Source organism: Carcharhinus amblyrhynchos, chromosome 29 (assembly GCF_965287045.1).
Source record: "Carcharhinus amblyrhynchos chromosome 29, sCarAmb.v2.hapA, whole genome shotgun sequence".
Classification (NCBI taxonomy): Eukaryota; Metazoa; Chordata; class Chondrichthyes; order Carcharhiniformes; family Carcharhinidae; genus Carcharhinus; species Carcharhinus amblyrhynchos.
The window spans coordinates 5892072-6158512 of NC_137352.1; the positions used below are offsets into that span (position 1 = coordinate 5892072).

At 44.6% G+C, this 266441-nt stretch overlaps 4 protein-coding genes and 1 long non-coding RNA gene across 10 annotated transcripts; 2 read left to right on the top strand and 3 right to left on the bottom strand.

Annotated features, from left to right (window-relative positions):
• The first annotated feature begins 20829 nt into the window (after positions 1 to 20829).
• On the top strand, positions 20830 to 29524 carry LOC145359933 (uncharacterized). Its single transcript, XM_080214807.1, has 5 exons — positions 20830 to 21274; positions 23317 to 23471; positions 25907 to 26060; positions 26836 to 26954; positions 28921 to 29524. The coding sequence occupies exons 2-5, from the start codon at positions 23361 to 23363 to the stop codon at positions 29494 to 29496; spliced, it is 960 nt and encodes a 319-aa protein (XP_080070933.1). The 5' UTR covers positions 20830 to 21274; positions 23317 to 23360; the 3' UTR covers positions 29497 to 29524.
• A 3194-nt stretch (positions 29525 to 32718) lies between these two features.
• On the bottom strand, positions 32719 to 40742 carry LOC145359880 (uncharacterized). The gene is made up of 4 exons (XR_013889644.1): positions 40640 to 40742; positions 39116 to 39229; positions 37122 to 37155; positions 32719 to 34010 (listed from the first exon to the last, which is right to left on the bottom strand). It is a non-coding gene; the product is annotated as an uncharacterized LOC145359880 (long non-coding RNA).
• A 17496-nt stretch (positions 40743 to 58238) lies between these two features.
• Positions 58239 to 118560, top strand: LOC145359921 (transmembrane protease serine 4-like). Of its 4 annotated transcripts, XM_080214788.1 has the most exons (14): positions 58239 to 58305; positions 62891 to 62987; positions 92371 to 92446; positions 94336 to 94440; positions 97248 to 97400; positions 97483 to 97612; positions 99884 to 99985; positions 102772 to 102812; positions 105183 to 105342; positions 106255 to 106424; positions 108781 to 108876; positions 110752 to 110894; positions 112839 to 112988; positions 116670 to 118560. In XM_080214788.1, exons 2-14 carry the CDS (start codon positions 62952 to 62954, stop codon positions 116679 to 116681), a joined length of 1374 nt encoding a protein of 457 aa, XP_080070914.1. In that variant the 5' UTR covers positions 58239 to 58305; positions 62891 to 62951; the 3' UTR covers positions 116682 to 118560. The 4 variants fall into 4 exon arrangements, with proteins under 4 accessions (XP_080070914.1, XP_080070916.1, XP_080070915.1 ...); XM_080214790.1 differs by lacking the exon at positions 62891 to 62987 and having other exon boundaries at positions 58286 to 58305; XM_080214789.1 differs by lacking the exons at positions 58239 to 58305; positions 62891 to 62987 and adding an exon at positions 68697 to 68718.
• Positions 118561 to 121078: 2518 nt separating this feature from the next.
• Positions 121079 to 161940, bottom strand: LOC145359763 (sodium channel regulatory subunit beta-4-like). Of its 2 annotated transcripts, XR_013889636.1 has the most exons (6): positions 161548 to 161940; positions 138611 to 138789; positions 135157 to 135376; positions 132110 to 132239; positions 130139 to 130308; positions 121079 to 122291 (listed from the first exon to the last, which is right to left on the bottom strand). XR_013889636.1 is itself a non-coding variant. In XM_080214541.1 (5 exons), exons 1-5 carry the CDS (start codon positions 161621 to 161623, stop codon positions 130221 to 130223), a joined length of 693 nt encoding a protein of 230 aa, XP_080070667.1. In that variant the 5' UTR covers positions 161624 to 161940; the 3' UTR covers positions 128662 to 130220. The 2 variants fall into 2 exon arrangements, 1 of the variants encoding a protein (XP_080070667.1); XM_080214541.1 differs by lacking the exon at positions 121079 to 122291 and having other exon boundaries at positions 128662 to 130308.
• A 22483-nt stretch (positions 161941 to 184423) lies between these two features.
• On the bottom strand, positions 184424 to 217636 carry scn2b (sodium channel, voltage-gated, type II, beta). 2 transcript variants are annotated; one of them, XM_080214791.1, is made up of 5 exons: positions 217350 to 217636; positions 196767 to 196933; positions 190916 to 191126; positions 188914 to 189109; positions 184424 to 186584 (listed from the first exon to the last, which is right to left on the bottom strand). In XM_080214791.1, the coding sequence occupies exons 1-5, from the start codon at positions 217420 to 217422 to the stop codon at positions 186575 to 186577; spliced, it is 657 nt and encodes a 218-aa protein (XP_080070917.1). In that variant the 5' UTR covers positions 217423 to 217636; the 3' UTR covers positions 184424 to 186574. The 2 variants fall into 2 exon arrangements, with proteins under 2 accessions (XP_080070917.1, XP_080070918.1); XM_080214792.1 differs by lacking the exon at positions 184424 to 186584 and having other exon boundaries at positions 188910 to 189109.
• Between the last annotated feature and the right edge of the window lie 48805 nt (positions 217637 to 266441).

Here is a 266441-nt window from a genome sequence, read left to right on the forward strand (position 1 = left end):
ACTAGACGGGATTGAGATACATAAAGAGGAGGTGTTAGCAATGCTTGAGAGTATGAAAATAGATAAGTCCCCTGGGCCGGATGGGATTTACCCTAGGATTCTCTGGGAGGCTAGGGAGGAGATTGCAGAGCCTTTGGCTTTGATCTTCATGTCATCATTGGCTACAGGTATAGTGCCGGAAGACTAGAAGATAGCAAATGTTGTCCCCTTGTTCAAGAAGGGGAGTAGAGACCATCCTGGGAGTTATAGACCGGTGAGCCTTACTTCTGTTGTGGGCAAAGTTTTGGAAAGAGTTATAAGGGATAGGATTTATAATCATCTAGAGGGAAATAAATTGATTAGGGATAGGTCGTGCCTCACAAACCTTATCGAGTTTTTTGAAAAGGTGACCAAAGAGGTGGACAAGGGTAAGGCAGTTGACGTGGTGTATATGGATTTTAGCAAAGCGTTTGATAAGGTTCTCCATGGTAGGCTACCGCAGAAAATGCAGATGCATGGGATTGAGAGTGTTGCAGTTTGGATCAGGAATTGGCTAGCTGATAGAAGACAGAGGGTGGTGGTTGATGGGAAATATTTAACCTGGAGTTCAGTTACAAGTGGTGTACCTCAAGGATCTGTTTTGGGGTCACTGCTGTTTGCCATTTTTATAAATGACCTAGATGAGGGTGTAGAAGGATGGATTAGTAAATTTGCTGATGACACCAAAGTTGGAGGAGTTGTAGACAGTGAGGATGGATGTTACAGTTTGCAGAGGGACATAGATAAGTTGCAGAGCTGGGCCGAGAGGTGGCAGATGGAGTTTAATACGGAAAAGTGTGAAGTGATTCACTTTGGTAAGAGTAACAGGAGTACAGAATATAGGGCTAATGGAAGGACTCTTAGTAGTGTTGACAAGCAGAGAGATCTCAGGGTACATGTGCATAGCTCCCTAAAAGTTGGCACCCAGGTTGATAAGGTTGTTAAGAAGGCGTACGGTGTGTTAGCTTTTATTGGTAGAGGGATTGAATTTCGGAGCCATGAGGTCATGTTAAAACTGTACAAAACTCTGGTGCGGCCGCATTATATTGCATTTTGCGTACAGTTCTGGTCGCCGCATTATAAGAAAGATGTGGAGGCATTGGAAAGGGTGCAGAGGAGGTTTACCAGGATGTTGCCTGGTATGGTGGGAAGGTCTTATGAGGAAAGGCTGAGGGACTTGAGGTTATTTTCATTAGAGAGAAGAAGGTTAAGAGGTGACTTAATAGAGACATATAAGATGATCAAAGGATTGGATAGGGTGGACAGTGAGAGCCTTTTTCCTTGAATGGTGATGGCTAACATAAGGGGACATAGCTTTAAATTAAGGGGTGGTAGTTATAGGATGGATGTCAGAGGTAGGTTCTTTACTCAGAGAGTAGTAAGGGCGTGGAATGCCCTGCCTGCAGCAGTTGTGAACTCGCCAACTTTAAGGGCGTTCAAATGGTCAGTGGATAGGCATTGGAATAGTTTAGGTTCGAGGGTCATTAGATTGGTTCCACTGGTCGGCGCAACATCGAGGGCCGAAGGGCCTGTACTGCGCTGTAATGTTCTATCTTCTATGTTCTACTCTCCACTTGCTCGGATGAGTGCAGCTCCAACAACAGTCAATAATCTCAACACCATCCAGGACAAAGTGGCCTGCTTGGATGGAATCCCGTCCACCATTTTAAGCACTCACTTCCTCCACCAAGGATGCACAGTGGCAACAGTTTGTCTCACTCACAAGATGCACTGCAAGAACTTATCAAGGTTCCTTAATTCTGCATCTTCAAAACCCATGAGTGCTACTATCTAGAAGGATATGGGCAGCAGATGCATGTGAGCACCACCATCTGGAAGCTCCCCCCCAGGCCACATACACCCTGACCTAGAAATATATCACTATTCCTTCACTGGGTCAAAATGTTGGCACTCCCTCCCCTCTCCCCCACAAACAGCACTATGGGTGTACCTGCACCACATGGACTGCAGCCGTTCAAGAAGACAGCTCATCACACCTTCACAAGGGCAGTTAGGGATGGGCAATAAAGCTGGCTTAGCCAGTGAAGCCCATGTTCCGTGAAAGAATGTTTTAAAATTGAGATAAATTCATGCCCTTTGCTCATTAAACATGCGACTTTTCCAAGTAAACTGCAAGGTCAAATCAATTTGGAATGCCCTTTTCTGCTGTTATTATTCAATCATGGATATTTTTACATGGCTAAACTGCACGTTCTGCATGATAATGGATAGAAAAGGCTTCCAAGTGTTAGCAATTATTTTCAGAATTGCAGAATCATATTTTAAATGCTACCATTAATCCATTAAAATGTTAGATTTAGGAATGTCGTAAACTGCCCAGAAATTTGTATGGTAATACTGCAAATGTCAGGAGGACAGATCAAATGGAAATAGATTTAAATCAATGGGAAACGAAGCAGGCAACACAGTGGACGGCACAGTGGCACTGAGTACACTGATACAGTGACTAGCGCTGGGGAGCCGGGTTCAATTCGTGGCTTGGATCACTGTCTGTGCGGGTCGCTGTCGGTGCGGAGTCTACATCTTCTCCCTGTGTCTGCGTGGGTCTCCTCCGGGTGCTCCGGTTTCCTCCCACAGTCCAGAAGACGTGCTGGTTAGATGCATTGGCAGTGCTAAATTCTCCCTCAGTGTATCCGAACAGGCGCCAGAGTGTGGCGACTAGAGGATTTTCACAGTAACTTCATTGCAGTGTTAATGTAAGCCTATTTGTGACAGTCTTGCTGAGACAATCTTGATGTGGGTTTCTGAAAGCTGCCTGCACACAATTTCTCCAAACATGACTGCGGTAAAGCTATAAGTTCCTAAGTCACCCAATCTCATCTCTAACTTTCCCGTACAAGATTAGATAAATATTGTTTTACTCTCCCCATAAAACTAACAAAATAAGGATATTAATACATGATCCATTATCAATAAAAACCAAAGTGCAAGCACATTGTCCTGTAGTGTGATCAGTTTGGCACCTTAGATAATGATTAGCATCGTATAATTTCAGCTGGCTTTATAGCTTTTAATTTACAACACTGCAAGTCCTTCCCATTTAATTGCATCGTCCACAAATCATACAAATCCACAAACATCATAGACAAAAGGCCGCTTTGACTCTGAGGGTTTCCAAAGTACAGGTGTTAGGTTCACTGGTCAGGAATTCTGTGCTTTTCTCCTCTTGCCTTTCAAAACACTTTACCATCAATAAGTTATTTTTGAAGTGTAGTCACTGGCCATGCAGGCAAACATGGTGGCCAATTTATACACAAGGAGCTCCTACAACCAGCAATGAGATAAATGGATCAGTTATTCAGTGTTGATTGAGGGGTATCAATGGCCAGAAAGTCAAAATAAAAGTAAAAGTAAAGGTTAATTATTAGTCACAAGGCTTACATTCACACTGCATTGAAGTTACTGTGAAATTTCCCACACTCGGGCGCTTGTTCGGGTCAATGCACCTAACTAACACGTCTTTCAGACTGTGGGAGGAAACCGGAGCACCCGGAGGAAACCCACATAGACATGGGGAGAACATGCAGGTTCACACGGACAGTGACACAAGGCAGGTATTGAACCCAGGCTCCTGGCACTGTGAGGCAGCAGTGCTAACCACTGTGCCACCATGCTGCCCATGTGAAGTAATGAGGGAGAATCGTTACATCACCTGAACATGCAGGCAGTAACTTAGTCTAATATCTCAGCTAAAAGACAGGAGATGATGAAATAATAATTTGGGGCAACCAACATGGATTATTATGTATACTTATTGACATATTATAGAAACAATCCACGTCCTAATCAGCAACTACTGAACAACACCCAGGCTTGGGCTGACAAGTCACAAGTTACATTCAAAGAACAAAGAACAACAAAGAACAACACAGCACGGGAAACAGGCCCTTCGGCCCAACGAGCCCACGCTGCCGTCCCACTGTCTCAGTGACCTATTCATGATTTTAGTCTATACCTAACGTGCAAGGATCAGGGAGGTCCAATTTAGGGACAATTTAGTACCCAATCAATCAGCCAAAAATCATTCATGCCATGCAAGTGCCAGGCAATGACCATCTCCAATAACAGAGAATCTAACCATTGCCCCTTGACTTCAATGGCATTACCTTCACTGAATAACTCTGTATCCACATCCTGGGGGCTACCATTGACCAGAAACCGAACTGACCCAGCCATACAAATATTATGACTACAAGAACAGGTCAGAGACTGGGAATTCTGCAGCAGGTATCTCAACCCCTGACACCCCAAAGCCTGTTCACCATCTACAAGGAACAAATCAGGAGTGTAATGGAATATGCTCCACTTACCTAGATGGGTGCAGTTCCAACAATATTCAAGAAGCTTGATACCATCCAGGACAAAGCAGCTTGCACCATTGGCACCACATCCACAAACATACTCTCCCTCCAACACCAATGAACCAGCTGTTTGTACTCTCTACAAGATGCACTGCAAAAATTCTCTAAAGTTCCTTAGACAGCAGCTTCCACGCCCACAACTTTCCATCTAGAAGGACAAGGGCAGCAAACTAATGGAAACACCACCAACTGGAAGTTCCCCTCCAAGCCACTCACCATCCTGACCTGGAAGTATGTCGCTGTTCCTTTGCAGTCACTGGGGTCAAAATCCTGGAACTCTCTCCTTAACACCTCAGTGGATGTATCTACACCACAGGGACTGGAGCAGTTCAAAAGGCAGCTCACCACTCACCTTCTCAAGGGCATCAGACAAGGGCAAGAAACATTGACCAACCAGCAACACCCACACCCTGTAAATGAATTTGAAAAAGACCACACATATACACATTGGAAAGGAGCAAACCATTGAATCATTGAGCTTGTGCCCCCATAGTGGCTCTCTGACAGAATCCCACAAATGTGTCTTTGCCCCCTATTTCTCAATAAAGGTTACTAAAAACCTACCAATCTTGGTTTAAAAATTAACAATTGATAAGCATCTATTGCTATTTGTCGAAGAGACTTACAAACTTCTACCACTCTTTATGTGACAAAATGTTTCATAATTTCACTTCTGCAAAATCTGGCTCTGGTGGTTAGACCATGTCCCCAAGTTTGAGTGTCCCCAACTAGCAGATACATGCCAGAATTCTCTGACCTCGCCGCTGCAGTGAATGGAGATTTGGCTGAGTGCCAAATTCTCCTTTCTTGCTGGCAGTGGCGGGGGGGTGTACAAGACAGGAGAATTCCAGCCACAGTTCGTCACCTGTTTCCCTTAATATCGTGAGGAAAAAAAAAGATCAAAACAATCTTTAACTTTCTAAATTCCAGAGTCTATTTCACAGCCTCATTTGTTTTATAATCATCCTTTGGAACACAAAAACCATTCTAAAAAATTATTCCACACTCCTTCCAACACCAGTTTATCCTTCCTAAGGTGTAGTGCTCAGAATTCCTCATAGAATTCCCGGTCTGTTCCGAACCAGTCCAAAAGACATACTGGTTACATGCATTGACCTGAACAGACGCCAGAATGTGGTGACTAGGGGAATTTCCCAGTAGCTTCATTGCAGTGTTAATGTAAACCTTACTTGTGACTAATAAATAAACTTTATTTTACTTGTACGTTTGTAGAATAAATTCAACGCCTTGTATTCTTATTGCTCCAGATATAAAGAGCAGCATTCCATTTGCCATTTTGATTATTCTCTGTACCTATTTGTAACAATTTTATAATCTGGGACTTCCAAGTTTCTTTGGTCCTCAACTCCTTACCATTTAGAAAGTCCCCTCTTCCAGCCTCTTTACATCCAAAAGTGGAAGACAATAATAACCCCCAGGACTTGCACGGGGAATCACTGATTGACCTCCCTTTAGGACTCATTGAGTACAAGCTCCCTGGGGCCTGGTAATTAACTAACTGGGTGGAGCTTGTATAACAAGCCCGGCATAAAGCAGGCCCCTGAGTGGGTTGCATTTGTCCCAGCTGGGACCTGTTTATGCCTTGTGGTTTTTGCTTTATTTTGTGCAATACAACACTGTTCCTTTACAGCCGACTCCTGGAGTTATTATAAGGATTTCACAGTTGTCTACATTAAAATCTGTTTGTGCCAGCTTTTCCCATTCATTAAATCTCACTGCTCCGACCTACACAGCTTTCAATGCCGATCTCAAAAAGAAAGGTCGTGCTTGCTGGGACAGAGAGTTTTTTAAGCAGGGGATGGGTACCATGGGTGGGGAGAATCCATTGGACATTCAAAAAGCCTTTGGGAAGATACCATATTCGGAAACTAATAGTGAAGGTTGGATAGAGGACTGCAGCAGAATATCTATAATGGGGATGGGGATTGGGGGGGGGGTGCAAAAAAAGGCTGAGGACCCATTTAGGATGCAATTCTGCCATGAGAACAGAGTGGGAAAGATAGGAGCTTGACCGACCAGTCATGACAGCCAACTGAGCTAATCATAGGCCTAATTATTGACCCTCCTTGTGAAATTCCACCCCTTCCCCCCATGATCATAGAATCCCTACAGTGCTGAATGAGGCCATTCAGCCCATCAAGTCTGCACCGACAACAATCCCACCCAGACCCTATCCCCATCACCCCACACATTCAGCCCGTTAATCCCCCTGACACTAAAGGGCAATTTAGCATTGCCAATCCATCTGAGCTGCACACCCTTGGACTCTGGAAGAAAACTGAAGCACCCAGATGAAACCCACGCAGACACAGGGGGAATATGCAAACTCCACACAGTCACCCAAGGTCATAATTGAACCCGGGTCCCTGGCACTGTGAGGCAGCAGTGCTAACCATTGGGCCACCATGCCACGTGACAGAGGGTTGGGGGTGTGAGTAGGGGGCCAGCTACATCGAGGTGGTCCCCCTGCATATTCCCTGGGAAGCAGGTTGCTGGAGAGGCCAAGGACAATGATTGTTCCCATGAGCCCAGTGCCACTGCTGGGGTGCTGAAAGATGAAGCATCCTCTTCCCCTCGCGAGGGCATCCCGGGTGCTTTCTCGTAATTGTTGCTGCTTAGAACTAAGGTGCCACTGAGATGGCAGATCTCTGATTAGACCAGCAAAGTTGGGTGCCTAAATCACCATACTGAATTGAGTGTAGGATGGTAGCAGCCAATTAGATGACCATCTCTGGGTGATGCCAGTCCACTGTTTGCCCATGTAGGCTGGAACACTTCATGTATGACAACATCGAGACTCACCTCTTCCTCAGGAAAGTCCCGGCTTTGGTATCTGAGGTATCAACATGCTGACATTAGGTGAAACATGTTCCTCATAAATGTAAATGGGAACTCAAAATTGAAAAACAACAGTTTTAAAGCTTTCTGACTTGAAAACCAATACAGAAACAAGCTATCTAAAGTGATACAGAATTGAGGAAGCTGAATAAACAGGGGGAGGCTAGGGTGAATCGGGACACTGTTGAAGATCTATGTCTTATGATCATTTTATCTCAATATTTACAAAATAATTTTATCAGATCTCCTTAACAGGAGAAATGTGCTGTTTTAAAATTAAACAATTCTTGTGAATCTTCCCTCAGCTTTCCACAGTACCCTGACACTTGAAGGGGCTTTGTCTTGAAGGGATTGACTAAGTTCCCACAATGTGGGTATTTCCCTCTATCCAACCCTAACTCGCAGGCAATACAGAAGTAACCAGAAATAAGAGACTTCTTTTTCCCTTTGTGAACAAATTCTGCATTCTGTATAAAGTCCAAAACTAGAACAATGTTCCCACATTTCGGATGGCTCTTTAGGACACAAATAAAAGCCTGTTGGCTGAACATTCTCTGTCACCTGCAAGCTCTTCCTATACTTTGCAAACCCATCTTGTCACGTACTTTATTCAATGGTGAATGCTCATTTTATCACAGGTTATTAAAACAATAGAAATTTTTATTTTTATTTATTCATTGTTGGCATGTCGGTGTGGCTTGGTGAGGTTAGCATTCATCACCCATCTCTTGACGAGATGGTGAATGAGCAATCTTCTTGAATAGCTGAGTTCCATGAGGTGAAAGTATGGTGCTGTTTGGTGAGATGTTCCAGGACTTTGGCCAACAATGATGAAGGAATGGCGTTATATTTCCAAGTCAGGGTGGCATGCATGACTTGGAGGGGAAGCTGTTGACAATAATCTCCCTCAGCCTTAGCTCCCCGAGACAAGCCTCAGTTACAATGAGTATTATTAGAAGACTATTCAATCCCTACGTGGCATCACACACAAAGCCTAAGCCTTCTCTCATATGACATCCAGGCTCACACATATTCTAGAACCTGAGGAAGGAGCTGTACTCCGAAAGCTCATGATTCCAAATAAACCTGTTGGACTTTAACCTGGTATAGTGAGACTTCTTCCTATGTTCTATAACAGTATTTGGCAACCTGTGGCCCTGGGGGTCACGTGCAGCTATCAGGGTTATAAGTGTGGCCCATGAGACATTTTATTGATGGTTGCCCATGTGCAGAGTTGCCACATTCTATTGATTCCCATCCACTTGGTTTTTTTTCCCTACTGGTTTGATTGAGGTGATATAGCAAGGTCGAATGTAGCGAGGAGCATGCTGATTGCTCACAACACCGACTGTGAGAGCCGTGCACCCCCTCTGAGTCCAATCAAGCATAAATTTTCTTTATTTTTGTCACTTGAGGTTGATAGTTCTGTTAATATATGAACGAGTAATCATTTTCTACAGCTCCTTACGAAATAGTCAGTGTGTATTAAATATATTTCATTTTAAATGGTTAGTGAACAAGGCCGGTTTCAATCTTGCCGCCCACTGAGATGAAGGAGGGCCACTCGTGCCTCCCTCTGCTAACCAAGATTGCCCATCACTGTTCTCGAAATAGCATTGGATAGAGAGCTGGAATAGAATCCCTACTGGGTACCCCCATCGCTTTCATAGTTACAGAGTTTTACAGCACAAAAAAGAGGGCCTTTGGCTCGTCATATCTGCGGTGCCCATTAAACATGTACTTACTGTCATCTTATTTCCCAGCACTTGGTCTCTGAACCAATGCTTTTACTGCTACTGAACTGACTGCAAGAAAACTAACTCAGCACAGATTCAGAATGGGATCTTTTTGGCATGTATAGCTGAGTGCCAGATTGAGGAAGTACGTAATGTGAAATTTCACCCCTTTGTTGCTGAAGGAATTGGGCTAAAATGTAGATATGAGGTAAGAACAAATGGACAAATGCAGATTACAACCCCCCTTCCTCCCCCAACTTCTCTGGCAGCGCTGCTGTGTAATAAACATAGTGACTAATTGTTTAAATGTACAATCTGCAATAAAACATTTACTTCAGGAGGGATATGGTGAAATAGAAATACTACGACAGTTTGTGTAATTTTAGAATGATGAATCACCATCAAGTTACATGCTGAGTTCAGAAAGTCATGGTGTTTTGACATCATCACAGAATCATGGAATCCCTACAGGGCAGGAAGAGGCCATTCGGCCCATTGAACCTGCACCGACTCTCCGACAACAATCCCACCCATGCTCTATCCCCAGAATCCCGCATGTTTAAGTTTTAGTTCATTTATTAGTGTCACAAGTAGGCTTACATTAACACTGCAATGAGGTTACTCTGAAAATCCCCTAGTCACCACACTCCAGTACCTGTTTGGGTACACTCAGGTAGAATTTACCATGGCCAATGCTCCTAACCAGCACATCTTTCAGACTGTGGGAGGAAACCAGAGCACCTAGAAGAAACCCACGCTGACACAGGGAGGACATGCAGAATCCGTATAGACGGACACCCAAGCTGGGAATCGAACCTGGGTCCTTGGAGCTGTGAGGCAGCGGTGCTAACCACTGTGCCACCATATCTTTACCCTGCTAAACCTTCCCTAACTAACACATCTTGGGACAAGAGGCAATTCAGCACAGCCAATCCATATAACCCACATATCTTTGGAGTGTGCTTTGGAATATTTATCATAAAATATTTGCTGAGCATTTTACACAGACTTTACCCCAGGGAACATGTAAACTCATTGATGTTACTCATTGATGTTTAATATATTTTTGTTTGGTTTTAACCCTTCTAACCAGACTATCTAATGGATGGCATGGTGGCACAATGGTTAGCACTGCTGCTTCACAGTGCCAGGGACCAGGGTTTGATTCCCGGCATGGGTCACTGTCTGGGCTGAGGCTGCACATTATCCCCGTGTCTGCGTGGATTTCCTCCGGGTGCTCTGGTTTCATCCCACATTTTGAAAGATGTGCTGGTTATTGCGTTGGCCATGCTAAATTCTCCCTCAGTGTACCCAAACAGGTGCCAAAGTGTGATGACTTGGGGATTTTCATAGTAACTTCATTGCAATGTTAATGTAAGTCTGTTTGTAACATTAATAAATACATTTATAATCCTGAGTGAAAATTGTGGCTGCATTTTAATGAATTTCACAGTGTGCTTAAAGCCAGAAAGATTGGTGGGTAATCTAGTCTGACATTCTAGGAGTGCTACTAAAGGAATGCTGCACGGTTGGAGGTGCTTTGTTTCAGATAGGACATTAGAACCAACCTGCTCTGCTCTGTCAGACATGGCACCGTTTCACAGAAGGAGTGTTCACCTGCACCCACACAACCCACCACAGAATCCCTCAATGGGCAGCATGGTGGCACAGTGGTTAGCACTGCTGCCTCACAGTGCCAGGAAGCTGGGTTGCATTTCCAGCTTGGGTCACTGTCTGTGTGGAGTTTGCACATTCTCCCTGCGTCTGCGTGGGTTTCCTCCGGATGTTCCAGTTACCTCCCACACGCCAAATATGTGCAGGTTAGATGGATTGGCCATGCTAAATTGGCCCTTGTGGTGGCACGGTGGCATAGTGGTTAACATTGCGGCCTCACGGTGCCAGGGACCCGCATTCGGTTCCCGGCTTGGGTCACCGTCTGTGCGGAGTTTGCACATTATCCCTGTCTCTGTGTGCGTTTCCTCTGGGGGCTCCGGTTTCCTCCCACGGGCTGAAAGATGCGCTAAATTGCCCCTTAATGTGGGTTAGCGGGATTAACCATGGTAAATGTGCAGGGTTACAGGGATAGGGCTTGGATGAAATGCTCAAGGCGAGCCAGTACATATTTGATGGGCCGAATGGCCTCTTACTGCACTGTAGGGACCTATGATCATAACCAGTCATCTATCCCAAGACTGGTGTGCGATCTTGCTGTGAACAATCGATCTTCGATTACAGCAGTGACCGAACGGCGCTAAATAAATGCAGTTTCTTTTTAAATCTTTCACAGAAGGTTTAGCAAGGCAGGACCCTGGGTTTGTAAATTTTTTTTTTAAAAAGAAATGCAGCAGCAATGGACGAGAAACGACGAGAAAGATCATACTGGGTCCGGGGGCAGGGTTCTTTCTGCGAATTTCACACCAATGTGTTATATCTGAAAGGGGAAATGTCTTTTTTCGCTCTCCCTGTGATCTTTCGGTTATTTGATAGGAAACCCCAAGATTTTCAGTGAGCCTGGGGTTGGCTTTGAGAGGGTTAGGGGGTGAGTCTGTCAGTGGGAGCTCACAGCCTGTTGCTGCCTTTCTCCGGGGAGACTTGGCAGGAAATTCCCCAACATCTGGGCGTTTACAGCGAGCCAGGAAATTATCAGGCGGAAACTGTGACGCTTGTGACACCCTCCCACGCCTATACCTGCTGCAACTGGACAAGCCAGACTCTCAGTGTAACTGGGACTGAGCGAGATATCTACAGAAACAGCAATGGAACTGAGGATTACAACCTTCTTATTTTTACTGCTGCCCATCCTCTCTGGTAGGTCCACATGTGTTTCCAACACAGCCACAGATTATTTATATTTAAAAAAAACACTCTTTGCTGTGTGCAAAAGTTGCAGCTATTCCTGTTGGATTAATAATTGTTGAGCATGTTGTGTAGCTGAGCGCGGCACTGTGTGTTTGCTCTGTGCTCGATCCTTATTTGTAGGATCTCACCCTGTAACCACTTGCATTTGCATAGCACCGATTCCGGGACCAATGTGCTTTTTGAAGTCTAGTCGTTGTTGTAGTGTAGGAGTTGTGTCGGTTTGCCGGTACACGGCAGGCTCCCAATGAGGTGGTGACTAGATGGGTTATTTTATTTCAGTTGATGATTTTTGATTTATTATTGTCACATGTATTAACATACGGTGAAAAGTACTGTTCCTTGCAGCGCTATACGGGCTAAGCATACCGTTCATAGAGAAGGAAAGGAGCGAGTGCAGAATGTAGTGTTACAGTCATAGCTCGGGTGTAGAGAAAGATCAACTTAATGCAAGGTAGGTCCATTCAAAAGTCTGACAGGGAAGGAACTGTTCTTGTGGGCAACCTTAGACTTTTGTATCTTTTTCCAACAGAAGAAGGTGGAAGATGTTTAGTTGAAGGATAGGCATTTGGCCAAAACATCACCGGGAAAATAGATTGGGCATTGCCAGTGAGGTATAGATCTGCAAAGGTCTGAATAAAAACCCCTTTTTGTGAATAATGGCTTGGCTTCCATTGTTTAAACAAGTTTGCCCTATCCAATTCACACCTTCTCCAGGTGTGGGAGTCCAAGTGGGCGTTTTAGATTTTTTTAATTTTAAAGAAGTCTCTCAGGGCAACATTTCCCTTCCATCAATGATTCTAATTGCTCACTCACACTGTCAGAACAAAAACGAACAGAGTTTCTATGCAAAGTTGGAAGTATGGATATTTTGGCATCACATTTCTGGTGGCACCCAGCTAAACTGGGAGACACTGTAACCAGATGCCGCACAATGTAGATCAGAGCTCTATCTTACTGCTGTTTTATTCATGGGATGAGGGGCAAATGTAATCTACCTTTAGTTGAACTGCTGCAATGAGTTATCGGCTGTTACTGATTTACCCTCAGGCATCCAGATTATTCATTCTCTGTTAATGATTAAAAATCAAAGATTAAAAAGAAAAGCAAAATACTGCAAATGCTGGAATCTAAAACAGAAACAGAAAATGCTGGAAACGCTCAGCAGGCATGGGTAGCACAGTGGTTAGCACTGCTGCCTCACAGCTCCAGCGACCTGAGTTCGAATCCTAGCTTGGGTCACTGTGTGGAGTTTGCACATTCTCCCCGTGTCTCCGTGGGTTTCTGCCGGGTGCTCCGGTTTCCTCCCACAGCCCAAAGATATGCAGGTTAGGTTGATTGACCTAAATTGCTCCTGAAGTATTCCCAGGACGTATATGTGAGAGGGATTAGCGGGGGTAAATAGATGGAGTTTCGGGACTTGTTGTCGGTGCACTCTCAATTGGTTAAACACCTCCTTCTGCACCGTAGGGATTCTGTGATTCTAGATCTGACAGCATCTGTGGAAAGAGAACAGAACCAATGCTTTGTTGCTCTGACGAAGGGTCATCCAGACTCGAACCGTCGACTCTGTCCTCTCTCCACAGATGTTGTCAGACCTGCTGAGATTTTCCAGCATTTTCTGCTTTTGTTCCAAAGGTAACTCGATTGTTCAGTGCAGCACTAAGTCATGAAGGTCCCGACCTGGGTCTGTGTTGAGTTATCTGATCTCAGCTGTAACAATAGCACGCTTAACTCCACCTCCACCAGCCCTGGATTAGGCAAGGAACAATCATTCAATGTTCTGTTGGTTGGACTGGATTGTGTTGGGTGGTATGTGGATCTGGTTCTGCTAGTTATATGCGGCTGTGTTGGATTGGGCTCAAATGCTTTGGATTGAATTTTGTTCTGATAGTTTTGATCTGGTTTTTTTATGTTGGGTTCAGTTTATTTGCCCTGGTAGTTGATGGGATTCCGGTGCAGGTAATTTCTCAGCTGGTCGCTGGGGCATTGTTATTAGATTCAGATGAACTCGAAATAAAACAGCAATGCTGGAGCACTAAAAGCCCATGACTGAGATGCCTAGCAAATTTACCTGCATAGAGGTGTTGTGAAGACCCGCTCCCCCATCCCCCACCTTTTTCATCCACTTTTAGTTTAGATCATATAATGCTTATAAATATTCTATTTTGTTTCTTTATTGCATTGACTGGATTGGATATGGGTTCTCTCCAATAACTAATGCTCCCGGCCATTATCATAGAATCCCTACAGTGCAAAAAGAGGCCATTTGGCTGATTGAGTCTGCACCAACAACAACCCTACCCAACTCCTGTCCCTGGTATTTACCCTGCTAAATCCCCTGCCATTATGGGGAAATTGAGCTTGGCCAATCCACCTAACCTGGACTTTTTTTTTGGATCACGTTTATATGACCCGTGACAATGATTAAGCAACCTATTCAGCTGGGAGCGCCACAGTCAAACCTGATCTTCATCTGACATCCGGGTGCGTCCCCAGCAGGGGGTTACTGGATACCAGTGAGGAGCAGGAGCAATGCCGTAATCCCTTGCCTCCACCCCAAACAAGCTGAGAATGAGAAGGTCAAAGCAAACCACTTGAACAGCACTCCATCCACCACCGTAAACATTCACTCCCTCAACTACTGACATAATGGTTAGCACTGCAGCCTCACAGCGCCAGGGGACCAGGTCTGTGTGGAGTTTGCACGTTCTCCCCATGTCTGCGTGGGTTTCCTCCGGGTGCTCCAGTTTCTTCCTACATTCTGAAAGACGTGCTGGTTAGGATACATCGACCTGAACAGACTGTGGCGACTAGGGAAATTTCACAGTAACTTCATTGCAGCGTTAATGTAAGCCTTACTTGTGACTAATAAATAAACTTTAAAAACAGACACTGTCGATTGCCAATTGCCTTGGGCATTCAGAGTCGAACACAATAGGCTAGATCTGGTAGGTGTGACAGGAACTAGTTAAGTTTGGTTATTATAATTAATTAACCACAAATTTGTCAGATTGAATTTCACTACCTGTCACAGTGGGTCTGAAATCTGTCCGATTGTAAAGGAAATTGAGAGGATTGCGTTAAAGGCAGCCTAGATATTTCTGTTTGTGAGTAAGTCCAAACCTAGTGTTCACAACTATGAGATAGTCACTAAAATTCCAATAAAGAATTCAGGGGGAATTTCCATATCCAGACATTGGTGGGACTGTGAACTACATGGAGTGGTTGAGGCAAATAGCATAGTTGTACTTGGGGGGAAGCTATTTCAGTACAGGAGGGAGAAAAGATCGGATCAGATGGAACGGGCTGGGAGGAGGCTTCTCTGGAGTGTTAACACCGGCAGAATTATTTTGGTGGAATGGTCTGTTTCAGTGCAGCGAATACAACTAGATCAGTCATGATGTTGTTGAATGGCAAAGCAGCTCAAAGGACCAAATGGCCTACTTCTGCCCCTAAGTGCTGTGTTCCTATAATTCTTTGTAAACTGCATTGTCATAGCCACTGGCCTCTCTTACCACAGGAGGAACTGTTGGTTGCAACAGTACAAGCAGCAATAGAGCGAAGTCAACTCCATTCATACCTAACATAAACTTAGCCACACCCCCCCCAACTCCGAAGCCTGGCCCAGCACTAACCAGGAATCGTTGTAGTGATTTTGCATACTGACATTACCAGTTAATTGATTGTGGACTTAAAGAACGTATTTTTTGTAAAACAGTTTGCTTGCTCAGCTCAACACTAGACTAGGAAACTGGGGTTGAACCTTTAGCTTTCTGGTCTGTCTAGCCCTGTAGCATAAACATAAATGTCAGAAAGATTTATTCAGTGTGAATAAAGCTGGTGTCTTTTTTTTTTGCCCAGATTTGAATTTTGGTGAATCTCTACAATAGGTTGTAATTTCACAGAAAGATTATGTGTATCATACAAATCCAAGCATGTCTTTTCTGGGCAATACGTCTATAGATTTGATTCCAATACGTGTGGAATTGCGTGTTTACTTTGAATAAACTCAGTGACGTTCAATCCTGTTACTTCCCAGTATGAGAAAAATTGTTCCAAGTAATATGCAGAAGTTCTGCCGAGACCAGAGATGGCGATGATTCATTTGCAGTCTGACTTCACACTGATTTGAACATGTGCTGCGTCTAAAGGAATTGAAACTTTAAATTTATTCTTACAGGAGCTGATGCTGGCCTGCAGCCCCCCAAAAATCCTCGTTTCACTTCTGTGAATACCAGCAACATCTTCAGCTGGGACCCAGTACAGGGGTATTCGCAGACTGTTCGATACGATGTGCAATACATGAGGTAAAGTAGCATCCTCTCACCTTCTCACCGGTTAGGAGTTAGTCGAAGAGTGTAAAGTTTTACCTATAGTTGACTTCAGTGGACCTTCGTTTAAGGAAACATAAAAAATAGAAGCAGCAGTAGGCCATTTGGCCCTTTGAGCCTACTCCACTATTCATTTTGATCATATTCAACATCCTAATTTTTTTAAAAATTCATTTGTGCGACATGGGTGTTGCTGGCTGGCCAGCGTTTATTGCCCATCCCTAGTTACCCTTCAAGAGCAGTTGAGAGTCAACCACATTGCTGTGGCTCTGAAGTCACATGTAGGCTGGACCAGGTAAGGGTGGCAGATTTCCTCCCCTATAGGACATTAGTGAACCAGATGGTTTTTCAACAATTGACAATGGTTCCATGGTCATCAGTAGATTCTTTAATTCCAGATTTTTAAAAAATGGAATTCGAATTCAACCATCTGCTGTGGCAGCATTCGAACCCAGAACATTAGCTGAGTTTCAGGATTAACAGTCTAGCGATAATACCACTAGACCATTGCGTCCCCAATATCCCTTGATCCCTTTAGCCCCAAGAGCTATATCTAATTCCTTCTTCAAATCACATGTTTTGGCCTCAACTACTTTCTATGGTAGTGAATTCCACAGATTCACGACCCTCTGGGTGAAGAAATTTCTCCCCACCTCAGTCCTGTTTGCCCCTTATCCTCAAACTATAAGCCATAGTTTTGGACACCTCCACCACTGGGAACATTCATTCTGAAACTACCCTGTCTAACCCTGTTAGAATTTTGAGTTTCATCCCCACCATCCCAATGAGGAGGTGGGGGAGGAAACAACTTGAGGTGTGACATGGTGGCACAGTGGTTAGCACCCCTGCCTCACAGCGCCAGGGACCTGGGTTCGATCCCTGGTTTGGGTCACTGTCCTGCACATTGTCCCCATGTCTACATGGGTTTCCTCTGGATTCTGTGGTCTGCAGCAGAGTTCGAAAGACGTGCTGGTTAGACGCATTGGCCATGCTAAATTCTCCCTCAGTGTACCTGAACAGGCGCCGGATGTGGTGTCTAGAGGATTTTCACAGTAACTTCATTGCACTGTTAATCTAAGTCTTCTTGTGACACTAATAAATAAATAAGGTTTTGCTCCTGATTTGTATTCAGTGCATCCTCCATGTCAGTGCCAAGCCCGGGAGGCACAGTGGGGGCGGGCAGGGAGAGGGATCATGATCAGACAGGTTTTAACCTTTGTAGTCAGTTGTGGTTCTGGGGATAACCGCTGAGCATTCTAACCTCTGAGTCATGGGTTTGAGCCCAACCCCATTCAAAACAAGTTTAACGAGGTGATCAATACAGCGCGAGTGCTGCGCTGTTGGAGCTGCTGTCTGTGGGTGAGATATTATACTGAGACTCTCTCCTCTTGGGTGTACAGGGAAGATCCCATCTGGCGAAAAGCAGTCGAGTTCTCCTGGTGTCGTGGTTCGACAGTGTCACCAGAAACAAATTATCTGGGCCTTTATCCCCTTTTTTGTGGGAGCTTACTGTGCGCAATTTGGCGAGGTGTTTCCCACATTAAAACATCATCATCCATAAAATACTCTGGAATGTTCTGCGGTCATGAAAGTTGAGGGCATAGAAGTGCCACCTGGCACAGTGGTTAGCACTGCTGCCTCACAGCGCCAGGGACCCGGGTTCACTTCCCGGCCTCGGTGTGCAATTTGCACCTTCTCCCCGAGTCTGCATGGGTTTCCTCCATGTGCTCCGGTTTCCTCCCCCAGTCCAAATTCCGACGAAACCCATGCAGACGCAGGGAAAACATGCAAACTCCACACAGTCAGTCACCCAAGGCTTGGAATCGAACTCGGGTTCCTGGTGCTATAAGGCAGCAGCGAGGCAACATAATGTCAGAGAAATAAACCCATTGACAGCCAAGCATCATCCAATCAGGTCTTGCTTTCCAATTAGCAGTACATCACAAGAATGGATGTGTTGGTCAATGAATGGCTGGAATGTGTAGAAGGATCATGTGACAAAACCTCCCGGAGTTTAGAAGGATGAGGGGGGATCTTATAGAGACATATAAGATAATGAAGGGGATGGATAGGGTAGAGGTAGAGAGATTCTTCCCGCTCAAAAAGGACAGCAGGACTAGAGGGCACAGCCTCAAGATAAGGGGGGCAGATTAGATCGGAGTTGAGGAGGAACTTCTTCACTCAAAGGGTGGTGAATCTCTGGAATTCTCTGCCTGTTGAAGTGGTGGAGGCTACCTCGCTAAATATATTTAAGTCATGGGTAGGTAGAGTTTTGGTAGACAAGGGAATTAAGGGTTATGGGGAGAAAGCGGGAAAGTGGAACTGAGTCACTTCAGATCAGCCATGATCTTATTGAATGGCCGGGCAGGCTCGAAGTGCTAGATGGCCTACTCCTGCTCCTATTTCTTATGTTCTTATGAATACTTTTAATCACAGCTGACAGCTGCATCCTGGGTCCATTCTGGTAATTCTCTGTTAAGACCTTGACGCCTTTCCTGAAATTTGAAACACAGAGTTGATTTAAGATATTCCAGTTTATGGATGTGCTTTATAAAGGCCTGGCAAAACCTCAAAGGCAAAATATAAGCCGACTACAAAGATGTGCAGGTTAGGTTGATTGGCCATGTTAAATAAGGTTAAAGCTTATTTATTAGTCACAAGTAAGGCTTACATTAACACTGCAGTGAAGTTATTGTGAAATTCCCCTAGTTGCCACAGTCCCCTAGTTGTTTGGGTCAAAGCACCTAACCAGCACGTCTTTCTGACTGTGAGGGGAAACTGGAGAAAACCCGCGCAGACATGGGGAGAATGTGCAAACTCCACACAAACAGTGACCCAAACTGGGAATCGAACCCGGGTCCCTGGCGCTGTGAATCAGCAATGCTGACCATTGTGCTACTGTGCCGCCTCTTAAAGGCACAAATTGCTCCTCAGTGTCAGGGGGATTAGCAGGGTAAACACATGGGGATAGGGCCTGGGTGGGATTGTTGTTGGTGCAGGGTCAATGGGCCGAATGGCCTCCTTCTGCACTGTAGGGATTCTATGAATTCTCTAAAACTAGAAACGTGCAGCAGGCCTCAGGCCTCATCAGCTCAGCAGGTTGATGTTTAGATTTTAGCGTTACTTACTTTAGTGCTCCACTCCATTGATGTCAATGCACCTGGAATCCTTGGTTTTAATAATCTGCTCAGCAAAATATTGGAAGGATCAAAGCCATTGGTTTTGGTTCCTGTCACAGCCCTCATCCATTCCTCTCCCAGGCAACTGTCTACGAATGAACCAAGTTGTTTACTGTCATTATCAGTGCCGCTGCTAACATATCCATTAACATACAGCAAACGGGTGTAGGAACTGGGAGCCTCAGGCTGATGCTTAGATAATTGCCAATCTTCACATCAAGTTCTATGTTTAGACTTGAAGGGAGAAGGACATGCTGTGAGTTTCGTGTGGATTAACCTAATGATGCAAAGAAAGGCCAGTCATAAGTGAGATCAGAATTCTTGATGCTTAATCTCCCACATCAGTAAATCAGAGACTATTTCATCATTAATGATTTTCAGGGACTTTCACTGACATTGTACTGCTCGAGTGATGTTGCAATTTTGGGATATCTGTGCAGAAATATTTTTAAAGATTTGCCCATGGTGATGACAAACTCCACTGTGTTGTAATGATGGACACAACTCAACAAAGTCAAAAGTGGCAGATACAAGAGGACAATTTCAACGTGGCAGCCAAAATATATCATGGAATCCCTACATTGCAGAAGGAGGCCATTCGGCCCATCGAGTCTGCACCAGCCACAATCCCACTTAGGGCCTATCACCATAACTCCAAATACTTACCCTAGCTAATCCCCCTGACACCAAGTGGCAATTTAGCATGGCCAATCAACCTAACCTGCACATATTTGGAGTGATTTATACAAACATTTCTGCATAGGATACTCCAAAAATTGCAACATCACTTGTACAATGCACAGTGTCGGTGAAAGTCCCTGTACAAGCTGAAAATCATTAATCAGAAAGTAGTCTCTGATTCACTGATGCGGGAGATTAAGCATCAACGTTTGCACGTTCTCCCCGTGTCTGCGTGGGTTTCCTCGGATGCTCCGGTTTCCTCCCGTCGTCCAAAGATGTGCGGGTTAGGTTGATTGGCCGTGGTAAATTGACCCTTAGTGTCAGGAGGGATTAGCAGGGTGAATGCATGAGGATACAGGAATAGGGCCAGGGTGGGATTATGGTCAGCGCAGACTCGATGGGCTGAGTGGCCTCCTTCTGCACTGTAAGAGGAAAGTAAAATGCTGGCTTAGTCAGCAATATTCACATCCTGTGAAAGAATAAAAGAAATGGTGTTCCCATCCTCCAACATTCACTTTGCTGTAAATTAGGTGATGGATTTTTCAATAATGTCGTCCAGCTGAGAGAAAGCAGGAGTAAACACCACTTCAAAGGCATTCTTATCTGATACTGGTACACCTCAGTTAACTCAATAACCTCACTACTGCAGCAAGTTCCTCTTATGGTCTAAATTGATGATGTTCTGTGATCATTGTTCTAATACCAGGAAGTGCTGTGTTGAGTTTTATTTGCAGCTCCTTGGGTAATGAAACGGCCCCTGCCCACACGTGGTGAACCCGGACAGCTTTTGGGTTTGGGCCAGTCAGTGGCAGGTAAGGTTTGTGCCACACAAGTGCCGGAGAGTGACCATCTCCAGTTTTTAAAATAAGCTTACTGAGCTCCCCGTGGCGTTCAATTGTTGAACCCCTTGCAATCAATATCCTCGTTCATCGATGGTGGTCCAGTAAGAGAGATGAAACCCAAGTAGGGAAGGAGGGAGTTTTCAGGAAAGGTTGGCCTTTTATTAATGACTCACAGAAGCTGATCTGTTTCCTCATTGGCCCACAGGTATGGACGTAAGGAGAATTTTACCTCAGTGAAGCACTGTACGGGCATTTCTGACCCTCAGTGTGACCTCACCCAGGAGACCTTGGATTTAGAAGTGGAGTTTATCGCCAGTGTCCGAAGCGTTGTTGGCAACAGAACCTCAAAAGGGGAAAGTTTTGTTCGTTTTATACCCTTGGATCACAGTAAGTCACCTCTCGCACAGAAAGGAATGTAACCCCAACCTCTTCTGAGGCTCAGAGTGGTGAAGGAACAGTTTCCAGTTTGAAGGGCAGAGAGCAGCACAGTGACACGGTGGTTGGCACTGCTGCCTCACAGCGGGTTCAATTCCAGTATTGGGTGACTGGCTGTGTGAAGTTTGCACGTTCTCCCGGGTTTCCTCTGGGTGCTCCGGTTTCCTCCACGCTCCAAAGATGTGCGGGTTAGGTAGATTGGCCAAGGTAGATTGCCCCTTAGTTTCCCAAGATGTGTCGGTTATGTGGATTAACCATGCTGAATGTGAAGGGTTGGGGGGGTGCCTTGGGCACAGAGAGGAGAGGAGGGCCTGGGTAAGGTACTCATTCAAAGAGTCAGTGCAGATTTGATGGGCCAAATGGCCTCCTTCTGCATTGTCAGGATTCTATGATTGAAGTTTGGGGACTGGATGCTAATTTCTAAATAGTTTGCTTACTGGTTAAATTGTTTTAAAGAGGTTTAGACAACTGAAACTGTTTCCCACTGAAATGTTCACACACAGGACAAAACAAGCGCCTTGTGCTCCTATCTGACCATTGAAGGGAGGAAGGTGCTGAGATCCAACACATTGCTACCCATTAGGAACAAGAATTCTGACATTTATTCCTTACTAGTCCCTGAGGCAGTTGTGGTCCAAGCTCCAACTCAGTGGGTATCAGTTATCTCAGCACAGATCAAACCTGCGGTGGAGGTTCGCTGGATTCATGGAAGTGATGGGAGGTTGAGTGCAAAGTCTTAGAAGTTTAGAAGAATGAGAGGTGATATTACTGAAATATATCTTGAGGGAACCTTGCAGAGTAGATACAGAGAGGCTGCTTCCTCTCCAGGTAAAGAGCCTAGAACTAGGAGTCAAAGTCTCAATAATAATATTTAAGATGATGAAATATTTCTTCACTCAGGGTGAATCTTTTAAAGTTTCTGTCTCAGTCATTGAGTCTGTTCAATGTTAAGTAGATTTTTGGTCTTGGAGGGAATTGGGGGAAATTGGTTTTGGGTGAGAAACTGGATGTTGAACTCATGATCTCACTGAATGGGGCAAAGTCTTGAAGAGCAGTTTGCCTACTCCTGCTCCTGTTTTTCATTTGCTTGGCTTACACCAAATCTCTAAACAGTGGACAGTAAGACCCACTTATTTATTAACACCCGCTGCTCGTATTCAGACTGACATTCTCACTCATTGACACAGTTCCACGGACTCAGACACTTGATGTGTTCACACTCACTAACACAAACGTGAATGCTCACCTTCACTGTCTCATGGGATTTAGGGATTTACAGCATGGAAACAGGCCTTTCGGCCCAACTTGTCCGTACCGCCCTTTTTTTAAACCCCTAAGCTAGTCCCCATTGCCCGCATTTGGTCCATTTCCCTCTATATCCATTTCCCTCTATATCCATTTTACCCATGTAACTGTTTAAACACTTTTTCAAAGACAAAATTGTATCTGCCTCTACTCCTGCCTCTGGCAGCCCTGATTTACTGGTGCTTACACATGTGCACTCGCTGACGCACTCAAACAGATACATTTGCGCTCAGTGATGTGCTTGCTGACAGTCACACTCATTGTCATGCTCTCGCTTGTACATGTACTGACTCACCAAGACAGTAAGGGGAGATGGTGGTGTGGTAGTAATGTCTCTACCTAGTAATCCAGAGGCTAATGTTCTGGGGACATGGGTTCAAATCCCACCGTGGCAACTGGTGGAATTTAAAGTTCAATCAGTACGTCTGGAATTGTAAATCTAGTCTCAGTCATGCTGACCATGACAACTGTCATTGGTTGTCATAAAAGCCCATCTCCTTCACTAACTGCTCTCTGAAATTGACTGAGCAAGACACTCAGTTCAAGGGCAATTAGGGATGGGTAAAAAAATATTGGCCCAGCCAGTGACACCCACATCCTGTGACAGAATTTAAAAAACACACCTACTCACTGACACATTCACTTCTGTTTCGGTGACTGATCTGTACTTAATTTTGTGTTTCTTTCAGTCTCTTTAGGTTTGCCATCCTTTGACATTAAGGTTGAGAACGACATGATTCACGTCAACATCTCTCCGCCGACCTTTCAGAACATGTCAATGGAGGAGCTCCTCAATTCATCGTTGATATACGTGGTTTACGTGCGTGAGAACGGCAGGGACAAGGTAAAAGCTCGTGGAGATCTTCCAGCTGAAATTCCCTGGCCGTGTGGGAGCGTTCTCTGTTATCCACATTTGGCCGATGCCAACATTGTGCTCCCTCTACCTTCGCCCTGCCCAGTTTGTAACCCTCCCCTCCACCGCTCTGTCCCCCTATCTTCTACAAAAGGTGGTTATTCAACATGTCCTGCTCCCTCTCCCGAGTGATCTTGTTCTTCATATCTGAGTCACGCCGTTAAGTGTCAGGCAGAGCAGCCAGCCCCAGTCCTTCTCAGGCCTGAGTCACTGGACAATGACCAGCTGTAGCTGGGCATCACCGTGCCCATTCCATAGAGAGGATAATAGAGGCTGATTGTACCTTTTTGTCTGTGTGAGCACGAATCCTCCAGAGCCTGGGTCTTGGGAAGGCCCATTCCTCGCAACAACCTGTACTTTGTACAAACACCTTTTTCTAACGCATCTCAAACAGCTTCACAGGAGCCAAGGACAGCTGACCAAATGCTTTGCCAAATAGGCATCTGAAGGAGCAGAATCAGTGAGACAGAGTTGGAGAGAATTAGGGAGGCAGTTCCAGAACTTGGGGACCAGGTGGCCAAAGTTACTCCTGTCAGAACTGGAGGGATTAAAATTGGGCCTTGCAAGAAGACAGAATTGTCCAATGTGGAGATCTTGTTGGGTTTGGGGGGAGGGGATAGTGGCTCTAAGGCCCCCATCACTCCTCCTCTCCGCAGCCACAAGTTTGTTCATGGCTCCTTGTTTGGGGGCACACAGAATGTGGGGATGTGGCACTCTGGGTGTACACCATCCTCTAAAAGGCAATGATGTATTAAACTGTCTCCCTATTTCCCCACACCCCATAACCAAAATAGTGAACAGGCCGCAGATTCCTTGACCTCTGTGAGGAACATACGAACAGGGAGCAGAAATAGTCCACTCGGACCCTCGAGCCTGCTCCATTCTTTAAGATCATAGCTGACCTGATAGGGTGGCACCGTGGTTAGCGCTGCTGCCTCACAGCTCCAGGGACCTGGGTTCAATTCCTGGCCTTGGGTCACTGTCTATGTGGAGACTGCATGTTCTTCCTGTGTCTGTGTGGGTTTCCTCCCACACCCTAAAGATGTGCAGGTTAGGTTGATTGGCCATGCTAAATTAACCCTGGTGTCCTGGGATGCGATAGGTTAGAGGGATTAGCATGTTAACTAAGCGGGAATAGGGCCTAGGTGGGATTGATGTCAGTGCAGACTTGATGGGCCAAAGGCCTCCTTCTGCACTGTAGGGATTCTGTGATAGTAACCTCAAATCTGCATTCCACCTACCCTGATGACCTATCACCCCCTTAACATACCAAGAATCTACCCATTTCAGCCTTAAAAATATTCCAAGACTCTGCTTCCATTGCCTTTTCAGGAATAGAATTCTGAAGATTCATGACCCTCAGAGAAAAGAAATTGCCTCATCTCCGTTTAAGTGAGTGACCCCTTATTTTTAAATAGTTCTAGGTTCTTCCACGAGAGGGAGCGTGTTCTCAGTGCAACAGGGGTCACACTGTTAGGGCATGGTGCTGGTCTGACGCTCTTGCTAAAAAACCTTTAGGTTTGGACAAAATGCTAGACAAACAGAACAGTTTGAGCTGGCTCTATGTGTAATATGCTGGTCCACAACATACAGTGATAACAGAGTGGCTGACTAATCCCTGTAACCACTCCCTATCAATGAGTCCACAACAGACCAAGGCATGAGGTGAGGAAAAACCCCAACGATGAAGAACTTTGGGAAATAATGAGATCCAAAGTCACCTGTTACTGCTATTCTCTTTTGGCATTGCAGATTAATATCCATATCATATTAGCCTAATTATTCTCAAAATGACAAATGTAGTCTCCCACGCAAAAAGAATTGCTACTCAAACTGCAGAGTGATGGTCATCGTCAGTAGAGACAGCCAATCGGTAGCCTTTTATTGTTCAGTAGAATTTTTCCTAAGAACTTCCTTACGCAAGTCCTGAAAAGATTGGGGGTGGGATTTAAAGTCATCGAATCCCTACAGCGCAGAAGAAGCCATTTGGCTCATCGAGTCTGCACCGACTCTCTGACACGGTATCTTACGCAGGCTCTCTCTCCTGCTGTATGGCTACAACCCCATACATTTATATATGGCTAATCCATCCAACCTGGACATCTTGGGATACCAAGGGGCAATTTAGCCTGGCCAATCTACCTAACCTGCACACCTTTGGTCTGTGGGATGAAACCAGAGCACCCGGAGGAAATCCATGCAGACCCGGAGGAGAACGTGCAAACTCCACACAGACAGTGACCTAAGGCCGGAAGTCGAAGCCAGGGTTGGTGTGAGGCAGCAGTGCTAACCAACCTGCCACCATCTTGAAATGCTTATGGTGCTAGTTGATTTCTCTAATCTGTCCTTTGCTTGTGTTCCAACAGCTTGAAGAAGTGACGCTCTCCAGAGAATTGATCATACCCACAGTGCTACCAGGAAAAACCTACTGCATTAGCGTGAGAGCAAAATTGGAGGCAGACGAAAAAGAAGGAAACGTCACGGAAGAAAAATGTGTAACGATCCCAATCCCAAATCCAGGTAGAGTAGTGCATCAGTGGTGCTATCAATTCCGAATTTATGTAATTTTTGTTATTTGCAGTTTCTTATTTGAAGGTTAGTCAGAGCACAGAACTGTCTTAGAATCCCTACAGTGCAAAAGGAGGCTATTCAGCCTATCGAATCTGTACTAACTACAATCCCACCAGGCCCTGTGCCTGTAATCCTGCACATTTACCCTGCTAATCCCCCTGACACTAGGGTCAATTTGGTATGGCCAATCAACCTAACCCACGGCAATCGCCTTGTGGCATTATCACTGGAATACTGATCCCAAAACTCAGCTGATATCTCTGGGGACCCAGGCTCACACACCTGGTGAAGATGGCTCCCTCCATTCATTAGATACATTTTTCTGACTGGGCCTGTGCGTGTGCAGTGAGCGACCTCCAAAGGGGGGATTATGAAGAGCGTTTACATACGGTCACCTGTTCCCTAGAAAGATGTCATTTCTGATTGAGGTTTTTAGGATTTTGATAGGGGAGGTAGAAGAAAAGAATCTCCGTTGGTGGACATGAGGGGGCTATAACCTTAAAATCAGCCAATTCAGACGTTAGGAAATTCTCTCGTCAAGGGTGGTAGGAGTGTGCTCAACAAGGGCAAAAAGGGAAAGGGGCTAAGATAGCCATGATCTCAGTGAATGGTAATAAGCTTGAGGGGCTGAATGGCCTCCTGTTTCTTATTCCATCTGATTAAGATTCTCATTACTTTCTGTCTCTTTCTTCTGCTAATGGGAGTTTCCTGTTTCTTTCTATAGCACTGCGCACTCCAATCAATGTCATCTTTGGCGTCATCATATTATTTTTACTCAGTTTTTGCCTTGGAATGGCCTGCTGGTTGTACTTAAAGAAACAAAGCACAATCCCAACTGTTCTGGTAAGTTCACTTGTCCCTCACTGAAAAATTATGAAATTTCTTTTCCTAAAAGAATTCTCTGTGGCAATACCTTGACAAATGAGTCAACCTGCCTGATTTGAATTTCAGCGCAAGCTTGGCGGTTAACTGCTCCCTGGTGCATTCTCCATGGCAATGTCTCTACCAATCAGAGTCCACTTACCAACCAGTCGGCACTCTCTTCTTAAGCAATATTATTTATTGTTCCCTTTAGAATTGGCACAGCAAGAAGTCTCACAATACCAGGTTAAAATCCAACTGGTTTAAACCTGTTGGACTTTAACCTGGTGTAGTGAGACTTCTTACTGTGCCTACCCAGTCCAATGCCAGCAACTCCACATCATGGCCCTTTAGAATTGGTATTCTCACTTATTCTGTCCTGAAGAGTCCAAAGCAAAAAGCTTCGACCAAATGCCTTTTTTCAGTAATACTCAAATTCAAATTTGGAGTATTGGATTTCCATCTGATTATCTCTTCCTGAAATCCCTCCCTTACCCTCTGCACAAAACAGCATCGAACTGGGCTTTCAATAAGCTCAGTGGGCCAGTTTCACCCACCAGTCCTAGCGACCTGCTTAGTGCTGATCATCTCCTTTGTGGAGATCATAGAATCATAAAATCCCAACAGTGCAGAAGAGTACTTTTGGCCCATCGAGTCTGCACTGACTCTCCAATAGACTGTCTTATCCAGGCCCCCTGCCTCACCCTATCCATACAACCCCACACATTTACCAATGGCTAATCCATCTAACCTATTCATCTTGGGTCACTAAGGGCAATTTAGCATGGCCAATCCACCTAACCTGCACATCTTTAGTGATATCTGCCCTAAACTTGTCAGTACCCCATGTTCTCTTGTTCTGCTCCCCAGGCCTCCTCAATCTTGTTTAGTGTCCCTCAAACCTCAGGAAGGAAAGCAACTGTCTTTCCTGAATCTGGCTACGGTGTGACTCCCTATGTCCAGCAATGACCTTCCTGCAAAATGGTCTAGGAAGACGCAGTTGTACAAAACTACTGCAGGTTGAGTGTCCTTTATCCCCAAAAAATCCAAGAACTGTGTCTTTTTTTGTAATATAGATTTGCACATTACCCAAAAAGCGAAATGGTATGAAATCGGTCCGAGGACTTTGGATAAATGATACTCGTTTGTGTTTATAAAAATATATCTCTGTTGCGCATCTTCCATTCAACAGCCAACAACAAAAGATAAAGTTTATTTTCAAAAGAAAAACCATGACTCCACCGTGTGGGAGCTGGTATTGTCACTGGACCAGTAATCCAGACAGCCAGGGTAATGCTCTGGGTCCTACCATGGCAGGTGGTGAAATTTGAAATCCAATAAAAATGTGGAATTAGAAGTCTAACGGTGACCATGAAACCATTGTCATAAAACATATCTGGTTCACTAATGTCCTCTAGGGAGGGAAATCTGCAGTTCTTACCTGGTCTGGCCTACATATGACTCCAGAGCCAGAGCACTGTGGTTGACTCTCAACTGCTATTGGGCAATTAGGGATGGGCGATAAATGCTGGCGCAGTCAGCGATGCCCATGTCCCATGAATGAATAAAAGACAATGGTTAAATGGCTGAGGAAAGGATCCTGATCGCTTTGCGTCCCTGGGCTATTGCTGGTGATAACACGGCCTGATATTTGTCTTCTCGAAGTAGACATGCCATCTGTGAAGCTTTGGAAGGCCTAACTCAGTATCTGGCCTTTGGAAAGGGGCACACAGCCCATGCCCACTGCTGAAGAACAGTCCCAAAAACTCATCGCCCCCCCGCCACCCCACCCTGCCAATTGTCCCTCTCATCGGTCCTTCCATGGCCTTTTATAGCAAAGATGAACTGCTCCTTTTTGACAGTGTTTCACAGTACAGAAGACAAGTTGTTTTTGTATTATTAGGACATTTGTGGTTAAGCTTGAACTGTGATTTGTTTCCTCTCTCAGAAATCTCTTGACAAGAACAAGAAGTCTTTGAGCATCATGGATTACCTGAGTCTGATTGAGGATGTGGTCATCCAGCAGGTGCTGGCTGACATGCCTCTCGTTAGCCCCTGTACCATTCAGGAGCCGGACGACCCGTGGCCAGAGCTGAAAATCAAGGGGGCGCCGTCAGTGGACAGTGGGATCGATATTGGGAGTGGCTCGTCAGGCCAGATGCCTTTGTTATGTGAACCACTGAACCCTTACATGCAGCAAACACCCGAGTCAAGTAGCCAGCGGAGCGTGAGCCCAGAGGGTGACCAGAACAATTCTCAACCAACGCAGTCCTGTTTAATAAACATCCCCGATATCATAAACACAGCTGCCGACGATGAGGGAAACATCACATCATCTGGTTATCAGAGGCAGACACCAAGGACTAACACAGCTTCCGAACATGAGGAATGCAGTGCCCCAGTTCAGACTGTTCATGACATCTCTCCTTGGTCTGTTCCGACTTTGGACATTAACATAACCGAAGGTTTCACAAGAGGACTTCTCACCTTAGATGATGTGATGTTAACAGACAACAGATTATAGGAAAAAAATCACTTCAATTGAAACCTGATTAATGTCCCTTTTTTGTAAATTAATTATTTATTTATTAAAATATTTCCAATTTAGCCTGATTTTTTTTGGATTTTTCAAGGTGGCTGGACATAGAATAATGAGCGTCATGATGGCACAGTGGTTAGCACTGCTGCCTTGCAGTGCCAGGGGCTAGGGTTCAATCCCGGCCTCAGTGACTATCTGTCTATGTGCAGTTTGCATGTCCTCCCCGTGTCTGCGTGGGTTTCCTCCAGGTGCTCCAGTTTCCTCCACAGTCTGAAAAACGTGCTGGGTAGGTGGATTGGCTGTGCTAAATTGCCCCTTAGTGTCCCCAAGATGTGTAGGTTAAGTGGATTAGCTATGGGAAATGTGTGGGGTTATAGGGATAGGGTAGAGAAGAGGGCGTGTGTAGAATACTCGGTGCAGACTCAATGGGCCAAATGGCCTTTTCTGCACCGCAGGAATTCTATGATTCAAAGCGTTGGGATCTTGCGTGCAAAAATAGTGAACTTTATAAAGCTCTTATTAAGACGACATTGCACTCAGCTCTGGGTACCACATGACAGAAGGATGTGAGGGTCCTTGTGGGAGGGCAGGGGAGATGTGAGGGTCCTCGTGGGGGTGCAGAGGAGATGTGAGGATCCTCACGGGAATGCAGGTGACGTTTACCAGCAGAGTTTCAGGGATGAAGAGCTTTGATTACAAGGTTAATTTGGAGAAACTGGGGTTGTTCTCCTCGGAGCAAAGGACATCGAGGGAGAGTTGTCTATAAAATTAAGAAAGGTTTGGGTGAGGTAGACAAAGAAAAGCTGTTGCCATTGGCTGCTTGTACAAGCACTGGGGTCACACATTCCAAGATTTGGGCAAAAGATTGAGGTGAGATACGAGGTTAAAATATTTTTACACTGAATGCCAATGGACTTTCTGACGAAAGTGGTGAAAGTGGTAACAGTCAAAGGCAGCACAGTGCTTAGCACTGCTGCCTCACAGCACCAGGGACCTGAGTTCGATTCCCAGCCTTGGTCACTCTATGTGGAGTTTGCACATTCTCCCCGTGTCTGAGTGGGTTTCCTCCCACAGCCCAAAGATGTGTGGGTTAGGTGCATTGGCCATACTAAATTGATCTGGGATGCATAAATTAGAGGGATTAGCGGGGTAAATATGTGGGGTTACAGGGATAGAGTCGAAGTGGGGTTGTTGTCGATGCAGGCTCGATGAGCCGAATGGCCTCCTTCTGCATTGTAGGGATTCTATGATTTCATAAGGATGGTCACCTGAGAGGAATAACGCTATAGGGGATAGAGTGGGAGAAAGTTGCCGCTTGGATTGTGCTGCAGAGAACTCGCAACAACTGGATGGACCTTCCATATTGACAACGATTCTCGGGCTGATTCATGGGCTGTGCTTCATACAGGGGAATATTTTAACCAACTTACGGTTTATCCACCAGTTAAAGTCCACACAGCCGCTTTTATTGAATAAAGAGCTCACTTCAGTTAAGATTGAAAATATCCCATTTTGAGGTACAACAGATCATTACAAAGGCAAAATTGACTGCAATCCTTCCACCCAACAGTTGGTGGCGAGTTTTGGTGTATATTTAATATTGGCTCCCGAGTGGAATTGGTCTCTTTATTGCTAAACTCAGTTTCCCTTATGGTAACGGCCAGCGAGGGAACCTCGGGCTTTAAACATCATGTCCACATCTCCACTTTCTATCTGCTTTCCACCCAGGTTAAAAATTCAGTCTCTTTGTCCGCTGATATTTTTATTCACAGGCACTCACTCTCATGTTCCCATTCAAGTGAGTTCAGCATTTGTATTTCACAAAGTAGATGAAAGTTTATCCACTGCTTCGCCACAAAGTTAAAACAGCTAAAGGAAAAGCAACATTAATCACAAAATTTCTTAACATTGACCGTCCAAAACTTAACGTCTGCACCCCAAGGCAAGGCTGCTGATATTCAGGAAGGGAATACCTTCTTTTCATGCACCTGGTGCCAGCATCAAACACTCCCAGGACAGGTACAGCACGGGGTTAGATACAGAGTAAAGCTCCCTCTGCACTGTCCCCCCATCAAACACTCCCAGGACAGGTACAGCACGGGGTTGGATACAGAGTAAAGCTCCCTCTACACTGTCCCCCCATCAAACAGTCCCAGGACAGTGACTAGTGACTAGTGGAGTGCCTCAGGAGTCGGTGCTGGGGCCTCAGCTATTTACCATTTATATAGATGATCTGGAGGAGGGAACCGAGTGTATGGTGTCGAAATTTGCTGATGACACCAAGACTGGTGGAACGGCAAATTGCGCGGAGGGTGTGGAAAGTCTGCAGAAGGATCTAGATAGGCTGGGCGAATGGGCCAGGAACTGGCAAATGGAATTTAATGTTGGCAAGTTTGAGGTGGTCCACTTTGGTAGGAATAATGGTAGGAAGGACTATTACTTACGTGGAGAAAAACTGCAGGAGGCGACGGTGCAGAGGGACCTGGGGGTCCTTGTGCATGAGTCGCAAAAACCCAGCCTGCAGGTGCAGCAGGTGGTCAGGAAGGCGAATGGGATGCTGGCCTTCATAGCGAGGGGGATTGAATATAGAAGTAGGGAGGTCTTGCTGTGGCTATATAGGGCATTGGTGAGGCTGCAGCTGGAGTGCTGTGTGCAGTTTTGGGCGCCGTACTTACGCAAGGATATTTTGGCCTTGGAGGGAGTGCAGAGGAGGTTTACTAGGCTGATGCTGGAGTTGAGGGGGTTGAGCTATGAGGAGAGGCTGAATAAACTAGGCTTGTACTTGTTAGAGTTTAGAAGAATGAGGGGAGATCTCATTGAGATGTATAAGATGATGAATGGGATGGACAGGATAGAGGTGGAGAGATTCTTCCCGCTCAGAAAGGACAGTAGGACTAGGGGGCACAGCCTCAAGATAAAGGGGGGGGTGCGGTTTAGAACGGAGTGGAGGAAGAACTTCTTCATTCAAAGGGTGGTGAATCTCTGGAATTCTCTGCCCGTTGAAGTGGTGGAGGCTACCTCACTAAATATTTTTAAGACGCGGGTTGATGGGTTTTTGATAAGCGAGGGGATTAAGGGTTATGGGGAGAGGGCGGGAATGTGGAACTGAGCCACGACAGATCAGCCATGATCTTATTGAATGGCGGGGCAGGCTCGAGGGGCCAGATGGCCTACTCCTGCTCCTATTTCTTATGTTCTTATGACAGGTACAGCACGGGGTTAGATACAGAGTAAAGCTCCCTCTACACTGTCCCCATCAAACACCTGTGTTTAAGATCTCAGGGCCCCTATTTCGAACGGCTGGTGAATTCTCTCTGGTGTTCGTGGAATATTCATATCTCAACCAAAATCATTGAAAGAAATAGAATATCTGGTCAATATCAGACGGCTGATTGCGTTATGTGCAAACTGACGCTGTATTTCTTTTCTCTATTAAGGAGAGGTGGATAGATTGGGACTTTTTTCTCTGGAGTGTAGAAGGCTGAGGGGTGATCTTATAGAGGTCTATAAAATAATGAGGGGCACAGATCAGCTAAATAGTCAATATCTTTTCCGAAACATAGGGGAGCCTAAAACTAGAGGCATAGGCTTAAGGTGACAAGGGAGAGATACAAAAGTGTCCAGAGGGGCAATTATTGTCACACAGAGGGTGGTGAGTGTCTGGAACAGGCTGCCAGAGGTAGTAGTAGAGGCGGGTACAATTTTGTCTTTTAAAAAGTATTTAGATAGTTACATGGGTACAATGGGTATAGAGGGATATGGGCCAAATGCCGGCAATTGGGATTAGTTTAGAGGTTTTAAAAAAAAGGGTGGCATGGACGAGTTGGGCAAAAGGGCATTTCCATGCTGTAAACCTCTATGACTCTGAATCTAATCAACAACTCTGAAATAGAATATCTGACTATAAATCCCTTATTGTTTGTGGAATTTTTCTGTGTGCAGAAAAGCTGTGGGATTTTCTACATTGCAAAAGTAACTCCAGTTTGAGAAAGTACCTAATTGGTTGTGAAAGCTATGGGACGTCAAAGTCATTGTGCAAGGGGCTGCGATAAATGCAAGTTCTTGTTCAGTTTTGGAATACGATGGAATATTTTCTTACCTCGTTGAGTGATCCCATTGTCCTTTCATTTATACTCCTATTGTTGCTTTGGACTGGATGTAACTGAACCCCCAGATCTCAAACTTGGTAAAACCCAATCACCAGTCAGAGCTGTGATTTCCCCTGGGATTTTTAAGAAAGTTCCTCATTCTAACACCAGTAAAATAACCAATAGGAATAAAGTTTCCTGTTTCTCAGCAATGTCAGCGGGGGTGACAATCTCACACACCTCGCACTCTTCCTTCAAAGATGCTGTTCGTTGGCTGGGTACAGATCCTCATCGCGTTTCTTTATGTTGTGATACTGGAACTGACGTTCTGAGCTGGCGTTTCCCTGAGTGTTCAAAATTCCACTAATGGTAAAGGGCGGGTCAAACTCCAACTGGATCGATTTCAGATCTCTGTTAGAAGAATTCAAAATTTAAGGTCTGTTCTTTCCCTTCCCTCCATCCCATAATTCCCTCACCAGTCCACTGACATCTCCCCAAAACACTCAGCTCCTTCCCATCCCACCCCAAGACATCGGCCCTCTCCCCTCACATCCCTCTGCACCTCCCCGTCCCACCCAGGAAACCTCCCCCTCCCCACCCACCAGCACGTCCCCACACCACACAGGGCATCCCCTTCCTCTCTCACCACCCCGTCCCCCCAGCACCTCCTGATCCCACCCAGCACCTCCCAACCTCTATTCTGCTCTTGCTGAGATTTGGCCATTTGGACACAAGGAGATTTTCTAATTCCTTGGACCCCCGATGGCCAGTCCTTTACCGGGAGTTTGTGGTGAGGCTTGTTTACCAAGGTGGGCAGACTCACCTGAAACCAGTCCTGTTCTCACACAACAAGGTGACACACCAGACCCTTCTAGCAAGAGGTCAATGGATAATCTATAGCATAAAAGCAAATTACAGCGAATGCTGGAATCTGAAACAAAAACAGAAAATGCTGGAAAATCTCAGCAGGTCTGACAGTATCTGTGGGGAGAGAATAGAGCCAACATTTTGCTCTAGATGACTCCTCGAAGAAGGGTTATCTTGACTCGAAGAATTGACTTTATTCTAGATTTTCCAGCATTTTCTGTTGATCCATAGCATTCTCGCTGCAAAGTTCCTTATCAGGCATCCAGCCTGATATCAGAGAGCAAAGAACAAAGAAAATTACAGCACAGGAACAGGCCCGTCAGCCTTCCAAGGCTGCATCAACCATACTGTTCAACTGAACTTTGGAATCTAACCTGGGCTTTGTTTATCTGCGCCTGATGTATTGTTAGATCTGGTCTGTAATAGAGCACAAGGACGGCACGGTGGCACGGTGATTAGCATTTTTGCCTCATAGCGTCAGGGACCCGGGTTCAATTCCGGCCTTGGGTGACTATCTGTGTGGAGTTTGCACGTTCTCCCCGTGTCTGCATGGGTTTTCTCTGGGTGCTCCGGTTTCCTCCCAGAATCTGAAAGACGTGTTGGTTAAGTGCATTGGCTGTGTTAAATTCTCCCTCAGTGCACCCGAACAGGTGCCGGAGTGTGGCAACTAGGGAATTTTCACAGTACCTTCATCACAGTGTGAATCTAAGCCTACTTGTGACAAATGAATAAACGTTAAAAAAAGCTATATCATTTGTGAATATTTCCACAGTAACAATGACACACACTGTCTCTCCGCTGTCAATGACATCAACAAATATACATGACAGCCAATTGTCACACTCCAGAGGTCACACAAACAACCTTTTAACAAAGAGAAGGCAGGAAAATCAGTTAATGTTGGATACGTTTACACTGCTGCCTGAAACTACTGAGTATTTTCCAATTTGCAGAGTCCCTTCCACATGACAGTTTACCTCTGAGTGACCTGAAGCCAACCTTCCTTAACAATTAACCTTTGTGTCTTTATGAGTGCACAGCTTCACCTTAGAAGCAGAATAATGCAGGGAACATGTCTTCAATTTACAGCTGGCCATCCGATTATCTGATGTTGCTGTTCTTATATCGCCCACTTCCTTCACTTTCACTGGGTCAAAATCCTGGAACTCCATCCCTAACAGCGCTGTGGGTGCACCTACGCAACATGGATTCCAGCAGCTCAACGAGACAGCTCAAGGGCAATTAGGGATGGGCAATAAGTGCTGACCTAGCCAGTGAAGCCTGTATCCTGCAAACAATTTTTTTTTAAAAGTCCTTTTTTGTATGTAGGGCAATTCCAGAAGTGAGTAATAATGATTATAATTTCCACCCTCAATGGTTTCATTTTGTGGGTTGCTGAGAAACACTGACCAAGGGATAAAATTCTAATATTACAACTTGTGTGTGGATTTTCTTTGCTAGTTTCTTCTGCTAATGATGGAACTTCACTTGCTGTTTGCTCTCCAAGTAGCTAGATTTTGAGTGTCACCAAGATAGCTGACTTCAGGTTTTCACACAGGGTCCCTGCCTAACATCAACTTAAGGATTGTAAGGAGCTAGAATCATTGATGGATTTCGCAGCCCACAAGAATCGAGGACACGTGTGACCCACCCCCCCACTATTCATTCTCCACCTCCTCATCCTACCCCTCTACCTCACCCATCCCCAACCACCCACCTCCCCCCACCCTGCCCTCCACAACCCCCACCCCAGCTCCTTCATCTGCTCAGACTGTGGCTCCAAGCTGCACCTTCATAGTTATTACATAGGATTTACAGCACAGAAACTGTGTACAGTTCTGGTCACCCTATTATAGAAAGGATATTATTAAACTAGAAAGAGTGCAGAAAAGATTTACTAAGATGCTACTGGGACTTGATGGATTCAGTTATAAGGAGAGGCTGGATAGACTGGGATTTTTTTTTCTCTGGAGCGTAGGAGGCTGAGGGGTGACGTTATAGAGGTCTATAAAATAGTGAGGGGCACAGATCAGCTAGATCGTCAACATCTTTTCCCAAAGATGGTGGGGTTTAAAACTAGAGGGCATAGGTTTAAGGTGAGAGGGGAGAGATACAAAAGGGTCCAGAGGGGCAATTTTTTTCACACAGAGGGTGGTGAGTGTCTGGAACGAGCTGCCACAGGTAGTAGTAGAGGCAGGTACAATTTTCTTTAAAGGACATTAGTGAACCAGATGGGTTTTGAAACAGCAACTATAATAGTTTCATGGTCACTGTTACTGAGTAACTGAATTTAAATCCCACCAGATCTGGCCCCTAGTGTCTAAGTCTGGGCCTCTGCATTACTAGTGACATTCCCATCATGCCACCATCTCTCCCTTTATGTTGATATAGATGGTCTATCGCCAACCTCTTCCTCAAGGATTCTCGCCGTATCCCCTCTTACCAAAACCTTTGATAGTTTTAAAGGCCTGGATGATCAACGAGCTTTTATTTTTTCCAAGAGATCAGTCACCCAATCCTTTCCTGAGAGGCAGACACACACATTTCTATCATTCCTGCTCTGCTGTGTCTCAGCAATGTTGTTACTTCGACAGATTGTATAGTCAGTGAGTAAACTATTCCCAGTGATGTGCTGGTGAAAATTGTAAACTGTACCTGAGAACGTTCCGGCTAAAGGTCAGCTTGGACTCTGTAAAACACACAGAGCAACAGCGTTAATAAAGATCAGCGTATTGAAGCAATGTGGTACACATCCTCACCCACACCGTCACACGTACACCCTCACACACACTGTCACATATACACCATCATACACACCCACACTCACACAGTCATATATACCCTCACAAGCACACGTCATCATTCACACCTTCACATATGCACACGCCCTCACCCAATTATATATACCCTCCTACACACACATATACACACAAACCTTCACACACAGTCACAATCTCACTAAATCATATACTTCTTCCTATACATACAATATCACGCACACCCTCCTGCACACACCCAGTCCCACACACATACACACACCCTCCCACACATATACGCCCACACCCCCCACACATGCACACACCCCACACACGACACACACACACCTTCACAAACACACACGATGTTTGATAACTTTTTTCACCATCTTTTCTCTGTCCTGTAATGCTGACATTCTTTGAACCAGGGATACAGTGCCACAGGCACCCTCTGCTGCCTCATCCTCATGCCCATTCTCCCCAGATGTGCACACATACTGAGTGTGACTCCCTTACACACTGTCTCACACACACACACACACACACACACACACACACACACACACACACACACACACACACACACACACACACACACACACACACACACACACACACACACACACACCTTCCAGAAGTGGGGAGTGAGCTTCAGGGGGAAACAATGAATAATATTTCCTGTTTCTCCCTCTGGAACTCCCTGGCACTGAAGGGAGATGTACCAACTTGACAAAAATCAGCACAGGTCAAGGATTCAACCTCTTCTGATATACACTGGGAGTTAACTCCTCCTGGGAAGGGAGGGATTCAGTACATGAGCTGTAGATCGGATAATTAATTAATATTCTGGATGCCTCTCAGATTCCTTTTCCCCATCCTATTATTTTATTGGGAATCACCCACATAATATTGTCAAACACAGTGGATACACATTAATAGGGTAAATACACAAGGTTACAGGAATAAGACCTAGATGGGATTGTGGTTGATGCAGACTTGATGGGCCAGATGGCTTCTTCTGCATTGTTGGGATTCTATGATTCTATGAATATTAATTTAAAACATACATGGTTTCTAATGCTAATCCCTAAGGTTAGTTTGACGTGCCCGCGGATTAAGTGTAGAGTTTCCAGTTGATGGTAAAGGTCAGGGTTTCAGCATAAGGGTTGGGTTTAGGATTAGAGGTTACCCATGAGATACCAGCATCTCCCAGGTGGTCACAATCCAGTCTCCAGAACCAAAGAGGAAGCCCACAGGTTGACAGGCCTCTGTCAAAATTTGAATGGACAATAAAATACTTCTAAGCACTAGATCAAACCCAGGAAGGGACCCAGCTTGAAGAGGTCATAACCAACAGCTCCAACTGCTGTACATCCCAACATCCTTCCTTCGCTGACCCTCCCTGCCCCCAAAAATAATTAAGGACGAGAACAATCTTCTACAAACCTTAAATCCATGCTCCCTAAGGACTCATTTAAGGAAAATATATTGAACTTTCTTCAATTAACATAGACTACACTCATTGTACACCACCTGTATAAAAAAATCTCTAGCGAAGAGAAACTTTAACCAGTGCCGAGTGCCTTAACTACAATCGCCAACCCCTTACACTCAACTCCAGTCCTGTCCGTTAGCCTGAGTTACGTTTTGTGGGCTGGATTGTAGGGTCAGTAATCCCACCATTTATAATCATATCACAAAATCTCTACAATGCAGAAGGAGGCCAATCATCCCATTGAGCCTGAACTGACAACAACCTCACCAAGGCCCTATGCCTCTATAACCCCAGGTTTTTACTCTGCCAGTCCCCCCTGACACCAAGGGGCAATTTAGCAGGGCCAATCCACCTAATCTGTACATCTTTGGAGTGTGAATCGCCTTCGCTGCACTTACTCTGAAAGCAGCATCCGTGTCTGTAGTAATGGATTAGGGATATGGCCAGTGCAATCCCAACGAGGATCAGCAGACAGACAGCGATGATGATCCCCCGCGTATTTACACCATCACCTAGAAACGGACAGAGATGGCATTCAGTTTACTTCCTCAGTTTATTTATTAGAGTCACAAGTAGGCTTACATTAACACTGCAATGAAGTTAAATCCCCTAGTCGCCACACTCTGGCGCATTTTGGGTAACCGAGGGTGAATTTAGCATGGCCAATGCACCCTAGCCAGCTCTTTTTTTGGACTGTGGGAGGAAACCAGAGCACCTGGAGGAAACACACGCAGACACAATGAGTGGTACCATTTTCCTGAGCAAATGGAGGCCTTGCTTATCCTCTCACACGTACATAAAGACCCCAATGTTTTGAAGAAATATGTGGGGTTCTCCCTGGTGTTACATATCATTGAAACATACAGTGCAGAAAGAGGCCATTCGACCCATCATGTCTGCACTGACCACAATCCCACCCAGGCCCTATCTCCATAACCCCATGCATTTACCCTAGCTAGTCCCCTGACACTAAGGGGCAATTTAGCATGGCCAATCCATCTGACCAGCACATCTTCCAAACTGTGGGAGGAAACCCACGCAGACACGGGGAGGATGTGCAAACTCCACACAGACAGAGACCCAAGCCAGGAATTGAACTCAGGTCCCTGGCACTGTGAGACAGCAGTGCTAGGGCGGGCACAGTGGCACAATGGTTAACACTGCTACCTCACAGCACCAGGAACTCGGGTTCGATTCCTGGCTTGGGTCACTATATAGAGTCTGCACGTTCTCCCCGTGTCTGCGTGAGTTTCCTCTGGGTACTCCAGTTTCCTCCCACATTCTGAAAGATGTGCTGGTTAGGCGCATTGACCCTAACAAGCGATAGAGTGTGGGGGCGACTAGGGGAATTTCACAGTAACTTCATTGCTGTGTTAATGTAAACCTTACCTGAGACTAATAAACAAATAAAACTAACCACCATGCCACCCAACAGTGGTATCCCATTTGCATATCACTTAAACTAACTTGATTATTTGGTCACCATCATATTGGTGTTTGTGGGAGCTTGCTGCGCACAAATTGGTTGCAGTGTTTCTAAGATTACAGGAGTGACCACACTGCACAAAGTATTTGTTAGTTATCGAGTCAGACAGTGCAGAAAAGGCCCTTTGCCCCATCGAGTCTGTACTACAATAACTAGTTGTGCTAATTCCATTTTCCAGCACTTGTCACACATACAAGTGCTCATCCAAATTTTTTTTTTAAAGGCTGTATGGTTTCTGGCCTCCACTATCTTCTCGGGCAATGCACTCCAGATTCCCACTGCTCTCCGAGTGATGTTTGTTTCCTTCTTTGATCATTCAGAGGATATGAAATTTGCTACAGAAACACAAACTCTTTTTTTAATTCAAGGTATTGGTTAAATGTCCAAGTGACAGGATGTTCGGGAATGAAAGGAATTCAGCGAGGTCCCCCCTTACTGTCTCCTGATTGTGTGATGTTCTCGTGTGCGATCTGCCTCTGGACAAAGAGCAGGATCTCACTGGGAGAAGCGACTGTCCCTCGATCCTCCTGAGAATTACCTGCAAAACAGAAGTTTGGATTGGGTTGCAGTGGAGGCTCTGTGGCCCAGTGAGACTGGGAGCTGCCGTCACCTCGCTGGCAGACAGACCCCGGGGCACAGGAAGAGATGCACACCCATCTCCTCAATCCATGGGCATCAGTTATGGTTCAGTGGGCAGCCTTCTTGTCTCTGAATTAGAAGGTTGAGAGTTCAGGTCGCGCTTCAGACTTGAGCACTGACACACCTAGTGCCCTGCTGAGAGAATGCTGAATTGTCAAAGGTGCCACCCTTTTGGTGAAGCATTAAATCAAGGCTCAATCTGTCATCTCAGGTAAAAAATCCCATAGATCATAGAATCCAACAGTGCAGAAAGAGGCCCTTCGGCCCATCGAGTCTGCACCGATCACAATCCCACCCAGGCCCTACTCCCATATCATACCCACTAATCCCTCTAACCTACACATCCCTGGACACTAAGGGACAATTTCTTAGCATGGCCAATCAACCTAACCCACACATCTTTGGACTGCGGGAGGAAACCAGGACACCTGGAGGAAACCCACGCAGACACGAGGAGAATGTGTAAACTCCACACAGACAGTGACCCGAGCCGGGAATCGAACCCAGGACCCTGGAGCTGTGAAGCAGAGGTGCTAACCCACTGTGCTACCGTGCCGCCCATGGCACAGGTGGAAGTAGGGTAGGTCAGGACCCAGGTCTGATTCGCGGGGTGAAGGGGCTGTCCATGGAAAGGTCCGGTGACCTCGGGTGGGATTTTCTGGTTTCGGGGTGAGTGAGGCTGGAAAACCCTGCCTCTGTGGTGTCTGTCCCTCATCAGTAGAAGGATATGTTCTAGCTCTGACGACTCACCGTGTGAGTGAACTATACACGTTCAGGAACCGATACTGAGGCCCACAGTCAGACAGGAAGATATTGTTCACTGATGGGTGCCATAACTGAACGGGGGACGGGTGGGGGAGGGGGGGTGGGGGTCGAATTAAATGGGTCAATAACTGGCCCTTGGCCTTTTGGCCAGTTGGGCACTTGCATTAAAGCTAATAATTGAAGCTACAGAAGATAATTTCAGGATTAAAAAGCAAACTCTGATTTTAATCAAAATAAGACAGCAAAGGGCTAAATTTTGTCACACATACCACAGAGATTGTGACAGTCTCGCATTACAAAATCACAAGAGCAGCTAGTTCCAACGTTCTATTACTTCCTGCTGCTGACAAAAATTTCCCCAACTTTGTAACGTAATCCTTAAAGCAAACAGCAAGAATTTAACCCTGTCTATTGTCTGAAATTAGGAATTCATCTCTGAAACAATTACTGGGTCCTCTGACCCTCACTCTTACCCATCTTGTCCCCGGCACAGCCTGGATAAGGTGAACTTGCTGCAGTGACCCAGCTCTCTCTTTAACCCTGACTGCCACCAGAACTGGTTTGTCCTGATTCCTCACAAGTCAACTTTGTGAATGCCTCGAATAACCGGGAAATCAGGTGAGCAGCTAGAGTTACAGAAACGGGGCAAACTTGAAACTGCCATCAAAGCTCCATTCAGTCTCCCCCCACTTCCTCTAACTCCATCTTTCCCTTCCCCCCATCCCTTCTCTCTTCCTCTCTGACCCTTCCCCTCCCCTCCTGATCCCCACCTCTCTTTTTCAATCCTTCCTCCTCATCCACCCTCTCCTCCATCCTCTCTCCCCCCCATCCTCACTCCTAGCCCAAACTATTGCAATAGTATTCACACAACATAGAACATTCCAGCGCAGTACAGGCCCTTCAGCCCTCGATGTTGCACCGACCTGTGAAACCAATCTAAAGCCCACCTAACTATTCCAATACCATCCATATGTTCACCCAATGACCATTTAAATACCCTTAATGTTGCGAGTCCACTACTGTTGCAAGCAGGACATTCCACACCCTTACTACTCTCTGAGTAAAGAACCTACCTCTGACATCTGTCCTATATCTATCACCCCTCAATAAAGCTATATCCCCTTGTGCTAGCCAGCTTCATCCGAGGAAAAAGGCTCTCACTGTCCACCCTATCTAATCCTCTGTGAATTCATTTCCTGAAAAGTGACTTGTCCATCCAAGGTTGTGAAATGTGCTATAGAAGTTCAAATTCCAGCTTTGACAAACAGTCATCAGGACTCGAAATGTCAGCTCTTTTTTCTCCTTACAAATGCTTGGTTCCAGATTCCAACATCCGCAGTAATTTGCTTTTATGTAGAAATTCAAATATTTCTTTAATTCATAAAGTCCCTACAGTGCTGAAGGAGGCCATTCAGCCCATTGAGTCTGCACTAAACCATCTTTTTATCCCACCCAGGCCTTATCCCAGTAACCCCACATACTTACCCCGCTAATCTTCCTAACCTATACATTTGGGACACTGAGGGGCAATTTAGCCTAACTTGCACATCTTTGGAGTGTGGGAGAAAACCCACGCAGAGAAGGGGAGAATGTGTTAATCCACCTAACCTGCACATCTTTGGATGTGAGAGGAAATCGGAGCACCGGAGGAAACCCACGCAGACACAGGGAGAACGTGCAAACTCCACATAGAACGTGACCCAAGCTGGGAATTGAACCCGGGTCCCTGGTGCTGTGAGGCTAAGCACTGTGCAACCCATGCCGCCTCAATTAGTCCGAGCGGTTAAACAGGGATCCTGTCTGAAAGAGTCAATGAATGACCAAATTCCTGCTTTTGCTCCTGAATTTCAGGGGTGATGTAGATTGCGTCTCTGTCAGTGCGCTGACATTAAAGAGTTAATCCTTACCATACCCAAGGAGGATACCCACCCTGGGTAATACAACATCCCGTCACTGACATTTGTTAATCCCTTCAGCATAAGTTTCCACTTTCACACAGAAAGAACCAAACTCACGCAATAACCATGTAAACCAATTAAACTCATTAGGGTCATGTAAAAAAGGGAAAGGTAAAGATTTATTTACCAATGTCACAAGTTGGCTTACGTTAACACTGCAATGAAAATCCCCCTGGTCTCCACACTCCGGCACCTATTTGGGTTACATTGAAGGGGAATTTAGCACAGCCAATTCACCCTAATCGGCACGTCTTTCGGACTGTGGGAGGAAACAGGAGCACCCGGAGGAAACCCACGCAGACATGGGGAGAATGTGCAGTCTCCGCACAGACAGTGACTCCCAAGCCAGGAATCGAACCCGGGTCCCTGGCGCTGTGAGGCATCAGTGTTAATCACTGTGCCACCGTGCTGCCCACTATTGTCAGCGCAATCTTGTTTGAGGCAGGGTGGTGGATAACAGTGGAGCTGTCACCTGACTGACCATTTACAGGGAGGACAAAGAAACCCATCAGATGGCTAAATGGATGGGAAACAGAAACAACATTTAGCAGTTGCAAATATTAATTCCCTTATCGAACCCAATTCTAATTTTGTACTCATATCTGAAATACAGACCAAGGACTCTCCAATAAATCAGTAAATGATTTTAAGGTACTTCCTCTCAGATAAAGCAAGAATATAATAGTTAATAATGAATACTCCAGAGTGAGTTAAAGTCTGGAATCTAATTGGGGTTCAGATATATATATATATGTATATATACACACAGAATAACAGATAATCTACAAATGGTTTACGGCTGAAATTTAATCAAGGGTTACAGGTGGTTTATATATAAGATATCAGGTATCAGGGGAACGAGGTACAAGATGGAATGTAATCACGTTCTATTCTTTGTTAATGCCAGGTTTGATATTTAATTTTAGGTACTATTCTTGCTTATTTGAGTGTTATTGTTCATGGTCCCAGTTGAGAGATGCAGAAAATGCTAGTCTTTTTTTAAATGAATTTATGAGATGTGGGTGTCGCTGGCTAGACCAGCATTTATCCCTAATTGCCCCTTGAGTGGGTGGTGGAGAGCTGCCTGCTTGAACTGCTGCAGTCCCTGACGTGTAGGTACACCCACAGTGCTGTTAGGAAGGGAATTCCAGGAATTTCACCCAGCTACAATGAAAGAACGGCAATATATTTCCAAGTGGGTGGCATGGTGTCACAGTGGTTAGCACTGCTGCCTCGCAGCGCCAGGGACCCAGGTTCAATTCCAGCCTCAGGTTACTGAAACTTTGCACTTTCTCTCTGCGTCAGAGTACTAATCTTTGTACTAATATTAAATAATCAATAGTATTTGTTAGTAATTTTCATTAATTACTACGGTCAATCCAGCCCCAGTTCAATCCCATTCTGTTCTCTAATCCTGCCCAACATTGTCTTACTGCTCCACACCACCTTCTCAATCATAGAATCCCTACAGTGCAGAAGGAAGCCATTCGGCCCATCGAGTCTGCACCGACCACAATCCCACCCAGACCCTATACATTTACCCTAGCTAGTCTCCACGACACTAAGGGGCAATTTAGCATGGCGAGTAAGCTAACTCGCACATCTTTGGACTGTGGGAGGAAACATATGCAGACATGGGGAGAATGTGCAAACTCCACACAGACAATGACCCAAACCGAGAATTGAACTTGGGTCCCTGGTGCTGTGAGGCAGCAGTGCTAACTACTGTGCCACCATGCTGCCCCTCATTGCACTCTCCTCTCCCTCCCCTCCCTCACTCACTTCTGTCTCCTCTGAGTCTCTCTCCCCCAACACCTTGTCCGTAAAAAGCAGGGAGTTGTTGAGATGCTGGCCCATGTCAGTCAGCCCTGCAGCAATGATGTAACTGAACACCAGAGGGTGCTGTTGTTTGCTATTCCCAGTAAGAAGTCTGACAACACCAGGTTTAAGTCCAACCAACTTATTTGATAATAAACTCACAACCTTTTGAGGTTAACATTTTCGTTGGGTGAATGGAGAGTTCTGGCCTCAGACAGAGCATATAAAGCACAGACAGTTTACAGATTACTGATTAGAATGCGAATCTTTACACCTAACCTGCTGTTCAAGTCTTAAAGGGGCCAACAATGTGTGTGGAAGGAGCACTGATCACAGGTTAAAGAGATGTGTATTGTCTCCAGGCAGTACAGTAAGTGAGGTTTTGCAAACCCAGACAGGTCACGGGGGTTACAGATAGTGCGACATGAACCCAAGATCCCTGTTGAGACCATCCTCATGTGTGTGAAACTTGGCTATCAGTCTCTGCTCAGCGACTCTGCGCTGTGAAGGCCGCCTTGGAGAACGCTTACCCGAAGGTCAGAGACCGAATGCCCGTGACTGCTGAAGTGTTGGAAGGATAAGCATGAGATGTTTCACTTCAGGTATGATTCAAGTGACCAACTAGGGAGCTTTTGTCAAATAAAGTTTATTTAACAATACAGTTAATATGTAGAGTAAGAAAATTAGTAAGAACCTTTATCAATTACAAACAATGATAATGTATAACCCTTAACAAAGATCTCTCCAATGTTCCATTGTTGTGGGGGGAGGGGGTGGGGATTAGCAGGGTAAATAGGTGAGATTGTGGGGATAGGGCCTGGGTAGTAGACTCGATGGGCCAAATGCCTTGTTCTGCACTGTAGGGATATGATTCTATTCTATGATCTGACATCACCTCAGACTGTGAGCACGAATTTAAAAATCTTAAAGGTACACTAGTATCACATATGGTAAAGGTGCCACATAAATGTAAGTTATTGTTGACAGCGCACAAAAAAAAAATCCAAAGTTGAATAACATTGGTGCCTAAAAGGCTTTTTAACTTTCTCATTCTGGCTTCTCATCTTGCTCTGAATTCCCCTGAGAATTGATGCAGGAAGTGAACTGTCGATGCGAAGGAGGTCATTTCAACTTGACTGATAATGCTCGCTGGATGATAGCAATGCTGAGTCTTTCAGAAAAGAACTTGGGAAATACTTGGAAGAGAAAACATTGTGAGAAGAGGGCGATCGCAGAGTGAGACCAGCTGGATTGCTATTCAAAAAGAGCTGGTGCAGACACGATGGGCTGAATGGCCTCCCGGTGTGCTGCACCAACCGTTCATCCTACAAGGGACTTAGAGAGGAGCCCTTCCAGCTCTCAGGATGCTCTGATTTTGTTTTAAGTCTCGGTTTTCTCGCCTCCAGTTTTCAATGTGGTGACCGGGAGGAATGGTCGCTGAGGTATCCACGTAGGGAAAGGCCCATACTGCTGCCCTCAGCAGTGCTACGCCAGCAGGGAACCCGTACCGCCTCAATGTCCACACCTTTGGCTGTAGCTCTGGTGGGAAGGGATTCAAGGAATACAGTTCCAAAATGTTAACACACCTTAGGAGGCCAAGGAAATCTGGTATGTTCATCAGGGCTCTCAGAAATCATTACAGATGCACCATAGAAAGCATTCTTTCTGGTTGTATCACAGTTTGGTACATCTGCTCTGACCAATTCTGCAGGATTGTGAATATAGCCCAGTCCATCATACAAACTCATCCATTGACTCCTTCTACACTTCACGTTGCCTCAGAAAAACAGCCAGCAGGATTAAGGATCCCACGCACCTCGTACATACTCTCTTCCACCTTCTTCTGTTGGGAAAAAGATACAAAAGACTGACGTACCAACTGACTCAAGAACAGCTTCTTCCCTGCTGTCATCAGACTTACTATATATTACTTACTATATATTAAATTGATCTTTCTTTACATCCTAGCTCTGACTGCAACACAATATTCTGCACCTTCTCCTTTCCTTCTCTCCTATGTACTCTGTGAATGAAACGTTTTGCCTGTATAGTGCACAAGAAACACTACTTTTCACTGTATCCCAATACATGTGACAATAATAAATCACATTTTACCCTGCCATGGATGGAAAAATCAACTGCAGTTAATGTCACCAAAGCTGATTGGAGCATATTTTGGAAGGTTTCATCAGATGACATCCCACCTTATAGCCAGCTCAGGCACAATCTTTTCACTGGGTGCCTGATGTGCCAAGTGGTCAACAATGGTGGCTGCAATACCCATAATCCTCTGCACTCCAGAAACCACTGTATCTATCAAGTGGTTTGACCACAGCTCGAATTCACCAAAGGTTTCAATACATCCTGGGATCCTTGCAGACTGGCGATTTATTGTGAGTCTTCTCAGAGTGAAACTGCAAAGGAAAACATCCTTCTGGTCTTACCAAGGCAGTGCTGTGCTGATGGAGGGCTTTCAGATGAGATATTAAACTGAGACAATATCCCGAGACATTAAGTCGAAGGGGATGGGGAGTTCTCCCTGTTTTCCTGGGCAATAAATCACTCTATGACATTCACAGGGACTGATACAGGTCTGGATACGGACACTGGTGAAAGACTGATTCTAGTATTATTAAAAATACTGATTCCAAAAAAAGGGAAACAGAATCCTCAAAGCTCCAAAATGAAATATTTCAGGAAACCCCCTCAATTCCCCTGCATCGGTTTAACCAATTGATTCATTGGCATTTCTAGGCATTAACCCACCTCTTCCTCATCATAATTCTATTCCAATGACTTTTCCAGGCACCAATTCTAATGAGCCGCTTCACACTTTAAAGCTGAACTCTTACCATCATATTGCTGTCAGAGTTTAATTGAAATGGAGTAAGAAATTGCATTCATTCAAGAAGCTTGGAGATCACATCACCAATCTGAAGAGACTGGGAGCCCCTGAGAATGACATGGGAGAATACCTGTTTGACTGACTCACCTCCAACTGACTGGGATTCGAATGGAAATGTCAGCTTTGCTGATTTGGAAATAAAACATCTTTGTCTGTGTAATTCTGGAGCTGATTTCATTATTTTGAAATACTTGACTCCTTTAAATCCCAATCCAGCTTCCTAAACATGATCCAATTCCTGCCCAGGACAATTACCCCCCTCCTTTTGGGGAGCCGCCCCCTTTTTCTTTGTCCAAATGTAATTTAAGTTTGTTTGCTTGGTTTGACCCACCTGAAAGAATGACCCAAAAGACCAACCTGAAAGACCCAGGACAATTACACTGATTCAAAAACATGGGGTGTTTTTTTTAAAAAAAAAGAAATTGCATTCATGTAGTGCCCTTCACATCCTCATGACATTCCAAAACATGCAGCAGCCAATCAGTTGCTTCTACAGATTTAGGCAAATTGAGTAGCCAATTAGTACACAGCTGGTGAGCAGGTGGATTAATGATTATATCATTTGCTTTGCTGGTTTGAGTTGCAGTTGGGAGGGGACTGGGCTGCTTTCTCCCAGTATAACTGTGAGTCTTTCATGTCCCTCTGGAACAAATGGACATGCTCAGGGGTAAAGGTAAGTAAATGTGTCTCACAAGAATTATCCACACTTGGGCCTCCTGTGCCAAAGTAGCTGGTGGTTCTGATAGTTTACGTTGACACAATCTCATGTGGGGTGTAAAATTTACCAAGCAGACACACCCAGTTTCAGTTCAGCCGTGAGGGTTTACACAGGACTGGATAAGGACACATATCATAAAATAACCCTAATCATTAATGATTCTCATGTGGCCTCACCCTTCTTTTGATGATTAGTCATTTTATTATTGAAAAACGCAGCACTTCACTGAGGGCAAATTCAGCCAAAGCAGGCCATTCAGCCCCTTAAGCCAATTCTGCCCCCCCTCCAAATCAATGAGATCATGACTGACCACCTAATTCAACTCCACTTTCCTGGCCTATCCCTTAAATGTCCAAAAATCACTCAGCCTTGTGATATAGCCTTGAGTACAAATAATGTACTCAACTGACTGCTCAACAACTCAATATCCTTCTGGAGCAGAGAATTCCAAAGATTCACAACCCTTTCAGTGATGTAATACCTCTTTGTCCCTGTTGAAAATGACTGACATTTTATCCCAAGGTGATGACTGTAAAGTCAAGATTCTGTAAGAGGGAGACAAATAAACGTTGGATAATTGCAACAGGCAGACAACAATCATGATTTATTCAGGGTGAAAGGAGTGTAATCAACTGGTAACGTACCAAAGAAACTTTTTAGTGAGTTTGAAAGTTATATAGCACAGTATTAGGAGTAAAATGTCACCCAGCTAACATGGCAAGGACAGACACTGTAGGTTCAATGCATATGTGGATATGCTCTGCAAACAAGGTCAACAGTGCAAGGTTGGAGCCCGATAGCAACGAGCCGTGGCGCAGTGATTAGCACTGCTGCCTCACAGTGCCAGAGACCCAGTTTGGGTGACTGTATGTGTGGAGTCTGCACGTTCTCCCTGTGTCTGCATGGGTTTTACTCTGGGTGCTCTGGTTTCCTCCCACACTCCAAAAGATGTGCTGGTTAGCTGCATTGGCTGTGCTAAATTCTCCCTCAATGTGCCCAAACAGATGTTGGAGCGTGGCGACCCGGAGATTTTCAGTGACTTTATTACAGTGTTAGTGTAAGCTGACTTGACACGAATAAATAAACTTTAAACACTGGGGAGTTGAAGCAGCTGAAGAAAGATAAGACAGATAATTCCCGTTGGAATGTGAATGATGCTTTGCCTATGTGACTTATTGGGTATAAATACTGCCTGGTTCTTCAGCCAGGATAGAGTCAATCCCAGCGGCCTTCCCTTGAGGTTGAGTTCCTCCAACACATTGGCTGATAAGAGAAACCCAGTACAGACTTCGTTTGAGATTATTTCAGAGAATAATCTGCTCCATAACAATTCCATAGGATCCCTACACAGAGAAGGAAGACGTTCGGCCCACAAGCCTGCACTGACTCTCTGAAAGATCATCCCACCCAGGACCTCTCCCGAGCCCTAGCCCTATAACCCCTCTCGTTTACCATGGCCAATCCCCCTAACCTATACATCTTTGGACTTGTGGGAGGCAACCAAAGATGTGTAGGTTAGGGGGATTTTCTCTGGGAGCACCCAGAGAAGACCCATGCAGACACTGGGAGAACGTGGAGACTCCACACAGGCAGTCACCCGAGGCCAGAATTAAACCCGGGTCCCTGGCGCTGTGAGGCAGCAGTGCTAACTATCGTGCCACTCCAGCTAAATGGAAACAATCTCTCAACATACATGAAAGCTGTTGGACAGGATGTTTCTCTAGTCACCCTCGAATGACGTCAGAGATACTTCCCCATCTTCTTGAGAATACTGATTTCCTAAAACTGACTGTTTAGTCTGGTGTGAGACTTGAATCTACAACCTTTGACTTCCAATGTTCAAGTAAATCCAATTAAATTTACCGCAAAAATAAATGATAGGAAGTTTCTTATTAGCTTCCTGATTAGTCCATCTTAAGCATGCTGTGTTATTAGTTAGAAAACTAACAAAATTACAACCTACATTCACAGAGCACAATTTATAGACTGAACATTTGAAAGTTCTTCATGGGTAATTAACATTAAACTGGTGAACACTATATAGTAGAAAGAAATATGGCAATTACTTTGTCCACAGCAGAATCCCTTAAACAACAACGGCTGATTAATCTGTTCCAGTGATGTCAGACGAAAAATAAATATTTGCTGGGCATTGGGAGAGCTTTCCTGCTCTCCCAGTAAGTGCCTGGGATCTTTCATATTGGTTAGGCCATGCTAAAATTTAACATTTGCCATGCTAAATTCTCGCTCAGCATAATCGAACAGGTGCCAGAGTGTAGCGACTAGGGGCTTTTCACCGTAGCTTAGTTGCAGCGTTAACGTAAGCCTACTTATGACACTAATGAATGAACTTTTTATTGTTAGGAAGGGTGACAGGACCTCAGTTTAATGCATCATTTGAAAAAAGGTAGTGCTATCCTTTAAACCGAGGCACAGTGGCACTGTGGTTAGCACTGATCCCTCACAGCACCAGGCACCCCGGTTCAATTCCAGCCTTGGGTCACTCTGTGTGCAGAGTTTGCACGTTCTCCCTATGTCTGCATGGCTTTCCTCGGGGTGCTCTGGTTTTCTCCCACAGTCCAAAAGACATGCTGCGTTGGCCAAACTAAATTTTCCCTCTGTGTGCCCAAACAGGGGCCAGAGTGTGGTGACTAAGGGCTTTTTACAGTAAGCCTGCCTGTGACACTAATAAATAAACTTAAGTTTTTAAAGTCATCTATGAAATATGAGCATCATTGGCAAGGCCAGCATTTATTACCCATCACTAATACCCCTTCAGAAGGTGATGGTGAGCTGCCTGCTTGAACCACTGCAGTCTGTGTGTTGTAGGTACACCCACAGTGCTGTTATAGAGGGAATCCCACTATTTTGACCCAGCGACAGTGAAGGAACAGTGACTGACCGTTCCGAGTCACAGTACTGTTGACACTGCGCCAAAATTGACATCATACTGGCGCCATACTCAGTCATGACTCACCAGATTACAAAAGCCCTAAGGAACCATCATATTTCCCGATATTTACACCAAAGACTGCGTATCGTCTTGTTCTCTGTCTTTTTATTTAAAAAAAAAAATTCTCTTCATCTCTATGTTTTTACTAAAGCAAAACCATTTCCAGTGGCAACAGTGTCAGCACAGTAAGAAGTCTCACAACTCCAGGTTAGAGTCCAACCAGTTTATTTGATAGTAAACCCACAAGCTTTCGGAAACAGTATTCCTTCGTCAAGTGTGTGGAAAGTTCTCTTCCACACCTTCCACACACCTGATGAAGGAACACCGTTTCCGAAAGCTTGTGGGATTACTATCAAATAAACTGGTTGGACTTTAACCTGGTGTTGTGAGACTTCTTACTGTGTTTACCCCAGTCCAACACCGGCATCTCTACAACTGTGTCAGTAAGCGGTGGATATTGACTCAAGGTGACTGGCAAAAGAATCGGAGGCAATTTAGGGAAATTTTTAGAAAAACAAGTTATTCTGATCAGGAATGCACAGAAAGGGCAGATTTGGAAGCAGATTAGATCTTAATTTTAAAAGAAAATTGGAAAAATACTTGGAGAATACATCCAGAGGACTTGGCAAAACAATCGTGGAGTGAGACTAATGCGATAGGTCTGCTAAAGAATTAGCACAGTCATGGTGGGCTGAATGGCCACATTCTCTGCTTTATGATGCTATGATGTAGGGCCAAAAACATCTTGTGACTCAGTAGGTAATGGCCCTGGCCCTGGCTCTGAATCAGAAGCTCAAGGTTTAAGTCCCATTCTAGGATTTGATGATGAAGGAAGCTGTGTTTGTGACATGTCCAAAGAGTTTGAGGATTAACCTGTAAATCCTTCCAACACCAGTCCTAGGCCGGCAGCAAGAGTGGGAGAAATTCCTGGCCAGCCATGTGATGGAAAGAACAAAGAACATTCCAGCACAGGAACAGGCCCTTCGTCCTACCAAGCCTGTGCTGACACGTGGCGCCTTTCTAAAAGTCTTTGTCTCAACGTGGCCTGTACCCCTCCATTCCCTGCCTATTCATGTATCTGTCAAGATGCCTCTTAAACATTGCTATTGTGTCTGCTCCTACCATCTCGTCTGGCAGCGCATTCCAGGCATTTCCCACCCTCCGTGTAAAAGAAACTCATTTCACCTTTAAACTTTTCCCCCTTTTACCTTAAATCTAAGTACCCTAGTAATTGACATTTCTACCCCAGAGAAAAAGATTCTGACTATCCATTCTGTCCATGCCTCTCATAATTTTGTAAACTTCCATCGGGTCGCCCTTCAGCCTCCGATGTTCAAGTGAAAATAAACCAAGTTTGTCCAATCTCTCCTCAAAGCTAATACCTTTCAAACCAGACAACATCCTGGCAAACCTTTTCTGTACCCTTCCCAAAGTCACCACATCGTTCTGATAGTGTGGTGACCAGAACTGTAGGCAGTATTCCAAATGTGACCTAACTAAAGTTCTGTCCAGCTGCAACATGACTTGTCAATTTTGATACTCTATGCCCTGACTGATAAAGGTGAGCGTACCATACACCCTCTTGACATTGGAGACTCTATCATCACTATCCATAGCTCTAGATTATACAAGATGCATCTAGATGTTCTTGTTGATCATACTGGGTGCCAACAGCATGGGATTTGACTCCCATTCCACCAGGGGTGTAGTTGGGACCTGTTGTCTTGTCCTAACTGTGGTGGATATTACAGTGCTATGGGTCGGACATCTCTTTGGGCAGAGAACTGAAGGAGAACATTTAAGGAAATGTGCTCCTTTGCACTCTATCCCCCTTCCTTTAGGAAGGGAGATGGTGTGGGGTGGTAGTGGCTTAATTGTATTGTCACTGGTAGTAATCCAGAGACTCGGGGGTTAATGCTCTGGGGACTTGGGTTCGATTCCCACCATGGCAGACTGTGAAACTTGAATTCAGTAAAAATCTGGAATTAAACTTCTAATGATGACCGTGAAACCGTTGTTGTGAGAATTGTTTGTTGTAAGAAATCCACCTGGTTTACTCATGTCCTTAGGGAAAAAAATCTGCCATCCTTAGCTGGTGTGACCTATATGTGACCCCGGTGCCACATGATTCTTAATGTTCTCAGGGATGGGCAATGAATGGTGGCCTGGCCCACATCCCATCAATGAATAAAAAAAATGAATTAAAGTATAGGACAATCGCTATTCCTTTTTACCTGCTTGATTGCCACACAATGACCTTTGACAGCGGGTAATTATAACACACCTTTGACCTCATAAATCATTTCGAGGCAATTTATCAGAACATTCCTAATGGAAATTTGGCACTGAGGAGATATCGGACCAAGGTGACTGAAAGATTGGCCGTAAATGTAGATAATTAAGGAGCAGTTTTGAAAGAGGAGAGGTTTCAGAGGCGGAATTCCAGAGCTTAGGGCCCAGGTTACCAACAGTGGAGCGATGAAAATCAGGTACACTCATTGAGAGTCCAGAATTAGACAAGTTTATTTTGCTCCGGCTAATGTTAATTGTTGTTTTTTTTTAGCGACACCTCCTTTACTACACCTTGTTTTCCACTATGCCACCTTGCTTAATATCAGGCGTTAGAATATCCAGGAGGAACTACCATGAAATACCATTCAGAACGTGCCTTATCTCTCTCGAGATCCCAAGTGCCCAAACCTGTTCCGGTTTCTTAACCCAACAACTTTGCGTCAGGATTCTATGAGTCAGACGCTCAGTCTTTTGTTATTTTTGCTAAACATTTCTGGCCAGTGACTGTTTCGAAGAAACCGCCTGAGTGAATCTTTTTGTATTTGTGTAGCTCGGGTAAAAATAACTCCTACACCTTTCATAATCACATGTCTCCTGACTTCCTTATTGTTCTCTCCTCATACCTTGAGCTTTTTATGTTATCTATCTGACACTGAATGAGAAATACTCTCACTGTGACACCAATCTACATTCCAACGGCACTGCATGCCAGTTACCAACCTGACATTACCTCTGCTTCTTGACCTTCTGGCTAAGGTCATGCGGCAGATCAAGCCCTGGATGGGGTGCGATGCCTTATCTCGTCGGCTTGGATCTTGTTTGTCTCTCTTGTGGGGACCTTGAATTGGATTCAGTTGGATTTTGAATTTGGTTTTGAGAGCAAGCAAGGAATGGATTTGGGTTTGCCTGGTCCACTCTGAGCATTGGCTTTGTAACTTTAAGGGTGGAGTTAATTTTTTTTTAGAAAAGCAGAGTGAAGTGAAGCATCCTCACCAAGTGCTGACAGTTCCCTGAGAAGAATGTCCTTAACAACACCATCGGAAAGTCTGACACAGATTATTCGACTCAATAGGTTGACGTTTCTGCTGAGCCTCCTCCCACCTGACTTTGTCCCATCTTATCAGCATTTCCTTCCTCTCTCCCGTGTATCAATCTCCCCCTTTAATATTCAGTCATTTCAATCACTCCATTACGGTAATAAGTTCCACGTTCTAACCTCTCTGTCTCTGAATAAAGATGTTTTTCCTGAACCCCCTATTGGATTTAATCATCCTGAGTTTGAACTTCTGGCCCCTAGTTTTGGAGACGTACTCCACAAGTGAAAACATCTTCTGTACATCAAACCTTTCTGCAATCACAAAAGCCTCAACCCTTCTCTTTTTCAGAGAAAATAATCCCAGTTTCTTCAATCTTTCCTGGTAGGTGTTGATTTTAAAAATCTCCCCCGTTTAGTATAATCCTTTGTAAATCTCTTAAATTTCTCCAGTGTTTGCGTGGAACTCTCTTGTTGCTTTGATGGGCAAATTAAGAGGTTAAAAGGTGGCCCTCCAAACTGGATGTCACCAGGAAATGTTCTTTGATATTGCACAGACCTCTCGTGTTTACCCTCCCCCCACCCTGTCCTTGCACAGCTCCCTCCCCAGCACGCCCCTCCTCCTCTTGTCTTTAACAACCATCCCCAGCCTTCAGCATCACCTCGCGTATCAAACCTTACCCCCAGTTGAACTTCAGTTCTCTGTTGTGGTGCCTGCATGAGTCCTGCAGCACGGTGCTCTCCAGACGGACACTGGTATGTGACACCACAGGGGGAAGGGGGGAGGAGGGAGACCCATGTATTCCCCAACCCCAGTGGCCCTTCAGTAGCACAAGAGGGTCAACAGGTCCAGCAGGATAGTGCTGTCCACGATGGTTAGCTCAGCGTGGAGACGAAGGGCAGGAAATGGTCTGTCCGGCAGTGTGATGTGCAGCACGGGAATTCAAGTCAGTGCCAAACCCGATTGGTCAGGTATGATATTGACAAGGCAGTCCTCAGTTTGCAAGAGACTTTGAGATGAGTGCAAGGTGTGCCAGTGTTCCTGATATAGAGTCATAGAGGTTTACAGCAGGGAAACAGGCCCTTTGACCCAACTTGTCCACGCCACCCTTTTATTTAAAACCCCTAAGCTAATTCCAATTGCGTGCGTTTGGCCCATATCCTTCCATACCCATCATATCCATGTAACTATCTAAATGCTTTTTAAAAGATAAAATTGTACCCGTCTCTACTACTACCTCTGGCAGCTTGTTCCAGACACTCACCACCCTCTGTGTGAAAAATTGCCCCTCTGAAAACTTTTATATCTCTCCCCTCTCACCTTAAACCTATGCCTCTAGTTTTAGACTCCCCTACCTTTGGGATAAGATATTGACTATCTAGCTGATCTGTGCCCCTCATTATTTTATAGACCTCTATAAGATCACCCCTAAGCCTCCTACGCTCCAGAGAAAATAGTCCCCGTCTATTCAGTCTCTCCTTATAATTCAATCCATCAAGTCCTGGTAACATCCTAGTAAATCTTCTCTGCACTCTTTTTAGTTTAATAATATCCTTTCTATAATAGGGTGACCAGAATTGCACACAGTATTTCAATCATGGCCTTACCAATGTCTTGTACAACTTCAACAAGACGTCCCATCTCCTGTATTCAATGTTCTGACCAATGAAACCAAGCATGCTGAATGCCTTCTTCACCACTCTGTCCACCTGAGACTCCACTTTCAAGGAGCTATGAACATGTACCTCTCAATCGCTTTGTCCTGTAACTCTCCCCAATGCCCTACCATGAACTGAGTTAGTCCTGCCCTGGTTCAACCTATCAAAATGCATCATCTCGCATTTGTCTAAATTAAACTCCATCTGCCATTTGTCAGCCCACTGGCCCAATTGATCAAGGTCCCATTGTAATTGGAGAACTTTTTTCACTGTCCACTATGCCACCAATCTTGGTGTCATCTGCAAACTTACTAACCATGCCCCCTATATTCTTATCCAAGTCATTAATATAAATGACAATATATGCTGTACATCACTGTGCTGGGGCAGACTGGATTCTGCCCTCCATCTCCATGCCAACATTATCTCCTGATTTCGAGACTGGAAAGCCTGGGCAGTTGTTTTAATGGGCGTTCATGAGATGCAGATGCAATTCACGCCAGTGGGAAGAGCGACCCTCTACTCACTCGCCATTGTGAAAACTGTAATATGATTTTGCATTGACGGATTTCCAACCTTCCGGCTCCAGCTAGATTCTCCACTCCTGCCCACTACCAGTTTATAAAGTTTTAAAGTTAAGGTTATTGTTGACATAAGTCAGTTTACATTAACACTGCAATGCAGTAACTGTGAAAATCCCCTAGTCACCACACTCTGGCACCTGTTTGGGTACACTGAGGGAGAATGTAGCATGGCCAATGCACCTCCCCAGTATGTCTTTCGGACTGGGGGAGGAAATCGGAGCACCCAGAGGATGCCCATGCAGACACGGGGAGAATGTGTAGACTCTGCACAGACAGTGATCCAAGCCGGGAATCAAACCCGGGTCTCTGGAGCTGTGTCACCCGTGCACCCCCTCCACCCCCTCCACCCCCCCACTAAACCTGACGGGAGAATCCCACCCTATGTCTTCAGAACTGGACACAGCTGTGTTCAAACCAAGGTTTTACATCAAAGTTCAAGCTAACTTATCTTTTTTTTCAATTCCCTGTCTAGAAATAAACCCAAGGTCCTGTTTGACTTGTTTAGTGGCTGTATTAACTGGAGTTAAATAACGGGTTGGTTGCTGAGGTGGTTGGCTGAATTCAGCACGTTCACTCCCCGGTGAAGTTAATAATTGAACACGCATGTTTCTCTGTCCAAACAGCCTACGTGTAATACTTATGACACCACACTTCCTTCTCCAATTACCATTATTAGTTTCCTGTTTTATTTTGTTCTTCCCTATCTCAGTGCAATCTTTTTCAAATCTAATAGTGAACTTCATTCCTTTTTTTTGCCTTTATTGAATAACAGTTGCTGGTAAGTGAGTTTGTTTTTTCTATGCTACTTCTTTAAGACTAATAATCTTTTCCTTGCTTATTGTTCAACAGGGTGTTGTCATCTCATCCATCTTGTTCTCCTTCAGCTGAAATGGATTTTTGGTTGGTTAGTCTCTCGGACACCCTGTCCTTATTTGATGTCTGCAGATTTCCACTTTTCACTCAAAAATCACGGGTGCTCAAATCTGGATGGGTTTCACTGCACCCTCTCTTTCTCTGTCTCTCGATCCTGTATTAATTTGTGAGGAATATTTCCCTCTCGGTGAATTGCCTATGCTAGTTTACTGCTGTTGGTGCCCCCACCTCCCGCTTTCCTCCTTTAACTGTGGTTTGAACTCGATAATGAGGGCCTAAATATGCAAACTATTCTATGCAAAATGAAGGGAACGCTGTATTAGTGGAGATGCTTTTTGGTGACCACTCCTTACGTCATGCTTTCTGTCAGATTCTGGCTTCAGTCAATGTTAGTGATCCAATGGCATTATTAAATAAACATCACATTGTGCTGGTACAGCAAACTGGAGGGGCCGAATGGTCCACTCCTGACCCTGTTCCTATGTTGTTGGTGCCCTGGTCATAATTTTTCCAACAACTAACATGGGAACAGGAGGGACTTCCTTCTCTCTTCAAGCCAACAAGTTCATGCCTGATCCTAAATCCACCTTGTAGAATCTCTACAGTGCAGAAAGAGGCTATTTGGCCCATTGAATCTGCTTGTTATGGTGCAGATTCAATGCACCTGCACATCTTTGGACTGTGGGAGGAAACCCCAGCAGATATGGGGAGAATGTGCAAACTCCACTGAGAGTCACCAAAGGTTGGAATTGAACCTAGGTCCCTGACGCTGTGAGGCAGCAGTGCTAACCACTGTGCCACCGTGACACCTCATCTCCTTATTCTTAAAACCATTGGCTAATAAAAATCTAGTAAGAAGTCTCACAACACCAGGTTAAAGTCCAACAGATTTATTTGGTAGCAAACGCCACTAGCTTTCGGAGTGCTGCTCCTTCGTCAAGTGAGTGGTGAATGAGAACTCCCCACTCTCCTGATGAAGGGGCAGCACTCCAAAAGCTAGTGGCGTTTGCTACCAAATAAACCTGTTGGGCTTTAACCTGGTGTTGTGAGACTTCTCACTGTGTTTACCTCAGTCCAACGCCGGCATCTCTACATCATTAGTAAAAATCTATCCAGTTCAAATGTAAAATTATTAATTAAGCTCGCACCCACTGTTTCCCTTTGGGAGGGGGTTCGACATACTAGCAGTATGTTAATTAGATTAACATACACAGACAAAGGATATTGTTGAATTAAGTAATGGGAGTGAAGACAGATTGCGGGCACACTGGGGTAGTAGATAGAAAGCAGAGACTGGCACAGTGGTTAGCACTGCTGCCTCATAGCGCCAGGAGCCTACATTTGATTCCAGCCTTGGGTCACTGTCTGTGTGGAGTTTGCATATCCACCCCTACTGTGTGGGTTTCCTCCGTGTGCTCCAGTTTCCTCCCACAGTCCAAAGATGATTTGATTTGATTTATTATTGTCACATGTATTAGTATAGAGTGAAAAGTATTGTTCCTGGCGCGCTACACAGACAAAGCATACCATTCATTGAAAAGGAAAGGAGAGAGTGCAGAATGTAGCGTTACAGTCAAAGCTAGGGTGTAGAGAAAGATCAACTTAGTACAAGGTAGGTCCATTCAAAAGTCTGATGGCAGCAGGGGAGAAGCTGTTCTGCAGTCAGTTGGTACACGATCTCAGACTTTTGTATCTTTTCCTCAATGGAAGAAGGTGGAAGAGAGAATGTCCGGGGTGCGTCGGGTCCTTAATTATGCTGGCTGCTTTTCTAAGGCAGCGGGAAGTTTAGACAGAGTCAAAGGATGGGGGGCTGGTTTGTGTGATGGATTGGGCCATGCTAAATTGCCCCTATATGCAATGTTGCATTCTGTAAATATAGTCTCAAAAAAAACCTTGAGCTCCAGTTTCGTACTTCAACTAGCTTGGGATTGGATAATTCTCACTTCTAACATTGTTAATCTAATGACTCATTTCCTAAATCCTCTCCCGAATGGCCTGCTGTGGATTTTAATGTTAAATGTCCTTATCCAAGACTTCACCATCTCCCCAAGAGACGAATAAATCATTATCTGATTAGTGTACGTGGGATGTTGCAAATGCAAAATGACCGCTGAGATTTCCTATTGAATAATTGTCACCGCACTTTCAAATAATATTTGGGCCCCATAGAATATCAGCTCCCTTTTGGCAAGTGGAGCTCGCCCAATAGGGAAGGAGCAACGGGGAGGTTAAAATCAGCTGGCTCCATTCAGGCTGGCGGTCGATATCTTGGAAGATTCCAAGATGGCGCCACAGTGAGGTGACTCCTTGCGAGCTGTGCCCAGCACACCTTCTAATTCTATCTTTTACTCTTGTTCGATGCTTCTAAAACTTCATTCTAACTCTATTAAAGTCTCTCGTTTCCTTCTCTATGAACAGTATGCTTTGTCTGTACACCCGCAAGGACCAATGCTTTTCACCGTATGGTAATACATGTGACAATAATAAATGAAATCAGATCAAATTCGATAGGTTAGGCACTGATCAGCACTCTGTAACCGTGGAAATGCATTCAGGTATCGCTGTAAATAAAAAGGTGATTGCTGATGGAAGGCTGGCCTCGGCAAGATTATTACACTCACCTGGACAGGGAGTTCCTCTGGTGTGACAAACTTTCTGGTCAATTTCCCAATTGATATCCAGCCTCTTCCTATAATGTAATAGCAAACAGCATGGGGGAAAGAGTCCTCTTCTAGCAGAACACAATGGACTTGTGGCACTCACAGCAAGACACTCAAACTCCAACAGGGAAGATTAGTCCGTGTTCTTTCCCGCAACTAGTGAGGAGACCACTGATTTTTACAGGAGAGGGAGAGGCAGGAGAATGGGGATGAGAATCATATCAACTGTGACTGAACCGGCAGAGCAGACTTGATGGGCCTAATTCTGCTCCTATATCTTATGGTCCAAGACCTGGACAAAATCCAGGTTTGGGCTGACAAGCAGCAAGGAGCATTCATGCCACACAAATGTCAGGCAGTGACTATCATCAATAAGAGACTCTTCTAACCACCGTCCCTTGACATCCAATGGTGTTACCACCGCTGAATCCCCCATTACCAACATCCTTGGCTTAACTGGACTCACCACATAAACACAGTGGCTACAAGAGCAGGTCAGAGGTTGGGAATACTGTGGCGAGTAACTCACCTCCCAACTCCCCAAAGCCTGTCCACCATCCCCCCAGCACTGATCCTCAGCAGCAGCAGTGTGTACTATCTACAAGATGCACTGCAGAGAGATCCTTTGAAAGTATCTTCCAAACCCACAAGCACTTCCACCTAGAAGGACAAGGGCAACAGATACCTGGGGACGCCACCCACCTGCAGGTTCCCCTCTGAGCCACTCACTGTCCTGACTTGGAAATATATCACCGTTCCTTCACAGTCACTGGGTCAAAATCCTAAAATTCCCTTCCTGACGACATTGTGGGTCAACACACAGCACATAGGCTGCAGCGATTCAAGAAGGCAGCTCACCACCTGCTCAAACTATACTAGGGATGGCCAATAAATGCTGGCCAGCCAGCGATGCCCATGAGCCACAAATGAATTTTTTAAAAAACCCACATTATTATTAAAGTTAGAAATGGTTTAGAACTCTAAGAAAGTCCGAAATATAAAAATCTGCCCTTTTATAACGAATGTACAGTGTGATCATGTTCTATATAGCCTTCAGCACCCCATTTCATCTCCTCCCACATCCCACGTACACAGCAGATCGCAGCATTGGAGTTACCCCATCCATTCCCTCCCCTAAGGGTGAGATAGCTATCAATGTTTCTTGATCCATAGAATCCTTATAGTGCTGAAGGAGGCCATTCGGCCCATCAGGCCTGCACCGACCACAATCCCACCCAGGCCCAATCCCTGTAGCCGCATGTACTCACGCTGGTAGTCCCCCTGATTCTAAGTGGCAAATTAACATGGTCAATCAATCTGACCTGCACATCTCTCGACTGTGGGTGGAAACTGGTGCAGCCAGAGGAAACCCACACAGACATGAGGAGAATGTGCAAACTCCGCACAGATAGCGAACCAAGCTGGGAATTGAACCCGGGTCCCTGGCACTGTGAGGCAGCGGTGCTAACCACTGTGCTGCCCCTTCAATTGTTTGATTCTTCTGTCTGCAGGGAGGAAAAATGTCCTATGTAGGGATTGTCAGAATCCTCTTCCATCTGTAAGGCAATGCCCAAAAACCGAAAGAAAAGCACCTTTAAGAAATGTCTCCCTGATATTCAATTAGAGGCTAGGCTAATGGACTTTCACTCTCCAGGCCACACACAAATAGTTTCCTCCAGTTCCGTAATCGCACCGTTCTGCCTCCCAAAAGGCCTTGTTATTTGTTTCCATCCGCAGGTAGATTTTACAGCTGCCATAAAAGGAATTGCTTGCTAATTCCCTCTCTCTCCCCGTCATAAATGTTTAAGGGTGTATATATTATCTCTGCAGTGAGAGGGAGGAACACTTCTGCCTATTCCTCAGCAGCAGAAATTCCATTGCTGGGAGCACGATGCGAAATGTATTGAAAGGATCGGACAGACGGAAGGTAAGAAACAAACCACAGGATATTTTACTAATGTTTGTTTCGGGTGATGTGGGAGAGAGAAGCTGGCATAGGAACTTGGGAATTTAGGAGCAGAAGTAGCCAAAAATCAGTCCTTTGAGCCTACTCTGAACCGTGTAACTGACTTGCATTCTTGGCTGGTGTTGGGTTGAGGTTCCAGTAGAGAAAGGTCAATGCAGCAACATCCTATTGGCGAAAGCCTGGGTGTAGCTTTTGTTAAAGGTTACCCATCCTCCTCCTCCCCCCTCACAATATTAACCATAAGACCTAGGAGCACTCGACCCATCGAGTCTGCCCCTCCCTTCAATCATGGCTGATGAACCATCCAATAAGAATGGGAAATAATCCATCAACAAGTCGTATTTACATTTTTTTCTTGTTTTTCCATGGGATGACTGGGTCAGTGTGTGTTGCCCATCCCGAATTTCCCTTGAACTGAGTGGCTTGCCACACCATTTCAGAGGGAAGTTAAAAGTCAACCCTCATTGCTGTGGCTCTGGAGTCACAGGCCAGAGCAGATGAGGACACAGATTTCCTTCCCTAAGGAATATTAGTGAACCGGATGGCTTTTTCGGACAATCGACAATGGTTTCCTAGCTTTCTATTCCAGATTTATTAAGTGAGTTTAAATTCCACTAGCTGGAATTTGAACCCCAGTCTGCAGATCATTAGCCTGGGCCTCTACCGCCATGCTGCCATCTCCATCATCCTTTCAGGCTTTGAATTCTACATCATAGCACAGTACTTTTATTTTTGTTTTACTCTCTCCTCCACTTCTTTAGTCTAATGCTCATTATTCTGTTACTGGTCTCTCTGCCACCTGCCACAATGTCTCCTAACTTACTTGATCAAATCTCCTCGCTGTGTATCCTCACCTGCGCAGTGTCAACAGGTCAACTGCAATATGAGGAAAATGAGAATTCTTGCTATTTTTTGCAATATCATTGTCATATTTGACAAATATGACAATATGACATTATTGTCACATGTATTAACATACAGTGAAAAATATTGTTTCCTGCACACTGTACAGACAAAGCATACCATTCATTAAGAAGGAAAGGAGAGAGTGCAGAATATAGTGTTACAGCCATAGTTAGGGTGTAGAGAAAGGTCAACCTAATCGGAGGTAGGTCCATTCAAAAGTCTGATGGCAGCAGGGAAGAAGTTGTTCTTGAATTGGTTGGTACGTGACCTCAGACTTTTGTACTTTTTTTCCCAACAGAAGAAGGTAGAAGAGAGAATATCCAGGGTGCGAGGGGTCCTTAGTTATGCTGGCTGCTTTGCTGAGGCAGCGGAAAGTGTAGACTAAGTCAATGGATGGGAGGCTGGGTTTGCGTGATGAACTGGGCTACGTTCACGACCTTTTGTAGTTCCTTGTAGTCTTGGGCAGAGCAGGAGCCATACCAAGCTGCGATACAACCAGAAAAAGTGCTTTCTATGGTACATCTCTAAAAGTTGGGGAGAATCGTAGCGGATATGGGAAACATTTGTGTGCGTGTGTGAATACAGGTTGTGACCGGTTTAGTTCAATCGGAGGCAGGCTGCAAAGATTACATCAATAAAGGAGGTAGGAAGACAAATGGTAAAGTACAGAAGGCCAGAGAAACAGTTTGACTAGGAACTTATGTTAAGCAAATAGGGGAAGTGGTTTTAAAGCTGACAATTGAATTTCTAAGGAAACACATACAAGTGGGAGTTGGTAAATGTGTGAAGCAAAATAGTAAGTTTACTTTATAGATGTACTGGCCATAAACTAATAAAAAAATCAATCAATTCTGGGAAGAGGAACTGCTAAATGATTGTAAAACCAATAGAGTGGAAGGTTAAAGGTGAAAACAGGACAGTGGAGCATTGTGTGGTACTAGAAGGTTATAACTTAGAAAATCTATAAGCACCGTTGTTATCAAAAATTTGATAGCAATTATCACAACTCTGTTTAAATAAACTGTGCTGAATCACGGAATTGTTAAAGAGTGGTGGCCATTCAGCCCATTCTGCACTAGCTTTCTAAATGAGCAATTTATTTGGTGCCATTCTCCCACCATCTCCTCATGTTCCTGCATTTTTATTTTTTGAGTTTATTTAACCTAATGTTTTTAAGGAAATGTTTATAAAATTAACTGTGTAAATGTGTTCTTGTGTCTTTAAATGTTATTTTATTTTTGTTAACATTTAATATGTTTATATTTACTATTTAAAAATCAACCAATGGTTTAGGCTTGCTTATCTTGATTTCCGATAACTCCTCATTACAGACAAATTGAAAAATGTTGTGGCAGCTTGTTTCAAGTTTCCCTTTGGGATTTAGGCAGCATGGTACTTATTATTTGTCATGCCAGAACATTACTGAACCCACCAGTGTAAAATAAATTGAATTGGAAACCTTGAGAAGAAAAGGGGCAGAAACTATGTTAAATCTTTATATTGAAACAACCGGTAATGTACAGAATGGGATTGCTATAGAGAATCGGTCACAAAATTTAGTCACATTGACAAATATGGGTTAAAGAAAGCCAGCTTGGATTTCTTCAGAGAATCATGTTTAACTAACAGAGAGTTAACTGTGTAAGTGTGTCCTTGTGTCTTTAAATGTTATTTTGATTTTTTTTTAGTTTAATAAATGTTTATATTTACTATTTAATCATCACCAATGTCTGGGACTTAATTATCTTGACTTCAGATAACTCCTCATAATAGATAAATTGAAAAGTTGTTCGGGTCAATGCTGCTGATGTGATGTACATAGACCTCTGAAAGAGAATTGATACAGTGTTACACAACAGACTTGAGCGAAGCCACAGCTCACAGAATAAAGGCGAAAATAATAGCATAGCTGAATGACAAGAGATGAGGAGTAGTGGTTTTTGGGTGTTTCTTGGGCTGGAGGAGGTGAGTAGTTCAATTCCCCAGAAGTTAATATTGAGAAGTTTGCTTTTCCTGATACATATTAATGAACCAGAACTTGGTGTACAGGGAACAGCACAATTTCAAAATGTGCAAATGATACGAAACTTGAAGCATTATGAACTGTGAGGAAGAAAGTGTGGAACTTGAAAAGGACATGGAGAAGTTGGTGGAGTGGGCAGACAGGTGGCAGATGAAGTTCAATGCGGAGAAATGTGAAGTGATTAATTTTGGTGTTAAAAAGCTTGGAGTGACAATATAAAATAAATACAAAGCTGCAGGGAGTGTGGGAGCAAAAGATCCTGAATGTACTTGTGCATAAGTCATTGAGGGTGGGAGGACAGGTTGAGAGTGTTGTTAACAAAGTATACGGTATCCTAGGCTTCATAAATTGAGGCATAAAGTGCAAGAGCAAAAAGATGCGTTGAACTTGTAAAGGGCACTGGTTTGGCCTCAGTTGGAGTTTCTAGGTGTCGTATTTTAGGAAAGATGTGAAGGCATTGAATGAGGAACTGCAGAGCGAGCAAAGATTGGTGAGATTAGGACTGTTGTATAGCTGTGCTGTCAGGGAAGTAACGCCCAAGAAGGCTGAGAGGAGACTTGATAGAAATGTTCAAAGTCACGAGGAGCCTGCACAGAGGAGAAAGGAAGAAACTGTTCCCACTCAGGAAAGGAGCAAGAACAAGAGGGCAAGATTTAAAGTAATTGGTAAAAGAAGCAAAGTGGACGTGTAGAAGGCCGTTCTCACCCAGCGAATTGTTAGAATCTGGAAACGTGCTGCCTGGGAGTGTGGAGGAGGAACTAGACTGTTATTTGTAATGGAAGAATTACAGGGACATGGGGAGGAAGCGGGAGAATGGCACTAAATAAATTGCTCATTTGGAAAGCTAGTGCAGACACAATGGGCTGAATGGCCACCACTCAGTAACAATTCCGTAATTCAGCACTGTTTATTTAAACAGAGTTGTGGTAATTGCTATCAAATTAAAATTTGGATCCATGAAACACATGTAGGAGGATCCAGTGGAACTTGTTAAAATTGATGAAAATGGGAAGGTTTTTCAAGGCTATTAATCCTTATTCGTATCCACACTTATTTCTGCAGGTAGTTCTGGTCACCATGTTATTATGAAAAGTACATGGGGACATTGGGGAGGGTGCAGAAGAGATTTACCGAGGTAATTTCTGAAAAGTTTGGGTTGTATCAGGAAAGGATTCACAAGCTGGGTCTCTCCTTTTCAACTAAGGAGGCAGAGGGTGACTTTGCGGAGACCTTTAAAAATCTGAAAGGTTTGGAGGCAGAAAGAATGCTTCCTCTTGTGGGGAAGAGGCTGTGAATATGAGATAGTCACCAAGAAATCTTTACCCAACAGCATGGTGAGAATGTGGGGTCTCTCAACCACTGAGAGTAGTTGGAGTGAATAGCTGCATTTTGACGGAGAAGGGAATTGAGTATGAGGATAGTAGAGTTAGATGAAGAAAGATGGGAAGAGGCTCGAGTGAGCATAAACATAGGCGTGGAATGGATGGGTTGAATGGCCTGTTTATGTGCCATACATCCTGTGTATTTACTCGAGAGCAATGCATAAGAACACACTGTTGGAGGGAGGAGGTAGCTAAAAGAGTTAATTTGATTAAGTTGTGTTGATGGTATATCATAGGATTCTCTCATCGATCAGTGAGTACCACCCTAAGGATTACTGAGTCCATAAAACATAGGAGCAGAATTAGGCCACTCGGCCCATCGAATCTGCTCTGCCATTCAATCTGGCTGATATTTTCCTCATCCCCATTCTCCTACCTTTTCCCCATAACCCCTGATCCCTTTATTAATCAACAACCTATCTATTTCTGTCTTAAAGACACTCATTGACCTGGCCTGCAAAACCTTCTGCGGCAAAGAATTCCACAGATTCACCACTCTCCGGCTGAAAAATTCACCCTCATCTCTGTTTTAAAAGGCTCGTCCTTTTAGTCTGAGGTTGTGCCCTCTGGTTCTAGCTTTTCCTACCAGTGGAAACATCCTCTCCACAACCACTCTATCCAGGCCTCGCAGTATCCTGTAAGTTTCAATAAGATCCCTTCTCATCCTTCTAAACTCCAACGAGTACAGACCCGAGGTTGGGGTGGGGTGGAGGGCAGCTGTGGGGGGGTAGTGTGTGTTGGTGTGTGGATACAAGGGTGAGATATTAGTGTGGGTTAGGCTGCAGGAGGTGATAGGGTTGTCAATTCTGGATAGGCATAATTCTGGAGATTTCATCACATCAATTCTTGCCTCCAAACACCACCCGGCCCCACCCCCACCGCCACCCCTACCATCACCACTCAAACACTCGATCTCCGTGCCTGTCTATTCTCATGGTGCCTTGCCCAATCAGAACACAAACGGATCATGGATTACCCAAGTGGCAGTTCCTTGATTGTAAAACAGCTTTTTATTCCTCTGTCTGTCTGACGCAGACACGCTTATAACTAATAAACAACAATATTCAGAGAAATTCCCATGCTGGGTTGTTCTTTGTTTTTTTGTTCTCTTCTTTGTTTTTAAATTCATTAGAGTGCTGGGGACTGGGTGCTCACGTTCTCGGAGAGAATCGAAGGGAACCCTGGAGATATGGAACCTTAAACAGTGAGACCAATTACTACATTATTTATCATCACCCCACTGTGATTAACAGTAAAGCCTTGGGGTAAAGTGTACCAAAGTTTATAGCGTGCAGGATTACAACAATCAACAAAGTCGGGGCAAGAATTGCAGTGAGAAACTTGAGGAGAATAAAAAGAGGAAGATGGAAACTCTCTGCAGGTTGTCAACATTGGTGAAATTGTTTCAGTCCCTTCTACCCTTCCTCGGGACTGGGGGCTATGATCGATAGACAGGATTTAAAATGTGAGAGAAGGGATGCAGTGGGGAAGAATAGAGAATAGCTACTCTGAGTTCAGACACGTATGCAACAAAAACAATTGTGGACGGACCGGTTTTGTGTGCTGTTGACAAGGAAGTGGTATTAACTGTCTCGATGCTGTTGCTGTTTGGGTTCCCTCTCTCTCTCTTTCCGTCTTGTTACCCAGCACACATTCAAAGCTGTTTCTAACCGTGGATCACTTTGTGCCAGAGAGCGGCTAGGGGAGGCTGAATGGGTTGCTAACACCCCTTTGCAGTGGCAGTGGTTGGCACTACTGCCTCTCAGCACCAGGGACCTGGATTCAATTCCTGGGGTGGGTCTCTGTCAGTGTGGAGTTTGCACATTCTCCCCGTGTCTGTGTGGGTTTCCTCCTGGTGCTCTGGTTTCCTCCCACAGTCTGAAAGACTTGCTGGTTAGATGCATTGGCTGTGTTAAATTCTCCCTCAGTATACCCGAACAGGTGGCGACCAAGAGATTTTCACAGTAACTTCAGTGTTAATGTAAGCCTATTTGTGACACTAATAAATAAGCTTTAATTTTAAGCTCACGTAACTTCAGATCTCAGTTTCAGTATGACACTGTGTCAATGTGTAAAGTGCAATCCTTGGGAATTTGCTAAACCCAAATTTAACCATTCGCAGCTGGGATTCATCACAAATTCCGGTATCGCCCAATTCAACCGTCCTCATGACCTACACAGTGATGTAGCCTTGGTCACGTTTGAACTACATTGATTAGAATCCAGCCCATAACTTCCTCCCCTGCATCTTTTTTTTTAAAGTAAGACTTTCATTCTTCTATTGCCTTTTCTAATGGAGCATTTTTGAAGCATAGCTACTGTTGTTATGTAGGAAATATTGCAGCTAATTTACACACAGCAAACTCCCACAAACAGCAAGAGTGCCATCGTCTAGTTAGTGATGACGATTGTGGGATAACCAATGACTCACGCATCCCAGAGATCCACCTTGTTCTGCCGGGAAAAAGGGACAAAAGTCTGAGGACACATGCCAACTGACTTAAAAACAACTTCTTCCCTGCTGCCATCAGACTTTTGAATGGACCTACTTCACAATAACTTGATTTTTCTCTACGCCCTAGCTATGACTGCAATACTACATTCTATACACTCTCCTTTCCTTCTCTATGTATGGTATGCTTTGCCTGCACAGTGGCAATGTGGCACAATGATTAGCACTGCTGCCTCAGAGCACCAGGGACCTGGGTTCAATCTTTGGCTCGGGCCACTGTCCATGTGGAGTTTGCACATTTCCCTGTGTCTGTATGGGTTTCTTCCGGATGCTCCGGTTTCCTCCCACAGTCCGAAGATGTGTGCGTTAGGTGAATTGGCCATGCTAAATTGCCCCTTAGCCTCAGGGGACTAGCTAGAGTAAATATGGTTATGGGGATAGGGCCTGGGTGGGATTGTAGTTGGTACAGTCTCAATGGGCTGAATGGCCTCCTGCACTGTAGGGATTCTCAAATGATAGCATGCTGTATACTAGTATGTGTGAAAATAAATCAAATCAAATAAATATTGACCAGGATACTGGGGTGAGATCCTTCATTTTTTTTGAACTAGTGTTTTGGGATCTCTTGCGCCCTTCTAACAGGGTAGATGAGAGGCTTGTTTAAACCTCTAGTTCAAAAGGTGACACCTCCAACAGTGCAGCACTCCCTCAGTACTGCACTGCGAGTGTCAGCCTGAATATTGTGGTGACTCCTCACAGCCGCAAACTTCCTGACTCAGAGTTGGGAATGCTGCCCGCTGATCCACAACAGACCCCGAAGTGGTTGTGCAACTGGCTGTACCTGTTCTATGTATAGACTGTTTATGTGTGTGCGTCATGCACATAGATCAGTGGAATCCTGGTCTGTTGTTTCACATTGCGCTGGATTTTTGTAGATCAGCTGACTTCACTCAATCCTTACAGACTGAGCACTTCCGATGCTCCAAACAGTTTCCGTAGCAGCAACAATGGCTAAAAAGCCCCGAAAGGTAAGAGAAGTTTCCCGTTCGTCTCTCTCTCACCCCCCCCCACCCCACAGATTGGATTGTTTCATTGCTTCTTTTTTAAAAATTAGCCCAAGTCTATCGGAACACAAACTCTGGAAGGCAAACTGGAACATGTCTTGGTTTTGGGTCACTTGCAGGGTGTTCTGTGTTTGCCTTGTTGCTGCTGCTGAAATGTAAATGAGTCTTAAAACTGTTTGCGCTTTAGGGAGGATGTGAAGGGTGCAGGAAGATCTCTGGGAACGGCTCCACAGCTTGGATGAACTGCATTCGTGTTTCTGAGGCAGGAGAAGGTGGAGAGGAGATTTGATAGAGGTGTTCAAAATTGTTGGGGGGGGGGTGCCCAGACAGAGGAGCTGGAGGGTAACTGTCCTTGATGGCAGAATGTTTCAGCAGAGTATACACGGGTTTAAAGTAAAAATCAAAGCGGATGCTGGAACCTGAAACAAAAATAGAAAATGCTGGAAAATTTCAGCAGGTCTGACAGCATCTGTGGAGAGAGAATAGAGCTAACGTTTCAAGACCCTTCCTCGCTCTGTCATCCAGATGTGAGGTGAATTTGATGCACTGTCTGAGAGTGGGGGAGGCAGAGTCAATTGTAACTTTCAAAAATAAGTTGGAAAAGTACCAAAGGAGTGAGAAATTTGCAGGGGAAGGGGGTAGGGGTTGGGAGTGGGACTAAGTGTGTTGCTCTTGGAGAGAGCCAGAGCCGACATGATAGGCCAAATGCTCCAATCATGATGGGTCTGAATGGTTGTGATATTCCAAAGTTCCTTGGATTCTGGTAAGGTCCAGAGAAGGACTCCTTTATCCTGACCCTCTGCTTTCTGTTAGTCAGCCAATCCTCAATCCAATCCAGTACTCTACCCCCAACCCCCTGTGATCTCACGTCCTGTATCAATCTTCTATGCGGCACCTTGTTAAACACCTTCTGGAAATCTAGATATACCACATCCAGAGGTTTCCCCCTATCCACCTTGCTGGTTATGTCCTCAAAGAACTTTTGCCAGGCATGACTTTCCCTTCATAAATCCATGCTGAGAATGGCGGGTTGACCTTTGTCCTTCCAAATGCCCAGCCTTCTCTCCCTTAATGATTGATTCCAGCAAATTCCCCACCATAGAGGTCAAGCTAACTGGCCTCTAGTTTCCTGCTTTTTGCCTCTCTCCTTTATTGAATAGGGCTGTCACATTAGCGTGTCTCCTTAATGTCATTTATATAAATGATTTGGATGAGAATATAGGGGGCATGGTGAGTAAGTTTGCAGATGATGCAAAAATTGGTGGCATAGTGGACAGTGAAGAAAGTTATCTCTGATTGTAACCGGATCTTGATCAAATGGGCTAGTGGGCTGACAAATGGCAGATGGAGCTTAATTTAGACAAATGCTAGGTGATGCATTTTGGTAGATTGAACAAGGGCAGGACTTACTCAGTTAATGGTAGGGCACTGGGGAAAGTTACAGAACAAAGAGATCAAGAGGTTCAGATTCATAGCTCCTTGAAAGTGGAGTCACAGGTGGACAGAGTGATAAAGAAGGTATTCGGCATGCTTGGTTTCATCGGTCAGAACATTGAATGCAGGGGTTGGGATGTCTTGTTAAAGTTGTACAAGACATTGGTAAGGCCACACTTGGAATACTGTTTGCAATTCTGGTCACTCTATTATAGAAAGGATATTATTAACCTAGAAATAGTGCAGAAAAGATTTACTACCGGGACTTGATGGATTGAGTATAAGGAGGATGAATAGACTAGGACTTTTTTCTCTGGAGCGTAGGAGGCTGAGGGGTGACCTGATAGAGGTCTATAAAATAATGAAGGACATAGAAAAGGTAGATAGTCAATATCTTTTCCCAAAGGTACGGGAGTCTAAAACTAGAGGGCATAAGTTTAAGGTGAGAGGAGAGAGATACAAAAGTGTCCAGTGGGACAATTTTTTCATACAGAGGGTGGTGATTGTTTGGAACAAGCTGCCAGAGGTAGTGGTAGAGGCGGGTACAATTTTATCTTTTTAAAAAGCATTTAGGTAGTTACATGCGTACGATGGGTATAGAGGGGTATGGGCCAAATGCGGACAATTGGGGTTAGCTTAGGGGTTTTAAAAAAGAAAGGGCGGCATGGACAAGTTGGGCCAAAGGGCCTGTTTCCATGCTGTAAACTTCTATGGCTCTATGTCCGGGCCAACGTTCATCCCTCATTCAACATTACATGAAAACAAATAATTTGGCCATTATCACTTTGTTTGAGGGAGCTTGCTGAGTACTCCATGGCTGTCATACTTTCTACATCACATCAGTGACTGCACTTCGAAAAGTATCTGATTGGCTGTAAAGTGCTTTGAGACGTACTGTGGGTATGAAATTTGATAAATGAATGATTTTCTCTTTTAATTAATCTGCTAATCAGTATAGCTGTACTGTCAGGGGGAGAGACGCCCAAGGTATTTTCTCTGAGATAGACAGGACAGTGACTAATCCAGGATAATTGTGGAAATTGGGAACTGGCATAAATGCTACCAGCGACCTGCTGAGAGGGATAGCAGGTTAATGTTTTGGGCATGGGCCCGATATTGAAAACTGGCACTCTGGAGACAGGTTCAAACAGAACAGAAAAAAAACAGGCAAACTGAACAGGTGAAGGAATAGGGGAAAATGCCTGTTTGAAAGATAGGTGAATCTAAGCTTGGTCTGTACCGGTGCCATCCCGATAACTGGTGCTGTATGCTGTCTATATAATGTTCACTGACATTCTTGAGGCCAATTTAAATTCTGCACTTTTTAAACACATATGTCAGTGTTTGTAATTTTTGAAAAATGTCAGGAATACTCGTGTTTATCTAACAAATGAAATACTTTTTGGTGGGTAGTCACTACAGCAATGTAGGAAATGCAACAATTTGTACACGGCAAGCTCGCTGACATAGCAACGCAATTTAATTGTAAAATGGTAATCTGCGTTTTGCTGGTTGAAGGATGAATATTGACCAGAGAGCATTCTTCTGCTTTTCATAATAGTGTCCAGGGGGTTTCTTATGTCCCTCTGAGAGGTGGACTTGGTTTACTGTCTCACCTCTTTTTAAAAAAAAACCTGAGCCTCCAACAGTGCAGCACTCCCTCAGTATTGCACTGAAACATCTGAACTTGAGCCAAGAACCTTCCGAGATGAGTCCTACCAACCCAGCCATCGCTGACAGCCATGGATTCAAGTCGCATTTAGTGTGGCATGGTGGCACAGTGGTTCGCACTGCTGCCTCACAACTCCAAGGTCCTGGGTTCGATTCCTGGTTTGGGTCATTGTCTGTCTTCAGTCTGCACGCTCGCCCCACATCTGCGTGGGTTTCCTCCCACAGTCCAAAGACATGCAGGTAAGATGCATTGGCCGTGTTAAATTGCCCCTTAGTGTCCCAGGATGCGTTGGTTAGAGGGATTAGCAAGGTAAATATGCAAGGTTACAGGCGTAGGACCTAGGTGGGATTGTTGCCTGTGCAGATTCAATGGACAGAATGGCCTCCTTCTGCACTGTTGGGATTCTATGACTTAGCTATATATTGACCTTCAACCCTCTCCCTTCCAAATGGACATGAATCATCCAGTGGCACGCTTTGACTAATACAAGAGTTCTCCCTGTATCATGGACATTTTCCAGCCTTCAGCCAACATCGCTAGAGCAGATTATTTGTTGACTTATTGTGGGATCTTGCTGTGTGTATATTGACTGCCAGCTATAACACGTATAAGTAGTGACTATAGTTCAAGAAGGTGCTGTAATATCTGTAGCGAGGTTTTGGGAGCACTGGAGGTTACAAAGAACGTTCTGCAAGTTCCTGCTTGCTTGCTCTCTTCCCACCAACCCCCCCCCCTCATGTGTTCCAACCCCTCTCTCCTTTAGCTATCTCTCTCTTGATTTTGAACCTTTGAGCTCAGGTTGATGTATTTGAACGTCAGCTGCTGTTGCTGTCTCATCGCTTGTTCAGTGCTCAGCTTGAAGCAAATTAGATTTGATGCTTTTAAAAAAAAATCTTGATTTTATACATTGTGATTCAACGTATTTTGTGAAGTACATGATACGATGGCGCTGTGGTTAGCACTGCTTCCTCACTATGCCAAAGACCCAGGTTCAATTGCCAGCTTGTGTCACTGTCTTTGCAGAGTCTGTACGTTCTTCCCTTGTCTGCGTGGGTTTCCTCCGGGTGCTCTGGTTTCCTCCCATAGTCCGAAAGATATGCTGGTTAAGTGCGTTGGCCACGCTAAATTCTCCCTCAGTGTACCTGAACAGGCGCCAGAGTGTGGAGATTAGGGGATTATCACAGTAACTTCAATGCAGTGTTAATGTAAGCCTACTTATGACCAATAAATAAACTTTGTACAGGGAGAAGGAGCTGGAAAGGTTAACCAAGGAGTCCATTTGGTGATCAGGTCTGTCAGCATCGAGAAAACAAAAGCTTACGTTTCAGGTGAAACCCAAAACATGAAGCTCTGTTTTGCATTTTAGAAATGACTAGTTGTTATGTGCTGGGTTACTCCAGTGATGTTAACCAAAACCCAAACAAATGGGCGACTCTTAAAGAGGCACCACTGACAGGAAGGATAAAGACCACGACAAAAAGAAAGTCATCAAACTAAATAACATTCATATAGGGATTTTTAACACAGTTAAACATTCCAAGATGCTGTTGACAAAGAAAATTTGTTACTGTGTGACACGAGGAAATATTAAGACAGTTGACAGAAACTTAGAATTGGCAGTGCCCCCAAAGGAAGGTAGGGAGGTGGAGATGTTTAGGAAGCGAATGTCAGAGTTTAGGATTTGGGCAACTTGAGGCATGACCCACTTGTGATATCGACAGGTTGATCTGTCTGATGTAAAGCTCAATCTCACTGCCTTGGCATTTCCCCAGCCTGGACTGTAGGACATATACCATGGCACAGTGGTCAGCAGTGCTGCTTCTCAGTGCCAGGGATCCAGGGTCGATTCCCAGCTTGGTTCACTGTAGAGTCTGCATGTTCTCCCCATGTCTGCATGGGTTTCCTCCGGTTGCTCCAGTTTCCTTCTGCAGTCTGTGAGACGTTCCGGTTGGGTGCATTGGCCATGCTAAATTCTCCCTTGGTGTACCTGGCCGGGTGCTGGAGTGTAGTAACTAAGGGATTTTCACAGTGACTGCATTGCAGTGTTAATGTAAGCATACTTGTGACACTAACAAATAAACTTTAAAACATCTTGACCTATTGTTCCAGGCTGTGCAGGCTGTATGTCGCAAGCATCATTTGTTCGTTTTGCAATTTCTGTTGTGCAAAGAATGTCACAAAACCTTGGGACTGAGTTCATGCTGGATTTTCCGATATTGCTGGTTTTTGGAATGATGATGCAGTCAGACTGAGTCAAGGCTTGTCCAGGGGGAAAAACAGGCGCGTGAAGCTGATGAGTAGTCAACTAATGTCCTTTAGGGAAGGAAATTTTGCCTTCCTTACCTGGTCTGGCCTACATGTGACCTCAGATCCATAGCAATGTGGTTGATTCTTAACTGCCCCCTCCAGGGCAATAGGATAGGCAAAAAAGCCAGCCAGCCAGCAATGCCCACATCCCATGAATGAAGTAAAGGAAACCCACCATGCCAAATGCACCACCAACCCAATAAACAATAATATAAATTTATACATGGCAGCTTTAAAAAAGACAATGCCTAGTGTTCTGACATTGCAGGTTTTTGGACAGCCAGCTTGAGATATTGTTATTGTTTTATGCAGTTCATCCAGTTGAGTTTCTGGTCAATGGTGTCTCTAGCTCCAGGATCTTGGAGAAGTGAAGCTGTTATTGGTCAAAGTGACCATTAAAATTGTTGTATTTTAACAAAAAAGAAACTGTTTCGCTAATGTTCTTTTTAGTGAAGGAAAGTTGCCGACCTTAACAGGGCTGGGGTCATGTGACTCTTTCCCACAGCGTTGTGGTTGACTCTTAACTGTCATCTGACGGCACTCATGAGAAACAGGAGCAGGAGTAGACCGCACGGCTGTTCAGCCTGCTCCACCGTGCAATATCTCCGTGGCTGATGCTGTGTTTCAACTTTGTTTTCCTATCCAATCCCCATATCCCTCAATTCCCTGAGCCCGGAAATCTGTCCCTTTCCAGTCTTAAATATTTCCAATGTTGGAGCATCCACAGCCCTCAGGGGTAGGGAATTCCAAAGATTCACAAGCCTTTGAGTGAAGCAATTCCTCCTCATCTGAGTCCTAAATGATCAATGCCTTATCCTGAGACTACGCCCCGTGTTTTAGATTCCCCGACCAATGGAAACAATCTCTCAGCATCCACTCTAGTAAACCCCATCAGAATCCTATAAGTTTACCATGGAACCGTAGAAATGATCCAGTGTTGCAGAGGGACATTTGGCCCATCTTGTTCATGCTGATCCAAAGGCACCCAGGTACCCTTTCTAATCCCACCGTCCTGCACCCAGCACAAAGCCCTGCAACTTACAGCACTTAAGGTGCAGATCCAGGTACTTGTAACAAGAGTTTAGGGTCTCTGCCTCCACCACCAATTCAGGCAGTGAATTCCAGACACCCACCACCCTCTGTGTAAAAAAAAAAGCTTTTCTTCGTGTCCTCTCTTATCCTTCTGCTACTTAGCTTGAATCTGAATCCTGGTCTCTGAACTCTCTGTCAAGGGAAAGAGGTTCCTTCTGTCTATCCTCTCTCTATCCCTCACAATTTTGTACACTTCAATCATGTCACCCCTCAGCCTTCTCTGTTCCAAGAAAAACACTCCAACCTCCTCAATCTCTCCTCGTATCTGAAATTCTCCAGCCCTGGAAACATTCCAGTGAATCTCCTCTGCACCCTCTCCAGAGAAATTACATCCTTCCTGTAAGGTGGTGACAAGAACTGCGCACAACACTCCAAATGCAGCCTCACCAGTACCATCTTTATATCCCTACTTCTGTGTTCTGTACCTCTGCCAATGAAGGAGAGGATTCTATATGTCTTCTTTACATCTTCGTCTGCCTGTACTGCTACCTTTTGGGACTGTGCATTTACAGACCAGGGTCTCTCAGTATCCCTTCTACTGTTTGACATCGCCACATGCATTACTCACACTTATCAGAGTTGAACTCCATCTGCCACTTTCCTGCACACTGCAGCAATCCATTTATATCATCTTGGAGTTTACAGCTATCCTCTACACCATAAATTTTTGTTGTCTGTAAATTTCCCATTCGTGCCCACACACTCTCTCAGGTCCAAATTGTTAATATATAAAACAAACAATGGGGTCTCAACACCAAGCCCTTTGGAATATCACTTTAAACAGCTTTCCATTCATCGAACTTTACACTTTGTTTCTGTTACTAAACCAACTTTGGATCCAATTCTCCACATTTATCCTGTATCCCATGGGCTTTCGCCTTTTTAAGCAGTCTGCCACTGGGACCTTGTCAAATGCCTCAATAAAATCCATGTGGACAACAACCACTGCACTACATCAATCCTCCTTCCCACTTTCTCAGAGAATTAAGGCATGATCTTCCCTTAACAAACCCATGCTTACTGTCCCTGACTAGTCCATACCTTTCCAGTGACCGTTTATCCAATCTCTCAGGATTGATTCTAACAACTTACCCACCACCAAAGTAAGACTAACCAGCCTAGAATTATTTGGCATTTCCTTTGTACCCTTTTTCAACAATGTTTGCATTCTTCCAGTCCTCCGGCATTCCCCCTGTGTCTAGTAAAGATTAGAAAATAATTCTCAGAGCATCTGCTATTTCCTCCCTGACCTCCTTCAACATCCTAGCTCTGGCGACTTATCCATGGGTGCCAACTCCTCTAACATTTCACTGATATTGTGATTATTTTATCCAAAATTTCACCCTGCTCCTCCTAGATTATTATTCCCTCATTATCCTTTTTATTAAAACTCCATTAAAAGCTCTTCCCATATCCTCTGCATCTTCCTACACTTTCCTGAATTCATCTCTGATTAGGTCCCATTTTTTTTCTTATTATCCTTTTGCTCTTTATATACTGATAAGATATCTTTGGGTTTTCCTTAATCTTGCTTGCTAATATTTTTTCATGCCCTCTCTTTGATTTCCTTATTTCTTTTTTTACTTGGTCCCTATACTTTCTACATTCGTCTAGGCTACCTACAGTGTTGAGTTTTGTATGACTATCATAAGTTTTCATTTTCCTCTGAAGAAGGATCATCCAGACTTGAAACGTTGGCTCTAAGCTCTCCCCACAGACCTGCTGAGTTTTTTTTTGTTTTTGTTTCAGATTCCAGCAGCTGCAGTATTTTTGCTTTTATATAAGCTTTCATTTTCTGTTTGATCTTGCCTTTTCCCTCACCCATTCAATAAGACTGATCTGACTGTAACCCCAACCCCACATTCCTGCCGACCCCCAATAATCTTTCACCCCCTTGTTATTCAGGAATCTATCTAACTCTGTCTTAAAAATATTCAAAGATTCTGCTCCCACCGCCTTTTGAGGAAGAGAGTTCCAAAGATTCATGATCCTCAGAGAAAAAGACTCTCTGTATCTCTGTTTTCCATGAGCAACCTCTTATTTTTAAACTGTGACCTCTAGTCCTAGATTCTCCCACAATCTCTCCCTCAATGTCAACAAAATGAAAGAAATTGTCCTCGGCTTCAGGAAGTGTAAAGGAGAACATGCCCCTGTCTACATCAACAGGAACAAAGTAGAAAGGATCGAGAGCTTCACATTTTTAGGTGTGCAGATCAACAACAACCAGCTCTGGTTCTACCACACCACCCCCCCCCCCCCAACCCCCCATGCTGACATTATAGTTAATAAAGCCCACCAATGCCTCTACATTCTCAGAAGACTGAGAAAATTTGGCATGTCAGCTATGACTCTCACCAATTTTTACAAATGCACCATAGAAAGCATTCTTTCTGATTGTATCACAGCTTGGTATGGGGTCCTGCTCTGCCCAAGGCCACAAAGAACTCAAAAGGTCATGAATGTAGCCCAATCCATCATGCAAAACAGCCTCCCATCCATTGACTCTGTCTACACTTCCTGCTGCCTCGGCAAAGCAGCCAGCATGATTAAGGACCCCACACACCCCAGACATTCTCTCTTCCACCTTCTTCCATCGGGAAGAAGATACAAAAGTCCGAGGTCACGTACCGACCGACTCAAGAACAGCTTCTTCCCTGATGCTGTCAGACTTTTGAATGGACTTACCTTGCATTAAGTTGATCTTTCTCTACACCCTAGCTATGACTGTAAGACTACATTTTGCACTCTCTTCTTTCCTTCTCTATGAACGGTATGCTTTGTATAGTGCGTGAGAAACAATACTTTTTACTGTATGTTAATACATGTGACAATAATAAATCAAATCAAAGAGGAAACATCCTCTCCACATCCACCCTGTCAAAACCCCACAGGATCTTATAGATTTCATTCAAGTCACCTTTCAATCGAGTCACCGCTTCTGCGCGCTAACTTTCTGTGTTCCTTGTGCCAGGATACACAAGTCTCTTTGAACGTCAAAACTTAGAAGTTTCTTGCCCTTTAAAATATATTTCGCGTTTTTTATTCTTATGACCAAAGTTTTCTGAAACTGCTGAAGCTTCTCCTGTTCTCTGTTCTAGTTCTCATGCATTTAACCTTGTCTGTATATCCTTAAACCTCCCCTGCCCCCAATCACGGGAGGTAACGGGGGCGATTTTTCTGCTGCTTAAGTAGCACAGCAGGCGGGAGGCATCAGCGGCGGCCGTTTTGTGGGCTTTCCACTGGGCACCTCGGCCTCTGCGTGTCACCGAGCCTAGGATTTTTGACGTAAATTGTTGTGCGCTAGAAGTTGGCTTGGAGCTGATTATCATATGGGAAATCTCCATTTCAATATCATTAGCAAGCTCAGGACTGAATTCTCCATGCCCTCTAGCATCAACCGCTCCCACCACCCCCCCCACTCCTGGGAGTGGTTGCCCCCCTAGCAGGGTTTACTACTGCTCCTCACTAACGTGGAACTGGAGGCCTGACTCCGCTGGAGGGAACCGAGGCCATTGAGGACCCCCCCCCCTCCAAGGAGGTTGAGGATAGGGGGTTGCCACTTAGGGTGACAGGCTGGCACTACCTGGCACTGCCTACTGGGCACCAGGCTGTGCCAGGGTGGTGGAGCCAGGGGGGATGGGGTTTTCTTGAGGGCGATTGGTGGAGGGACTGGCTGCCACTCTGCAATTGGGAGAAGGAGAGAGCGAGAGCGACTGGGGCAGCCCATCAGGGGGTGGTGAGGACTGTTGTAGAGGAGGGGGGGAATATTGGAGCTGGCTATTGAGATCGGGGATAGGTGCTGGGGCTACCTGGGGAGATCAGAGCTGGCGGGAGTAGGAACATAGAGTCCAGGGAGGTCTGGGAGGCCAGCAAATATGGGGATGGTCAGAAATCCAGAGATTTGGTAGGGGGGTTTGGCCAGCGATTGGGCTGGCCAGCGATCTGAAGGCTGGCAATGGAGGGGACCATTGCACATGTGCCGACCTCTGCTCTGATCCACTCTGTACTAGGCTGCTGGCCTCTTGGGTGGGAATAGGCCCTGCACACAGTGGAGAATCCTGCTCAGGCACTCTGTGATGTATGGAATCTCAGAATTTCATTCTGGAAATCGCGCTTTAAAAAAAGGTGGGATTTACACCTAATTTCCTGCATGTTGGGATCTATTTTTGGGAGAATCCCGGCCATTGACTTCCTATCAATTCTGTCCCGTTCCCTCCTCATGTTCACAGTTCCATTGCACTGACACCCTAAACTTCCGAAATGTGTATTTCCTTCTGCCAAACAGCACCCTCATGAGCCTGGGAACCAAGACCGTCCTTCCCCAGGGGCCCATTGTTGAGGGTGAACAATTCTTTGTGTCTGCTTTAAAGTTTTATAACGATTCACTATTAAATCTTAACTTTTATTCTAAGTTTAAGTTTACTTATAAGTGTCGCAAGTAGGCTTACATTAACACTGCAATGAAGTTACTGTGAAAATCGCCACACTCCGGTGCCTGTTCGGGTACACCGAGGGAGAATTTAACACGGCCAATGCACCCCCTAACCATCATGTCTTTCGGACTGTGGAAGGAAACTGGATGAAACCCACGCAGACATGGGGGAGAATGTGCAGACTCTGCTCAGACGGTGACCCGAGCTGGGAATCGAACCTGGGTCCCCGGCACTGTGAGGCAGCATTGCCGGTGGAGTGCATATCTGGGCAGTTTCCTAGCGCCAGTGTTCCGGAAGTATTCGGGGAGAAAGGGGCTGCAATTTGCCTGCGGGGCCCTGAGGGAAGTATGATTGCATCAAGCTATTCCCCATGTTCATATCACTTGTGTCAATATTAATGATTAACACTGTCCAATTACCAGCAGAAGGCCATATAATGTTCAACGTCCAATCAGTTGCGTGGGGATGGAGTTGAAGGGGGAGGGGGAGTGAATGGGTTAGGAGGAAATAACGGAAAATAAATCAAACTGCTCTTGAATGTTGAGTAACTCCTGGCAGTGTGAGTGCGCTGGGCCCTGGGTACCTGCTAGGTGCTATGAGGAAGGAGCTGAAGGACTGTCTGTGACTACAGATTGGGAAACTCGGTCTAACACAAAGGTAAGGTTATTAATCTCTGCTTGTGTGTTCATGGAGATTTCATCCAGTGACCTCCTATCTTAAACTGCCCCACCTCCAGACACCCAATTGGAAAGGAGTTAGACTCTTGAGCTGTTCAATTGGATTAATCCTAGACCCTTTCACTGACAAGTTCTTAAATCTGTCACCAATATTTTAATAATCAATAGAATCATAAAGTTGATCCAGCACAAAAGGAGGCCATTTGACCCATTGTGTCTGTGCTGTTTCTTGGAAAGAGTAATTCACTTTGTTCCACTTCCCTTATAGCCCTGCAAATCTGTCCTTTCCTGATTATCACCCAATTCCCTTTTGGAAGGCTTTATTGATACCACCTCCGCCACGCTCTCAGGCAGCGCATTCCAGATCCTAACCACTCGCTGCGTTATCAAGTTTTCCCTCATGTCGCCATTGCCTCTCTTGCCAACTGCTATCAAATCCGTGAGCCAAGGCAGGAATTGAACTTGGGTCTCTGGCGCTGTGAGGCAGCGGTGCTAGCCACAGTGCCACCGTGCCACATCATAGTTGTTTCTGTGTTGCAAATCATGGTGGGGATATTGAAGCAATGAGTCTGCCCACTTCTCAGAGTGAGAGGAGGGGAGGCCAAATACTTGGAAAGTTAACAAACTAAACTTTCCATGTCAAACACAATTGGGAAAATGTGCCCACTGTTGGTCTGAAATTGAGATGATCATACATGGACAATCAGGTAGAGTCATAAACCAAATTGCCCCTTTTATAAATGGCACTTAAACACATATTCCTTGACATAGTTACCTGATGGAGTTTTATTAATGTGGTTGAAAGATATTAAAAATAAGAATGTATCTGAGTGGGTGGCACTGTGGCACAGCAGTTAGCACTGCTGCCCCACAGTGCCAGGGACCTGGATTCAATTCCCAGCTTGGGTCACTGTCTGTGTGGAGTTTGCACATTCTCCCCATGTCTGCGTGGGTTTCCTCTGGGTGCTCCAGTTTCTCTCTCAGCGCTGGTCAGGTGGATTGACCCGAACAGGAGCTGTAGTGTGGAGACTTGGGGAGTTTCACAGTATCTTCATTGCAGTGTTAACGTTAGCCTTACTTGTGACTAATAAATAAACTTTACTTGAGTGTGAGGAACTTAACTGAATATGACTGAAAACAAAACCAGACGGATCTATTATCTCAATGGTGTTCAGCTTACTCAAAAATAAATATTTTGATCTGACAAGCCTTTTCAAGCTTGCCAGTGCGGCAAAGAAAGTGAGTGTAATCTGAAGAGATGTTCTGGACTTGAAAAAACTATTTCAAGTTTGAGAGAGGCGCAGGTTCTATTTGGTTAGTGGGATGTGGTTCCTGTGACTCAGATCATGAGTTGGTGAAAAAAGGAAATGTTGATGGGCTTTGGGTGGCTTTCCCCCACTTTTAAACTTAACGGTGCAGAGGTCAGTAACCAGAAGACATGGATTTAATTTGAGTAACAAATGAACAAGGTGTTTGTTACGCTGGGTATTGTTTATAAATCCGGAATGTACTTAGCCAGGAGCGTGTTTGATCATTCCACAGGGGAATTGGATATTTACTGAAGGAGGGAGGCATTTCCGAGACTGGGTAATGGGACCAATGGGATAGTTCTTTCAAAGAATTGGAATGTGTATGATGGGTCAAATGGCTTCCCATGCTGTGTTCCTGCTGATACAATTAGTGGAGTTTTGGCTAAGACAAAACCAAGTGTTCTTGTCACCCTGGATCTAGTATGCCCTCTAAAAGTTAAAATTTAAGCTTATTTATTAGAGTTACAAGTAGGCTTACATTAACACTACAATGCAGTTACTGTGAAAATCCCCTAGTTGCCACACTCCAGTACCTGTTCAGGTACACCTGAGGGGGAATGGAGCATGCCGACGCACCTAACCAGCACACCTTTCAGATTGTGGGAGGAAACCCACGCAGACACGGGGAAAGCATGCAGACTCCACATAGACAGTGTCCCAAGCCGAGAATCGAACCTGGGTCCCTAGTACTGTGAGGCAGCAGTGCTAACCACTGTGCCACCGTGCTGCCCTCTTCTGGGACCCTGAATTAGGTTCCATTTGAATTATTTTTGGAGTAAGCAAGGAAATCGATTGCCTCTGCGCATTTTAAGAACATAAGAACATAAGAAATAGGAGCAGGAGTAGGCCATCTAGCCCTTCGAGCCTGCCCCGCCATTCAATAAGATCATGGCTGATCTGTCGTGGCTCAGTTCCACTTTCCCGCCCTCTCCCCATAACCCTCAATCCCTTCTCTTATCAAAAACCCATCAACCCGCTTCTTAAAAATATTTAGCGAGGCAGCCTCCACCACTTCAACGGGCAGAGAATTCCAGAGATTCACCACCCTTTGAGTGAAGAAGTTCCTCCTCAACTCCGTTCTAAACCGCCTCCCCTTTATCTTGAGGCTGTGCCCCCTAGTCCTACTGTCTTTTTTGAGCGGGAAGAGTCTCTCCACCTCTATCCTATCCATCCCATTCATCATCTTATACGTCTCAATGAGATCTCCCCTCATTCTTCTAAACTCTAACGAGTACAAGCCTAGTTTATTCAGCCTCTCCTCATAGCTCAATCCCCTCAACTCCGGTATCAGCCTAGTAAACCTCCTCTGCACTCCCTCCAGGGCCAAAATATCCTTGCGCAGGTGCGGCGCCCAAAACTGCACACAGTACTCCAGCTGCGGCCTCACCAATGCCCTATACAGCTGCAGCAAGACCTCCCTACTTTTATATTCAATCCCCCTCGCTATGAAGGCCAGCATCCCATTCGCCTTCCTGACCACCTGCTGCACCTGCAAGCTGGGTTTTTGCGACTCATGCACAAGGACCCCGAGGTCCCTCTGCACCGTCGCCTGCTGCAGTTTTTCGCCACGTAAGTAATAGTCCTTCCTACCATTCTTCCTACCAAAGTGGACCACCTCGCACTTGCCAACATTAAATTCCATTTGCCATTTCCTGGCCCATTTGCCCAGCCTATCTAGATCCTTCTGCAGACTCTCCACACCCTCCGCACAATTTGCCGTTCCCCCAATCTTGGTGTCATCAGCAAATTTCGACACCCTGCACTCGGTTCCCTCCTCCAGATCATCTATATAAATGGTAAATAGCTGAGGCCCCAGCACTGACCCCTGGGGCACTCCACTAGTCACCATCCGCCAATCCGAATAGCACCCATTGACCCCCACTCTCTGCCTCCTATTTGACAACCAATCCTCTATCCACGCTAACACCCTACCCCCAACTCCATGTCCCCTGACCTTCTGCAATAACCTCTTGTGAGGTACCTTGTCAAAGGCCTTCTGAAAATCCAGAAAGACCACATCCACCAGCTCTCCTCTATCCACTGCCCTAGACACATCCTCATAGAACTCCAGTAAATTTGTCAGACACGACTTCCCTTTAATGAAACCGTGTTGCGTCCGCCCTATCAAGCAATTCCCTTCAAGATGCCTCGCAATTTCCTGCTTAATGACAGATTCTAACATTTTACCTACCACAGACGTTAAACTAACCGGCCTATAATTCCCCGCCTTTTGCCTGGCACCCTTCTTAAACAACGGCGTAACATTAGCCGTTTTCCAATCTTCCGGCACTTCCCCAGAATCCAGCGACGTCTGGAAAATAACCACCAAGGCATCCGGGAGACTTATAGCTCTGAGGAAAGAATTAAAAAAGATAATAACAAGTAAAATCGAAGGAGAAACACTAACTCTTCAATCCTTTTTCTTCCAATTGGTGCAGGCTGTATTTTGAGTTGCAGTTTCTATCAATCATTGATATTCATGCTGATGGGAGATTGGTAAATAATGTGGTTAATTGTAGTGGGTTAGATTAAGTACAGAGTGCATTGAGCAAAGTTCTGAGATGATGACTGTAGAGATATAACCAGTCCCCTTCACCAGTGGAATTTAGCTCATTATCAGTGCAGGTTCAGTTCCTTGTTCTCTTCATTTGTGTTAGCGCTTGCCTGTGAAAAGGGGAGGAAGGTCCTTTCTCTATTGGCCTGTTCAAGCCTTTGGTGAAAGGATGAATTTATGACCCTGTCGTCCTGCTTACACCGTATGCTCCTGTAGGTTTACAACAGCTGGAGTTTGATTGGTCGAAGGTGAGATCTGTTATGATTGATCTATGGAGCCAACTCTTTTGTTTTAAACTGACGAGAAAGTGTGAGGCAGTGTAAACAGTTATCCAAGTGCATAATATTGGAAAAGTCGATATGCAGACTAGGGAAAATCTCCCAAGGCGTCAATTCATAACCATTTCAAAAATAGACTCCCTCTTAAACGAGGAAGTGAAGATTCGGTTACAACACTTTTGTTTGGTTAAAGGTTGCAGGTTGTAGGGGGAAATGGAAGGCGTGGGGAAGTGTTGACTTCAAAGGTTACGTTACTGGGAGTGAATAAGGAGACTGTGTAATCAATCTGTTACAATAGCACCAAGACAAAATTGGTGCATGGGGAGTTTGGGGGGCTTGGAGATATCGGGTGACTCCAGAGCCAGTGGAGAGTATCGGTAGAACGGGTTTTGCCACTCTCTTCAGAAAAGCTTCCCAAAGGTTTCCTGGACGCGCAAGTAGGATTCAGAGCTGGAACCCAGGGGGAGAGAAGCGATTGTAAGAATGTGGAATAGTAACGCTGTGAGGCCAGGTCTGTGCAATTTCAATCATTTGTGTATCCCAGGCTTAACCCTTAACCATCTGTAACCTCACACTATCCCATTGCTTCTATCTACTTCTGTTACCTCTTGCCTCTTGGAGGCACTCCCCGAACTGCTTCACAGCCAATGAAGTGCTTTGCTTTTTCTTTGTAAAGTTAAGTGGTCTGTGTCATGTAAAGGAATTGTTATTGGTCTGTCTTCCCCTCTGTGCTGGGTACAGCAGCCACCATCCCCACCCCACCCCCCAACCTGTATTATATCCAAATCAGTTATTCACTGGAGCATTAGCGTTGATTGCAAAAGGGAGTCCGGAATAAAAGTAGGGAAGTTGTATCAGCAACTGGACTACAGTTCCCACCTCTCTCCTTGAGAAAGGATATGATTTCATTAGAAACTGTTCAGAGAAGATTTGCTGGACAGATCCCTGGGATTTAAGGTGTCACCTTGTGAGGAAATGTTGAACGGGCTGGGCTGACACCCACTGGAGTTTAGATAAATGAGGGGTGATCTGAGGGGGACTTTACAGCGTGAATGCTGGGAGGATGTTTCCCCTGGGGAAGAGGGGGATCTAGAATTAGAGAACAAGGTTTCAAAATTTAGGGATCTCCGAGTTATTTATTTGAGGGTCAATACCAGAGGATAGTGATGGTCATTGAATATATTCAAGGGGTGGGGGGGGCGGGGTTACATAGATTTTTAATTGACAAGTGACTCGAGGGTTATGGGAGGGAGGGGGCAGGCTGAAAATTGGAGTTGAGGCCACAATTAGACCAGCCATGATCAAAGGAGGAGCATGCTCATGGGGCCAAATGGCCTACTCCCTGCCCCTAATTCTTAGTATTCAGTCTTTGATATATTTATACCCAAAAGCGCTGCTGATTTGAAGTGTAGGAACCTTGGTTCATTCACTCCATTCTCCGACTTACTCCACTATCTGCTCCTCAGGGAAACTCCAAAGTCTCAGCTTCCATTGATTTGATATCACTGTCTTTGAACTGTTGCTCACTCAGGTAAGACGAGAACTGTGAGCAGAGGGAACAATATCAAGATGTGAGTTTCAGAGTAGAATTTGAGATTTACAGTGGAATAAAATCTCTCCCATGGTGGTTAACCTGCTGCCTCACAGCGCCAAGGACGCGGGTTCAATTCTGGCCTCGGGTCACTGTCTGTGTGGAGCCTGCACGTTCTCCCTGTGTCTGTGTGGGTTTCCTTCAGGTGCTCCAGTTTCCTCCCACAGTCCAAAGATGTGCAGGTTAGGTGGATTAGCCATGCTAAATTGTCCCAACAAGTGTAGGTTAGGGGAATTAGTGGGGTAAGTACGTAGGGTTACAGGAAAAGACCTGGGTAGGATTCAATTTTGAAGAGTGTAGACTCGAAGGGTAGAATGGCCTCCTTTTGCTGTATAGGGATTGCATGATTTTGAAGGTGGGAGAATTTAGCAGGATTGCAATGAGCAGAAACTTAGAATCCCAGGTGAAATGCATGGTAATTTTGAGATAAAATATGGCACCTCCAGAGAGAAAAACAAAATTAATATCCCAGATGAATGGCCTTTCATCAGAATTGGGAAAAGTTATGACTTTTAAGTAAGTATAAGTGGGAATGGGAGGAGTGGATAAAGATCAATGGGAAAGTTCTCATGGTAGTGTAAGATGGGAGAGGCTAAATGATGAAGGAGTGGGAATGGGACAGGAAAGAAATGAAAGATGAGGCTAGAGAGGATGTGTACACGGCAAAATGATGAACAGCTACTTTCCGAAAGTAAAAACGAGAGTAAAATCCAAATCTCCAAAGAAAATAGGGGCAGAGATTACGATTTGTTGAGTCTGGAGATACCTATTTGAAAGGAAAGATTTGAAGACTGTAGCAGACCAAGGACTGAGACATCAGCAATGAGATCAATATGGAGACAGACAGCTGACCAGAAACTTAGGGTAACGCGGACTGAGTGGAGGTTCCACAAAGTGCGCACCCAGTCTGTAATTGATCTCCCTGCTCTAGAGGAGACCAGATTGTGAGCTATCAATGCTGTAAAGTAAATTGAAAGAAATGCACAAATCTCTTTCACATGGGTGGTGTTTGGGACTTTGGACACTGAGGAGAGAGGAGGCAAAAGGGCAGGTGTCACACCACCTGGGTTTGGTTACAACCTGCCCCAGGTAAGGTTCCCCAAAAGTTGTTGATCCAGATGCCTCAATTTGTCACTGTCTGGTTGGGATCCCCCAGTTATTCCAAACCCAGAGATGAAGGGGCGACTGGCTCTGTAATTTATTCAACCCACCCTGTGCTGGCTTTAATTGAGCAAGATTCCCTTTCCCTTGGAAACATTTTCCAGCCCCAGTAGTCGTGCTTTAAAAGGAGCCAATTTAACCAGGCTTTCTTAGTTAAGGTAGAGCAAGTTTATTAACTACTAAAATGGTAAAACATGCATCTCAATTCACACAAATTCTAAAGAAAAATTGACATCCATTAGTAAGTAAATACAAACTAAAAAATTATGTGGAACAGTCCTTGGATGTGAGGAATAGGTGTTGAGGCATTGCAGATGTTACAATGTGATGTTGAAAATGAGAAGGAACAGTTGGCGGCCTCCAGCTAGGGATGTGATGGGGGGGTGGGGAAGGTGGCGATGTGGGGGCTGGTGGAGTGGAAGATGAGGGAACAGAGGAGAACCCTCTCATAGTTCTGGGAGAAAAGAAGTGAGAATGGAACAGGCGTGATCATGGACCACCTCCTCCCTGGTGAGGTGGGAACCGCTGGTTGAGGAAAAAGGAAGATGTATGGAGGGTTGCTTCATCGGAACAGATTTGACAGAGAAACCGGGAGGAGGGATCAGTGTGTTCCAGGGAGCAGGCATGAGAAGGTAGAGTCAGAGAGCGTACAGTGAATGTTTGTAATTAACCTCTCTTATTGAAATAGAGAGCAAGATGATGAATGAAGGGAAGAGTCAGAGTGTGTGAAGGTGAGATCGGTGTGGAAATTGGAAATAAAGTTGATGAAATTTTCAGTTTGGGGCAAAAACAGGAAGCAGCGCTGATACATCAGTGTACAGGAAGTGAGGAAGGGGTAGGAGTGGAGGAAGGAAATTTGAAGCAAGCAAAACACGGCAGATGCTGGAAATTTGAAACTTTGATGGAACAAAGAGCACTTTCTGAATTGAGCAATAATTTGAATAACTGAATCTGATTGGTGCGATTGTTTGCGGCATTGGAAGGGAAAGGATTATGACAAGAAAATAACTAAATGGAGGGGCGGTGGGGTGGGGACAGGTTAATGGGCAATAAAGATGTCTGCGGAATAATGGGAAACTCTCACTCCTAATGTCCTATTCCTGACCTTGTCTCTTGGAGACAGGGACACAGAGAGGTAAAAGAGAACAAGCCAGACAGCTGCTTGGCACGTGGCCATATCCAGTCAATTATTCTTGGTGTGTCTTTGTCGTACATGAAATAACAAGCAAAGCTGTCAGCTCAGGGTGGAATAGTGCCGTGGGATCTTTCTCAACCTCTGGTGGGGAAAGGGAACCTGGGTTTCATGGGGCCACTGGACTGGGGCAAGGGTGGAATCAGTTTGCAGTGACCTCCGGGGTTGCACTTAAAAATGTGTTTCACAGCTCCTCATAAACTGGCTTACCCTGAGGGCAGTATGTTAATATTGTGACCTGGGTGTCTTTTGATCAGAGGGAACTGGAAATCACACTAGCTGCAAACTAGTGAACCTTCATTGACCATTTACAGAGACATGCTCTGTTAGAACATTCTCAGAGGATTTGCCAGGACCCCTCTTCCAGGGGTTTTCTTTTCCAATTCATTCTTGGGATATAGGTATCGCTGGTAAGGCCTGCATAGTTCCCCATCCCTAATTGCCCTTGGCCTAGCAAGCCACTTTGTTCATTTTAGTGCAATAGGCAGTTAAGAGTCAACCACTTGTATTGGGTCAGGAGTCACGTGTAGGCCAGACCGGATAAGAACGGCAGATTTCCTTCCCTAAAGGGCATTGGTGAACCAGACTGGTTTTTACGACAGTGGGCCAGACCATTGGAAGGTTTGGTGAGTTTTCCTACCCCCTAGTTGAACTTTTAATCAACCGTTTATCCAGCTAATCCCCATAACCCACACATCTTGAGACACTAAGGGGCAATTTAACATGGCCAATATACTTAACCTGTGGACTGTAGGAGGAAACCAGAGCACCCAAAGGAAACCCACACACACATGGGGAGAATGCTCAAACTCCACACAGTCACCCGTGGCTGGAATTGAACCCAGGTCCCTGGCACTGTGAGGCAGCTGTGCTAACCACTGTGCCCACTGTGCTGCCCTATGCCTTTTCTGTTAGTCCACAAATGACCAAAATTTATTAATTTTTCTGATTGTGGAATTTGAGCGTATGCGCCGGAAATCCTCTGCCCCGTCCACCACGGGAATCGGAATGGGCGAGGGGTGGACAATGGGAAGGTCCGTTGATCTCGGGTGGGATTTTCCGGTCTTGGGTCAAGCGAGGCCGTGAAATCCCACCCATGTCCTTGGGATCTTAGTGGATCTCCAGAACCCTTGCACCTGCTCCTCGTGATGTGAATGTGATTTTAAGGATTTTTAAATGAGATGACAAAGCTCATGGAAGATATGTTTATAGCCATCGTTTCTGGCAGACAGAAGCTTAACAATTTGTAGCAATCATCAGACTTCTGGTACCAAAGGAACTCATGGGGTCAGTGAATGTGTCAATCTAGTAAGCAGTCTCACAACACCAGGTTAAAGTCCAACAGGTTTATTTGGTAGTGCGAGCTTTCAAAGCAGTGCGCCTTCATTGGGTGAGTGGAAAGTTGCATCCACAAACAGGGTTGGCCTATTGAGACTGATGAATCACGTTGGATATTTGTCCTGAAGCAGTTGGTCCAAGCCAGTCTCTATCCTCTACACAAACCTCCCCCTAGTTTGCTTCATCTCACCTGACCGGCACTCTTTTCTCTCAGAAGAGTCACAGCGGACTGGAAATGTTAACTCTGCTTCTCTCCACAGATGCTGCCTGACCTGCTGAGTTTCTCCAGCATTTTCTGTCTTTATTTCCGATCTCCAACACCCGCAGTTTTGCTTTAATCTTCCTATTTTGAGTTGTTCCTGATGTTGGCATTGACGCACTTGGCCCATTCCAGGCAGTTCCTGAGTCAGGTTGTTTTGTGTCTCCCAGTTGACACTGGAAAGTATTTGACTGTATCCTCTTGCATACCATTTTTCAGGCACGAGAAAACGTGACTTCCAGAGAGGAGACAGATGAGTTTGTTGGCTTCAGATCTTCAAGTCCAGCGGATCCAGGTTTAAAAACTCACTCTTTAACGTATAGTCAAACATTCTTGTCACACCCATGCGCTTATGGGAAGGTTTGTTTGGGCCCTAAAGCCCACCTTGCGTTAACCTCACTGGGAGAGATTGTTTCACACTGTTGGATTTGGTGAGGAAGTTGAGGTTTTTGCAGAATGAACCTGGATAGGTTCCTGTTTCGGAGTGGGATTTCAGTAGAAAGCGATGGAATGAGTGATTAGATAATCTGTGAGCCTGATGGACCCATTGCTGCTGGGATTGTGAAGGGCAGAGGGAAAAGGGAGAGGGCATAGGTGGTCAAGTAGGACTTGCCACACAGAAAGAGGCTCCTAAATCCACTGGATCCGTGTCGATGCTTCTGCTGCAGTCGCGTCTCCTCCCATCCCTACTTCACCTCAACATATCTTTCTACCCTTCTAAAAATTTTAACAGGGTTAGAAGGGGTAGATTCAGAAAGAATGTTCCCGTTTGGGGGAGGGGGGGTGGTAGTCCAGAACTAGGGGGTCATAGTTTGAGGATAAAGAGTTAAATCTTTTAGGACTGAGATGAGGAGAAATTTCTTCACCCAGAGTGTGGTGAATGGTGACTTCATTACCACAGAAAGTAGTTGAGGCCAAAACATTGTGTGATTTTAAGGAAGGAATTAGATATAGTGCTTGGAGCTAAAGGGATCAAGGGTATCAGAGGAAGGGGAAATCAGAATCTTGAATTTGATGATCAGCCATGATCAAAATGAATGGCAGAGCAGGCTCACTTATTTTCTATGCATGTTTCTACCTACTTCTTTCTTCCTTTGTGTTTATCCAGTTATGCTATTTGCCTCAATTACTCCATGTAGCCACGAGTGCCAGTCTCTGGGTAAATATACAGTTAATCTCAGCCTGGTCTGGCCAAGGTTCTACATAAATTTCTTCCCTCTAGAAACAAATGTTGTGTGTTTGTCTTTTTAGGGCGTTGTCAGTTTGCGTTGCTGCTGGGAATGATTTGTAAGGTGTATTGTAACTGGAGCAAAACAGACATTGACAGTAAAAAGGAACTGCAGAGTGGGAAGGTATTTGAGACCGGATGTCACCGTCAGTTTATGAAGGGGAGAACGTTTGGAAAAGTCTGTGGGTGGAGATTAAAACAGTGACAGGGCATGTCAATCTCTGTAATTAGAGGCCTGCTCCCATTATCCCAGAAGCTTGTGATATTGCTGCATGCTATTCCTCTTGTTAAGGTTTCCATTCTGTCCTAACTCTGATATCCCAATGAGAGTTTTACCTACTCCTGAAATAAGGTTGTCCCAAGCGCTTGCTGGAGTGAGTCACTTAAACATCACTTGAGCAAACCAGGGTGTATAATCTGAGCTGTCACTCCTGGAACTCGTGCCTCTAAATCATATTGTTGTGGGCTCAAGTCTCACTGCAGAAACTTAACAAGATCTCGGCTGACATTCCTGGTGCGGCCCTGAGGGGGTGCGGTCTTTCAGATGAGATGAGCGACCAAGGCTCCCTCCATCATTATGGGTAGATGTAAAGGATTGCGTGATGCAAAGAGCAGAATCTCCCTGATATCTTGCTTAGTTTTTAATTATTCAAGTGGCATCACTAAAGTGGATGGACTGGTTGTTATTATTATTGTACGTGGGAGGTTTCTGTTCACAAATTTGTTGTTATGATCCTTCATTTCAACAATGACTACACTTCGAAGGCACTTCATTGGCTGCTGAGCACTTTGGGATATTCTGAGGTTGTATCAGGCGCTATATAAATACAAGGGTTTTTTTCCCTCTTCTTTCATCTGATCTTCCTTCCCTACGAGACACTCGTTCTCCTATTCAGAAGAATTTCAGGGCATTTGTGACTTGGACACCTAAATAAACAACCTTTTCTAATCTCCAGAAATGGCTACCAGTTCAAGAAGCAAGACGTCAAAGAAAAAGATCATTATAACCGTATTGACGGTCCTCGTAGCTCTAGCAATTCTTGCAATCGTCATTTATTTTGGTAAGTTGCTCTTCTCATTCAAGAAGTTGATATAAAATATTCCCCCTTGCTACGCTCTTCATTTTCCTCCAACCCGCTGTTTGAAATGCTGGGCTGTGTTCCAGCACCTCTCCCGTAAGTGTGAGTCAGCAAGTGTCCAGCAGATAATCACCTTTGTGGGAGCACAGCTTCCTGATCTAATTCCTCCCCCCTCCTCACATTCACTCACTGACACAGAGGCACACTCCCCAATGGGGTCCCGATCAGATAAAAGCAAAATACTGGAAATCTGAAATAAAAACATAAAATGTTGGATATACTCAGTCAGTGGGTCTGCCAGAAACACAGTTAATGTTTTTGAGTCTGTATGACCCTTCTACCGTTCTGTCTATTCTGCATTTTCTGTTTTTATTTCAGGGTAATGATCATGATTGGTGCCAATTTTTAAAAAATATATCTATATTTTCTCACCCCCCTCTCACACCAGGGGTCCCAAGCCCAAAGGGAATAGTTCCTGTTACTGGAATGTAGGAACAGAAAGAGGCCATTCATCCATTGAACCTGTTCTGTCAATTAGTTGAATCATTATAAAATCCCCTTCAGTACAGAGGGAGGCCATTCACCCCATCAAGTCTGTATTGACCACAATCCCTCCTAGACCCTATTCCCGTAACCTCACATATTTATCCCGCTAATCCCCCTGACTCTAGGGTCAATTTAGCATAGCCAATGCACCTAACCAGATTGTGTGGGAGGGTGGGGGTTGGGTCTTTTGGGCTGACCAGATTTTGGGAGGAAGCCGGAGCACTCAGAGGAAGCCCACGTGGATACTAGGAGAAAGTGCAGACTCCTCACAAGCAGTGAATGAGGCTAGAATTGAACCTGGATCCCTGGTGCTGTGAGGCAGCAATGCTAGCCACTGTGTCACCATTCCGTCCATGAGAGTTGTATCCCGTTGATCTACACCTTGACTCCATTGATGTATCAATTCCTTCTATAACCGCTTAATTTTCTACAATCGAAGGAAACTGATTTGAGTCTGGAGATTGGTACGGATGGTGGGATCGTCTACTTTTTGAACTGAGGCAAGAGTAGTCAGCATCTCCTTGTATGGGAGGCTGTCAGTAATGCTAATGTGAAGTGATGGCGTGTTTAGGATTTGGGGAAATGCCATCTTGTTTACTGCTGCTGTTTGTCTGAAATGATCAAAATCTACAGAACAAGTCAGAACATAACACCAGTAAGAAACTGCTCCCAAATCCTGGTGAAAGGTTTTCCCTGTCTTGTACTGTCCCTGCTATCCACTGGTACACAATTTTTGGCAGTAATCAACAGACAGTAACCGGGGGAAGGAATCCTGGTTAACCTTTCCCGTTGTTCTGAATCGATTTCTGGTGTTGCTCCACATGGTGGCACAGTGATTAGCGCTGCTGCCTCACAGTGCCAGGGATCCGGGGTTCAATTCCGTATCACTGTCTGTGTGGAGTCTGCAAGTTCTCCTTGTGTCTGTGTGGGTTTCCTCCAGGTGCTCCAGTTTCCTCTTGCAGTCCAAAGGTGTGCGGGTAAGGTTGATTGGCACGGTAATTTGCCCCATAATGTCAGGGGGACTAGCTAGGGTAAATATATGGAGTTAAGAGGATAAGGCCTAGGTGGGATTGTGGCTAGTGCAGGCCTGATGAGCTGTATGGCCTGCTTTTACACTGTAGGGATTCTATGGTTCTTGCCTCTTGGTAAGAAGTTTCACAACACCAGGTCAAAGTCCAACAGATTTATTTGGTAGCAAACGCCACTAGCTTTTGGGGCAAAGTTTGGGCCTCTTGTACAAAGTGTCCCAGAATGTAAGAGGAGATTATTATGTGAGATGGTGACCCATTACTTAACAAATGAACATAGGAATTAGGACCAGGGAATAGGCCATTCAGCCCATCAAGCCTGCAGTAAGATCGTAGCTGACCTGAAGTGGCCTTGACTTCACTTTCTTTCCTATCCCCCATACTCTTAGGCTCCCTAATCTATCTAACTCGGTCATAACTATATTCTGTGACCCTGCCTGTCTGAGGAAGAGAATTCCATAGACATGCAACAACTGAGGAAAAATTCTCCCCTTCTCTGTCATAAATAGGAGACCCCTTTTACTGCCCCCCAGTGCCCCCATTCTAGTATCCTCCACCAGGGAAAACATTCTCCCAGCATTCAGCCAGTCAAGCCCCCTTAGCCTTTGTTTTTATGTTTAGGTATGATTACCTTTCAATCTCCTAACCTCTGATGGATACTGGTCTACCTTCCAATGTTTCCTCGTAGGCCCACCCCCTCATTCCAGGAATCAGTCAAGTGAACTCGGGCAGCACGGTGAGACAGTGGTTAGCACTGCTGCCTCACAGCATCAGGGACCCAGGTTCAATTCCAGCTTCGTGTCACTGTCTGTGTGGAGACTGCATGTTCTCCCCATGTCTGCGTGGGTTTCCTCCGGGTACTCTGATTTCCTCCCACACTCCAAAATGTGCAAGTAGGTGGATTAGCTACGCTAAATTGTCCCTTAGTGTCCAAAGAAGTCCAGGTTAAGTGGATTAACCGTGGTAAAATATGCAGGGTTACAGAGATATTGGAATATGATGAGTTGGTGCAGGTTTGATGGGCCAAATGGCCTCTTTCAGGAATTGTAGGGATTCTATGGACTTTGTTTGAACTGCTTCAATGCAATTGTGTTCTTTCTTAAGTAAGTGGGTTGTTACTTTGAGTCCACAACCCCAAGTAGAATTGCCCATGGGGCCACTGGTGTGTCCACTACCCAGCTGATATTTAACCAGCACCATTCTCTCCCTTTGCAGTGAAGGTCGCCATCGACACGTATTATTACTTCTGTTCCAAATCTTTTAAGTTCATTCCTCGCGATTCTCTGTGTAACGGAATCTCAGACTGTTCGGGAGATGAAGATGAGCTGGACTGTGTGATGAACATCACGTTCCGTGACCAATTCCCAGGTAAGTAAAGAATCCTCTTCTGTGTGTTTTACGCTACTATTTGTCTGTTGGGGCAGTGACAACCTCCTGTGTTCCCTTTCAGTGCGAATATACGGACTCAACTCCATCCTATTAGTAAAAGATTTGAAAACTCAGACTTGGAAGAGCGTGTGCTATGACAACTGGAGACCCAAGCTTGCTGAGATAACATGCAAACAACTGGGTTATTCGAGGTAAGAGTGTAGCCTGCTTCTCTCCTAATGCCTTTTAAATCATAGAATCCCTACAGTACAGAGGAGGCCATTTGGCCCATTGAATCTCACCGGTCACAAACTGCTCAAGCCCTATCCCTCTAACCCCATGTATTTACCCTGCTAGTTCCCCTGACATTATGGTGCGATTATCTATGGCCAATCCATCTAACCTGGACATCTTTGACATTATGGGGCAACTTACCATAGCCAATCCACCTAACCCTCACATCTTTGGACTGTGGGAGTATATCGGAGCACCCAGAGGAAACCCACGCAGACACGGGGAACAACGTGCAAACTCCAAACAGACAGTGACACGAGGCCGGAATTGAACCTGGTTCCATGGCGCTGTGAGGCAGCAGTACCGACAACTGTGCCACTGTGCAGCCCATAAGACGTGAGACCGAGGTCCCATCTGATCACTGACGTGGATTATAAAAGATCCCTTTTGTCTTGAAGGGAGTCTTGATGTCCCAGCTGAAACATTTTCAACTCAACTGACATCACTTAAACAGATGGACTTGGAATTTAACTCATCGATATTTCTGGGGTCTTGCATGTACAAACATGAGTTTGACTGAGATTTTTAAAAATTTATTCATGGGATGTGGCGGTCACTGGCTGATGTGGAGATGCTGGCGTTGGACTGGGGTAAACACAGTAAGAAGTTGACAATACCAGGTTTAAATCCAACCAAATAGTTGGATAGTCCAACTATCAAATAAATTGGTTGGACTTGAACCTGGTGTTGTCAGACTTCTTACTGTGTCACTGGCTGGACCAGCATTTGCTGCCCATCCCTGAAGGCACTTGAGAGTCAACCACATTGCTGTGGCTCTGGAGTCACATGTAGGCCAGACCAGGTAAGGACAGCAGATTTCCTTCCCTAAAAGACATTAGTAAACCAGATAGATTTTTCCGACAATCAACGATGCTTTCATGGTTATCAGTAGATTCTTAGTTTCAGATTTATCTTTTGAATTCAAATTTCGCTATCTACTGTGGCTGGATTCAAACCCAGGTCCCCAGAACATTACCCTGGGTCTCTGGATTACTAGTCCAGAGATGATACCACTGAGCCACCATCTCCCCTAAAATATTGAATTGTCTCTGGAGCAAATGGACGTTCTGAGGTTATGAATGGATCTGTATCGCTGCATGCCCTGCCTCCCCACCCCAATTCCCAACTCCATTCCCCTACATTTTGCTGATTGGATCACAAGTTGGAGTCAATCAATCTGGTTATTTGGAGATGGCTGGAGAAAGCTTTTCATTTCTCCAGTGCTTTGCCATGGTGCATCTCAAATATTATGGACATTTTGCCTTGAATTTTACTGGCACACCCGCCTCAGCTCCGGGAGTGGGCGAAGCTCGGGGAGAGGTATTCTCTACTGGCGGGATTGTACGACACTCGCTAGAGCACTACTGCCTCACAGTGCAAGGGACCCAGGTCCAATCCGAGCCTTGGGTCACTGTCTGTGTGGAGTTTGCATGTTCTCCCCATGTCTGCGTGGGTTTCTTTTGGGTGCTCCAGTTACCTCCCACAGTCCAGAGGTGTACAGATTAGGTGAATTGGCCATGCTAAATTGTGCCTTAGTGTCAGGGACATTAGTGGAGTGAATATTGGAGTTATGGCGCAAGGCCTGGGTGGGCTTGTTGTTAGTGCAATTATGGCCAGTGCTGACTTGATGGGCTGAATGGCCTCCTTCTGCACTGTAGGATTCTATGATTCCAAATTTTTGACACAGTATGGCAATAATAAAAGGAACATGAAGGATCTTGGGTTTTGCAAACTCTAGATACCGTGCACAAATGACAAGGGATGATGGAGTTTTCACTGGTTTGACTCCTCTTGATAGGATTGGGTAAGATACAGGGCATTGTTGACTCTGAGGCTTTGGAACAAGGTCGGCGAAGTATGACTGACGTTGGTGCATTTGAAAATTGAGTTAAGAGAGGAGGCTGCAGAAACTGGATAGCAGGAAGATGGAAATTGGACCCCCAAATCTTCCCGTACCCCTCACTGCCTCCCCCTCAAGTGGCAACATTGATCTGTGAAGACCAGACTTGAGCAGAATGTTGCGCTTTTTCTGAGTTTGTAGTTTTGGTATCGAAGCATCAGTCATTGTTAAATCCCGTCAAGTTGGATCCTGGATGGAACAAACTTGACAGGTAGTTTTGGCAAAGAGTGACGATGACACAGAGCCCATGCCTGGAATGGTTTATTTAACAAGTGTTCTTACTCCGCAGGAACCCTACAGGAAGTCCAGCGGAAGAGAGCCTATGGCCCGAGCACAAGTTGATCAAAAAAGTCACCAATCCAACTTCCATTCAGGATGCGTTAACAGAAGGGTGAGTGGGATCTGATTACTCAAACTCAGTGAACTGATGTGTAGCAGAGGTGATGCTAAACTGCTTCATCAGTCGCCCATGTCTTAATGCAGGGCTACATTGACACTGGCTTTGTGTGTGGATGGCATTTTTCTGTTGCAGGTCGATAGGGTCCTGATTGTAGATTCTGATTTGCAAATGGAATTTACCTCAACGTATTCCAGAGATGAAGCATTCTGGATTTAGGTGTGGCTTACGTTTTTTTTATAAAATGTATCTATTAGTGTCACAAAAGTGACATTAACGCTGCAATGAAGTCATTATGAAAATCCCCTAGTCGCCACACTCCGCTGCCTGTTTGGGTACAAGGAGGGAGAATTTAGCATGGCCAATACACCTAACCAGCACGTCTTTCCAACTGTGGAAGGAAACCGGAGCACCCGGAGGAATCCAACGTATCTATGGGGGAACGTGCAGACTCCACACAGTCATTCAAGCTGGGAATCAAACCCGGGTTCCTGCCATTGTGAGGCAGCAGTGCTAACCACTGTGCCACCATGCCGCCTTAGTACTGCTGCCTCACAGTGCCAGGGACCCGGGTTCAATTATAGCCTCAGCTGATTGTGTGGAGTTTGGATTCTCTGCCCCATTCCTCATCGCTCCTAACCCTGCAAAGGTTGGTATACCTGAAGCACAGCCTCTTCATCACTGTGTTGTAAATCACTGAGAATATATCTTGATACTTCAAGGCATATGAGGTTTCATTAAAGAGTTAATCCCATCTTCTGAAAGGCAATTAGAGGTGGGCAATAGATGCTTTAAGTTTATTTATTATTGACACAAGTAGGCTTACATTTAACACTGCAACAAAATCACTGTGAAAATCCCCTAGTCGCCACACTCTGGCGCCTATTTGGGTACACTAAGGGAGAATTTAGCACGGCCAATCCAACTAACCTGCACATCTTTGGACTGTAGGAGGAAACCAGAGCGGCCAGAGGAAACTCACGCAGACACAGGGAGAACATGCAAATGCCACACAGACAGTGAAACTTGGGTCCCTGGTGCTGTGAGGCAGTAATGCTAACCGCTGTGCCACTGTTTCTGATGACTCTCTGCTAATTTTGCTTGTAGCAATGTATTCAGGACATTACTCTATAATTCCTGGACATTGCAGAGTTCTGAATCCCAGTCTAACTGCCAGCCTCGAGGAGGGAAGACCTTACTGCACTATTCTGACACTTCACACAACATTTTGGAAGGTCTAATACAGATGGGAAATATAGAGTAAATGGCAGAACTCTTAAAGTATTGACAGGCAGAGGGATCTGGGTGTCCAGGTACACAGGTCACTGAAAGTAGCAACGCAAGTGGAGAAGGTAGTCAAGAGGCATACGACGTCCTTGCCTTCATCAGTTGGAGCATTGAATGTGAAAATTGGCAAGTCATGTTGCAGCTTTATGGAACCTTAGGCCGCACTTGGAATATAGTCTTCAATTCTGGGTGCCACACTACCAGAAGGATGTGGAGGCTTTGGAGGGGGTACAGAAAAGATTTACCAGGATGCTGCCTGGTATGGAGGGCATTAGCTATGAGGAGAGGTTGGAGAAACTTGGTTTGTTCTCACTGGAACGACGGAGGTGGAGGGGAGACCTGATAAAAGTTTACAAGATTATGAGAAGCATGGACAGAGTGGATAGTCAGAAGCTTTTTCCCAGGGTGGAAGAGTCAATTACTCGTGGGCATACATTTAAGGTGTGAGGGGCAAGGTTTATAGGAGGTATACGAGGCAAGTTTGTTGCACTGAGGGTGGTGGGTGCCTGGAACTCACTGCCAAGGGACATAGTGGAAGCAGATATGATAGTGACTTTTAAAGGGTGTCCTGACAAATATATGAATAAGATGGGAATAGAGGGATATGGTCCCCGGAAAGGTAGGGGGTTTTAGTTCAGTTGGGCAGCAGAGTCGGTGCAGGCTTGAGGGGCCGAAGGGCCTGTTCCTGTGCTATAATTTTCTTTGTTCAAACATCCTGTGACTTCCCTTGAACAAAGTTGCCTATTTATTTTTGAATGCGCTCTCTCCTTTGATCATTGAGTCACATCACACTTGAGCTTTGGGATTGTTCCAGATTAATATATAGGGAGTTTTTTTAGAGCAATTGAGATATCTAGAAAGGGACTGGGGGGGGGCGGTGATTTCATTCCCAGAATTGTAGAGGAGTATAAGGCAAATGGAGACTATTTGGCCCACTGGGTCTTTACCAGTCCTTTTGATGGACAATCCAGCTCATCCCATTCCTCAGGCCTTCCCCGTTTCCCTACAATTTCCGTTTTGAAAGTTACTATAGAATGAGCCCCCATTGCCTTGTCCATTGCAAATCCTAACTGCGTGTTGTATTAAGAAGCTTTCCATCACTGGGTCTTTTGCCAATCACTTTAACATTGGTGCCTTTTGGATATCGATCTTCAAAGGCTGGGAACAGTTCTCTTTATCGAGTCAGTCAAAACCCTTCCAGAATTGAAGCACAAATCCGGACTTGTATCAAACACAAAGCCAGAGGTTTTGTGGTTGCTGGCGTGAAATCGCTTGGGCATATCCAAAGAAATGCTTTGGTTATTAAATAGCTTGTGATCTAAAATCAGGAACATTGCTCCAAGCTTTCTGAATGGACTGTTAGTGTAATTGCAGCATTTTATTATCTCTCCCGGCACCAGGTCAACATCCTAACAAAATTAAATAAAGTTGAAGCTTAGCTGAAAAATAAATCAGCCACTCAACCATTAACTGAACTATTACTTTCTGTTTAGGCTTTGTTATTCTGAGAAGATTGTCTCTTTAGTCTGTGCACGTAAGTTCATTTACTATTCCCTATTTTTCAATTTAAGTTCTTCAGAGTCTCTGGATATTTGGAAATTTCCACTCAGCAGTTTTGCTAGTGGAAAGTTTTGATTTGATTTATTATTGTCACATGTATTAGTATACAGTGAAAAGTATTGTTTCTTGCACACTACATAAACAAAGTATATCGTTCATAGAGAAGGAAAGGAGAAAGTGCAGAATGTAATGTTACAGTCATAGCTAGGGTGTAGAGAAAGATCAACTTAATGTAAGGTAAGTCCATTCAAAAGTCTGATGGCAGCAGGGAAGAAGCTGCTCTTGAATTGCTTTGTACACGCTTTCAGACTTTTGTATCTTTTTCCCGACGAAAGAAAGAATGTTTGGAGTGTGTGGGGTCCTTGATTATGCTGGCTGCTTTTCCAAGACAGCGGGAAGTGTAGACAGTGCCAGTGGATGAAAGGCTGATTTGAGTGATGCACTGCGATTCGTTCATGACCCTTTATTGTTTCTTGTGGTCTTGGGCAGAGCAGGAACCATACCAAGCTGCGATATAACCAGAAAGAATGCTTTCTATGGTGCGTCTGTTAAAAAAATAGTGAGAGTTGTAGATGACAAACCAAATTTCCTTAACCTCCTGAGACAGTGGAACTGTTGGTGGGCTTTCTTAACTATTACTGGATAGGGAGACAGGAATTGTTGGAATTGAAAAAACTAAAGCCCACCTTGCTCTTTGTCTACCATCCTGGTTGTAGATTTGATATAATGTTGGCATTGCTGGCAAGACAAAATAATCAATCTTCTATCGATGAGTCAACAACAAACCCAGACAGTGGCCACGTGGATGGTTATATTGTCATTTGTTTCCTGGGGTTCTGTTTTAACTATCAATTATTTGATTACTGGCTCTCTTTTGGCTTCAGGGCATCTATTGCATTGCACACCATCTGATTCCTGACAAATGTTTTTTTATAAAGTTTTATACACTCATCAAGCTACAGGAACAGTTTGTGTGACTCATTCAATCTCTTCCTGTGTTTTATAACATTCCCACGTCGCTGGCCTCAGGGTAGACTGGCAACTATTGTCTATCTGCCATTGTCTTTTGAGAAGTTTGTGGTGCACAGCTGCCTTAAACCCCTTCAGTCTGTTTGGTGTGGCCACTTCCGCTAGCTAGTGAGTTCACCGATTTTGATGAGTGCGGGTGAAAGATGTTTCCAAGTCAGAATGGTGCGTTTTGTAGACAAGAACTTGGAGTTGGTGGTGTTTTTAAGCACTTGAGGTCTTTGTTCTTCAAGGTGGTAGAGGTTGCAAGCTTGGAAGGTGCTGTTTGGAGAGTGTAGAAGACTTAGGGGTGATCTTATAGAGGTCTATAAAATAATGAGGAGCATAGATCAGCTAGAAAGTCAATATCTTTTCCCAAAGGTAGGGGAGTCTAAAACTAGGGGGCATAGGTTTAAGGTGAGAGGGGAAAGATACAAAAGGATCCAGAGGGGCACTTTTTTCACACAGAGGGTGCTGAGTGTCTGGAACAAGCTGCCAGTGGTAGTAGTAGAGGTGGGTACAATTTTGTCAGTTACATGGGTAGGATGGGTATAGAGGGAAATGGACCAAATGCAGACAATTGGGACTGGCTTAGTGGTTTCTTAAAACAAAAGGGTGGCCTGGACAAGCTGGCCGAAGAGTCTGTTTCCATGCTGTAAACCTCTATGACTCTAGTTCCTGCAGTGCACCCTATGGATGGTACGTGCTGTCGTCACTGAGAGTCAGTGGTGAAGAGAGTGATGGATTTGGTGCCAATCAAACAGGCTGCTTTGTCCTTAATGATGTTGAGCTTTTTTGGAGCTGCACTAATCCAGACAAGACCATAAGACGCAGGAACAGAATTAGGCCATCGAGTCTGCCCTGCCATTCAATCATGGCTAATTTTTTTTTCTCATCCCCACAACTCGTGATCCCCTTAATAATAAGTCTATAAGACATAAGAGCAGAATTAGACAAGTCTCAAATATCCCACCACACTCCTGATTTGTGGCTTGTAGATGGTGGACAGGCTTTGGGGAGTCAGGAGGTGACTTACCTGCTGCAGAATTCCCAGCCTGTGACTGGTTCTTGTAGCCATAGTATTTATATGACTAGTCCAGAAATTGCATGTTGTAGAATCCATTTTCAGGAGTCAAAGGACTGTGTCACAGGCTGTGTTTCTGCTTTCTCTAATTCATATTAATCCAGAAAGAAAGGTGATTGGGCAAGGTTTCTTTTGCTCAGACAAATTCCGATACTGTAACGATTAGTTTGCATTTTTCAATTATCCTGAAGAATTGTTTTCTGTTCAATCTTGGGGAAAATAACCTAATGGGTATTTTGTCTTGAAATGTTTCAGGATGTGAGCGAAGTGCCACTGACCGGATTGTGGGGGGCACCGATACCAATATTGATGAGTGGCCCTGGCAGGTTAGCCTCCAGTACAAGAGACAGCATCTATGCGGTGGGAGCATTATCAATTCCCAATGGGTCCTAACTGCTGCACACTGTTTCCCAGAGTAAGTGTGTACATAATGACGTGCTCTGTCATACATCAACCCGATTCCACACCCTACTCCCCACATTGCATTTTCTTCCAATTGATTGACACTCCATCCCTACCCCCACTCATCTTCCATAAATCACTCTGTCTCCATTGACCCCATCAAACACTCCCAGGACAAGTACAGCACTTGGTTATTTACAGAGTATTGATACCTCTACTCTGTCCCTATCAAACACTCTCAGGACAGGTATAAAACGGGATTAGATACAGAGTCAAGCTCCCTCTATGCTGTCCCCCATGAAACGCTCCCAGGAAAGGAACAGCACTTGGTTAGATACAGAGTAATGTTCCTTCTACTCTGTCCCTATCAAACACTTCCAGGATAGTTACAGCATGGGGTTAGATACAGAGTAAAGATCCCTCAGTACTGTCCCCATCAAATGTTCCCCAGATAGGTACAGAACAGGGCTAGATACAGAATAATGCTCCCTCTACTCTGTTCCCATCAAACATTCCCAGGATAGGTGCAGCACAGGGTCAGATACAGAGTAAAGCTCCCGTGTCCCCCATGAAACATTCCCAGGACAGATATAACACTGGGTTAGATACAGAGTAAAGATCCCTCAGTACTGTCCCCCATCAAACACTCCCAGGACAGGTACAGCACGGGGTTAAATACAGAATAAAGCTCCCTCTACACTGTCCCCATTAAACACTCCCAGGACAGGTACAGCACAGGGTTAGATACAGAGTAAAGCTCCCTCTACACTGTCCCCCCATCAAACACTCCCAGGACAGGTACAGCACGGGGTTAAATACAGAGTAAAGCTCCCTCTATACCGTCTGATTGGTCCCAGTGTCAAAAACAGCAATTAAACCGTTTTTCTTTTTGGAATGATTTGCTGATTTGAGTTGTTTATTCCAGGGAGTACCATCAGATAGGGAACTGGAGGGTGTTTGCTGGGAGTGAGACTCTCTACTCCGGGGGAAAGAGTTTCTCTGTTATGAAAATCGTCACAAATGCGCGCTACAACCAACGGACCAGTGACTATGATGTTGCACTCGTTAAAGTGAGATCACAGTTACCGTACACAGGTAAGATACAGCTCCAGCACAGATAGGAGCTCTGTTAATGAATGAACTGCATTTAATTGTTAATTCACCAGTATCACCCCATTAGTCAACATTTCTTCACTAAGAACACCTGCTTCTGTGCAATTTTCCCTTACTGTATTGAAGATTTGACTCTCTGGGGTACTGGGACCAGCTCCCATTGGGGTACGGGTCCCGCACACACTGACTCTCACTGGGGTACGGGTCCCGCACACACTGACTCTCACTGGGGTACGGGTCCCGCACACACTGACTCTCACTGGGGTACGGGTCCCGCACACACTGATTCTCACTGGGGTACGGGTCCCACACACACTGACTCTCACTGGAGTATAGGTCCCACACACACACTGACTCTCACTGGGGTATGGGTCCCACACACACACTGACTGTCACTGGAGTATAGGTCCCACATACACTGATTCTCACTGGAGTACGGTTCCCCCACACACACACACACTGACTCTCACTGGGGTACGGGTCCCGCACACACTGACTCTCACTGGGGTACGGTTCCAACACACACACACTGACTCTCACTGGGGTACGGGTCCCGCACACACTGACTCTCACTGGGGTACGGTTCCCACACACACACTGACTCTCACTGGGGTACGGGTCCCACACACACTGACTCTCACTGGGGTACAGGCCCCACACACACTGACTCTCACTGGGGTACGGGTCCCACACACACTGACTCTCACTGGGGTACGGGTCCCACACACACTGACTCTCACTGGGGTACGGGTCCCACACACACTGACTCTCACTGGGGTACAGGCCCCACACACACTGACTCTCACTGGGGTACAGGTCCCACACACACTGACTCTCACTGGGGTACAGGTCCCACACACACTGACTCTCACTGGGGTACAGGTCCCACACACACTGACTCTCACTGGGGTACAGGTCCCGCACACACTGACTCTCACTGGGGTACGGGTCCCACACACACTGACTCTCACTGGGGTACAGGTCCCACACACACTGACTCTCACTGGGGTACGGGTCCCGCACACACTGACTCTCACTGGGGTACAGGTCCCACACACACTGACTCTCACTGGGGTATGGGTCCCACACACACTGACTCTCATTAGGGTATGGGTTCCATGTTTCATATTATCCCAGGCAGCTTGGGCAACAAATTCAACTGTGGGTGCTATCACAACCAAATTTCATCCTCTCCTCCCCCTACGCACAAGCACAGGGGTGCAGCTTATCACTTCCATGCATGTGCTATTGTGGCTGTGAATGCTGTCGAACTCCCTGGGTTCCCTTCACCCTGATGTGCTGCACCCGATTGTGGTCACTGCCACAGCCCAAGAATTATTGTGTTTTTGGTGTTTAAGATGAGACTTTCCACCAAACCCCCCAGACCACCTCCCACATGAAGATCAGACCTTGTCCTGTACTCCACCTCAACATATCTACCTGCAAGTGGATTTAAATACTGATGCCTTATAAATAAATCCAAGTCAATCCCACAGCATGCACCAAAACATCTGCAGTCCAGTTGCAACAATCCTATATGAGGCAGTGTTCAAGTAGCAAGCTAACAGAAATGTGGCAGCTCACCAGACATACGCAGTAATAGAATCATAAAAATCCTACAGTGCAGAAGGAGCACATTCGGCCCATTGACTCTGCATTAACCACAATCCCATCCAGGCCCTATCCCTGCTTAGTTATCCTGCTAATACCATTAACCTATCATATCCCAGGTCACTAAGGGATAATTTTGCAATCAGCCCAACCCTTCACGACTTTGGACAGTGGGAGGAATCGAACCCGGGTCCCAGGTGCTGTGAGGCAGCGGTGCTCGCCCCTGTGCCACCATGCTACCCCCAATTAGATAAAAGTTTGGCATTGGCGCAAGGTGTGATATGTACAACCAGGGAGGGCAGATAAGCAGACCATGGATCAAAGGCCAGGTCAACTAACATTAAACAGAAATTGGACAGATATGTCTCGATGCAGTGAGCTGAATGTTGCAGGTTAAATACTGTTCTGCTCTGTCCAATATATTAATGAGAGATTTGAATTGAATCAGTTTTTCCTGGTCTGCTTTTCTCTTACACACTGTGTTGACTTGGAGTTGAATGGAGTTTGGAAAAATTGGAAATCTAACCGATTCTAGTTGTATGCCACATTAACCTGTACATTGAAAAATACAGTAATCTAAATAAAAAGTGATTTTCTATCTGTCACCTGACCAGAACATACTGGTTCTGTCCAAGGTAGAGTGGTGTCCCTAAGCCCACAGCCATTTACTTTGCTATGAACGCAATCTTTTCCTGCAGAGTAATTTCTCTCCATTTCTTGATTCAAGATTACATCCGTCCGGTTTGCTTACCCAACTACAACTCCAAATTTCAAACGAGACACATGGCGTGGGTGACCGGCTGGGGCTACACGAAGGAGTTTGGTAAGGAGCCTCGGGAAAATTCTAACAGGGTGGATACAGGATGTTTCCAGTGGTGGGGGTGTCCAGAACCAGGGATCAGTCTCAGGATAAGGGGTAAACTGTATTGACTAGGATGAGGAGAAACATCTTCATCCAGAGTGTGGAATTCACCATCCTGAGAGCAGTTGAGGCCAAAAACATTGTGGGTGGGAGTTTACCAGCTTGTCATGCGTGGCGAGCCAGTAAGACAAGGCAAGAGGCGTAAAACTGAGTTCGCGCCCAGTTTCTCCCCCCTCTTCCGGCCCCATCCTGCTGGTGAAATCAGTCCAAGGTGTGAGGCTGGTTTAAATGTGTCAAAATTCACAAAGTGTGCGGAGGACGCTGAAAGTCTGCAAAGGGATATAGATAATTTTAAGTGAGCGGGCAAGTGTCTGGCAGATGGAGTACAATGTTAGTAAATGTGAGGTCATCCATTTTGGTAGGACTAACAACAAAATGGACTATTATTTAAATGGTAAAGAATTGCAGCATGCTGCTGTGCAGAGGGACCTGGGTGTCCTTGTGCAGGAATCTCAAGGAGTTGGTTTGCAGGTGCAGCAGGTAATTAAGAAGGCAAATGAAATTTTAAGAACATAAGAACATAAGAAATAGGAGCAGGAGTAGGCCATCTAGCCCTTCGAGCCTGCCCCACCATTCAATAAGATCATGGCTGATCTGTCGTGTCTCAGTTCCACATTCCCGCCCTCTCCCCATAACCCTTAATCCCCTTGCCTATCAAAAACCTATCAACCCACGTCTTAAATATATTTAGCGAGGCAGCCTCCACCACTTCAACAGGCAGAGAATTCCAGAGATTCACCACCCTTTGAGTGAAGAAGTTCCTCCTCAACTCTGTTCTAAACCACCCCCCCTTTATCTTGAGGCTGTGCCCTCTAGTCCTACTGTCCTTTCTGAGCGGGAAGAGCCTCTCCACCTCTATCCTATCCATCCCATTCATCATCTTATATGTCTCAATGAGATCTCCCCTCATTCTTCTAAACTCTAACGAGTACAAGCCTAGTTTATTCAGCCTCTCCTCATAGTTCAATTTTGTCCTTCATCGCTAGAGGGATGGAGTTTAAAAACAGCGAGGTTATGTTGCAGCTGTATAAGGTACTGGTGAGGCCACACCTGGAGTACTGTGTACAGTTTTGGTCTCCTTACTTGAGAAAGGATACACAGGAGATTCACTAGATTGATTCTGGAGTTGAAAACGTTGGCTTATGAGGAGATACTGAGTAGTCTGGGGCTATGCTCATTGGAATTCGAAGAATGAGGGGAGATCTTATAGAAACATTTAAGATCATGAACGGAATAGATAACATAGAAGCAGGGAAGTTGTTTCCACTGGTGGGTAAAACTAGAACTAGGGGGCATGGCCTCAAAGTAAGGGGAAGCAGATGTCCGTTAGGGAAGGAAATCTGCTGACCTTGCATGTAGGTTTGGTCTACATGTGACCCCTGATATACAGCACAGGTTGACTCTTAATTCCCCTAAGGGATGGGCAACAAATGCTGGCCCAGCCAGCAATGTCCACATCCATGAACAAATAAAGAAAACAGTCCCACAAATATCAATGTAATAATGCACATGTTTCTTTTCAGTGATATTGGTTGTTGGATAAATCTTGGGCAGGTGATGGGGGAAAATTTGTTTGTTCTTCAAGATGGTGCCTTGGATCTTTTAATGTCCATCTAACAGGGCAGATAGGGTCTCGGTTTCATCAGACAGATGGCACCCCTGACAGTGCAGAACTCTCTCTGTACTGCATCAAACTGTCGGTTTGGGTTCTGTTAACTGAGGACAATCTCCTTCTTTTGATTCTTAATTTTTTGTTTTGTTTTGTTTTTATAACAGGTAAAGTCTCAACTGTGCTTCAACAAGCTAATGTATCGCTGCTTGGACGGGACGTTTGCAATAGCAGACAGTTATACGGTGGGCAGATCACTAACCGTATGCTGTGTGCGGGGTACCTGGCCGGCAAGATCGACGCATGTCAGGTATGGACGGGGGTGAATGCAGAGCCAGGTCCCTGAAAGAGGCAGTAGGTTCTAGAGTTTTGGGTCCTGCTCTGAGCAGATTGGACAGTGATTTGATTTGATCTGATTTGATTTATTATTGTCACATGTATTAGCATACAGTGAAAAGTATTGTTTCTTGTGCACTATGTAAAGCATACCGTTCATACAGAAGAAAAGGAGGAAGTACACAATGTAGTGTCACAGTCATAGCGAGAGTGTAGAGAAAAATCAATTTAATGCGAAGTAAATCCATTCAAAAGTCTAACAGCAGCAAGGAAGAAGCTTCATGAGTCAGTTGGTACGTGACCTCAGACTTTTGTATCTTTTTCCCAATGGAAGAACGTGGAAAAGAGAATATCCAGAGTGCGTGGGGTCCTTAATTATACTGGCTGCTTTGCCGAGGCAGCAGGAAGTGCAGATAGAGTCAATGGATGGGAGGCTGGTTTGTGTGATGGATTGGGCTACATTCACTACATCTTGTAGTTTCTTGCGGTCTTGGACAAAGCAGGAACCATACCAAGCTGTGATACAACCAGAAAGAATGCTTTCTATGGTGCATCTGTAAAAGTTGGTGAGAGTTGTAGCTGACATGCCAAATTTCCTTTGTCTTCTGAGGAAGTAGAGGCGTTGGTTGGAGAAACTGTGTGATAACTTAGTCAAACTATTCAACAATTCCCAAATTTATCTTCATTGTTCATGCCCTGAATAAAACCCACAGCATGTGAACTAGATATTTGATCCAATCGAGACTTCTCTCTAATTTATCTAAAGTTTTTTTTTTACTGAACTATTTATTAGAATCATTAATCATATTTCATATTTTGCTCCAAGTGTTTTGAACTCACTTGAAGCTATACCATCTTCTGTGTTCACCTTATCAAATTCATCAGTCAGGTCACCTCTCTGCATTTAGCCTGTTTTTATTTTTTCCCATGAGACCAGAGAATATGGGAGCGGCATTAGGCCATTCAGCCCATCGAATCTGCTCCGCAATTCGATCAAGGCTGATAAATTTCTCAAACCGTTCCCCTGCTTTTTTCCCGTAACCCTTGATCCCTTTACTCATCAAGAACCCACCTATCTTTTGTCTTAAAAGAAATGAATTCCACAGATTCACTACTCTCTGGCTGAAGAAACTCTTCCTTAAATCGGTTCTAAAGGGTCGCCCTTTACTCTGAGGCTGTGCTGTCGGATCCTACTCTCCCCTGCTAATGGAAACCTCTTCCCCACATCCCCTCTACCCAGTGCTTTCAATATTCTGTAAGTCTCAATGAGAACTGCCCCCCAATCCTTCTAAACTCCATTGAGTACAGACCCATATGATGCTCCTCGTATGTCAAATTTTCATTCCCGTGAACCTCCTCTGGACTCCACAGTTAGTGACCTCCTTATTCTTTCTATCAAATGCACATTTACTCTTTTTTGCATATTAAATCCCTCAATTGAAGACCCACTTGTTTTGTGGGTGGGATAGGGCCTGCCTGCCATGAACCACCCCCCCCCCCCCAACTTTTTTTCCCACCCTCCCCACCACCTCCCACACCATTGTCCAGTGCTCTGTTGACCATCTGTACTCTCGCTCTGGGAGTGCCTCCTGAGTGAGCTAGCCCAGTGCTGTACCCAGAAAGATACCAACTCTTTCAGGAGAAGAGGGGAAAATTGCAGCTCTCTCGATTTTTACTGTTTTTTTTTCACCCACATTGGAATTGAGGAGCTGGTAAACTTTCTCTCTTTTGGAACTAAGGCACGTTTTGTGGGATTTTAGATACGTGAAAGCCACAATTTAAATTGATGGTGGGACGGGCTTGAGAAGTTGATTGGTCTCTGGTATTCTGACATTCCTGTTTGTGTACACTGGAATGTGTGTTGAATGTGAGACTCTACCAGATGGACTGTTGAATTTGCCATTCTGTCTCTTTTCAGGGAGACAGCGGGGGTCCGTTAGTTTTCTTCCAGAGGTACTGGCAGGTAATCGGGATTGTGAGCTGGGGGAGTGGATGTGCCCGTCCCAATCGACCCGGAGTTTACAGCGATGTGACTGCCCTGCTTGACTGGATCTACAATGTCATCAGTGTAAGTACAAGAGGCACACTGTTCCCAACTCTGACCCCCATCACACTGGCACACAGTGCCCCAGCCCTCCTCCCCACTGTCACCCTGACACCCTCACACTCAGGACACATGTCCTACTTCCCCAGTATTCACTTTCTCTAAATAATTTAGAGAATAAACAAAATGTTGAGGAAGGGGCCAAATTATTACATAATTCTCTTAATCCACTCCGCATCTTTCATTGGCTGGTGAACCCAGTGCACTCTCCCTGGGCTACAGGAGAGAGGGATAGAAAAATGTCAAGCTTCCTGCTCCTAATCTCTCTCTCTGCTCCTTAATCAGCACCTAGACTGGCAAACTCTCTCCGCTCATTTCACCATTTCTCATCTGCCCTTGTTTCCCCACTCTTGCAATCTCTCTCACTGTTGTTCCCTTCCCTTCCCTCTCTCTGCCTCTGCAATGTTCATACTCATCATGTGATGCTCTCCTGCCACCCAGTGGCTGCACCAAGCATGGTACAAATACTTTAAAGTTTATTTATTACTGTCACAAGTGGGCTTACATTAACACTGCAATGAAGTCACTGTCAAAATCCCTGAGTTGCCACACTCCGGTGCCTGTTCAGGTACACTGCGGGAGAATTTAGCATGGCCAATGCACCTAACGAGTGCGTCTTTCAGACTGTGGGAGGAAACTGGAGCACCCGGAGGAAACCCATGCAGACACAGGGAGAACATACAGACAGTGACCCAAGCTGGGGATCGAACCCAGGTCCCTGTGAGGCAGCAGTGCTAACCCACTGCCACCGTACTCAACAGAAACTTGATTTTAGTCTATCTGTCAATCACAGAGACGGGAACAGCAAGGACGTTACAGTTCTACTTACTGACCCCTACCCCCTATACACCCAGGATTTGGATGTTATGGGGCGTTTGAAGGACTTGCCTAGCATTTAGAAACCAAGGCAGCAAGTCTCTGTCAAAGCTGAACAATCAAACCATCACAAAAGGTCGGGCAAATGGTTTCATAGCAACAAGTTAAACATCTACTTAGAATCTTGTCGCTAAGTGGTTAGACTGGGAGGTTTGCCAATTGTGGGCATTTCTGACATTGTGCCACTTGCTCTCTTTGCCATTTGACAAGTGACTCCAATTAAAATTCTCACAAACCGCACGCAATTCAGTGGGGAGGGAAGCTTTTTATTGACAAAAGCTGCTGTGAGCTGAAGATACAGCAGCTATGAGCAAAGTATTACAGAGTCTAAATAAAAGCAAAGTGCGGTGGATGCTGGAATCTGAAACCAATTGGGGCGGTACGGTAGCACAGTGGTTAGCACTGCTGCCTCACAGCACCAGGGACCCAGGTTCAATTCCCAGCTCGGGTCACTGTCTGTGTAGGGTTTGCATGTTCTCCTCGTGTCTGTGCAGGTTTCCTCCGGGTGCTCTGGTTTCCTCCCACATTCTGAAACGTGCTGGTTAGGGTAAATTGACCTGAACAGGCACCGGACTGTGGTGACTAGGGGATTTTCACAGTAACTTCATTGCAGTGTTAATGTAAGCCTTGCTTGAGACTAATAAATAAACTTTACTTTAAAAGAGAAAATGCTGGAAAATCTCAGCAGGTCTGGCAGCATCTGTAAGGAGAGAAACGAGCTGACGTTTTGAGTCCAGACGACCCTTTGGCAGCTTTGACAAAGGATCATCTGGACTGGAAATATCAGCTCTTTTTTATCATATTACAGAGTCTCCTGGTCAAACAGGAAGACTCTCCATCAAGGCCAACGCTTCCCTGCCCAATTCTGTTGCTGTTAACCTCAGGCTTATTGAGAGCTTTATGAAGTCTTTCAAAATGAAATTCCATTTTCGAATATTTTATGTTGCATTCACTTTATTCATGTTGACATTCAATGGTATTACTGTCACTGAATACCCCCCCACCCCACCATCTGCATCCTGGGGGTTACCATTGACCAGAAACTCAGCTGGATCAGCCAAATAAATATTGTGGGCTACTAATCCTGTCATGATTAACTTGCCTCTGTGTGGGATCCCCCTGGGTGCTCCAGTTTCTTTCCACAGTCCAAAGATGTGTGGGTTAGGTTGACTGGCCATGATAAATTGACCCTCATGTCAGGACATTTGTGGTGTAAATATGTGGGGTTACGGGAATGGGGCCTGGGTGGGATTGTGGTCAGTGCAGACTCAATGGGCCAAATGGCCTCCTTCTGCACTGTTAGGATTCAATGTAGATCCCACGTAGGCCACCTGTCCTCCCTCCCCACCATCACTGTCCACCTCCTACAAGGCACAAATCAGGAGTGTGATGGAATACTCTCCAGTTGCCTGGATCTGTGCAGCTCCAACAACACTCAAAAAGCTCAACACCATCCAGGACAAAGCAGCCTATTTGATTGTTATGCCTCCTACAAACATTCAAACCCTCCACCATTGATGGACAATAACAGTTGTACAGGAACTCACCAAGCTTCCATTGACTTCCAGCCACTTACACACCCCTGATTTTAACTACATCACCACAGCCTGTCATACCTTTAGCCGCATGGACTTTAAGTTCTGGAATTCCCTCCTTAAACCTCTCTAGCTTGCTTTTCCTTTTTAAGGCATTTTGATTGAGCTTTTAGTCACCTGATCTAATGGTGATTCGCTGTCAGGTATCACATGATGGTGATCTTATGAAGCACTTTGACACACTTTGCTAAACTAAAGAAGCTATATAAATGTAGGTTGTTGTTGGGGTGGGCTTTGAGTTTATTTACAATGTTTAATAATATTAGATAACTTGCATGATGCTGATGATTGGTCCATATATTTCATTCTATTCAGGATGTGAATATTTCGAATATTACAAATTTACAGCACAGAGCTAGGCCATTCAGCCCACCTGGTCTGTGTCGGTTTTTGTGTTCCACCGTGAGGTTCCTCCTACCCCTCCCTATCTCCCTATCAGCAAATCCTTATCCCTCGTGTCTATCCAACCTTCCTTTCATCTGTATCTTAACTACCCTCTGTGTAATTGTGAGTTCTACATTTTAACCACCCTGCAAATAACTTTCCTTTTGTTTTATTCATTTGTGGGACATGGGCATCGCTGACTGGCCAGCATTTATTGCCCATCCCTAGCTGCCTAAGGGCAGTTGACCACATTAGTGTGGCACTGGAATCACATGAAGGTCAGACCAGATAACGATGGCAGATTTCCTTCCCTAAGGACATTAATGAACCAGATGGATTTTTCCGACAATGGTTTCATGGTCATCAGTAGATTCGTAATTCCAGATTTTTTTATTGAATTCAAATTTTACTGACTGTCGTAGCCGGATTCGAACCTGGGTCCCCAGAATCTTAGCTGAGTTTCTGGATTAATAGTCTCGCGATAAAACCACTAAGCCATGGCCTCCCCTGAAATCACTGTTAGATTTATTACTGACTGTATTATATTGATATCGCCTAGAAGTGAAACACCTCTTCCCAATCAGACATTTAGTAATTTATAAGATATCTATTAATCACCCTGCAGTATTTCTCTTGAGGAAAAAAATTAACATAACATTTCTACATTTCAATTTTATTTCTTGGAAATTAACTGTACATTTGGTTGTTTATTTTCATTGGCCTTGTTAAATGAAGCAATGAGAGTTCCTGCATGTAAAAAAAAACAATTGCATTTTTATGTTCTTTTTAGGCACAACAGTGAGGAGGAGAGGTTTGGGGTGGAAGAGGTTCACTTCGGGTCGGGGCCTAGTTCCCTGGACGTGTGGGAGATCTTCACTCCATGCACTTTATTGAAGACTTGTCAGGGACCAGGTAATTTCACCTTGAATTGCTTGGCTTTGTTGTTCCGCCTGGAATGCAAGGATACGAATATTCCAGCTACCTCAGCGACCCTCTACACTGGAGCCCCGACTGGGCAAACGCTGAGACTTCATGGTTACTTTTTATTATTAATGATGTGAACTGTGTTAAGTTGAAGATGGGAAACAATCGCACCGTCAGTATGGAAAGGTATCAGAAGACAATGGAAGAAATACTGGGATTCGCTAACTTTTTCAGGGATGAATCTGCGATTGTTGTTTACAACCAGGTACCTCCTAATGAGTCAAACCTCCACATTTCTAACAGGAGAAAATACCAGAGGGCAAGAGGAAAAAAGCTTCAATTTTCAACCAGAAATGACCGATCAGACAACCGGATTACTTTTTGATTGAAATGTCCAATAAGGTGACCAGATTTTTGCACAGCAGATTACAGAGTGACTAATCAGGTCATGGGAAGAAAAGCTTGATTAGTGTGTAGCTGAATGCTACTGTCTTAATTTCATTCTTTTTTTAATATGGGCTTATTAACCTGTGTTTCTATGTTTAATGTATATAAGACATATATTTTTACACATTTCAAAAAAGATATATAAAGCAGTGAGGACCAGGAGTTTTGGGGGAGAGAAACACTTGCTTTCTGCCTGAGTGCAGCTTGTTTCTGGGGAGGTTTGGCCCATTCCCAATCCCTCAAGTCTCTTAGCACAACCCGCCTTATAAGCCCATTACCACAAGAAAAATAATGATCGTGTGTGTTTGACTATATACGGAAGACTGGCAATGTTGGTGATCAGAAACGACACTGCCTCCCATTCTGGGCATCTTCCTTGGTGCCGGCAATGAGCCATCCCAGATCCGAGCCACCACTGGGCAAATCTTCTTCCTCCTTCCCTCCAGCATCGGCTTCCAGGTGTGGATGTGATGGGTGCTGAACGGAAGGTTCAGTATGCGGCCCATTCTAAAGGTTAAGCCTGCAACACTTGTCCATTCCCTACACCAGCCTTTGTATCGGTTCCAGGTGAGATTGAAGAGACTGTGTGTAGTTTTGCACAAAGACTGGCCACATAGAGTGGAGATTGGGCTGGATTTCAGTGCAACACCTTGGGGAAACTGCCAGTATGGGAAACAGTCAAATGTAATTACACCGACAAAAGCCAATGAACAAGAACCTGATGAATTCAAAGGCTCAGGGTGAGTCTCAGTTGTCTTATGCCAGTTATTATGGTATGTGATTTTATAGATTGTTGAATGTACCATTCCATTCAGTAATGCAGAGAGCAAATTTTCTAAAGGAACTTTGTTTACTTGAATCAGGGTCCTTCCTTGCGATTGACGTGAAGCTGAGGCAAGGGGCATTTTGTTTAAAATTCCACCCTAAAATGAGTATGAGAAACGCCTGTTGAACGAGGGGTCTGTTTGGCACAGTAACGGGCACTACCTGATCTGACACTGCCTCATTTTCCATTCTGTTGACTCCCCTTGGAATGGTACAAGGACAGTTCCTGTCATGTTTGTGCTTGTCCATCTTTTCGACGTACCATACTCTGGTATTAAGCTATTGTGTGGCCAAGAGTTTAAGGCTTCCACAATGTACTGCTTTTTCTCGCTCTCTCTCAGTCCCTCGCGTCAGGTGACTGAAGTTTTGACCTTGAATGCTGGAGCCAAATTGTGTGTCAAAATTTCTTTTTTTTTGGTTCTTTTTATGTCTTTGAATCTGAATTTTCAGATTGGTTTTTAAATAAATAATTGACTGTTTCTTCAGACCAGTCTCTGTGGTGACTGGAATACTGGGGAGATTTTAACCCTACAGGGTGGTGTGATTGAATGGGGGGGAGAGGGGTTGGTGAGAGAGGATTTGCACAGGAAGATGGCTCTCCCCACTTTCACTGGAAGTGGAGGGGAAATTCCAATCTCCTTTAACCTGTACTAGCAAAGAACAAAGAAAATTACAGCGCAGGAACAGGGTCTCCGGCACTCCACCCTGGCACTGACCATGCTGCCCGTCTGAACTAAAACCACCTACTATTCCAGGGACCATATCCCTCTACTCCCATCCTATTCATGTATTTGTCAAGACGCCCTTTAAAAATCACTATGGTACCTGCTTCTGCTACCTCTCCAGTAGGGAGTTCCAGGCACCCACCACCCTCTGTGGAACAAACTCGCCTCCTACATCTCCTTTAAACTTGCCCCTCGCACTTTAAACCTGTGTGCCCTAGTAATTGACTCTTCCACCCTGGGAAAAAGCTTCTGACTATCCACTCTGTCCATACCCTCAAACTGTAAACTTCTATCAGATCGCCCCCTCAACCTCCGTCTCTCCAGTGAGAACAAACCAAGTTTCTCCAGACTCTCCTCATAGCTAGTGCCCTCCATACCAGGCAACATCCTGGTAAATCTTTTCTGTACCCTCTGCAAAGCCTCCACATCCTTCTGGCAGTGTGGCAACCAGAATTGAACACTATATTCCAAGTGCGGCCTAACTAAGGTTCTATAAAGCTGCAACATGACTTGCCAATTTTTAAACTCAATACCCCGGCCGATGAAGGTAAGCATGCCATACGCCTTCTTGACTACCTTCTCCACCTGCGTTGCCACTTTGTCACTTGTGTACCTGTACACCCAGATCCCTTTGCCTATCAATACTCTTAAGGGTTCTGCCATTTACTCCATATTTCCTATCGGTATTAGACCTTCCAAAATGCATAATCTCCCATTTGTCCAGATTAAACTCCATCTGCCATCTCTCTGCCCAAGTCTCCAACCAACCTATATCCTGTTGTATCTTCTGACAGTTCCCATCATTATCCACATTTCACCAATCTTTGTATTGTTTGGAAAATTACTAATCAAACATTTTCCTCCAAATCATTTATATATTTTAAACAGCAAAGATCCCAGCACTGAGCCCCGAGGAACGCCGTTAGTTATAGCCCTCCATTCAGAACCCACTGCTACCCTCTGTCTTCTATGACTGAGCCAGTTCTGTATCCGTCTTGTCCCTGTTGTGTCAAACTGAGGTCTTTGCAGACTGCAGTCTGGTGTTGGGAATTTGACCATCATAAAATTAGTGTATTGGGTTAACTTTTTAAGTTTATTTGTCACACGTAAGGCTTACTTTAACGTTGCAATGAAGTTGTTGTGAAATTCTCGTAGTCGCCACACTCCGGTGCCTGTGCAGGTACACTGAGGGAGAATTGAGCACGGCCAATGCACCTAACCAGCACGTCTTTCAGACTGTGGGAAGTAACTGGAGCAAACCCACACAGACATGGGGAGAATGTGCAAGCTCCACACAGACCCAAGCCAGGAGTTGCGCCTGGCTCCCGGGCACTGAGGCAGTAGTGCTAACCACTGTGCCAGTAAAAGGAACACATAATGCTGGGAGCACTCACCAAGTGTGGCAGCATCTGTGGAGACAGAAATGGAGTTGACACTGCAGGTGTGAGTCCTCTCAGTCACCATGTGTATTACTGGAGTGGCTATTATTCTTGACTCTGAGGCAGCAGGCTGTGGGCTCAAAATCCTCTCCAGACATTAGAGGGAACTCTGCAGAGCTCCCACCCTCTGATGAAACATTAAACCAAGACCTCGTTTGCCCACTGGAGGGTTATAGAAGATCTGATGCCGCAACGTCAAAGATCAGGGGAGTGGCCAGAGGTAAAATCTTGGGTTGGTCATGCTCTGTCTGCAAATTCCATTGTAACTGGCATTGAGTTCTGTTCACTTTAGAAAGTTTAATTATTAGTTATTATTAGGAGTGGCATTATGGTTAGCACTGCTGATTCATAATGCCACAGAAATGAAGTAATTATGAAAATCCCTTAGGCGCCAGAGTGTGGTGACTGTTTGAGTACACTAGGGGAGAATTTAACATGGTCAATGCACCTAAGCAGCACGTCTTTGGACTATGGGAGGAAACCGAGCACCCGGAGGAAACCCATGCAGAAACGGGAGAATGTGCAGACTCTGCACAGACAGTGACCCAAGCCAGGAATCAAACCTGAATCCTTGGCACTGAGGCAGCAGTACCAACCACTCTGCTGCGAGGGAAGGTTCACTAATCTTGTATGGCCTTTGGATCCACAGAAATGTGATTGACCTTTAACTGTTTTGGCTCAGGAGCAATTAAAAACATTAGCCCCTGTAGATTGAATTAGGAAAAAAAACAAAGCAATTGAAACTTGACTTTCCAATCATTGGTCCAAGAGGGAATGGAAACAGTCCTCACTGGTCACTGATTGAGAGAGGAAAATGAGACTAAAGCAGACACATGGAGTTAGATTGAAATGTTTTTATTTTGATTTGTGAGGCATCTTGTTTTCAGTAGAAAATAAATCTATTACCAGCATACAAAAATTAAATAGACTCTAGTCTGTCAATCTTTTACACATTGGCAACACATGCATAGTTTATATTTGGCATCTAAAATCAAAAAAGGCAACGCAAACTTCATTGTCAGAGAGTTTGAGAGACATTGTATTGGCCCTGCTACCTTCGTATCCCTCCTGTTGTACCAGTCGCCAGGGTGAGGGACAGGACAATGTGATGGTCTGCTGAAGTCAGCATATTCTTTGACCAGCAAAGATGGCCCTTGGGTTCGGTGACCTTTCTGTTTCGGGCTACATTTACCGCCTTAAAAAAAAAATCAAGTCAAAAAAGCCAGCAAGTTATTTGGCCGTTTTGAATTGATTTCCTCAAGATAAACCCGAATAAAATGAAATCGACCCCTTTAGACAGCAACGTTTGTCGAGGTTTTTAATCTTTTGCCTCGCCTATTCTTGTGTGTGGAGGGGCCGGGGGGTGTGGGAGAGAATGAGAATGAAGGGATTGTGTTCATATCCTGACTGACAGCTCTTAAAAGGGAAACCTCTCATTCCCAAACCTGGGTGGCAGCAAGGAAACCAGAGAGAGCTCTTCCCAGGATTTAAGTAAACCAAGTCACAAAGCTTTGAAACACAAAACACAGAACCCATTCGATACAATCAGTGGGCAACATTCTTTAGCTTATAAATCCAGTAAATTGCAAGACATTTCCTACCCCAGCCTCCACCCCTTCATAGCGGAGTGCCCTTGGAATAAGATTTCCCAAAGCCCGCAAGTGTTTTCATCCTGAAATGTGTAAATTATGGAGTGGTATGTGGGGACAACCAAACAGGACTGCCAGAGCTCAAGGTCATATCTCTTACAATCTACCTTGTAACGGGCACTATGACAGTCCTGCCTCAACAGTAAAGACCTGGGGCACTTCTCCAGACAGCCCTCTGTGCAATTCTTTCAAGGAACCTCAGGTTGTCTTGACTGAGGCAGTTGGAATCTCCAGTGCTGGTCTTCAATGAGATGATCTTTGGGCAACTTGTACACGCAGGGTTTGAAAGGATATCGTGAGAATCTTCAGGAAGGTAGCTGGCCACAGGCTCTGTGGATATTGCTTAAACTCTTGCTGTTTCTTTTCTAATGCCCAAGATCTTGAGCGCAACGTGACTTGACATCTGACGTGTGTAGCATATTAAGAACTATAGTGAGGTAACTGACATCACAGCATCGCTCAGCATAGTCACATCAGTGCAAATTTTAATAACAAGTCAGTACATCATGGTGTGTATTCAGCAACATCAAGAAGCATCTTAAACTTCACACACTCACTCAAGCGTGGGCGATAAATACTTTCCCCAGGCTTAGGGCATCACTGGAGTTATTTACCACTGATCAGCACCTGAAGAGTGGTTAATTTTGTGTTCGTCAGCACATTGAGTGACCTCCAGTGACTTGAACTTTATTGTCTCTTTTTTTAAAAAAAATTTTACTTCATTCTTAAAATTACAAAGCCAATGCTCAGAATGGACCTGGCAAACCCAAATCCATTCCTTGCTTGCTCCCAAAAAAAACTCAAATTCCAATTCATGGTGCCCAGAAAAGAGACAAACAAGCTCCAAGCTGACAAGATAAGGCATTGCACTCCACCCTTGGGCTCTTGATCTTAGCCAAAAGCTCAGAAATCCTTCCTGATCACGGTTTCACCTACGCCAGGCAAATCTCCTTGAAGTCACAGTCAATATAAACATTTCCAGGTTTAAAAAGCCTCGTCAAGAACAAGCTTAACTTCAACTCCCAGCAACATCTCTTGTTTTGTCCACCAGTGTTCTAGGTTCTCACTCTGGAAATGTCACAAGCTGCCTCGGTTAACAACCCAGGCCTGGAATTCTACAACCCAACACATCGCATTAAGTGGCCTCCATGTTTTGACATCAAATGGAGGGAAAGAACTCCATCTGGAGCAGGTTCATACTTGGGCCCCACAAATGGAAGGACAAAGTTGAACCAATAATGCCATTCAGTTCCTCGTTCTCAGCCCCAGAAAATAAGTACGCTTTTTAGTAAAGATGCAGAAAAGTCACATCAGGTGTTGCAGTGCATACTATTCCTTGAGTTTGTAGTTTTGACTCAATGTGGCACCAGCTCCCTTATCCTGTTGGAATAGATTCTCCCCATTCCTGATTGGCGCCCATCCCCCCAACCCCAAAGCCAATGTACAGAGCTGTCCCGAGTGTATTTAAGATGCTTCCTGCTCACATCAGTGCGATGATTAATGAGGCTGATCAAAATCAGTTTCAAATTAGACCAAAATTAGCCATTTTGGGATTGGGTTTGAAAGCGAGAGCTGATGGCCTGGAAGGAGAGGGGCAATGTTCTCTTTGGTGGGAGGGGAAAAATTTCTTTGGGCTCTTAACTCCAGAAATCCAGGTGGAAAAGCCATAAAAATCGGGGAGAACATGGAATTTACACTCAACCCAACAGAAACAGCTTTACCTCATCCAGCCAGGTAAGAGTCTTATAGGATTGGGTACAATGTTAGTTTAACATCTGTCTGATTTTATTGTGCCTTGTAGCAAATGAGTAACATTGAGTTGAGTGTAAGAATCAAATGTCCTGTCCAATCCCAGTCAGCAATTTAGATTAAAGTTACTCCTTTGGCTCCAAGGTTTTAAATTTGAATCCTGCACGTAGGGAATGAATAAAGCAAAATGTTTTAGGTTTTACAGGTGAGGAATCTTTTTGGAATTTCGGCACTATTATAGGGACCACATTCCAGGATACACTGATACTGACCAGCCTCATCATTGCATACCGGTTTACTAATGGACACACGTGCCTGTTGCTACCACACCAATCATTCATGACACCATGGCTCATTCGCCTTAGAAGTGCTTTTGGTGTACAGGTGATGACATCATCACTCTACTAGAGCAGTAATCCAATGAGACTCCGCTGCCCATTCATTCATAAAAATTCAAACGCTATCAGATGGCACCAATCCCAAGGGGAACAGCCTTTGGGAAATTTACAGTCATACAGTGAGATGAAGTTACGTTTCTTTCATGATGGAAGCGTGGCTTGGACTTCCCTGCTCACCTTCAAGGTTTATCAGGTTAAGATCAAACGGTAGGTCAAGGCCAAGATGGGATGCAATGTCCCACCTTGTCAGCTTGTTGGTCTCTCTTGTGGGGACTATGAATTGGATTCAATTGGAATTTAAATTTGGTTTTTGGAGCAAATAAGGGATGGATTTGCCCTACCCATTCTGAGCACTGGCTCCGTAACTTTAAGGATGGAGTAAACATTTTTAAAAAATCTACTGGATGCTTCCTACAACCAGAGGTGTGGAGAGCATGGCTGTAACAGCAAAAAGCAGCATCCTGTTTCTTCGTAACTGTCCTTAGTTCAATGGAAACATTCCTGTCAGGAAATGGGGCAGCTGCTTCACCGAGCTGGGGAAGGGTTGGCAGAGGTGCAAATTCAAGGATTGAGTTGGCAGGGAGGGGAGGAACCAGGGAATGCTGATTGAGCCAGACTAATGGGAACTGCACAAACTCACTAAGCAAGTCTGAACCCCAAAGGCTTTCAGCAGAGGTTTCAGGGAGCAACCTAGGGGCAACTCCCCAAAACCTCCTCGGTTGACCGCAAGTTGATTGGGGAAGGCTCTAACCTGTAAGTGGCTCTACCTACAGCTCACAGCTGGATGATTCATTCATTGCAACATAGCTGATGAATTTTCATGAGTCACGCACATACTGCATCATGCAGTATAGCCTGTACACGCACACTGACAGCTCATGTTGCCAATGCAGAAAGACATGCCCAAAGGAGATTTTAGTCACTTCTAACAGTCTCCACTGAAGGCACACAGACAGCGATAAACCTGTGGCCTCATTGATGGCAGGAACATATAAAGACCAGAATTCAATCAATGAGAAATACTGGCTTCTTCGACAGATCCAAGTGTCAGAATATTCAGCAGCTGCTTGGATAGGTAATTGGACCTCCAATCCCCCCCAGACACAGAACAGCTCGAGAGACGTTTGGAGATGAATGGGGAGTTGAGTTCATTCACTGCTTTCGTACGAAACTATTTTGAAAATGGGAAACTAACCCCAAAATTCTCACGAACGTGGAACTGAAAGTCACTCCCTGATTGTCAGTGTTCTTGTTTGTATACAACGGAAAAATCAAAGTGGAGATGGAAAAATCACCATCGGTGACATTCTCTGGACAGGAAGTGCATTGAGTGAAAGCAGGAAGTTTGCGATTAGCAGCACTTCCAACAGTAGGGAAAATATCTTCCCTTCACAATTTCATTCAGAATGCTAATTATTACTGGCTCGAATTAAAGGAAGTTCAACAAGCTCCGTTGCGAAAAGTACTTCCTGTCTGCAGAGCCGTCACTTAAGCCTCAGGACTTGAAAATTCCCAATCAATTGCAAATCATTCCCAAAATTTTTTTGCTCGAATAAGAAAAATGACAATCTGAACTTTAAGTGATCTTTCAGGTCTCCCTTTAACGGATCAACTTTCAGATAATTCACTCCTTAAAACACCTTTGAAATTCACAGCAAAAAAAGCAAAGAGCTATTAAAGTTATATTAAGATAGCATCCTGAGTAGCATCATCTCTTAGTCAATAACACTGGACATGCAGAGCGATTGGGCGATTGTGCAAATTCTCCCAGAGTTTATATTGTTTAAAATATCTTTTATGCGCTTTTGAATAATTGCAATGGTGAAGCAGTGATGGACCTCTTTTTCTGATCTCAGACCAGGCTAAAACTGACCATTCACCCGTGTCCAGCATTGGGGAGTCGATATTGAAGAGCAGGGTACATCTGCTCTAAAGGAGTGCAAGGATGTTGTGTGTCAAGGTTTTGATTTGGGTACAAATTTCCAGGTAAAAAGGTATACGTTTACCCACAAAGCTGAGGTTTGGCCAATCACAACACAACCAGCATGATTGGTCAGAGTTTGCATGACAATTTATCAATTTAAAATCAAGGAATAATTAGGCAGGAGGACAATGAGGAGGAATATTTTTCACCTTATTTGTCCCTCATCTCCTTTAGAAACAGCATAGAAACACGCCACTTGTTCTCTGTACCTCATGACCCTTCCTTATCTAACTCCATCAACATGACCTTTTATTTCTCTTCCCTCTCCCCCACATGGGTTCATAATATCCATTCAGTGCAGAAGGAGGCCATTCAGCCCATTGAGCCTGCACCCAGGCCCTATCCCTGTAACCCCACATATTTATTCTGCTAATCCCCCTGGCACCATGAGGCAATTCATTCTCCCCCTTCAGTGTATTTTTGTACAGTTCACCTCACTAATCACTGGGTTCCACATTCTCACCACTCCCTGAGAAAAATTGTATGTGGATCTAAAATGACAAGAGAGGATGCATATCCCACCCACCCTCGACCAACTGCTCTCTTCACTGCATTAAGACATCACTGAATGTGCTTTGTGACGGAGGCCCGTCACTTGAACCTTTCCCATTTAGAATGGTGAGCAGGGACGCCTCAGCTGAGAGCTTCCTGGTCGAGAAAGAGTCCACAGCTGCCCCTGTTGCTGTAATCCATGGGCAGTGGGATCTTTCGAGGTGTGGAGAATTGCACTTGTGCAATTGTGTCACATGAATCAATAGCTAAACTACCAATGGGTGTAAACCGTGACTCGTGGCACAATTGATGCCCATTGCATCTGTGCTGACATTGGTGAAGCTCAACTTTGGCGTAGCATCAAAACAGTCTTGCAAGGGGAGTTGCCTGATGTGAGTTCAGCTTGGATTTATTGCATTATCTTCCCTCTAAAGTATAGTCTTTAGACATGGCACTAACACTGCTGAACCAACCCCTTGGACTGGATAATTATCATTTGCTCAGGTAGAGTGGACCCCACTGCTCATCCACATATTGTTCCATCTGGCTTTACATTCTAGTACCACGTGGCTTTGGACCATCATCAATCCTGTGCTTCTGAAAAGCCAATTGGATGATTTTCCATGGTGGCAGAGTTAACGCAAGCCAATCTTAATCAGATGGCAACCATTTCCTCTCCAAAACGCCAGAATCTTAAGTTAGATTAAATAAGAACAATCATTTAGTCTGTCTATCCAGAAAGACCTCATCACAGCATCCACCAATCTTCTTGGCGATTCTAAGGTCTTTGAATCCATTACCTTACCAGTAATCCATTCTCATTGCTTAATGAAAGCTGACACTGACCCCTGACCCCACTGTCCTCCTGCCAAGAGATTCTCTTCAAACTGTGCAAATACTCCACAAGTGTCCTCATTTTTCACCACCAGGAGGATAAGAAAGGTCACCTGGAGAGAGGAAGGTGGTTTCTCTTTGAAACTTTACCCTAACTTTAGCCTTGATTGAAATATTAGATATTCTGTTATCTGGTCTGATATCAGCACACACCAGACAGCGTTAATATCACTCAGTGTCAGCCCTGATGTTGGATTAATGGAAAGCTGAAATAACAGTCACCAGTTTTAGAAAAATCACACTTTGTACAGCAATGCATTTCCCTCTGTCAAACTCCTTCCAGATGGACCCTTTCCTGATGAAGGACTGTTGTATTATGTGCCTGCGTGCCATTGTAATGTAAAAGTGCAGAGCAAAGATTAAAGTGGGACTGGAGAATAGCACCGTCCACGGTATGATGTATGGAGTCGCATGGTAATAGACTCAGAGAGAACACTTTTAGAAGCAGTCTGCATGGAGACAGCAGCTCCATGCATGACATAATCTGGGACCTGTAAATAGTTAAAGATTAACAATAAACAGTTCATGTTTTAACATACAATGCTCGAGATCTCATAAATGAGACGCTACAGCCAAGCCCATAGTGCAACATGGTGCTCAGCAGCGACACCATATAATACAACAGTGGACGTCCCCTAAAGAGAACCATTTTTAAAATTGTGCTCCTGTTACATCAACTGGAGGTCCAATAGAAAGGGAGGTTCAATTTCAGTTGAACAGAGTCTTAGTCACACTCTGTTTTAAGGAACTGTGTTCAGTACTGGGCACCACGATCTATTGGCCTTGGAGAAGGTACAGTGCAGGTACTCCAGAAAAATATAAGGACTGAAATCCTGAGGATAGGCTCCATAAAGCTGGCTCGTATTTCCTTAGGTTTGGAAGCTTGAAGGCAAATGTCTTTAAAGTGATAAAAGATTTGTTAAGGTGGGGAGTTGGGAGTCCAGGATAGCGGAGCATACCCAGATCAAAGTAAAATACTGTGGGTGTTGGAAAGCTGAAATAAAAACAAAAAGTGCTGGAAAGACTCAGCAGGTCCGGCAGTGTCTGTGAAGACAGAAACAGAGTTAAATGTTTTTGAGTCCAATGTGACTCTTCTTCAGAACTGTCAGAACCAGATTATTAGAGTTTAGTTATTCAGGAGTGAAAGCATTTCTTCACATAAAGGTAGTGGAGGTCTAGAACTTTCTTCCCAAAATGGTGAGAGTGCTATGGCGGTGGTGGTGGGGGGCGGGGGGGGGTGGGTTGGGGGGGTGGGGAGCAGGCAGCAACTAAAATGATTGTGCCTGAGATCGATACATTTTATGGGCAGGATTTAATCAATGTAGATGGGGCAAGGATGGGTAGATGAAGTTACAGGCATAAATCATTCACAAGCTAATGGAATTGTAAGACATGCCCAAGGGACTGAATGGCCTCCTCCTGTGCACCTGCTGATTATATATATATATATATATAGCTTTGGGTGAGGTGCAAGTGATAGCTATGTCAACGCGCTGATACTTTTCAACACCTGTACCCAAAACTGACACCCTTTCTATAAACAGAGAAGTTGATAACCAGCGGTATGGGGTTAAACTCATCATTCGCAGGATTTGAGGGAAGCTGATGAGTAAGCTTTTCAGCTGGAGGCCAGTGCAGGTCTGGAATGCACAGCCCGAAAGAATGGTGGCCCTTATTGCATCTAAAGAAAGATTCGGATAGGCTCTTGAGATGCCTTACTCTACAGAGTGGCACACAATGTGCCAAATTGGCCTTCTGTGTTGTAAGACTCTCTACGTTAACCATGACAGGTGCCAACACTGTGCTCCCAATGCCCGGAGTCTGAGAAATGTTATGGATGAGGGGCACATATCTGTGGCTGCTGTCCCAATCCACAGTCTCTCAATAACTTGCTTCAGGTTGGGAGTGGACATTCTGGCAGCTTTTCAGAAATGACCCTGATAGCCCGGTTCCACAATAGGAATTAGTTCTGTACTGGCGACCAAAGCTGTATTGATGAGCTGATAAGTGTAAATGGATTAGCTGTACACAAAGAAAGCTGGAAATTTTTCCTTGCAAGTAGCTACCAGCAACTAACAGTAAACATGATTTTCCAACACTGGTAGCCCTGGTTTAGTGAGTTATGTCTCTGCAACAGAAGCTCCGCTTTCCAATAGCATGGTGACAAAGGAAAAAAAACTTGGATTCCAACACCACTTCAGGCTCATACCAGCTTCTGGGGCCTCCCAGCAGAATTTTGGATGAGTCAGGTCAATAAGGTAAGTCGCCATAGTCCCAGATGACCATAGGCTGCTCTCGCCTTCCAGTCAGGCCAGATTTACTGAGTGGGGTTTAGCTAGTTAATGACTTCAGTTGATGTAAAGGAGAGCCAACAGTTCTTTAGGACACATCAAGCCAAGAGGAAGGAGTTGAAAAAGTCACACTGGCTAAAAGGCAACATGCGATATAAGTCTGGTGCTGCATAACTGATGCCAATCCCTGTATGAATAGAATGAGCATGCTGCAAGGCAGATGAGTTGCATGCCCCTCGCATCTCAGAGTGTGATATGACAGCACTGAGAATCGGGGAAGAGAGAGATAGACAGTACATGTGAGCAGGGCAGTCGGGATGGATTTACGTCCATAACTGCGGTGTCCCGAAAACAGTCGCACTGCTGGCCAGAGACTCCCTTGCGATCTGTGTACGATTCACCCCCTCCCCTCCCCCATCCTGTTACAGTGTAGTAGGGTTACCTTATAAACTGTGTGTACCCGCTAGTGTTTTTATAGGCACGTCACATGTCTTTAAGCACTGATGCTAAAATCGGTGCAATCTTCAAGCCTTTGGTGGGGTTTTGAGGTTGGATTTGGAACCGTAATGTCCGTGTTCAGTGTTGGCACAGGAGTTAACCAGGCACTCCTTCCTAAAGAGACGACAGCAAACACCATGAATAGAACCAGCTACCCACCGGTGTTATACAGTTACAAACTTTTCACACGGGGATACAATCAACCAAGCAAATGCAGCATCAAATCGGCTAAAACGCTTTGGTCCTGAATTTCCTGGGAGCCGCCTTCACTTGTGCTGCTGTAACTGCGGTGTAACATCACCCTGGCTTCCTCCGAACGGTACGGCGAGGGCTGGGGTGTCTGTCCCACTTACGCTGAAGATACAGCAGTGCAGTGGAAACGGCTCCCAGGAAATTCTGAGTCAAACAGAAAGGACTTACATTTCACAGCCTCAGGATTTCCCAAAGTGCTTTAGAGCCAATGAAATACTGGTCACTGCTGTGACATAGGAAACTTGGCAGCACCTTTAGTGCATGCCAAGATCCCACAAACAGCAATGCATTCATGACCGTACGATTTGCTTTTGTTTTAGAAAAGTGATATCGATTGAAGAATAAGCATTGGTCAGGGTGTTAGGGAAGCCCCAGTTCTTTTTCAAAGTGGTCTCTTAGGACCAACTGAGAGGGCAGACAGGACCTTGATTTGATGCCTTATTTGAAAGACAGCATCTCTGACAGTGCAGCACTCCTCCAGTACAGCACTGCAATGCCAGCCTGGACTCTGGAGCAGGTCCTGCACACTTGACTCAGAGGCAAGGTTGCTGTCCATCGAGACACGGCCGAGAGGGGCGCAGACGGGCAAAAACCAAGGGAGGGGTGAGTCAACCCGAGTGATGGAGCGATCGGATGAGGAAGGGGAGGCAGAGGTCAAAGTTCAGATTTGGGTGACTTGGCAAAGGAAGATCCCACCCTCCAATAATCATGGCCACTCCTGTCAAGACACAGAATGCTATACAATCAGGAATTTAACAATTAAGCAAATGAATTATTTACAGTTTCAACCAAGTCTTTAAATTTAAAAAACTGAAAACTTAAAAGTAGTTGGTGGGGGTTGAGGTGGGTGGGTGGGGGGAGGTTGTGCGTGAAAAATATTACCCCCGAACGTAGCAGCTGGAAATGCAGAGTGGCTCGATAAACTCGAAGAGCAAGAGTAATATTATTGCATGCCAAGTGTCAGCTGTAATCACTGAAAAAAACCTGAAGGTATGGCCCTCTCCTAGCCCCCCCGCATCCCCCCCATTGGGAAGCACGGTTTAAACAAGGCTGTTCTGATGCTACCTGATCAGGTAAGGTTTCATACCTCAATTCTAAAATCATTTCGGCCCTAAACGTCAACAGGAAACAATCAGTCCTGGTTACACTGTTATGTGGGCGTATTCATGACACACATGAACTATAATACAATATTAAAATGAGTTGTGTCATATTAAGTGGAAGTGTATTGCTACAGAGCTAAAATCTCAGACATGAGTAATATTTATAGTGATCCTACAAAGGATCTTATTGCTCCTAGTTGCATAGAATGAGCAGAGTATATAACAGTAAACACCGTGGATTATATCTTGTTCAGTCTTCGATATCCCTTAGATAACCAAGAATGAAATGCTCTGTCTACATCGAAAGAAAGGACATTGTGAAGTGTATCTGATTAATGACAGAATAATAAGAGTATAAGAAAAATTAAATTGATATAGGATGACACAGAGAATGACGAACAAACTAAAGGCAATTATTCGAGTGAATGGTGCGAGGTATATCACAGCATGTAACAGTCAGTCAGCTAGTTCATACTCATTTTACAAACTGCTGGTTGCAAATTTCCATTTTCAAATGTTTTTAAAAATAATAATCTTCTGCATATTTGCATCTTACTTACTTCTTCTTTCCGACTTGCTTAATTATAAATTTTACAAGCTTTTTAATAATAAATATTAGAATGAGGAATCCTATAACCCCTCCGACAACAGACAGAATGATCATTGTCAGTGTATTGTCCACTTCTATCACTGTAACACAAAGGGAAAGTTTCAGAAATTAGTACAATGAAAATCACTAGATGGATGCACAATAAAATAACTATTGGATAACAGGGAAAACAAGTAGTTGCAATGATGTAGAGACACATAGAAGGACATACAGATATACAGGGAACAGTGGGATATAGAGATTGAAGGGATAAGGGCAGCATGGTGGCACAGTGGTCAGCACTGCTGCCTCACAGCACCAGGTACATGGGTTTGATTCCCAGTTTGGGTCACCATCTGTGCGAAGTCTGCACGTTCTCCCCATGTCTACGTGGGTTTCCTCCGAGCGCTCTGGTTTCCTCCCACAGTTCAAAGACATGCTGGTTAGATGCATTTGCCATGCTAAATTCTCCCTCAGAGTACCCGAACAGGCACCAGAATGTGGTGACTAGGGAATTTTCACAGTAACTTCATTGCAGTGTTAATGTAAGCCTATTAGTGACACTAATAAATAAATAATAGACAGGGGAAATATCAGGGGGCAGGGCAGGCCAATCCACTCCCAGGGGGTGGGTTGGTTATTTAAATATTTTAATGAGACTTGGGGCGTCTTCACTTTCATGGTGATTCCATTTTTCACCAAAATTTGCCACATTTCAGAGGCTTCAGGACACACAGCTGGGGAAAAGAGCTGAGATGAGATCTATACATAGCAAGTGTCTTTATAACACTGCTTGTGGGTCCTGAGGAATAGGAGTTTCCTCCAGGCTTAAAAAACTTACCGTGAAATCCATACTCTCATGATCATGCTCTGTCCGCACTCTACCTGCTCCCTGTCCTCATGCCATAGTCAGCTCCACCTGCAACCCCCTCTCCCCCTCAGTGGAGCTCCAGCTGTGGCCTTTCCTGTCTGACACGCAGGGAAAAAGCCACATTTCCCAATATCCTGTCCCTAAATCCACTCCACCATTTGGAAGGTGCCCAGATGATAAAATTGAGGACAGAAATAGAGATTCAGAGGGATAATACACAGAAGGGTAGAGACATAGAGTGACACAGGACGACAGAGAGATGGAGAGATAGTGAACACACGAGGAATAGAGAAACATGGGGAACAGAGAGAGTCACAGAAATATACAGGTAGTGAAGGGAAAATAGACAAACACAGGGGAATAGAGACATAAAAGGGAAGTAGATTCTCAAGGGCGATGTTAGAGACACGCAAGGAGAATAGAAAAAGATACCCTTCTGAGGATAGAGGCGCCCCGGGGGCAGTGGTGGTGGGGGGTGGGGGGAGAGAGTGTTGGAAACAGTGGGGAAAAACACATAAGGAGAATGTGGTAGGGGCAGAATATAGAATCAATGGAGGGAGGGGTGGGGTTGGTGGGCTAGAGACACGCAGAGATAGACAGACACACACAGTGGAAAAAAGGCTATACAACGAGGAACAAATATTTGAGATAACTTGGGTCTAAAACTCAAACATGCAACATTTTAACATCTAATTAGAGCCTGTTGACAAATTCAAAAAAGCAGAAAATGCTGGAAAATCTCAGTAGGTCCGACAGCATCTGTGGAGGGAGAATAGAGCCAACCTTTCAGGTCTGGATGATCTTTCATTCTCTGACAAGGATAACTAAACCCAATTAAACAAAGTAATTCATTTAACCCAACTGACACTGCTTAAAGGGCCACTGTTATACATTTTTTTTTAAATGAAAGAATCTTATCGAATTAAAATAAAAGTTCTTTTGGCAAATAATTCTCTCTTTATACTCTTTCGAGTATATTTCTAACAAATTACCCAATTGACAGCCCCTTAAAAGGGCACTATAACAAAAACAGAGTTTAAAGGAACCCAAGTCTCTCTTTATAAATGCTCTAGGTTCAGAGTTAAAGCAATAGCCTCCACCTGTGTATCTTTGAGAAAGGCTTTGGAAATCTGAAGCACAAAGGGACTAGGAAGTCTTGGTTCAGGACTCTCTTAAGGTGAGTGTGTAGATTTAGTCAGCAGTTAGGAAGCCAAATTCAATGTTAGCATTCATTTCTACAGGGCTAGAATGCAAGAGCAAGGATGTACTGCTGAAGCTGTATAAGGCTCTGGTCATTTGGAATAGTGTGAGCAGGTTTGGGTCCCGTACCTAAGGAAGGATATGCTGGCCTTGGAGGTGAGTCCAGAAGAGATTCACAAAAATGATCTGAGGAATGAAGAGTTTGTCATATGAGGAGCAGTTGAGTTATCTAGGTGTATACTCGATGGAGTTTAGAAGACTGAGGGGGATCTAACTGAAACTTACAGAATGCTGAGAGACCTTGATAGAGTTAACATGGAAAGAACGTTTCTGCTAGTGGGAGAGACTAGAACTCGAAGGCACAACCTCAGGGCAAAGGGATACTCCTTTAAAGCTGAGATGAGGAGAGATTTCTTCAGCTGGGGGTGATAAACCTGTGGAACTCATTGCCACAAAAGGCTGTGGAGGCCAGGTCATTGAATGTCTCTAAGATAGAGATAGATAAGTTATTGATCAATAAGGCGATCAAGGATTGGGGGGAGAAGGCAGGAGAATGGGGATGAGAATCATATCAGCCACGATTAAATGGCAGAGCAGACTTGATGGGGCAAATGGCCTAATTCTGCTCCCATAGCTTATAGTCTTAACAATATAATTAGCATATCACTAACACCTGGATAAGAAGCTATCCTGGAATTCACTTTAGATTTATTAGTGACTTTTATATTTCAGAGCCCCTAATTTTGGTCAAACACCCCCCAGAATCCTACACATACATATAGTGAAAAGAAGCCTCTCTACATCTTTGCTACTGATCCCTGCTCAAGGTAGACTTAGTCACATCACTCAGGAGCTGACCATTGTTGAAAACAGGTTTCTGCTGTCACCCATTTTTAAATGGGAAATCTCTGAGTGCAAATCACCTCAAGAATTATCAGGGCACTCACATTGGCTGACAACAATTAGTTGTAGAGTTGCATTAGCCTCTTGATTCATTTCCTGCGGGTTTTTAAAGAAGCAAGTATACAATCCTGTATCCTCGAAATCTGCATCCGTCAGCAAGAGGGAAAGATTCTTATCTTTAATTTCCCCAACAAGCAAGAACCTGTTGTCCTCAATCAGTGGGGTGACAAAGGGCCTCTTATCTTTCAGTCTAATTTGAATAATCTGTGCAGAAGAAAAAATTATAGTTAGAAGGCATATTTTGATAAGAAAAGCTCTCCCTCACCCACCTGTCACTACACCCAACCCTAAAGAACACAAGGCTTGTGTCTCTGTAAAACCATTCACAAAACCCAAGATCACCAAAGTGCTTTAAAGCCACTGAAATATGTCTTAGGACTGCTGTAAAGTAGGAAATGCTGCACAGGAAGATCCCACTAAACAGCAGGATGATAATGTCAAGATAATTTGTTTTTGTGATGTGTGTTGGGTTTAAGTGTTGGCCCTAGGACACTGTTAATAACTCGACAGAAGTAAATACCGCTGATGCAGGAATTTGAAACAAAAACAGAAAATGCTGGAAAATTTCAGCAGGTCTGACAGCATCTGTGGAGAGAACATAGAGCCAATTTTTCAAGTCTAGATGACCCTTTGTGACCCTTTGTCTCTGTTTCCATGCTGGCAACTTCTCACTGAAGAATGGCTTACCCAGAGGCTAAGTCAACTGCTGAAGCCAGTCTTACAATAAGTCTGTGGAGGCTGAAGTCCCTACACCAAAATCCCTTTATTTGTAAACTCTAACAGCAGTGCACAGAGTACTACCACCCCTGGGGGTGTCAGAGGAACTGACACGCTCAGTTAAGTGCAAGATAAGGACTCCCTAATTGGCCCATCAATTGGATTCTTACTTAATCACCGAGTTCATAGTCCAATAGGCCAACCTCAATGGCTTGATTGAAGTCATTAAAAATGTCCACACCCAACATCCATCAAAAGACAGAGGGGGAGCAAGGGTGGAGTGAAAGGAAAGGGGAGGTCATCAAAATGGTTTTTAGACAAAGTAAATGAGAGTAGCGTTGGGTTTGATCTAAAGGCCATAATAAATCTACTTTTAAATGTTAAAACATGGAGAATGAGCAGGACATTAAATAACAGACAGAAAGAAAATGTTCAACATTCATTGAGTTTAAAATTGCTCATTAAATTTTCACCTTAGTATGGTTACTGTATGATAAATAAAGCTACTCTTAATTTACTCTGAAATTAAAGCTTTTTTACACACAAAGGGTGGAAAACACTTTTCCACAAATGGCAATGGAGGGTCAACCTGTTCTTCATTTTAAATATGAGACCCGATCAATTCTGGCTGAGTTATTAAGGGAAATGGGGGAACAGCAAGTATATGGAGTTAGGGCATAGGTCAGCCATGATCCCATCGAACAATGGAGCAGGTTCAAGGGGCTAACTTGGCACAATGGCACAACGGCACTGCTGGCACAATGGCACTGCTTCTTCACAGCTCCAGGGACCCAGTTCAATTCGGACCTTGGGCCTGTGAGGAGTTGGCACATTCTCCGTGTCTGTGTGGGTTTCCTCCCACAGTCCAAAGATGTGCAGGTTAGGTGGATTGGTCATGGTAAATTATCTCTTAGTGTCCCAGGATGTGCAGATTAGGTGGATTGGCCATGATAAATTGTCCCTTAGGTGTCCCAAGATGTGCAGGTTAGGGGGATTGGCCATGGTAAATTGCACCTTAGTGTCCCGAGATGTGTAGGTTTGGTGAATTAGTGGTGTAAATGCTCAGCGTTATGGGATGGGCCTGGGTAAGATGCTCTGTTACATAGTTGGTGCAGACCCGATGGGAGTCAGCGATTCTATAATGATTCTATAGCTTCCATCTGTCCTTAAGTTCCTTTCCTGGAGTAGATTTATTTCTGCAATATTTCTATTTGCTTCAAGGAATGTACATCAGTCAGGAAGACCAATGGGATGGAAGATTTAGTATAGTTTAATGTGGATCCTCCACTGGGTATTGTCTGCGGTGAATTTCACCTCCCCATCTCACACAGTTCAGTCCCATTCCTAAAAGTCTCCCAAAGTGGTAAAAGTCATTTCCATAGATTATTTATTTTATTGAGGAACCAAATGCAAGGTCCAAAACACAGGCCGGCGCACAGGAACTAGGGGTGCAAAGGAAGACATCAGAAATAATGGCTTTGTAACATCAAGCACTGAATTTAAAGAAGGGTTTGTGGAAGAAAGTAAAGAGCACACAAAATGTATTTGGGTAGTAGACCTTGATTTGAATACAGCAAGGATATGGAGATGGGGAGCAGGGAAAGGTGAAGAATTCTAAAAGGTAGTATTGCAATGGTGAGACACACAGTTTAGAGACTAAATCTTGGAGTTGGAAGCCTTTGATATTACACATAGAATCCCTTCAGTGCAGAAGAAAGCCATTCAGACTGACTCTCTGACAAGTGTGTCTTACGCAGGCCCTCTCCCCCACTCTATCACTGTAACTCCATACATTCACCATGGCTAATCTATCTAACCTACACATTTTGGGCACTAAAGGACAATGTACAATGGTCCTGTAATCCACCTGGCCTGCAAATTTGGAGCACCCTGAAGAAACCCACACTGACACGGGGAGCACATGCAAACTCCATGCAAACAGGCAGCACAGTGGTTAGCACTGCTGCCTCACAATGCTGGAGAACCAAGTTCGATTGCCAGCTTGGGTCACTGCCTGTGTGGAGTTTGCACGTTCTTCTCGTGTCTGCATGAGTTTCTTCCAAATGCTCTGGTTTCCTCCCACAGTCCAAAGATGTGTGGGTTAGGTGGATTGGCCATGCTAAATTGCCTCTTAGCCTCTTAGGAGCAGGGGTCTAGCTATGGCAAATGCATGGGATTATAGGGATAATCCTGGATGGGATTGTGGTCAGTGCAGATTCGATGGGCTGAATGGCCTCTTTCTGCACTGTAGGACTCTGATTCTATTGCTCAGAGCCCACTCCTCAGAAATGCCCACTGAGATTTTTAGGGTTGAGGCAGATTCCTTGCTGGAGAGTTGGAGTGGAGGGAAGGAAAGGAAAAGGGACGGTAGCACGGTGGTTAGCACTGCTGCTTCATAGCTCCAGGGACCTGGGTTCAATTCCCGGCTTGGGTCACTGTCTGTGTGGAGGCTGCACATTCTCCTTGTGTCTGCGTGGGTTTCCTCCTCGCAGTCTGGTTTCCTCCCACAGTATAAAGATGCACGGGTTAGGTTGATTGGCCAGGCTAAGATTGCCCCTTAGTGTCTTGAGATGCGTAGGTTAGCGGGTAAAATATGTAGGGATATAGGGGTAGGGCCTGGATGGGATTCTGGTCAGTGTGGACTTGATGGGCCGAATGGCCTCTTTCTGTACTGTAGAGTTTCTATGATTCCTATGATGAATGTGAAGTTACGATGCTTACTTTCTTCGCTTTCTCTGTATGGTTTTTCTGGAATGTCCACCAGAAGCTGGAGTCTCTGTAATCCATGCAGCTGGAAAAGATGCAGGGTAGGGTGACATCGGTGCCGTTTAATACTTCAATTGTTGGCTTTTTTCCAATGTTCACTTCAATTGCTACATTATCTTGAAACTGAGCGAGAGCTGCCAAGAAAAACAGACAAGTCAAATAATTAAATACCGCAATTTTTTGTTAACAGTTTCAGATTTCCCTCTTGACCCCCAGCTACCTGAAAGAGGCACACTCATTGAAATTTAGATCCATCCACTCAATGTAACCATCTCCTGTCTTGTTTTGATTTGATTTATTATTGTCACATGTATTAACATATGGAGAAAAGTATTGTTTCTTGCGCGCTATACTGACAAAACATACCATTCATAGAGAAGGAAAGGAGAGAGTGCAGAATGTAGTGTTACAGTCATGGCTAGGGTGTAGAGAAAGATCAACTTAGTGCGAGATAGGTCCATTTCAAAAATCAGATGGCAGCAGGGAAGAAGCTGTTCTTGAGTCGGTTGGTACGTGTCCTCAGACTTTTACATCTTTTTCCTGATGGAAGAAGATAGAAGAAAGAATGTCCGGGGTGCGTGGAGTCCTTAATTATGCTGGCTGCTTTGCCGAGGCAGCGGGAGTTGTAGATAGAGTCAATGGATGGGAGGCTGGTTTGTGTGATGGATTGGGCTACATTCATGACCTTTTGTAGTTCCTTATGGTCTTGGGCAGAGCAGGAGCCATATCAGGCTGTGATACAACCAGAAATAATGCTTTCTATGGTGTATGTATAAAGGTTGGAGAGAGTCGTAGCTGACATGCCAAATTCCCTTAGTCTTCTGAGAAAGTAGAGGTGTCTGCAAGCCCATTGAATGTTAGGAGAATTTCAGAGTATTGGAAACATCCAGCTATGCCCTTTTCCTGTCCCTAAGACTCAGATTGTCTAAATTGTACTAGGAGGGGGTCACTGAAAACTCCTCAGAAATGACAATCCACACTGATTTGATTTTGTCTGCTGTGTATTTACCCAACAACCTATTGGGATAATGATTCTGAACCTTTATCCATGTCTGCATTACCTGACAGACTTAACAATTGCATTGTTCTCCTGGTGAGCCTCCTACATTCTGTAAATCTGAGTTCATCCCATGCTTCGTTACTCCACAACTCAAATTAAATCACCTTCATCCATCACCCCTATATTCATTGACCTGTGCTGGCTCCTAATCCAGCAACATCTTGATTTTAAAACACAATGTTTTAGTTTTCAAATCCTGCCATGGCCACACCCCTCACCATAGAACCACAGAATCCCGGTAGTGCAGAAAGAGGCCATTTGGCCCACTGAGTCTGCGCTGGCTCTCCAAAAGAGCATCCCAACCAGGCCCCTCCCCTCCATCCCATCCCTGTAACCCTGCGCTTTCACCGTAACCAATCCACCTAACCTACACATTACTGGACACTAAGAAGCAATTTATCATGGCCAATGAACCTAAACTGCACATCTTGGGACTGTGGGAGGAAATCGGGGCACCCAGAGGAAATCCACGCAGATACGAGGAGAAGGCGCAAACTCTGCACAGTCACCCAATGCTGGAATCGAACCCAAGTCCCTGGCACTGTGAGGCAGCAGTGCTAACACTGTGCCACCATGCCAGCCATACCCTGTCACACCATACATTTCTGAAATTCCTTCCAACTCCACAACACTCTGAACTCAAGGCTGCTCCAATCCTTGCCTTCAGCACATCTCCTGTTTTCAGCACTGGCAGCCATGCTTTCTGTTAGTGAGCTGTCAAACTGTCCCCCTAAAACTCTCTTCCTTCTTGTCACCCCTTAAAACCTATCCTTTGACTAGGCTTATAGATGTCTGTCCTAATATCTCCCTTTAGAGAACTTCATAGGATCGATACTATGCGGAAGGAGGCCATTCGGCCCATTCAGTCTGCACCGACCACGATCCCACCCAGGCCCTATCCCCACAAATTCACTTATTTACTCTGACACCAGGGTCATTTTAGTACGGCCAATCAACCTAATCTGTGCTCATCTTTGGACTGTGGGAGGAAACCAGAGCACCCAGAGGATACCCACACAGACATGGGGAGAAGGTGCAAACTCTGCACAGACAGTGACCCAAGCCGGGAATCGAACTTGAGTTCCTGCCTTGCGAGGCAGCAGTGCTAACCACTGCGTCACCGTGCTGCCCCTAAGTGCCTCGGTATCAAAACTCTGTCTAGCAATGCTCCTGTGAAGCACGTTGGGACATCTTTATAATGTTAAAGGTGCTATATAAATTGTTGTTGATGTAACATTCCCCATGCATGATATTCACCCGTAGTCTCTCTTGTTGAATGTAAGTAAACACACTATATACTTCTGCAACCCTTCTCTTTATAAGAGAATTGATTATTCTCGTGGTCCTCTCTTTGGGTCACCCTTAGTAAGTTTGGTATAGATTTGCCAGCTCAGTGTGTGTGGAGCCAGTTATAACCTTTGGTTTATGTACAGGATAAAGGTATTGCAAATTCTGGGTGTATGAGTGGGCAGAAGGATGAGGGATATGTGGATGAACACAGCATGTTATTTTTGCTCTGTCAACTAGCTGTAACTACTACCTTTGGGGAATTGTAAAAAGTGCAGGAAGGTTCAACTGAAAATCCTTGGAAGTGAGGCAAGATCTGGAGAGATGGGTAAGGATCTGAGAAGATGACAAGGATTTTTGGATGAATGACGAGGATTTTTGGATAGATGACGAGGATTTTTGGATGGATGACGAGGATTTTTGGATGCCTGTTCATTATTGCTTGTTACTGTAACCACTGTTTTATATTGTAACCAGTGTGATCTGAAATCTGGAAGGAAGTTAATTTCACAAAAAGCAGTGGATGTGGATCAATATCCCTACACAGGCAAAGAAGTTTGAATTGATTAACTCCTTCCAACAGCAGCCAGATATATACTTGGTGTGAAATCAGATCAGAAGGTTAGGTAGGATGGTCTGGGATGATCAAAAACTCTTTGGAACATGATGGTTCCTCAGCTTTTCAGGTCAGGGATGACATGGAGGGCAGGAGGCAGTGGTGAAACAGTGATGTGCAAAGGTGGAGGGATAATCTGCAGAATAAGAGCATAGATATTCAATACACTAATTCAGGATAAGAATTCTCACTCCGTAACGGTACAGATTTGCCGCGTACTGAGGGTAAAGATCATTCATTTTGTCACTGTACAGAGTTACTGAGTATTCAGGTATGGATTACTCACTCCGTAACTGTACAGAGTTACGATGTATTCAGGATAAGGGTCACTTAGTGTAACTGTACAGAGTTACTGTGTATTCAGGGTAAGTGTCACTCATTGTGAAACTGCACAGAGTTATTGTGTATTCGGGATAAGCGTCAGTCACTGTGAAATTGTACAGAGCTACTGTGTATTCAGGGTAAGCGTCACTCATTGTGTAACTGTACAGAGTTACTGTGTATTCAGGATAAGCGTCACTCACTGTGTAACTGTACAGAGCTACTGTGCACTCAGGGTAAAGATCAGTGACTGTGTAACTGTGCAGAGTCTCTGTGTATTCAGGGTAAGGGCCACTCATTGTGTAACTGTACAGAGTTACTGTGTGTTCAGGATAAGCATCACACTGTGTAACTGTACAGAGTTACTGTGCATTCAGGGTGAGGATCACTCACTGTGTAACTGTACAAAGTTTCTGTGTATTCAGGTAGGGATTGCTCAGTCCATATCCATACAGAGTTACTGTGTGTTTAGGGTAAGAGTCACTCACTGTGTCGCTATACAGAGTTACTTTGTATTTAGGATAAGGGTCATTCAATGTGTAACTGTTCAGAGTCACTGTGTATTCAGAGTAAGCGTCCTCACTGTATCACTGCATATCTTTGTGCTTCTATGACATCTTTCGCAATTATCAGACATTCTAAAGTGCTTTGGAATTGTGGTCATTATTGTCATGCAAGAAATATGGAAACCAACCTGTGCTTAGCATGCACCCACAAACTATCTGTGATGTGGACTAGATACTCGTCTTGTGTTGACTGAAGACAATTATTGGGCAGGTCCACTTGCAAAAACCCTTTAAAATACTGCCATCCACTTGAGAGTGCCAATGAAGCTTCAGGTCTAAAGACAGCACTTCTGACAGTGCCACTCTCTCTCAGTACTGCATTTTCAGCACCAACTGGAGTTCTGGAGATTTCTGGAGATTTGAACCTTCTGAGTTAGAGGCAACAGCTGCCATTCACCGAGCCCCAGCAGAAGCATTAGTCACTGTGTCAGTGTACGGTGTTATTTTTGTACTCAATGGAACCTTGCTTACAATTTATTTCTGAGGATTTGATTGATTTTGTTTGCATATTATCTTCGGTCAACCGAAAATTTTAAAACTAACTCGTATCGATTTTTTTGTGAGGCAAGTGTTACAGAACCACGGCAAGTAAATCTTGTCAAATCATCAATCGGCCATGATCTAACCGAATGGTGGAATGGGATTGAGGGGCTGAATAGCATCCTCCTGTCGTATGTTCCTTCCTCGAGATGAAAATGTCAATCCCTGATCATAGAATCCCTACAGTGCATTCGGCCCATCGAGTCTGCACCAACCACAATCCCACCCAGGCCATTCCCGCAATGCCATATATTTACCCTGCTAATTCTCCTGACACTAAAGGGCAATTTTAGCCTGGCCAATCAACCTAACCCGCACATTTTTGGGCTGAGGGGTAACTGGAGCTTCCGGAGGAAACCCACACAGACATGGGGAGAAAGTGCAAACTCCACACAGCCAGTGATCCAAGGCAGAATTAAACCCAGATCCCTAGTGCTGTGAAGCAACAGTGCTAACCACAGTCCCACTCTCATCTTACCCCTCATTTGTCTACAGATGGTTTGTAGATCTGTATCACCTTTATTCATGTTTATGGATTTCTGTCTGCTGCAGTAAATGAATTCACTGCGGAAAGCCTGCTGACAGAGACGAGATCTCAGATTTCTCATGTGAATTTATCATTGTTCTGCTGGTTGCACCATCTTCACCAAGATAGTCTTATCCATCGATAGATTTCAGGTATTTATTTTCTTTATACAGCTGTGTTCATGATCACAGGGCAACAGTAAATGCTTTACAGCCAATGAATTATCTTATTTAAGTTTAGTCACTGTTGTAATGTGGGAAATGTGGCAGCCAATTGTGTGCATAGCAAGATCCCACAATAGCAACGTGTTAAAAACAAAAAGAACAACACAGCACAGGAAACAGGCCCTTCGGCCCAACGAGCCCGTGCTGCCATTTTAACATTATGAATGCCGTCCTCTGCCCATGGCCTTTGTCTACACCTATTGGGGAAGATTGAGGGAAGACTAATTTAGGGACAATTTGTTACACCAATCAGCCTAAGAGCACGTCTCCGTGTTGATGACCAGATAACCTGTCCTTTTTATTTTAACGATGTTGGCTGAAGAATAAGTATTAGGCAGAAAAGTGGCGTGAATTCCTTTGCCCATTTCAAAATAGCAACACGGGATCTATGATGCTTACCTGAAACATCAGGTAAAACCTCGGTAAAACATCTTATTGCAAAGTGTTACGATCCTGAACGTGAGCCCCAAATTTGTTATGATCCAGTTAGGAACCAGTAACTTTTTTTGGTAAAGCAGGTAAAATTTGAAAACCGATTTGGAAACTGCATGGTGAAAAATTACAACGTGCAGAGGGACCTGGGGGTCCTTATGCATGAATCCCAAAAACTCAGTCTGCAGGTGCAGCAGGTGATCAAGAAGGCAAATAGAATGTTGGCCTTTACCGCGAGGGGTTTGGAGTATAAAAACAAGAGGTCTTGCTGCAATTGTACAAGGTACTGGTGAGGCCGCAACTGGAGTGCTGTGTGCAGTTTTGGTCCCCTTATTTGCAAAAAGATATATTGGTCTTGGAGGGAGTACAGAGAAGGTTCACCAGGCTGATACTGGTGGTGAGGGGGTTAGCTTATGAGGAGAGATTGAGTAGATTGGGCCTGTACTCGTTGGAGTTTAGAAGGCTGAGAGGGAACCTTATAGAGACATATAAGCTAATGAAGGGGCTCGACAGGGTAGAGGCAGAGAGATTATTTCCACTTAGAAAGGAAACAAGAACTAGAGGGCACAGCCTCAAAATAAGGGAGAGTCAATTTAGAACAGAGTTGAGGAGGAACTACTTCTCTCAGAGGGTAGTGAAAATTTGGAATTCTCTGCCCATTGAAGCAGTGGAGGCTACCTCGTTAAATGTGTTTAAGTCACAGGTAGATAGATTTCTGATCGATAAGGGAATTAAGGGTTATGGGGAGCAAGCAGGTAAGTGGAATTGAACCACTATCAGATCAGCCATGATCTTATTGAATGGCAGGGCAGGCTCGAGGGGTTAGATGTTCAACATCTAGAACATATTTCTTATGTTCTTATTGAACTGTTTTAAATAAACAAAAGAAATGTTACCATACATGAGTTAATAAGTCAAGAATACCTATCTTATACTCAAACATCCAAAATTAACATGAGGCAAACATGAACGAACAAACAAACTGGTTGCCGACACAATAATCTGCATGTTAAGTGGCATTCCTACAATCATTGAGAATCTAGCTCACCACAGAGAACAGAATGCCCACTCTTCACACATAGAACCTGCCTGCTCACTGTTGCTGTGTCATTTGGTGAATTCAATTCACATATGCAATTTCCAAGCAGTGCTAATTTGTTTTTCTTAGGATATGGGTACAAGCTCTACTTACTGCCATTGCTAGGTGCTCTGTGGTCAGTCAGTAATTTAGTCAAAGTGGAGTTATGTATGGTCCAGAATGGGATGAGTGTCTGATTCCCTTTCCTGACATTCCCCCTTGAAAGGGCTGATTGATTTCCTGGTGCTGACCCACAATATATAAGATGTATCACAGCTCATTTCATAAAGATTTGGCCTCATGGTCTCTGAGTTATTACTCATGTACTAAAATCAGTACAATATCAAACAATTCGAATATCCACAATGTGAACAAATACACATTAGAAAAGAATGAAATGAGAAAAGTCATTCACACTGTCAAGCTTTCTTCTATCACACATCAAATATAAACCTGACCGTCACCAACTTTCAACCGTCAGACTCTCCCCCATTTATGGAATCTGCCCCAATCATGAACCATTTAACCTCCTCTCTGATATCCAAAGAAGTTATACCATTCATCTAGCTTCTCCCTTCTTTCCTCACATTTCTCTCCACTGAAAGTACTTTTAATACTCAAGTTTTACACTGTCACTAATTTCTTTTTTTAATTCTTTCATGGAATGTGGATGGCAAGGCCTGTCCCTAATTGTCCTTGAACTTAGTGACTTGTTAGACCATTTCAAGGGAGCCATTTTTTGTGGAATTCTGTGGGTCGGAGTCACATATAGGACAGACCGGGCATGGAAGGAAGATTTCTTCCCATTACATCCACAGCTGCTGTTACTGTCCAGTGAGCCAGAACCCCAAACACTGATCATAAACCTTTTTGTTTGTGAAGAAGAGGAGCAATAGCTACTGACCTCAAAAGCATAGAACTGCAGTAACACCTTCAGAATGTCAAAAATGAAACAAATTATTAAATAAGGGGAAAAAAAACCTAAAACACACATCCATGCTGATGTTAAATAAAGGATGTCCCAAGATACAGAATGGTTACTTGAAACACTGATTTGTAGTGGTGTATGTATGTTTTTCACATTATGTGAGGAACAATGTATTACCCAGCTAGGAACCAGTTCAGTTGTTTTGTGAACAATTAACAAAGAATATTTATTAACTTAAAACAAAAACAACACACATTACAAGAAGGACTATATTTCTCATAACACTTAAGGATACTATTGGATATACACACACAATCTTAACATCAAATAACTCCTGGTCCCCAAAACTACCTATGTTCACCTGAACTCTGAGACACCCCTTTTTCCAAACAATATTAAGTAACTCTATGAATTAAATTCTGCAAATAATTACCAAACACAGGCAACATGTGGGTAATAGTCCTCTGGTCCAGTTAAAGTGGAAAGTGGCAGCTTATCTCGGGAAGTGATACTTGCAACTTGCTGCAGCTCTGATGTTACCAGTCTCTTTCCCTCGGTTTTTTAGTGTTTTACTGCTATACCATTTCTTTCCCTTTGATCGTATCCCCCTGCGGAGTCAGCTTTGTAAGAAGTCTCACAACACCAAGTTAAAGTCCAACCAGTTTTTTTGATAGTAAACCCACAAGCTTTCGGGGTTTGCCCCTTCGTCAGGTGAGTGGAGAGTTCTGGTCCAAAAGCTTGTGGGTTTACTATCAAATAAACTGGTTGGATTTTAACCTGGTGTTGTGAGACTTCTTACTGTGTTTACCCCAGTCCAATGCCAGCATCTCCACATCACAAGTACGCTTAAACTGGACCAGATGCTGGGCAACACAACAGCTCAGTGACTTTCACTGTTTGCTGTGCAGATACATGGATTTGGGCCAGTGGCTGCGGGAGTTTACGCATTTTCCCCGTGCTTGCGTGGGTTTTCTCTGGGTGCTCCGGTTTCCTCCCACACCCCAAAAATGTGCTGTTAGGCTGACTGGTGTAACGAATTGTCCCTAAATTAGTCTTCCCTCAATGTGGAATGCCATAAGCATAGACAAGGGTCATGGGTGGAGAGGGGACTCATAACGTTAAAATGGCAGCGCGGGCTCGTTGGGCCGAAGGGCCTGTTTCCTGTGCTGTGTTGTTCTTTGTTCTTTGTATGTGTCAATTTCCTTATCTCTCCGCTTTGAAGTTACCACAATTGTAACCCCATTGTTCTCTCTCATCACATATGTAAATTGCTCATTTCCATCTGATGGGGTCATTTGCACCTCATCATTTCTCCAGCCATCTGCCTCTAGAATAGAAATAGAATAGAATAGAAACCCTACAGTGCATAAAGAGGCCATTTGGCCCATTGAGTCTGCAGCAACCACAATCCCACCCAGGCCCAACCCCCGTATCCCACATATTTACCCACTAATCCCTCTAACCTAGGCATCTCAGGACACTACAGGGTAATTTTAGATGGCCAATCAACCTAACCCGCACATCTTTGGACTAATCAACTCCCTGCTTTGACTTTGTGTTTTTAATTTACTTTTCACCATTCTTAGCAATTTCCCTCCTTTGAAAAAAGAAATGCCTTAATTTCATTTCTGAATCATCTTTTATTGGGTCTACCTTATTAAACATTACAGCGATTTTAAAAACAGGCACCAACATAAAATATACCCCACAGTATTTACACCCAGTGCTCCCAGCAGTGTCTACACTCATAATAAAGCACTCACAATGACATTTTCTCTTTGGGTCACATGAATCATTTTTAAATTAAACAGTAGAAGTAACAAAATTGTGGGTGGAGAAAGAATGGCTGCAACAATAACTTAACAATAATGGCAATAGTGGCTTTAAAATGGCTATTCTGGCTGGGAGCTAAGCATGCTGGGATTTTTGGTCAATTTATAGATTAAAACCAGATGCAGGTTGTAAAGTTGCTCTGGTCTGGGAACTGTGATCTGAACCTTTCTAGATAAGGGAAGTTGTTTACATTAATCGAAGACAGCGTGGCTTCAATTTATCTGACTGCTATGTATGGTGCATGTCAAATGAACTAAGCGTAATGGTGTTGTTTGAAAGTAATTTCAGTGGATGCTCAAGCTATGCGATCGGTTTCTGGTTATACAGTTGGCTGGGTGACAGAGAATCTTCCGGAAACGAGTGGAAAATTGTGGATAAAAAGGCACGTGAGCCTTTGTTTGCCAGCGATAACTCGAAGAGACCAAACATCGCAAGAAGACTTGTACCTGGACGGATGCTTCAGAGAAGAAGAAGATAGATTCTACATCGAGGATATTTCTTGGCCAAGGTTTTACTAAACTTGGTGGTATCTATTTTTAGTTAAAGTTGATGTTCAGTTAACGTGCAGTTAAGAGTTCAAGTTCAGTTGAAAGTAGATGTTCAGGTAGAGTTAGAACTCAGTAAAGAATTAATGAGTTGCAACTGTTTATGTTGAGTTGATACTAGAAGCGTTAAACGAAGGAAATGTTAAATAACTGTCTTTGCTTGTCTCATTAGACTGGAATGCTGGGAAGGTCTTTAAATTAAAAGCTGTATAACAAACTCCATCCGCATAACCTCGCATTCCAATCTCAAAATTTCTCCAGAAATTTTAGGGGATTATGGTTTGTATATATGATTGCCTCTGCAGGATTATTGCCAACATAAATCTCAAAAAGTTGCAATGCCAATACCAAGCTTAAAGTCTCTTTTCCAATTGTAGAATACTTTGTGGGTGGAGATTTAATTTCTTTGAGAATGAACCCACAAGCTTCTCAAATCCAAATTCACCTTCTTGTAACGACACAGCTCCCACAGCAATGTCACTAGCATCCACAATCAGTTTAAACTACTTGTCATAATTTGGTGTGGCTTACCTGGACTTTATTGGCAACAATTTTCAAATGTTGGAATGCAGTTTAGAGTTCATCCGCCCAGTTCAAGGTCTTTTTTTCAAGAGTTCTGTTAGTGGTGCTACTACACTGCTAAGATTTGGCACAAACTGATGATAATATCCATTCATTCTCAGACACACTGATATATCTTTTCTTGTAGTGGGAAAATCCCAAACAGCCTGTACTGTCACATCTTGTGGAACCATTTGACAATGTCCCAAGATATGTCCTATAGATGAAATATGAGCTTGAGCAAATTCATGATGGGATTAGCCTCTTTTAAGCAGTTAAACAACTCTTTTAAGTGTTGCATTTTGGCTAAGCACCACTAAACAGTCAATTTACTGCACAGTGATTTAGTCCGTGAATAACTTCAGTCATTAGTCTGAAATGTTGTGGGTGGTTCTTCATTCTGAATGCCATAACTTTAAATCGATAAAGTCCATTTGGTGGGAAAGCAAAGCGTGCAGAGGACACTGAACATCTGCAGAGGGATATAAATAGCTCAAGTGAGTGGCAGCTCATTGCCACAGAAGGCTGTGGAAGCCAGATATTGAATGTCTTTAAGACAGAGATAGAGAGGTTCTTGATCAATAAGGGGATGAGAAGGCAGGAGAATGGGGATGAGAATCATATCAGCCATGACAGAATGGCGAAGCAGACTTGATGGGCAGAATGGCCTAATACTGCTCCTATATCTTACGGTCTTATGGGCAAGCGTCTGACGGACGGAATACAATGTTGGTAAATGTGAGGTCATCCGTTTTGGCAGGAATAACAGTAAAATGGACCATTATTTAAAGGTAAAAATTTGCAGCGTGCTGCTGTGCAGAGGGACCTGGGTATCCTGGTGCATGGATCGCAAAAAAATTGGGTTTTCCGATGCTGCGGGTAATTAAGGCGGCAAATGGGATTTTGTCCTTCATTGCTAGAGGGTTGGAATTTAAAAACAGAGAGGCTATATAGAGCTGTATAAAGTACAGGGGCAGCCACACCTGGAGTACTGTGTAGTTTCGATCTCCTTACTTGAGAAACGATATACTGGCACTAGAGCGGGTGCAGAGGCGAATCACAAGGTTGCTTCAGGAATTGGGAAGGTTGGCTTACGACGAGAGACTAAGTAGACTGAGTCTATATTCTTTGGAATTTAGAAAAATGAGGGGAAGTCTTATAGAAACATATAAAATTAAGAAGGGAATAGACAAGATAGAAGCAACAAGATTGCTTCAACTAGGGGACATAGCCTCAAAATAAGGGGAAGCAGATTTAAGACTGAGTTGAGGAGGAACTTGTTCACCCAAAGGGTTGTGAATCTGTGGAATTCCCTGCCAAGTGAAGCAGTTGAGGTTGCCTTGTTGAATTTTTTTTAAGGCAAAGATCGGTTTTTGAACAGTAAGGGTTACGGTGGGTGGGCGGATAAGTGGAGCTGAGTCCATGAAAAGATCAGCCATGATCTTACCGAATGGCGGAGCAGGTTGGAGGGGCCAGATGGCCTACTCCTGCTCCTAGTCCTGATGTCACAAGTGCGGAGATTTCCTTTACCCTCTCAGGCAAAGGTACTTGCCAGTATGCCTTCAGCAAGTCCATTTTTGTGATGAATTTAGACTGTCCAAATCTTTCAGTGCAATCCTCCAACCGTGGTATAAGAAACAAATCCCATTTGGTGACGACATTCACTTTCCTGTTATCCACACAAACTCTGTGTGTTCCATCCAGCACCATGATGTTAGGGGAACTTCAATCATCAGAACACAATTCAATGATGTCACTTTGGAACATATATTCTATTTCCTTCTGTACCTGCAATGACTTTGCTGGGCTTAACCTCAATGGATGTTGCTTCATTGGAATTACGTCCCCTACATCAACATCATGCATCACTCTATCCATTCCACCTATGTATTCCTACAAAAACATTTAAAGGACTGGAGTAACTCTCTCAATTCATCTCGGCTTTGATCTGGAAAATAACTTAACCAGTTTCAGTATTCGCTCATTACCCAAATGAATTAGAGGGAAGTCACTGTTAAAATTAAAATGTTTTCTTCTTCCTGCTTCATGACTATCAGGACTTCATGCTTGTCCTAATCTCCTCTATCCCAAAACTTTTTAAGCCCGTTAATATGGCGCACTCTATGGGATTTATGGTCTGCGTACCCCTTTCTCATTAATATGTGATCCTTTACATAATAACATTGAGGAATACACTGCATCTCCAATTCCCAGTAAGCCACTTGATAGATTTATTTTAATTTGGAATCACTCTGCAGTCACTCTATCAATCTCTTTGAACTAAACACATCAGTTTAGTGCCCTTAAAGTGTTCCATTTTGTCAGATGACCTTATCTCATCCTGTACTTTAACTTTGCCATCTTTTATCTTATTTTATGTGCCTGTGATCTCATTATTACACAATCAGGAGTCATCCCAGGGTGGTTTTTGTGATTTCTCTGTCGCTGGATTTTCTAGCAACTATTCAACCACAGCAGGCATCACTACAATATGTGACATGATAGAATTCTCTGAAATTAATTGAATCCCTGCAATGGACAATATTTTTATTACTCCTACAACCACTACTCCCTTCTTCACATTATTTGAGTTTATTTTCACCAAAGGAATTTTTCTTGTTTTGCTGTAAATACTGCTGGTCAGAACCTCTTGCTTCAGTATTCCTTCTGTACAACAGGTATCCTTGGCTTGCATTTGTATCTCTTAAAATTTTAATATTTTTCCCCACATGGCAAGACTCGGCCTTTATACACAAGATCCCAAAACACATCAGCCATCTTCTGGTCACGCTGTCCCTGTACAATTTGCGCACACATTATCACCCCTATTGTTTGGTCTTCCCTGTGTATAAAATCGGCTTCTCTTAAAGTAAAGTTTATTTATCAGTCACAAGTAAGGCTTACACTGCAATATTGTATAAATTCTCTAGTCACCACACTCCGGCGCCTGTTCGGGTACACTCAGGGAGAACTTAGCACGGCCAATTCACTTAATCAACACGTCTTTCGAACTGTCGGAGCACCCGGAGGAAACCCACGCAAACACGGGGAGAACATGCAGGCTCCACATAGATAATGACCCAAGCAGAGAATCGAACCCAGTTCTCCAGTTTAATAGTTCCTTTCTTAAGCTTTATAACACCAACCAGCTTTCTGTTTAAAACTCAGCATGATGATTTGGTGTGGCTCAGCTTATTACAATGGAAGCATCTAACTTTCCTCATGTTTCTCATTCCCTCAGCATCATCCTTTTTTATTTTGAGGTGAAGTCTCCACGGAATTTTCAACCACCTCTCTCTTTGCGCGACTGCTTTTTCCTTGCACCTTCCCACTTTCTATCTTTCTCAGATTTAAATATCTGTTGAAAATAAGGCTTTGACCAATGAACCAATTCATTGTTGTCAGCAAGCTCTGTGGCTAATCTCGCAGTTTCAACTCTTCGTTCCTCCACAAGTCCTGATCACTGCAGATGATGAATCTTGAACTTCTTCCAATAGAATTACATTTCACAGGGACTTATAGGTTCCTTCTATTTTAAATGCTCTCACTCACCTAACAAAATTACTTTGTTTAACCCTTTCAAATTCAATATTACTCTGTCCAGACTGTTTTCTTACATTTCAAAACTTGTCTGTAAGCCTCTGGTACTCATAAGCACTCAATGTAGCTTTCTTCATTGCATCGTACTCCCCAGAACTTTCCTCTGATAAGGACATATAGGCCAGAATTTTAGTGTTGTGTCCACCATGAGAATCGGAGCGGGCAAGAGGCAGACCATGGAAAGGTCCATTGACCTCGGGTGGGATTGTATGGTTTCGGGACAAGCAAGGCTGTAAAATCCCACCCATAAACTTCACTAGCCCTACCTACAGGTTTATTCTGTAACAGCAACGTCCAAATACCTGCCGACCATTTCATTTGTCCGGCTATTTTCTTAAAGAAGTTAAAAAATGCTTTGATGTTCTTTTTGTCAAATTTTGGAAGTGCCTATGCAAATCTAAACATCTCTCCATTAGATTCATGCCTAGAACTACCTCTTTCCTCATCCAGTTCTGGTTCCCTGCTATAACTCATTGCATTTGAAGTTGAAATTCTCTCTCTTTGCTCTTTTCTCTTTCTGCCATTGCTAACTTCTGCATTTCTAATTCCCTTTGAAGAGCTCTCTCTTTTTCCCTTTACTCACTTTCATTTTACTTTTCCTGTATTTTAGGTTCAAGATCCTTTCATTTCTCATTATAATTGAATATTAGCTAATTCCATTTCCTAGCTTTTTAAAATACTTGGTCTGTCTGACAACTCTTGTACTTCTAAGTATTTTGCTATTTCTGCAATTACCTTAACTTTCTTAACTCCGTAGCTAACCCTACCTGTAATGTATTCGCCAATTCCATCAACTTAGTTTTAGGTAGACTTTCCAAAGTTATATTCTCCACTCCCAAACAAATCTTGGCCAGTGCAACAGCCAGTTTTGCAGTTGCCTTATTTTAAATCACACCTCTCTTAATTTGTTTCCAAGCTATCCTCACTCTCACTCCATTTAAAAAGTCACAAAATCCCTCCACTCAAGAAATAATGTTTTTTAAGATCTCAGCCAAGAGCCCCCAATTTTTCTTATGAACCACACTGAAGTTAAATGTGAGCATTTCCCAAAACCCAGAAGGATAGCTTGGAATACTGGTCCAAAGCGGTTATGTGCATTTTTGGAATTTCATGAGGAACAATGTCCAACCCAGTGAGGAAACAGACCAGTCATTATGCAAACAATTAATAAAGAATATTTATTAACTTAAAGGAAAGAAAATACACGCAACAAGAAGCACTATACTACTCAACGACACTTATGCATACTTATAGCTACACACACGTAATTTTCAATTGAACTATGAGGCAGTACGGTGGCACAATGGTTAGCACTGCTGCCTCACAGCACAGGGACCCGGGTTCAATTCCTGGCTTAGGTCACTGTCTGCGTGGAATCTGCACATTCTCCCCATGTCTGCGTGGGTTTCCTCCGGGTGCTCCGGTTTCTGAAAGACGTGCTGGTTAGTTGCATTGCCCATGATAAATTCTCCCTCAGTGTCCCCCAACAGGTGCCGGAGTGTGGCAACTAGGGGATTTCCACACTAACTTCATTGAAGTGTTAATATAAGCCTACTTGTGATATCAATAAATAAATTTTAAAAACCCCTTAGTCCCCAAAACTACCTATGTTTTAACTGAACTCTGAGGCACCCCTTTTCCCAAACAACATCCAAAATTAAGTAAATCTAGGAGCTAAATCCAGCAATTAATTACCATACACAGGTTAAGATGGCCACATCTGGGAAATAGTCCTCTGGAAGGTGGGAACTTCTCTCGACTTGCTGCAGCTCCAATGTTTAGCTGTCTCACTCCCTTGTCTTCCTGTTTTCTACAGTTAGTGTTCTACAGCTATACCATTCCCTTTAGTTTTATCTCCCTGTGGAGTCAGCTTTTGGCAGTTATTAGTCAACATCTTTTTCTCTCCACTTTGAAATTACCACCATTATAGCGCCATTATTCTACCTAGTCACATGTATAAAATACTCTCCAGTGATAGGCTAATTCACATTTCTCCAGCTGTCTGCCTCTAATCAACTCCCTGCTTTGACTTTGTGTTTTTAATCTTAATTTTTCCCAATTCTTAACACACACGATAAAAATGACACAGTTAAAACAGCCTCACTGAACAACCTTCAAAAACCTTGATTGGTCAGAATTACCTTTTTGGTAACAACCGTCTACAGATTCTTAAATCATAAAAATCCAGTAAATATTACCTAAATTCAGGCAATTCTCTTCACATCCCTCCTGATATGGAATTCCAAAAAGAGGTTCAGAAATAAACTGTTTGTTAGAACACAGACTGTCCTGATTTAACACTGGGTGGCTGCCTTCAACTCAAAGCTTTCCCAATTTCTCAGGAACTCCCACACACAGATCTGATATTCAGAGCTTCCATGACAACTCACAACTCTGTCAAATCACCATTTCCTTAAATATCTTTATCCTCTTTCAGATGAGATTCCATTGTCCTTAAACATCTCTTTGAAATCAACTTATCCAATATAAAAATCTTTCATGTTTTCTATTTTGCCTCAACATTATGGCCAATAAAATTTAATATACCTTCCCCTATTTACTCATGGAGCCCCTGTAAGATGCAAATTTCCTCTGAACTCCCTTCTGAAATTTAACACTGAAAAAGCAATTTCCCCACTTATCTCACAATGCAAATTTTAGATTCAAATTATTTCCTTGTAACCCAAACCCACTATAGCCTCTTATTAAAAATGCACAAACCTAACATTTTTAATATCTTTCAGCTCTTAGAGCTCACCGGCAACATGCCTCCGGTCGCCTTCACCCTGTTCAATTAACTCTGGTTCCCTCTCTCACATACACGCAGTTTCATTTAATTACACAGAAAACATAATCACAAAATTTAAAATGGAAAAATATACATTTCTCATTGCAACTTCCCTGAAGACATTTAATCAGATGGGTTTTTATAATAATTGATGATGGTTGTTATGGTCACCTTTATTAACTGAACTTACATTCCGCCCACTGTGGTCGGATTTGAACCCATGTCCCCAGAGCTTAGTCTGGGCATCTGGTTCAGTGACATTACTGCTATGTAACCATCTGCTTCTATAACTATGGCACAGTGGTTAGCACTGCTGCCTCGCAGCGCCAGGAAACCGGGTTCAATTCCCGGCTTGGGTCACTGTCGGTGTGGAGTTTGCACATTCTCCACGTGTCTGCGCGGGTTTCCTCTGGCTGCTCCGGTTTCCTTGCACAGTCTGAAAGACGTACTGGTTAGGCGCATTGGCCATGCTAAATTCTCCCTCAGTGCACCCAAACAGGCGCTGGAGTGTTGTGACTAGGGGATTTTCACAGTAACTTCATTGCAGTGCTAATGTAAGCCTACTTGTGATCAATAAATAAATAAAACATTACTGCTATGTAACCATCTACTTCTGTCAGATTGCTGCTACGTTACTTCTGCCTGACTTGATGATATCTTTGATAATATCGAAGATATTGGAGCGGCACGGTAGCACAGCGGTTACACTGCTGCTTTGCAGCTGTAGGGACCTGGGTTTGATTCCTGGCTTGGGTCACTGTCTGTGTGGAGTTTGCACATTCTCCTCGTGTCTGCGTGGGTTTCCTTCCAGTGTTCCGGTTTCCTCCCACAGTCCAAAGATGTGCGGGTTAGGTTGATTGGCTGTGCTAAAAGTGCCCCTTAGTGTCCTGAGATGCGTAGGTTAGAGGGATTAGCGGGTAAATGTGTCGGTATATGGGGTTAGGGCCTGGGTGGGATTGTGGTCGGTGCAGACGTGATAGGCCAAATGGTCTCTTTCTGCACTGTAGGGTTTCTATGATTTCTATCACTGAATTAGTAATCCATAATTTATTCCATTCAGACCAACCTCTTTATGTATCCTGTCCTTTTCACCCCTTGATGAATAACACACTTTGGTCTCTTAATGCGGCCTCTCATTGGACGCTGACTGTGGCTCTGCACTCTTGCCTCTGAGCCAGAGGTTTGCAGGTTGTACTCCATTGACCCAAGCCCAAAAATCCAGGTTAACGTCTCTGATGCAGTACTGATAGAGTGCTGCTCTGTCAGAGGTGTTGTTACATGGACACTCCGGCTTCCCTCTCCAGTATTGTAAAGGATCCTTTGGCATTATTGCAAAAAAGAGCAGGGGGATTATCCCCAGTGTTCCGGCGAGGATTTACTCTTCAACAGATAACACTAAAACAGTGGCGATCACCTTATTGTTCTGGGAGCTTCCTGTACGTAAATTGGCTGCTGCATTTTGTCATTGCAACATTAACTACACTTCAAAAATACATCATTGGCTGTAAAGTGTGCTGAATTTGCAAAGGGTGCTATATAAATGCAACTTTTGTCTTTCTTTCAATAAAGTAAAAACACCATCATTCACATCTGCTTCAGGCAATCCACAGACAGCAATTATTCCATTACACACCTTGTTCAGTCCAAACTGCAGTCCAGCAACCCTAACACATCAATCTGGATTCAGGTCAGAATTGGATCAGATCCAGCTACATTTGCACCGATACTCAAGCCTTTTATCTTTTGTAGTGCAACATTTTCAGAAGCGCCGTTTATACAAGTCTCTCTCTTGTAAATGCACCACCCTTAACCAATATTACTGAAATTACATTGAATCTGTGAGATAAAACATGTCCTCCTGCCATCAGATTCTGTTCACAGAAAGGAACGTGTCTTTTTTTTGCTACCTAGCTTCCTAAGCCGGCACTCTCTCTGCATTGCCTCACTACCTTTTAATATTCCATGAAACACTCTTAAAGGGACACTACCAAGGTTAGTCTCACTGGATAGGTGCACCGCTTTCAGGGGAGATTTAAGTCGCACAGACCTTCAAAGCACCAGATGCGATGCCTGCTCACGCAATGTGGTTAGTTAATCTGTTATCAGCCTCAGTGTCCCTGGACTAGACAGGGGAAAAAGGTAAAGCAGGGTTTCTGCTCCTGATCAATGCTACTCTGCTGAAATGGTACACATAAACTCTGAGCTGTGATTGTCCCCCTCCATACCACACCAGGGATCTTACAAAGCAAAGGAGGCCATTCAACCCATCATGTCTGTGCCAACTCTTTGAAAGAGCCATCTAATTCCCCTGCTCTTTCCCCATGTCCCTGCAATTATTATTTTCCCCCTGTTAATCATTTATCCAATTTTCTTTTTGAAATGTAAGATTGCTAAACAGTTTACTGATATCACTGGATGCATTTTGTCTGTGCGCTCACTTGGCCTTGAAACACTGAATCTTAGAGACCTCATGACAAGATCAAATCCCCAATCCTCTCCTACTGCAGTTGTTGATTCTAACCAACCTCAGCCGCCTGATTTAGAATTTCCTGATTTAGTGGCGAGTCTTTTCCCCAAACCTGAATCCTCACAAAATTCAAACAGGATTAAAAAAAAAGCACTTTGAATGTAATGAAATGATCTCAGGTACTTCACACGAAGGTCATTAGATCAAATAAGACAGCAAGTCACGTGAGAAAAGATTAGAAGTGATCAAAAGCTTGGTTGAAAAATTAGATTTTGAAAATATTTGTCTTGGATTGAGATTAGAAATGGAGAGGAAATTTCAGAGCTTAGAGAGCACATGCAGCCAAAGACATGACCACTAATGGCAGAGTGGTAAAAATTGGGGGTTGTACAAGGTCTGAATTGGAGGAACAGAGAAGTCTCAGAGGGTTATAGAGCCAGAGGAATGACAGAATAATCAGAGCATGGAAATATTTGTTTGAAAGCAAGATGAAGACTTCATAATCAACCAATTAGCAATGTACTAATCAGGCTCAACTTTGAGCCTCAGGAGTTGGTTTACCAGGATTCAGGGTTATGCACAATCCTAAGGACAGGCAAAAGGCACGGTGGCACAATGGTTAGCACTGCTGCCTTACAGTGCCAGGGGTCTGGGTTTGATTCCCGGTTTTGGTGACTGTCTGTGTGGAGTTTGCACATTCTCCCCATGTCTGCGTTGGTTCCCTCTGGGTGTTCCGGTTTCCTCCCACAGCCCCAAGATGTGCAGATTAGGCAGATTGGCCACGCTAAATTGCCCTTTAGATCCCAAGATGTGTAGAGTAGGTGATTAGTGGGTAAATATGTGGGGTTATGGGGATTGGTCCTGGATAAAATGCTCAGTCGAAGGGTCGATGCAGACTGGATGGGCCAAATGGCCTCCTTCTGCACTGAAGGGATTCAATGATTCTATGATCCCTTAAGACTTTCCAGTCTCAGGTATCTGAAAAGATTACCTGTACATCACAGATCAGACACAACCATTAGACTGCTAGATAATCAATGTGATGTAGAGGGACCTTATTAAGAATCACAGACTAGTTACAGCACATGAGGCAGCTACTTGGCCTGTCAACTCTGCATCGACGCTCTCGAGGAGAAATTTATCTAGCACCACTCCCTTGCCTCCACCCCATGGCCATGCCCATCCTATTATTTCAGATAATGATCCAATTCTCTCTTACATTCACACAGATTCTGACCACTTGCCACGTGAGGAAGTTTTTCTTCATCTACTCTGTCCAGACCCTCCAGGGTTTTGAACATCTTCATCAAATCTGCTCTCCTCCAAGAAAAACAGCCCCAATTTCTTTTAAGTTTCTCATCCATTGAACCATTCTCATGAATCTTTTCTGCACCCTCTCTAATGCATTCACGTCTCTCCTGAAGTGCGGTACTCAGAACTGGCTACAATACGCCAGATGAAGCTGAACCAGGGTTTTACACATTTTTAACACAACCTCCTTGCATTTGTACTCTGTGCCCTTCAGAATATAGCCTAGGATGCTGAATGCTTTATGAGCCTCCCTCTCAACCTGTCTTGCCACTTTTAATGATTGATGCACACATGCACCCAGCTCGCTCTGCTTCTGTCACACTTGTCTTACATTGTCTCTTTGCATCTCCTCCTACCCACCCCCCCCCCACCCAAAATGAATCACTTCAGGGTGGAATTTTCTCATCCCTCCCACCACAGAAGCATAGTGGGCAGGACAGTAATTTCAGTGGCCCATTTAAAAGTCCATTGATCTCAGGTGGAAATTTCTGGTCTTGGGGTGTGCGCAGCTAGAACGTTCTGTCCCATATTCCCCTGCGTTAAATTCCATCTCCACCGCACCCGCTCATTCTCACCAGCCGACATCCTTTTGAAGCTCACAATGAGACCACTAGGAAACTGGACACTATGTTCCCAATAGCTATGTGACTCTGATCACAGGCACATCAGAATAGACCCAAGCACAAATGCTATTAAAGAAGAAGAAAACAAATGAACCTATCATATTCTTCCTAGCACCGTGATATATCCAAGTCATATTCAAGATGGCACTTACGTATGGCTATTAGGTGTCCTCTTAGAATCATAGAATCTCTACAATGCAGAAAGAGCCATTTGGCCCATCAAGTGGCCCAACCACAATCCCACCCATGCTCAATCCCCATAACCCCATGCATTTATCCTAGCTGTTCCCCTGACATTAAGGGACAATCCACCTAACCTGCACATCTTTGGACCGTGGGAGGAAACCGGAGCACCCGGAGGAGACCCATGCAGACACGGGGAGAATGTGTAGACTCCGCAAAGACAGTGACCTAAGCCAGGAATCGAACCCTAGTTCCCTGGCGCTGTGAGGACTCTTGCATACTCTCCCCGTGTCTGCATGGGTTTCCTCTGGGTGCTCCAGTTTCCTCCCACAGTCCAAAGATGTGTGGGTTAGGTGGATTGGCCAAGCTAAATTGTCCCTTAGTGTCAGGGGAGTTAGCTAAGGTAAATGTATGGAGTTATGGGGACAGGGCCTGGGTGGGATGGTGGTTGGTGCAGACTGGATGGGCCAAATGGCCTCCATTTGCACTGTAGGGATTCTAAGAGGACACCTATCATCCATACATAGGTGCCATCTTGGATATGACTTGGATACAGCACGGTGCTAGGAAGAATATGAAAGATTAATTTGTTTTCTCCTTCTTACTGGGTTGTGAACCTTCCTGATCAAAATCTGGGATAAAAAGGTTGGGATTTTCCCCTCTATCTAAATTTCGACCCAACATTTTAGACATTGCCAGATTCCAGTCTCAATTCTTGACCCAGGAGTTGTGTTTTTCTTAAATCTGATTGCCGTCCTCAATTTGTTTTAAATTCCTTTAGTCCCCTAAAATCTTAAACCAAAATTCAAATGTCACAAAAGAGAGAATGAGGACTAGCTCTGCCGCTGATCAGGGCCTGGGTTGGGAGATGGGACAAGCGTCTCTCAGCACTGTGCAAAGAGGAATGTCAAAATGCTGACATTGGTTTATTTTGGGGACTGGTGCAGGATGGGTTCTGATTCTACAGGGACTGACTCAAACTCCAAGTCCACATATTTGGCACGGTCACAAGCCCCTGATACCAACCAGTAACATCCAGAACCTCTGATAACTCATCATCTGAACTTCAGTGAAAGTTACAAAAACACGGATTTGTTTGTGCCAATCAGTCTATTGGTGCGTTGGATTTCCCAGGCAGGGAAGGAATGAAAACAGACCAGAAACACAAACCCAAAAGCGACCAGAAACTGGGGAAAACCCAGAGAAAAATCGCCAACACCGAAAACGAGTTTTTATTAAAAAAAGAATGAAATAGCAAAAAATATAGTATTGAAAGTTTAAGATTAACGGTAAATAAATCTCTGCGGTTGCAAGTCATATAGATGTATATAATTCATCGAGAAAAGTTATTGTTAATATATAGTCACTACAATACATGATAATATTGGGGTTTAGTCTCTTACCTATTAAGATAGCCACTAAAAGTCTCCCCGGGAAGATTTTCGCTGAATCGACTCCACACACTTTCTGATGTTTCATTCTGAGGGGTTAACTTGGTCAATAAATTGCTGTTGAGATGACTTGAGGAGGGCGGGGGGGGAGGAGGGGTCGGTATTGGCGTTTGTTAACTCCAGATAGAGAGAGAGAGAGAGAGGGGAATGAGCGGTGCTTCAGCAGAGGGGGTCTGCACCTAGCACTCAGTGCTGGAGCTGTGAGCTCTAATCAGAGAGGAGGGTAGGCACTGCGTCTGTGTGCAGCGTTGCTGGTATGTGAGTGTGCTCTCCCTGTCTCTCTCTCTCTTCCTCTCAATTTCCGCACACACACTGCGGAAGACTGGACCTGGAGCCGGGATGGGAGTGAGCAGCGATCCTCCCTTATCCTTTCCCTGTGAATTCTGCATTGCAGTCACAGAACTGCTTTCGTCATCAGCCAAAGGGACCTTGCCAAACAACAGTCTTCAACCTGGCCATTTATTCAAACAAAATCTTCCCACAAATAACTTGCAAGTGCCGGGCACTCTAGATTTGTGTCAAAAAATGGCAGCTTTCAATATTTTAAACTTCATAAAAGTTTTAAAACTTTCTGAACTTTGGTTTCTGACTTTTTAACTTGCTGATTAAGATCAGGAAAAACAGTTCAGAGGGAGCCCAGGACGTTGATTGTAATTCTAATGTATATTTTTAAAGAATATTATGCAGTGATCAATAAGGTTCCGTTGCAGAAATTTGACTCCTAGGGTCCAGTACACTGTGAATTTAATGCTATCAGGTAACAGCACTCATCGCACTACCATGCTAAAATAGAAAGCTATATAAAATAAACAGTTCCGGCATCTCAGCTTCCCAAGAACATGCCACAGGATAAGAAGCTGCTCTAAAGCTGTATCAGTCATATCTCATCTTCCTCACTTGCCTGAAGGTGCCATCTCTCACTGGGTTAAAGTTACACAGTCAGTAACCACCACCCCCCTCCCTGCACCCACCCCCCCACCCCCGACACTTGAGCCAATTTGCCCACCCCATCAGCCTGGTGCAAACCCAGTGTGGGTCCATCATGTCCTTATTTTCAAATCCCTCTATGGCCTCACAACACCTCTCCCCCCATCCCTCCCGACACCCACCCAACTCTACAATCTCAGGGAAGGCGATGGCCTAGTGATATTATCACTAGACTATTAATCCCGGAACTCAGCAAATGTTCTGGGGACCTGGGTTTGAATCCCATCCACGGCCGATGGTGGAATTTGAATTCAATTTAAAATAATCTGAAATTAAGAATCTACTGATGACCATGAAATCATTGTTGATTGTCAGAAAAACCCATCTGGTTCACTAATGTCCTATAGGGAAGGAAATCTGCTGCCCTTACCTGGTCTGGCCTATATGAGTCACAACAATGTGATTGAGTCTCAAAGGCAACTGGGGATGGGCAATAAATTTTGGCCAGTCAGCAACGTCTGTGTCCCATGAATAAAAAAAACTTTTCGAGATATCTGTGCTCCTCCAACTCTGGCCTCTCGTCATTCCCAATTATAATTTTTCCATTATTGGTGGCCATACCTTCAGTTGACTGGGCCTCTAGCTCTGGAATATCCTCTTAAACCTCTCCGGCACCCCTGTCCCCTTTCAATCCCTTCTTAAAGCCAATCTTTTCATCATTTTGAGTTAATATCTCCTGTGGTAGCTCAAGGAGCATTGCTTTGGTTTATAATGGCCCCTGACAGCATCTTGAGATGTTGCAATACATCAATGGCATTTTATAGATACTTGTTATTATTGTCACCCCCTCCCCCCCCCCCACTCCCCCCCACCCCAATCCTGCTGCTTCTCCCCATGTCCATAGGATGAGGATTGGGCTCTTTCAATAAACAGATTGGTCCAAGGTGAAGACTGGTTCCACATCCTGCGGCTGGGGGTTTTGTCGGGGTGGAGGGCAGGGATGGGAGTGGGGGGGATGCTGCAGGACACAGTGATACTAAACTAGAGGAGGCACATTGAGAAAATAGTTTCATTAAAGAGTTTCTCTGTGGGCCAGAAGGAGCAAGCATATTTCCCCCACAACCACACCCTCTCCCAATCACAGCTTGAGACCCCCACCCATCCCATCACAGCCAGAACCCCCCCCACCCTCCCCAATTCGCACCCTAACCCCCCACCCTCCCTCCCCATCACAGCCAGAATATCCCACCTTCCCCAACTCACACCCTGATCCCCCACCCACCCCAACTCACAGTCTGACCCCCCCACAACCCTCTCCCAATCACAGCCAGATCCCCCACCCTCCCTCCCCAACTCATAGCCTCCCACATGTCCTCCCTTCGTGATCCCTCTCCCCCAAGTCACAGACCAAAACCCTCCTCTCCCAAGCATTGCCTGACCCCCTTATCTCCCCCACCCCACTTTCCCTCATCACACCCTGACCCCTACCCCTCCCCCCGCAATCATAGCCTGTCACCCCTTTCCAATCACAGCTGGGCCACTGTCACCACCCCGTCCCCACCCTCCCCACCAACAATGACATCAAATCCCTTCCAAGATCAACTGTGATCTCACTGCTTACTGATCTGGCCTTGTGGAGCCATTGGACCTTTACCAGCTCCTATTGCTCAAGTACTCATCCTATCAAAGATAATGCGATTGGTTGGTCAGCAGATCCCATTGCAGGTAGGTACATAGCTAATCATAAATATATATCTGTACATTGAAAGGATGTGGGCAAGACCAGCAATTATTGTCCATTGCTAATTTCCCATGAGAATGTGGTGGAGAGCTGCCTTCTTGAACCACTGCAGTCCATGTGGTGCAGGTAGACCCACAGTGCTGTTAGGATGGAACAGCGATACATTTGCAAGTCAGGATGGTGAGTGACTTGGAGGTGAACTTCCAGGTTGTGGTGTTTCCAGGTATCTGCTGCTCTTCTCTTTCTAGATAGCAGGGGTCATGGGTTTGGAAGGTGCTGCCTAAGGAGCCTTGGTGAGTTCTTGCAGTGCAGCTTGTAGGTGGTACACACGGCTGTCTTGGTGGTGGGAGTGAATGTTTGTGGATAGGGTACCAATGAAGTGGGCTGCTTTATACTGGCTGATGTTGACCTTCCTGAATATTGTTGGAAGCACACTCATCCAGGCAAGGGGAGAGTATCCCATTACATGCCTGACTTATGCGTTGTAGATTGCAGACTGGTTTTGGGGAGTTACTCGTCACAGGATTCCTAGCGCATGGCCTGTCTCTTGTAGCCACAGTATTTGTATAATTAATCCAGTTCAGTTCTGGTCAATGACACCCCCACCCATCCCCAGAATGTTGATATTAGTGGATTCAATTTATGGTAATGCCATTGAATGTCAAGAGGCAATGGTTAGATCCCCTCTTGTTGGAGATGGTCAATGCCTAGCACTTGAATGGTGCGAATATTATTTATCACTTGTTAGCCCAAGCCTGGAGGATCTTGCTGCATATGGATACAGATTGTTTCAGTTTCTGAGGAGTAGCGAATGGTGCTAAACGTTGTGCAATCATCAGCCAACATCCCCACTTCTGACCTTATGATGGAAGGAAGGCCATTGAGGAAGTAGCTGAAGAGGATTGGACCCAGGACACTGAGGAACTCTTACAGTGATGTCCTGGAACTGATGGCTGACCTCCAACCGCACAACCATCTTCCATTGTGCCAGTTATGACTCCAGCCAACAGAGAGCTTCCCTTGATTGCCATTGAGTCCAGTTTTACTGGGGCTCATTGACATCAGACTCAATCAAATGTTTGACTTTTGCTTAAATTGACCTGTGTATATAATATGGGGACCATGCTTTAAGTAACATGAGGATTTGTGTAATTATATTAGTGAGAGTGGCACAGTGATTAGCGCTGCTGCCTCACAGTGCCAGGACTCAGGTTCGATTCCTGGCTTGGGTCACTGTCTGTGCGAGTTTGCATGTTCTCCCTGTGTCTGTATGGGTTTACTCCGGGTGCACTGGTTTCCTCCTACAGTCCAAAGATGTGTGGGTTAGGTTGATTGGCCATGCTAAATTGCCCTTTAGTGTCAGGGGGACTCGGAGGGTAAATGTGTGGGGTTACAGGGATAGGACCTGGGTGGGATTGTTGTCGGTGCAGGCTTGATGGGCTGAATGGCCTCTTTCTGCACTGTAGGAATTTGATAATTAAATACATTTTTTTAGAATCCTCCCTAACTTCAGTAATTGCACAGTTGATCTGGAATGTACAAATGTTGATATGGACAACAACGCATTTTAATTTCTGATGGCAAATTACAGTAAAATAAATGCAACTGATTAATTGCATTATTAAATCATAATGCATTTCAATCCCTTCTCCCTTGAGCTTTCTGGTTATCTCGAAGCACTTGTTTTCAACTCTCGCACTACAGTGACAAGTCGAAGTTCCAGGAAGTCAGCTGCTTCAGAATGAGATAATGAATTCCTGACTTAACTTCTTATGTGAAGAAGTGATAACTTGCAGTCATATCTCCAGGGATTTTTATTTGAAAAAAAATCATGCACTAACTAAACACCACACTTCTCCAATATCACACCAGGCCAGTAGTGTACCAGTTCTGTAGTATCCTCGCCCAATAGCGTTTATTAACAGCGGGTTTGAGTTTAAGGGCCGTGGGGTTATGCTGCAACTATACTGGATGTTGGTGAGACCACATTTGGAGTGTGTTCTGTTCTGGTCACCTCGCTATAAGAAGGATGTGGAAGCATTGGAGAGAGTGCAGAGGAGATTTACCAGGATGCTGCTTGGTTTGGAGGGTAGGTCTTATGAGGAAAGGTTGAGGGAGCTGGGGCTTTTCTCTTTGGAGCAGAGGAGGACGAGAGGCGACTTAATAGAGGTTTATAAGATGATGAGAGGGATTGATAGAGTGGATGTGCAGAGACTATTTCCTTGGGTGGATGTAGCTGTTACTAGGGGGCATAACTATAAAGTTCATGGTGGGAGATATAGGAGGGATAGCCAAGGTAGATTCTTTACTCAGATAATGGTTGGGATGTGGAATGCACTGCCTGCTGTGATGGCGGAGTCGGACACTTTAGGAACTTTCAAGCAGTTATTGGATAGGCACATGGAGCACACCAGAATGATAGGGAGGGGATAGCTTGATCTTGGGATTGGACATAGCTCGGCACAACATTGAGGGCCGAAGGGCCCGCACTGTGCTGTAATGTTCTATGTTTCTATGTTAATAGTACACTAGCCAAATGATAGACTAACCAGAAGTATACAATAGCAACAACAACTTATATTTAGATAGCAGCTTTATTGTAATGAAAGTTTCCAAGGCACTTCATAGGAACATTATAAAACAAAATATGAAATCGAGTCACATAATGGACTCCAGAGAAGCAGGGTTAATGTCCTTCAGGGAAGGAAATCTGCCGTTCTTGCCTGGTCTGACCTACGTGTGACTCCAGACCCACAGCAACATGGTTGACTCTTAACTGCCCTCTGAAAAGGCTGAGCAGGCCATTCAGTTGAAGGTCAGTTAGGGATGGGTAATCAATGCTGGCCCAGCCAGCCACACCCACATCCCATGAATGAATAAAAACAAACGAGTTCGGTTGACCAAAAGTTTGGTTAAAGAGTTTTAAGGAGTGGTTAAAAGAGGAAAGCAAGGGTTAGAATTAGGAAACATAATCCAGAGCTTGGGACCGAGACAATGGAAAGCGCGATCACCAATGCTGGAGCAATGAAGATCAGGGATGCTCCAGGGGCTAGGATCAGAGGAGTGCAGAGGTCTTGGAAGGTTGGGAAGCTGGAGAAGATCACAAAGATTGGGAGGGTTGAGAATTTCAAAATCAAGACATTGCTTATCTGGGAGCCACTTTTGATCAGCAAAAACAAAGGTGAGAAGTGAATGAGATTTGGTGCCAGTAAAGATTTGCCCAATGTCAACCACAGCAATGTGATTGACTCTTAAATGACCTCCAAAGGCAACTAGGGATAGACAATAGATGCTGGCCAGCCAGTGATACCCAAGTCCCACAAATAAATAAAAAGAAAAATCATACACTAGTGCTTTAGAGCACTAAGCACAAACTGGCCCAATAATGCAAAACCAAACATATCTCCAGCTGAGTATAACCCTGACGCAAACTGAATTTCACTGCTGGTTAACGTGCACAAGGCCTGCTCTCAATATTCTGACCTACAAACAGTCACAGAGTGCGTGCAGTGGTGTGGGTGTGAATGGCACCATGCCCCACGAAGACAAAGAAAAAATGGATAAGAAGAGTTAAAGTGCTAGAGAGTTGCATCAATCAAAAAGGGATGGCGTTGGTGCCATTTGGAGACAGGTTTGTCAGCATCATGTGTGGAGGACGTCCTGCTGGGAGATTGTAAAGGTCAGTGTGCAGCTGGACCTGTCACTCTCACTAATTTCATCGCACTTTTGTGCTTTGAAGTATATCTGGACCGGGCGGTGATTTAAAAGGAACATTCCTGGATCCCTGGTGTTATGTTCAAAGACTATTTCACGATAGCAGTTCAACTCTTTCCGATCAGGCTGATCTGTTCAGATTGATGTGGGCAATCCATTCTCCCCGCTCTGTTAAAAGATGGTGGAGGTTCCCCCCCACCAAGTGTCAATAATAGGCAGGACCATTCTCTATGATTCTGGTTCAGTGATTGGCAGGATAAGTGGATAAGGTGAGTGACTCACCTGATGGAGGGGCAGCACACTGAAAGCTCACGATTCCAAATAAACCTGTTGGACTTTAACCTGATGTTGTGAGACTTCTTAATACTATATTCCAGCACACTCCCCATTCCCCTCAGCATCTCTAAAATCTAGAAATATATCTATTTCCTTCTTAATTTTATTCAGTGACTTGGCCTCCACAGCCTTGTGTGGTAGAGCACCACCCAACCCGAGGAAACAACATCCCTTCAGTGAGTCTGTCCAGCCCTGTCAGAATTTTATATATTGCAGTTAGATAGTTATGTAATGCAATGTTACATGTGTCACATCAATCATTATAGTGACACGGTCTCTAGGTGTGATTGATGAAGGAAGTTACCCAATCATTTCTAATCTGGTCAGTGTTTATGGTATAACCACAGGCAGTTTAACTTAATGGACTTAAATCCTCGCAGAAACACCTAAAGCAATTGAAATTATGTGGTGCAAATTAGTAACAGACATGATGTTTAAGTTTCATTTATTAGCTTCACAAGTAGGCTTACATTAACACTGCAATGAAGTTACTGTGAAAATCCCCTAGTTGCCACACTCAGGCGCCTGTTCGGGGACACTGAGGGAGAATTTAGCATGGCCAATGCACCCTAACCAGTACATCTTTGGATGTTCCTATGCTCCTCACCGGGACTCTATCACCTTGCCTGCCATGGAATCAGTGTGGACGAGGGTTCAAAAATGGGAATCTTTGTTGACTTTGGGTGGGAATTTCCATTCTCGCCTTGAGTGAGGCTGTAAAATCCCATCCCTGTGTTTGTTAGCAATGGTACAGACATCTGAAACTGTGTTGCTTGATGTTTTATTGGGAGCGCTTAGGCTATTTATTTTAAATTGATTAACATTTCCAATACTAATTTCATGCCTTGAATTGCTATTATTTTCGGTGGTCCAGTTATGCGTTTTACTCTTTAACCGAATCTGGGGCAGAGCCTGAGGTGCGTTAATGATCGAGTTCTGAAGGCAGCGCTGCACAGAGTGACCTTGGCTATATTTGCACAAATCGTTGAAGGACTCATGGCCAGTTGAGAAAGTGGTTACGAGTCATGTGGGATCCTGGGTTTTATAAATAGAGGTACAGAGCATCAAACCCAGGAAATATTGATAGGCCTTTGTAAAATCCTGGGACAGAATTTTCTAGGCCTCCCCGAGGTTTGATGGTGGGCAAGGGGATGGGATAATGTGGTGGGACTGAGGAGCCGGTTTCCCACCAGTGTAAAATGATGATTAGAACATGTGCCCCTGCCTGCCATTAACACCAGAGTTGAGTGTGAAGCTGTTTTGTACCCTATTGATTAGACACAGATAAAGGCTTGACCAGAATCTGCCCCACCCCTCCCTGCCCAATCATCTGTGCCACCAGCACCAGGGAGGCACTGGCATTGTGCTCTTGTTGCTGGACTAGTAATCCAGAGTAATGTTCTGGGGACCCAGGTTCGAATCCCACCATGGCTGATGGTGAAATTTGAATTCAATAAAAGTCAGAATTTAAAAGAAAAGTCTAATGATGACCATTTTTGATTGCCATAAAAAACCATCTGGTTCACGAATGTCCTTTAGGGAAGGAAATCTGCTGTCCTTACCCGGGTCTGGCCTATATGTGACTCCAGAGCTACAGTACTGTGGTTGTTCCTCAAATGCCCTCAGGGATGGGCAATAAATAAAGAACAAAGAACAAAGAACAACACAGCATGGAAAACAGGCCCTTCGGCCCAAGGAGCCCACGCTGCCATTTTAACATTATGAGTGCCCTCCTCTACCTGCGACCTTTGTCTATGCCTACTGGGGAAGATTGAGGGAAGACTAATTTAGGGACAATTTGTTACACCAATCAGCCTAAGAGCACGTTTTTGGGGTGTGGGAGGAAACCGGAGCACCCAGAGAAAACCCACGCAATCACAGGGAGAATATGCAAACTCCCACAGACACGGGCCCAAATCCATGTATATGCACAGCAAACAGTGATAGTCACTGAGCTGTCGTGTTGCCCGACTCAGCTAATGACACCCACCTCCCATGAACAAATATTTTAAAAACCTGGATCAATGTGATGGACTGACCTGCAAGGCCTGAGGCAGCTCATGGTAATGGAGGCCTTCGGTGATGGGACTCTGGAATATCATGGGGATCCGTGAACAGGTGGAGAGTCTCCGACATGAATCTTCTAATGTCTAGATCTTCCAGCATGTGGATCTTCTCCTTCAACAGCGGGTATGTTTAAATTTGATTTGATTTGGTTTATTATTGTCACATGTATTAGTATACAAGGAAAAGTACTGTTTCTTGCTTGCTATACAGACAACGCATACCATTAATAGAGAAGGACATGAGAGAGTGCAGAATGTAGTGTTACAGGCATAGCTAGGGTGTAGAGAAAGATCAACTTAGTGCGAGGTAGGTCCATTCAAAAATCTGATGGCAGCAGGGAAAAAGCTGCTCTTGAATCAGTTGATAGGTGACTTCAGGCTTTTATATCTTTTTCCCGAAGGAAGGAGGTAGAAGAGAATATATCCAGGGTGCATGGGGTCCTTAATTATGCTGGCTGCTTTTTTGAGGCAGCAGGCAGTGTAGACAGAATCAATGGATGGGAGGCTGGTTTGCGTGATGGATTGGGCTACATTCACGATCTTTTGAAGTTTCTTGTGGTCTTGGGCAGAGCAGGAGCCATACCGAGCTGTGATACAACCAGAAAGAATGCTTTCTATGGTGCATCTGTGAAAGTTGGTGAGAGTCATAACTGACATGCCAAATTTCCTCAGTCTTCTGAGAAAGGGGAGGTATTGGTGGGCTTTCTTAACTATAGTGCCGGCATGGGAGGGGGGGACCAGGACAGGTTGTTGGTGATCTGGACACCTAGAAGCTTGAAGCTCTCTAGATTAGATATGGCACCCAGATGTGATGGTGGGGTGCGATTAATCCAGCCTACCCCATCTCACAGCAAACTAAATAACCCTTAACTGCATAATTAATTAGGCCAGTGTCATGCGACACAGTGTAAACTCCCACTGGCATCCACAGAGGGAAATTTTCCTTGTTCCCACTCCCTGCCACAGGGCTTAGTCCCAGGATGGAAAATCCTGCACGTGAGTTGACTTGAAGTGATGCATTGTGTCCAATTCTTTGCACTTCTGAAAGAATGCAAAGGATTTAAATAGGACCTGTTCTGTTTGGAATTAGTCGTTTTGTGTTGTTGTTAAAATATTTATGTAAGCGATAGAATGCACTCAAGAAGAAGTTTAAAAAAAACTAAGTAATTTAAGATTTGTGTTTATGTCAGCTGTGACTCAGAAGTAGCACTCAACTGTTGCACATTTGTCTATATTTATCCAGCAACTTCAAACCAATCTTCAGTGGAGAAGATTTTAGAAATGACAGTTGGTACAAAATTAACAGCCACTTGGGTGGCATAGTGGCACAGTTTTTAGCAATGCTGCCTCACAGTGCCGGGGATCCGGGTTCGATTCCGGCCTCAGGTGAGTGTGTGAAGACTGCACATTCTCCTTGTGTCTGCGTGGGTTTCCTCTGGGTGCTCCGGTTTCCTCCCAAAGATGTACAGGTTTGGTTGACTGGCCACACTAAATTGCCCCTTGGCACTCAGGATGTATAAAGTAGGGGAATTAGTGGGGTAAATATGTGAGGTTACAGGGTTAGACCCTGGGTAGGATGCTCTGTTGGAGAGTCAGTGCACAGTCAATGGGCTGAATGGTCTCCTTCTGCACTGTAGGGATTCTATGATTGGACAAGTATGGACTAATTACAATAGGTCAACATGAATTTGTTAAGGGAAAAGCATGATTAAGTAATTTGTTTTAATACAAGGAGCAAGAGTAGACCATTCAGCCCTTTGAGCCTGCCTCACCATTCAGTATGACCATGGCTGATACCAGGTGTCAACTCCCTTTTCCTGCCCACTCCCCGTATCCCCTAATTCCCTAAGCGATAAAACATCTGTCTATCCCAACCTCAGATGGAACATCATTGCCCTCTGGGGTAGAGAGTTCCTCAGTTTGTGTTTTTGATGAGGTAGCAGTGAGATTTGAGGGAGGCGATACAATTGAAGAACTTCCAAAAGAGACCTGTGAGTCTCTGGAGCTCTCTTCCCAGAGGGTGGTGGAGACAAGGTGATTGGTCATTTTTAAGGCAGAGGCAGATGCAATCTTGACTAACAAGGGAGTCAGGGATTATCAGGGATAGGTGGGAACATGTATCAAAGGGCTCCAAGTACCAAGGAGCAATTTAGTTTGAAGGGCTGGAACATTCTGGCCTATGATTCTGTGTTAAAGCTCATCATTGCTGGGGCTGTTTTACAGATTTTGTTTAATTTATTCTGATTTCTGAACCAGCTATTTGAATTTCACTGCTCCTCCCAATTTGGTATCATCCACAAACTTGATTGTTTCCTAGAAGAATTCCTGTATCCTGAGTTTATGTAAATCAATAAGAGACAATCATCATTCAAGGGTCAAACTGGAGGACATTCCGCTCAGTAACCCACCCCCCCTCATTCCACTCCCCCCCTCCCCCGACTTTGATATTACTCAAAGAACAAAGAACAAAGAACAAAACAGCCCGGGAAACAGGCCCTTCGGCCCACCGAGCCCGCGCCGCCATTTTAACACCACCAGTCCCCCTCTCCACCCATGATCCTTATCTATTGTTTTATGGCCATCCACATTGAGGGAAACTAATTTAGGGACAATTTATTCCTGCCAATCAGCCTAATAGCACATCTTTGGGGTGTGGGAGGAAACCGGAGCGCCCGGAGAAAACCCACGCAAGCACGGGGAGAATGCGCAAACTCCCACAGACACTAGCCCAAATCCATGTATCTGCACAGCAATCAGTGATAGTCACTGAGCTGTCGTGTTGCCCAGTATCTGGTCCAGTTTAAGCACACACTAATGACATGAAGCACTAGGCCAATCTCGAACAACCAAGAGAAGCCCGAGTACGACCCATCGCGTGTATGCCCCTCGTTGGGCAACAAGGCGGACCGACTTAAAACCTGTGAATGAAAAAGAGAAAAAACATTATTATCATGCCAAATATTCATGGATTCTTGCCCTTTGGTCAGTTTGCCTCATCCATTCCTAGGGTTTAATCTGAATCTACACAGTTTTGGTTTATTGGTGGCCTATTATGTGGGAACTTGAAGTTCAGGAACTCTGCATTATACAACTTAAAACGTCCCACTTAGTGGAGTAAGGTTCTCACTTGCATAAAGGAGTTAAGGCTTTCGATGAGGCACTCCCCCTTGGAATCTATGATGTCCAATATTTATTAGGCTGATTTTAGCAATGATAGTTAAAAAGTCTCACAACACCAGGTTAAAGTCCAACAGATTTATTTGGTAGCACAAGCCACAAGCTTTCGGAGCACTGCCCCGACATAAGAGGAGTGGGAGTTCTGTTCACAGAACTTTGGCTTGTGCTACCAAATAAACCTGTTGGACTTTAACCTGGCATTGTGAGACTTCTTACTGCGCCTACCCCAGCCCAACGCTGGCATCATACCAATGATTCCATTGGTTTGCAGCATTTCAAAGATTTTAATTTAGCTCCACGTCTTGTCATGCTCCCCCCATCCCCCCTCCAATCAGCCTTTCCCTTACCAATAATTTAGGATTGGGATGGAAGCTAAACTTGGATTTAAGACTAACTTGTATCTCTAGTGCAGTTCAGTGTCAAACCTGTTGGACTTTAACCTGGTGTTGTGAGAATTCTTACTGTTTATCCCAGTCCAAAGCCGGCATCTCCACATCATGGCAGTTCAGTGTCCCCCAGGGATGGACACTGGGGTCCCATGGTTACAGGACAGGCCCACGAGTGGGAATGGGGCAAATTTTCAAAGCTTCCTTCACACATGAGGCTGAATATCATTGCAACTCCATGGTGTCCTATGGAGCAGCTGGCAAAACTGTCCCTCATGTATTTCAAAATGAATTTGACAACAGAGGCCCAGGAGTTGCAGAGTTAATTGCATGAAGCAATTTTTGGCAATGCTCCTGTAACTAAGATGTAAGCGCAGCAAATAGAGATTAGTTAATGCACCCATCAGATGGAAAGCCAATGAGCAGCTGTGAATGAACCGTATAAATTATTAATGAGTCATATACAAATCCAACATCTGAAGTACCCAAATGTGTACCTGCTTTAACGATGTTTTCATTTGGTTTGTGTTTTGATTTATATCACCTTCTTTTTCCTGGATTCTGCCTAGATTCCGATGGAGTTAAGCTCCTGGTGTTTTATACTTTGCACAGAGCCGGTCTTTCCTTCTGCCTGCTTCTGACTCATTGCCCCTTGAACTGATCAGTGTGACTTGCTAATATCTTCCAGCAGGGTTCCACCCCAGTCAGATACAATTCCAAATCTAACAAAGGTCCCAAGAGAAACTAATCCAACACTGATCGCATCCAAGCACTCAAAAAAACTCTTTGACTGTCATGTAAGGAGTAGTGAGAGCAATAATCTGGGGTTAATTGGCCAACTCTTCCACAGGTATGGGAGGCCGAGAGGCCTCCGTCTATGCTGTATCATTCTATAGCTCTAATGTGACTATTAGAATCATCGATACAATGAATAAAACATACAGACGTCAAGCGAGGAGAGCAAGGACTCAAGAAAGGATTGGAAGCTAAACAGCATCTGGGCCATGGGAGGGTATTTTTCTGTCCCCCTGCCCCCCCATTACAGGAATCATGGCGGGGAGGTGGGAGTGGCGGTAGGAACCATGCAAAGTTCCATTGACCTTGGACAAGATTTTCCAGTTTTACGGCAAGCATGTCCGGAAAATCCCACCCATTGGGTTTGATCCTCCAAGATTTTGTACAATTTGCCTTTTGTCATAGATTATCCCCATTCTAACTCCAACTTGCACCTTGAACCAGTAAAAACATCCATCTGAAATTTTCATCAAACTGAAACAAAGTTAAGTCTCTGTGATACTTACACCCAGCCTCTAAAACTGGTGAGGTGGTTTTCCCAGGCATTAATCAGCCTGGATGTCTATGGGGATTTTACAATGGGTACCACCAATGGGCAGCACAGTGGCACAGTGGTTAGCATTGCTGCCTCATAGCACCAGGGACCCAGGTTCAATTCCAGCCTTGGGTGACTGTGTGGAGTGTGCACATTCTCCCTGTGTCTGCATGGGTTTCCTCCGGGTGCTCTGGTTTCCTCCCACAGTACAATGATATGGGGGTTAGTTTGATTGACAATACTCAGTTGACTGTAGTGTCAGAGGATTAGCAGGGTAAATATGTGGGGGTACGGGATTAGGGCCTGGGTGCAGACTTGATGGGCCAAATGGCCTCCTCCTGTACTGTAGGGATTCTGTGATTCTATGATCACATCATGGTGGGAGCCTAGAATGGAGTGTGGTGTCTGATGCCTTTCAGAAGGAGGGGTGTGGAGAAAGCTGTGTTTGTCGCCAGTGCGATACACGCACGATTGTACTGCTTTCCTCTGTGATGCCATTGCAAGGGATGGTAGTGATAAAGTAGCAAATCTGTACATCATACCGTCACTTTTTGAATATTAAAGCATCATGTACCTTCACATGCAACAATTTTAAAATCTTCAGACATTGAATATACAACGCTCAGAATCAGCATATACTGCTGTGTTGCCTTAACTCTAGGTCATTTGGAAAATTCATCCATAACCGGGTGGGTGGCACGATGGCACAGTGGTTAGCACTGCTGCCTTACAGTGCCAGGGACCTGGGTTCAATTCCCAGCTTGGGTTACTGTCTGTGTGGAGACTGCATGTTCTCTCTGTGTTCTGCATGGCTTTCCTCCGAGTGTTCCCATTTCCTCCCACAGCCTGAAAGATATGCTGGGTAGATGCGTTGGCTGTGCTAAATTCTCCCTCAGTGTACACGAACGCCAGATGTGGCAACTAGGGGATTTTCACAGTAATTTCATTGCAGTGTTAATATAAGCCTGGCACCAATAAATAAACTTAAATTAATATGATAGGGATTTATTGAAAGTGGAATCTGTAAATTCAGGCTCTGAATGCAATTATAGATTTTGGACTCAAACGATTTAGTTTGAAAAATTGCCACAGAAGTTTTACAAAAAAGGGTTTTGCTGGCACTGTGTCTCCAGCCAATGACGTGGTTGGTTTCCTGCAGATCTGAGCATGCACAAATGAGCATCGGCAGCCATCTTGCATTGGCAGGCGACATGGAGAAAAAGTGTGTCAGTAGAGTTGAGGAATGTTGAAAGAGGGTGGGGTTAATAGATATTTTGGGAATTTGGTAGGTAGGATTGCAGAATATAATTCTGTAGGAGATGGCAAATAGCCTAGGTTAAGATAAATAATAACACAAGAAATAGGAGCAAGGGTAGACCACACAGCCCATTGAGCTTCATCCGATTCAATACAATCATGACTAATCTTGGGTTTCAATAAGAAAATCTAATTGGACTCAGTTCCCTCTGCTTTTGCTGAAATGTATCTTTGCTGACCTCAACTCCACTTGCCCAGCTTTGGTTCCATATCCTTGATATCTTTCGCTAATGAAAAATACTATCCATCTCAATATTGAAAGCTTCTTGCAGCCCTTGTCAGATGTGATGATACTGTGCCTTTAAGAGATGTATTTTTAATCATGTTTCTTGTCAAGGTTAAGTTGAAAATTCAGCTGTTTTACACAGTGCCAATTTGTCTAGGCAACAGGCAGCTCAAGTGTTGAGAATGCAGGATAATGACTGATTGTAGCTAATTGTGTGTTTATCTAAACGGAGTTAATGCATTTGTGTTTACTTAGGCTTTCTTTGGGGTTTCATTGTAGGCTCTTGATCTTGTTGATTGACAAGAGACAGGATCGTGATAACGGGCAGAGTTAAGCTTGCAGTGAAGATGCACTGTTTTTCTTCTATTTTGAAAGCTTTCCTGCCCTTGTCCTGAAAGAAGCAAGATGGCTCTCTCTCTCTCTCTCTCTAGGGAAGCTGCTGTTTGGGGTTGTCAGAAGACAGGTGTCTCTCTGTCCATAGGTGTTCAATGGCTCTATGCCTGTTAACAAGTACAAGCACATGTGTTGCTAACTGACTTTGAAGGGGGGCATTAAGTCTGAAGAGTAATATTGCTTAAATTAGAACTCATTGGGATAGATTAGCAGTTAAGAAGTGTATCTTGTCATGTTTAAGTATTGTTCAAATGTTCAATGTTCACGTGATTTATTTGTTATAGTTAGACTGTGTTGTTAAATAAAGTTTGTTTTGATAAAAGCTTCCCAATGTGTCAGTAGAATCACATCTGATGTGGAACAACTTATTCCTCACATTAACTATGAGGAAAGATTGGATAAATATGGTTTGTTCTCGTTGGTATGATGGAGTTTGAGGGCTGGCCAGATAGTGGTTTACAAGATTATGAGTGGCATGGACAGAGTGTATAGTCAGATGTTCTTTCCTAGGGTTGAAAAGTCAAGTACTAGGGGATATAGGTTTAAGGTGTGTGGGGAAAATTTAGAGGAGATGTGCAAGGCAAGTTTTTTTACACGTAAGGCGTTGAATGTCTGGAATGTGCTTCCGGGAAGGTGGTGGGAATTGGTACGATAGTGGCACTTAAGGGGCAAATAGACAACTACATGAATAAAAAGTAAAACAGTAAAGTGAAATTTATTTATTAGTCATAAGCAGGTTTGCATTAATACTGCAATGAAGTTACTGTGAAATTCCCCTAATTGCCACACTCCGGCACCTGTTTGGGTACACTGAGGGAGAATTTAGCTCGGCCAATGCATCTAACCAGCATGTCTTTCAGACTGTGGGAGGAAACTGGAGCACCCGGAGAAAACCCATGCAGATATAGGGAGAACGTGCAAACTCCGTACAGACAGTGACCCAAGTTGAGAATTGAACCCGGGTCCCTGGCGTTGTGAGGCAGCAGTGCTAATCACTGTGCTACCGTGCCACCCCAATAGGATGGGAGTGGAAGGACATGGACTCTGTAAGTGCATAGGGTTTTAGTTTAGGCAGGCATCATGATTGGTGCAGGTTTGTAGGGCTAAAAGGCCTGTTCCTGTGCTGTACTTTTCTTTGTTCTTAGTTCTAATGCCAAAATAGCAAATAGTTGGAATCTAGTCTGTTTTCCTAATATACCTTGAGGTTTCTGATCTAGTCCCTAACGCGTGTTGGAGCCAGACAGAGAGCTAAAGACTTAAGGGCCTGATAAAGAGGATTCAATATTTCCTTCTGCAGCATAGAGTGTTGAACTGGAGCCACACAGCCCTGTCACCTCAACGTCCTGAAGGAACAGGCAGCTGTTACCCACAGAAATAAGAACTCAGCACTTTGAAGTGAGCCAGGAGGTAGGAAGCTGCGGTAAACAGAAATGTTTACTGGTCCAGATACTGTCTCTGGTATGTGGCACCGTGAGGGTTGCTTAGCTCAAGATCCGTTACAGGCCAATGCAGAGGGCAAGGGGACACAAGTCTAGAAATAGGTACCTGCTCTGTGTCCAGCAGAAACTCGAACCTCAGACAGGAACCGACTCAGAAGTGCTCCTACAGAAGCCTCTGCAAGGGGAAGGCGGAGTTTAGACAAAGGTGATACACGGAGAAAATAGTCTGATATTGGAGAGTAAGGCAAGTAACAAGAGAAGCTTACACTGACATGGGGTCTAACGCAGAGTGTGAACCTTGGCGTGTAAGAGAGAAAAGGTTACATGTTTCTTTCTGTTCAGTAAAAACAGGAGAGCAGGATTGTTATCATGAAACCCAACCCAAGGAGCTGTCTTGACAGATTGGTTAACAAAATATTACCAGGATCAGACGTCCCAAATCCTGCTGTTGTGGTTGATTATTAAAACATATTAAAATTACTCTTCAATTATAGTATTACAGAATGGGAGTTTAATGCCACGAAGGTTACGTTTAGATGCACATTCATTTTTAACACCAAAGCTTTCAGTTTCTCTCAAGTTGCTGGAGTTTGAGTCCCACTGGCATTAACTGGCCTCTGGTAACAACAACCTGCATTTGTACAGCACCTTTCACAAACCCAAATCACTTAACAGACAATTAAGTACTTCAGAAGTGGAGTCGCTGCTGTAATAGAGGAAACATGACAGTCAATTTGTGCACAGCAAGATCCCACAAACATTAATGAAATAATGACTGGATAGTGATTTTGGTTGAAGGATAAATATTGGCCAAGAGAATGGAGGAAAACTCCACTGCATGTTTTTGGATATTATAGAAGAGGGGATGGTGTATTGGTATTGCCGCTGCACTTGTAATCCAGCGACCCAGATTAATGCTCTGCAGATCTTGGTTCAAATCCCACCATGGTCAATGATGAAATTAGAATTGAGTAAAAAAAATCTGGAATTAAAAATCTAATGATGACCGTGAAACCATTGTTGAAAAACCCATCTGATTCACCAATGTCCTTTAGGGAAAGAAATCTGCCGTTCTTGCCTGATCTGGCCTACTTGTGACTCCAGGTCCACAGCGATGTGGTTGACTCTCAATTGCTCTGGAATGGCCTGGCAAGTCACTCATTCAAGGGCAATTTGGGATGGGTAACAGATGCTGGCCTCACCAGTGATGCTCACACCCCATAAATGAATAAATGTGAGAATTTTTACACTCATCTGGAAGGGCAGGAGGGCCCCCATTTCAAGTTTAATTCAAAAGACAGCACCTCGACAGTGCTGCATTCCATCAGTACTGCACTGTGGTATCAACCTAGATTTTGTGCCAGGCCTCCGAAAGACAATATTTGACATGGATTGGAAGAAGAAACCATTCAGACAGGAGACAGCAAGCTTGGTAAAGTTGAAGTTTATGAGCCACAAGTAGGCTTACATTAACACTACAATGAAGTTACTGTAAAAATCCCCCAGTGGCCACACTGCAGCACCTGTTCATGTACACTGAGGGAGAATTTAGCACGGCGAATGCACCTAACCAGCACATCTTTCAGATTGTAGGACAACTCCGGAGCACCTGGAGGAAACCCATGCAGACACGGGGAGAACATGCAAACTTCACACAGACAGTGACCCAAGCCAGGAATTGAACCTAGGTCCCTAGTACTGTGAGACTGTATTGCTAACCACTGTGCCACTGTCCACCAGAAGCAGAGATATTTGGGATTGAAATTCCAGTGCTTGCAGCCTGGAAGGCTGACAATTTGTCAGAGTGCCTGTTTTTTCTTCTCAAGCCTGATATCGGTGCATTGAACAAGGTTTGATTTGATTTGTTTGATTTATTATTGTCACATGCATTAACATACAGTGAAAAGTATTGTTTCTTCTGCACTATACAGATAAAACATACCATTCATAGAGAAGGAAATGAGAGAATGCAGAATATAGTGTTACGGTCCTAGCTAGAGTGTACAGAAAGATCAACTTAATGCAAGGTAGGTCCATTCAAAAGTCTGCTGGCAGCAGGGAAGAAGCTGTTCTTGAGTTGGTTGGTCTGTGACCTCAAGACTTTTTTTATCATCTTCCTCATGGAAGAAAGTATGTCCAGGATGCGTGGGGTCCTTAGTTATTCTGGCTGCTTTGCCGAGGCAGCTGGAAATGTAGACCGAGTCAATGGATGGGAGGCTGGTTTGTGTGATGGATTGGGCTACACTCCCAACCTTTTGTAGTTCCTTGTGATCTTGGGCAGAGCAGGAGCCATACCAAGCTGTGATACAACCAGAAAGAATGCTTTCTATGGTGCATCGGCGTGGGCCTAAGTCACACTGACCAGGGAGAACCAAAGTTTTTGCAAAATAAGGAATGCTAAAAGCCAACTGAGTTTCTGCTCTTGGTGACTATCCATGGTGAGTGGTCAGAGTGTGTCGATTCAGAGAGGGCGATGTTAGACTGGATCAGTGCTATTTCCATGTTCCTGCAGCTTAGTGATACCCACTGTTGACACGCGAATGGAAAGACAGTCTGGGTACATGTCAAAGCGCAGAGTTAGTGCCTTCAAGGCAGATGTAGAAAAACTTCAGAACATCACAAAGTGTTATTTCAATCACATTTACTTTATTGTTAACTGTGTTACAACTAACAGATACCCAGTACCCCTGACAGACCCCTCATATAACTGTGGCAGTACTGAAAACCTCCCCAAGGGGAGAAAACACCATGAAAAAGATATAAAAACAGTTTCATTTCTCAAATACTTTAACTCTTCTTTAAATTGTTCAGCAAAACGCTTTTTGGAATTTTGCAACGAGTCAGTGCGTGTTTGATGTGTTGGGGGAAGGTATCTCATGGTGGCTATTTGGGGTATATTAGAAGCTAGCTCTGCTGGAATTCATTTGTAATAGCGGGGAGGGACAGGGATGGCAGTGGGGCGTTCATGCAGCAACTGGGAGAATTAGACGTTTTCAGAGAAGTACAGAAACAGGGACTGCCATGTTCATCAAGTGAAACCTCCTCATGGATTCTCCCGAAGTCTTTGGGAATTAAAGGATAATCCCCGAGACACAACTGTCAGCTAAATCCAGGAGGAAGAAAATCACTGTGTGAAAAATGGCGCTCATTTCCCTTAAGCACTTCCGTTGGTTATAAAAATATTGAAACAGTTGGGGAGAATAAAGGACTTTTGATCTTTAGTCAAGAATTATTCATTTTGGTAACAAAGAACCTGTTTGCTTTATGATTGGCCAATGGGAAAAGAGAAGCATCATGAGCTCGGATATGTTGGGCGAATAATGGATGAGGACAGGGGATGGTGAAGATAGTTGGAGGTCAGAAGATCACAGAATTGTTACAGCACAAAAGGAGGCCATTTGGCCCATTGTCTTTGTGCTGAGTCTCCGAGTCAGCAATGCACCCAGTGCCATTCCCCCACCTTCCCCCCAACCCGCTCACTCTTCCTTTTCAGATAATGATCCAATTCCCTTTTGAATACCTCAATTGAACCTGCCTCCATCACACACTCAGGCTGTACTCTCCACACACTTACCCACTCCCTGAGTGAAAATGTTTCTCTTCATGTCACCATCGCTTCTCTTGCCAATTACTTTAAATCTGTCTCCCTCTCCTTCTGCCAATAGGAACAGCTTCTTCCGGTTATGTGGTGAAGCTTCCTGCCATGTAGCCCCATGGAATTGTCAATCTTCCTAACCGGACATTAAAGCACATCCAGGTCAGGAGCTGTAACCCCCATTTTAACTACAACCATCTTCTCATTTGCAACATAAGAACAGGAGGAGGCCATTCCAGTCTCTCCAGCCATTCAAGTTTATTTATTAGTGTCACAAGTAGGCTTACATTAACACTGCAATCAAGTTACTGTGAAATTCCCCTAGTTGCCACACTCAGGGAGAATTTAGCAGAGCCAATGCACCTAACCGACACATCTTTCAGACGGTGGAAGAAAACCGGAGAAAACCCCTGGGGAGAGCATGCAAACTTCCCAGAGACAGTGACCCAAGCCGGGAATCGAATCTGGGTCCTGGAATGCTATGTGAGGTAGCAGTGCTAACCACTGTGCCACCCTGGAGACCCAAGGAGATCATGGCTGATCTTTGACCTAACTCCACATGCCCCATATCTCTTAGTACCTTTGGTTAACAAAGATATGTAAACCTCAGATTTAAAATTAACAATTGATTGAGCATCAAGTGCTTTTTCGGGAAGTCAGTTGCAAATTTCTGCTGAAAAGTCCAGTTCTAATTATGGACTCTGCCCCAGAGCCCTGGATTCTGTCCCAGCACCCTGGACTCTGCCCTCTCACCCTGGAATCCACCCCACACCCTGGACTCCGCCCCCCCGTGCCCTGGTTTCCGCCCCTGCACCCTGGACTCCGCCCCTGCACCCTGGACTCCGCCCCTGCACCCTGGACTCCGCCCCTGCACCCTGGACTCCGCCCCTGCCCCTGGACTCCGCCCCTGCACCCTGGACTCCGCCCCTGCCCCCTGGACTCCGCCCCTGCCCCCTGGACTCCGCCCCCGCCCCCTGGACTCTGCCCCTGCACCCTGGACTCCGCCCCCGCACCCTGGGCTCCCTTCATGTTTCTCAGTATCTGCCTTAATTGTTCCGCTTAGTATCTTGCAAACTTAGATCAAATCATCGCCTAATCTCCTAACTTCCAGGGAATGCAACTCTGTGTAATCACTCCTCATAATTTAACCTTTAGAGTTTAAATATTATTATTCCTTAGATCCTGGCCATTCTGACTCTGATCTTAATCGCTCAGCCAAGTGTGTTTGTACCAGTAAACTGAGGCAAAGCCATCTCAATGAAAATAATCACATTTAGTTTGGCCTATTCCAGCCTGGTTTGCGGACAGCTCTCGCCTGTCATATTGGATAGTATAGAATCATAGAATCCTTACAGAGCAGAAAAAGGCCATTCGGCCCATTGAGACTACACCGACCACAATCCCACCTCAGCCTATTCCCATAACCCCACACATTTACCTTGCTAATCCCCCTGACACTGAGGTCAATTTAGCATGGCCAATCCAGCTGTTGGTCCAAAGCTGAAACCAGCTGTTTCAGCAAACAAGTGCAGCTCAACCAGTGAAGTGTTTAAGGGGTAGTTGGAGCATAAAGTCTGACAAAAAACAGCAATACCACAAAACAGGGACAAGAGGCACAGAGTTCTGGACTATTAACTCACTTCGTGGGCTGTTTAGTTTCAGCATGCTCACTCGATAGAAAACATTGCGAGAATGGTAATCTGGCCAAGGCAACCCAACAGGCACTGGGATGACTCACAGTGAGGCTTCACACGCTTCTTTACTGATGTCCTCCCTCAGTGCCACGTCTACTCACAACCTTTCTGCTGCTGCTTTCAGCTCTGTTGGAGATGTTGGTCTTTACATACACTCTGCATTGTCCGTGTTCCTCAGTCTCCTCAAGAAGCCACCATAATCGAATCTCCCTAAGTCTCCTTCTCCTCCAAGCCCCCATTCAGTCTCTCTCGCCCTTGAGCTTATGTTGTTGCATCTCCCTCTCCCGTGTGGTTCCAATCCCAACTTTCTTAGTCCCTATTTTGCACCCTCTGTCCCTCCTCTCTGCCTGCTATGGCTCGGTGGGATGGATGGCTATGAGCAGGAACTGGGTGACAAGCTCTTTGCGAAAAGGCTAGGAAACAACTCCATTTATAATGAATACAGGGTAACCTGGTCCTGCCTCCCATTGTTGGGGTAACACTTCACGGATCGGAGTCTACTGTCAAGAGCAGTGGGAAATTGGTTGCCCAGACTAGAAAGAGTTCTCTGGATAGGAACCCCAGATTCTGGGAAACTCTTGGAGGATTGCAAACTCCATACAGGCCCTGATGACCAGATTAATAAGTTTAGACTATTTGTTGGCCATGCAGTACCTTCCGACTTTGCAACATCTAATCACGCCCAAACACAGTTACAAATGTTTTCCTTTAAGTGCAAAAATTGTTCCCCTCATCCCAGTCCTAAAGTAGCTCAATTTCTCTGCGCAGGATTGCCCTCATGTTTGGCACAAGAAACTGGCTGTTACTCCCTCTTCTTCTAAGGGAGGAAGACATCGGAAGGTAAACTGAGGCCTCCATTTCACAATCACCATGTTTAAACCTCAATTTCCTAATTCTTAAACTGACAAGGTAATTGAACAAAAAGAACAGTACGCTGTAGTGCATTCAAAACCTGCTGACCATACCTACGGAGGCATTGGGGTCTCCCAAGTTTTTATGGTGGATGCTGTGGCATTTTTGTAAACAAAAAATCAGCAACAATATTAATATTGATGGCAATTTTAACCTTACTTACCCACTGGAAACAGAGAGCAACAGAGGAACAGGAAGAGGCCATTTAAGCCCTTGAGCCTGTTCCATTGTTCATGGCAGATTTATGAACTAACTCAATACATCTGCCTTTGGCCCATTTTCCTTAATGTTTTTCATTAACAAAAGGCTATCAGTCTCAGATTTAAAATTCACAACTCATCTAGCATTAATTTACATTTACAGAAGAGGGTTCCAAACTTCCACTGCCCACTGTGTGCAGAACTGCTTCCTAATTTCAATCCTGAACTAAATCCTAGACTCCCCCAACAAGTGGAAATGGTTTCTCTCTATCTAATCTGTGTGCCTTATATCATAAGAACATAAGAAATAGGAGCAGGAGTAGGCCACCTAGCCCTTTGAGCCTGCCCCGCCATTCAATAAGATCATGGCTGATCTGTCGTGGCTCAGTTCCACTTTCCCCCCATAACCCTTAATTCCCTTGTCTATCAGAAACCTATCTACCCATGACTTAAATATATTCAACGAGGTAGCCTCCACCACTTCAACGGGCAGAGAATTCCAGAGATTCACCACCCTTTGAGTGAAGAAGTTCCTCCTCAACTCCGTTCTAAATTGCCGCCCCCCAGTTATTTTGACGCTGTCCCTCTAGTTCTGTTTTCGTTTCTAAGCAGAAAGCATCTCTCTACCTCTACCCTATCTAGCCCCTTCATTCATGAAAGACTTGACAAGATCACCCCTTAAGCTTCTAACATTCAGGAAATACAATCCCATTCTGTGCAATTTCTTTTTGTGATTTAACCCTTAGCGTCCTGGTATAATTCTGGAAAATTTACTTCATGCTGCCTCCAAGATCAATGTATTTGGCCCAGGACCTGGTGCCCACTCCCGCCACTCCAGGTGTGATCTTAACCAGGGCTTTGTTTAACTGAAGCATAACTTCTATTCCTTGTAAACCGCCTCTCTAGATTTAAAGGCCAACATTCCATTTGCCTTATGTGTCATTTTCCATGCTGGACCTGGACCCTGCGGTCTCTAGCTTTTCACCTGTTAGAAAGTAATGCTGCCTTTACTGTCCACCGGACATTACTCCCTGTGGCTCCCTGATATTCCCTAATATTCCCCGTTGAGGCTTACAGAGGATATTATTGAGTGGGTTGTAAAACCACCCAGTGGGAGTTAGGTTAAAATTGCCTCACCAGCATAAGGAAGCCATGCAGCAATCAGCCTGGGTGTGCACTACTTGTTTTATCAGTAATGTAGGCGTAATCAGTTAAAACATGCACAATAAATATCCCTAGTTAGAATTCACCACACTATTTATGATACAGCAATGGTGTGAAGCTGTATTGGGCGCTGCCATGTTTTAGCGTTACACCTGCGCACGGTTTGGGGAATGATGACATGCACGACAAAGCTAGCACGGGTTCACGGCACAGCGGAATCATCTCAGCGCTCCTGTGGACTGTGAAGAGGCAATGGGTTGAACACGGAGACGAATCGTTAATATCCCACGAAGACCAACAGTTCTCGCCAGAGGCAGATCATCTTCAGCCTCAACCTTTTCCCCATCGCTGTCGCTGTTCCTTTAGTGTTGCCTGCAAAAAAATACGGAAATAACATTGGAGCAAACATGGGCATCAACTTGAAAGGCAACAGCAGGAATCTTAATCTCCAGTTAGCGGGGAGGCACTGGTCTACTGGTATTATCTCTAGACTATTGATACAGAAACTCAGCTCCCAGGACAGGTACGTCCCAGGGTTAGATACAGAGTAAAGCTCCCTCTACACTGTCCCCATCAAACACTCCCAGGACAGGTACAGCACAAGGTTAGATACAGAGTAAAGCTCCCTCTACACTGTCCCCATCAAACACTCCCAGGACAGGTACAGCACAAGGTTAGATACAGAGTAAAGCTCCCTCTACATTGTCCCCATCAAACACTCCCAGGACAGGTACAGCACGGGGTTAGATACAGAGTAAAGCTCCCTCTACATTGTCCCCATCAAACACTCCCAGGACAGGTACAGCACAAGGTTAGATACAGAGTAAAGCTCCCTCTACACTGTCCCCATCAAACACTCCCAGGACAGGTACAGCACGGGGTTAGATACAGAGTAAAGCTCCCTCTACATTGTCCCCATCAAACACTCCCAGGACAGGTACAGCACAAGGTTAGATACAGAGTAAAGCTCCCTCTACACTGTCCCCATCAAACACTCCCAGGACAGGTACAGCATGGGGTTAGATACAGAGTAAAACTCCCTCCACACCGTCCCCATCAACTACTCCCAGGACAGGTACAGCACAGGGTTAGATACAGAGTAAAGCTCCCTCTACATTGTCCCCATCAAACACTCCCAGAACAGGTACAGCACAGGGTTAGATACAGAGTAATGCTCTCTCTACACTGTCCCCTATCAAATACTCTCAGGATAGGTACACAATAGGGTGCGATGGAGGCGATGGTTTAGTGGTATTATCACTAGACTATTAATCCCAAAACTCTGTTCTGGGTTCCTGTGTTTGAATCCCACCACAGAAGATGATGGGATTTGAATTCAATAAAAAAAGCTGGAATTAAGGATTTAGGAATGACCATGAAACCATTGTCAATTGTTGGAAAAACCCATCTGGTTCATTAATGTCCCCTAGGGAAGGAAATCGGCTGTCCTTACCTGGTCTGGTTTACATGTGGTGCCAGAGCCACAGCAAGGTGGTTGACTCTTAGCTGTCCTCTGAAATGATGCGATGATGCCGGTGTTGGACTGGGATGGGCACAGTAAGAAATCTGACAACACCAGGTTAAAATCCAAAAAGTTTATTTGGTACCACGAGCTTTTGGAGCGCTGCTCCTTCACATGGTGTTATGAGACTTCTTACTGTGCCCTCTGAAATGGCGCAGCAAGCCACTCAGTTCAAGGTCAAACAGTGATGAGCTATAAATGACGGACCAGCCAGTGACGTCCATGTCCCACGAATGAATAAAAAAAAGTTATTTAGTTTATTAAGGTTTCCTGTCTCTTCCACCCTGCTTTCTATCTCTCAAGTTTAGCATCAAAAGTCTCCTTTGGTTATCGGAAGCAAAGAACACAATTGGTTTGGCATCTTTCACATCAATCTCCCACAAACAGCAACTATAGCCAAACATCTAGTGATGTTTGTGGGAAACATATTGACTCGGTCACTGGATAAGCTCCCTGCTGTGCACTGAACAAGTGTCCCTAGGATCTACAATGCCCTCCCGAGAGTGCAGGAAGTCACTCAAAGATAACCACAGCGGTTATCTTGTGGCAGATGTGGTCATCAGTTTAAAGCCCATTTGACCTCTGTGGGACCAGAAGATCCCACCAGTGGAAGAGGCTGGAAAATCCCACCCAGGGTCTTGGTCTGACATCTCATCCAGCCAGCAGCACCACTGACAGTGCAGCACTCCCTCAGGACTGCAGTGAAAGGGTCAGCCAAGATTTTGTGCTCAAGTCTCTGAAATCATAGAATTATAGAATCATAGAATCCCTACAGTACAGATGGAAGCCATTCGGCCCATTGAGTCTAAATCAACCACAATCCAATCTAGGCCCTGTCCCCTTAAACCCATGTATTTACCCGAGCTAATCCCCCTGACACTAAGGGGTAATTTAGCATGGCCAATGCACCTAACCTGCATATTTTTGGACTGTAGGAGGAAACTGGAACACCTGAGGAAACCCAGATACAGGGGAGAACGTGCAAACTCTACACAGACAGTGATCCAAGCTGGGAATCGAACCTGAGTCCCTGGCGCTGTGAAGCAGAAGTGCTCACCACTCTGCAACCATGAAATGTGCCTGGAACCCGCAAACCATTGGACTGGTAGTGGAGAGTGATACCCATTGAGCCGCAGCTCACACTATGAGCTATTGTCGGGACCTGACAGAAGTCCTTACCTTCCATCTTCTTCCTGGTTGCCTTCACCATCTGTTTTTCCCTCCTCTTCGGTTTTCTGATCCTCGGATTGGTGATCTTGTTTCTTTTTCCTCCTCACACACTTCACGATCACTAAGATCAGAATAATGACAGCCAGGAAGCCCCCGACAGATGCTCCTATAATCACAGCGACTGTGGAGTCACGTTCAGGGGGCACTGAAAGAGAAAGATCAAACAATGAGGAATAGTCTTCCTCCAGTATGGACAGAGTCTTGTGCTAAATGCATCATCTTGGAGGGAAAAAAAGTGCACATAGGGACAACACACATTCGATTAAATGTTTAAATGAGGCCATTTTGTTGGCGATGTTGTGTCCACAGCAGCATGCCAGTCCTCACAGTCACTACTCATGCCAAGTGCCAATCACGAGGGGGCATAGTTTTAGGGTGAGGGGTAGGAGATTCAGAGGGGATTTAAGAAAAAACTTCTCACTCAGAGGATGGTGTGAATGCACTGTGTGGGAAAGTAATGGAGGCCAGAAACCATATAAGCCCTTAAAAAATATTTGGATGAGCACTTGAAATATCATAATGTTCAAGGATATGGGGCAAGTTCTGGAAAATGGGATTAGTGTGCCTTTATTGTTGGTGCAGATTCGATGGGCCGAAGAGCCTTCTCTGAATTGCATGGGTGGGATTTTACAGCCTCGTTCATCCCGAAACCATACAATCCTGCCTAAGGTCAATGGACTTTTCCATAGTCCGCCCCTTACCTGCTCCAATTCCCGCTGTGAGGAGAATGGGAAAATTCTGGCCTATGTCACTACAACTCTATGGCCAGAATTTTCCTGTCCCGCCCGCCACGGGAATCAGAGCAGAGGAGGGTCTGGTCCATGGAAAGGTCCGTTGACCTCGGGTGGGATTTTACGCTTTCGGGATGAAGGAGGCCAAGACTCTAAATTGTGGCGTGTTACAACCTTTAGAATGGACCTATGAGAAATGGAGTTGAGGTCAATGTTTCTTCATAGATATTTAAATACACAGCAAAGCAGAATGTTCCAATTCGCTGCTTTTAAGGTAATGCATCCATGCAAACTGTTTTAACACACAAATTAGGAGCAGGAGTAGGCCACTCGACTCCCCAAGCCTGCTGCACCATTCAGTGTCTCAACTCCACATCCCACCCAATGTTTTCTAATTTTTCATCCCCTTGCTTATCAAAAATCTATCCAGGTTTGTCTTGAGAATATTCGAACTCTGCTTTTACTGCCTTTTCAGAAAGAAAGCTCCACAGACTCAAGATCCACGGTAAAAATAAAATTCACCTCACCTCTGTCTTAAATGAGCGACCCTTTATTTTTAATCGGCCACCCCGAGTTCTAGATTCTCCCACAAGATGGAACATCCTCTCCACACCCACCTTGTCAATAACCCCTCAAGATCTTAAAGGTTTCAATGAAGTTGCCTCTTCCTCTCCTAAACTCCAGTGGATACAAACCTAGCTTATTCAGTCATTCCTCATAAGACAACTCACCCATCCCTTGTACTAGTCCAGTAAACCTTCTCCGAACTAATTTTAATGCACTTACATCTTTCCTTAAATAAGGCGACCAATATGGTACACAGTACACCTGGTGTGATCGTACTAATGCCCTCTACAACTGAAGGATATCCTCCCTACTTTTGTATTCAATGGTATTCAACAACACCACACTTTACTTTTCTTTACTTTTCTTTACTCATTCGTGGGACATGGGTGTCACTGGATAATCACATTTGTTTTAACTTTCTTTGTCTCCTCAAGAATTATTTAACCAATTACAAGATGACACTAAATCTAAATTTGGCCTGGACATTGTGTTGGTCAGTGGTGGAGGGTGATAGTGAGGAGAACATCTATTACAGGATACAAAGGAGCAGAAATCATAGGGAAAATGCAATGGAACGTTATGGAGAGGGGATGGGCAGGTATGTCACAGATTGGAGATAAAGTGATCGAGACCACAATGTTACTTTACCATACCTTCTGTGACCACTTTCAGGAAGATTAATCCCCAGCCGTTGTGTCTGTCGGGAGGGTTTAACACAGAACAGTTGTAAAAGCCTTCATCGGTGAGCTGGATGTCATGAATAGTGACAGAGACGTCATTCTTGTTGAGGTTTCCTGACCACTCCACCCTGCCTGAGAACTGGTCAGTTCTGGGGATGATGACCTTGCGGCGGAAATGGACAAACTACAGGGAAAGAAAAAGAGAGAGGCAAATGTTTGTGCGGGAGCTTTGATTGAACTCATCGATTTGTCTCTATTGAAGTTTTTTTCGAATCCCACAACTCTAGCTGACTTTATCCAAATCTCTACAACTCATGCACTGTCCCACACCAATTCCTGTTCCCCCACCACGCCTGTGCCCACTCACTGGCTCCTAGTCAGGCAACAAAAATTCTCACCCTTATTTTCAAATTCTTCCATAGCCTCACACTTCCTTTATCTGTAATCTCCTCTGTTCCTCCAACCTTCTGAAATCTCTGTACTCCTTCAATTCTGCTCTGTCGAACTTTCACAAATTTACCTCCACCATCACTGATGGCTATGCTGCTGAGGCACTGAGCTCTGGAATTCTCTCCCCAAGCATCTCCATCTCTATCTCCTGCTCCTATTTTAAGAAGCTCCTTAAAACTTAGTTACCTGAACAATTTTTGGTTATCTGTCCTAATATTTCCATATGTAGCCCGGTGCTAAATTTTGTTTGACCACACTCCTCTCAAACGCCTTGTGGCATTTTCCCAGAAGGAGTTTAAGTTTATTTATTAGTGTCACAAGTAGGCTTACATTAACACTGCAATGAAGTTACTGTGAAAATCCCACACTCCGGCACCTGTTCGGGTACACAGAGGGGGAATTTAGCATGGTCAATGCACCTAACCACCATGTCTTTTGGAGTGTGGGTGGAAACTGGAGCACCAGGAGGAGACCCATACAGACATGGGGAGAAGAGGCATAGAGGTTTACAGCTTGGAAACAAGCTGTTCGGCCCAACTTGTCCATGCTGCCCTTTTTTTTAAAACACCTAAACTAATCCCAATTGCCTGCATTTGGCGCACATCCCTCTATACCCATCTTACCCACGTAATTGTCTAAAGGCTTTTAAAAAGACAAAATTGTACCCACCTCTACTACTACCTTTGGCAGTTTGTTCCAGACACCACCGTCTGTGTGAAAAAATTGCTCTTCTGGACCCTTTTATATCTCTCCCCTCTCACCTTAAACCAATGTCCTCTAATTTTAGACTCCGCCATCTTTGGGAAAAGATATTGACTATCTAGCTGAACTATGCCCATCATTATTTTATAGACCTCTATAAGATCACCGCTTAGTCTTCTACGCTCCAGAAAAAAAAGTCCCAATCTATCCAGCCTCTTTTTATAACTCAAACCATCAAGTCCTGGTAGCATCCTAGTAAATCTCTTCTGCGCTTTTTCTAATTTAATAATATCTTTTCTATAATAGGGTGACCAGAACTGTATACAGTATTCCAAGTGTGGCCTTACCAATGTCTTGTACAACTTCAATAAGACATCCCAACTTCTGTATTCAATGATCTGACCAATGAAACCAAGCATGCTGAATGCCTTCTTCACCACTCTATCCACCTGTGACTCCACTTTCAAGGAGCTATGAACATGTACCTCCAGATCTCTTTGTTCTGTAACTCTCCCCAACGCCCTATCATTAATTGAGTAAGTCCTGCCCTAGTTCAATCTACAAAAATGCATCACCTCGCATTTATCTAAATTAAACTCCATCTGCCATTCATCAGTCCACTGGCCCAATTAGAGTCATAGAGGTTTACAGCATGGAAACAGGCCCTTTGGTCCAATTTGTCCATGCCACCAGTTCTTTACTAAAAGCCCTAAGCTAATCCCAATTGCCCGCATTTGGCCCATATCCCTCTATACCCATCGTACCCACGTAACTATCTAAATGCTTTTTAAAAGACAAAATTGTACCCACCTCTACTACTACCTCTGGCAGCTTGTTCCAGACACTTGATCAAGATCCCTTTGCAATGTGGGAACGTGCAGACTCTGCACAGTGACCCATGCTGGGAATCAAATCTGGGTCTCTTGCGCTGTAAGGCAGCAGTGTTAACCACCACGCCATCAGATGCTATATAAATGCAAACTGATTGTTGCTGGGAGAAAAGTTATGATCTACCTATGACAGTACTAAGATGATGATAGCACCCCTGCATTTGTCTAATTGCATCCAGTCCTCCATACTGGACCACTCCATCACCCTACAGCTCGAAATCAACATGCTCCTCACAATTACTATCAAGTACCTGCATTTATACAGCTGTAAGTTCACAAACACCACACAGTGCACTTTGCAGGAACATTATCAAGGTAACAATGACCGCAAGGCAAACAAGGAGATATTAAGGATTGCTAACAGGAAACTTGGACAAAGGTTTTAAAGAGAGGAGAGAATGGTGCAGAAGTTTATGGAAGAACGTGGAGGCTTTGCAAGGAGAACGGAAACATTTTACTAGGATTTTGACTAGTATGGAGAGTATTAGCTCTACGAAGAGATTGAATAAACTGAGGTTGTTCTCTCTAGAAAGGTGGAGGATGAGGGGTGACCTGATAGAAGTTTATAAATTATGAATGAGGTGAACACTTGGAAGCATTTTCCCAGGGCAGGAATGACAATTACAAGGGGGCACAAGTTCAAGGTAGGAGAGGGAAAGGTTCAGGGGAGATGTGTGGGGGAAGTTTTCTTACACAGAAGGTGGCGAGGGCTTGGAATGTACTGCCAAGTGAGGTGGGTGAGGCAGATATGTTAGCGACATTTAAGACTATCTGGATAGACACATGAACAGGCAAGGAATAGAGGGATACAGGCAGTTGGTCTAGATAGGACAATGTGATTGGCACAGGCTTGGTGGGCTGAAGGGCCTGTTACTGTGTTGTCCTGTTCTCTGTTCTTTGAATTTCAGAGCTAAGGACCCAGGAAGCTGGGGGCACAGCCACCACTGAAGGAAGAAGTAGAGAATGCACAAGAGGTTAGAATTGGAGAAGCCACAGGGTCCTTGGAAGTTTGTCAAGATCGGAACCAATGGAGGGATTTTCAACTCTAGGATGAGAATTTTAAAATTGAGGAGTTTCTAAATCAGGAACCGTTTTAGGTTCAGGTGCACAAGAGTTGAAAGGTGAATGGGAGTTAGTAAATAGGTTTACATTTTGCATCAGCTGAAGTTTAGGAAAGGTGGAATGTGTGGGAATAACATTCAAAATCTTTGAGATTAGGAGTTTTCTTGAATTTATTTTTATGGGATTTGGGCATCGCTGGCTTGGCCAGCATTTATTGGTCATGCCTAGTTGCATTCAGAAGGTGGTGGTGGTGAGCTGGCCTCTTGAACCACTGTGGTTTCTGAGGTCTAGGTGCTCCCACAGTGCTGTTGGAGAGGGTGTTCAAGGATTTTGATCTAGTGACAGCGAAGGAACAGCAATATATTCCCAAGTCAGGATGGTGAGTGACTTGGAGGGACACCTCCAGGTAGTGACTTTCCAGGTATCTGCTGCTCTTGTCCTTCTAGGTGGTAGTAGTTGTGGGTTTGGAAGGTTCTGCCCAGGGAACTTTGGCGAGTTCCTGAAGTGCATCTTGTAGCTGGTACACACGGCCACCACTATGTTTCGGTGGTAGAGGGAATGAATGTTTGTGAAAGAAGTAGCAATCAAGTGGGGCTGCTTCGTCCTGGATGGTACCAAGCTTCTTGAGTGTTGTTGTAGCTGCTCCCATCCAGGCAAGTGGGTAACAAACGCATGAGAATTTCAGCAGCAGATGAGCAGGGGAAGAGAGGGACATCATAATGGAGATGAAAGGAGGGGGGTCTTTGTGGTGGAGAAATATGGGACTCAGGGTCACAAAAGGACACTGAGTTATGACCAATCTGGGTCAGCCTCAGTTTCTGGCCAGGGACAGAACTGCAGTCAATGAAAAGGGAACAGAGTTTCTGGTGAAGGACAAAGACTTTGCTCTTTCCAATGTTATTTAGAAAAAATTTTGAATCGCTCTTGAGCAGATGTTGGACAAGAAGTCTAACAAGTCAGCGAGGTGGTGCTGAGGTAAAGCTCAGTGTTGCCGACATAAAACTGATGCTAAACTTAACCCCGTTAGCTGATGCTGTATTTTTGCATCGCCAAAGGACAGCATGTAGATGACCAATAGGAGTGGGACAAGGATAGATTCTTGTGAGATTCCAGAGGAAATGTTGTGAGAGCAGGAGGTGAAATCATTGCAGGAAAGGTTGTGGCTACGGTGAGATCCGGTTACAGTGTTGGACCTGTGGAGGGCAGTTCCACACAACTGGAAGATGGAGGAGAGATGTTGGAGAGTTGGACAGACTGGTCAGGCAGGTAAAAATCCATGGGATACAGGGTAATGTGGCAAAGCGGATAAAAATTTAGCTTAGTAACAGGAAACTAAGGGTAATGGTTGATGGATGCTCTTCAAAGTGTTTCAAATTGTGTTCCACAGGGCTCAGTGTTTAGACCCTTGCTGTTTGTGTTATATATTAATGATTTGGACATGAATGTGGGGGTTCCGATTGGAACATTTGCAGACAATACAAAGATTAGCTGAGCAGTGGGTAGTGTGGAGGATAGCTGTAATCTCCAAAATGCTATTGATGAGTTGGTGGAGTGGACAGTAAGGTGGTAGATGGATTTTAACGTAGAGAAATATGAGGTGATACATTTAGGGAAGTCAAACGGTTATAAGGAATACACAATAAATGGGAATACACCATGAAGGGTAGATGAAGACCTTGGCTACAAGTACACAGCTCCCTAAAGGCAGCAGTTCAAGTAGACAAGATCGTTAAGAAGGAGTATGGAATGCTCTCCTTCATTGGCAGAGGTACGGAGTATAAAAATAAGGATATAATGTTGGAATTGTAAATAACACTGCTGAGGCCACAACTGAAGTACTGTGTGCAGATCTGGTCACCATACTTCAGGAAGGATGTAATTGCTCTGGAGAGAATGCAGAGCAGGTTTACAAGAATGTTGCCAGGGCTACAAAAGTGCAGTTATAAGGAGAGATTGGAGAGGTTGGTGTTATTTCCCTTGGAACAAAGAAGGTTGAAGGGTTTCTTGATTGAGTTGTACAAAATTATCAGGGGAAGGGATAGAGTGGACAAGATAAAATTATTTCCCTTGGTGGAGAATTCTAGGACCGGGGGCATAGATTTCAAGATAAGTGGCAAAAGGTGTAGAGGGAACAGGAGGAAGAAGTGTTTTACACAGGGGGTGGTGGGTGTCTGGAATTCGCTGCCTGACTTGGTGGTGGAGGCAGAGACCCTAAACTCTTTCAAAAAGTACCCGGATCTGCACCTTAAGTACAGTAAGTTACAGGATTATGGGCTGGGTGCAGGAAACTGGGATTAGAAAGGGCACCTGGAAGTCCTTGAGCTGGCATGGATAAGACAGGCTGAATGGCCTCCTTCTATGCTGCAAATTTTCCATGGATCTATGGACAGTATGGTCAAAGGCTGCAGACAGATTGAGAAAGAAAAGGAGGAATAGTTTACCCTGATCACAATAACGCAGGCTATTTATGACTTTGGTAAGGGCTGTTTCAGGGCTCCAGCAGCAACTCAATCAGGGAGATTCATGCATGGAATTGCAGAGATGGGAAAGGATTTGAGGGGTGGCAAAACCATCAAAGACTTTAAAGAGGCAAAGGAGGTTTGTGACGGGGGAGGTGGGGGGGGTGCAGGGGGTGTGGTAGTTTGCCAAGAGACAATCTCATAAAATGAAACATCGTGCCCCTCTTAGTTAAACCATGAAGCAAAAAGTAAAATTCTTACCAGATCTTGAGTGCAGTTCTCACATTCAAAATAGGTCCAGTTTAAAGAGAAACGCTTTTCATTGACCTCATAGCAAGAGTTGAAGGTGCAGGTCAACTTCGCCGAAGTACCATTCAGTTTGACGACATACGGTTGGACCATAACTTCCATACTGGAGCCAAGGTGGACTGAAAGGATCGGGGGAGTTTGGGAAAGACACTGTCAGAAATCAATGCACTGAAAATGCCCGATGGCCTGTTCCATAACTGCAAACAGCTGTCTCAGACCTCAGGGAGGAATTTGAGATGCAAACCATGAATGGTGAGGAATGGTCCTCTTTTCAAATTTGGAGGAATAAAAAAGTTTAAGCATCTCAACCAAACTCAGTCTTAACATCTGACCCTGAAGCCCAGGCCACCAAGTTGCACTCCTCTTGGACCATTAAGGAGAACGGAGACCAAGAATGACATGCAAGGCCCACTCAACATGTGCTCTAGCCAACATTTCAGGGATAGTAATATCCGTCCACCCCATCCCAGTACAGTGGGGGCTGATGGTGAGACAGAGAGTCACAAAGCTGACACCCCTGGTTCAGAGGTAGGCCCTATGAGAGGGGAACAGCTTGTATCTGCACTTTCAATGGAGTAAAATGCATTCAGAAATTTTACAGACTTGGTTATCAAGCAAAATTTGACACTGGGAGTGATGATTTGGACAGCTGAACGAAAGCTTGACTGTTGAGGTAGCTCCGAAGAAACGTCAACGAAAGCAGGAAACTGGGCCCTGTTGATAAGACCACCCTCCTTAAGCAGGGTCCTGACGAGAGAGTTCGCCACTGAGAAGCTGCCTCGGCAGCAGACCCTGATCTCCTATTGCCTCGACTGCACCAGCTTCAATGCTGCTGTCATCATTGCAGTGGCGCCTTTACCCTTTGCAGCTTTATTTGCATATTGCTGTGCTTTAAGGCTCTGTTTAAAAAAAAATCTATATTTCCAAACACTGCATCAATCAGAGGGCGATGCAGCTGGGCTCGAGTGCTGACTCTGCAAGTCTGTTATTGAATAACACTAAGTTGGGCCTATCCCAGGGGATGCTGCAAAGGAACAGGATTCCATTCCAAAAAAAAACATGAAAAGGAATCGCATCCTGTCAGCGTGCACTGGTTAATTTGCAACACTCCAATAGACAGAGCTTCAGGAAGGATCTTTCTCTTCTCCCGGAGTAGTTAGAAAGAGGTTCCTGCATTGCCTACCCTAAAGATAGCAAAATATTACAGGACTTTGGAGGAACTGGAACCATGCCATCTGTGAAGGTTACTGTTAAGAAGTGAGAACGTCCTCAGTCAGTTGGAGCCGGCTGTTCAGGGGACGGTGAATACGGCCCTCGTACAAAAATCCTTTGGCTAAGCCATGGAGATGCCCTGAGAGGCAGCATTTAAAAGCTCGGACAGTGGTCCAGCCATCTAAAGGAGTAAGGAGGGTGGCCTAGGGTTTGGACCAATTGTTTCTTTCCCTATGAAAGAGCAAAGGGCAGTAATTACCAGCCTGCAGACCCCTCCCCCAGGGTCCTTGGACAAGAAGAAACCCATCTCAACGTGACTGAATGATACGCGGTAAAGTATAAAGTCACATTGCTCTCCTCATCTGTACTAAGTGGACCAAAAAGGATTTGAGTGCAAAATGGAAAATCTGAACTCCTTCTTCCCAGCTGTCTACATTGAGAGCTGCAATTTGCTCTTCATCCTGCCTGCGCATCCTCCCTGAGAAACTAGAACAAGTTGAAAGAATCAATTTATCACTTGCCTGTCTGGTTAAGAAATGTGACAGTGATGACGCCTGGCGAAGGTAAGTTAAGAAATATCGATGAAAGGGTTAACAAATCATTTAGTCTTCCTGCAGTAATCTATTCATCGACAACCGGCCTGCAAGCTCGCCAAGTGGCATTAGCTCATTCATTTGCTTCACAGAATATCCTGACAGAGAGAGACTGACACCAGAGATTTCAGCACAAGGACTAGGCGGACAGTGCTTTACTCTGTATCTAACCCCGCGCTGGACCTGTCCTGGGAGTGTTTAGTGGGGACAGTGTAGAGGGAGCTTTACTCTGTATCCAACCCCGTGCTGGACCTGTCCTGGGAGCGTTTAGTGGGGACAGTGTAGAGGGAGCTTTACTCTGTATCCAACCCCGTGCTGGACCTGTCCTGGGAGCGTTTGATGGGGGACAGTGTAGAGGGAGCTTTATTCTGTATGCAATCCCGTGCTGTACCTGTCCTGGGAGTGTTTGATGGGGACAGTGTAGAGGGAGCTTTACTCTGTATCCAACCCCGCGCTGTACCTGTCCTGGGAGTGTTTGATGGGGACAGTGTAGAGGGAGCTTTACTCTGTATCTAACCCCGTGCTGTACCTGTCCTGGGAGTGTTTGATGGGGGACAGTGTAGAGGGAGTTTTACTCTGTATCTAACCCCGTGCTGTACCTGTCCTGGGAGTGTTTGATGGGGACAGTGTAGAGGGAGCTTTACTCTGTATCCAACCCCGTGCTGTACCTGTCCTGGGAGTGTTTGATGGGGACAGTGTAGAGGGAGCTTTACTCTGTATCCAACCCCGCGCTGTACCTGTCCTGGGAGTGTTTAATGGGGACAGTGTAGAGGGAGCTCTACTCTGTATCTAACCCCGTGCTGTACCTGTCCTGGGAGTGTTTGATGGGGACAGTGTAGAGAGAGCTCTACTCTGTATCTAACCCCGTGCTGTACATGTCCTGGGAGTGTTTAATGGGGACAGTGTCGAGGGAGCTTTACGCTGTATCTAACTCTGTGCTGTAACTGTCCTGGGAATATTTGATGGGGACAGTGTAGAGGGAGCTTTACTCTGTATATAACCCCATGCTGTTCTTGTCCTGGGAGTGTTTGATGGGGACAGTTTAGAAGGAGCTTTACTCTGTATCTAACCCATATTATCTACCCTGGCAATGTTTGATGGGGGACAGTGTAGAGGAAGCTTTACTACGTATCTAACCCCATGCGGTACCTGTTCTGGTAATGTTGATAGGGACAGTGTTGAGGGAGCTTTCCTCTGTATCTAACCCCGTTCTGCACCTGTCCTGGGACTGTCTGATGGGGACAGTATAGAGGGAGCTTTACTCTGTATCTAACCCCGTGCTGTACCTGTCCTGGGGGTGTTTGATGGAGGATAGTATAGTAGGAGGTTTACTCTGTATCCAACCCCATGCTGTACTTGTCCTGGGAGTGTTGATAGGGACAGTATGGAGGGAGCTTTACTCTGTATCTAACCCCGTGCTGTACCTGTCCTGGGAGTGTTGATAGGGACAGTATGGAGGGAGCTTTACTCTGTATCTAACCCCGTGCTGTACCTGTCCTGGGAGTGTTGATGGGGACAGTTTAGAGGGAGCTTTATTCTTTATCTAGCCCCGTGCTGCACCTGTCCTGGAAGTGTTTAATGGGAATAGCGTGGAGGGAGCTTTACTGCATATCTAACCTTATGCTGTCCCTCTACTGGGAATGTGCAGTGTGAGCTCTGTACCTAACCCTGTGCTGTACCTGTCCTGGGAGTCTTTGATGGGGACAGTGTTGAGGGAGCTTTACTCTGTATCTAATGTTCTTAGCAGTGTTTGATGGGGATTTAGACTAGTTGGGGGCTGGGAGGGGCGGGGGGGAGGAGGGGTGCGAACCAAAGCAAAGGTGAATTAACTGAAGGGGAACAAGAGAGTAGGGCCAGTAAGACTCAGAGAAACAGCAGGCAGGATGTGTCGCTAATCAACGGGGGTCTGGTGGATTGAAGTGCATTTGTTTCAATGAAAGAAGTGTAACAAGCGAAGTAGATGAACTTAGAGCTTGGATTAGTGCTCGGAACTATGATGTTGTTGCTATTATAGAGACTTGGTTAAGGAAAGGACAGGATTGGCAGCTTAATGTTCCAGGATACAGATGTTTCAAACGGGATAGAGGGGGATGTAAAAGGGGTGGGGGAGTTGCACTACTGGTTAAGGAGAATATCACAGCTGTACTGCAGGAGAACACCTCGGAGGGCTCATTTAGCGAGGCAATTTGGGTAGAGCTCAGGAACAGGAAGGGTGTAGTCACAGTTAGGGGTTTACTTTAGGCCACCCAACAGCCAGCAGCACTTCGAGGAACAGATATGTAGGCAGATTTTGGCAAGGTGTAAAAGTAACAGGGTTGTTGTGGTGGGAGATTTTAACATCCCCTATGATGATTGGGACACGCTTAGTGGATAGGGCAGAGTTTGTAAGGTGCATCCAGGAGGGTTTCTTGAAGCAGTGTGTAGATAGTCCAACTAGGGAAGGGGCCATACAGGACCTGGTACTGGGGAATGAGCCTGGCCAAGTGGTCGATGTTTCAGTGGGGGAGCAATTTGGGAATAGTGACCACAACTCAGTAGGCTTTAAGGTACTTATGGATTAAGATAAGTGCAGTCCTCAATGATGAAGGTGCTAAATTGGGAAAAGGCTAATTACAGCAAATTAGGCAGGAACTGAAGAATGTAGATTGGGAATAGATGTTTGAGGGCAAATCAACATCTGGCATGTGGGAGGCTTTCAAGTGTAAGTTGATAGGGATTCAGGACCAGCACATTCCTATAAGGCTGAAGGACAAATATGGCAAGTTTTGGGAACTTTGGATAATGAGAGATATTGTGAGCCTCGTCAAAGAGAAAGAGAAAGCATTTGTCAAAGCTAGGAGGCTGGGAACATGCAAACAAGTGTGGAATACAAGGAAAATAGAAAGAAACTTAAGCAGTAAGGAGGGCTAAAAGGCTTCATAAAAAGTCATTGGCCAGCAGGATTAAGGAAAACCCCAAGTCTTTCTATACATACATCAAGAGCAAAAGGGTATCCAGGAAGAGGGATGGTCTACTCAAGGACAGAGAGGGAATCTATCCATGGAGCCTGAGGAAATGGGAGAGGTATTAAATGAGTACTTTGTGTCAGTGTTCATCAAAGAGAAGGACTTGGTGGATGATAAGTCTGGGAAAGGGTGTGTAGATAGTTTGAGTCATGTTGAAATCAAAAAGGAGGAGATATTGGGGTTCTTGAGACACATTAAGGTAGACAAGTCCCCAGAGCCTGATGGGATATGCTCCAGAGAGGCAAGAGAGAAAATTGCTGGGGCCTTGAGAAAAATATTTGTATCTTTACTGATTACAGTGGAAGCCCCAGAGCATTGGAGAATAGCCAACGTTGATACTTTGTTTAAGAAAGGTAGCAAGAATAATCCAGGTAATTACAGGCCAGTGAGCCTTGCATCAGTGATAGGGAAATTATTGGAGAGGATTCTTTGAGATAGGATTTACTCCCATTTGGAAATAACTGGACGTATTAGCGAGAGGCAACATGGTTTTGTGAAGGGGAGGTCATGCCTCACCAACTTGATCGAATTTTTTGAAGAAGTGATGAAGATGATTGATCGGGGTATGGCAATGGATGTTATCTACATGGACTTCAGTAAGGCCTTTGACAAGGTCCCTCATAGCAGACTGGTGCAGAAGGTGAAGTCGTTTGGGATCAGAGGTGAGCTGGCAAGGTGGATACAGAACTGGCTCGGTCAAAGAAGATTGAAGGTAGCAGTGGATGGGTGTGTTTCTGAATGGAGGGCTATGACAAGTGATGTTCCTCAGGGGTTAGTGCTGGAACCTTTGCCATTTGTAATATATATAAATGATTTGGAGGAAAATGTAACTAGTTTGATTAGTAAGTTTGCGGATGACACAAAGGTTGGTGGATTTGCAGATAGCGATGAGATCATCAGAGGATACAGCAGGATATAGATCAGTTGGAGACTTGGGCAGAGAGATAGCAGATGAACTTTAATCGGGATTAATCAAAGGTAATGCATTTTGGAAGGTCTAATACAGATGGGAAATATACAGTAAATGGCTGAACCTTTAACAGGATTGCTAGGCAAAGGGACCTGAGTGTACAGGTACACAGATCACTTAAAGTGGCAATGCAGGTGGAGAAGGTAGTCAAGAAGGCATAAGGCATGTTTGCTTTCATCGACTGGGGCATTGAGTTTAAAATTTGACAAGTCATGTTGCAGCTTTATAGAACCTTAGTTAGGCCGCATTTGGAAGATAGTGTTCAATTCTGGTCACAACACTACCAGAAGGATGTGGAGGCTTTGGAGACGGCACAGAAAAGATTTACCAGGATGTTGCCTGGTATGGAGGGCATTAGCTATCAGAAGAGGTTGGAGAAACTTGGTTTGTTCTCACTGGAATGACGGAGGTTGAGGGACAACCTGATAGAAGTCTACAAGATTATGAGGAGCATGGACAGAGTGGATAGTCAGAAGTTTTTTCCCAGGGTGGAAGGGTCAATTCCTAGGGGGCATTGGTTTAAGGTGCGAGGGGCAAGGTTTAAAGGAGGTGTACAAGGCAAGTTCTACACAGAGGGTAGTCGGTGCCGACCAGGGAAGTTAGTGGAAGCAGATACAGTAATGACTTCTAAGGGCAGTCTTGACAAATACATGAATAGGACAGGAATAGATGGATACGGTCTCCGGAAGGGTAGAGGGTTTTAGTTCAGTCGGGCAGCATGGTCAGTGCAGGCTTGGAGAGCTGAAGGGCCTGTTCCTGTGCTGTAATTTTCTTTGTTGTTTGGGACAGCGTAGAGGGAACTTTATTCTGTATCTAACCCTGTGCTCTAGCTGTCCTGGGAGTGTTTGATGGGGACAGTGTAGAGGGAGCTTTACTCTGTATCTAACCCTGTGCTGTACCTGTCCTGGGAGTGTTTGATGGGGACAGTGTAGAGGGAGCTTTACTCTGTATCTAACCCCGTGCTGTACCTGTCCTGGGAGTGTTTGATGGGGGGACAGTGTAGAGGGAGCTTTACTCTGTATCTAACCCTGTGCTGTACCTGTCCTGGGAGTGTTTGATGTGGACAGTGTAGAGGGAGCTTTACTCTGTATCTAACCCCGTGCTGTACCTGTCCTGGGAGTGTTTGATGGGGGGGACAGTGTAGAGGGAGCTTTACTCTGTATCTAACCCTGTGCTGTACCTGTCCTGGGAGTGTTTGATGGGGACAGTGTAGAGGGAGCTTTACTCTGTATCTAACCCTGTGCTGTACCTGTCCTGGGAGTGTTTGATGGGGACAGTGTAGAGGGAGCTTTACTCTGTATCTAACCCTGTGCTGTACCTGTCCTGGGAGTGTTTGATGGGGACAGTGTAGAGGGAGCTTTACTCTGTATCTAACCCCGTGCTGTACCTGTCCTGGGAGTGTTTGATGGGGACAGTGTAGAGGGAGCTTTACTCTGTATCTTACATTAGAAGGAAGAATAAACAAAATTACATCACAGGATCAGGCCCTTTGCTCCCCAAACCTGCACCAACCATTCTGCCCGACTGAACTAAAAGCCCGTGCCCTTTTGGGGACCATATCCCTCTATTTCTATGCTATTCATATATTTGTCAAGATGCCCCTTAAAACTCACTATCGTATCCACTTCCACTACCTCGCCTAGCAGTGAGTTCCAGGCACCCACCAATCTCCGTGTAAAATACTTGCCTCTCTTTTAAATCTTGCCCCTCGCATCTTAAAAATATGCCCCCTAGTAATTGACTCTTCCACCCTGCAAAAAACCTTCTGATTATCCACTCTGTCCGTGCTCCTCATAATCTTGTAGACTTCTATCAGATCGGCCCTCCACCTCCTTTATTCCAGTGAGAACAAACCAAGTTTCTGCAACCTCTCCTCATAGCTAATGTCCTCCATCCCAGGCAACATCCTGGTAAATCTTTTCTGTAACCCCCTCCAAAGCCTCCACATCTTTCTGGTAGTGAGCGAACTAGAATTGAACGCTATATTCCAAGTGCGGCCTAACTAAGGTTGTATAAAGCTGCAACATGACTTGTAATATATACAAGGTAATATATTTTCTACATCTACCCTAGCAAACCCTTTCATAATATTAAAAATCTCTAACACCTCACTCTTCCCCGAGAATATTTGATGGGGATTTAAATTGGTTTTTAACCAATGAAAATCTATTCTTAAAATTTAAAGCTCACAATTCCCAAGTAGACACTGTCCTATAGGATGGTGTATTTATAAATTTAATCGTAGCCTCCGTAAGGGGGATTCAATAATACTTGAAAGAGAATAAAAAATTAAAGGGACGTGGAGAAACTAATTGTCATGGGACTAACTAGATTGCTCTTTGAAATGGCTGCCACATATCCAATGGGCAGAACGGCCTCCTCTATGTTGTACCATCAATTTGGTAATCATCAGTTTGGGTGGCACAGATGGAGCTTTATTTTCTACCTTACTGTATCTTCCAGGGACATCCGTCAGGAGGAAAATGTAGAGAGAACTTTATCTAACCTGTGTAAGGGCAAAGAGGGAGTGCAAGTGGACTGGAGGTGGTAGCGTGTGTGACACTGACGGAGGAAATGAGTGGTAGCATGGAATGGAAGGAGAGCACCTGGGGGATGGAGCCAGCAAGTGTTGGTGATGGAGCAAGGGAGGGTGAGCCAGGGAGTGTGAGAGTGTGGCTGAGATGGACGGGGTAAAGTGTGGGTGAGGGAGCAGGGGAGAGTGTGGCTGAGATGGAGGGAGAGAGTGTGGGTTAGGGAGCACGAGAGAGTGTGAGATATGATGGGGAAGGAAGGAGTGAGTGTGGGTGTGGAAACAGGGGAGGGTATGAGAGTGTGGTGGGGATGGAGGGAGAGAGATTTTAGGGTGGGGAGATGGTAGCATTATGGTAATGTCACTGGGCTAGCCATCTCAAGGCCAAGGTTAAAGCTCTTGGGACATGGGTTCCAATCCCACTATGGCAACTGCTGGAATTTAAATTCAATTTTTTTTTTAAATCTGGAGTTGTGTGGGAGACTCAATGATAGTTATGAAACTATGACTGATTTCCATAAATATCCATGCAGTTCACTAATTTCCAGAAAGAAATCTGTCATCCTTAACTGGCTTGGCCGATGTGACCCTTAGCAATGTGATTTGCTTTCAAGTGCAGTTCAGAATGGATGAGAAATGTTGACACTAATCGAAACATCCACATTACCAGCAGCAAGTCAAGGGAATAACTGGGTCCAGTGACTCTGTAACTGGGTCAACAATCATTCAATCCTTTTGTGTTTATTGAATTTTTGTGAATGATGAAATAACGTCCAACACTTTGCCTAAAGCATCGACACGGACAAGCTTATCTCCTCTTCTCCAATCCAGCCTGTTGTGGGGCAACATTCCACAGGAATTCTTTTCCTTCATTCATGAATTTGGGTGTCGCTGGCAGGGTCAGCATTTGTTGCCCATCCCTAGTTGCCCTTGAACTGAGTGGTTTGCGAGGCCATTTCAGAGGGCATTAAAGAGTCAACCACATTGCTGTGGCTCTGGAGTCACATGTAGGCCAGACTGGGTAAGGATGGCAGATTTCCTTCCCTAAAGGACATTAGTGAAGCAGATGGGTTTTTACAACAACTAACAATGGTTCCATGGTCATCATTCAACTTTTAATTACAGATTCGAACCCAGGTGGCCAGAGCATTATCCTGGGTCACCAATCCAGTGACAATACCACTACGTCACTGCCTCTCCATCTTCCAATGCTTCATTCAGATAGCCATTCTTGCATGTGAGAATGGAAAATGATAGGAAATTCCACTGTGGGGGGATCACCAAGCTTGATCCCAACTTGAATCAAAGCCCATTTCATGCTTCCAGAAGAAGAGATCTCATTGGATCCATAATGATTGATCATTCACTTCCATTCATGTAGAGATGCTTAGATCAGTTGTTGCTGCCCCAACTATGCCACATCAGCCCATTAAACAATTCCTTGGGCAGACATAGAGGGGTTAAACATAGAAACATAGAAGATAGGAGCAGGAGGAGTCCATTTGGTCCTTCCAGCCTGCTCTGCCATTCATTACAATTATGGCTGCCCAACTCAATAGCCTAATCCTGCTTTCTCCCCATAACCTTTGATCCCCTTCACCCCAAGTGCTATATCCAGCCGCCTCCTGAATGCATTCAATGTTTTGGCATCAACTACTTCCTGTGGTTATGAATTCCACAGGCTCACCACTCTTTGGGTGAAGAAATGTCTCCTCATTTCTGTCCTAAATGGTCTACCCCGAATCCTCACACTGTGACCCCACCATCAGGAATATCCTCCTTGCATCTACATTATCTAGTCCTGTTAGAATTTTCTAAGTGCCTATGCGATCCCCCCCTCATTTGATTGAACTCCAGCAAAAACAACCCTAACCTGGTCAATCTCCCCTCATACATCATTCCCGCCATCCCCGGAATCAGTCTGCTAAACCTTCACTGCACTCCCTCAAGAGCAAGAACATCCTTCCTCAAGAAAGGAGATCAAAACTGTACACAATACTCTCGGTGTGGCCTCATCAAGGCCCTGTATAATTGTAACAAAACATCCCTGCTCCTGTACTCGAAACCTCTCACAAAACCTCTCATACCATTTGCCTTCTTTACCACCTGCTGCACCTCCATGTTTACCTTCACTGACTAGTGCACAAGGACACCATGGTCCAGCTGCACACTCCCCTCTCCCAATTTACAGCCATTCAGGTAGTAATCTGCCTTAATGTTTTTGCTTCCAAAGTGATTAACCTCACACTTATCCAAATTATGCATCTGCCATGGATTTGTCCAATCACCCAACCTTGTCCAGATCATTCTGAAGGATCTCTTCAGGTTAGATGCAGAGTAAAGCATTGACCCACATTGGCTCAAACAAAGCTTCAAATTTAAACTTCCCATCCTTGTGCTGAAATCACTCAATGACCTCCCTGTCTCTGAAAATTCTTCCAGCCCCACAATTCTCCAAAATTTCAGCATTCCTTCTGCCCTGGCCCCTTACAGATTTCCGATTTTGTTAGGTTGATTTTAATTTTAGCAACCTGGGGTCCTAACTCTCAGATTACCCTCTCTACACCTCTCCTTAAGAAGCTTAAAGTCTACCGCTTTGAACAAGTTTCTGGTCACATGTCCTAACATCTTTACCTTTAGCTTTTCAAGATGAGTGAATAATCTCCTGTGGTGTTTGACTGGGAATGTTTCATTAGGGGCTACTTAAATGCAGATTGTTGTTGCTAAATGCAAAAACTTGGGCCAGATGTTTTCTCTGAAGCATATTGTCATTCAGTAACTCAATCAGTAAAGTGTAGAATTGGAGAATGTCACAGTTTCTAAGCTGTGTTGTTAGTGTCCTGGACAATATGGTAACAGTGGGGAAGATTAGAGCAGGTTCAATCCCCTCACAGACTGGTGAGTGCGTGCAACAGACTGGCAGAGAAATTGCAGGGCAGAGGGTATCCCCATTGATACCAATGGATCAGGCAAGTCCTGGGAATGAGGAGAAATGGCAGATGGAATTTAATCCAGATAAATGAGAGGTGATGCATTTTGGAAGGTCTAATGCAGGAAGGAAGTATGCAGTAAATGGCAGAACCTTTAGAAACATTAACTATAGAGGGATCTGGGCATACAGGTCCTCACTTCCCTGAAAGTGGCAAAACCACTGGATAAGTTGGTCAAGATGGCATGTTTACCTTCATCAGTCAGGGCACAGAGTATAAAGATTGGCAAGTCATGTTGCAGCTGTATAGACCTTTATTCGGCCACATTTGGAATATTACGTACAGTTCTGGTCGCCACACTACCAGAACAATGTGTAGGCTTTAGAGAAGGTACAGAAAAGGTTTACCAGAATGTTGCTGGGTTTGGAGGGTATTAGTTATGAGAAGAAATTGAACAAACTTTGTTTGTTTTCATTTGAAGTCAGAGGCTGAGGGATGACCTTATAAAAGTTTACAAAGTTATGAGAGGCATGGATAGAATGGATAGTCAGAATCTTTTTCCTAAAGTAGAAATGTCAATTACTAGTGGACAGAGGTTTAAGGTAACGGGGGAAAGTTTAAAGCAGATGTGACAATTTTTTTTATATACAGAGGATGGTAAGTGCCAGGAATGCACTGCCAGAGGAGGTGGAAGAAGCAGAGACAATAGTAACATTTAAGAGGCATCTCCACAGATAATGAATAGGCAGGGAATAGAGGGATACGCACCACGTAGAGGCAAAGTGTCTTTAGTTTAGAAAGGCGTCATGTATCGATGCGGACTTGGTGGGCAGAGGACCTGTTCCTTATCATACTGTTCTTTATTCTTTGGAGTTACTGAGGGTTAGAGAAAAATCTATAGATCAGGTCACCCTGCCCCCAGGGAAAGAATGAATGACCGATATTGAGATCCTTGAACTTTCGAAAGAGTTATCATTGATCACTAAATGTCTAGTTTGAATATTGTTGTAAAGAGGGACATGTTGTCAAAGTTTTTCATCTTGCACTTACTTGGACAAACACAAGAATGCCAAATTTCATACAATCACTGCTGCCTCACAGGGCCAGGGACCCTGGTTCAATTCTGGCCTTGGGTGACAGTGTGGAGTTTGCACGTTCTCCCAGTGTCTATTGAGTTTCCTCTGGGTGCTCCAGTTTCCTCCCACAGTCCAAAGATGCACGGATTAGGTTGCTTGGCCATGATAAATTGCCCCTTAGCGTCATAAGTTCATAAGATATAGCAGCAGAATTAGGCCATTCAGCCCATCGAGTCCACTCCACCATTCGATCATAACTGATATGCTCCTCATCGCTATTTTCCGGCCTTCTCCCCATAACCTTTCAACCCCTTACCAATTAAAAATCTGTCTAACTTCTCCTTAAATTTACATACTATCCCAGTAGTGAATTCCACAGATTCACAACCCTTTGGGAGAAGTACTTTCTCCTCAACTCTGTCTACCCCTTATCCTAAGACTATGATTTCTCATCCTAGAATGTCCCACAAGAGGAAGCATCCACTCCACATCTACTTTATCCATACCTTTTATCATTTTGTACACCTCAATTTGATCTCCCCTCATTTTTCTAAGTTCCAGAGAATATAGGCCTAAACTGTTCAATCTTTTTTCATACGACAAACCCCTCATCTCTGGAACCAATCTAGTGAACCTCCTCTGAACTGCCTCCAATGCCACTACATCTTTCCTCACTCAAGTAAGAGGACTAAAACTGCACACAATACTCCAGGTATCCTGGAGTGCATAGGTTAGAGGGATTAGTGGGGTAAATATGTGGGGTTATGGGAATAGGGCCTGGGTGGGATTGTTGCAGTGCAGACTCAATGGGCCAAATGACCTCCTTATGCACTGTAGGCTTTCTCTGATTCTAATCATTAAAATTTACAATATAAATTGTGGCCAATGTAACGTTTCATTTTAAGTTTTTATTCAGACTCTTTTTTTAAAAGAAAATTAATCTGATCAGCATTTATTACCCAATAGTTGCCCTGAGCAAGTGGCGATGAGCCTGTTCCTTCAACTGCTCGGCTATTTGTGAAGGTGATGGGGCCGATCTTATCAGGAGTTGGCAGGGTGTCAGGGTCTGACTGAGACCCGGCATGTTTCGCTCCAGAGAAACAGACAGGCTCTCCCACCAGATCATCCAACACTCTGTCAGAAATAGACAAGTGGGCATGTTCCGTGCCATCCTGCCAAGGCGCAGGGCCTAACTACGATGGCAAAGTCGGCTGCACTGAGATCAGGGCGACACTATTAAAAGGGGAAAAAAAACCCTTCCGCCCTGTCCATGAGGTCTCAAGGGTTCACCCCTCCACCACCTGCCCCGCGATCAGAGCTGGCAACCTTAAACATAACTCATTTTCACTTCAAACCTCGCAGTGTATCAGGAATTGGTCAACACAAAATTCAGCGTTGTAACCGCTCATCTGGTCCACCAGATGGAGTTTGTATTAACTTCAGGGACAGGTCTATATTTATAGAGCACAGAAACAGAAAATGCTGGAAAATATCTCAGCAGGTCTGACAGCAGCTGTCAGGAGAGAGAATTGAGCCAACGTTTCGAGCCTGAGCCTTCGTCAGAGCTAAGGGCAGAGAAAAATCGGACAAGATTTATACCATGAGGGTGGGGGAGGATGGTACTGTAATAGGACAAAAGGAATGTAAGTGAGGATACAGAATGCTGAGGTGCTGAAAGTGTCCATTACATGATCAGAGTATTATTTAAATGGTGATAGATTGGGAAATGTTAATGTTCAAAGGGACCTGGGTATCCTAATACATCAGTCACTAAAAACAAGCATGCAGGTGCAGAGAACAGTTAGGAAGGCAGATGGTACATTGACCTTTATTGCAAGAGGACTTGATCTGTGTCTTTAAGAAATGTATTTTAATCATGTTCCTTTGCAAGATTTTTATTGGTGCCAAGATGTGTGTAATCGGTGCTCTCTAATTGTTACTGAAGCAATACAATGGTTTTAATCTGGGCTAATGCAGTGTCCTGGGGCTTTATGGTGCTTTGGGCATTGTGAGTGGAGTTTGACTTGGGGATGATTGACAGGTCAGGTGATGCCTGGGGGCAGTTTTTTTCCACAGAAAATTCCAAGGCTTTAGTTTCAGTTTAGTTGCTGTTAGTGGAAGAAGGCAGTGTCTCTGTCTCTCTTTCAGAGGCATTTTTGGAAAGTTCCAGGACTCGGAAGCCTCAGAGATTTAACCCAACATTGAAAGGACAATTCACAACAGGTGATAAAAAGCTGAAAACACTGCATCATGTGAGCGTACTCACTTTTTGTGCCAAGTCTAGGAAAGGGTGTATGGTGTTTGACTTGGAACAACATAGATAGCTAGCTGTTAAGGTTTATACTATATCATATTGGATTCTAGTGATTGGTATAAGTTATGCTATTTTTTCTTATTATGTTCTTAAATAAACTTTGTTTAATAAAAGCTTCCTAGTGAGTCACTTGAATCTCATACCTGGCGTGAAACATCTTATGCTCACCAATACCAAAATTAATTTAGGGTCTAGGCTAATTTAATAAAATACCTTGGAGTTTCTGGTCTGGGTCTTAATAACAGAAGCACGGATGTCATATTGCAGACATACAGGGTACTGGTGAGACTATACTTGGAGTATTGTGTTCAGTTTTTGTCTCTTTATCTGAGGATATACCCTTCCATAGAGGGAGTGTAGTACATCGGGTATGCTTCTGCCCTTGGGTGACTGTCTATGTGGAGTTTGCATGCCCTCCCTGTGTCTGCATGGGTTTCCTCTGTGTGCTCTGGCTTCTTCTCACAGTCCAAAGATGTGCAGGTTAGGTGGATTAGCCATGCTAAATTGCTCCTTAGTGTCCCAAGATGTGTACGTTAGTGGGATTAGTGGAGTAAAAATGTGGGGTTACGGAGGTAGAGTGGGGCCTGGGTAAGGTGCTCTGTTGAAGAGTTGGTGCAGACCCAATGGACCGAATGGTCTCCTTCTGCACTATAGAAATTCTATGGTTCTATGAGGTTAACCAGACTGATTCATGGGATGGCAAGATTGTCGTATGAAGAGAGATTGGGCCTGTATTCACTAGAATTTAGGAGAAGGAGAGAGGATCTCATTGAACAGTATAAAAATTCAGACAGGGTTGGACAGACTAGATGCAGGGATGTTGTTTCCTCTTGGGGGGGTGGGGGGCAAACAAGGGTCACAGACTGAGATGAGGAGAAACATCTTGACTCAGAGGGTGGTGAACATATGGAATTCTCTACCACAGAAGGCTGCAGAGACCAAATCCCTGAATATTAAGTTAAGTTAAAGTTTATTAGTAACAAGTAAGGCTTACATTAACACTGCAATGAAGTTACTGTGAAATTCCCTTAGCCACCACAATCCAGTGCCTGTTCAGGTCAAAGCACATTTTTCAGAATGTGGGAGGAAATCAGAGCACCAGGAGGAAACCCACACAGACATGGGGAGAACGTGCAGACTCCACACAGACAGTGACCCAAGTCAGGAATCGAACCTGGGTCCCTGGCGCTGTGAGGCAGCAGTGCTAATCACTGTACTACCGGGGAATATATTTAAGAAGGAAATAGATAAATTTCTGGATGCTTGATGTGTCGAGGGGTATGGGGAGAGTGCTGGAGTATAGCATTGAGATGGAAGATCAGCCATGATCACAGTGAATGATGGGTTGAATGACCTGCTATTATTCCCATTTTCTGGTTCTATATTTATTTTTGAGATGTGGATATTGCTGGCTAGGCCAGCATTTATTGCCTATCCCTAACTGCCCTTGAATCCACAATCTTATGACTCAGGGTGAGTGTGTTACTAGTCTGACACTTGAAAATAAATGATTAGTGTAGCTGGATTTCTAAGTTGTTATTGAGCCAGATTTTAGAAAATATATTTCTTAAGTTTGTATTTTTACATTGCTTCAGAGTTTAGACTTTAACATTCAACAAACTTATAAAACCACATAAACTGATTTGGGTTTGGAGACTAACTTAACCGATCAGTTGAGCAAAGTTATTACCATCAGATAACTCACAGACATGCAGTCACAAGCTGAGTACTTTGCACTGGGAATTACGAACTTCAACAACAACTTTTATTTATAAAGCATCGTTAATATTGTAAAACATCCCAAGGCATTTCACAGGCGTGTTATCTATCAGAATGTAACACTGAGCTACATAGAGTCATTGTCATAGAGGTTTACAGCATAGAAACAGGCCCTTTGGCCCAACTTGTCCATGCTGCCCTTTTTTTAAACCCCTAAACTAATCCCAATTGCCCGCATTTGACCCATATCCCTCTATACCCATTGTACTCATGTAACTATCTAAACGCTTTTTAAAAAACAAAACTGTACTTGCCTCTACTACTACTTCTGGCAGCTTGTTCCAGACACTCACCACCCTCTGTGTGAAAAAATTGCCCTTCTGGATAGTTTTGTATCTCTCTCCTCTCAACTTAAACCAATGCCCTCTAGTTTTAGGCTCCCCTACCTTTGGGAAAAGATATTGATTATTTAGCTGATCTGTGCCCCTCATTATTTTATAGACCTCTATAAGATCACCCTTCAGTCTCCTACGCTTGAGAGAAAAAAGTCCCAGTCTATCCAGCCTCTCCTTATAACTCAATCCATGAAGTCCCAGTAGCATCCTAGTAAGTCTTTTCTGCACTCTTTCCAATTTAATAATATCCTTTCTATAATAGGGTGACCAGAATTGCACACAGTATTCTAAATGCGGCCTTATCAATGTCATGTACAACTTCAACAAGACGTCCAACTCCTGTATTCAATGTTCTGACCGATGAAACCAAGCATGCCGAATGCCTTCTTCACCACTCTGTCCTCCTGTGACTCCACTTTCAAGGAGCTATGAACATGTACCCCTAGATCTCTTTGTTCTGTAACACTCCCCAATGCCCTACCATTAACTGAGTAAGTCCTGCCCTAGTTCAATCTACCAAAATGCATCACCTCGCATTTGTCTAAATTAAACTCCATTTACCATTCTTCAGCCCACTGGCCCAGTTGATCAAGATCCCATTGCAATTGAAGATAACTTTCTTCACTGTCCACTACGCTGCTGATCTTAGTATCGTCTGCAAAATTACTAACCATGCCTCGTATATTCTCATCCAAATCATTAATACAAATGACAAATAACAGTGGACCCAGCACTGATCCCTGAGGCACACCGCTGGTCACAGGCCTCCAGTTTGAAAAAATCTTCTCTCTACATAAAAGAGTTATTCAGACAGGTGATTAAAGCTACAGTCAAAGAGGTTAGCTTAAAGGAGTGTCTTAAAGGAAGAAAACAAAAGAGAGTTAGAGTTCTTGAGGGAGTGAATTCCAGAGTTTAAAGCCCTGGTGACTGAAGGCGTGGGTGCTAATGTTGGAATAATGCAAATTGGGGGGTACAAGAGGCCAGGATCAAAGGAACACATCAATTCTAGGGTTGAGGTGATGGAAGTGATTACAGAGACAGGGAAGATTTGATTGGGGTTTCCAAGTTGATGAGGAGCTTTAACAGCGGCAGCCACGTGTACCATCTACAAGATGCACTGCAGCAACTCACCAAGGTTCCTTACACAGCACCTTCCAAACCCGTCACTATTACCATCTATAAGGACAAGAGCAGCAGATACCTGGGAACACCATCACCTGGAGGCTTCCCTCTTAGTCACTCACCATCCTGACTTGGAAATACATTGCCGTTCCATCGCTGGGTCAAAATCCTGGCACTTCCTGCCTAACAGCACAGTGGGCATACCGGGAAGTGCAGTTGGTTAAGAAGGCAGCTCACCATCAGGGCATTTAAGGATGGGCAATAAATGCTGGCCTAGCCAGCGATGCCCACATCACAAAAATTAATTAAAAGATAGGGCAATTGGTGAAACTTTGGGTCTTATTTTACCATTTGTTTCTAAGTGCTGGGAGACTTGAAACTGGGAATGTTTCAGATCCGACTTTTAGATCTGTTCTCAGGCGCTCCCATACGCACTCTGCCTGAAAAAATATCAGCGAGTCCGAATCGCGCTGCACAAGCTTGTAGGTGGGGCTTAACATGCCCGAAACCCTGCAGCTCTGATCGGAGTCTCCAACTGCACACGCGCAGAAAAATAATGATAGAATGCAACTATAATGATAGAATGGGACTTCCTGCCACATCGCTCCAGGCCGGATAATGCCTCCCCCAACCCTCACAGACATTGCCCCACCCCCACAACATTACTGTCCCCCTTATCCCTATATCCCCTCAGCACCCAGATTGATCGCAGGTACCTCCCCAAACCTCATCGATCTCAGGCAGAGTGATCAACCCTCCCCCTTCTCCCCAGCCCCCCTCCCCCCCCCAGTGATCTCAGGCAGAGTGGCAACAGACCCATCCTCTCCCCCCCCTCACCCCCACAGCTCCTACCATCTCAAGCAGAGACTCATCAGTCACAAGGCACCTCCCTCCTCACTAACTAGAGTCTCCAAATTGAACTAATATGGAATATGTCTGTTCCACGCTGATTCTGGATGAGCGAATGTGGTGGTAAAAGGGGAAGTGCTGGTAAAGTTGGGCGTGCAGCCCACTAATTCAATTTAAATCCATGCCATTGCGACTGTTTCGGGCACAGTCCCGATCGCAGCCATTTTTGGGCTTTAGTAAAGAGGGAACTGGTGTGGAGGCGGACATGGATCGCACTACTCCCCTCAAGCCCTACTTTACCAAGTTTGAGCCCAAAAACAGACAACAGGATTGTTGTAAGTGCAGGCTCGATGGGCCGAATTGCCTCCTTCTGTACTGTAGGGATTCTATGATTAATAGGCCTAGATAGAGTGGGCGTGGAGAGGATGTTTCCATTAGTGAGAGAGACTAGAATTCAAGGGCACAACCTCAGTGTGAAGGACGCTCCTTAAAAGTTGAGATGAGGAGGAATTTCTTCAGCCAGCGGGTGGTGAATCTTTGGAACTCATTGCCACAGAGGGCTGTGGAGGCCGGGTCATTGAGTGTTTTTTAAAACAGAGTTAGATAGGTTCTTGATCAATAAGGGGATCGGGGGGAGAAGGCAGGAGAATGGAGATGAGAATCACATCAGCCATGATTGAATGGTAGAGCAGACCTGATGGACCGAATGGCCTAATTCTGCTCCTATGTCTTATGGTCGAAGAGAGTTTTAGATGGGCCAGAGATACTGGATATTCTCAACTCCAGAGTGTTTTTCAAGCCCCTCGCCATGAATCTCTGCATCAGTTTCCAAACACTGGCCAGAACAGGTGTGATCCTTCAACAGGGAAATAGCCACATTGCAAAATACTGGAGCCAGTTAGGCTGGCGAGCCTGGCGAAGGCCCTTCGCAGATTGCCAAATGTACCTGTTGCCCTGGTCACCCTCGTTTCAATCACATGGCCTTTCCCTCCCTGGACCAGTTCTGAAGCAGGGTCTCAGTTCGATACAGTAACCTGCCTTTTCTCTCTTTCAATGCAGACATTGACCCGATCCAGCCAGGGTTCCCCAGCATTTTCATATTTCAGTTTCAGATTGGTAGGAGTTCAGTTTTCGAAGAAAGATTCCCCTGCCCGCCCCACAGAGAATTCTACCCATTAACACAATCATTCTCCCGCACACCCCCCCCCCATTATTTACACCATGGGGAGAATATTAATTGAAACAAGGAGAACAATCAGGGGAGGTAGGGGTTGGCTGCAGCACAGTGTACGTACGTTTCCTTGGAGGAAGACAGGTGGGGGTTTGTGACATGGATACAACACATCTGAGAAAGAGGATATTCTGCCACACCCTGGAAAGCAACCTGGGAGAGGGGAAGCAATCCATTCCACCTTGTTAAAAAAAAATCCCTGTTTGTTATATTGATATGAATGAAGCAAAATAAACAGTCTGTGTTCCCCTCAATAAAAGAACACCAAGTACAGAAAATCTGTAATGACAAATATCAGTAGGTGTGTCAAAAATAAGATACAGTGGGAGCAGACAATATGAACCTGGGCAGTAAATTGCAATTTGTCCAGCAAGCACACTCAATCAGAGCAAATCCAAAATTAGACGGTCTTCCCTTTATTTTTCTCTGGATCATGAATATAAAATGTGACCATCTCTTATCAGGGTTCTTTCTCATTCAATCTCCTCTCTCTCTGTCGCCACCACCCCCCCCCCATCCTCTTTTGTTTCCAAAAAACGAAAAAAAAAATCTGGTTTAAATTTATTTTTAAAAAACAAAATCAACTTACCCCAGCCGCTGGACAGAAGCAGCAGGCCGAGCCAAGCGGAATATAAGCGAGCCGCTCTGACATGAAGTTTCATCGCGAATTTGCCAGCGATGGAGACACAGAGGGGGTCCAGAGGCTGTGGGGAGGAGGAGATGGGGACGGGTGCACAACACACCTCTCCCGCTGGAGGACCTGAGCCGGATTTAATGACAGCACTAAAGGCTGGAGAGGCAAGGGGCTTCACTTTGCTGGAGCAGGGAGGAGGGTCTGCGCCGGGGATAAGCACTGATGGATGCGCTGGAGAGGGAGGTGGGTTTGCAAGCGCTCCTAACACACAGCTCAGAATCCACACACTGGCGCTGCCACTGAGGAGACAGCCTCTTACTGGGCCCTGGAATTCCTTATCCCTTCACATTATTTCGCCCCTTATTTGGGCTGGGGAGGGATAAACAGGAAATTCGGCATTTAAAGTGTGTTTTAGGGAATCTGGACGCAGGAATAGAATTTAAAAAACTGATAGGATGAGAGGGAAGGTCAAAGGAGATTGATGTGGAACCCCACACACACACACACACACACAAACATACATGCGTAACACACAGTCACACACATACACTCAGAGTCACAGACATGCACAAATAACACATACATGCACAACACACAGTCACACACACACTCAGAGACATACACACACACAAATGCATACACACAAATACATACACCATACACACAACAAATGCACCAGACACAGACATTCATGTACACACAGATCTATACACAAACACACATGTATACACACACCACACACACACACATACATCACATACACATGTCACAAGTAGGCTTGCAATGAAGAAATACACACATGCACCTACAGACACACACAAACACACAGACATATACACCACACACACACATACACACACACATATATACCACACACACACATACACACACACATATACACATATACACCACACACACATACAGACACACACATACACACACATATATACACATATACACCACACACGCACACACATAAAGAGAATCAGCAGATAATCTGAGGGTAAGATAAAGGTGCTTCCCCTGCCTGGTGAATTTAGGGTGGTTCAGTGGCACAGTGGTTAGCACTGCTGCCTTATAGCGCCAGGGACCCAGGTTCAATTCCAACCTCAGGTGACTGTTTATGCGGAGTCTGCACCTTCTTCCCATGTCTGCATGGGTTCCCTCCAGGTGCTCCGGTTTCCTCCCACACTCCAAAGATGTGCAGGATAGGTGGTTTGGCCATGCTAAATTGCCCGTTAAGTGCCCCAAGATGTTTAGGTTACGGGGATTAGTGGGGTAAATACTTGGGGTTACGGGGAACAGGTCTGGGTGGGATTGCCCCTGAGTGTCGGGGGATTACATGGGGTTACAAGGATAGGGCCTGTGTGGGATTGTTGTTGGACCAGACTGGATGGGCCAAATGGCCTCCTTCTGCACTGTAGGCATTCTATTCATACACATGTACTCACATATTGAACATGGCAGAATCTTCCATTCTGGAGTCGATCTAGTGGCGAGCAGGGAAGTTGGCGTGATTCCTGATGGCAGCATGATCTTCCACAGTTCATCTCATTAATTTTGCATCTGTGAGGGGCCACAGTGAATCTTGTTTGATCATGGGGGTCAAAGATCCGTATTTAAGCAGCACCTGGACAGCCATTCACTCAATGCAGGACAGGAGATCCACATTACTCCCCCAGAGTCATTGTGACCACAGGTCGTACTGGAGAAGCTGGCAGATGTGAGCAACCATACCGCAGGACCCAGGGAGGCACCTCCAGCATAACCTTTCTCTCTTCTCTGGACAGGAACGTTGCCTGTGATGGTGGGACCAATGCTCACAATTGCACTGAACCCAGTTCACCAGCATCTTACAAAGATACGTAGAAACTAGAAGCAGAAATAGGCCATTTGGTCCTTCGAGCCTGCCCTGCTGCTCATAATGATCATGCTTGATCATCAAATTCAATATCCTGATCCGCCCTTTCCCCCTTATTCCTTAATCCCTTTAGTCCCAAGAGCAATATCTAATTTCTTTTTGAAATCACAAAATGTTTTGGCCTCAACTACATTCTGTGGGAGTGAATTCCACACATTCACCATCCTCTGGGTGAAGAAATTTCTCCTCACCTCAGTTCTAAAGGTTTACCCTTTATCCTCGAACGATGACCTCTTGTTCTGGACTCTCCCACCATTGGAAACATTCTTTCTGAATCTACCCTGTCTAACCCGGTTAGAAGTTTATACATTTCTATGAGATCCCCTCTCACTCTTCTAAACTCCAGTGAGCATAATCCTAACTGACATAATCTCTCTTCATATGACAGACCTGCCATCCCAGGAATCAACCTGGTGAACCTTCACTGAACTCCCTCTATAGCAAGAACATCTGTTCTCAGATAAGGATGTCAAACCTGCACACAATACTCCAGGTGTGGCCTCATCAATGCCTTATACAATTGCAGTATGACACCTCTATTTCTATATTTCTATATTCAAATCCTCTCGCTATGAAGGCCAACATACTATTGCCTTCTTTAGGTACCTGCTTACCTGCACACTTCCTTTTAGCATCTGATGCACAAGGACACCAAGGTCACCTGCTGCCTCTTGCTGCTCAGGTCTTTGCTCTTCCTGGCCCTGTGCCAACCTGCGAAGGGCCAACCTCCCCCTGATCCAGACAAGAGCCATCTTCAAGAGAGGGTTGCTCACAGCCTGTATCATCAGTGGATGCTTCAGTGGATGTGTGAACAAGTTAAAATGATACATATAGTCCTTTACAGATTTCACTCCATCTCAAAGCCATTTGCTCACCCTCCATCTAGACATGGCATTCCCACCCCACCCTTCCAAATATTGGACATCCTAGAGGAACAGAGATTGGTGTTCTTCCTGTTGATCTATGACTGTCTGTCCTTCTCGTGCCAGCTAGCAACCTCTCCCCATCATCAGAGACACACCAAATATTACCATCCCTCTCCCCCTTGTCACCCGTGAACCTGACCACAACCTGCCTTTCCTCCCCTCAGTGCCGGCACCTACTACAATCTCTGTGCCTACCATGACCATTCACCCTCCTGTTATCTGAGCCAAATATCTTGTCCCCTTCCACCACCCCCTACTCTCCCCCTTTTCACACCCTCCATGCTAAATGTGTGGAGCTACAGGGATATAGTGGGGTGGACAGTTGTGGGCCTGGGTAAGATGCTCTTTCAGAGAGTTAGAATAGAATACAATCCCTACAATGCAGAAGGAGGTCATTTGGCCCACTGAGTCTGCACCAACCACAATCCCACCCAGGTCCCATTTCCGTAACCCCATAGTACAAAATCGATGGGCTGAATGGCCTCCTTTTCTGCACTGTAGGGATTTCCTATGGTTCTATGACTGTGACTGTTCCTTCCTATCACCAGTAGCCTGGGTTCACCTCCCAGAAACCCACCATCGACACCACTGACCACACCCTCTAACCACCCCCCTCACCCGCTTCCCCGGGACACTCTGTCTACTCTTTATTCTTGACACTCTGTTCTCTTTTTTCCTTAGTGCCTCCCCTGTCCAGTCTTGGTGCAGCCTCTGCTAATGACACTCGAGTGAGGTCCCCAAGGGGTGGAGAAGCAGCGCTGACCCCAAAGTCATGGAAGAAGTGAAGCTCGCCTGATGCACTCTGTTTATATACAGTTGTAAAAATGAAATTGTTGTAAATTTTCTCTGGCAGGGAAATGAATTTGGAGGGTGAATTTAACCGCAGCGACATGGCCTGTTAATGAATAGCAACAGATGCTGATGAACATAAATGTGGTTTGTCTTTAACTCTCGCCCCCTGCCCCCCTCCCCCCCCCCGCTTTGAAAGTCAGGAGAACAAAATTCCAACAGTTTATCCATCATCAGAAAACTGATTTTTTGCCTTCCACTAAATTAAGTGCCTGTGCCTGCGATAGTTGCCATTGCTGGTTGGACGGGAAGATGATGCATCAGTCAAGGAAAATAACGCGTGCAGTAAATACCGGATAATTAAAACTATTCACACTTGACTTGCCGATTTATTCCCTTTCCATCCAGCTGCTTTTACTTATTCAAGTTTCTCATCGAAATGATGATCCCTCCTCCAAATCATTCAATTTTCCTCCTTCATTCGCCCCGGTTCTATCTCCTGTTCCCCTCTTTCCTTCTCTCTCCCTATTCTTTCTCCCTGTCCTCGCCCCTTCTCCCTTTCTATCCCTCTTCCATACCCCCTCACCGCTTCTCCTTCCCACTCTCCTTATCCCTCTCCCCACTTCCCTCTCCCTCCCCCATACCTTATGGAGCACAGTAGCACAGTGTCTCGATTTGGGTCACTGTCTGTGAGGAGTTTGCACGTTCTCCCCGTATCTGCGTGGGTTTCCTCTGGGTGCTCCGGTTTCCTCCCGCACTCTGAAAGATGTGCAGATTAGGTGCATTGGTCATGCTAAATTCTCCCTTAGTGCACCTGAACAGGCGCCAGAGTGTGGCGACTAAAACAAAAAAGTTTATTTGTTAGTCACAAGTAGGCTTACATTAACACTGCAATGAAGTTACTGTGAAATTCCCTTAGCCGCCACATTCCGGCACCTGTTCAAGTCAATGCACATAACTAGGGGACTTTCACAGTTACTTCATTGCAGTGTTAACGTAAGCCTACAAATAAATAAACTTTAGTCTTACCTTATTAATTCTACCAAAAATCCTCACAATTTTAAAAGTATCTATTGAGACCCCTCTTAGTTTTCTTCACTGCTAAGGAAATGGTGGCAGTATCTCAAGTGCCAATAAAAATTGGATACCGTGACCTCCTCTTTTCCACCCATGGTTTTATCCTGGGAATCTGTACTGTGTGCAGTCTGATTTTTAATGTCCTTTCTATCACAGGGTTTCAAAACAACAGTATATTATCTGTGTCTTGTACAAAATTTATCCTCATCTTCATTAGTTCAGTCTGTGTCACATTTCTAAAACTCAAAAGCATTGTTTGGCCTTTTAAGTATTTAATTCACTACATAGGTACGTAGGCCACATGTCTGAATGACTGGTGGATCGTATCAAACAGCTCATCGCTTCAGCTGTTCACAATAGACAGAATGCTGACTATATTCAACCAGCTTGCAAAACTCAGACACAATGTGCAGGGTGAGATGAGCTTCCACGATCGAACAGCACTCGCTGAATAATCCTGAGTGTATCAATAATTACACTAAAGCCAATATGATGTTATCAGCCGGGTTTACACAATGGCTCACTTAAGTTTGCTAGAAGCTGCAGATATTCATACACGAGAATCTGTCATCTGCAGACAAAACAAGCATGTCCAGGCATTGTGCTTTTTTGATTTGGGGAACAATAAACCCCTGGTTTTCTCCATGGCAACTCTTTGACCAATCAGAATCAACTTGCTAACCAATCAGCATCCTTTTCTTGAGCAGTATAAATTTTTGTTCCTTTTGAAATTTGTCATTCTTGTATGTCCTGTTGAGTGCAAATCTGGTAAGCTTTGACAGTATGTCTCTTTTTTCAGCAATACGTAAGTTTATTTATGGCACACACACACCTTAAGATATACTTGGACTCTTGGGTTCCTTTCTGTTCATGCATGCACATCCTTCAGTATCCCTACTGTGCACACGGGGACCATTCAGCGTATCAAGTCTGCCCCAGCTCTCCAAAAGAGCATCTTACACAGGCCCAATTCCCCACTCTATTCCTGTACTCCATGCATTTACCATGGCTAATCCACCTAACCTAACACATTGGGACACCAAGGAGCTAATTAGCATGGTCAATCTACCCAACCTGCACATATTTGGACAGTGGGAGGAAACTGGAGCACCCAGAGGAAACTCACGCAGGCATGGGGAGAACGTGCAAACTCCACAGTCAACTAAGGCTGTAATCAAACCCAGGTCCCTGGCATTGAGAAACAGCAGAGCTAACCACTGTACCACCGGGTCACCCAGTATCTTTTCAATGATTATCTATTTCCCAAAATGACGTACCTCACACACAAATCTGCATCTGCCACTTGCCTGTCCAATTCACTAATGTCCTTGACCATCCTCTTGAAACCTTCCAATTTTTGCATTATTCACTCGCATGGTCCCTATTCCAAATTCCAAATTGTCTGCACACAACGAGAATGCAGGGGTACTCTGACTTGTCCCTGGGGCTCCTGCCAATGTTGCTTCCATTTACCCCACTTTTTAATCCCACAAATGACTTCTAACCAATGCTGTTCCATCTTCTCCTGAGTCAGAAATCTGAAGCCTCCTGTGGACATCATATCAAAGATCATCTGAAAAATCCTGCGTTCACTTCATCAACTTAGATTCCCTTTATCCAGCCAATCAGATGCTTCTTCAAATCGATATGTAGGGGTGGCACAGTGGTTAGCACTGCTGCCTCACAGCACCAGGGACCGGAGTTCGATTCCAGCCTTGGGTGACTGTCCGTGTGGAGTTTGCACCTTGTCCCCATGTCTGCGTGGGTTTCCTCCGGGAGCTCCGATTTCCTCCCACAATCCAAAAATGTGCAGGTTAGGCGGATTGGCTGTGCTAAATTGCTCCGTGGTGTTCCAAGATGTCTAGGTTAGGGGGAATTAGTGGGGTAAATACATGGGGTTACCAGGATAGAGCTCTGACGGAGGGTCAGTGCAGACTAGATGGGCCAATGGCCTTCTTCTGCCCTATAGGGTTTCTATGATCCTATGATCAAATTTGGAAATATGACTTGCTTTGGACAACCCTACCCTCGGTTAACCCTTTCATTTCTGACTGCCATTAATTTGATCTCAAGTAACAAATTCAGAGAGTTTAACCATTGGAATCAGTAGTTAGCTGATTTATCTCTGTTTTTGAAGAAGAGTATTCTGTTCTTTATTCTTTGATCCCACCACAAAATTCACATATTTATTCATATTTAAAGACGAATTATGGCCTGACCTTCTGCAGTTTCGCTCAGGTGTGTGTGTGTGTGTGTGTGTGTGTGTGTGTGTGTGTGTGTGTGTGTGTGTGTGTGTGTGTGTGTGTGTGTGTGTGTGTGGTCAGGGCCCAGGGAGTTCTGCTTAATTTTTTTTTAACGCCACCATTTCCTTTTGTACATTTCTAACCGATATCTTTGTCCTTCAGCGATACGCCTGCACTCTCACCTCCGCGTCACTGGTGAAGATATTTTAATCGGCGGTGTTTGCTGAGTAAGCTGCTGGTCGACACAGCAAGAGCCAGCTCATCGCAGTAAGCTGTGTCATCACTGTAACTGAGAGGCAGCCAATCGTGACATCTTTTGGAAAGATATCGGTGGGGGAGGTGAGTGATAATCGTGGGATGTGGCCCACCTCTTTCTACCTGAGGAGGTCGTGGGTTCAAACCCCACTCCCGACACTTGAGCAGAAAATCTCGGCTGACATTCCGCGTCCCAGTAATGAGGGAGCACTGCTGAGGTCACGCACCAACCCAGTCGAGAACAGCTTCTTCCCTGTTTCCATCAGACTTTTGAATGGGCCTCCCTCGAACTAAGTAGATCTTTCTCTACACCCTAGCTATGACTGTGACACTACATTCTGCACTCTCTCGTTTCCTTCTCTATGAACGGTATGCTTTGTATAGCGCTGCAAGAAACAATACTTTTCACTGCATACTAATGACAATAATAATTCAAAATGAAATCAAAAATCAAAGTCATCTTCAGTTTGTTTTTATTCTTTGATGTGATATGGGCTTAGCTGCTAATTGCCCTGGAGGAGAACAGATTTCCTCACCTGAAGGACACTAGAGAACCAGGTTTATTTTTAAACAATGGGTGATAGTGTCATACTTACCATTACTGGCGAGATAAACTTTCAAATCCCAATATTGCCATTTGAATCCATGTCCCCAGATCTTCAATCTGGGTCTCTAAATCATAGGCCAGTGATAACACCATTACACCAGCATCCCCCACCAAGGTAGAAAATAAAGGTGGATGTGGGAGACTATATGGCACTATTTCAAAGAAGGAGGTCATGGCACGGTGGCACAGTGGTCAGCACTGCTGCCTCACAGCGCCAGAGACCCAGGTTTGATCCCCAGCTTGGGTCACTGTCTGTGCAGAGTCTACACGTTCTTCTTGTGTCTGCGTGGGTTTCCTCCAGGTGCCCCGGTTTCCTCCCACAGTCCAAAAGATGCATTGGCCAGTCTGGGGAGGCGCAGTAAAAGGTAGAGGGTCAGGTGGTGACATCTCTATGCAGGTGTCCAGCCAGAATTAGCAACCTGACGAAGCCACCCAATTATTGAGCCCGGCAGTTACGAGCCACAGATTATCATTTCAATGACATTGCTGTCTCATTTTCTTAACAAAAACTGAACCAACGCTTGTCATAAGATCCCAAAGAATAGGTGGCAGGGTAGCATAATGGTTAACACTGCTGCCCCACAGCGCCAGGGACCTGGGTTTGATTCCCAGCTTGGGTCACTGTCTTGTGGAGTTTGCACATTCTTCCCGTGTCTCCTCCGGGTGCTCCGATTTCCTTCCACACTCCAACAATGCACAGATTAGGTGGTCTGGCCATGCAAAATTGCCCCTTAGTGTCCAAAGATGTGTAGCTTATGTGGATTGGCCATGGTAAATGTGCGGAGTTATGGGAATAGTGTGGTGGGGTGGGCCTAGGTGAGATGCTCTTTCAGAGAGTCAGTGCAGACTGGATGGGCCAAATGGCCTCCTTCTGCACTGTAGGGACTCTATGAATTCTAAAAGCAGAAGAGCTATTCCTGATTCCTGTCCAATATTTATCCCTCAGGCAACATCATAAGAAAAACGGGTTACATGGGCAATGTCGCAAGCTGTTTGTGGGAGCTTGCTGTGCACAAATTAGCTGCCTTGTTACAACAGTGACTACACTTCAAAAGAACTCAATTGATTGGAAAGTGATGTGGGACATCATGAGCCTGAGGAAAGGTGCTATATAGATGCAAATATTTTTGAGTTGCTGCAGGGGGAGAGAACCCATTAGAGAAAAGGCAACTTTGCAGTGAATCCAAAAGCAAAATACGACGGATGCAGAAAATCTGAAATAAAAACAGAACTAGCTGAAAACACGCGGCAGGTCAGGCAGCATCTGTGGGCTGAGAAACGGGATTAACACATTCCGATAATGCTGAAATGTTGATTGTATTTCTCGCTCTGTTAGATGTCATCACATCTGCTGAGTATTTGCAGCACTTTCTGGTTGTGTATCTGAAGTGATTACTTCCTCTACGAGGTTTCGAACACAGAGTAAACAAGAGTTCAAAACTACACTGTCCAACTGAGTTGAAGGGACGCAACCTGCAGGCGTGATGGTGTTTCGTTAGTTTGCACGGCCTGCTATGAAACTGAAATCAGATTGAAATGTGGAGATGCCGGCATTGGATTGGGATAGGCACAGGAAAAAGTCTCACAACATCAGGTTAAAGTCCAACAGGTTTACTTGGTAGCACAAACTTGGATAGTCAGAGGCTTTTTCCCAGGGCTGAAAAGGTTGCCACGAGAGGACACAGGTTTAAGGTGCTGGGGAGTAGATACAGAGGAGATATCAGGGGTAAGTTTTTCACTCAGAGAGTGGAGGGTGAGTGGAATCAGCTGCCAGCAACGGTGGTGAAGGCAAATTCAATAGGGTCTTTTAAGACACTCTTAGATAAGTACATGGAACTTAGTAAGATAGAGCGTCGTAGGTAAGCCTAGTAATCTCTCAAGTAGGGACATGTTCGGCACAACTTTGTGGGCCAAAGGGCCTGTATTGTGCTGTAGTTTTTCTATGTTTCTATCTTTCTAAACTTTCGGAGCGCTTCATCAGGCCACTCACCTGATGAAGAGCGGTGCTCCGAAAGCTCGTGATATCAAATAAACGTTTTGGACTTTAACCTGCTGCTGTGAGACTTCTTATTGTACCAGATTGAAAAGTGTCACCATAACTTATTTGAATTTATAATCAAAAAAAGTGACTCATTTTGAATTTCTAAACTTCTAAGCAAAATTTGACACAAAAAGAGGGGGGAATTTTCCTGTCCCGCTCGCCACGGGAGTCGTAGCAGGTGAAGGGGGTAGACCATTGACCTCGGTCGGGATTTTCTGGTTTTGTGGCGAGTGCAGGCGGAAAATCCCACATTTTTCAATGAAGTGATATCCGCTTAACACCTCCACCATGAACTGGAGAAAGACACAAGGCATAAAGCGTTTTATTCATTCACAGTTATCACCTTACAAACACTGAAATGTAACATTTTAAAAGTTGGAACCAGCAGTGACTTTCTGCTTTTTATTGAAATAAAAACAGAAGCAGTTTGTTTTGAAAAGACTTGGGGGGAAAAAAAAGAACAAACGTTTAGGGAACCAGTCTTCCAGAAGGAGTGTCAGTCAGTTCACCAAAGCAGATCAACCCAAAACAGTCTTGAAGAAATTGTGGGTGTCTTTTTGCTGTTAATAAAATGACGAATACAGTCTCAAATAAATCCAGTGATCTGGTAGATTCTAGGGAATCCACAGAGTGGGATCACCCACATCCTCCAGAAATGGGATCAGTGAGTGTGATAGATCTGGGAGACTCAACGAACGAATGCTGGAGACCAGAAGAGAAACAGGGAAACATTAGCTGCAAAATGCACTGAAATAATTTGCACATTCCAAACTAAGTTCCTGCATTTTCCCTAATGCGCGGAATTGTTCACCTTGGAAAATCACCGCACTATTCCCCGGCCTGCCAAAACACGCAACATGTGGGTGAGACAGCCCAGGGCACGACCCACAATATGTAACAGCCATGCCTTGTCGCAGGAAAAGAGGTTGTTTCCAACGGTGAGTGAAACTAGAACTAGGGGACATAGCCTCAAAGAAAGAGGAGCAGATTTAGGACTGAATTGAAGAAGAACATCTTCTCCCAAAGGGTTGTGAATCTGTGGAATTCCCCGTCCAGTGAAACAGTTGAGGCTACCTCATTGAATGTTTTTAAGGCAAAGATAGGTAGATTTTTGAACAGTAAAAGAATTAAGGGTTATGGTGAGGGGGTGGCTAAGTGGAGTTGAGACCATGAAAAGATCAGCCATGGTCTTATTAAATGGCAGAGCAGGCTCGAGGGGCCGGATGGCCTACTCCTGCTCCTACCCCTTAAGTTCATATGTTCTTAAGATTGGGAATTAATTTGTAATGCAAAACTATAGCCCTTAATCTTGGATGTACCAGGGAAGCACTGACGTTTCTTTAACTATATATTTCCTCTCCCAACTCGCAAATATCTGTTATCCTAAATCCCCATTTCACTCTTTCATGAGGTTGAATTTTTACTTACTAAGCAACTAATCCTCAAATGTCTGATGAGCAGCCATCACTGACAGACTGGTAAGGTCATAGATTTAAACCCTTGTTGAATACTCAACCAGTCCAAAATAGTCTGATTGAACTTTATCTCATATTTGCTTTCTGAGAGATTCCTGGGCACAGATTGCATGCTGTATTTTCCTACAGCCATGTGGTTACATTTCAAAAGCACTTTGCAGGTTGTAAGGTGTTCTCTACCCTGAGGTTTTGACTATTACCAAAGTCAGTCTGAGTTGGTCCGAGGTTCAGGAAGGGAAGATTCAATATGATTCCCTTTGCTGGCCCTTTAACCCCTGACCTCTCGCTGTGTTGGCCGTGGCTCAATGATAATAATCTCACCTCTCAGAAGATGTGGGCAGCATGGTGGCACAGTGGTTAGCACTGCTGCCTCACAGCGCCGGGGACCTGGGTTCAATTCCAGGCTCAGGTCACTGTCTGTGTGGAGTTTATACGTTCTCCCCATGTCTGTGTGGCTTTCCTCCAGGTGGTCTGGTTTCCTCCCACAGTCCAAAGATTTGTGGATTAGGTTGATTGGCCGTGCTAAATTAACCCTTGGTGTCCTGGGACGTGATAGGTTAGAGGGATTAGCAGGGTAGCTAAGCGGGGATAGGACCTGGGTGGGATTGGTGTCGGTGCAGACTCGATGGGCTGAATGGCCACCTTCTGCACTGTAGGGATTCTATGATTCTATGATCTATGTTCTCCCCATTCCCCCGGCCAATATTAGCTACTCAACCAACACTGCTAACAAAGCAGATTGCCCAATGTCATCCGGGGATCTTGCTGTGTGAAAATTAGATGCCAGGTTTCCTACAGTACAATTACAGTCACAGAACGTGGGCATTGCCCTTGAGAAACCGAGTGCCTCATAATCAGTTCCAAGGGCATTTACTGGTCAACCGCATTGGTGTGGATCCAGAAACAGATGTGGGCCAGGCCAGCAGAATTCCTTCCCTGAGGGACACTAGTGAAGCAGGTGGGTTTTTACAACACTAGTAGTCAAATGGATACAAAATTGGCTTGATGACAGAAGGCAGGGGATGGTTGTAGAGGGATGTTTATCAAACTGGGAGCCTGTGACCGGTGGTGTGCCTCAGGGATCAGTGCTGGGTCAGCTGTTATTTGTCATTTATATTAATGATTTCGATGAGAATTTAACAGGCATGATTAGTAAGTTTGCAGACAACACCAAGATTGGTGGCATAGTGGACACTGAAGAAGGTTATCCAGGATTGAGATGGGATCTTGATCAATTGGGCCAGTGGGCTGACAAATGACAGATGGAGCTTCATTTAGATAAATGCGAGGCGATGCATTTTGGTTGATCGAACCAGGGCAGGGCTTACTCAGTTAATGGTAGGGTGTTGGGAAGAGTTACAGAACAAAGTGATCTATGGATACAGGTTCATAACTCCTTGAAAGTATAGTCACAGGTGGACAGGGTAGTGAAGAAGGCATTCGGCATGCTTGGTTTCATTGGTCAGAACAATGAATACAGGAGTTGGGACGTCTCGTTGAAGTTGTACAAGACATTGGTAAGGCCACACTTGGAATACTGTGTACAGTTCTGGTCACCCTATTATAGAAAGGATATTATTAAACGAGAAAGAATACAGAAAAGATTTACTAGCGTGCTACTGGGACTTGATGGTTTGAGTTATAAGGAGAGGCTAGATAGACTGGGACTTCTTTCTCTGAAGCATAGGAGGCTGAGGGGTGATCCCATAGAGTCTATAAAATAATGAGGAGCGCAGATCAGCTAGATAGTCAATATCTTTTCCCAAAAGTAGGGGAATCTAAAACTAGAAGGCATTGGTTTAAGGTGAGAGGGGAGAGAAAAGAAAGGGACCAGAGGGGCAATTTTTTTCACACAGAGGGTGGTGAGGGTGTAGAACGAGCTGCCAGAGGTCATAGCAGAGGCGGGTACAATTTTGTCTTTTAAAAAGCGTTCAGACAATTACATAGGTAGGGGGATATGGGCCAAACGTGGGCAATTGGGATTAGCTTAGAGATTTTTTAAAAATGGGCAGCATGGACAAGTTGGGCTGAAGGCCCTGTTTCCATGTTGTAAACCTGTATGGCTCTACAGTTAGACTTTTAATTCCAGACTTTTACTGAAATGCTGTGGTGGGATTCAAACTCAGGTAGCCCAGGGCGTTATCCTCGGTCTCTGGGTTGTAGGTCAAGTGTCAATACCGCTATGCCGCTGCCTCCCCTGACTACATTTCAGAAGGTAGTTGGTTGGTTGTAAAACACGGAGAAACCCAGAAGTTAGAATACTTACAATGCAGAAAAAGGCCGTTCAGTCCACATGTCTGCACCAACTGCAATCCCACCCAGGGCCCTATCCCCACAACCCCATGTATTTGCCCTAGCTGGTCTCTCTGACACTACGGGGCAATTTAGCATGGCCAATTCATCTAACCCACACATCTTTGGACTGTGGGAGGAAACTAGAGCACCCAGTGGAAACCCACACAGACAGACTCCACACAGACAGCGACCCAAGCTGGGAATCGAACCCAGATCCCTGGTGCCGTGAGGTAGCAGCGCTACCCATTGTGCCACCATGCCACCCTTACATGAATTCATGCAAGGTACGAAATAAATGCGAGACTTCTTTCCATAAAAGTCTACAACAATCTTACCATTGTAACATAAATCGATTCTTCACTAGACTTTGATTTCTTCGTTTTCTTTCCCTTCTTGGCTTTATCTTCTGTGACCGTCTGGTGTGGATGAGTGCTGGACAAGGTGACGTAGCGGTTTGTGTCCTGATTGTTAGTGAACATGTTAGTTAAATGAGTTGTAACTGGCTGATCTCATTACCTTCCCTTTCCATTTTAAATCCTCCCACTCCCCTCTCGTGTTTCGCCAAAGCCCCACTGTGTCCGGGTCACGTGCGATGTATTATCCAGGATCTCTGAATTACTAATCAAGTGACAATACCGTTACATCACTGCCTCCCACTGCCTCCCCAGACCACACTTCAGAAAGTATCTGGTTGGATGTAAAGCACTTTGGGACACCTTGAATTCATGCAAGGTGTGATATCAATGCAAGATCTTCTTTCAATAAAGATTCAACCATCTAAGTACCTGATAAAGTTAAGGTTGGCTGGGCTGTGACTATGGTTACCAATTCTAGTTAGACAGATTACTTAGGTATCATTGAATGACCCACCCGATCCTGATGAATGGATAGCACTACAAATTAACACTTGGAAATGCACTCAAGGTTCCATAAGGTCTAGGGCTAGGGACCAAGAGCGAGAAGGTTGGATTGGAGTAGGTTTCACAACTGGTACAAACTCAGTGGGCCAAATGGCGTCCTTCTGTGCTGTAGAACTTTCTGTATTTCTGTGATTCTTCTCTAACTGTGAACATCAACCAGGCACAAGGCCACTGAGCAATGTTAAATACTTACAACACGCTGAAGTAATTGTTTCCCAATAATCTTACCATTGTAACATAAATTTCTTCTTCACCAGTCTTCGATTTCTTTGTTTCCTTTCCCTTCTTGGCTTTTGTTTCTGTGGCCCTCTGGAATGGGTGAGTGTGAGTCACGGTCACATAACGGTTTGTGTCCTGATTGTTAGAGAGTCGTAGAGTCATACAGTGCAGAGAAGGCCCTCAGTGAACACATTAGTTGAATGAGTTGTAAATGGCTGTCCTCTCCACCTTCCCTTCCTAGTTTAAGCAGTCCCGCTCCCCCACTTGTGTTTCTCCAATGCCCCATTGTGCCCAGGCTGTGTGGGTTGTGACCCTCTGCTCCAGGTCCCATCATTAATCTACTGCTTTCAGCTGAGGTAGAATTGGAGCCATGCATTTAACATCTGAGCCCCTGTTAGAGGAACATCAGCAGTCATTCCTGCTCCTGGTCTAATGAGGATAGCTGCCAGGTGCATTGCAAGATGGTGCCAGAGCATGGCGACTTCTTCCAAGCTGTGCCAAGCGTGCCCTCTAATTTCTATCTTTTACTCTACTTCTAGGCTTCTCAAACTTTATTCTAACTCTTCTGAACTCTAGCTAGTATTAAGCTGATCTTTCTCTACACCCTAGCTATGACTGTAACACTACATTTTGCACTCTCTCCTTTCCTTCTCTATGAATGGCATGCTTTGTCTGTATAGCACGCAAGAAACAACACCTCTCACTGTATATTAGTACATGTGGCAATAATAAATCACATCAAATCAAAGCTAAAGTCAGTTGTGGTGGAAATTGCCATCGTTCAGAATCCTTCAGGAGGAATGATTGCCTCACTGAGATAATGAAAAACTGGCAGCACCTCTGGACCAGGACTTTCAGGAGAGGAGGAAACAAATATTCCTGATGAACAATTGTCTCCGACACAACACAACAGCTGAGGAAGCCAAACTAATTAAAATTAGCAGACAATTCTCAAAAAAAATTGGAATAGAAGCAGAGAGAACATTTAATGACCTTATGAAGTGAATAGCTGGTCACATCACCACACCAAATGTAGTCAGGACAAGAAAATCCCATTAGGCCAATAAAACCCATCTGTCCAGCACCACAAACCCTCTTCCTATCCAATCCCATACCTCCTCAATCCCAATATTGGAAACATAGGATCCCTACAGTGCTGAAAGTAACCATTCGGGCCATTGAGCCTTCACCTGCAACAATTCCACCCTCTCCCCATAACCCCATGGATTTACCCTGCTAATCCCCTATCAGTAAGGGGCAACTTAGCATTGTCAATCAACCTAACCAGCGTATCTATCGGAGCAGCTGGAGGAAACTCATGCAGACATGGGGAGAATGCATCAAGTCCACCCAGTCACCCGATGCCAGAATTGAACTCGGATTCCTGAGGCTGTGAGGCAGCAGTGCTAACCACTGTGCCAGCCAATATTCCTATTGAAACTTAACCTTCCAGTATCCCATTGCTGCCCAAATGCTGTGTCCAGAATCTCTATAACCCTGCCTATCAGATCATTGCAAACAATTCTCACATTTTAAATACCTTTAAAGTTAATACTCAGTTAAATGTACAATGTCTGACTTGGCTAACCCTAATTTGACTCAAAGCAATCTCCTATACAGTGTAAAATTCTATGGGCAGAATTTCATGGCCGCTCCCATTGGAGGGATTTTTTATTTATTCATCTGTGGGACATGGGCATCGCTGGCTGGCCAGCATTTATGACCCATCCTTAATTGCTGAGAGAAGTTGAGAATCAATCACATTGCTGTGGCTCTAGAATCACATTTAGGCCAGACCGGATAAGGCTGGCAGATTTCCTTCTCTGAAGGATATTAGTGAACCAGATAGGTTTTTCCCACAATCGACAATGGCTTCATCGTCATCAGCAGATTCTTATTTCCAGATTTTTTTTTTGCTAATTCATACTCCATCATCTCCCATGGCAGGATTCGAACCCAGGTTCCCAGAACATCAGCTTAGTTTCTGGATTAATAGTCTCGTGACAATACCATTAGGCCATCGACATTCCAGTTCTGCCAAAGCCAATGGACTATTGGACTAGTTGCATTTTACGGTCCCACCCCCATCATGATGAGGCTGTAAGGTTTCACCCCTCTTTCTAGTTTGTGGAGTTTAAACATGGTTTATTCACTGGTTAGCCATGGGTTAGATGCTGGACGAAACATACAAATAATGGCAGATAGGAAAAGACTCTTTGCTCCAGCCAGCTTGTCCGCTGAGTATCGTCATAGTGGCATCATTGTGGTCTTCCTGGAATAATGACCCAGAGACCCTTACCAATGCTCTGAAGCAATTCCTCCAAATCCTAACAGAGCAACTGAAGAATTTTCAATTCAATTAATTCATAAATCTGGCAAAAAATGTGAGTCTCATTACTGATGATCGTGAAAGCATTGGGTCTGTCGTTAAAAACCCAAAATGTTCTTCAGGAGTAGAAATCTGCCATCCTTACCTGGTCTGGCCGATATGGGTGGCACAGTGGTTAGCACTACTGCCTCACAGTGCCAAGGACCAGGGTTTAACTCCGGTCTTGGGTGACTGTCTGTGTGGAGTTTGCACATTCTCCCCATGTCTGCGTGAGTTTCCTCCAGGTGCTCTGATTTCCTCCCACAGTCCAAAGATGTGCAGGTTAGATGGATTGGCCACGCTAAATTGCCCTTTTGTGTCCCAAGATGAGTAGGTTAGGGGGATTAACCATGGTAAATACATGGGGTTACAGTGATAGGCTCTGCATAAGACGTTCTGACAGAAAGAGTGGCTTGATTTTATAGACTTCAGACTCACAGCAATGTGGTTGATTCATAACTGCTGTCTGAATTGGCTGCTCAGTTGTGTCAAACTTCTACAGAAAAGTAGCACTGTGGGTGTATCTACGCCAGATGGTTCAGGAAGGAGCCACACTACTATCTTCCCAAGACCAACTGGGGATGGACGATGTGATGACTTCAGTCAGACTAATGGGGTTGGCCTGCTAGAGTATGAACTCCTTGATGAGTCTTTGCAGTCAGGATGGCCAAGCAGTCTAAGGCGATATATTTATGCCGCAGTCTCCTCTGGCGGTGTGGGTTCAACTCTGACTCCGTAATGAGTCCTAATTGATGGTCCAATCAGGGAGCCTCATGTAGCCTATTTAAAGCAGGTGTGTCAGTCTCTCTGTCTGCTGAAGCAGGGAGTAACCAAGATGGGGAGCTCTGTTGTATAGTATTCTCTTGTAAATAAAGAAACCTTGGTGACAGGTCCTTCACCTCCGTGGAGTTATTACAGACCATAAATGCTGACCTTGTCAGCAACGCTTGAAAAATTAATAAAGAAAAGGTTACATTCTCTGCTCCATCCACCAGAAATGTTGTGATTTCCTGGCAGGGGTAGGAAAGCAGGTAAAAACCCAAGCCAAACTGGGAGAAAACGTCTGATAAATTCTTTTCCAATACATCGGGGTTGGGCCTTTGCTGGACTGCCTTGCTTTTAGAAGAAGTGATGCCACCTCAGCTGCAAACAGCTCCAGCTTGGATGAACTCAGTGAGTTGACATCCACTAAATAGCCAGCATCATGTTTTAGATTCACAACAGTCCGCGAGGAAAACTGATTCCTGACATCCATGATTGATCTAACCTTGTAAAAAATAGTGAGTCCTGGATCTCCCTGATCTATTTTTACACTGAACAAACTGTCAACTGGGACATGATCTATTCCCTTCATAATCCCATACATTTCAATCAAATCACCCCTGCACATTTGGTAGGTGTTCCTCTATGAAGAATCTTTTCATAGACTCCGACTATGTAGGTGGAAGCCATTTGGCCCATCGAGTCTGTACCAACCACAATCCCACCCAGACCCTATCCCCATAACCTCATGCATTTACCCTAGCTAATCCCACTGATACTAAGGAGCAACTTAATCCACCTAACTGCACATCGTTGGACTCTGAGAGGAAACCGGAGCACCCAGAGGAAACCCACGCAGGCACAGAGAGAACATGCAAACTCCACAGAGATTGTGACCCAAGCTGGGTATCGAACCCGGGTCCCTGGCGCTGTGAGGCAGCAATGCTAACCACTGTGTCACCGTGCTGCCTCACGACTGTGGAATAACATTCAATCCAAATTGACCTGGAGTTGACAATTGATATTAAAACTTTCAGTGATTGAGATAATGACTGAATGTTTAATATTCTGGATTTTAAAGAATACACTAAAACCCTTACCTCAGAATCTTCCAGTCTGTCAGGGTAGTTTCTTCTGATTATAGAGCAGAGGGAATGAAAGAGAAAGTTCAGAATTATTCATTGTGAAAAAAGGAAGATGACAATAAAAATTTGTATTCTCCCTCCATCTGTATGTATACCTTTGACTCCTTGATGCTGTGTTTATTGAACGTTTCTTCCAGACACTTACAAGGGTAATAGACAGTGCAATGAAGAAGGCCAAAATACCCACTGTTATATATATGATCATGTTCTTCGGAATTTCTCTTGGTAACTCAGGTATCGCGCTTATCCCAAACCTTGGACTTCTGAGATCTAAAGAGAATAGAAATGCTCAGATACAAAATCTCTGCCTCACCACGTTCCTTCCACCCACACCAAACACCCAAATAAAGCAGAAATTTCACTAAAAAATCAAGTCAATCATGGATTTGGGAGCAATCTCACCAGAGACTATCCATATAATCTCACCTGATAGTTTGAAAGAATGCTGCCATCTTCATAAATGAGATACTAAACCTCATCATTTAGGTGAATATTAAATAGCTTTACTCAAAGAGGATCAAAGCATCCTGGTCAAGGCTTATCTCCCAACCAACGCCATCAGACCAGATTAATTAATCTCAATAATCTAATCGCTGTTTGTGGCATTTAGTTTGAAAGTTGACCGCTCTGTTTTTTTATCTACATATGGGCAGCACGATGGCTCAGTGGTTAACACAGCTGCCTCACAACACCAGCGACCCAAGTTCAATTGCAGCCTCGGGTCACTGCGTGTGTGGAGTTTACACGCTCTCCCCGTGCCTGCGTGGGTTTCCTCTGGTTGCTCCAGCTTCCTCCTAAGGTCCAAAGATGTGCAGGTTAGGTGGGTTGGCCATGCTAAAATGAGCCTTGGGGCCCAATTTTACCATTAAGTTTCACCCATTTTCGGGCAGAAAATTTGGTAAAGCCAGGCATGAGGCGAGTAGTGCGATCTGCGACTACCTCCGTGCCCATTCCCCCTCTACCAAGCGCCTAAAATGGCCATGATTGGCACCGCACCCAAAATGGGCACGACATCAATTTAAATGCATTTGCATACGTTTAATTGAATTAATGGGCTGGGCACCCAAACTTAGCGGCATTTCCCCCTTTACCAATACGTTTACCCATCAAGATTCGGGGCAAAACAGACATGGTCCACAAAAGTCTGTTTTGGGTGCCCCAGCTTCTGAGGAGGTAAATTCACAGCTTCCAACAGCTCTCTAACTCAGATCGGTGGTGGGGGTTGGGGGCAGGCGGACCAGATCGTTCTTTGTGGGGGGCAAGGGGGGGGGGGCATGTCAGATCGATCTCTGGTTGGGGAGATGAGGAGGGAGGCAGGTCAGATAGCTCTCCGGTGTAGGTCAGGAAGGAGATGGGTCAGATGGATCTCTGGTGGGTGGGAGAAAGGGATCCACTGCCACTCTGTGTGCGATCGGGTGCGGGGGGAAGGGGGGCAGAGGGCTGCATTCAGTCTGGGTAGCGGGGGTGCAGGGTGGGGGGGATAAGGGGGTCAGTAATGTTATGAGGGTGAGACAATGTCTGTGGGGGTCGGTGGTAGGCACTATCCAGCCTGGGAGCAGTGTGGCAGGGGAATATTTTTCTATTTCTTTCCCCGGGACCCAGGAACCCGGGTTCAATTCCCCGCTTGGGTCACTGTCTGTGTGGAGTTTGCACATTCTCCCCATGTCTGCGTGGGTTTCTTCCGGATGCGCTGGGGTTTCCTCCCACATTCTGAAAGACTTGATGGTTAGGTGCATTGACCTGAACGGGCACTGGAGTGTGCCAACTAGGGAAATTTCACAGTAACTCACATCATTGCACCATAAATGTAAGACTTACTTGTGACTAATAAATAAACTTTAAAAAAAGGGTGGGGGATTAGCAAGGTAAATATGTGAGGTTGTGGGGGTAAATTCTGGGTAAGATGCTCTTTCAGAGAGTTAGTGCAGACTCGATGGGATGAATGGCCTCCTTCTGCATTGTCGGGATTCTATGGTTCTATGAGTGTACTAGAAAGGAACTCACTGATTGACAAGCACCTTGGGAGGTTTTAAAGATGCAAAAAGTTATATAAATACAAGTTCTTTCTTATTTGATTTAATTTTCTGGCAACCTCATTGATACAAAGACAGATTTTGTGCTTGATTTCTTTTCATGAAAGAGTCCACCTATTAGTTGCATTTTTGAGAACATGGGCAACACGGTGCAGAATATTGCATCCATTCACTTATTTAATGGGGTTATCACAGTCTTACATAGTTACCCATTTAATCCTAGTTATTCACATCATTGAGTTAAACTCTACATATTGCACATATGACATAAGCACTTTCCAGTTCATTCCTGGACACCAGTGGGTCAAATCCTTTCCAATTGTTCCTCAGGGATCAGTGTTGGGACATTTGCTGTTTGTAATATATATAAATGATTTGGAGGAAAGCGTAACCTGTTTGATTAGTACATTTGCGGATGACACAAAGGTTGGTGGATTTGCAGATAGCAATGAGATCCATTAGAGGATACAGCTGGATATAGATCAGTCAGACACTTGGGTGGAGAGATGACAGATGGAGTTTAACCAAGACAAATGTGAGGTAATGCATTTTGGAAGGTCTAATACAGATGGGACATATACAGTGAATGGCAGAACCCTTAGGAGTATTGACAGGTCACTGAAAGTGGCAACGCAGGTGGAGAAGGTAGTCAAGAAGGCATACAACATGCTTGCCTTCATCAGCCAAGGCATTGAGTTTAAAAATTGGCAAGTCATGTTACAGCTTTATAGAACCTTAGTTAGGCCGCACTTGGAACAGTGTTTAATTCTGGTCGCCACACTACCAGAAGGATGTGGAGGGTACAGGAAAGATTTACAAGGATGTTGCCTGGTACGGAGTGCATTAGCTATGAGGAGAGGTTGGAGAAACTTGGTTTGTTCTCACTGGAACAACGGAGGTTTAGGGGGCGACCTGATAGAAGTCTACAAGATTATGAGAGGCATGGACAGAGTGGATAGTCAGGAGCTTTTTCCCAGGGTGGAAGAGTCAATTATTAGGGGCATAGGTTTAAGGTGCGAGGGACAAGGTTTAAAGGAGATGTACGAGGCAGAGTTTTTACACAGAGGTTGGCAGGTGCCTGGAACTCGCTGCCGGGGAGGTAGTGGAAGCAGATACGGCAGTGACTTTTAAGGGGCATCTTGACAAATAAATGAATAGGATGGGAGGAAAGGGATATGGTCCCCAGAAGGGTAGGGAGTTTCAGTTCAGGTGGGAAGCATGGTCAGTGCAGGCTTGGAGGGCCGAAGGGCCTGTTCCTGTGCTGTAATTTGTTCTTTGTTCTTTAATATACTTCCAATGTATAGACATACAGCAATTTCATTCATTACCTCCGCATGAGACTGTTAGGTGAATTCTGCTTTTATAGATCCTGCTGGATAACCTCGGAATCCGCATATCACAAGTAAAGTAACCACTGTCGTCGCATTCCACTTCAGTTATGAGAATGGAACCATTGAACTTTTGGATATCACCCACCCACTGCAGTCTCTGGAAGAAGGTACTGTTTTGCACGACCACACTGAGATTTTGATAGTGGAAGAAAATCTGTGTTGGAATCAAGAAGGAAAGTAATGAAGAGAAGATGTGGGGTTAAATACAGAGTAAAGCTCCCTCTACACTGTCTCCATCAAACAGTTCCAGGACAGGTACAGCATGAAGTTAGATACAGAGTAAAGCTCCCTCTACACTGTGCCCATCAAGCACTCCCAGGACAAGTACAGCACAGGGTTAGGTACAGAGTAAAGCTCCCTCTACACTGTCCCCATCAAACACTCCCAGGACAAGTACAGCACGGGGTTAGATACAGAGTAAAGCTCCCTCTACACTGTCCCCATCAAACACTCCCAGGACAGGCACAGCACGGGGTTAGATACAGAGTAAAGCTCCCTCTACACTGTCCCCATCAAACACTCCCAGGACAGGCACAGCACGGGGTTAGATACAGAGTAAAGCTCCCTCTACACTGTCCCCATTAAACACTCCCAGGACAGGTACAGCACGGGGTTAGATACAGAGTAAAGCTCTCTCTACACTGTCCCCATCAAACACTCCCAGGACAAGTACAGCACAGGGTTAGGTACAGAGTAAAGCTCCCTCTACACTGTCCCCATCAAACACTCCCAGGACAAGTACAGCACAGGGTTAGGTACAGAGTAAAGCTCCCTCTACACTGTCCCCATCAAACACTCCCAGGACAGGTACAGCACGGGGTTAGATACAGAGTAAAGCTCTCTCTACACTGTCCCCATCAAACACTCCCAGGACAAGTACAGCACAGGGTTAGGTACAGAGTAAAGCTCCCTCTACACTGTCCCATCATACACTCCCAGGACAAGTACAGCACAGGGTTAGATATAGAATAAAGCTCCCTCTACACTGTTCCCATCAAACACTCCCAGGACAGGTACAGCACGGGGTTAGATACAGAGTAAAGCTCCCTCTACACTGTGCCCATCAAACACTCCCAGGACAGGTACAGCACGGGGTTAGATACAGAGTAAAGCTCCCTCTACACTGTCCCCATCAAACACTCCCAGGACAGGTACAGCACGGGGTTAGATACAGAGTAAAGCTCCCTCTACACTGTCCCCATCAAACACTCCCAGGACAGGTACAGCACGGGGTTAGATACAGAGTAAAGCTCCCTCTACACTGTCCCCATCAAACACTCCCAGGACAGGTGCAGCGTGGGATTAGATTCAGAGTAAAGCTCCCTCTACACTGTCCCCATCAAACACTCCCAGGACAGGTACAGCACGGGGTTAGATTCAGAGTAAAGCTCCCTCTACACTGTCCCCCATCAAACACTCCCAGGACAGGTACAGCACGGGGTTAGATTCAGAGTAAAGCTCCCTCTACACTGTCCCCCATCAAAACCCTCGGGGAAGGTATGAATTACCTCTTCGAAAAATTTCAGCAAGTTACATGAAAATGATTTTCCCTTAAAAAATCCATTCTGGTTCTCCTTAATTAACCAACATTTGCCCACATGATTATTAATTCTGAAGTAGAGATGCCAGCGTTGGACTGGGGTAAACACACTAAGAAGTCTCACAATACCAGGTTAAAATTCAACAGATTTATTTAGTAACACAAGCCCCTAGCGTTCGAAGCGCTTCCCCTTCATCAGGTGAGTGCATATAAAGACACAAACTCAATTTACAAAATAATGTTTGGAATGCAAGTCTTTACAGGTAATCAAATCTTAAAGGTACAGACAATGTGAGTGGAGAGAGTGTTAAGCACAGGTTAAAGAGATGTGTATTGTCTCCAGCCAGGACAATTAGTAAGATTTTGCAAGCCCAGGCAAGTCATGGGGGTTACAGATAGTGCGACATGAACCCAAGATCCTGGTTGAGGCTGTCCTCATGCATGCAGAACTTGGCTATCAGTCTCTGCTCAGTGACTCTGCATTATTGTGTGTTGTGAAGGCCGCCTTGGAGAATGCAGGGAAGGGTTTAAAATTGATAAGAAAGAAATATACAATGTGCTGTCTGAGCTTAAAGTTGACAAGGCTCTAGAGTCAAATGAAATGATATATTATGATGACCACTGCAGGGAAGTCCATTGTCACTTTATCGGACTACACACTTCAACCAGATGAATTCAAAGTTCTCAGCTGAGGGCTCAATTTCTGCCCCACCACCAAAATAGACCCCATCAGTCTCGCACAGACACAGAGGAATTCATCAGGCGAATGAGGCTGCAGGAGTTTTTCCACAAACCCCAAGAGGCCAACGGCGAACACAATGAGACAGCCAGTGAACCGGAACAGCCGACAGAGAGATCCGCAGTGCAGCAACCGAAGAAGAAAGAGTCGAATTGGACTCCTCTGGAAGGCCGCTATCTTCAACTTGACATGTACACCCCAGCCGCCAGGAGGTTCATCAATGCTAGATTCATCAGCCGCACTCACATCACCCAAACACAACGCAACAGCATCCTCGCACTCAAGACCAACCTCAACATTGTCATCAAACCAGCAGACAAAGGAGGGGCCGTCGTCAAACTGAACAGAACCTGGTATTGTGAGACTTCTTACTATTAATTCTGTTCAGAATGATAAATCAGGAAGTTTCCTCGTACCCAGATTTAAACTGGGTGAAATTAATGTTGGGATTACTCACTTTTTTTGAACAATTCAATTCTCCAGCTCCCTGTGTCTAAGGGAGAATGAAATATGATAGCCAATGCCTCTACAGTTTCTACTCTGGCTTCCCTCAGGATCCTCAGACACATTTCATTTGACCCTAGCACCTTGTCAACTTTAAGCTCAGATCCTATATCTCCTCCTTATCAATTTTAAACCCTTCCAGTCACTGAACTTCCACCTCTGTCGCCACTGCCTGGGCAGTGATCCCTAATTGACCCTACTCTCCCTAACACCACAACTTCACAATTTATATGCTTATAAATGACTCTGGGATTCCTTTTCATTTTAGCTGCCAGCCTCTAACCCCAAACTTCCTCTCAGTGCCTCCTGTAATCTACCTTGACCAGTGCAGGCGCCCAGTCATTTCCCATTTTTCTGTTACGTGCTTTGTTGCACACGTTCCGGGGTTTCTGCCCAAAAAATCCCAGGAATGGTCAAAGCTGTGCCCATCCCTCCCAGCGGTCGTTAATAACAACATGCTGACAGAGCGTTTGAGTTAAGGACACGAAAGCCAGACACGGATAGAGGAGTGTAGCCACTGAGAGTCGACACAGAGCACTGGACAGGTCACTCACCACGTCCTCTTCAGTGTCATTGTGACGGGCATAAGACCAATCCAGCTTGATGTTGTGTAGTTGAGTATCCATGTGATATTCGAGAATGCAGTCCATCCGTAGCTCCTCTCCCTTCTTCACTTTCAGGGATTGTTGTGTGGAGACACCAATAGCCAAGATTAAGCAGACACCTGTAGAACAGGGACAAACAGCCAATGCTGGTAGGTTGGTCAAAGCCTCAGTACCTGTGTTGCCTGGCATTGTTTATTTTCCCTGTTGGTGATGTTAAATCTTTAATCTCTACCTAAATTACCCAAGTTCTTTGATTCAATTAATTTGATTAATCTGTGTGGGGTTCCTCCGGGTGCTCCAGTTTCCTCCCACACTCCAAAGCTGTGCAGGTTAGGTGGATTGGCCACGCTACATTGCGTCTTAATGTCCCAAGATGTGTAGATTGGGGGGATTAGTAGGTTAAATATTTGGGGTTACAGGGAACATGTCTGGATGGGGTTGCCCCTTAGTGTCAGGGGGATTATGTGGAGTTGTGGGGATAGGGCCTAGGTAGGATTGTGATCAGTGCAGACTTGATGGGCAAAATGGCCTCCTTCTACACTGTAGGAGTTCTATGATTCTGTGATTAGATTCCAGACTGTAAGTCTCTCCCAGATATCTCTATGTAAATTTCCCTGATTAAGCAATTAGATTCCAGCCTGTAAATTACTGTTTGCTATATGTAAACCTACCTATAAACTGCCCAATCCCCTTGATTCAATTTCAGCTTTCCAACGCTTGTTCTTTCTCAGCACAAACCAAACGCTGTGACAGATGTTTAATATGCATTAATAATTATTATAAACCAATGCAACAGAATTGTTGCAGGCACAATGACCACATGCACGCAGCAGAAATCCATGTGAGCATATCTGTTTTTGTTCTGAAGAAGGGACTTATGTCTATGGGGATACTGCTTACATTGGAACTATAGATGAGGCTAGCTATTAAGAATTATAACTTGGCGTGTTTAAGTATTTAAATTGATAAACGTTATACTAATTCTTTATATTCTAGCTGAGTTCTTAAATACAGTTTGTTGTAATAAAAGCTCCCTAGTGGGTCAATTGAATCATATCTGGAGTGGAATATCTTACACTCACACTAATGCCAATATCAAAAGAAGTCAGTGTTTAGGTTAACTTCATAACATACCTTGGGGTTTCTGATCTGGTCCCTAACACAGCATATATATCAAAAGGAGCAGTATCCCTGGGGGACACAACTACAAATTCCCTCAGTCTGAAAACCAATTGCTAACACCTAACTCTCTTTCCATTCCTGAGCCATTTAGCTATCTGTGCTGCCATTACCTGCCCCTATCATCCCACGGGCTTTATTTCTTTTCTAACAAGTCTATCATGTGGAACTTTATCAAACAAGATATCTCATCAGCCCACGGACAAAAGTGTTCTGCGTTAACCTGACCAATCCTCTCTTTTACTTCAATCAAGTTAGTCAAATATGAAAGAACAACAAGACATAGGAGCAGAAGAAGGCCATTCTGCCCATCGAGTCTGGGTCTACTATTCAATGAGGCCATGATTGATCTGATATGATAATCCTCAACTCCACTTTCCTGCCTTTTCCCATAACCCTCAATTCCTTTACTGATAAAGAATGTCTATCTCAGCTTGAACATACTTAATGACCCAATCCTCTGATAGTCGTCTATAGCCGTCTGACCAGTCTTTAACAAATTATGATGGCTTTTCAGAGAATCATAGAATCCGTACAATGCAGAAGGAGGCCATTCAGCCCATCAAGTTGGTACCAACTCGCTGATGGAGCATCTTATCCAGGGCCACTCCCTTGTCTTATGCCCATAACCCCACTAATCTCCCTAACCTACACATCTTGGGACATTAAGGGGCAATTTAGCATAGCCAATTTACTGAACTTCAACACATTTGGTCTACGGGAAGAAAAACTGAAGCACCCGGAGGAAACCCACACAGACACGGGGAGACCGTGCAAACTCCACACAGACAGTGACCCAAGGCCAGAACTGAACCCGAATCCCTGGCGCTGTGAGGCAGCAGTGCTAACCAATGTGCCGCCTTTTGTCAATATCTTTCTTAAATGAAAGCCAGCTGATGTTCCTTATGCACCAAAATTGGAAAAATGAAACACAATGACCAGAATTTTCCCACCCGCCATAGGATTCGTGGTGGGTGGCGGGGAGGGGGAGGGGGTGGGAGGGGGTGGGTGGGGAGAGAGCAGGAGTGGGGCGGCTGGACCATGCAAAGATCTGTTAACATTGGGCGGGATGTTCGGATTTTGGGATAAGCGTGGCTGGAAAATCCTATCTTCTACAGATCTTCCTGCACAGAGTAAGTCTGGTTCAAGTCCAAGTTGGAAAAAAAAACTACCTAAAATCACCAAGGTTCTTGGCTTTCTGCCTTGCAGAATTTGGAAACTCTGTCAAGGCAGCTCACCCTTTGTACAGCATGAGGGCACCTGCCTGAATAATGAATGGTACCTTATTAAGGGTTACTTTTCTCCACAGTTAGAAACCTGCAGTGAGCTGAAGTCAGGTGTCTGGAAAGAGGGAACCTGTGGGTAGTCCATGGTATGGTTGGTGGGCTGGGGAAAGTGTAGATGGGAAGGTTCTGCTGTCACAGCTACTTCCCCTTTACAGTAAATTACAATTGTTTCTCTCCTGACCAACAACTGAACTGTCCCTAATGTGAACGAGTCTTGGCGAAGTGACAGCTCAATGGTTTGACAAAGGGATAGGAATCCTGAAACCCAGTGGTTGCCTTCCATCCCAGCCACAGTGTATTTGTTTCTTTAGAGCTTAGCTGATGAGTATTTGAGTCAAGTGGGCTCATATTCCCTGGAGTTCAGAAGAATGAGAGGTTGAAACGTAGAATCCCTACATTGCAGAGGGAGGCCATTTGTCCCATCAAGTCTGCACTGACCACAATCCCACCCAGGCCCTACTCCCGTAAATCCACATATTTATCCTGTTAATCTCCCTGACATTAGGGTCAATTTAGCAGGGCCAATCAATCTAACCTGCACCGGGTGCTTCCGGGTGTTGGAATATATTTAAGTAATTGGAGCCAAACACAAACAGATTGTTTTATAAACTTCTGTTCAACTGCCTCCATTCTAAATATAAACCTCTTCCGGTACAAAAGGTCATTCATACGTTTTCATTAAAACATAATGAAGAAGCACCCGGAGGAAACCCACACAAATGAGGGCTTGACAAGGTAGTTGCTGAGAGGCTGTTTCCATTGGCTGGAGAGCCTAGAACTGGTATTCCTAATCTTGGGATAAGGGAATGGCCATTTAGGATTGAGATGAAGACAAATTTTGCCAGTCAAAGGGTATGAATCTTTGCAATTCCCTTTTGCAGTGGGCTGAGGATGCGTGATCAATAAATATATTCAAGATTTTGGTCAGGAAAGAAATCAAGGGATGGGATCAGAAACTGGGGCTGAGATAGAAGATCAGCCAGGATCTTATTGAATGGTGAAGCAGAACCGATGGACTGAATGGCCTACTCCTGTCCTTATTTCCTTTCTTATGTGTGAGCTGATGGAGGTGTTTTAATGTTCTGAATGGAAGGGAACAAGTGGGTGGAAGTAGAAGGGACCTTTAATTAACTTAATTCGCCTGATGGAATTCCCACGGGATGGGACGGAATGGCCAAACCTTCTCTCCACTGACTTTGATGAAGAGTGAAATCACAGAGTGTAAAACCAGCATTGCTCCCAATCCTACAAACTGCCCACTGGTGGGCCCCAATTGCCCTCAGCATGTTTCCAGTGGTTGAGGCCTCTTGAATGAATGGATATGGTTTATTTATTTATTAGTGTCACAAATAAGCTCACGTTAGCACAGCAATGAAGTTACTGTGAAAATCCCCCAGTCGCCACACTCAGGCATCTGTTTGGGTAAACTGAGAGAATTTAGCACGGCCAATCCACCTAACCAGCACATCTTTTACACTGTGGGAGGAAAGCCGAGAGGAAACCCACACAAACACAGGGAGAACGTGCAGACTCCACACAGACAGTAACCCAACTGGGAATCGAACCTGGGTCCCTAGTGCTGTGAGGCAGCAGTGCTAACCACTGCACCACCATATAGATGTGAGATTAAATGATTTAGGACCCAGAGCAGGGGAAAATTGTTTTTTACACAAGAGAGTAGGGAGGCTGGGCTGCACATTGGCACATTGGTTAACACTGCTGCATCACAGCACCAGGGACCCAGGTTCAATTCTGATCTTCGGTGAATGTCTATGTGGATTTTACGTGTTCTTCCTGTGTCTGAATGGGTTTCCTTCCCATGCTCCAATTTCCTCTGCTATCCAAATATGAGCGGGTTAGGTGGATTGGCCATGCTAGCTTGCCCCTTAGTATCAGGGGGATTTGCAGGGTAAATACATTGGGGTTGTTGACAGTATAGATCCAGTGGGCTGAATGGCCTGCTTTTGCATAGTAGAGATCCTATGAATCCATGACCAAAGACAATGAAAGAAACAGAGGCCATTTAAGAAAAGGTTAGATATGTCACTAGGGGATAGGGGGTTTAAAGGAACAAGGGAGAGGGCAGGACTCACATTCTTACCTCGGTGGCAGACGTTGTGGGTTCAAGTCCCACTCCAGGACTTGAGCGCAAAAATCAAGGCTGAAATTCCAGAACAATACTGCAGTGGTGCCACACTGTTAGAGATGCTTTCTTTCAGGTGATTTATCAAACCATGTCACCATTTCTGAGAAGAGAGGAAATGGTGTTCTTGCCTCCAGCCTAGATCAATATTTACCCCCAACGAACATCACCAAGAAGAGTCACCATCACATTGCTGTTCGTGAGAACTTGCTGTGCACTGATTGGCTGCATTAGGGGATTTGTGCATCACAACACTGACTACACTTCAGCATTACATCATTGGTTGCCAAGTGTTTTGGATGCCTTGAGGTAGTGAAAGATGTTATATAAATGCAGGTTCTTTTACTTCTGCCTTGACAGTGGTCAATACTGGCCCAAAAATAAAAACTGTGATTTCCCTGATCTGTGTGGTTCCGTGCCACACTCAGAGGGTATTTCAATCCTTCCCATTAACAGCAAACAAAGAGATCTATTTGAGTTGTGGACCTATTAATGGACGCTTTGGACAATTAATTTTGGAGTAGCAATAGAATGACTTCACCCTGCCACTTATGAACGTGACTTGACTACCCGGGAAGACTGGTCCCAAACAAATGTTTTGGGGTGATAGGGTAACATTGGGCAGTGCAGTAGCAGAGTGGTTAGCACTGCTGCTTCACAGCTCCACGGTTCTGGGTTTGATTCCCAGCTTCGGTCACTGTCTGTGTGGAGTTCTGTACATTCTCCTCGTGTCTGCGTGAGTTTCCTCCGGGTGCTCCAGTTTCCTCCCACAGTCCAAAGATGTGTGGGTTGGGTTGTTTAGCTGTGCTAAATTGACCTTTAGTGTCCTGAGATGCGTAGATTAGAGGGATTAGTAGGTAAAATATGTAGGGATATGGAGGCAGGGCCTGGGCGGGATTGAGGTCGGTGCAGACTCGATGGGCTGAATGACCTCTTTCTGTACTGTAGGACTTCTATGATTCTATGAACCCACTGCTTCCAGGTGTAATACCCGGTCACAAACTCAGCTCAATCTGTCCAAGTGCTGAACCAATGCTTAACACCTGAGGACCATTATATTAAATGTCCCATGCAGATGTACTGACAATGGACCTTTTTTATTCATTCATGGGACATGGGCATCACTGACTGGCCAGCATTTATTGCCCATCCCTAATTGCCCAACAGCAGTTGAGAGTCAACCACATAGCTCTGGCACTGGAGTCACATGTGGGTCAGACCAGGTAAGAACAGCAGATTTCCTTCCCTAAAGGACGTTAGTGAATCAGATGGGTTTTTCTGATAATCAACAATAGTTTCATGGTCATCAGTAGATTCTTAATTCTAGATATTTTTTATTTGAATTCAAATTCCACCATCTGCCTAGGCGGGATTCGAACTCGGGTCCCCAGAGCATTAGCTGAGTTTCTGGATGAATAGTCCAGTGATAATCCCACTGGGACATCACTTCCCCAATGGCATGAGTGAGGAGGAGAGGGGAGGGAGAGGGGGGTGGTTAGAGATGGGTGGTTCATGAGTTGAAACCTCCAGGGATACACAAAAGAGTTGGCAACCTTATTTCCAATCCCAGTTGGTAGACAAAACTTTCCGACACGATAATCCCATTGTTCCGTCCCTGTTGTCAATAAATAAACACAAGAAAGAGGAACAGGAGTAGACCATTTGGCCCATCAAGCCTGCTTGCTCATTCAATATGATCTTGGGGCTTGACTCCACTTTCCTGCTTGCTATCCTTTAATTCCCTAGGGATCAAATATCTGTCTATCCCACAGCCTTAAATGATGGAACATGAACAGCTCCCTGGGGGAGAATTCCAAAGATTCACAATCCCTTGAGTGAAGCAATTTCTCCTCATCTCAGTCCTAAGTGATCAGGACCTTACAGAATCCCTACAGTGCAGAAGGAGGCCATTCGGCTCATCAAGTCTGCACCAACCACAATCCTACCCAGGCCCTTTCCCCATAACTCCATGCATTTACCCTCGCTAGTCCCCCTGACACTAATGGGCAATTTAACATGGCCAATCCACCTGACCGCACATCTTTGGACTGTGGGAGGAAAGTGGAACATCAGGAAGAAAACAGAGCACTGGAGGAAACCCACACAGACACAGGGATAATGTGCAAACTCCACACACACAGTGACCCAAACTGGGAATCGACCCGGGGTCCCTGGAGCTGAGAGGCAGCAGTGCTGACCATTGTGCTGCCATGCTGTCCCTGAGACTGTGACTGACTTATCCTGACACTGTGCCCCATGCTTTAGGTTCCCTGATTAGCAGAAATAATCTCTCAGTGTCTGCCCTATCAAACCCCAATATTTAAACTTCAGTAAGATTGCCTCTCATTCTTATAAATTCCAGACAATATAAGCCCAATTTAGTAGGTCTGTAAAACATTCTTACCATTGAGTACAAGTGATGAGAGGAACAAGAACAAGCCCATTTTCATTGTTCATCAACTATAGAGAGAAACACAGGAAATGAATCACTGATAATAACAATGTGCATTTACGTAGCGCCTTGAACATTTATTTTATTCATTTGCGCACCATGGGCATCGCTGGTTGGCCAGCATTTATTGCCTATCCCTAGTTGCCCTTGAGAAGGTGGTGGTGAGCTGCCTTCTTGAATCGCGGCAGTCCATGTTCTGTGGGTTGACCCACACTGCCATTAGGGAGGGAATTCCAGGATTTTGACCCAGCCACTGCGAAGGAATGGCGATATATTTCCAGGTCAGACATCAACATACACCCCAAAAGACTTACTTTAAATAAAATCTGACTCTGACCACTTAAAGAGATGTTCTGACAACTGACTAAAACTTTTGGTGATGGAGCTAAGTTTTAAATAGTGGCTTAAAAGAGGGAGTAGAGTGGAAGAGCTTAGGGCCTTGACAGGGTTAGTCCAGGAATGGAGATATGACACCATATAAAGGGACGGCCACCAGTAGTGGAGTGATAAAAATCAGTCTAGTGTAAGAGGCCAGGGTTGGAGGAGCACAGAGATTCCAGGGGGGTGCAGGGCTGGAGGAGGTTGAAGAGATAGGGAGGATTAGGCCACGGAGGGATTTGAAAACAAGGATGAGAATGTTAAAACTGTGGTGTTGCCAAGCCCGGACCCAATGCAGGTTAGTGAGCCTGGGGGTTTGAACATGACTTGCAGGAGTAAGGAAGCCAGTAGAGACTTAAATAGATCAAGCAGGCTTTAGAAGAGTATGAGGTGACTTGATTGAAACATACATGGCCCTGAGAGATATTGATAAAATGGAAGTGGCAAGGATGCTTCCTCTTGTGCGAGACTCTAGAACTGCGGGGTCACTGTTTAAAAATAAGGGGTTGATCATTTAAGACAGAGAGGAGGAGAATTCCTTTCTGTCAGAAGGTGCTGAGTCTTTACAACTCTCCTCCTCAAAGGGTGCAGAAAGAAGTCTCACAACACCAGGTTAAAGTCCAACAGGTTTATTTGGAATCACGAGCATTTGGAGCACCACCCCTTAATCAGGTGAGTGGAGAGATAGGTTCACAAAAAAGGAATATATAAAGATATAATGGCAAGATAATTACAGATTGGAATGTGAAGAATGGTTGGAATGCGAGTCAAAACAGGTACAAATGCTATGCGTGAAGAGAGGGATAATCACAGGTTAAAGAGGTATGAATTGTCTCAAGCCAGGATATTTGAAGGATTTTGCAAGCCCAACCAATATGGTGGGGGTTACATGAACCCAAGATCCTGGTTGAGATCCTGTCCCCGTGCATGCAGAACCTGGCTGTCAAAAGGTGGTGGGAGCAGAGTCTTTGAATGTTCTCAAGGCAAAGCTCGATATATTCTTGATAAGCAAGGGGGAGAAAGATTATTGAGGTAGCTGATAACATGGAGTTGAGGTTAAAATCAGATCCGTCACAATCTTACAGAGTATCGGAGCAGACTCAGAGGGCCAAGTGGCCCAAACCTGCTCTTAATTCAGATGTCTGTAAGGTTTACTGAATGCAAGATGGAAAACAGTCAGTGAAAGTAGAGTTTGCAGATTCAATTCTCAAATGTTTGTTGGGATCTTGAACCGTGTATGATTCAGTCTATCGACGGTTCAACCTTCATTTCAGCCTGAATGATACTGTTCCCAGTGGAGTAACACGGCCAACATTATTCACTGTCACATTCAGGCCAGTTCCCTCCTGCTCATCGCTGAGCCGCTGCTGGCCTCTTTTAAGATCAAACCAAATAAACAAACTCAAGTTAAATCAGGACGAAGTAAAAGGGGCAGCTCCCCAAAAGGAAGGGGAACAGCCCGAACAAAATCAAAGTGCAAAGGAAACTTGAAAACATCAAATTAAAATGTGATTATTGGGTCAATAATGCACCCTAGCCCCTGCAATGCCCAACGGGCACAGTTGACGCCTTCTGCGCCCACAGACACCGCATGCTCCCTCTCCAGGGACATCTGTCCGCAAATGTAGCCGCGGTAGAGGGGCAGACTGTCAGGATGGACGGCCCCCGAGTGGCTGCTGGATACAGCATGGTTATTGGCACCACAACTGGAGAAGAGAGAGCCCAGCTCGAAAGAACTGCTGACACATTATTGGAGCATGAAGAATGAGAAATGAGGCACTGGGGAAGTGACAACTGTAACTTATGGAAGTCTTATGCAGATGAAGGGGACATGTACCCCAGTGAGAGTTCAGGAGAGGAGAGGGCTGCTGTGTTCAGGGTGGGTGAACTGGCCTTCCAATTAAGTCTAATGTGATGTCAATTATTCAATAGAAGTCACTGATCTATAAAGGGGCCACAGGTGATGGTAGAGAATTGTCTGTGGAGTTGAATCAAAGAAATAAAGGTAGTTTATGAAGCAGCAGAATTTGTGCCTCCTTTACTGAACTGTAACTGGGAGTTTGAAACAATGGTAGCAGAGGATGGTTTTTGGTTCCAAGTAAAGGGCTGCAAGTTATGATTTTCTTGAAGAATAAAGAAAGAAGACTTCACTTGAATTCTAAATTGGTTTGACCTTAAAAGAGGAACCAAAGTTGTAAGAGACAACAAAATCACTGGAGCCAGAGTGAAAGGGTCAGGATATGACTATCTGCCATTTTTCTCAGAAGCTGGACCTTCACTTCAATGCAGAAGTGAAGTCACAATGTGGATTCTGGTAACTGCTTTGGGGAAAAAGAAACATGGTATGGCTTTGGCTTTTTCTTCACTGTACTGAAGTAAAATCAGATGCAATTTCCTGAATTGGAGTTGGAACATTTGAACTCTGAAGGTCTGGATAATTTCTTAAACTTTTATGAATAAGATTTATCAAAAGAATGACTTAAGTATGTATGAAACCTGGTCAGAATTTAATAGATTTCTGTGGCATTTAAATTACTGGACTGTGCTAAAGTTACCCTCTACTGTGGCAATGTTTGCAGCCAGGTGTCCCTGGAGAGGGAGCATGTGGTGTCCACAGGTACAGTTGGCATTGTCCATGCCTATTGGGCACCACAGGGGCTGGGGTGCCTTATTGACCCTAATAATCACATTTTGATTTGATGTTTTTTAAGTTTCCTTTGTACTTTGATTTTGTTTGGGCTCCTCCCCTTCCTTTTGGGGAGCTGCCCCTTTTTACTTTGTCCTGATTTAACTTGAATTTGTTTATTTGGTTTGACCTCCTTGAGGTCAATTGTTGGAAATGATTGAATAGTGTTTGAAGCTACACATGATGACAAGGAAGAATCAGAAGTGGAGAAAGATAGTGACTAGAAAGAAGGCATTGTCTTAATGAGAAGTTTTACTCCTGTAATGAGTTTGGGTTGCAGAGTCCTTTTTAATTGAGCTGTATTGGACAGTGGCTGCACATCTATTGTGCATTCAATTGATTGGTTAGAAAGTTACCTGGACTCTTTAAATACTAAAATTGGATCAAAAAATTTAAAAGTTCCACAAGTTGTGCTTGGGGATGATAATACTGAGAAGAATGGTGATCCCTTGTAATATTGGAGTGAATTGTTTCATTCTCATATGTCAAGTGAGATATCTGTTTGTGTACTGAAGAAAGTACACAAAACTGGATATAGAAAATAAGGCAATAGTTTGTAGAAAGATGGTGGCCTTAAGTATACATAGTGATTACTATTGTATTCTGTTAATCTCTCTCTTTTTTGAGTAAAGAGCTTAAGGAAGTGTTTAGTATCCAGAAATGGGACTTTAGCTGATAAAAAGCTGCATTGGTAATTTGTGCATCCATTGCCTTGGAGGCTGCAAAATTTATTAAAGGATGCAGGGATAAGAGATAAGGACTATACTCAACTTATAGAAAAGGTTAGTGATGGGTTTGAGGTTTGTAAGGGAGAAGGACACCACCATAACTGATAGTAACTAACTTTTTCAGCCAGAGATTTTAACATTGTAGCCATGGGCCTTAAGATCTGAGATAAAGCAAACAATATATTCATTTTGCACTTTCATTTTAAGCCTGGTCACGAAATCTATCAACAGCTATACATAGCAAAAGAGAGAAATCTTGGATCAAATCATGGAAAAATGGATAGGGGTGGGGCCACTGGCAAAGTTCATTAGATAACTGGGGGTGGTGGGGTGCAGGGGGGGTAGTTTGCTAATCATATTAGAAATGAGTACAGCTACAGAAAGCCCATTTAGTAATGGTGTGAGAGACCAAAGATGAGATGCTCCAGAAAACTTTGGCAGATAGATCAAATTGGTATTTAATAGAAATCCTAAAATTCTATCCATTTTGAGTGAGCAGCCTCCAGCTTGAAAGGACTACAATTTGCTCTGCTTTTTGAGCATTTAAGTGCATTGCATACAAATAGAGCATTTTTGGAAGCAGAAGTCTCAAAGAATTCAGAGCGCTAAGGCACATGTATGGCCATCAAACACCATTTTTCAGCAAGGGGATGTAGTATAAGGGGCAATTTTAATGAGGGGGAAGGTTATAGGCAGAGGTTGTAAAATGATTGCCATGTTGCAAGGCAATCAGACTGTTGGTGTAGATTACAAATTTCAAGAGCAGATGAACATGAGGAACCACGGTAATCTGAAACCTGCATGTTACAGAATTGAGGTCCAGTTAGCTGAAATTAGATGGGGTATCTGTAGAGGAACACATACTTCTGATGAACTAGAACAGGCCACTTTTTCTAAAGGACAACTGCAGAAGGCTGGTACAAAAGTGACATAATTGAATGGTCCAGTCAATGGAACAATGCAACTGTCATTAGTAGAGCAGGGAAGGCTGCTGGAAAGGGTAAACACAATGTACAGGCTACAAGGGAGGCCATCAGGACCATGGATTGGGAACACAAAGTTTGAAAATGGAGGGCACAAATGTAGCACCAGTTCGATAGTGAGCCCAATAGTGACCATTAGCACAGGAAGAGATTACAAACTATTGAAAGAACATCCCATATCAGGAGGGAAAGATCAAGCAGAGGTTGTACAGAACAAGATGTTAGATGGGATAGAAGGATTAGCTTGACAGGGTCTTGGAATATAAGTAAGATTATAAATGCTCTGAGGAACAGAAGCCCACATACTCGTGAGGTTTTGATGGCTGCCAATAAATTAGATGAAAGTTACAAAACAAGCCAAACAGCAAGAACTGTACAGTTGGAATGTATAAGGTACCAGATAGGGGACAAAGAGCTCTATCTCTCAAATGGATTTGCACAGAAAAGCTGCTTCTTGATGAAATGTATAAGGCAAAGCTCAGGCTTGTGGTGAGAGGAATTGAAGAAAATGTCAGCCCAGATGTTGAGGGTGGATTCACCTATAACAGGAAAGTTAATTTTAAGATCTTCTTGGCTCTCTTAGCTACAAAGGCACAGAATGCAAATCTATTGATATTAAAGCTGCTTTTCTGCAGGGTCATTGGCTTCAGATTTTTCTGTCCCCCTAGAGATGCAGCTAACACAAGGGGAACTCTGTTTAAATAAATGTGTATATGGGCTAAATGATGTATCTAGAATTTGGTATTTTTTGGTAAGATCAGTTTTATTAAAGCTGCCAGTTGAAAGCTGATCCTGCAATGTTTTACTGGCACTGTGAAGGAAATCTTTCTGGTATCTTTATGATGCGTGTCAATGATTTTTATGGGGTGGCAGCAGTGATTTTGGAGTTGTTGTAATTTCTGGGCTGAGGAAGGAATTCACAGTTGGCAGTCAGGCTTCAGGAGCTTTCAAATATATTGGGCTGGAAATTGGACAGAATGAGTCTGGTGTCACTTTACATCTTATTTGGAGAGTATCAGCCCAACAGCAATTTGCCATGGCGGGGCTTCACAAAAGCTTGCGATGGTTTCTAAGAAGGAAGAAGAAGAACTGGCATTTGGGCAACTGAATTGGCTGGGTAGACCAGATGTTAGTTTTGATTTCTAGTACAAAAATGAATGATCCTATAGTAGAAGACATAATGAGAGCAAATTAACTAAAAATGCAGAAGTGTGGTTTGAGGTTCTCTCTTTTGAGTGATCTTAAGCACAAACTCAGTTTACAGCAACTTATCCAATGGCAAATTGTGATGGGCTGCCCCGTGTGGGAGGTTTAATGTTTCTTATTAGGGGGGGAAAATGGAAAATGCTGTCCCCTTGGGTGGGGGGGGAACAGTTGTTTAAAAAGCATAATGACTGTCAAGACAGACTTGTAGAGGCAGTGGATATCCCAGACATTAACAAATTTTGGGGTTGGGGGAATTCGGGTCAAATGCTCTGAGTGTCACTAACTAAAATCCCTTTGGGAAAATATGCACTCAAGTGTAAATGTGAAAATGTTGAGGATCAAAAATAGCCAGCTGGACAAAAGGAACCAAATTAAATGGGCTGATACTAGTTTTCAGTTACCAATTTCTTTACTAAGAAGGGACTAGTTTGAAAACTTTTGGGCATTAAGGAAGTGTGCATCTTTCTGTGAATACTTTTCCTTCCTCCATAGATTTCTTGAACATACAATGTGTTTTTATGCTTTCTGCTTTTCTGGGGAAACAATATCTCCCCCCCCAAGGAAGGGGAGACTGTTTGGAAGATCTTAACTCATTCCTATTTAAGTCCAACTTGATTTCAATGTTCAGTAGAAATCAGATATACAAAGGGACTACAGGCACCTCTGGGTATTGGTGGAGAACTATATGTGGAGTTGGTTCAAAGAAATAGTTTATGAAGAAGCAGAATTCCTTTACTGAACTGTAATCAGGAAGTTTGAACACCCCATACCCCAGTGAGACTCAACACATTCAATGGAAGAGGGGAGTCTGTACTCCAGTGAGTCTGTACCTTCAGTACAGGAGTGGCATGTTTACCCCAGTGAGTCAGGACAGGAGGAAGGGAAATTGTGATTAAGGTTCTCAAGCCTGCTCAGTCCTCAAGAGCATGGCTGAACTTTAGTTTTAATCCTACATTCTGCACTATCCATATTTCCATTTATGTCCACAAATCTCTCCTCCACCATGTTAGACACAGTCAATAATTGAGAATCAACAGAAAATCATTCACATCTACTGAAGGATAATTATTGACAAAATAATTAGAAAAATTCACACCTTGCACTCATCCTGAACAAACGCCTTAAATTAGATTTTGACTCTGACCCTCTTGAGAGTCTCAACACTGGGTTAAAGCCCAACAGGGTTATTTGGAATCAAAGCTTTTGGAGTGCCACCCCTTCAAGGGAGTCTTGAAGGACCAACACTCAAAGATTTAGAATCACAAGCTGAGTGTTGGCCCTTCAAGACTCCCTTGAAGGGGCAGTACTCAAAGCTTGTGACTCCAAATAACCCTGTGGGACTTTAACCTAGCACTGAGACTCCTTACTGTGGTCACCCCGTTCAATGCCAGCATCTCCATGTTTCTAACAGAATAAAATCTATTGATTAAATCTTTGTTTGAAAGCTGACTTTCTTTACCTTTAACATTCTTTTCAGAGAGAAATGAACTTACAAGTTGGCTCTTCAATCCACAGAAGCTAATCCAGTGTAAAAATGCACTTGATGTCCAGTCTGTTCCTGAGCTGAAGTCTGCTGTTTGCGTTGTAACTTGTTTGCAGAGGTAATGATTTTAGTTTGTTCCTCAATTTGTTCTCAGGCTCAAGAAACTGCATTGTGGAAGTGTGGGATGAGGTTTCAGTTGTTCTTTCTGCTAAGTCTGTCTCCTCTTTTTTTCAAAGCATAGCCTTTCCACTAAAAGCAAAAATGTCTTTGGAGAAACGTTTGATTTTACCTTGCAAGAAAAATGTTAGAATTGCAGTGGCCCTTCAGCCCATTGATTCTGCACTGACATGAAAGGCCCTGACCTACCCATTTGCCAGCAGTTGGCCCATAGCCTTGAATGTTATGGCATGCCAAGTACTCCAAGGTACTTTTTTAAATGATGAGGCATCCTGCCTCCACCACTCTCCCAGGCAGCACATTCCAGACTGTCACCACCCTCAAGGTTTTTCCTCAATTCCCTCCCCATCCCCCCAAACCTCCCTCCCTCACTTAACTTGTGTCCCCCTCATAACTGACCCTTCAGCTGCTCCCTATCCATGGCCGTCCAAGTCCTGAATATCTCAATAGGGTCACCCCTCAGTCTTCTCTGCTCCAATGAAAACAAACCAAGCCAATCCAACCTCTCTCCATAAATGTTCCATCCCAGGCAACATCCTGATGAAGCTCCTCTGCACCCCCTCCAGTCTGTACACATCCTGCCTATAGTGTGGTGACCAGAACTGCATACAGTACTCCAACTGTGGCCTCACCAAGTTCAATACAACTCCATGACCTCTGCTTTTGTAATCTATACCCCAATTGATAGCAGCAAGTGTACCATATGTGTTTTTAACCTCTTTATTTACCTGCCTTCCACCTTTAGAGATCTATGGACAAACAACATCAAGATCCCTTGTTCTTCAGAACTTCAGTACCAGACCTTTTCATAGTGTACTTGTCTCTCCACACTTTGGAAGGAGGTGCTTTGAGGAGACTGCATTGTTTCCATTCTCCTGTGTAGAGGAGGAGATGGTGGATCTTGTCAGATGGAGCCCTTTGCAGACTGTCAAATGCCTCAAGAGAACTTTCAAACTAGCACCAAGACACAGCTTGGCTGGTGGCAGGGAGGGTGCTCCCATTAATCTTCACACCCAAACTCTATAGGTGGGATTTTACAACCTTGTTCTGAAACTAAAATTCTACCCAAGGTCAAACAAACATTTCCATGGTCTGCCCCTCACCAATTTACCAGGGCAGGCAGGGTAGTAAAATTCTGGCTTGTGTCCCTGCTTGCTACCCTCAGCAAATGCTTGGGGTGGGGTAGCAATGGTTAAACATTTCCCTCTTCTATGTACCTTCGCAAAGAAAGTTTGGATAGACATGCAATGAGTAGTTATTGATCTTTTGGGGTGGAATTTTCTTGGCTGACCTGTCCCAGGACTCGGTGTGCACCCCTGGGAACAACCTGTGCAGCACAAAGACAAACATCAGCTACTGCTGGAGGATCCTGTTGGTCTTCCAGCAGTGTCCAGGACTGTGCTGTAGACAGGCACTTCCCAAGGACTGAGATAAATAAAACATGGGGCTGCTGCCATAAAGGGTGCAATGGAGAAAGCCTTTTGCCTACCATGCACCAAGGAGCTGGAAACTGTTCAACCCATTGGAGGCTACACCTGAAGTTGAACATATCTCATGAATATCATGCATATTAGTTGTATTGATGAAACTCAGAGCAACATGCCCTATTTGGAAAAATCTAATACATAGAATCTATTAGGACCATTAGGTCCATCAAGCCTGCACCAACAGCAATCCCACCCAGCTCCTGTCCCCACAAATTTGCCCTCCTAAACCTCTGGCCGCTAAGGGGTCATGGCCTATGCACCTAACCCCCACATCTCTCAGACTGTGGGAGTAAACCCACACAGGCACAAGGAGAACATGCAAACTCTAAACAGACAGTGTCCCAAACTGGGAATTGAACCCAGTCTCTGGTGCTGAGGCAGCAGTGCTAACCACTCATCTGATATTATTGCATTTTCCATAATGACTATTCTGAGAATTTTGGCATGTTTGTTCAGATATTTAGTGAACAAACAAACTGGTGAAACAGACTCTCCAGGAAGTGCATTAAAGGCATTTCAAATGAGACATTTGACTGGAGAAGAGAAAGAAGAATCAGTTTATGTAAATGATCCCACTACAAGGTTTCAAGAGGTGACAGTGGTTAGCACTGCCGCCTCTCAGCACCAGAGACCAGGTTCAATTTCACCCTTGGGTCACTGTCTGTGTGAGTTTGCACGTTCTCCCTGTGTCTATGTGGCTTTCCTCTGGGTGGTCTGGTTTCCTCCCACAATCCAAAAGACATGCTGGTTAGGTGCATTGACCAGAACAGATGCTGGAATGTGGTGACTAGGGGAATTACACTAACTTCATTGCAGAGTTAATGTAAGCCTTACTTGTGACTAACAAATTTTAAAGGTATGATTACACTAATCCCATTTTCTGGCACTTGCCATGTACCTTTGAGGATACAGCAGCACAAGTGGATGTCTAAATATTTCTTAAATGTTATGAGGCTTTGCCTCCACCACCCTTTTCAGGCAATGAGTTCCTGACTCCCACCCTGCCCAGGGTGAAAGTTTCTCAATTCCCTCCTTGGCCTCTACCTCTTATCATCAATCTCTGCCCCCCTGGTTATTGATCCCTCAACTAATGGAAAAAGTTTCTTCCAATTGACCCTATCCACAGAAACATCCCTCTACCATCACCCTCTGTTTTCTGCCTCTTAGCCATTTGTCAATCCAATGCACCAAATTGGCTTCAATCCAATGGGCTCTTACTTTCTTGACCAGTTTGCCATGTGGGACCTTATCAGAAGTCTTGTTAAAGTCCATATGGATGACATTAAATGCATTACCCTCACCAACATGTCCTGAGATTAGGAAAATATTGTAGAAAGTCCAGTACTAATGTAACTCAGATGCTGCCAAATTGCTGTTCTTCCATGAAACACTATACTGTTCTAGTCACCTCTTATAGAAAGAATGCTGAGAAGATTTACTAGGATGCTACTGGGACTTGATGGTTTGAGTTTGAGGCTGGATGGACTGTAGGAGACTTGGGTGGGGGGGGTAGTTGGTGACCTGATAGAAGCCTATAAAATGAGGGACATTGATCAGCTAGATAGTCAAATCTTTTCCCAAAGGCAGGGGACTCTAAAACTAGAGGGCATCAGTTTAAGGGGAGAGATATGAGAGGGTCCAGAGGGGCAGTTTTCTCAGGATGGTGAGTGTCTGGAATGAGCTGCCAGAGGCAGGTACAACTTTGTCTTCTAAAAGCATTTGGACAGTTACATGGGCAAGATGGGTTTAGAGGGATATGACTCAGATGTGGGCAATTAGACTCACTTAAAAGCCAACATGGACAAGTTGGGCTGAAAGGCCTGGTTCCATGTTGTAAACCTCTGATTCTATGATCCTTTAGAACCAGCTGAGTAGGAGATTTAGCCCAACAAGATCGATATTGCTAATTGGGCTTCAATGAGTAAACATGTTTTAATGGAGGATGTAGGTATGAAATGTCCTTTTTAAGTTGGAGCAGCAAGTCATTGAGTGGCCACTTTTGTCTGAATTTTAGCCTGACTAATGTATGTCACTTGAACCTTAAGCAGGAAATTCCCTTGCTGTCAAATTCCAAGGCAATATGCAATTTGACCACAGCCCTCCCTGAAGCAGTTTGCCTCTGTTGCTTTCAGTTAAACCACAGTTGGAGAGTTTGTGAAGTGGGTGTTTCTCACCATTCCATCATTGCACTTCCTGCTTCCACCTTGTGGCAGGTATTGGAACATATTCAGCTGCACTGAGGTACAGCACTGCACACAATTTGCAGGACATGGGGAGAAAGGTGGATCAAAGTATTTGGAACAGATTTGGGGCAGCAGTGGTAAGTGGTTAGTACTGCCTCCCAGTGCCAGGGACATGGGCTTGATTCCTGGCTTAGGTCACTGTCTGTGTGAGTCTGCACATTCTCCCTATGTCTGCATGGGTTCCCTCCAGTTTCCTCCCACAGTCCAAAGATGTGCTGGTTAGGTGGATTGGCCATGGTAAATTCTCCCTGGGTACCTGAAAAGTGCCAGTGTGGCAACTAGGGGATTTTCACAGTAACAACATTGCATGTTAATGTAAGCCTACTTGTGACTAATAAACTTTATTTTAATCTTTCATGTGATGAGTGTCATTTTGTTGTCCATCTCTAATCACTCTTGAACTGAATTTCTTGTTCAGCTGTTTGAAAACAGGTGTCATTGCTGTGATTCTGGAGTGACATGTAGGCCAGACCAGGTAAGGATGGCAGACTTCCTTCCCTAAAGGACATTAGTGAACCAGATGGGTTTTTCTGACAATCAATGATGGCTTCTTGGGGCAGGACCAATAAATTCCAGCCATTATTGAGACTAACTTTCAATTCCAGATTTTATTTAAATTTGAACCCAAGTGCTCAGAGCTTTAGCCTGGGTCTTTGAATTACTAAACCATTGATGTCACTATGCCACTCAGTTCTCTCTGGATAACAGCAATCTAAATGCACTCCAGTCGACTTTTTGCAAAACCAGCACCGGACTCCATGCATCCAATGCAAGGTCTTTATTACTCACACACACAACTCCACAGCCAACATGGGATGTCCTGAGGTTACAAACAGCTCAGCAATTGTTCCCAATATTCTGTAATTGATTACAAGATTTGTCATTCATTGATTTATTTGCCAATTAAAACCTGGCCTTTTGCCCTTTCTCATTCAATTTTTTAAAAAATTGACTTCTCCTAATCCTTAATTTGCATAGCCAATCCCTAGATCTTGCCTTTGGTATTTTGACACAAGGTGGGGGGAAAAGAATTTTGGCCTTGTTCACCCTCTGGGTGAAGGCTGAAAAAGAAATGACAGGAGCCTGTGAAGAAATAGCACTGACTGACCTTCTGAAGGTCAGTAAGTTGATAAATGTTTTCCACTACAGTACAGAGAAAGCATGAAATTTTAATTTGAACATTTTAGCTTCTGCACAATTTAACTTTCAAACTTTGAAGCCTCAATCTGAACATTTTTAACTTCCACACCACCACCATTTCCCTTGTCAGTAAAGATTCACTAGATTGATTCCTGGTGTGAGTGGCCTATTTGATGAAGAATGAGCCAATATTCTTTAGAATCCATGGAACCCCTACCTATCTCCATAACCCCAGACACTTGGACAATCCACCTAACCTACAAATCTTCAGCCACTAAGTGGCTATGCTGAATTGCTCATCAACCTAACCAGTACATCTTTGACAGAGGAAACTGGAGCATCTAGAGGGACACCCATGCAGAGACAGTGAGAATGTGCAAACTCCACACAGTCACCCAAGGCTGGAGTCAAACCCAGATCCCCAGCACTGAGGCATCAGTGCAAAGCACTGCACACCATTCAGATTTAGAATGAGAAGTAATCTCAAACATTAGAAGTTAAGTATCATTGTTGGGGTTGGCCATTTGAGGACTCGGAACTTTCTCCAATCAGAGGGTTGTGAATTTTTGGGATTCTCTACCCCAGAGGGCTGTGATTGTTAGCATACATTTAAGGTAAGGGGGAGGGATTTAAGGAAAACTTTTTTCAACTGGGTGTGGTGGGAATCTGGAACTCAGTGCCTGAAAGGGTAGTAGAGGCAGGAACCCTCACATTTAAGAATCATTTAGATGAGTACTCAAAATACCATAAGATACAAGGATATGGAACAAGTGCTGGAAAATGAGATTAGGATAGGTGCTGGATGCTGAAGGGCCTTTGTGCTGTAAATCTCCATGACTTTAGGAGTACATTCAAGGAGGGACTAGCAGATCTGTTGGTGCTCAAGGAATACAGGGCACAGGGACAAAAGTGGATTTGAGATTGGAAATCAGCCAGGCTTACTGAATGACAGAAGGCTCGTGACGCTGTTAGGCTTCTTCCTGCAATTCCCTATGTTGTGTCAGGAAGGAGGATTTAATTATCACATGTATTAGTAGACATTGAAGTATTGTTTCTTGTGTGCTATATAGACAAAGCATACTGCTCAGAAGGAAATGAGAGTGCAGAATATAGTGTTGCAGTCATAGCTAGGGTGTAGAGAAAGATCAACCTAGTGCAGGTAAGTCCATTCAAAAGTCTGACAGCAGCAGGGAAGAAGCTGTTTGAGTTAGTTGGTACATGACCTCAGACCCTTGTATCTTTGTTCAATGGAAGAAGGCAGTGTGTCTGGGCTGCATGGGGTCTTTAATTATGCTGGCTGCTTTTCTGAGGTAGCAGGAAGTGTAAACAATGTCAGTGAATAGGAGGCTGGTTTGAGTGGACTGGGCTTTGTTCATGACCCTTTGTAGTTTCCTGAGGTCTGGACAGAACAGGAGCCATAGCAAACTGCGATATGACCAGAAAGAAGACTTTTTCCTATGGTGCATCAGAGTTAAAAGTCTGACAACACCAGGTTTTAGTCCAACCTATTTATTTGATAATATACTCACAAGCTTTCGAGGGACACCCTCTTTGTCAGGTGAATGGAGAGTTCTGGCCTGAACACTCCATTCACCTGACAAAGAGGGTGTCCCTCGAAAGCTTGAGTATATTATCAAATAAATAGGTTGGACTAAAACCTGGTGTTGTCAGACTTTTTACTGTGTTTATGCCAGTCCAATGCTGGCATACCCACATCATGGCATCAGAGTTGTAGCAGACATGCCAAATTTCCTTAGTCTCCTGAGAAAGTTGGTGGGCTCTCCTAACTCGTGTCCCACTAAGTTGGACATCAAGGTGCAGCCACAAAAGTATTGAGTTCTGTGACCAGAGATAGCTGGGTGAGGTGTTCTGAAAGAACACATCTTGATTTAATTTTACTGCACTTAGAACAGTACAGGCCCTTTGGCCCTTGATGTTGTGCTGAGTATGTCCAAACCCAAGATCAAGCTATCCCACTCCCTATCATTCTTGTACAGCTTGCATAATGGCTCAGCTTTTCAGTATTTGTGCTGTTTCTATTGTCAATGTGATGTTTTTAACCCAAATTTGTCTTCACCCAAAATGATCATGTTAATCCTGCAACTCACTGTCAGCTGTGCTGGTGGTCTGTGCTCACAGCTGCCCTCAAGTGGCAAATGGTGGTACAGCAGATCAACTCAGATCTGTGCGCTGTTTAACCACCTTTAAAACATACTCCCAGGGATTTTACAAAATTAGCACCTGGAGAGTGCCAAAAGCAAATGACAAGAGAAGCTGGAAGTTTACAAAAGATGCAGGAGATGGTGAAAGTCGATCAGGCAGCATCTGTGGGAAAGATCAGTTAGCCTTTTGGGTACAGTCCCATCCTACCCTAAAGGGGAACGGGACCAGCAGCATTGGGATATAAACCAGGGTGGTAATAATTAGGATGTACTAAATGGTCACACAATAACAGACAGTAATGTTAATCATACTAAACACCAAATAGTTTCATGAACTTCAGTAGGTGAAATGGTGCAGGAATATACCAACATCTGTTCTACCAATCAGTTGATCACAGCTGATCTACATCTAAACTTCACTGACCCACTTTGGTTCTATAACCCTTAAGGGTGGCACATTGGCACTGTTACCTCAGGGACCCAAGTTCAATTCCAGCCTCAGGTGACGGTGTGTAGAGTTTGCACATTCTCCATGTCTGTGTGGGTTTGCTCCAAGTGCTCCTGTTTCCTCCCACAGTCAGAAAGACATGCTGGTTAGATGCATTGGCTGTGCTAAATTCTCCCTCAGTGCACCTAAACAGACACCAGAGTGTGGTAACTTTGGGGGGGGGGGATTTTCACAATAACTCCATTGCAGTGTTAATGTAAGTCTACTTGTGACACAAATAAATTTGTTTTGGAGTTGGCCTGTGACTTGGAGGGGACTGGAAGTTGGAAAAGTCTAGTTGAGACATTAGGACAGAGGAAGGTGAGTGATATCCCATGTCACTTCTAACAAGCTGAAGATTGTATGGTTTTTCTGTCATATGGTTAAATGTATGCAGTTTCTGGCTACTTACCTCAATATTACCTCAATATAGCTAATTACAACTTAGTCTTTACAGACAGAAACCCAGAGCTTTCTGTCGCTCTTAACTTTCTCCAGTTGGACAATCCTTAGATCTCTGAGCAATTCCAACTCTGACCACTTGCACGTCCCTGCTTGGTAGCCATGTTTTCCTAAGCAATGGAAGTCCCTCCCTCTTGTGGTGATGTATCCAAGCTTGTCCTGATAACACTCCTGTAAAGTCACTTTTTACTAAAAGCATTGTGTAAACTTGTTTTTAAATAGATTTTTAAAGATGGGGTTTTTAAAATAGAATCATCAAAAATGGATGGATGTAATGTACCATCACAGATCAGATTCTAATATCTTAACTTGGAAACTTGGCAAAAAATTGACTTAAAAGTACCTGCATAATACTTATGATCTGATGAGGTAAAGACTCTGATTTAATTGTGTGGATGAGTTTGCCAGAGATAAGAATACATTCCACCCTGCATACCCCTGGCAGTAGCAGCATGTCAAAACTGACTTGTCCAGTTTCAGAGCCAGATCTCCCCACGTGATGCACCTTTG

Bases quoted from the DNA above. Each gene is read 5' to 3' on its own strand.
- scn2b (XM_080214791.1), bottom strand. From the start codon at position 217,422: ATGAAACTTCATGTCAGAGCGGCTCGCTTATATTCCGCTTGGCTCGGC. The intron at 196,934-217,349 runs GTAAGTTGATTT...CGATCCTTTCAG, and splicing joins GCTTCTGTCCAGCGGCTGGG to TCCACCTTGGCTCCAGTATG. The intron at 189,110-190,915 runs GTATGGTAAAGT...TTTCTCTTTCAG, and splicing joins CCTGAAAGTGGTCACAGAAG to TGCCCCCTGAACGTGACTCC.
- LOC145359763 (XM_080214541.1), bottom strand. From the start codon at position 161,623: ATGAAACATCAGAAAGTGTGTGGAGTCGATTCAGCGAAAATCTTCCCG. The intron at 132,240-135,156 runs GTGAGTGCCCTG...TTTGTGTTACAG, and splicing joins ACTAATTGTTGTCAGCCAAT to TGATAGAAGTGGACAATACA. The intron at 130,309-132,109 runs GTAAGTAAGATG...TCGTCTCTTTAG, and splicing joins AAGCAAGTCGGAAAGAAGAA to GAAGGAGTGCCTGGTTAACT.
- LOC145359933 (XM_080214807.1), top strand. From the start codon at position 23,361: ATGATTCACGTCAACATCTCTCCGCCGACCTTTCAGAACATGTCAATG. The intron at 23,472-25,906 runs GTAAAAGCTCGT...GTGTTCCAACAG, and splicing joins GTGAGAACGGCAGGGACAAG to CTTGAAGAAGTGACGCTCTC. The intron at 26,061-26,835 runs GTAGAGTAGTGC...TTCTTTCTATAG, and splicing joins GATCCCAATCCCAAATCCAG to CACTGCGCACTCCAATCAAT.
- LOC145359921 (XM_080214787.1), top strand. From the start codon at position 70,767: ATGCTCCAAACAGTTTCCGTAGCAGCAACAATGGCTAAAAAGCCCCGA. The intron at 97,401-97,482 runs GTAAGTAAAGAA...GTTCCCTTTCAG, and splicing joins GTTCCGTGACCAATTCCCAG to TGCGAATATACGGACTCAAC. The intron at 97,613-99,883 runs GTAAGAGTGTAG...CTTACTCCGCAG, and splicing joins AAACAACTGGGTTATTCGAG to GAACCCTACAGGAAGTCCAG.